Consider the following 288,358-nt stretch of genomic DNA (forward strand, 5'->3'; position numbering starts at 1 on the left):
CCCATACTTTTGATCACATAGTGTATCAGGAAAGTTCGGCGACCGCTTTGGTGCAGACTACTCAAGAGGCGTAATTCGTGTGGCGGCTAGAGGTTTCGCCTTTCTTCTTCCTATCTACTCCAGAACCATCCACTACAACACAATCACAAAATTATGCTGGACAATCACTCGGTAACAACAAAATGCCAGTGACAGAACAGTGTCTTGTACGTTTGGTGCCCTGCAGCTTGTAGAAGTTGCAAGTGCGTCATCTAATTAAGTAAGTATTCCACAGAAGCTGGTGTGTGATAATATTTTATTTCACCAGCCAAGTTTCGGGCGTCGCCCATCAACGGTATCGTATATGTAATGTTCTAGAGCGTATGCCAGTGACAAGTTCATATATTTCATAAAAAAATCGTTATGCCGATTACATTTTTGTCTATATAAATCATATATTCGAATTATTACATGAACATTATGAAATATTGTCAACGGGTTACGATAGATAACATTACATATAAGATACCGCCTATCACGGGCAATGCCCGAAACTAATACGGTGAAACAAAATAATACCACACAGCATCTTTTGTCGAACAGTTAATTAATTAAGATAACATATTTACAGAAAATCGTGTGAACGATCAGGAGAAATAGCGCAGTTTCAGTGAAAAAAATAGGTCATATTGGTCTCACCTTTCGCCTCTCACTGGTGGAACAATTTTAAGTTGAAAACGTAGTATTGAATGTTCTACAACGAATGTAATGTACAAAGCCATCTTTCAGATTAAGGCAGCAACTTGCACAGAAACATTTAAATAAGCTGTGGAAACAGCAGATTTTAAGATGAAATTTTTATATTGGCATTCCAGTAAAAAGATAGAAAACTCATAGTTCGAACTGAACGTGATATTTGCTATCGTGGATCTGCGAAATGGAGAGAGACTCCAGTTGAATATGCTCCACCTTGACACGTTAGTATATGATTAAACATCTAGTGGGATTAAATCACAACCAATAACAGGTTTCAGTAGGTGTTCTTGCTGTACCAGTCTCCGTGGCCAAGATCGCGCCGGCACGGTAGTTCAGCGTGTTCGGTCAGAGGGATAGCTGCCTTCTGTAATAAAAAACTGAGTAAATTGATCCACGATGAACTTGAACAAGCGCCCCGAGCAAATACAGCGACCGTTAACGAACAAAGTGAGATTGAGTCTTTAACGCACACATGAGAGACAGCGCTCGACTCGGATTCAGCCGTTTCGAATCCTGGGGGAGGAAGAAATTTTCATCCCTGGCACGCGATTCAATAAGTTCTTCATCACGAGACTATGTGCCAGGGCCCTGAATGAAATTCCAAACATCTCTGCACTGTCTCGTGGAGGGAAGGCCTGATTTGTACGTCGAATGGGTGACACATTGATGCTAATCGAGAGCAGCAGGCTCTCTGCCGGTATCGGGTTTCGCCTTCTCCCTTCTGTCATCGTACAACACGACCACGACACCACATTGAATGTACGCATCCACTGTAGGCGTCTACACGCAACAGACACTGCGCGCAACTGGTCACTGAACTTACACTGAAGGATTCCCCAGCCATCACTGCAATGCAGCACTTTCATTCTTTGTTATTGCTATTAAAAAAACAGTATACAGAATCTAAAATCCAATAACGTAGCAGGTAAGAAACTTGCAGTTCGTACTGAAATATAGCGAAAGACGTTGTGACCAGGTGTGTATCTGAGGTGTAAGATCGCGACGCGGCTGGGTCGACAGTTAACATTCGATTTTGTTGTTGCCGTTAATCATATAGCAGTAAAAAAAAAAAACACTATGGCGAAGAGAAACGCGATATATCCAGACTCACAAGAAAAATGTTACCTACAAACGCCCACATATTGCTTTTTCCAGCTTAGTTATACGGCTTATGGCGTTGCTGACTTTCCCAGTTCGAATTTTCTCAAACCGAAAAAGGACTTAACGTCAATCGGCATTACACGAATGTGCTGTGGTCGATCGAAAACAGCTTCCAGTTACCATGATCTAACTATTTCGAACTGTCCAATTTCGCATGTATTAGAAAAGCTGTATAACAAAGCTACACAGTTTATGAGGCTCCTGAAGTATATTCCGACAGAGGGAGAATCTGAAAAAGATTGCTGGAAGTATACTTGCATGAAAGAATTACATATACGTGTTTACGTAATGTGAAGATATTCTTCTTTCTGGTCTTGTTTTGTCTGACAACAAATGTTGTGCGAAAATATGATTAATGACTAAACTGCCTCACTTTGTTCGCTTTAAACTTGACTGTTTTATTTACGAATAAAAGTACGTTAATTCACTTTTTCTTAGTGGCAATTTATCACGTAAAGTAAACTGAATAGTGGGTGGAATAGCAACTCATACTCTTATTAAGGGCAGTATCGTGCTGCACTGCATGTATAAACGACCAGCATTTTGTATTAGCACAACTAGGCAATTTTGAAGCGCTGTATAATTTGGTCGTGCGCACTGCTCTAAGGCAGACAGAAAGTAAAGAGGCGCGTTCATGATGTAGAAACCTGGATTTTAAGTTCGAATATGTATTCATACGCAACAAATAAGCCGCAGTCGTACGGAGAGCGACATCTTTACTACCTTTTCCCTCTGTTGCCTTCCGCACTCTGCTCCGAACCTGGAGAATGAAGAAACGTGACCTGCAGTCACGTGTTCGGGCTGTTCCCCGACGCGTGACGTCACGAGCGGAGAGGGGAGGGTCACGTGTTGGGAAAGACAACTATTGATCATGACGTCATCGGCGTCGGCATGTCTGTAAGTGTGGGAAGTGCTTTTGTGCGTCTCGCTGCATGCCTATCTACCCACAGGGCAGTTTACTCGGCGAAACAGCTGTGCATCATGCGCTGCCAGTGTTGAACTAGTGACGTGGCAGAGGGGAGTAGAGGGGGGGAGGGGAAGTGTGAATCTGGTTCAAGCCAGTCCTCTGGTATAAATATACGTGCAAAAGAGACGCTCGTTGTCATTTGTATCCTGGCAGAGGAAGGATTTGGACCGTAGTGGAAGGAGAGTGTTTTCTTCAGATAGGTGGTGCACGTTTTATGGGTAAGTCAAGATATGATTATCTACGTTGGTTTGCGCTTACTTGTGTAATTAAATGGACGATTGTTTCGTATTTTGGTGAACGCAACAATGCGTTTTTTTTCTTTTGAGAAGTTGTGCAATTCAGGTAACTGCTTTGTGACTAGCTGCTTTTTGTCCTGGACGTACCACCGGATTCTTTTCAACTTTAATATTAGCCCTACAGCTCTTTGTTGAGGTTTTTAAAGCCTTCGACGTAAGAGTAACTGAATTTCTAAGGATAGAGAATGAAATATGAGCAGTAAAGCCAAGTGGTGACGTACGGTACGATACTGCTGCGATTTTTGCATCAAAGATGTCTACATCAGTGTATCATTTCATTTATTCGGGATTTGAACTTACTGTTTATAAGCGAATTAAGATTGTAATTTCTGTTTTTGGCTTGTTTCACTGTTCTAACAATTAGCGCGCTATTGAATACAAGGGGTTATTAATGATCAATTTGATAACAGCACAGAGGAAAAGTTTTTCTAATGCGTTTTGGGTCGAGTGTAAATGTTTTGACTGTTTGTATTACGCGTGTGGTTTATTCCGTGACTGCGAGGCCGAATAGTTGACAGAAAATGCCGTGCATTTGTTTTCGGTAGATGCTTGCCTGTGCTGGCCGAAAACGTTTGTTCTTCGCGTGTAGTACGTACATAGTATATTTGTGGACCGCAGGTTCAAAATCAGTAGTGTTCACTCGGATGCGTACGTATGAATTGGGGAAATAATGTATGATTCTTGTAAGAAGTTAGAATTTGTGTCACTGAGCAGCTTCGTATTAACTACGTTTAGTTACACCGGAAATCAGATTTGTTCACATAGTTCATATATACATATCGGTACTATGATTATATATGTGGTGCAAAGTATTCGCCTTAACCCTGCAGTATAATACGTAGTAGACTATAAATGGACCACTAACGAGTAGATTGATAAGTTACTCAGTGTTACTGGAGTGTAATATTCTATGTATGTGTGTGTTTTCTGTATTTTGGTAAGGGAAGTTGACGTGGTTTCTTCTGACTTTCAGAGCAGAGTAAGAGCTCATTGCTAACGGAACCCCCTGTAGAGCCCATCAGCAGCTGCAGGGATGAATCTGGCTACGTGCCAACGGTTGGCCGCTGGGGCAGCGAGTGGCCGAGTTGACTCGAGACAGAAACCTGGGATGGGCTAACAGGGGCGGCGTGGCCTTCGGGCCACCCGCTTCCACTTCCGGCATGGGGTAGTTTCCGTGGGCAGCCGCTCCGGTTCGCCTCTGTGGAGCGCTATGAGGAACTGGCCGCCAGCCTCGAGTTAAGCGTGCAACAGCTCGTTCAAGCTCACAACTACAACAGCATTGGCAACTTCGTCAGGTATGAAGTGAAAACCAATACACATTGTTCATAATCGTAGCTAAGAGTAACTCGCAGCTCTAGTCACACTCGCCCCTTCCCACACAATGTCACAAACTCTCTCTCTCTCTCTCTCTCTCTCTCTCTCTCTCTCTCTCTCTCTCTCTCTTTACAACAGTAAAGCATGTAACGAAGAAAACTTCCAAATAATAATTTAAGGTACAGGATATGTATGATTGACATTAAATTAATACATTACAGCTTGGATTTGCCTGTTTTCTTTATTATTGTTCAGTACAATGCTGTAGTGATACTGCAAACTTAACCCTCCTTATTGTTGTTCCTGCGCAGGTTCTACAAAGAGTTTTGTGCAAGTGGTGAGGATAGCTTGAGTCACTTCTATCGACACTATGAACCTCCCATAACGGAAGAGCATTACACCTGTGTTGGTTTGGCATTAGAACTGCTGCAGAAGCTAAGGCGCCTCGACAAGAAGTTTCCAGGTCTTGCTTCTGGGCTGTTTCTTGCTTCATGTGAGGAGGTAAGGTTAACATCTGTTCAGTTTTCAGTATTGTTCCACAATTAAATACTGATTACCCTTTGCAACTGGACAGTAAACATTAACAAAATTTGAATACTACCGGGTCTGCCTAGTTTAATTTTAGTTAAATAGTGCTTATTGGCAGTGGGTCAAAGATACATTATAGTTAAGTTTCCTTGTTTTATGGGCTAAGTGGAGTCTTTTTAGTTGTCAGATATGCCGCGTGGCTGTTCTCTTTGTGAAGCGGACGAGAACTGTAAACAGTAATGGATGTTTGAGGAGAAAGACATTTACACCAGACTTGGAACATATGTTGCTTATGTTTTAAGTACCTGTTGTTTCAAAACTTTGAAAATAGTTATAAAGGATTCAAATTTGTTAAAAATTACGGTTTGCTTATGTTCTGTGGCATATCGGTAACAAAATTAGACCTCGAATTTTGACTGAAATAATAGTTACAAATCAGAATGTGAGCTGCTTTGTAGTATTTGGCTGTCAGTATTGGAGATATCCACAGTACTCTATGAATGTGCATTTTTATTGTTAATCAGATGTGCATTTTAATGTGTAATGTACAGTTCCGTTTAGATTGCTGTTCCACTTACAAATAAAATTTGGGGGGGGGGGGGATAGGTGGTCTTACGTTAGCATTAGTGCGCAAAAAAAAAAAAAAAAAATTATGCTCACTGAACACCGGTTTGGGACTTGGCAGTGATGCTTTGTTTGCCATGGGTAACCTTATCCTAAAATATCAGATCCATTGTTCCAGCAAAGAGGATGTAACTTTCTTAAATTTCAAATGTCATTAGAATGAGGGAGAGATTAGAGAAATACATGTACATAGCAACTGAAAGTGAGAAAAGGGAAATAGCAAAAGAAAATCACAAAATATTGTAGATCTGTCGGACTTCTACTGCAGTATTTATATGTTCCTCAATTTATCAAATGTTTGAGGTTTTGTTAAACAGTCTCTTTAGTTTTACTTCTCTCTTCTTTCAGTCCATAGAAGATGTTGACAGTTATGTCAGCTACGATCCGTGCCCAAGAACGGTGGAAAAGGAGCATGTCCTTGTGGCTCTTCATATTGACATTGGAGGACGGCTAGGTGTTGCTCTGTTAGACCCAGGCTATCATGTTGCCAGGGTGGTGACTGTTATGGAAGATGGTTCCTATCCACACACTGGTTAGTAATTATTAAATTATGTAACTTTTTGGACATACGCATTCTACAGTTTTGTGACATGATCATTCATAATATGTTTGAGTTGAACAAGACATGCTAATTGTGGAATAATTATCAAATGTAATTGTAATTTTTTGTTATAAAAAGGAAATATTTAAAATTTCTGAGAATCTTAATTTTAAACTGTAGGTAACTGTAACAATATTACATAATTTGTGCCAGGTTTCACTCTAAGCTCTTCATTTTTTCCATTCTCCATATGTGGGAGATAACAAAAGTCTAAACATTTCCTTTTGTTTTAAAGGATGGTTTACACAGTCAGATCAGCCACACTGTCGAAAGGATTATGGATATTCATTAACAGGAAATGGGAAGTATGTGCTGTGGAGAGATCGCCGGACAATGCGCGATGGGCTAGAAGAGGTGTATGCTGCTTTGATTTATGTGGGACGTCCTTTCCTTGCTCCAGTATCTGTCACTGAACGCCGAAACCTTGTATACAACACCCGTTCACTTGTTGGCCGAGATACGAAGGGTGGTCTAACTGCTACCATTTGTGTAAAGGTTGGTACTGCTCATACATCCTGTGCAGATTGGAATATTATAGAGATATTATGTTTTATTAATGCAGACTTGTGATTCATGACTAATTTTATCTTAACATCTGCAGATTCCACGTGAGGGTGATCCAGTTGTGACGGTGTCCAGGCAAACAGGATCTGGTCGTAACGAGCGACGAAAATTCCCACTTTCAAGTTTCATCAGTATGTCTGACTCTGACATCTTATCTTGGGTGGCAGCATTGGCACAGTCTTTGAATATGGCAGAAGTAGAACTTGCCAATCTTATGGGTGACCTAGCACATGCACTGTTGGATATGGATTTCCGCGCACAATTATTGGCCATTAACGACGACATCAACTATGTTGCTCAAGACAACTGACAGATCCAGCAGATGCAGCAGCGCTCTTGGTGGCGTGCCTGCATATTCTCTGTTATGGGATGGCTCGAGGTTGCATTTAGGCTAGCTTTGGAGTCACGTATGGGCGTCTGTTTCCCTCATCGATTATAAACTACCCCATTATTGCATAAATTAGTTGTCATTTTTAGTACTTAAAAGATAGTTGCTGTAATAAATTGCATTTAACTTTTGTTGCAGTTTTTTTCCTTATGTTAGTTTTGACTCTAGCATTACTTTATTTCAAGCTTAGTGATGTATTTATATAAAATTTTCTGATCTGGTTTCTTAGGGTCCTGCTTGTGAAGTTTAAATTAATTTGTGTTGTGAAGTTATTGTGCTGTAACATACTTTTTACACACTTGAATTTCTTGGTAGATGGGCATCATGGACCTTGTTTCTATTGTTAATTTTACTGCTGTTCATTACTGATACTACTTGATGTAGTTTTGGTTTGTAATTTTGCAAAAGTCTTTTGAGGCTTCAGAACACTCACATATACTTTAACTGCCTTCATATTTTGTGTACAAACAAATACCACAGTTGTTTATCACTATTTATAAGCATTGACAGAATCCTTTGAGCAATAAGAGCATTAATTTATTGTGATCAAAATTTCCAAGTAGTTATAGTAGTGAAGTCTAAGCTGTGCTGCTTGAACACACTTTTTGTGGTATAAGTTGTTTAAATTTTCATTTCATTATCTTTGAAAAAGTTGTTACGTCTAAGTTTAAAATATCTTCCTCTTTGTTGGGCATGTTTAATTCAGAGAAGGCTGCAGATGGAAAGTGGCTTACATAACAATAAAAAAGTTCACAAAATTAATAACACTTCTTATTAGTGACCCTGTCTCTCCTAAATTCCTTGTCAACATACACATGTCTGTATTGCTTTATGGCGAACCTGGTTCATGTTTAAAGGTTCATGGTACACTCTGTTGCAGGTTCTGTATCTAATGCATTTCAGGGGCAACAAAAATTTTTTTCAGTAATTCATATAATTGGTGACAGTTTAACACCTTAATTTTGCCATAGTCTACTCGTTAAGAGTTGTAATCTTAATGACAGATTTAACACAATATGAAAAATACTAGTTCCGTATATGTCTTGAGGCAGCATAGCTTGTGATGTGCAAGTTATCAAGCCCATATTCTTCCAGTATTTGAGAAGGAAATTGCTTAGTGACTTCCAGTGAACTTAACGATTTCAAACCTTGACAAAGCTCTCTATCTATCTATCTATCTACCAATGATGAAAGGAGAGAAGTTCTTTGCTCACTACATTTTTGCTATACATGCAGTAAAACATCCACATTGTGCATCACTTTTTGGTTTATAACCTTGGCATGTACCACTGAATGAACCTGCAAAATATCACTGTATGACAACGCATTCAGGAGGTATGACATAACATACAGATTCATCTAAAACTAATTTTTTTAGAAAACCCTTACTATATTCTCCAGTGTTTGGTAATGAGAGTGCTTGACAACTAACAAACCTGAAACATAACTTGAAGCCTTTTGAAATTATTTCTCACATTTATCATATATTTAACACAATAACTCATTTGTGAAGTAATTGGGCATATGAATGTTTTATACATGAGTTTGATTCTTTAAAGGATCTGGGGACTGGTGTTAAGTTAAAGGAGAAATACTTTGAATTCAGTTTCTAGCCTTGACTTCAAAATCTGCAACGCATGCTTCATATCATAGGAAGTATATGGGCCCAGTTTTAAATAAATGAAACCACATACTGAAAGTGAAACTGTCCATCAGCTTCCAACATCTCATTAATTTGTTTGTATTCTGATCTCTCTTGCTGTATAGTTTTTGCACTGTACGGATCACTTTAGTACTAAGGGAATTACAACAATAGTCTTTAACATTTCCATATTACCTTTCCTTGTCATTTTTTATGTAGAACATTCTCATTACATGTCTTTAAAAACTCAATTTTCAGCATCCTTGTGTCATTTTGTTCTTGTACATGTGCATATTATTCATCTGTCCCAGTGACATACACTGGTTTATCTTTCTTAGATAATCTCAAACATTTTACACTGCAGTAAACTGTTGAACTTTCATGTCATATTTTTATCAAGTGTATTTGTAGAGCAACTGATCTTTTGAAAAGTTTGTTGACATGTCTCCCATGACAATTTCTGGACACTAACCTGAATCATTGTTCGGTTGCCTCTGCCCTTTTGAGCCTGACACCCCAACGCAACGCTAATTGCTTTAGTAGTTCTGCTGAAATGTTATCTATCCTTTCTGCCTTGTTTGGTAGCAAGTCCTTCAAAGCTCTATTAAATTTGGCTTCTAATGCAGGATCCCTGTGTTCAAATTAACATTCATTTCGCCTCCCCATTGCAGTTCCTCCTCTGTATAAGGGCACTGTCTGTATTCTTTCCGTAAATACTTCAGTATTTCCATTCATTGATCAGTTGAAGTATTTCTTCATTTACCCACAGCTTCTTTATAACTTCATTTCTTATATCTGTATTTGCCTGTACAGCGTTTGAGAGCAGCTCATTTTTCCTTGTCTACTACCTATTCAGGTATTCAGTGTCACATACCTACAGCCTCACCAAACTTTGAATGTACATGGTCATCCCTCAATGCATTATTACCATGCAATCATTGTTGATTCTTCCTGATGATTCTCCCAAACTTTGGTGCCATATTTTCCTTTACTAAATTGTGATATGAGTATACATATACTCCTGGGTACACATGCTGAGTTTGGAATCTGCCTCACCATAATTCAATCCAGCAGGTATCTTTCTGTTTCTGGTAGCATTTTCCCAAGTATACCTCCTCCTCGTGCAATTTTTGATTAGTGAATTTGCCATTACTGCCTGAAATTTATCACAGACCTCGAGGACTCTTTACCCTCTCACACACTGCTGATCCTGTATTCTCACATAACTTTTTCATTCTATCCTCTGCAACTGCATTCCTTTTCCTGACAGATGTTACAATTTCATCTCCTGTCATGTGTGTTTCATAACAGAGAAGTTAATGGCTCCACCTCATGTTGATAATCTACGTAATTATTGATTCAGTCATCATGTTCTGTAGATTCCAACATGCTTCAGGATGTGGAGCAAACCAAAGTATACATTTACTAAATACAGGCAAAGCAGAAAAACTAAATCTGCACAAAAAGTGCCTGTTTTGTCATGTATGTTAAACAAAGGTATTAATTTTATTTTGAATTTGTAGCTGTTACCAGCAATCTCGCTTTATGTTAAATGGAAACTTGTTGAAGATATTCGCCCAAGGATACATGATGTTACTCTGAACTCTTAGAGAATGAGATAGAGTTGCTAGAGCCACCCTCAATTTATGTTTGTAATCAAATTATGTTTCCTGAAAACTGGAGTATGTAGTACACCAATGTATAGAAGCTGAGATAAGCAACTGATTGTAAATTACATACTTATCTTCCTTCTTTCCACATTCTCATAAATGTGCAAGAACATAGCTTACAACAGAAAGCTGAGCCCAGCCATCATTCTGAGAAGAAACTTTCGAGACAAGCTAAGTTTCTGTATACACATCTCCACTTACAAAGCAATGTGTAATTTCATGAACTTAACTATAGAAGAAAGACAAAAATTGCTCTCTTTGCATCTCCTGATTGCATATATCACACAATTTTTCTTGAGAAGCTAAAATGGTATGGTATTAAAGGCATTCCCTTGCATGGGTAGTCTTACCTTAACAGTAAAAAACAGAGGACCACAATCAAATTATACAGTGGTGTGGCATTAAAGCCATTCCTCTTTCATGGGTGGAGTCTTATCTTAACAATACAAAACAGTTTGTCACATTAGCTAATTATGCAACAGAAATAGAGATAAAAATCAAAATGGGGAAACAACAAATATGATATGCTGCAAGGTTTAGGTCTTGGCACAAAATTTTACAATTTCTCAGCTAAAATGAATGGAAGCATGTCATGTATGGCACCTCATTCCAGCTAACTACTTGATGATGGCTTAAAAAGCTGAAACTAGTTGTGGGGCAAAGTAGCTGTATGAATAAATACAGCCAGAGTGAAAACGATAACCCTCCTTCATGACTTTATTTATGGAGGGTGATGTGTCAGTGACTTACTGAATGGACTTCAAACAATGATGCAATGTAGCATTTTTCAGATTTCACACGTCAGTGCCAGAACTGAAAGAAACAATAAGGATTGACTGGGGGCCAAATCCCAGACCGACAGTAATAATGATAATAATAATGACTGAGAGAAACCTTTCAGCACCTACATGGGGCAAACGGCAAAAGACCTGTGTCCCTTTAACTAGTTGGTGTAGCTGCAAATATAGCTGTGGAGCTAACCACTCCAGTTCTGTTTGCTCAGTGAAATTGGATTCACAAAACAAGCTTATAGACAGGAATCATGAGAGAAATGCTACCAATACCCCAGGTGGTAACGTATCTGGCATTCCACTGTACACTGGACCATTGGATTCTTGGGGGTTTGTATACCCCGCTAGCCACCAAGCGGTGTGTGACGGAGGGCACAATTCGCACCAAAGTCATATTTCCCCCCCTCTGTTTCACCCGCAGATTGCGCAAGGGAAAAACGACTGTCTGAGTGCCTCAGTACGAGCTCTAATTTCCCTTATATTTGAATGGTGATCATTGCGTGATTTGAAAATTGGTGGTAATAATACTTGCTCTACATCCTTGGCAAAGATCGAATTTCGGAATTTAGTGAGCAGCCCCCTCTGTTTAGTGCATCGTCTATCTGCAGGTGTGTCCCACTTCAAACTTTCTATGGGATTTGTAATGCTCTTGTGATGGCTAAATGTACCAGTCACGAATCTCACCGCTCTTCTTTTGACCTTCTCAGTCTCATGAATCAGACCCAACTGGTAAGGGTCCCAAACAGACGAACAATACTCTTAAGACTGGAGAAACTAACGTTTTGTAAGCAATTTCCTTACCTGAAGGACAGCATCGCTTCAGGATTCTACCAATAAACTGCAATATAGAGTTTGCCTTGCCCGTTATTTGTGTAATCTGATCATTCCATTTGAGATCATTTCGAATAGTCACACCCAGACACTTGATGGATGTTACCACTTCCAAAGACTGGGCATTTATTTTGTACTTGTACATTAATGGGGATTTTTGCCTTGTTATACACAGTAGGTTAAACTTATTAATATTGAGAGATAACTGCCAGTCATTACACCACACATTTATTTTCTGCAAATCATCATTGATTTGTTCAAAACTTTCATGTGATACTACTGTCCTGTAGACTACAGCTTCATCGGCAAACAGTCTAATGCTGCTGTCAATACCATCAATCAGATCATTTATGTAAATCGTAAAAAGTAACGGACCTAGTACACTGCCCTGGGGCACAACTGAAGTTACGCTTGTTTCTGTTGAAGTCACTCCATTCAGGATGACATACTACTCTCTGTCTGTTAGAAAACTTCCTATCCAACCGCATATGTCATCAGATAGATCATAAGCGCGCGCTTTTTGGAGCAAACGACAGTGCGGAACTGAGTCAAATGCCTTTCCAAAGTCGAGAAATATGGCATCAACCTGGGAGCCGTTATTTAGAGCCTGTTGTATATCATGCACAAAGATAGCCAGCTGTGTCTTGCATGACCACTGTTTCCTAAAACCGTGCTGACGAGTTTCTCAGAGCCTAGAAAGGTCATTACATCTGAACACAAAATATGTTCCATGATTCTACAACAAATCGATGTCAGTGAAATTGGCCAGTAATTATGTGCATCTGATTTTCTCCCCTTTTTATAGATTGCTATGACCTTGGCCTTCTACCAGTCCCGTGGAACTTTCCGCTGTTCTAGATCTCTGATAGATGATGGATTAGAATAGTGTTATATTTGTAGCACAGTCAACATATAATCTTATGGGGATACCGTCTGCGCCAGATGCATTCCTGGCGTCTAAGGATCTTAACTGTTTTACAATACCAGATACACTAAACACTATGTCAGCCAGCCTTGCATATGTTTGATAAATGAAAGGGGGTATAGTGCTGCAGTCTTCTACTGTAAACGAGTTTTTGAAAGCTAGGTTTAAAATTTCGGCCTTCTGTTTATCATCATCCGGTACATTACCCATACTGTCAGCAAGAGAAGGTATTAAATTATTTGTAGCATTCATAGATTTTACATACAACCAAAATTTTTTGTGGTTATTTTTAGACTCTGCAGATAAAATATTGCATTCAAATTCGTTAAAAGAATCTCTCATTGTCCTTCTGACTGCTGCTTTAATTTCGTATAATTTCTGTTTGTCAGCAGGGCAGTGACTACGTTTGAAATGACTGTGCAAAATTCTCTGCATTCTCAGTAATTTCCTAATATGTTTGTTGTACCAAGGTGGATCCTTTCCCTCCCCTATAGTTTTGCTAGGCACGTACTTCTCTAGCACATGGTAGACAATACCGTTAAATTCCAACCAAAGATGCTCAATACCTTTGTGTCCCACGGTGAATGCTTGGAGCTGACTATGAAGAAATTCATTAATGACACTTTTATTTGCATTAAGCAGAAGAGAGAAACTACATGATTTAATGTGTGAGAGTCTTTTTGTTGTGCCTGTCTGCAACTCAGCATTCATCTTTAGGTGAGTAGCAATCTATCATTTTCATAATATTGTTGATATTCCAGCCTAAACTTTCCATTGTTTGAATTGGAAAACATGCCAGACAAACAAAAGATCCTGTTACTGGGAATCCAGTAGACTCACGTAACAGGGATTAACACTGTAGACTTCAGTAGCTACAGGCTGTTCAAGAGTAAAACAGGTTGGAAAATACGCAAAGGAGCTCTGATCCCTTACCAGTTGGGTCTGATTCAAGTGATTGAGAAGGTCAAAAGAAGAGTGGTGAGATTCCTGACTGGTACATTTAGCCATCACAAGACTTTGCGACCAAGAAGAGGATCCACGAGCACAAGAAATGAAACCAATAAACAACAAACCAATGACAATGAGGCTCAAATGCACTAACAAGTCTTACATGATAATCAATGCATGTACAGTAGTAGACCAAGATAACAAGAGAGTTGAAGAAGGAGTCAATAAGTACTGAGATGAACAAGAGAAAATGACAAGAAAATTTCCTAAAGGAGATCTTAAAATTTTATTACGTTATTTAAATTCATAATTAGCCAGTGAAAAAATATTTAGAGAAGCAATAGAGCAACACAGCACACAGTCACTAACAATAATGGAAAGAATGATTGAGCTGTATTATCAATGCCAACTCATTTCAGGAAAGAGATAAAGAAAAACCAAGACATGTAAATCACCAGTCAGATCATTAGGACTAAGTAGCAGTTACACACAAGAACCACGGGGAAATCCACATCCACATTCTGCAAGCTTTGTGCACCAGCAGCAGTTCCCCCCATTCCTGTTCAGGTCATGAATAGAATGCAGAAAGAATGATTGCAGGTAATAATAAATGTTGGCATTAGAAGAGGGGTTAAACATAGACCGTGATCATTATCTCACCAGAATCAAAATCAGTCTGACACCAAATAGAATGAGTAAAAAGACTGTAATGATATCAAGTATTATATGATAAAATTAAAATCATCATGATTCAGAGTAATGGAAGGAAGAGACAGTCCCAAACTTGGAAGAATTCCAAGAGAAGATAATCAGTAAAATGAAAGAGAAAATTCATCTAATAAAAAAAAAGACCCATCAATGGTGAATGACACTTGCAATAAAACAACCAAAAACAGGAAAATAGCATATAACAATTGGAATACTGACACTCAAAAAGGATCAATTAAAGGGAACAGAAGAGGATTTCCAAAACTACACTAGTTTGCAAAACTTAGGATGAAAGTAACCTATGCATGCTACATCATTGCCAAGTAACATAGCTTGGTGAAACATGGACAATACATAGCAAAATCTGATACAGTGCAGTGCAGAAGGTAAATGAAAGAAATACACAGTGAGACAAATGGAAATGACACTTTTATTCAAAGAAAATAAATACGCTAAAGACACTGCAATTTATGATGGTCCTCTGGACATTACAAAAGGCAGGACATTGTTTATTATAGGGTTTGTGATCACCATGGACAGCAATGCTTGCTCTGCATCATGCTCTCACACTGGCCATAGAGTTGATAATGTGTTCTTGTGGTAGGACATTGGATTCCTCCACCAATCCATTTGTCAACTGCTAGATTGTCATTGGTGCATGTAAATATGATGCAGTGTATCTCCCTGCCATATCACAACTGTGCTCAACGGGATTTAAGTTGGGGAAAGGGGCAGGTCAATTCATTCTCATCCCAAGAGCTCCTTCACCTGCCCTGCTTGATGTAGTTGACCTTTGTCATCCATAATAATGAAGTCTGGGCTGAAAGAATCCATAAAAATATGCTTGTGGAGAAAGAGTACAGTGTTACAAAAATTTTGACTAGTGAGTGTACCACATTCAAAGATTTTGAGGTCAGTACGTCCATGCAACATTATGCCTCCCCATACCAAAACACATGGACCATTAAAACGATCATGTTCCACACTATTCCTGTATGTATTCTACATTCCCACCTCTCATCACATCAAGGTATTTCCAGTGTCATGATTCAGACTGTATCTGGTCTCATCTGAGAAGAGCATGCATTGCAAATAATGCCACCGATGTACAGTTGTCAACGGAGTACAACACACTGGTCACTGGGCAAAGAGACTGTGCATGCAGTTGCTGTGTCACTGTGGAGTGTGAGATTGTGCACTCTGCAGTCCCATTACATGTGGTTGTAGTAGTACCCCCTGTTTGATGTGGGTCCCTTCTTGCACAATGTAATGGTCATCTATTTCTATTTGACCAAGGTCAATCACCTCCTCTCCTTTGAGCAACTGTACCTGTGGTTTGGAGTGCTACTCATGCATGTGAAACAATGCTGTAAGCAATACCGAACTTCTTGACAACAGTTGTCACACTTCGTCCTTCTTCTGGCTTCCTGATGATTCTTCCCTGAGTGAAGTCACCTTCGTGTTGTTTCTGGGGCATGCTGCAATGAAGAACACTATGACATTGCACTGTAACTCCTTGCTCATTGACTCTCTCTCTCTCTCTCTCTCTCTCTCTCTCTCTCTCTCTCTCTCTTCCTGTTACTTCAACTGCCTCATGTTTCAGGGCCAGCCAAATTTTGTTCTGCTGTCATGCTGATCGCATGCCGTAGGATGTCCAACTTTCTGAGCATGACTGGGAACCTCTGGCAACATGCTCTCGCACTTTCATTCTTTTCCACTGAGCAGTTAATATGTTATGTTGCTTTATATATCTCGTCCTTAAGTTTTGTAGAGCAGTGTATAACATGAGAGACTTCTACAAGACACTTAAAACCAGAATCGTAGGATACACACACAAAATCCTTATTTCAGAAAAAGGAAGGGGGAACTGGAACTAAATAACAAAGCAAACTATCAGATATTGGCAAAGTACTTCAATGAAACCCTTAATTGTGCTGAACAGGCAGAGAGACTCTCAAGGAGCCCAGAGATCAAGAGAAATTATAAGTCAAAAGCATCAGATGAACAGAAGATCAAGGAAGAAATCATGAAACTGAAAATTGATAGAGCAGAGGAGAAGATGGGATCATAGTAGAATTGCTAAAGGGAGCTCTGCAGAAACTGTCAGAGAAATAACGAATACCATATAAGACATATGGGAAACTGAAATAACACCAGAAGACAGGACGTGCACAATTACATAGGAAATGGGAGAGGAACAATGTTAACAATTACAGAAAATCTATCCTTATTGAATTACAGAAGGATATCTTTATTACGCATCACATAAAAAATTCTCTCACATAGTGCAGTAGGTAACTGAAAGAAATACACAATGAGACAAATGGAAATGACAATTTCATTCAAAGACAATAAATATGCTAAGACACAGTGATTTATGATGATTCCTTGCACAATGGATTGCATGACATTGAGAATATAAAGCAGGCTTTAGACTGCGAAGATCCTATGCTGAACAGATACTCAGTTTAAAGGCAGTCCTGAGGTACCAAGTGGTGAAAGCAGAAAGACCATGTCAAACTTCATGGATTTCAAGAAGATATATCACTCTGTAGATTGACGTCACTGATCTGAGAACTGGAAGAGATGGGTGTGGATGATAAGACACTGATATTATCAAACAGACACTAACAAACACCAAATTCAAAATTAAATTCATAGGGAATTAATTCAAATTTCTCAATATTAGAACAAGAGCGACACAAGATGATGGTATTTCACCACTACTGTCCAACATATTATTAGACAAAGTTACCATGGAATGGGAAAAAATTGAAGATACGAGGCTAGGAAGAAAAACCTAAGGACTGGATACTGGCAATCTGGCATTCTCTGTGGATTTTCCAATACTCACAGATAGCACAGAATTGCAGTAAAACTGACTGAGTTCCTGAAAGAGAAGACTGAAAAGGCCACATTAAAGATCTCCTTTGAGAAGATAGAGTACATATCAAACTAAAAGATGTGTTAAAAAGATGTTACAATGAAATATGGTGAGGTTAAGAGTTCTCAGATTCATTTATCTTAAGCAGATACTTCCTGGGAAATAAAGACTGAGTGCCAGACTGGGGTGCAAACCTGGGACCTTTGCCTTCAGTGGGCAACTGCCCGTTAAGGCAAAGGTCCTGTGTTTGAGTCACCAAGCCACATGTCCTATACACATCAGAAACATTTGGTCATGGATTGGAAAAGTGCACTAAAAATATCAAAAAAACTAGAGAAAAGAGTCATCAGAAAAATCCTAGGGCAGCCTATAACGTATAATAATGCATTCTCGTCGAAGCAGCCAAAGATGGCGATCATTTGAATGTGAGGTATGCTTGTTTGTGAGAATGAGTGTGTATTTCCTTTTTTGATGAAGGTCATGGCTAAAAGCTAAGCTAGTCTACATCTACACATATACTCCTGCAAACTACTGTGAGGTACATGGCAGAAGGTCATCCCATTGTACCAATTATTAGGGTTTTTTCCTATTTCATTCACATTTGGAGTGCAGGAAGAAAGATTGTTTGGATGCCTCTGTTCATGCAGTAATTATTGTAATCTTATTTCCATGATCCCTATGTGAGCGATACATAGGGGATTGTAGTGTTTCCCTAGAATAATAATTTAAAGCTGGTTTTTGAAACTTCGTTAATAGCCTTCCTTGGGATAGGTTACGTCCATCTTCAAGAGTCTTCCAGTTCAGTTCCTTCAGGATCTCTGTGACACTCTCCCAAGGATCAAATAAATATTTGTCCATTCATGCTGCACTTCTCTGTATACAGTCAATATCCCCTGTTAGCCCTATTTGGTTGTATATTTCCGTTACAATTGAGGAATATTCTAGGATGGGTCACATGAGTGGTTTGTAAGCAATCTTCTTTGTAGGCTGACTGAATTTCCCCGGTACTCTAGCAGTACACCGAAATCTACCACCTGCTTTACCCACAACTGAGCCTATGTGATCTTTCCATTTCATATCCCTACAGAGTGTTACACCCAGGTATTTGTATGAGTTGGCTGATTCCAACAGAGACTCATTGCTGTCATAGTGATAGGATACTATGTTTTTTGTTTTGTGAAGTGCACAATTTTACATTTCTGAACATTTTAAGTAAGTTCCCATTTTGCACTTAATGTATAAGTGTCTTTTAGTTATGCCTGTCTGCAACTTAATATCTCATTTTTACAGTAAGTAGCAATCTATTTTTTCCTTACATTGTTAATAATGGTAACAGTAAAATTACAGCTCATATTGGTATCCCTCTTGCTCACAACTGAAGGGTTCCTGTTTATTTTTGGTCTTTAAATATGTCTGCTTGTGTCTGTATATGTGTGGATGGATATGTGTGTGTGTGTGCGAGTGTATACCCGTCCTTTTTTCCCCCTAAGGTAAGTCTTTCCGCTCCCGGGACTGGAATGACTCCTTACCCTCTCCCTTAAAACCCACATCCTTTCGTCTTTCCCTCTCCTTCCCTCTTTCCTGATGAGGCAACAGTTTGTTGCGAAAGCTTGAATTTTGTGTGTATGTTTGTGTTCGTTTGTGTGTCTGTCGACCTGCCAGCACTTTCATTTGGTAAGTCACATCATCTTTGTTTTTAGGTATATTTTTCCTTCGTGGAATGTTTCCTTCTATTATAACTATATATATATATATATATATATATATATATATATATATATATATATATATATATATATATATATATATATATATAATATTTATTTTATATTATATTTATATTTATCATTGGAACATTTCCCATCTGGCTGAAATTTGCTGGAGTTAAGCCTCCGTACAAGAAATAAGATAGAGATACCATCAGACTTGCATCCAGTTTCACTTTTGCCAGCACTCTTGAAAATTTTAGAAAAGGTTACATACAGGGTGATACAAAAAGGTATGGCCAAACTTTCAGGAAACATTCCTCACACACAAAGAAAGAAAATATGTTATGTGGACATGTGTCCGGAAACGCTTACTTTCCATGTTAGAGCTCATTTTATTACTTCTCTTCAAATCACATTAATCATGGAATGGAAACACACAGCAACAGAACGTACCAGCGTGACTTCAAATGCTTTGTTACAGGAAATGTTCAAAATGTCCTCCGTTAGCGAGAATACATGCATCCACCCTCCATCACATGGAATCCCTGATGCACTGATGCAGCCCTGGAGAATGTCATATTGTATCACAGCTGTCCACAATACGAGCACAAAGAGTCTCTACATTTGGTACTGGGGTTGCGTAGACGAGAGCTTTCAAATGCCCCCATAAATGAAAGTCAAGAGGGTTGAGGCCAGGAGAGCGTGGAGGCCATGGAATTGGCCCGCCTCTACCAATCCATCGGTCACCGAATCTGTTGTTGAGAAGCGTACAAACACTTCAACTGAAATGTGCAGGAGCTCCATCGTGCATGAACCACATGTTGTGTCGTACTTGTAAAGGCACATGTTCCAGCAGCACAGGTAGAGTATCCCATATGAAATCATGATAATGTGCTCCATTGAGCATAGGTGGAAGAACATGGGGTCCAATGAAGACATCACCAACAATGCCTGCCCAAACATTCACAGAAAATCTGTGTACTGTAGAGAAATGAGGCGCATGTCAACACAAGCACCCAAGTCAACATTACCTTCATTCAATTGGGCCAACTGGCGGTGAATCGAGGAAGTACAATACATACTGACGAAACTAAAATGAGCTCTAACATGAAAATTAAGCGTTTCCGGACACATGTCCACATAACATCTTTTCTTTATTTGTGTGTGAGGAATGTATCCTGAAAGTTTGGCTGTACCTTTTTGTAACACCCTGTATAAAAGGGTTCTTAACCATCTGACTACAGCTAATAAACCAATATGAAGTCCAGGATGGAATTACAACAATATGGAAAGGATAGGTTGCTACTCACCACATAGAAAAGATGTTGCATCTTAGACAGCCACAATGAAAAAGAATGCTAGAAATATTTAAGCTTTTGGACAGAGTCCCTCTTCCAAAGTGGAAAACTCACACAATCACAACTCACACACACATGGGTACTGTCTCCAGGCACTAAGATCTTAGTGCCTGGAGACAGTGGTCATGTGTGAGTTGTACTTGTGTGAATGTGTGTATATCTTCTACTTTGGAAGAATCCAAAGCTCATGGTCTAGTGGCTAGCATTGCTGCCTCATGATCCCAGGATCCTGGGTTTGATTCCCAGCCGAGTTGGAATTTTCTCTGCCTAGGGACTGGGTGTTTGTGTCGTCCTCATCATTTTATCATCATCATTTGTGACAGTGGCTAGATCGGACTGTGAAAAAAATTGGACTGTGTAAAAATTGGGGCTCTGCACAGGCACTCATGACTGTGCAATTGAGTGCCCCACAAACTAAACATCATCATCTACTTTGAAAGAAGGACTTTGTCCAAAAGTTTAAATATTTCTAGCATTCTTTTTCACTGTGCTTGTCTATGACTCAATGCCTTCTCTATGCTTCCCATACTTTTGTTGAATTCAAATAATATATAGTAGGAGTCACAGTATGGATTTCTAATGGGTTCTGATATTGAGAGGCTATTTACACTTAACAGTGAGAAAGTACTTAATTTATTAAACAATAAATTACAGAAAAGTGATATATTCTGTAATCTGTCAAAGGCATTTGAGTTAAAATATACTTTTAAGTAATTCAGATGTTACAGTGTAACAGTAAATGCTGCAAAATGGTTCAAATAATGTCTCTCTGAAAGGAAACAAAAGATGTCAATAGAAAAGAGTTCTGTATTAAGCTATAAGCCATTGTTCGACTGGGAACTGATTAGGCCTACGTATGGTATCCCATAAGGCTTAACCTTAGTGTCCTTAGTTTTTTTGTGAGTATTAAGGACCTTCTATCAGTAAAATTACCAGATGCCAATTTTATTTTGTTTGCAGTTGTTACAAACATTGTAATAAATAGCACATCAAGTATATTTCTATGAAGGTCAGTTAATTAAATTTTTGTGGACATTAGTAAATAGTTTCTAGTGAATTCTGTGTAACTAAACACTGAAAAGACCTTCTATAAGTGTTTCACAACTTCCGAGACATTTTCTCTCAAGTATTACCTAAAACAAGATGACAAGCAGATAGAAGATGTTCACAGGGTTAAATTCTTGAGATTTCAAGTTGATAATAAATTCAATTATCAGGAGCACATGTCAGAACAGCTGAAGTGTCTGAACAAATCTTTATTTGAAATGCAGATGTCAGACATCAGACATAGATGATATAAAAAAAACCTAGCATACTTCACTGACTTTAATTCCATAATGCCACATGGCAAGTTTTAGTGCAACTCACTAAACTGAACTAAAGTTTTTCAAGTCCAAAAATGGGTAAGATAAAGTATTTATGGTGTGAATTCAAGAACCTGCTCCAGAGACCTATCAAGGAATTAAGCATTTTAAATTCTGCTTCCCAATATTTTTATTCCTTAATAAAATTTGCCATAAACAATATATACCTTTTTCAGACTGATAGAGCTGATTGTGGAGTCAATACTAGAAATTATTAGGGGCAATCAGACGAAAATGAGACAGACAGAAAAAAGTAAGTAAAATGTTTATTATTTCAAAAATCATCACCTTAACTGTTAATACATTCATCCCACTGTGAGACAAGACATTCATGACTTCATGGAAAAAATGTTTTTAGTTACCTACATAACCATTATTGTACACAGGCTGTGCACCTCTTCATGTGAAGTCCACAACTCATGGGCAGTGGCTAGTGCTGCTGCCTCTGGATCACGGGGTTTCGGGTTTGATTACCGGCCGGGTTGAGGATTTTCTCCACCTGGGGACAGGGTGTTTGTTTTGTCCTCATCATTTCATTATCATTCACAAAAGTGGTGAGACTGGACTGAGTAAAGATTGGGAATTTGTACGGGCACTGATAACTGCACAGCTGAGCACCCCACAAACCAATCATCATCATCATCATCATCATCATCATCATCATCTTAATGTGAAGCAAACTGACAACCATAAATGTCTTTCTACAGGGCACCAAAAATATGCAAATAGCATAGGGAAAGATCAGGACCATATGGAGGGTGTGTAACGGGTTCCCAGTGAAACTACTTCAGTTTACTTGAAACATTATGCTGCAACATAATTAGTATCATCTGTCATAATTCCAGGGAATTTTGACTTAATGGTGTGCCTTAATTTTTGTAAAGTGCTCATTTACCACTTTGCATTAATTGTGGCACATGTTCCAGAAAGTCAATGAGCATCAGGGTATTGCAGTCAAATAAAAAGGCCATCATGACTTTCCTGAAGCAGGGATGCCTGTTGTTTCAGTTATGCTGCAGGAGTTTCACTTGGAAGCCTTTACACATCTAACATACAGTCCCTATCTCTCCCCATAAGATTTCCATATTTTTGGAGCTCTGAAGAAAAACATTCATGGCTGTCAATTTGCTTCAGCAAAGAGAAGCATGGCTGGGAACAACTATGGCTCTGTAGGCAACTCTAAACATTTTTCCATGAAGGCATTGCCTGTATTGTCTCATGCAGTTATTTACATTAAAGTACCATATAAAAAGAGCTGCATAAATATCCAGCCACATCTTAATAGGATTCCAGAGGGATGCAAAGATTGACAACTTGCTTTGAACATTATGAAATGTTTAACTGTTAATTTCATTAAATGCAATAACATAGTATCCTAGGACTGCAATACCAGTGAGACAAAATTGTAATCATTCAGCTCATACAGATACCAGAGAGTAATAAATGTTGAGGATGTGAACTCAAATGATCACATATGTTCAAACAATCATAGGTAAAGCAGGTGGCAGACTTTGATATGCTGGTAGCATACTGGGAAAATGCAGTTAGTTTGCAAAGAGACTAGTTAAAAATGCTTGTACAACCCATCCTAGTATATTTCACAAGTGTGTGGCACCCATGCCTCATAAGACTAACAGAATGATTACAAAGAATGACAGCATGAATGCTCAGATGTATGTTTGATCAATGAGAGATCATCATAGAGCAAGTAGATGCTTGAAGAAAGCCAACAACTATACTGCAAAAGCCTACTTGCAAAGTTTCAACAATCACTATTAAGTGAGCAATCTAATTATATGTTGTAAACCTCTGTATATTGCTCCTGTAAGGACCACAAAAAATGTTAGGCTGTTACACCATGTAGAGGGGCATTTAAGCAGTTGTTACTCTCACCCACCACACACAAATGGAATGGTAAGAAGCCCTATTATGTGATACAATGGGAAATACACTCTGCCATGCACTTCACAGTGATTTGGAGAGTATGGCTGTATATGAAGATGTAGACCTCCAAGTTTCTGGACATTCAGCCGTTTCCATGTATCTGAAATATTATTCAGATTTTTCCACATACACTAACTATTTTTTCAAAATAAACATTACCAGTACATAAAAGAAATTATTTGTCCTATTGTTTAATAGTTTAAAATATATGTGGGCTCCAATACTATCCATTAAGCAATACAATCCCACCTTCCATCATATTGAGTCCAATTCTGTATCCCGAGGACAATAACAATCAATCTTGATTATTCAATTTCTGCAGAAAGTCTTAAATATGTACCTTCCATCACACAATGCCAGAAATCTTGTGTCTTCTGCTTCACTAAAAGAGTTGCCATTGTAAGTAGCTGAATCTCAGCATGAACAAAATTGTTTATTAGAAACTGGTTGCACAGAGTTATATTGCAATTATGAGTCAGCCCATTAATCATACACCAAGAGCTACTTCTTTCCAAAATGTAATTTACTGTTTTACTTGGTTCCTGAAATTAATAAATAGTAGTTATGCTTGTATCATCCATAAAACTGCAGCTTTTGATCTGTTGACTATAAGTGTGTGTCAGAAAACCACACATGTGTGTTTTTGTTGCCTGGTGAGTGTTCATCAGAGACAAAGGTATCATCAGGAGTGCCCCAGGGAAATATAATACAACTGCTATTCTTTTCTAAATACATAAATGATCCGGTGGACAGAGTGCGCAGCAGTCAGTGGCTGTTTGCTGATGCTGTGGTGCATGGGAAGGTGTTATTATTGAGTTATTGTAGGAGGATACAAGATGACTTAGACACAATTTATAGTTGACAATATAATTTAATTGAATGGATAAAAAACCTATTCATCAAGCGGCAGCAGAACACACATATAAAAGCTCATAATTAGGCAAGTTTTCAGAGCCAGTGGCTCCCTCTATAGGCAGAAGGGTTGAAGGAGAAGGAAGGGCTTGAAAGGAATGGACTGGAAAGGTCTAGGAAAAGGGGTAGATTTCAGAAAAGTCACCCAGAAGCATTATGAAATGGAATGAGCATGTAACAATTGTAATAGGGAAGGCAAATAGTTGACATCCGTAAAGGAGACTAGTGAGATCTGTTCTTGAGTACCGCTCCAGTTTCTGGGATCCGAACCAGGTTTGATTAAAGAAAGACATTGAAGCAATTCTGAGGCCAGCTACTAGATTTGTTACCGGTAGGCTCAGACAACATGCAGATATGACAGAGATGTTTCAGGAACTCAAATAGGACTCCCCAGAGGGAAGGTGATGTTCTTTTTGAGTAACAGAGGAACACTGCTGAGAAAATTTATGGAACCAGTATTTGATGCTGAACCTGACCGCAGAATGATTCTACTGGTACCATCATACATTTCTCTTAAGGACCATGAAGATAAGAGAAATTAGGGTTCATACAGAGACATACAGACAGTCATTTTTCCCTTGCTCTATTTGCAAGTGGAACAGGGAAGGAAATGATTAGTAGTGGTACACCCTCTGTTATGCACCTTATGATGGTGTGCAGAGTATCTATGTAGATGCAGATGTAGAAAAGCAGTACCCTTAGTATGAAGCCTACATATTACAGTATCCCAACCACATACTAGCATACTTCAGTGAAGGAGAGGGTAAAATAGCTTTCTGCTGCTCAGGTAATACTGGGACCATACGAGTACTGCAATCTTAATCCTATAATGTTCTAATTTAGTTAACAATATATTATGATTTACTGTCAAAAGTCGTTTTTACAACACAGAATGTACCCATGACCACAATTTATCAATACTTTCTGCTGCACTGCCCAAGAAGGAACATATTACCTCATCATTGAACCAAACTGGTAGTCTATCAATAAGTTGTCTTCACAGAAAGAACCAACCACTTGGTTATACACCACTTATCTCAAAAAATTTAAAAGCATCTATAAGAATGGTATATATGCCAAGAGTCATCAACATCACATTTTTTCTAGGTGACTCACTAATGACTATTACTCTTCAATAGCTAAGGACCACCTATGCACACTTCATCTTAAGCGACAGCTTGACTGTAGTCATGGCAAAGTAAAAGGCCAAACAGTGTTTACATAAAAGGTGGTATATGACATGTGTCATTTCACAAGTGGCTTTCTGTTTGATAGTATATGTTTTGCCAGTTACAGTGCTTGTATAGATAGTGGTAGGAGGGTGTATAGGGCAAGTCTTGAGGCAGGGATGATCACACAGGATAGGCAGATGGGTGCAGAAGGAGCATATGGTCTGACAACAACAATGCAGAGATTGGGAAGGTGATGATAAGCTGTTTTAGGTGTGGTGAGCAAAATTTCAGACAGAATGGATCTCATTTCAGAGCCCAATTTTAGGAAGTCATCTTGTTGCAGTACGTGTTGTACAACATGGCAGTTGTGACCTCGGTGCCTGTTTCACCACAGACATCATCTGGATTCTCTGCCCAGACACCAGTTTCTTACAACTCCACAAGTGTGAAGTAACACTACTATATGTCCTTGGTTCTTGCCACCCACCTGGCTTTAATTTACATTAATTTCTTCTGTCTCAGCATTTCTTCACAGTAACTACTCCTTTCTTAACTGCATTCTAGTTTTCTACAACTTTCATTTTCTGACTTGTTTAATTTTTGTCATTCCTCTCCCACCTCTGTTACATACATGGACTTACTTTTGTCTCTTAGTAACTCACAAAGTTTTAGCAGTAATCTCTGTCCTGCATATTATCCTGTCTTCTACATTTAAACTGTCAGGTTTTCAAATTGCACCTGGTGCAGTCCCCAACTATCAGTCTCTTGTTCTCATTCCATCCTGTAAGTCTCACATGATCTGGGGTTCAGGGAGACTTTTTTGAATTCTACCCCTTTTCCTCTCCAGTTCCTTTCCCTTCATCTCTTTTATTTCCCCCTCAACCCTCTGCTGGAAGAAGCGGCCACTGCCTCGAACAGCTTGCATAAGTAAAATATTTTTTATAAGTGTGTTTTCCTATTGCTACTTGATGAGTAGATTTTTATCTATTCAATTACATTGTACTGTCACAAATTGGTTATTTTTGTTGGAAGATAGTAGAATGATGTCTGGTAGAGGAAGAGTATGGGTTTAAACAAGGAATGCTGACAGTGGATCTAATTTTCAGTGTAAAGCAACTCCAAGAGACACTATGAATAAGGTAAAGATTTAAGGATTTAGTAATGATGTTCCTGGACATTGAAAAGTCATGTGATAGCCTGAAAACAAGCAAGAGCTGGAAACCCTTAGAAAAAAGGGTATTGGGAGGTGGATTATGAGAAGAATAAATGAAGTGAATCAAGGAATTGTGAGTTATGTAAAAGTATAAGATGGGAAGACAGACTGGTCAAAAAAATAAATAATATTAAAATAAAATAAAATGGAGTGAAAGAAATTTGCAGATGGTTAAATGTTGGGGGGGGGGGGGGGGGGATGGAGAAGGGCACATAGAAGAAAGGCTAAATGTAGCGAAGTAGTGGTGGGACGATGTGGATTGAAATTTAATGCAAAGAAGTGTTAAGAGTTGGTGTCAATGAGGAATAAAATGAGAGTAGCAACGCATGTAAGTATTGGTGAGTGAGTACTAGAGGAAAGTGAGATCAAGAAATGTGACAATGGTCTGGACAGCAATGTGCTGACCTTGTGCCCCTCTGTACTACATTCAATGATGCCATTGGCTGAGCATGATCAGCAGTCAGTCTGTACTGATTGGCTCATCCAGAGCCAGAGTGGGGAAATTTACTTTACTAAAGAAAGTGGAAAGTTTCAAGCACCTGAGAAGCATAATAGGAGACAGCAAGAAAAATGATAAGGAGATTAGTGGGAGAGTTAGTAAGCACATGGATTCCTGCAGAATGGAAGAAGCCTTGAATGGAGCAAGGATGTACCACCAGAAAGCAAGCTAATATTCATACAAAAATGTTCTGCTCCAATATTCACATATGCGTCAGAAACATGGGTAAAGAAGTAAATGCAGGTGAGCAAGATTGTGAGCTGAAATTTCAAATAGGCACGTTAGGAATTGCTGGATTGGATATAGTATACAATGAAAAAGTTAGAGAAATAGTAAAATAGATGCCCATATGAGAGGCCATAGAAAAGACAAGATTACAGTGGTATGGACATTTTAAAAGTATTGAAGCTGGCAGGATGCTGATACATGCTCGTGAAATGTCTATAGGAGCAACAGACCTAGAGGCAAACCAAGAGACATATGGATTGACAGAGTGAAGAAATGTTTGAATAAGATTGGAGAAGACTGGGACAGAGTGAAATGGTGGAGACACTTATGTTCCAAACAGACCTGCCCAGGGTCTGAAAACTGTAGATGATGATTGTGTATTCCTGTGGAAGATGTTTCACTATCTCTTCATTTCAAAGATGACGTTCCAAAAAGAAAAATGTATCAGGACTGAGATCTGTTTCTAGTTCATTAATATTTACCCACAACCTAGTCTGGATTTACTGTAATGCTGTGATACTTTCAATTTTCTACATGTTGCACCACGTAACATACAAACAATAGAGACACATGACCACTCAGGCTATAACAATATATGTGATGGAGCAGTACAATATTGGAGCAATGAGGTAGGAGACGAGATATTGGGAGAAGCAGTGTGGCACTATGATTATAATATTTTGGAAAAATACCATAAGTTATTTGTTATAATAAACAAAACACCACTGTTCATTGGACAATTAACCAACCACTGTTTGATTTCAGTTCACACACAAGTACATACTATCAATATGTGTGTGTGTGTGTGTGTGTGTGTGTGTGTGTGTGCGCACACGCGCACGTGTTTTAGAAGTGATGGTCAATATTCAGGGATATGACAAACAGGAATGACCATTAGAAACAAAAAAGTCACATAAACATGGGACCTAAAACACACACCATAAGAGCTTTGAGCAAGTCTTGTTCTTCGATATTATGAAACAAATCTCTGCTACTGCAAGCTCTTTACTTTCAGTATTTTGGGATGTCATAGTATGAACCAAAACAAGAAAGTCCAGTTAACATGTGCTCTAAAATTCATACCTTAAAAGCTATGAGCAGTTATTCATCTTCCCTACTTTGAAACAGAACTCTTCTAATAAACGAGTGCTCATAACTTTTAAGGTATGCCTTTTAGAGCACTTGTTCACTGGACATTTTCTTCTTGTTTTGCTCCTTACTAGCACTTCTCAAAATATGGAATGCAAAGAGCTTGCAGTAGAAGAGATTTGTTACCCCGTATTGAAGATCAACAATTGCTATAGATCTTAAGGTATGCATTTTAGTCTATATTCTTTTATGTGTGTCTTCTCCTGTTGCCACTTGGTGAGTAGATTTTTTTATCCATCCAGTTACATTATATTGTCAAAAATAATAAATAATTTTATAGATGTGACATTGCATATGCATGTGTCCCCACAAACAACAATTTATAATTTACAGTATGTGTTCAAAGTGATGTCCACTAATAGTAATGTCTACATTACAACATATCCCATTCTCTCAAAGATCCTCAGTGTTTGGAATACAAAAAAGCAGAAAAATACTTTTCTACTAGAGGTTTTGTACAACAGTGAGCATGTTCCTGGAGAGATCACAGAAGATATGGAGGTAGTACTGGTCACCAGACAGCACCACACATGTCAATTCACAGACTAGGAGAGATGTCTGAATAATAGCATACTTCATAATCAAAACGAGGTGGTATCCCCCAACATTGCACCAACAAATTCTTGCAGACAGTTTGAGATACAGTTTCTGTCAATCAATGGAGTGCATTTGACAGAATGCCAAATATTGTTGTTAATGTATCTACATTAGAAGATAAGGTTTTTTTTCAAACTGTTTTGCAGCAAAGTAAAATGTTCCTTTCTTTGGACACTTAGACTAAGCGCATGCTTTCTGCTTTGTTTCCTGCCTCAAAGTAGCACTCAGCTTGAGCTCATCAGTCATCTGCCTCATTTTCACCAGGTATATTTTGAAACATACTGTGTGATAATGATGAATGTTAGATGGATATTTTAGAATGATTCTGATTACATGTAGTTTTATGCAAATAATGAGGAAATTCGAAGAGACCAACAGTGAAAGAAAGCACAATTATTTTGAGCAGAGTGTTTTTTTTTTTTTTTTTTTTTTAATTTTCTTTTTCTGTCTTCAATGGTGCATTTGGACAGCTACGACCTGTCACCTAATAAATTTTGTGCAGGCCATAGCACTCCACTCAGTTCACCTGTCCTGGACGAATGGACACCACTATAGAGCTCTCAAGCTACACAGATGAGGCCACAGGCTCTGTTGCCCATGCTGCACTAGGTGGAGGTGGGTCTGCATGGAGATCTTTTGTCCTGTTTTTTTTTTTTTTTGTGTAAATGGCAGCTGTATTACACCTATAAAACCAATATACACTGTATTGGAAATAAGGAATTATAAAAGAAAATAATTTTGATTTAAGAAGTGTGATAAAAGAGGATAGGATAAATTGAGTAGCAGAGGTCCTTTCACCTGCGTTGCCCAGGGAAGAGGGCTTGGAGTGCTATTTTGAGCCCAAAATTTCTGCACAATTCTCTCAAGGTTACTTACTAAGGTATGTTGATTTGATAGTCTACTTAATACCAGGTTGGATTTTTACAAATTTACTTTGATGTCTGGTGCAATAACTGACAACACTAGGTTATAGTTCCACATTGTGTCTGTATACTATGTGATAAAGGATTGCTATTGATAAATGTTGTGTATGCTATGTATTGTATCTCTTCACATGTTTTATTGTGTGTTTACTCTTGTTCTAAATTATGCTGTTGTTATAACATCAAGTTGAACACATATATTTCAAAATGACACAATACATGTAAGTCACTGAGCAAGTAGACAAAGTAAGACACGTGTACATGGACTGCACCAACCCTGTATTGAGAGGCATCTGTGGCAAGAACGAGATGTTGGCCAGGTCAGTAAGTAGCCAGGCAAGGGGCCTGTTTCAGCATAGTCTTCAATTTTTGGAAAGCCGCATCGCATGACGCGGACCAGTGAAAAGACACATTTTTATGCAACAGGCAATGCAACGGCTGAGCCACTGAAGCCGCAGATGGTAAAAACCTGTGATAGTATGCTATTTTCCCCAAGAAAGCCTGCAGTTCCTTAACGGATGTAGGGCGAGGAAGGGCATCAATCGCAATGACAGTTTGCTGAAGTGGACGAACACCATCCCGAGAGAGTTGGAACCCTAAGTATGTGATAGATGCCTGAAAAAATTGCGATTTCTGAAGATTACACTTAAGACCGACAGTCTGTAAGAAATGAAAAAGTGTGCGGAGATTCTGAAGATGTTCTTCAGTGGTGGAGCCAGTGACAACAATGTCGTCCATGTAATTGATACACCCAGGGACAGGGAGCAATAATTGTTCCAAAAATCGCTGAACGAGAGCAGGGGTGCTGGCAACCCCGAATGGCAATTGTTGGTATTGATAGAGGCCGAAAGGCATGTTAAGGACCAGTAACTGCCGGGAAGCAGCGTTGAGAGGAAGTTGATGATAAGCTTCTGACAGCTCAATTTTAGAAAAATACTGGCCTCCAGCAAGTTTAGTAAACAATTCCTCAGGTCAGGGCATAGGGTAAGTGTCAATGAGGCATTGAGCATTTACAGTGGCTTTAAAATCGCCACAGAGACAAATATCACCATTGGGCTTAGCAACAACAATGACAGGAGGGGACCACTTACTGGAGGTGACAGGAAGCAAGACCCCTGAAGTCGTGAGACAATGCAGCTCCCGTTTTACCCGATCACGAACACGAAGGGCCACAGGAAAGGGCCGAACCCGAAAAAACTTAGACCAAGCAGTGGGTTCGAGCGTGATATGAGCTTCAAAGTCATTTGCATGGCCTACCTCAGGAGAAAAAAGGGACTAAAATGTCGTCGACAAGGAATCCAATTGAGCATAAGGAATAGCATCAGAGACGATATTGACAGAGTCATCTATGGAGAACCCAAAACCGCGAAAGGCATCGAAACCAAAAAGATTCTCTGCGTTTCTCTGGTCGACCACAAATATGGGAACAGTGCAAATGATGAATTTGTAAGATACCTCAGCATTAAATTGTCCCAAGAGAGAAATCTTCTGTTTATTGTATATCTGTAATTGCTGAGTGACAGGTGATAGGAGTGGAGAACCCAACTGAAGATACGTCTGAGAATTCTTATAGTGGCAACAGAATCAGTATCCACCTGCATGCGAACATCCTGACCAAGGATTTGGACAGTGAGGAATAACGTCCCTGAAAGGGCAGAAGTGCAATTGACAGACAACACAGAAGCAGAATCAGTGTCACAGTCATCATGACTGTGACTGCATCATGTATGCAGTCTGATTTGCAAATGGAAGACACATGACCCTTCTTTTTGCAATTGTGACACAAGGCCCAACATTGGGGACAGCCCTCCTGTGAATGTTTCGTAAAACATGAAGGATGTTGCTGGGGGTTTTGCTGCAGTTTCTTAAAGGGTTGTTTACGGTTAGGCCAAGGCTGTGTGTGGGAGCATACTGCGGCCATGTTGGCCGGTGGGGACATGCTGCACACGTCATCAACAGCGCACAGAGGTAGTATTTCCCCGACGTCACCCCACGCCTCTATTTGTGCCCCAGCGGCGCGAGAAATTTCAAAAGACTGCGCAATGGATAGGACTTCATCTAGAGTCGGATTTACCAACTGAAGGGCACGTTGTCTAACTTCTTTGTTGGGCGTCGACTGGATAATAGCATCCCATACCATGGAATCGGCAAAGAATTCTTTGTGACGTCAGCAACAAATTGACACTTTCTACTGAGGCCATGAAGTTCAGCAGCCCAAGCGCGATACGATTGATGTGGTTGTTTTTGACAATGATAAAAGGCAACACAAGAGGCTACCACATGCGTTTGCTTTTGAAAATAAACAGACAGAAGTGAGCACATCTCAGCAAAGGACAAAGACACAGGATCTTTCAAAGGAGCCAATTGTAACAACAACCGATATATTTGAGGTGAAATCCATGAAAGGAACAGAGACTTACACGTTTGTTCGACCGTGACATGAAATGCCAAGAAGTGCTGTAGAAGACATTTTTCGTAATCAGACCAGTCTTTTGCCGTCTCGTAAGGAGGAAAAGGAGGTATAGCCAACAACGAGAAATGCCCCGCATTTGATGCCGCAATGAAGTCGCGAATTGCCGATGTTAGAAGCATCTGCTGTTCAATGAGACCTTGCAATAGTTGCTCTACAGTGGCCATGGAAACCTGTGGGTCAACAATGAAAAGGAAAAATCCACTACCTCATCGCCAATTGTTATGATGTCAAGCTGAACACATATATTTCAAAACAATACAATACATGTAAGTCACTGAGTTAATAGACAAAGTAAGACATGTGTACACGATAACAGTCAAATCAGCACTGAGTCCAAGTCTGGTGGCTACTGGCTGCTTGGCTGCTTAGGTGGCGTGGCTGCTGCATGGCTGGCAGACAGCACCGCATATAGAGGACACGCGTAACTGTGTGGTGGCACTTTGAAAGATCGGCTAGTCACAACAGCTGTGTGTTAAAAAGTCTATATTAGTGTAACAGGTTTAATGTGGCACCTGGTACAATATCAAGTCACAGGTATGTGATAATGTGTATCTCTCTGGTCTTATGTTACTGTATTTGGGTGTCTAAATATTTTTCTTCCTCTGTTATGTTCTATATGTTGGTATTGGAGGAGTCTGTAGAGCTGAAGTCCTCATCTGAATTAAACCAGTCCTCTTTGACATCTGTTACAATGCAATGCTTGTAAGGTCTCATCTGTTTATAGATGGTGTGTTCTGTTTTGGAAATGTGATCTATTCATTCATTTAGTTGTCCCCATTTGTGTCAATCCCTGAGTATTGTAATGTTTCCATTGTAATTCCTGTTATGTTTCACCATACATGTGAGTACTGCTCACTGTACAGCACAATGTGTTCAGGGGATCCATCGTCAGCACATCACCGGTTACTGTAGAAAGAAAGTGAGTAGAATTGGTTGCTAAATCAGTTTAAGAGCTTTCAATATATGTATACATAAGTTTACAGTAAAAGGTCTGATGGGATCAAATCTGAATAATGGGATGCCAATTCAGTGTTACTGCACATAGAAATAACACTTCTAAGAAATATGATAAGAATTTCAAGTCAATGGTATATGCAGGCTGTTGCACTATCTTATTGAATCACATGTTTCTGATCCATGTTCATCAGAAAGCTCATCAAATTTTTGTCCAGTGAAAGTTCCGTAACACTGAAATTGGTTATGTATTGCCTACGGGCTTCAAGTGTCGCCTGTTGTTGATATTTCATTATGGATTTTCCTTTTATCTTTTCTGCAATGTTTTCAAGAACATATGTTTCAGGAGACAGTCTTAATTAACACCTGATTAGCCTTGTTCCTTCAACTACTTCAACTCTTTTGGATGAAGGATACCTGATTCTGAAAGATAGCTTTTCTGTAACTATATCTCTCTCTGTTGTTACTTTGAAAGCATATTTTTGTCTGTTCATAGTTATAATTTTCTAATGACTGCATCAATAAAAAAGAAACTTTAATATTGTAACTGGAGAGGCAGCATGTCCTTTCACTTACCGTTTGTTACTGCATCCACTAAAGTGTTCATCAACAATCATATCTGGTTATTTTCACATCCCTGAACATTTTCCTACTTGATGGGATCTGTGGAACATGATGACTGAATGAATTTATGGTGTAAGGGAAATTATCATTATTCCTTGTAGCCTCAATGTAATGTGACACGTGGATGTAGTTTTTAAAGGGCTTCACATTTCTTACCTGTAAACATTATCCTTCATGTTGAGATAACAGGTTGCCATTTTGTGGGTGTGTGTGTGAAAAATATTACGTTAGGTAGACTGACTAGCACAGTTAATGCAGTTTAGTGTAGCTTTATTATTTATACATATATACAATATTTAAGTTACAAAGATGTTATTCTGTGGTTCTCATACTGTGAAAAATGGAAGCTCTTAACATGACCTTAAAGGTAAGTTACAAATAAGCTGAAAATTTAATGTCTTTCCAGTCTGTCACTGCTGTACAGTGAAAATACAATGAAGTATTACAGACTGATGTATTGACATTTAGTTCCAAAAATATTTGTTCTTGTTTACTGAGGTCAGCAACATGGAGTGGAGAGCAGTTGAACACATTCCAGTCAATGATAGTTGTAGATGATTGCAAAAAAGTCCCAGTTTTAACTTCTTCACAAATGTCATGCAGCTCACAGCTATAGCTTCATTGTATGTACCAGTATTGAAATTCCTTATAAAAAGATAATCCTGGCATTGCACTGGAACAAAATAAATGATGTAAAGAATAGGACAGATATATTAAAACTCTGATTTGCTGCCTTGTAAAGAGCAGGTGTCTATATATGTCCACAGCAGATAAAAACTGAAATGACAATAGAGTCTATGATCCTCAGTTGGTTTTATAGGCAAACACAATATTAATCATGGAAAGACATTTTGATAGTAACTGTTAGGGTTTGTACACAATGGCTTTGAAGGGAATATGTCAGTCACACAACCTGTAGGAGAAATTTATTGAATTCAAGAATCAACAGCAGAAATTTGTTGGAGGCATGCGGTAGGTCTTGAAATGCATGCACATAAATAACAAGGCAAGACACACAACAGTAGCCATGGAAGCAACCACTACTGCCATTGTCTCTCACAATTTTAATCTGCCAATGCCGATTTGCTGTTGCATGTTTTGAATTTCTGGATTAAGAACAGTCAGTTTATATTTGCAGATATATAGTTCTGATTCAGTTTTAAAACTGAAATAACTGTTTTATAATATTTCACAAGTTAACAATAATACTACTATTTTATGCTTTAAAAATAAGTATAAACAAAAACATCACAAAATGTTGTAGATTTCTGCAGCAAATAGTATCACTCACTTTGTTTTGTGTAAAGTCATCCAGATCTGATATGAGATTTCAGATAGTAACAGAAGACAGGCCTTATTCAGATCATTTTGAATAAAGGGGCTGCAATCTTTCTTTGTCTTCTGGTGGAAATATTTATTGTCACAGCAATTCCTACTGTCTGTCACAGTTTCTTCTACATACAAGTATATGGAACAAAGGCACTTTGGAAATGGTGTGCTGACATTTTCAGCTGTTTGTACTCTTTCTCGCCACTGGAGGTCCTAACTGCAGCTAATGTCAGTATCTATGGGCCTGGTACAAACTGTGGAGTGGTACCCAGTCTCCATCAGCATTGATTTGTTGTGACTTCTTCTTTATTTTCATGTATACAGAATCACTGTAGTTGTCATACTAGAAAAGAAGAAAATATTAAATGAAACAAATTGGTTGTACTGAATATAGTAAGACTATTTACAATAAACCTTAAAAAGGTAATTTTAAGTATTGATTGCAATGCAGCAATGAAAGAAATGTGTTTAAAGCTTCTACTTACTTGTGTATAAAAGCTGAAGGATAATAAACAAATGTAGTAATGGAAAGTCCTTGAAGGAATGTAAATAATGGAAGGAATAAAGGCAAGAAATCACTCTATAATGGAGGAAAGAAGAGTAAAAACATTGCTGAGATTTTGGATGAAGTCTTTCTTGAGTGGTAACTAGTATAAAATAAATATATGAAAACACTGAATTTTGTGGTTACATTGTTGCCACCAACCATATTTCACTAGCACTACAGTGTTACTGGGGTGACTGGTTGTATCAAGAAGAGTGGATGAAAGAAGAAAGGAAATAGGGAGGGGGAGGAATGGTTGGAGGGAAGAATTACTGACAGGTGGGAGGGAAAGGCAGCAAGTGCACAGAATAGGAATGTAGCACCAGTGGGCCTACTCTAGTACATGCAAAGTGAATTGCTTATTTTACATAATTACACAGAAGCATGGACTAGGAGGGGAAGATAGGATAGAGGAAGAGGATGGCTCCAGAGTGGAGGGTGAGAATGTCGAATGAATGAAGTGGGGCACATAGAGACAGGAGGAGATGTGTGTGGAACAGGAGTTAATAGAAATTGGGGCCAGGAGAATTAAAGGATGTTGTAAGGGCAATTCTCTTCTATATTATTCCTGGAATCTGGCATAATGGGGTGAGGTTGGGGATAGGACAGGTGTGGAGAATGATTTCAGTGACATGAGTTGTAAAGCAGCAACTGAAGTCAAACATGCCATACTCAGAAATGTTTTCCACCTCTGGATTGTCAGTCCAGCTCTCAGACACAGTCAAGCTGTGACCATCCATTCAGATGGACAGCAGGTCTGTTGGTCACATAAAAGGCTGTGCAAAAGCTGCAGCAGAGCTATTATATGATATGACTACTTTCACATATGGCCTTACCTCTAACAGGAGAGGACATTCTTGTGACAGACCTGGGATATGGTGTGCTGGTTGGGTGCACTGGTCAGGTCTTCCATCTCCATTTTTCACAGGTGTCTGGTCCATGTAGCAAGGGATTGAGATAATATGTGGCAGAAGGATGGACCAGGGTGTTGCACACATTGAATGAGTAGTGGGATACGACCTAGAGAGAGGTGCTCCAAGAACCGTGGATAGTGTGTTCCACATTTCTTGGTATGGTGATAAGGTGTTGAAGCTCTTGTGAAGGATATGGTTAAGATGTTTCAGTACGGGATGATGCTGGGTTGTGAGGTAGGGTGCCCTTTGCAGCTGATTAGTGGGTGTAACTGAAGGAAATGTGGCGCAGTAATCACCTACAATAGTACATCCAATATAGTTAGATTTATGGATTCTAAGAAGCTTGTAGAAGTTTGCTATATGGAGGTTGGTGGGAAGAAGTAATTATAGTGAGGAGGGGGATGTATTTGGGACAGAAGTTCTGGGATGGGCCTAAGGATTTGAGTAGTAGGGTTTGGTAATTATACTGGACATCTAATGTGTGGTTACTGGGGCTGCGGGTGTAAGAATCAGAGAGTTGGCAGATATGTTCTATCAGGTAACCAGTAGCATTCATCATAACAAGCCTTTGTCCACGGGAAGGATGATTAGATTGGGGTCTATCTGAAGTTGTGGATATCTGTTCTGACATATCTAGTCAAAAGCTCAATCCCACAGAAAGGTCTCACCTTCAGACCCACACCCAAATTCTGTCACTGAATACTCATCAAAGACACACTCTAGATATGTTTGTATTAACAAGAAAGGACCTGTGAAGGGTGGTTGAGGTTGAGTTAGAGGTAAGAAATTTCTGAAAGGTAACCTCAGTGTGATGTAGGAGTAGGGGAGGGTCACTGTTAGACAAAAGTATGAACTGAGAGATGCAAGATTCACTTTGAGGGGACTTGTGGCAAAGAAGTGTTTCCACTGTAGGACTCAGGAAAACAGTGTGTCTTTGATGAGTAAACAATGACTGAACTTGTGTGGGGGTCTGAAGGTGAGACCTTCTGGGGGATTGAGTTGTTTGGTAGGGTTCTTGGTTTTGTGTGGTACTGGAAGGTGAAATGTAACAAGGTGGAATACCTCCACTTCCTATAATCCCACTCCTAAGATAAATACTACTTTTTTATCTTGTCCTCTCTTTACATATGCAATACATATGTCATGTACATATGAAATCTTAGAAATCTCATCTGAGCTGTATTTTTCAAAACATTGTTATTCAGTGTACAGTTTACAGGCTACTGACAACAACAGTTTAAATAGTTTGCAAGGAAAAATTTTATTTGAAAAAATATTGAAAATTTACAATTTGTGCAAGTCATATCCCCTTCAAAATTCAACCCGTTAATAATTGTTTGTTTTATGATAGACTTATTTTATCCTTCACCAGAACTTCAATGCCGTATCACCATACCAAGAAATGAGGAACACACTACCCACAGTCCTTGGAGCACCTCTCTCTAGGTGACATCCTACTACTCACTCAATGTATGCAATACCCTGGTCCATCCTTCTGCCACATATAATCTCAACCCCTTGCTACATGGGTCAAACACCTGTGAAAAATGGAGATGGAAGACCTGACCAGTGCATTCCCATCTTTCTAATGAACATGTTATATTTTCTGAACTGTATGTTTCAAAAGTCGTCTTTATTTAAAATTGTCAGTGTCTAGAACATTCAAATCTTAAAATTTAATACTTTCAAAAATCCAGTGGTACAATATTGTAGCCCTGATTTTTCTGATTCCAAAAATTTGTAATTTTTCTATAATAATATTTTAGCTAATGACATTCAATTATAAAATGAGAGTTTATAGAAAAGTCTTGGTGTACTTTGATAAATCCCAGTGCACACCCAAATTTTCACAACATAAACTGAGCGTTTATACAATTTTAAAGACATTGAGTCAACTGTAAACCAAAAAGCATCTGTGCCTAATGTGTATCTGTATTCTAAGCTTCTCCTGTCTTTTGTGTTAAAAAAATGTAATAACTGCATAATTTACCATTTGTAAAAACTGTCCTGCATTCACCTTTAAATAGGTGCTGTGCTCAAAACCACAGCCAGTCTGCATTGAGCTTTCAGAGTACAGTTTCTATGATAGTTAGTCCCTGAAATGTTAACTTATGTGCCAGTTTGAGTCGGTCTGCATCAAGCTACTGAAGAGTACAGTAACTATGCTAGCCATGTGTTAATCAAAATTGTAAGGGTACAGATACTGATCCTATACTTCAAGGATCCAATCTACCCTTACATTCTTTTGCTACAGTGTGGTGATATCGCTGACAGAAAAGCCCCATTGTTCTAAAATGGGTGGACTGGTGCCTGGAGATCTTACGGTGTGAAAGAGTGAGTCAGTCGAGGTGGAGCATGCTTACGGGACAGATGTAAAAAGCCTGCACTTCCCATGATCATGCATAAAATTGTAAGATTTTATTGGTATTTGCACCAGAGTTCAAGCATGAGTAGAATGCATACATGTGTGGGCAAATTTAGAATCCTGCAGTTCAGGATTATACTTCATATCTGAGAGAACTGTTATGTAATGAAAAGGTAATCATACACTAATGGACTGGCAATGGTAAGCACAAACAAGCACATGATAAATGAGTGACTGCAATTGTAGTGTGAATGCAATCTGAACAAGTAGGGATATGTTACTTGAATGTAAAGTGGAATAAAATAAATGTATCATTCAAAAGTGTTTACACATTAAAAACTCTGCATTATTAATAGAATGTTTTGGAAGGAACAGAATCACAGAACAGTGTAGGGAAATAGATAGAGCACATGTCGTAGGCTTACGTAGGAACATCAGTTACTGGTGCTTTTACCTTGGGTGTAAGTTCACCCTTTATAACTGGCTTCTTATTAATGACTGTGTCATATTTTTCTAACTAGCCAGATTACAGCAAACATTAATTAACTATACTAATGGAAAAAAATCACAGCTTTGTATCTTTTTGTGTGGAAAACATGTATTGGTGACAGTCATGTTTTAATTTATAGCAAAATCTATAACCCTAACTCCATTGTTGTTGTTGTTGTTGTTGTTGTTGCGGTCTTCAGTCCTAAGACTGGTTTGATGTAGCTCTCCATGCTAATCTATCCTGTGCAAGCTCCTTCATCTCCCAGGACCTACTGCAACCTACATCCTTCTGAATCTGCTTAGTGTATTCATCTCTTGGTCTCCCTCTACGATTTTTACCCTCCACGCTGCCCTCCAATACTAAATTGGTGATCCCTTGATGCCTCAGGACATGTCCTACCAACCGATCCCTTCTTCTAGTCAAGTTTGCCACAAACTTCTCTTCTCCCCAATCCCATTCAATACCTCCTCATTAGTTACGTGATCTACCCACCTAATCTTCAACATTCTTCTGTAGCACCACATTTCAAAAACTTCTATTCTCTTCTTGTCCAAACTATTTATTGTCCATGTTTCACTTCCATACATGGCTACGCTCCATACAAATACTTTCAGAAACGACTTCTTGACACTTAAATCTATACTCGATGTTAACAAATTTCTCTTCTTTAGAAACACTGTCCTTGCCATTGCCAGTCTACATTTTATATCCTCTCTACTTTGACCATCATCAGTTATTTTTCTCCCCAAATAGCAAAACTCCTTTACTACTTTAAGTGTCTTATTTCCTCATCTAAATCCCTCAGCATCACCCGACTTAATTCGACTACATTCCATTATCCTCATTTTGCTTTTGTCGATGTTCATCTTATATCCTCTTTTCAAGACACTGTCCATTCCGTTCAACTGCTCTTCCAAGTCCTTTGCTGTCTCTGACAGAATTACAATGTCATCGGCGAACCTCAAAGTTTTTATTTCTTCTCCCTGGATTTTAAAACCTACTCCAAATTTTTCTTTTGTTTCCTTTACTGCTTGCTCAATATACAGATTGAATAACATCGGGGAAAGGCTACAACCCTGTCTCACTCCCTTCCCAACCACTGCTTCCCTTTCATGCCCCTCGACTCTTATAACTGCCATCTGGTTTCTGTACAAATTGTAAATAGCCTTTCGCTCCCTGTATTTTACCCCTGCCACATTTAGAATTTGAAAGAGAGTATTACAGTCAACATTGTCAAAAAAAGCTTTCTCAAAGTCTACAAATGCTAGAAACGTAGGTTTGCCTTTCCTTAATCTTTCTTCTAAGATAAGTCGTAAGGTCAGTATCACCTCACATGTTCCAACATTTCTACGGAATCCAAACTGATCTTCCCCGATGTCAGCTTCTACCAGTTTTTCCATTTGTCTGTAAATAATTCGTGTTAGTATCTTACAGCTGTGACTTATTAAACTGATAGTTCGGTAATTTTCACATCTGTCAACATCTGCTTTCTTTGGGATTGGAATTATTATATTCTTCTTGAAGTATGAGTGTATTTCGCCTGTCTCATACATCTTGCTCACCAGATGGTAGAGTTTTGTCAGGACTGGCTCTCTCAAAGCTGTCAGTAGTTCTAATGGAATGTTGTCTACTCCCGGGGCCTTGTTTCGACTCAGGTCTTTCAGTGCTCTGTCAAACTCTTCACGCAGTATCGTATCTCCCATTTCATCTTCATCTACATCCTCTTCCATTTCCATAATATTGTCCTCATGTACATCGCCCTTGTATAGACCCTCTATAGACTCCTTCCACCTTTCTGCTTTCCCCTCTTTGCTTAGAACTGGGTTTCCATCTGAGCTCTTGATATTCATACAAGTGGCTCTCTTTTCTCCAAAGGTCACTTTAATTTCCCTGTAGGCTGTATCTATCTTACCCCTAGTGAGATAAGCCTCTACATCCTTACATTTGTCCTCTAGCCATGCCTGCTTAGCTATTTTGCACTTCTTGTCGATCTCATTTTTGAGACGTTTGTATTCCTTTTTGCCTGCTTCAATTACTTCATTTTTATTTTTTCTCCTTTCATCAATTAAATTCAATATTTCTTCTGTTACCCAAGGATTTCTACTAGCCCTCGTCTTTTTACCTACTTGATCCTCTGCCGCCTTTGCTACTTTATCCCTCAGAGCTACCCATTCGTCTTCTACTGTATTTCTTTCCCCCATTCCTGTCAATTGTTCCCTTACGCTCTCCTTGAAACTCTGTACAACCTCTGGTTCTTTCAGTTTATCCAGGTCCCATCTCCTTAAATTCCCACCTTTTTGCAGTTTCTTCAGTTTTAATTTACAGTTCATAACCAATAGATTGTGGTCAGAGTCAACATCTGCCCCTGAAAAAGTCCTACTATTTAAAACCTGGTTCCTAAATCTCTATCTTACCATTATATAATCTATCTGATACCTCTGATATTTCCAGGATATCTCTGCTATCTCCAGGATTGTTCCGTGTATACAACCTTCTTTTATGATTCTTGAACCAAGTGTTAGTTATGATTAAGTTATGCTATGTGCAAAATTCTACCAGACGGCTTCCTCTTTCATTTCTTAGCCCCAATCCATATTCACCTACTATGTTTCCTTCTCTCCCTTTTCCTACTGTTGAATTCCAGTCACCCATGACTATTAAATTTTCGTCTCCCTTCACTACCTGAATAATTTCTTTTATCTCATCATACATTTCATCAATTTCTTCATCATCTGCAGAGCTAGTTGGCATATAAACTTGTACTACTGTAGTAGGCATGGGCTTCTTGTTTATCTTGGCCACTATAATACGTTCACTATGCTGTTTGTAGTAGCTTACCCACACTCCTATTTTTTTATTCAGGGCAGGTAGGTTAGAAAGTTTAAAAAGGGAAATGGATAGGTTAAAGTTAGATATAGTGGGAATTAGTGAAGTTTGGTGGCAGGAGGAATAAGACTTCTGGTCAGGTGATTACAGGGTTATTAACACAAAGTCAAATAGGGGTAATGCAGAAGTAGGTTTAATAATGAATAGGAAAATAGGAATGCGGGTAAGCTACTACAAACCACATAGTGAACGCATTATTGTGGCCAAGATAGATACAAAGCCCACACCTACTACAGTAGTACAAGTTTATATGCCAACTAGCTCTGCAGATGACGAAGAAATTGAAGAAACGTATGATGAAATAAAAGAAATTATTCAGACAGTGAAGGGTGACGAAAATTTAATAGTCATTGGTGACTGGAATTCGAGTGTAGGAAAAGGGAGAGAAGGAAACATAGTAGGTGAATATGGATTGGGGCTAAGAAATGAAAGAGGAAGCCGCCTGGTAGAATTTTGCACAGAGCACAACTTAATCATAGCTAACACTTGGTTTAAGAATCATGATATAAGGTTGTATACATGGAAGAACCCTGGAGATACTAAAAGGTAAAATGACATTGTAATTCTTTCAGAGACAGCAAAGGACTTGGAAGAGCAGTTGAACGGAATGGATGGTGTCTTGAAGGGAGGATATAAGATGAACATCAACAAAAACAAAACGAGAATAATGGAATGTAGTCGAATTAAGTCGGGTGATGTTGAGGGTATTAGATTAGGAAATGAGACACTTAAAGTAGTAAAGGAGTTTTGCTATTTGGGGAGAAAAATAACTGATGATGGTCGAAGTAGAGAGGATATAAAATGTAGACTGGCAATGGCAAGGAAAGTGTTTCTGAAGAAGAGAAATTTGTTAACATCGAGTATAGATTTAAGTGTCAGGAAGTCATTTCTGAAAGTATTTGTATGGAGTGTAGCCATGTATGGAAGTGAAATATGGACGATAAACATTTTGGACAAGAAGAGAATAGAAGCTTTCGAAATGTGGTGCTACAGAAGAATGCTGAAGATTAGATGGGTAGATCACATAACTAATGAGGAAGTATTGAATAGGATTGGGGAGAAGAGAAGTTTGTGGCACACCTTGACCAGAAGAAGGGATCGGTTGGTAGGACATGTTCTGAGGCATCAAGGGATCACCAATTTAGTATTGGAGGGCAGCGTGGAGGGTAAAAATCGTAGGGGGAGACCAAGAGATGAATACACTAAGCAGATTCAGAAGGATGTAGGTTGCAGTAGGTACTGGGAGATGAAGAAGCTTGCACAGGATAGAGTAGCATGGAGAGCTGCATCAAACCACTCTCAGGACTGAAGACGACAACAATAACAGTGGTGAATTTCTTTTTTTTTTCAGTATTTGAGGAGGTTTCATATTTTTCAAAAATCCTTTTTACATGTGGATCTTGAAAACAATTAGTTGCAGAGTGTGACAGTACAGATTTTGACCCTATACTTGAAAGTTCAAATGTACCCATATGCTCTTCTGCTACAGTGCAGCGGCATCACTGATGGTGATGCCCCTTCGTTTCAGAAGGGAAAGACTGGCGTGTGGCATGCAGGAGTGAGTTACTCATACAGGAGCACTCTTACAGGGCAGGTCCTGAGAACCTTTGCTTCTCACAGTCATGCATAAAATTGAAAACATTTTACTGATAGTCACACCAGAGTTAAACACACATATAATATGTCGAGTGTGAACAAAGTTAGAATTTTGAAGTTCAGGAGTACGGTTCATACCTAGGAAAGTGGAGTGGATTGGATTGTTTGGGGGAGGAGACCAGACAGCAAGGTCATCAGTCTCATCAGATTAGGGAGGGATGGGAAAGGAAGTTGGCAGTGCCCTCTCAAAGGAACCATCCTGGCATTTGCCTGGAGTGATTTAGGGAAATCACAGAAAACCTAAATTAGGATGGCCGGACGCGGGATTGAACTGTCGTCCTCCCAAATGCGAGTCCAGTGTGCTAGCCACTGCGCCACCTCGCTCGGTATAGTTAGGAGTCTTGTTGTGTAATGAAGAGGTGAACATGCAGTAATGAACCAGCAATGGTAAACTCATACAAGTGGTTGATAAAGGAGTGGCTGCAATTGTAGTGTGAATGCAGTCTGAACTAGTGGGGATCTGTTACTCAATTGAAAGTGGAATAAAATAACTTTATCATACAAAAGTGTTCATGTAATACAATCTCTTCAGTATTAATAGAATATTTTGGAAGGAACAGAATTGTAGAACAGTGTTAGAGAATATATAAGGCATGCATCATAGGCTCACATTCAGACTTTTAGTTATCAGCATGTGTACGTTTGGAGTATGGTCACCCTCTAGAACTGGTTACTTATTAATGTCTGATGTCTAATTTTTTTAACCTGCCAGGCTACAGCAAGTATTAGTTAACCATATTCACTAATAAAAGCAATAAAATAGTAGAAAATCCAGGATGAAATGTAACAAGGATGCTTGCTGCTCACAATAGAGTGAAGATGCTGAGTCACAGATAGGCACAATGAAAAGACTGTAACAAAATAAGCTTCCAGCCAACAAGGCCTTTGTCAGAAATACACACACACACACACACACACACACACACAAACACACAAACACACAAACACACACATGGCTAGTCTCTGGTAGCTAAAGCCACAGTGTAAGTGTGTGTGTATGTGTGTGTGTGTGTGTGTGTGTGTGTGTGTGTGTGTGTGTGTGTGTGAGAGAGAGAGAGAGAGAGAGAGAGAGAGAGAGTGTCATCTATTTTTAACAAAGGCCTTGTTGGCCGAAAGCTTATTTTGTTACAGTCTTTTTGTAATGTCTATCTGTGACTCAGCATCTCAACTATAAGGTGAATAGCAGCTATCCTTTTCATAATATTGTTCCAATAAAATAGTATGGGTGACTTACAAATTGCAGTATCAGATTTATACAGTCTCTTTTGCACACTTCCATCTGAATATTTACAGATTATGGATAAAGTATTATTGCCTCTTGTTATAATTTTTATACTTATTCTAGTCTATGCAAGTCTGTTGTAACACAAGCATGATGGTTGTTATATAACAGCTGATCATCATTGATATAAACAGTGAAAATAAATAAGAAGAAAAGGAAAGTCTATTACACAGGTGCTGTGCAAGGACACTTAAAATTCTTTCAAAATTCCTAGCAGTCAGCAGCTGAACTTAAGTGAAGATTAAGACTTATGAGGTAGCATTCTAACACATCAGTAAGCTTACAAAGAGGTTTTTTTTGGGGGGGGGGGGGGGTGACATAAAAGGGATAATCAGCATGGCAGGGGTTATGTGCTATGAGATTTTGACAGGGGAAAGGTTGTTCATTGTGATAGGATGGGTATTGTTGAACAGAGGTACTCTAGGGCAGGAGTGTAATGTGGGTAAATAGGAGAACTTTTTGAGGTGGTGTCTGGAGAGCTCTTGCAGTTGTTGGAGACCAGGGCCTCAAATTTGAGGGTTGGGATGCAGGTAATTAAGGTAATGTAACTGTATCTCGCAATGAGAGTAAAAGCAGTCTACTGATGTCTGTGCCATATTTGTAGGTCGCTGTGATAGGAGTTTTGAGAAGGATGTGGCTGTTTGGGCATGGGGGAGGGGGAGGGGGAAATTTCATGGGTTAGGAAGCATTTAAGAAACAGATAGCAGTATGTGTATTAGCTAGGGATAGGCATGCTTTTCTAAACTGATGCAGACAGTGAAGCAGTACTCTATAGGTGATGGGATGTCACTATATTAAGATGGAAATGGAACTTAAACAGCATAAGGAATTAATAAGTATTGGAAATGCTGTTGGAGGAATATTGGAGATAAAGCTAGGTGGAATATGTTAAAAAGAAAAATGAAAATTGCTATAAAATAAAAGAAACAGCTGCAGGAAATAGAAAAATAAACATTTTGAAAATGTAGGTGGAATATGTTAAAAATAAAAATGAAAACTGCTATAAAATGCAAGAAATAGCTGCAGGAAATAGAAAAAGAAACATAACAGATTGTTGTAAAGGGTTACGAGGAAAACAGTTTGAAGGTCTGTGAAAAGGAAATGCAAAATCAGTTTATGTTCTGGTATGTAGGATGATTCTGTAGCATAAAAATATCTATATGAGCACCTGTGAACATTACATGTGAAAAAATGGAGTTTTGTGGGCAACATTCACATGAAAACATAATGTGAAATAATGAGGGGAACAGTATGTGGAAGAGGGGTGGAAAGATTAGGGGTAAAATGAGGTAATTTTATAATTAAATAATGTTAAACTGAAACCTGGTAGTCAGGTATGTAGCTGAAAGACATTGCTAAGCTTTCTGATGATTTTCTTCTTCAGAAATAACTAGCACTGAATAAATGTACACACATACACCAATGAAGTTACATTGTCCTGGCTAACTACACTGTACTGACTCTGTAGATCAATGGAATGAGGAGTCAGACAACTCAGTTGAAAGGCCTTTCTTAGGCACTTGCCCAGTACATCTTGTTCCAGTCACAGGTGCAACCCATTCTATGAGAGGTAGGGCAACTTGTGAAAACTGTCACATCACAAACCAGTTCTCCTGTAAATTTTGCTCAGCCTTTTATATGGGCACAATCACAAACTACGTGTTAACCAGAATGAAGGGCCACAGTCAAATTGTGTCTAAAAGCAGGTTTGAATACCCAGAGGCAGACAATGTTTCTCAGCATAATATTCTCAATTTCAATGACTGCTTCACATCCCATGCCATCGGAATCCTCCTCCCCCCTCCTCTCTCTCCTGGTATGAGACTACACAAACAGTGTACATGAGAGCTGTCCTTACAAAATATCATTTGATCCTGGAATCCTCCTGGTCTTCATCTCCACTATACACTCTTCCACACACATCACCATCCCTGCCCCATGTTTCCCACTTCACTCGTTACATATTAACATCCTCTGCAAGTTGTCCCCCTCTTCCTCTGTTCTATCTACCCCGTCTCCCCTCAGTCCACTCAATCACATCATTATGTGTGAGTATGCACGCGCACACACACACGCACACACACACACACACACACACACACACACACACACACACACACACACACACACACACACCCTGCCTGTGCCAGAGTGTGAACTCAGTGGTGCCATATTCACATAATTTTTCTAATTTAATTACTGAATAGTGGGATGGACTTCAAGTTTGACATGACCTATCTGCACAGTACAAGGATATTACAGAAAATATTTCAAGTTCATATTTTATGTCTCCTATTTCAGTACTCAGCTGATGCTTTTCTTCCTTTCCTTATTTTAAATACAATCTTACACATTATATTTTTCATCTATGATTGAAGGCCAGTTACAAAAACAAGTCTGGATCTTCTAGGAGTGTAAATTAACAGTGCTGGACCAAACTTGGCAGCTTGTAGGCAGGAGACTGACTTTGAACATTCTAAAATCGTGGATTACTTCCACAGAATATCAACAGACAGCAAAAAAGAATCTAGAAGACAAGAATGGGGCAAGAGAAAATAAAATAAAAAATGAAATAATTTAGGAACTGGTGTTGACCCATGTAAAAAGTTTAAGAACAAAGAATTGATGAAGACAGAAGATGAGAGAGAAGTGGAAAAAAGACAGAAAGAAGAGAGGAGGGTAAGAACAGATGCATAGTAATCGGTTATGACCATTAGCTAAGAAGCATAAAGCAGAAACTCATACTAGGAAGCATAAGTCAAATTTAGCTTGAGTAAGAACAAATAATTTGTTGCAATTTACCAATAGTTAATTATTAATGCAAGTCTCAACAGCTGTTTCATTTTGTTTGCATATATCTTGACTCATTTTACATCTCTGAGGGTTATCTTTCAAAATGGAATCAATAGAACATGATGAACATTTGGAAGTATGACTAGCTTGATACAAGCCTGCATTTACTCATTGTTGAAAGTTTCTCATCTATAAAACTAAACACAAAAGCACAGAAGAGAAAAGTATATCTTTCTTCATTGTTTTGTAACTTGAGAATCAGTGTGCAACTATAGCTCTGTGAATGACTTATTACTGATTTCAGTTGCACACTTCTTTTTCGTTCTCATTAAAGTTAAATAAAATGCTTTAGTCTGAGCGGCAATGATTTATAACTTCCTTTAATTCATTCTGTTTTTCATTATCCATCTACATTGATATTTTATCCTGTGTTTGCAGTTTACTTTTCTTCATCGGATACCCAAATTTCTCTCTTTCCTTCATGTAACGTGTGTTCTACACTGGTTCTTGAATTTATGAAAATAATTTATGTTTTTGCTTTGACACAGCCATAAACATCTGTGAGAGCATGTACAATCAATCAGGTTATAGTTACTGAATTAAAGATTGTGCTGGTTGGCATGCCTTTGCCTGTCAATAGATTTGCGATGATCAATGGGCTGCATGTCATGCATCGCTGGGAGGACAGTGACAGCAGCAAGCATGGTTGTCACATGGAGGACCATCGAGTGATAACAAGCAAATGCAGGCTGTATATGGGGCAGGACACAATGGAATGTGTGTGTAACAAGTGGGGCTATGGCAGTCTGTGTTATGTGACTGACTTGCAAATTAGCAGTAATCACTGTGGTTAAGAATGTGGAAACATTGAGTCCCTGTCTTCAGAGAGGAATGAGGACTGTGTAGCAAGGGCATGAAGGTATGTTGCTTTTCATGGAACATGGCAGATGGGAGCACCTTTCTGTTCTGTAATATGGATGGGCTGAGTCAAGGTACTGTTATGTGACAGGCCTTCTGAGTAATTCCGTATGGAAGGGAATTTGCTGCTCTGGACTGATGTTATTCATTGCTTTTTTTTACAGTGTTTTGCTACAAACTTATGGGCAGTATAGTTAGTCTTTGCCTTGTGGCCCCCAAAGCATTATAAAACTCACATAACAGAACAGATACAATTTGTGATTGTTTGCCTATCAGGTTAGTGTGTATGTTGTGGTGCAAATATTAAGTCCACACCACAGTGATGTGGGGACTGGGTTATGGTGCATTTTTGGTATCAAATCATTTTCACCTCAGTGTGGAGTGCTAACTGTAGCACTAGTTCTCATGTGCATTCTTCTGCATCTTGCTGTGCAGCAGGAGCTGCATTGTATAGTATCTCTGTTTCAGTTGAACCTTAAGTATGGTAACTACCAGTTACCTATATAGAGTCCACTCCAGGTAGCTGAGTACTCAGTGTGACAGATTGTCATACCTAATGACCTTCCAAGCTGGGTCAGAGATTTTCTCCACTGAGGGACTGGGTGTTGTGTTGTACTTATCATCATCATTTCATCCCCATTGACATGCAATTTAGGGCAGTGGCATCAACTCGAAAGACTTGCACCAGGTGAACGGCCTACCTGACAGGATGCCCTAGCCATGCAGAATTTCCATTTACCTATATGGACAGTAAACAGAAAGGGCCAAACAAGTAATGACAGATAGATGAGAGGAAATGTACCACATTGGTGACAAAAGATGCAACTACATGAGCCACTTCACCGAAGTTCACAAGTTATGTAAATGTTCGTTTTGTATCTTGATAATCTTTATGTCCTACATTAATGTGCTTTTAAATTAATTAATGAATGAAATAGATTGTAGTTTTGAATTTTGGTAATGCTATTGTTGGTTTCAGATTTTAGTTATTCTATTAATGGCATTAAATGAAAATTTCAAATAGGAGGGCAAGGGGCCCTCTGTAGAAAATGATAAATTGACTGGGACTACATGAAGGATCCATACTAAAATCTGTGTTGGAATAATTCTGAGCTGGGTTTGTTTTGGATTATGGGTTTGCTATTATTACTATGAAACATAGGATAACTTGTATGTCTGGAAATAAGTGTTACTGCACATCTATCGCCATTAGTTTTACTGGTAGACTGCATAAATCTTTTCCATTCGGGAATAGCTGGCTACTGCTAAGGGGGTTTTCCAAGTGGAGTGACTTACCACAAATCCACAGTATATCTTTCGAGATAGGTGTGAATATGTCTGATAGGATGCGACTGTTCATGTTCAAGTCAAGAACAGTAATCTGCCATAATGCATTTCTTGACTTACATTGATATATCTGAGGTTCTACACCACCTAGGTGGTCTATTTCTGTTTGAAAGGGAGACAATTCAAGCCTGCAGGCCTCTTCACATGTTGGGAGAGTTAAGGCTGGCAGATGCATCCTGTGAAAGTATTCCACAGAGTGACAGTGGAGACAATGAAGTACAAGTTGACAGCATGTTACACTTGGCTCTTCAGTGTTGTAGACAGATGACAGCTCCATCTGTTGAGAGTTTTTATGTAGAAGCTCACTTGACAGTTGCAGATAAGTACTCACTTAATAAACTGAAAATAACTCCACTATATAAACATGAGCTCAATGAAGTTATTTTGTCTACTCACATATTATAACTGGACAGGACATGCTGGGGAGGTACAATCTTTCTGTAAACTGAAAAGCAAGCAGTGCTTGTGGTAGAGAAGTCACCTTTCCTGGAAGAATGCTACACCTACTATACAGGAAGACTAAGAATCAATTTCACCTCTAGCAGTGTAGAATAGTGTACAGAGATATATGTAGACTCTGTCCACATGAATTACTTGTGTTAGTATTATTAGTTACTCATATCTGCATTCCATATAGTATTAACACATTTTGTGAAAAATAAACCCATCTCCCAGGCACATCTGTGCACTGCATTGCCAGAGATTCATAAAGCATTCTGTGGTGCATTGGTATAATTTTGCAAAACACCTTGTAGTTGCTTATGATGTAGTGGGGTAGACAGAGTGGGAATCATCTGCACAAACTTCAGTTTAGACCTGCGAAGAATGAAAGTGCATGACCATAATCCAGCAACCTATCTTCTCTTGTGATTCTATCCCACATGTAGCCTCCCCGCTGTTCTCCACCCTGTTACAGCCTTGAAACACAATTTATCTCTTAATATGGCTCTACTACACATAGATGTGATATACACATTTAACTTTTGTTTTTAACCCACTTCACTTAAAGATAAACATTAATTTTATGCTGCTAAAATAATATTTTTAATAATCTGTGATTTTTCCATCCCTTGCAGTGTAGAAACTATTAGACGAAAAGAAAAAAAATTAATTTCTATAGGAAATTTAATGAAGTGTAATATTGTATCAGGAAACATTTTTGCTAGAAACTGTGGGTTTTGAGTTATCCAAGAAAAACATAAAACAGTGACCATTGGAAACCTGCCAATCCCAATGCTCACACCCCATTAGCCAGGGCTTTTAGTATGTTGTCCATGGCACTCCTGCCTACCGCTGTGCAAAAATTTGTGACTTCATGAATTTTTTCCCCCCCTCAACCTTTTCAGGTCTTTGTTGACTTTATAATATTCTTAGGAACTGTTGCAAAAACAGAAAACGTTTTTTAAATTACAAAAACATATGTAGGTTGATCTGTGGTGATACAAATCAAAAATCCTGAAGGTACCTAAGACCCTTCAGACATTGACACTTCCATCAGTACATCTACTAATTGATGCTATTTGTAATCAACAACAAAAAACTTTTCCAAACTATCTGTAACACCCACAAAAATGACACATAGCAGAAGTAAAGCCTTCACAAAAACTCAGCAACTTCCAGCACAGTGCAAAAAGGAATTCTTCAGTCTTGAAAAACAATTTACAATAAGCTCCCACTGAATATAAAAAGGTACTTACAAGAGTAAAATGAAACAGTTCCTCGTAAACCATAGGGCATATAACTTAAATGAATTTCCAGAGGTTTAAGTTATTTAAAATTTTTATTATAATACAAATTATGTTGTAATATTCAATGGTAATGTATGTAATACCGCAGACCTTGTATGTATATTGTCTGCAGTGTTGTTTTTCCTGAAACCTTGAATGTAATATTGTGTACCTTATATGTATATTGTTTGCTTTTTTCCACTTTTCCTCCATGCAATATTGTCTTCTTTGACTTATGTTTCACTATAGTACAGTCTTCGTACAGAAAGTAATTTCACAGGGCCAAATAAAAATCAAAGTAATCATAAAATGACCTCTGCTAACTGAGGTCTTCAGAAGATACACAAAGTAGTTACATATCAATGAAAATAATCAAATTTTTAAAATATAAAACTGGATAGATAAAAAAATCTACCTACTCAACAAGTGTAGCAGGAGAACACACACTTATGAAGTTTCAGAAAATTTGCAAACTTTCAGAGCCAGTGGCTCCTTCTTATGGTAGAAGGGTTGACTGAAAGGAAGAACAATGAAGAAAAAGGACTAGTGAGGTTTAAGAAATGGGGAGAGTTTGGAATAGTCACCCAGAACCCCAGGTCTGGGGAGACTTACCAGACAGGATGAGAAGGAATGAGTCTTTCCTTCTCATCCCATCCAGTAAGTCTCCTCTGAGTTGTGTTTTGGGACAACTTTTCCGAAGTCTCCCCATTTCTTAAGTCTTGCCAGTTCTTTTTCTTCATCCATCTCTTTCCCCTTCAACCCTTCTGCCAGAAGAGGGAGCCATTGGCGCCAAAAGCTTGTAGATTTTGTTAATTTTTATAAGTGTGTTTTATTCTGCCACTGCTTCGTGAGCAGATTTTATCTATCCAGTTAGTCATTACACAGTATCACAAGAGATCTCTTTTCCAACCCCGCAAAAAAGAAGATTGGTCTATAAAAGTGTTTTCAGAAGTCTTACTAATATTGATCAGTAGAAGTAGCTCTCTAAGACTTCTGTTTGTCCTTACAGATAATTAAAAGGTTAATACAAAATACATTTTTAGTGAGTATGTATCCCAGTATGATATCAGAATATTCCTGCATCACTGTAAACAAAATCAGTGGAGTATAAATAGGATAAGGCAGAAAACCTGAAAGAATTTTAGACATCATACTTTTTTGCACACTAAAGTTGACAGGTTAATAAGTAAAAACTATAATGAGTAAAATAAAGTATTATATTATCTAGTAAATGAAACTGATGTCATCACAATCTCACCTGCACAGACAGACATAGAAACACACATATGAAGACCCTATGGAAAAACCGAGGTAAGTCCATTTAACTATGGAATGAGTTTATAGCATATTCTGATGGCCAGCTGTCAGTACTATAAGGCGGTTAAAATTACTTTCAAATAACATGGCAAGTCACTGGGATACAGAGGGTTTCACTTTTAATGGTAATGGAAAGAATTTTGTAAGTTGATCTTCTCATGGAAAGACTGAGGTCCAAGGTTTGTGTCAGCTGTTTACATTACACCTGATAGAACAGTTGAGTTGTGGCTGCAAACGTGGTCAGTTTAGTTTCTCACTCTGTGTTATTTCCTTATAGTAACAGTGTTTAATATGAAGTGTGATAGAAGTTTCCCATATTGAGAAATTGGAAGAAGTGATTTAATGTAAGTTGAAAAAAACCTTTTCTAGACAAGATCACATTAATTATTATTTATATCTAAAAACAAAGATGGTTTGACTTACCAAACAAAAGCGCTGGCACGTCGATACACACACAAACAAACACAAACATACACACAAAATTCTAGCTTTCGCAACCAATGGTTGCCTCGTCAGGAAAGAGGGAAGGAGAGGGAAAGACGAAAGGATTTGGGTTTTAAGGGAGAGGGTAAGGAGTCATTCCAATCCCGGGAGCGGAAAGACTTACCTTAGCGGGAAAAAAGGACGGGTATACACTCGCACACACACACAGATCCATCCACACATATACGGGCACAAGCAGACATGCCTGTATATGTGTGGATGGATATGTGTGTGTGTGCGAGTGTATACCTGTCCTTTTTTCCCCCTAAGGTAAGTCTTTCCGCTCCCGGGATTGGAATGACTCCTTACCCTCTCCCTTAAAACCCAAATCCTTTTGTCTTTCCCTCTCCTTCCCTCTTTCCTGATGAGGCAACCGTTGGTTGCGAAAGCTAGAATTTTGTGTGTATGTTTGTGTTTGTTTGTGTGTGTATCGACATGCCAGCGCTTTCATTTGGTAAGTCAAACCATCTTTGTTTTTAGATATATATTTTCCCACGTGGAATGTTTCCTTCTATTATATTCATATAATTATTATTTATTATTGATGACCAGTTTTGACATTTGAAAATGTGGTCTTCTGAACTTTAAAAAATTTCTGGTTACAAATTGCATTCCATTATGAGTTTATCACTCACATCATGTTGTCTTTATGGTGGAAAATATTCAGCACATTATACATAGGTTCGTAAAAAGTAAAACTATATACTTATAAAAAGCACATTTCAAAATTGGCATATTCAGACATATAGCACTCCACAGAGGCTTGTTAGTTCTTACAATGCTTGATATACAAAAATGCACATTTTTTCAAGTGTGATAGTAGCATGGTCCTCTTAGGACCTTTAAAATGTGTGAATCATCACAAGATGAATACAATCAGCTAAAAAGGAAAATATTATGGAAAAATAAGCAATGTTTGTAGGAACTGTAGGTCAGTGTCTCATGAGTTAGGCAGTGACTGCAAATGCTTATTGTGTGAGTGTTTCAAACAAATCAGACCCCATAAAAGAGAATGGCTTATCAAGAATTTTAAGTTGTTAGGTAACTAGAATGACCAATCTTTATATCTAACTAGCTTAATTTCTGTGACATTAATTGCTCATTGGAAGCCTAGGAATGATGATTCCAATGCGAGAGATTGCTCTTTCCATTACATTGTAAGATTCAAACAAAACGATACCATGAGTGAAATTCCGGTTTGTCAAAAAGCCTTCACTGCTTTCCAAGGAATAATAAAGTGCAGACTGTGGATTATACAGTTGAGTATAAAGTATACGGGAATATCCCCCAAAGACAAATGAGGTATGTATGCTAACCAGCCATGGAAACTATTTAAAGAAAAGATGGTAGCCATTATAAACTTCATAGGTGTATTTAAGGGAAGAGTGGGCCACTATGGCAAAGGAAAGACAGACAGAATTTATCTCCCAGAAGAACTATAATAAAAAAAGGCATGAGTTATTAAAACAAAAATAAACTGGACTACCTGTTGCATATGGGCATACCTCAAAATATTTAAGAGCTAAATCAACTTATCATTTGAGTACTCTCGTACTGATGTCTGCTCAACATGTGACAAATTGCAAGCAGTATTAAAAGGTTTAAATGGAAAGCTCTCACAAAACATCTCTGAAAAAGAAAACTTAGAAATTACAAATAAAACTGAAGTATTTAGTACTGAACACTAAGTTCACAAGCAAAGGGCTGTTACATTTTATTCAATAAAATGAACAGTGAGGCAAGAAAGTAAAAAGATAACAGAAAATGAAGCAATGTGCAGGAACTATCAAAAAAATACCTACCCATGCCAAATATCAGCACTAATGATGTACATTACAAGTGTCAATTATCATTTTACAGTTTCAACATTCATCAGGTGTTCAATAGTGATGCAATATTTTATACTTACGCTAAAGAAGTAGGGAATAAAGTTATTAGTTTTTTTGCACAATTTATGTGAGTGAAATCCTTGATCCAAAACTGAGGCTTTCTGTAATATTCTGTGATTCATGCTCAGGACAGAATAAGAACTACACAGTTTTCTTATACCTTCATTATGTCGTTCATACCATTAAGAGATTAGATAATGTCAAAACAGTATTTCCAATAAGAGAACACTCATAGATGGAATGTGATAAAAACTTTGGCTTGATAAAAACAAAAACTATTGCTGAGTTACCAGAAGACTGGGTTAATGCTTTTGAAACTGCAAAAGTTAATGCAAGGCCTGACAAAGATTCCTGTTCAACAAGAAATTATACAATATTGGACAACATTTTTAAAAGCATGTTGCAAACAGAAGTGTTCTTTCAAGACATGTCTGTCCAGGGAAGCTCTGGTTGTGAAGGAAGACAATCTGTTCAAACACAGGATTACTTACAATGGAGCCTGGACACCAGTAGATTTGGAACATTCTGGTGGTCTACATGTAGACATTGAGTCTGGATATCAACTGCTTTGACCTGAGGAATTCTTATGGCCTCATCAAGCATGGAATGGTAAGTGTTTTGTAAGATGAAACTTTTTATAAGGTAAATCAAGATTGTTTTGAAAATAACTAATTCTAGAGGGTATACTTTCAGAGCTCCTGTCAATATTATATGAAAAACATACATACCTTCAAGAAATTAAACAGATGCAAAAATTTTCTATTCCAATCTACCAAATAATAACAAAAAATCCAAACCAGAAAAATGAAAGATCCAAGGCTAAACAACACAAAGTAGGGACAAAGGCCTATCAAAAAGTGACAGACTTATCATGTTCTTTTTATGGCAGACTTTGTTTTATCATGTAATTTCAATTGTTATTGTTTTATGATGTACTTCCTCTACAATCATTAAATTTAGCATCATAATTAGATTTGGTACCCTTGATTGGAATGTTTTAAGCATTTTTTGTTATCTTGAAAGTTTAAATCTCCTTTCCTGAAAAATGTACAAAATGTGACTTACCCTGTTTATTCAGTGGGCTCTTCATAGTTTTGTGCAACATGTGTTCGCACACACATCATGAACACAAATGACACATTAAGGAGAGGGTTGGGAATAAATGACTGCTCAATACTCACTGCAGGCAAGTTTTCAGCATCTGGAGGCAACCTGAATGTCGCATAAGGATTTACAGTGTCAGTGGATGCTGGAGTAGCTGGTGGTACTGGTTCAGGTAGGTAGAGTGGTTCTTCTCTGTCCCCACTGGCCATTCGGGGACTGCTTGGCATCATGGTACATCCAGAAACTTTCTGGTCAGTACATGCAGAAGTGCCCCCTGTTGGAGCCATATCACATGACTTCTCAGATGTTGTGCCTGCAAGTTATAATAGCTGTGAAGTATTTCTTGAATCATCAAGTATTTTATAAAAATGAGCTTTCAATTGCTAATTAAAAAACAATATAACCTTCATTTTGAAGTAGTTGTGATAATACATTTTAATGTAGTTAAATATAAATATCCTGGACTCTATTCTCAGTTAGATGGTAATTGTGCATTGTGATGAAGCAAGCAGGGATCCTTTTACTTCCTCTCTTTTTTTGCCATCTGCCTTCCTAAATTCATTTTTCCAGTTTTTGACTAATTACTGTTAACATATATGAGTGTAATCTGCATTTTCATAAAAGAGAAAGGTTGGCCCTCAGTCTTAAGGAATATACTACCAGATCTAATTTTCTATGTCATCAATTTCCTAATTTATTTTGACTATTCATAATTAATATCTTCTGTTATAGGGTGAAATCAGTAATTGTTTCATGTCTTAGATTCTATTGTTGACTTACAAACAAATATAAATTCTGTAATTAATTATAAACATTTGTAAGAGCAACTACTAGGATTCTTAGGTATTTATTTGACTCTATTCGAAAACATATTAGTGAAGCCAGCCCTTAATTATTTCCAAAATAATTACCAGGTTTCTCAAAAGTATTGTTTGTATAACTATATCTGTTAATTTCATCATTTAAACAAATAATTCTATCTAACCTTTGTGGTAGAAGAAACTGTTAGAAAGAAGCCATTTTTAAATGTATTCATTTAATTGAATGAGTTATGTTTTAACTGTAATTTCTGTAAATTAAACATTGAACAATGTATAGTTTCAGTACCTATTATTGTGAGGATATATAAAGTCCTGATTTTTAGTCCTGAGACAGTCAGTCCATGGCCGATTTTCGAACAAGGAACCTGTATTGGTTAGGTCAACACAATGCATCAACTTAACCGTGAAATAAGTGTAACACAAATAAGCCATGTTTTAAATATTTTAAACATGGCTGCACAACAGCAACGGTTCCACGTAATAAAATTATAAACAGCTGACCAGTTGCAATGGATAAAGAAATCTTTACCTAGGTTTCAACAAATTTAAATTTGTTGAAACCTAGGTAAAGATTTCTTTATCCATTGCAACTGGTCGGCTGTTTATAATTTTACCATGTTTTAAAGTAATGACAGTGTCTGTTCAATAGTGTCACATGTACCATATTATTCTGAAAGACTGTGAACTGTGTGATTAGGTTTTTACTGCTCATAGATGTACAACAGTAAACTACTGTAGCAGTATGCCTGCAGATTATTAATGAGGCTTATCAAAAGTTGACCAATAGTGAACAGGCCATATTAACTGTGTAATATTGGTGGTGGTGGTGGTGGGGAGGGGGGGGGGGGTATTAAGAATAGTGAAAGTAAAGAACTGTGAAACGCAAGTGAGCAGTTGTCGACTACATCATTTACAGTAGTCAGTGTTGAACTTCCATCCCCCATTTTTCAGCCAGTATAAAAATGCAGTACATTGACACTGAGGACTATCAATGAAGAAATAAAGCAGGTGAACATCACAGCATCTTTCTAAAATCTAAAACTAGATTCAAGCCAGAAGTAATACACAAAATAATGACACTGTTTCCGTAACAAAACACAACTGACATGGAAAAGCTTCTAACTGGAGACAGAATTGAGGATTGCTGAAGTTTAGCTATAACAGCTTGACCAGTAGTAGAAGTAATAGTAATTATAATAATAATAATAATAATAATAATAATAATAATAATAGGGCTAAGTGGATAAAGTTCTTAGCACAGGAATATTAGAATTTTGAAAATATGTTTCCAGTAAGCACATGCATTATCGTCTTGTGATAAAATGTTTTAGCTCCTCCATGTCAGTTTTTATCAGAACATGTTCCTGCAAAGTTGGGAGCCATTTGAGGATAATTATTATCCCACCCCTCCTTTCTTTCTTTCCTCCTTTCTCTTTGTCACTGTCTTGTTGAAGTGCACATGCCATTAAGAGGAAAGGCAAGTGATATTTTCGGCTCACGTAAACAAACATTAACTTTTATGTGGTTGTTTTCAATGAGAACATTCTCCTATGTGAGCAATTTAAAAATGCAGACTTTCCTCTTCCTCCATTCTTTCTTATGTATTGCTATTTATGTTAGGAAACTCCTTCAAGGCCACTTCAAAGCAGCTTCCACTGGAGATTTTTAAATTATTTGGAAGTTTGTTGTAAAATTGGATTCCCATGTAATAGACTACTTTACTGCTTGTATTCAAAAGGAATTGAACAGTAAATGCTTACTTTTGAACATCCATTTGCAAGACTCAGTATAACTAAACTTGTATAGAATCCTTAATGCCTCCTTTTAAAAGACAAATACTGGTACTCTATTTATATTTTAAAAATCACTTAAAATGGCCTTGACTGCAATAAAATATTCTTCAGCAGTTGACGTTCATGGATACATGATACTTGCTCCATTCACTGTTGCCACGTGCCGACATGGATGTAATTTCTTCGTTTAACATTTGTTATATTTTACGTAGTTTACATTTTACTGTTATTATCAGACTCCATCATAAATTCTTTCTATACTTAATATTTCAATGTATACAGTCTGAAGATTATCCCATTTTGGCCAAAACAAGTTACCACTGCCAATAAATATTTTAAAGCTGTCAAGAGTGTTTTTAATTCAATTTTAAAGTATTTTATCAAGGACATTGATATTATCCATGAGAAATGTTCTAAGAAATTGTCTGTTTATATGGTTGGTGGCAGCACACCCCCATACTTCAATACTAAATGTGAGGTACGGATACAATAAAACATAATAGATCACATTTCTCTGCACATAATTCAGAACTTTTGACATTGTCCTCACAGCAAAAACTGATTTTCTTGATTTTTGGAATAAAAGATCAATGTGATTTTTGCAAGAGAGATGTCTGTTCAACATTACACCAAGGTAGGCAGTTGTATCATCCAATTTTATTTCTGTATCGTCATCTGACAGAACGTCCGACAGCACTCCATCAGGTTGGTGGTATATTTGAAAGTCAATTAGACTTGTTTTACTTTATCAATTATTTTGGAAGTAATTCTTCAAGTGAAGTAAGACACAAAAACAATTCTGGGCCAGCTCACTCCTTTTGGATTCCTGGTTAATAACTGTTATGTCATCTAAATAGTTAAGTGCAGTGACGTGTGGGCATGCTTTCAAAAGGTCATACTTGCTGTACTGCTATGTCATTCGCAGAGGGTGCCTCAGACTTGTGTGTGTGTGTGTGTGTGTGTGTGTGTGTGTGTGTGTGTGTGTGTGTGTGCATGCCCACATGAGGTCACTGTCAGAGCTTGCTATGGAACCTGGTCTCTTTAAGGATAGCCAAGATTCACTCGGCCTCAGTTCTCTATGTGTACTGCTATAGCTCTTGTGTACATAATTGATTCCTACTGAATGTTACTTAAATACTGTCCTCAAGTTGTTAATGTTTCCATAGAATAAAGCTATGTTCAGTCTACTGGTTATGTTGTACTTATACCTAATTACAACATGATTGGTGGCAAGTGTGGTCCTGTTCTCTATGCAGATTTCTGCTCTGGTTGGTCCCCTGTTCATGCTCGTGATGGCTGATGTTGTTACAGAGGACATTTTATGTAAATTGCTTGAACAGCAAGGATCATTTGTCATGGCATTGCATCAGCAATCATGGGTGCTGGACAATCAAACTCAGGTACTTCAATCATTGGCTTCTATTTTGTCTAATCGGCATGCTCCTCAGACTGTGCTGCCTGCTGTTTTACCCACCATGGCCCCCATAGCATATCCACCTCCCTTTTCCACATACAATGAATCCATTGAGGAATGGGCTGCATACAAGAAATGTCTGCAACAACACTTTCAATCTTTTTGGATTACTGATGCTATTTTATGTTGTGCCTTATTTGTTTCACAAATATTGCCAAGAATGTATCAAGTCCTACATCATCTTTCTTCTTTAACATTTGACCAAATGTGTGGGCCTCTTTCAAAATACTACTGTATATGCACCCATATTATTGCAACCCGAGTTGTGTTTTACTGCTGTAGGAAGCAACTGCGTTAGCCCTATGGGTGACTGAACTCCATGGGTTAAGTCATCATTGTCATTTTGTGTCCGATACACATAAAGAGTCATATGCGATGAAATGGTGAGAGATGTTATCTTTCATTTAGCTCTGGATTATGAGGTGCAAGAGCATGCCCTCCAGTATGAAAGACCATCATACTCTGAGGTTTTAGCTATTGCACAGCCATTCAAGGTGTCTCGAGCTGCAGGTAACCAAATGAGTCATGATGTGACATATCAGAATCCAACCCTCCACTTAACACCGAACTTCAGACAGTTCAGAGGGGCAAGACATGGTCCAGTGGTATGCACACGATCACAGTTTCAAGGTGGCTGGCCTTGCTCCCAGCAGCAGTTGCACCAACACAGTAATCAGCCACTAAACAGCAATGTATGTGTTCCATGCTCCCATCCTGCCCTTATTGTTTCAATATCTATGAGCACCCAGACAGCCCAAAATGCTGTGCTACCTGTCATAACTGCAACAAAAAAGGTTGCATTGCTTCACTTTGAACACAAAAATTCAGCACAACAATCCTGATGTAGATGTAGATGTAAACATTCTATAGACTATTTCTGTTGTGTAAAGCAAGCTTTTCATTGATGTTCTGGTTTTCTTAAAAAAGTTCTGCATAAACTCACAAACTTATATGGACTTAGGCTCCCGTCCACTTCTCCCTGTGTCATGAAAGTTAGTAAATTGCAGTAAATAGAACATTCTTATTCTGGCCCAGTTCTCTGCCCCCATGTATTGCAAGACAGTAGTCTGGTCACATATCTTCTTGTATATAACACATGCACAGAGAATTTTTTTGAATTAGAGGCTTTTTAAGTTATTTGGTTTTACCATTTTAGATAAATTGAATTTAGTGTCTGAACAAATGGTGTGATTAGATGCATTATGTTTTCAGTTTTCCTCTTTGTTCTCTCCTGGATTGGGGTGAGCCAACAATTTTCAGGTGCACATTACCATGAAACCTTCTGCTTGGCCTCATTTCTTCTGGGCCTGTCTGATTACAGTAGCACTCAGGGAACAAGTTAAAAATGAATTACATTGCCTCACAAAATCTGGCACTGTTCAGCCCATTGTATCAAGTGAATTGTCTACTGCCCTTAGTTACAGAAAAGAAATCGTTGAGCCAGTTACGCCTCTGTCATAGTGGACAGTTACCCAATACCTCACTCAGATGAACTGTTTGCAAAGTTATGAGATGGTCAATATTTCTCAAAAACTGACTTGCCGGAAGCCTATTCACAACTTGCTGTAGATACAAAGTCACAACTATGCTAGTTGTCAATACCCTTTTTGGCCTCTATCAATACTTGTGTTTGCCTTTTGGAGTTGCCAGTGCTACCACTATTTTTCGTTTTCTGGGACAACTTACACCTCTGTGCTGTGTTGTGACTATTTGGATGACATTGTACTTTCTGGGGCCTCCACTGAGGAAAATTTACAAAACCTCCATACTCTTTTTTTTCTGTCCTCCAAGTGACCAGGTTGAAGTGTAATTTAGAAAAATGTCAATCCTTTTAGCCCTCTATCATTTATCTTGAATTTGAAGTTTCTTGTGAGGGTCTCAAACCCTTCCATTAACATGTTTCTGCTGTTGTGTTGCATCAACACCCTAGGTCAGTCAAAGAACTTCAGGTTTTTCTACGCAAAGTTGCCTACGGCCATAAATTTTTACCTAGGGCATAGCTGTTACTTAAGTTACTCCACAGAGGCCTCACTTTTGCTGGTCACTGGCTTGTGAAACCATGTTTTCCACCCTTAACACAATGCTGCAGTCTGCACACTGCTTAATGCCCTACCAATCGGGCCTCCAGTTGGTCCTTGCAACTGATGCTTCACAGTATGGGTTGGGGGCAGTACTGGCACATAGACATCCTGATGGCCCAAGTGGCCTGTTGCTTATACTTCAAAAACGCTGACTGCTGCTCAGATCAGGTACTTTCAGATAGAAAAGGAATCTTTGGCCATTGTACATGCTGTGAAGAAATTCAGTGTTTTTTTCTATGGTACCAAATTCCACCTGATCACCGATCACAAACCTTTGATTTCCTTATTCATTCCTTCTGCATCATTACCAGATAAAGCAACACATCACATTCAACATTGGGCTCTTTTTCTTTCATGTTAGAACTACAAGATTCATTCCCGCTCTATGAATCAATATGTAATTACCAATGGTTTGTTGTGCCTGCTGGCCAGACCAGACTCAGGATCTGATCAAGAGAAATTGCTTTGTTTCCACATTGATGTCACCACACAGATGGTTGAAGGCTTTCCTGTAACTAGTGCATGGACCATGAACACTGTAGCTTCAGATTCTGTTTTGTAGAAGCTCATAATATTACTACAACATGGTTGGCCAGATTCACCACCTTCTCATGTGTCTGACCCCCTCCATAATTATTACATCTTTTGAGACTGATTCTCTGTTGTGGATGGTTTTCTGCTTTTAGACATGGATCACATGGATCCTTGGGTAGTGTTCCACTCAGTGCTTCATTTGTAGGTTCTCCATTTATTACACGCCGATCATTGGGGGCTGTCATGCACAAAAGCTTTGGCCCATCGACATGTGTTTTGGTCCAGCTTTGGCAGTGATGTTACCTGTCCGTTTGCCTCCTGTTCACTGTGTGCGACACACCAAGTAGCTCCCCAGGCATTGTTGTCTCTTTGACCAATGCAGTTGTGTGCTTGGGGGCAGTAGACGTGGATTTTGCTGGTCCCTTCCTCAACGCTTATTGGCTGTTGGTCATTGACACATATTCTCATTTTCCATATGTTGTTTGTTGTGTTTCCACATCCACAACTGCCACCTTCACAGCCTTATCCAAAATTTTTTCTCCTGCAAACTTGTCCATGACGTAAGTGTCTGATAATATTCATTGCAAGAGGATTTTCCGATTCCTGTGGTATCTGTCACATCCTTGCCCTGCCATTCTATCCACAATCTAATGGTGATGCAGACTTCCTAGTGCAAACATTTAAAACTGAGATGAAACAGTATGTTGCCAACTCTTTGTTCAATGTTACCTTAGATCGGTTCCTCTCCTTGTACCACTTCATGCCGTTTGGCAAAAAGAGCCCCACAGAGCTACTCCATGGGCACCAGCCAAAAAAACTCCTACACAACCTGCGTCCTCCATCTGTACATCAATCTCTGCAGCCACCATGCCTCTTCTGGCCTGGTGTGGGTGTCTGGGTGTGTGGTTTTGGACGGCACCCTAAAAGGATTTCATCTGCCATCACTAGATACCAGGTTCATTGTCTCTGCAATACCTGCATGGAGGACAGCCTCTGCTCGAGGCACCGTGATCAGCTTCACCTTCATGTGGACAACTGGGCTCCCCCTGATGTCACATCATCACCTCCAAGCCCATCCACATCGGGTGTCATGTCACCTGCAGCTGTTGGTTATCCACTCCCATGCGGATGAGGGCATCCATCCTCAGTGGCCGAACCAGCAGTTCCTCTATCACTTCTGGCATCATAATCAGGGATTCCATCACCCATTTCCTGGCAACCACTGTTACTAGCATCATCAGAACTGTAAGGACCGTCGCCAGAGTCGACGCCTGAGGTCAACATGGGAAAAGCCCCTGTGTTGCTGGTGTTGCCATACGGTTTGGGTTTGACATGAGAAGGTGGGTGCAGAATGTGTCCATGCCGGAAGCACTTCAGCCTGTATGCTCCTGTTGCAGCTCGCCATCTTAGCCAGAGCCCAGTGGATGAGGAAGATTGTGTGTGTGTGTGTGTGTGTGTGTATGTGTGTGTGTGTGTGTGTGTGTGTGTGTGTGTGTGTGTGAAGTCACTGTCTAAAACAAATCTTGAATTTTCCATGGAGAGTAAATAATAAATAAGCATTAGCTTTTGGTAGAAATTATTTCAAGGTTCTAACAAGAGGACACAAAGTTTGTAAATTGCACTGCCTTGCATTTGCCTTCTCCTCACAATAATGAATTATCCTGATGCATTCTTCTGCTACACAAGGGATGTTTACCTTGACAATTAATGTTCTTCGTTGGGGAGGTACACGACAGTTATCATTTGTATGTTGATAATCCACATCTATCAGTGGCCACAAATGGTTTAACTTTAAGGTGCATACAACCAGATTCTCTGTGTTCTGGCAACACAGGTGTGTTTCTGTTAAATAACTTCATGTTCTGTCAACTACCATTTTTATATTTTTCATTAGTGACATGTCATAACCAAAATCAAGTCCTAATCCAAAAGCAGAGTTGTGAATAAAGTACAATACTTAACACTGAAAGCATGTTTATGACAGATACTAATGTACAGACTGAACAGAACTTTCTCCTGGATGGAGATTGCTGCTATTCATACAAATATCAGATATTTCAGAATATGCAAAGAAACACATAAAGTTTTGAGAACATACTAGAAGTGATAAATACTAAATAACAAATATTTTCTGGTGATCAGATCTGGACTGGCAGCCTACAGCATGTCAGCCAGTGATGCTAACCATTGCTCCACATTGTACACATCAGAACTTGTGATACTGAACCCTCTCTTGGAGATACAGTGATCCAGTTTCAGAAGTTCTCATTGGAGCTGCCTCCAGCATCCTAAATCTTGATCTAGTCAGTGATCTCTGGCTGGCAGCACTGGAAAATCCTCTGTTATAGTTATGTTGTCACATCCTCTAAACTATGGCGAGCATGAAAGGTAGCCCTTCCTGTTTAAGTTATGTAATCATTGAGTGGGCTTTCAGTATACTTGAATGAGAAGCCCCCATCATAGGTCTGTGACTCAGGATCATAATTGGGCTTCAAATGGAGAGCATGGGTGATGTCTCTGTGATTTTGTCTCCTTGATAAAGCTCATAAGTCTCAACATCATATGTGATACCCAACAAGCAGCTAATGATACAATATGGTCCAAAGTTGTATTTTAATAACTTTTCTGATAGTCCCACTTTTTATACAGGCATAAAAATACCTACCAAGTATCACATGTTGTTCCTCACTGGCCAGTGATTGGCATTATAGCACTCTCGGTCCTTCTTCTAGGTGTCCAGGGACTATAAGTGAGCCAGGTTTCTTGTTTAGCCATGCTCCTGTGTTCTGCCAAAAGAGTCCTTGAAAGGCTGTCAGTGTCTTTCTGTTTGTATCTGTTATTGTATACAATTCTGATGTTGTACCCCCGAAGCCTCAGTGCTCATCTTGCCAGTCAACATGACAGGTCCTTCAGACTAGTCAGCCAGCATAAAGAATGATGATCCAACACAACTGTGAATGGCAAATTAATATGGCTGGAACCTATTGATGCACAAAACGATCGTAAGGTACTGTTCCACAGTGACCTTGGTGAGTACTCTGTACAAATAAGCTATATTCTTCTCATCCCCTTCCTGAATTTGCACTAGAGATGCACCAATCCCCTAACTGCTTGCATTGGTGCGAATTTTTGTCTCATTATTTTCATTATGTAGTTCTAGCAGTGGAGAAGATGTTAACATCTCCTTAACGACAAGGAAAGGTTTTTCTTGCACCTCATTCCAGCAAAAACGGCATCTCTCTGCAACAGTTCTTGCAAGGGACCAGCCGTGTGTAGAAGTCCATTATGAATTGCTGGTAATATGAGCACATTCCAAGAAAACTTCTCATATCACAAATGTGCTGAGGAGTTATAAAATTGGTAGCTGCTTTTATTTTCTCTAGATTGGGACAGACTCCATCACCATTAACTAGATCTGCCAAGATTTTCAATTCTTGGGTGACAAAGAGGAACTTTTTCAGATTCATGTGGAGACCTGCATTCTGAATGCACCTCAACACAGCTGTTTGGCAGCTTAAATGTTCTTGAAATGTCTTTGAGACAAACAACAATGTCATACTGACATCAAAGAAACATAATCCATTTACATTGTTGGTCAGATTGTCCATCATATGCTCGAAGGTAGCTGGTGTGTTACAAGACCTGTGACACATTTGGTGTCACTGGAATTCCCCAGTGGCCTGTATGTCACTGTGGCTTCCAATACACCAACATCTGACTGGTCTGTCCTCACTCCAGAGTGGGTGGCAGACAGTGGTGGGTACACGTGTCACTGGGCAGAAGGCAAAAGAGGGAGCAGGCTGTGCAGCTGGCTCCCTATGTCTTAGCAAGAGGTACAAGACGCTTCCCAATGTTGATGATAGCTCTGAGCCAGCACAGGGTGCCCCTCCTGTTGGGCCAACGGTCAATTTTCCTGCCCAGTCTGGACAAGTACAGAGGGTGGGTATGCTAGTCATTGGGAGCTCCAATGTCAGGCGGGTGATGGATCCCCTCAGGGAGATAGCAGGCAAGGTGAGAAAGAATTCCAGTGTGCATTCAGTATGTTTTCAGGAGGTCTCTTCCATGATGTGGAGGAGGCTCTGCCAGCAGCCATCGAGTGCACTGGGTGCAACCGGCTGCATTTAGTGGCACATGTTGGCACGAATGACTCCTGCCACTTGGGTTCTGAGAACATCCTCAGCTCCTTTCGGTGGCTGGCTTATTTGATGAAGGCAACTAGCAACATATGCAGGGTGCAGACTAAGCTGTCTATTTGTGGCATCGTACCCAGGGTTGATTGTGGTCCTCTGGTCTGGAGCAGAGTGGAAGGTCTAAACCAGAGGCTCGGACGACTCTGCAATGGTAGTGGATGTGAATTTCTTGATGTCTGCTCTCAGGTGCAGAATTGTAGGGTTCCCCTTTATAGGTCAGGCATGCACTACATGCAGGAAGCAGCTACTAGGGTAGTGGAGTACATGTGGCATGCACATGGGGCTTTTTTGGGTTAGAGGACCCCTCCCTTGGGAGCAAACACAATTTGCCTGTTAAGTCAGCCCCAGCAACCTCAGAAAATCTAGGTCCTCACAGATCAGAAATGGAAAAGATTTATATGATTTTAGTAAACTGCAGGAGCATCCAAGGGAAGGTCTCAGAATTAGTATCGCTTATTGAAGGTTAGAATACACAGACAGTATTGGGAACAGAAAGCTAGTTGAAGCCAGATGTCAATGACAACAAAATCCTAAGTTCAGACTGTAATATTTATCATAAGGACAGGTTAGTCCCCAATGGTGGTGGCATGTTTATTGCAGTAAAACATTCGATAAAATCTAGCGAGGTTATCATGGATTCTGAATGTGAATTAATCTGGGTGAAACTGAGTATCAAAGAACGGTCAAAAATGGTGACTGGATGCTTTTATAGACCACATGGGTCAGGATTTGTAATCGTAGAGCACTTCAGACAGAGCTTGCAGAATATCATTAGTAATTTTCCTGATCATGCCATTGTAATAGGGGGTGACTTCAACTTGCCAGGCATAGATTGGGAGTGTTAAGCCATCAAAACTGGTGCCAGGGTCAGGGAATTGTGTGACATTGTTCTGGATGTTTTGTCTGAAAATTGCCTTGAGCAGATAGTTAGAGATCCAACTCGTGAGGAAAGCATCTTAGACCTCCTGGCAACAAACAGACCTGAACTTATCGAATCAATTAACACAAAGGAAGGTATCAGTGAAGGCTATGACAACATCTATGACAGTGGTTCCTACAAAGAATGTTAAGAAAGGTAGGAAGATATATTTGCTCAGCAAGGGTGACAGGATACAAATTTCAGAATCTCAGCAGTCAGCATCAAATATTCTGTGATGAGGATGGAGATGTGGAGAACAAATGGAAAAAATTCAAAGGCATCATTCAATGTACCCTAGACAAGTGTGTTCCGAGTAAGGTTTTAAGTGATGGGAAAGATCCACCATGGTTTAATAGCCATATTACGAAAGCTCTATGTACACAAAGAGCTCTCCATCTCAGATTCAAGACAAGTAAAAACCTAGCTGACAAACAAAAGCTGAAAAAAGTGAAAATGAGTGTAAGGAGAGCAATGAGAGAAGCGTTCAATGATTTAGAAAGTAAGACGTTATCAGCTGACCTGAGTAAAAAAACCTAAGAGATTTTGGTCTATGTAAAATCAGTTAGATAACAGAGATAAGGCTGAAATATTGAATTCAGTCTTTTGAAGTTGTTTCACTACAGAAGATCATAATACTGACCCTCCTTTCAATCATCGTGCCAATGTACAAATGGCAGATATTGAAAAAACCTATCACGGAATTGTAAAGCAGCTACAATCACTTGGTAGTGGAAAGGCTTCAGGACCAAATGAGATACCTATAAGATCCTATAAAGATTATGCCAAAAAACTTGCTCCCCTTCTAGCAGTAATTTATCATAGATTGCTTGAGCAACAAAAGGTACCTAATGACTGGAAAAAAGCGCAAGTCATTCCCATTTTTAAGAAAGGTTGTAAGACAGATTCACACAACTATGGACCTATGTTGTTGACACCAACCTGTTGTAGAATTATGGAACATGTTTTATGCTCAAGAATTATGATGTTCTTGGTATATGAATAGCTCCTCTATAAAAATCAACATGGATTCCTCAAACAGAGATCCTGTGAAACCCAGCTCACTCTGTTCCTCCATGAGATCCACAGTGCAGTGGACAATGGCGCTCAGGCTGATGCAGTGTTCCTTGATTTCAGTAAGGCATTTGATACTGTCCCACATTGCCGTTTAATGAAAAATATACGAGTTCACAGAGTATTGGAACAGACATGTGATTGGATTCAAGACTTTCTTGCAGTTAGAACTCAACATATCGCTCTTAACGGAACTAAATCAACATATGTCAAGGTAATATCCAGAGTACCACAGGGAAGTGTGATAGGACCGTTGCTGTTCACAATATATATAAATGATCTAGTAGAAAGTGTCGGATGCTCTTTAAGGCTATTTGCAGATGATGCAGTTGTTTATACCAAAGTAGCAATGCCAGAAGATAGTAAGAATTTACGGAACGACCTGCAGAGAATTGATGAATGGTGCAGACTCTGGCAGTTGATCCTGAATGTAAATAAATGTGACATATTGTTCAAACATAGGAAAAGAAATCCACTACCATACAGCTACACTATTGATGAAAAACAGTTGGAGACAGTGTCTGCCATAAAGTATCTAGGCATAACTATCCAGAGCGATCTTAAATGGAATGACCATATAAAACAGATTGTGGAAAAAGCAGACACAAGACTCAGATTCACTGGAAGAATCTTCAGGAAATGTAACTCATCCAGGAAAGAAGTGGCTTATAAGGCACTTGTTTGCCTGATTCTTGAGTATTGTTCATCTATATGGGATCTCTATCAGGTAGGGCTGAAAGAGGAGATAGAGAACGTCCAACAAAGAGTGGGTTTTGTCATGGGATCATTTAGCTGGCAAGAGAGCATTACGGAGATGCTAAACAAACTACACTGGCAGATATTACAAGAGAGACATTGTGCATCACGGAGAGATCTGCTATTGAAATTTTGGGACAGCACTTTTGAAGAGGAGTGAAACAACATATTGCTTCCATGCACATACATCTCACGTATTGACGACGGGGAGAAAATTCGAGAAATTAGAGCCAATACAGAGGCTTACCAACAATCATTCTTCCCACACACTATTTGCAAATGGAACAGGGTTGGAGGGATCAGATAGTGGTACTGAAAGTACCCTCCACCACACATCATTAGGTGGCTTGTGGAGTATGATGTAGATGTAGAAGTAGGTGAAATGAAATGATCATTCCAACTGGCATGACTTTGAACACACAGAGACTCTCAGGTGTTATGAAAGCAGTCTTTTCCCTGTCAGCCTGATCAACTTAAATTTGCCAGTAACCTACCTGTATATCCTCAGTTGAGAAATACTTTCCTCCTTTCAATCAATCTAGGGTGTCATCAATGAGCAGCAATGGGTGATAACTTTTCTCATGATTTTATTCAGTATTTGGTAACTGATACAGAAATGCTATCTGCCATCCTCCTTCCACAAGGACCACAGGAGAGGATCAAGAACTCTGAAGGTTAAATGACATCTTGCAGTATGTTACCACTTCCTCAAGCATTACACATCATTCAGCCAGTGATAAACTAGATGAGCACTGGCTAATTGGTGGGAGATCCCTGGCATTGATGTGGTGTTTTACCTTGGGCTGCTTTGTCTGTTTTTTCTTCACTTTGGATCTGAAAACATCCAAAAGTTGGTGCAGAACTAACAGTTAACAACATTATTCTTCTGTCAGGTCAGATCCTATTTGCAGTTTGATAGTAGCTTCCACCATTGCATTGCCTGTAGTGCTAGTGGAGCATGTTTTTTTTTTGTTTTGTTTTTTGTTTATGGCACTGAGCTGCCCATCCTGGACTTGTTAGGCTGGCCCAAAACACCTTTAGGGATGAGTTGTTGCTGCTCATGACAACTAGTGGTCCAAAGTTCTGTTTGACAATCCAAAATGCTTATGACTATTGCTGATATGATGACTTCTTTTATGACCTTGAGTTGCTTTTCGTGAATGACAAAAGCTTTACAATTTACTGAATGTCTAGACTGACAAGTGGAAATCATTTGATGATGGCATCTTCAATTGCAAACAACTGCCCAGAACAAACTTACGTAAGTATTCTTGTAGGAATAGCTTAGCCACTCTGAAGCTCTAAGCTTCCACTGTCTATGAATGCTTGTGTTACCTGCAAGAAGTCCCACCCTAGAATAACATTCTGACTGTATTCTAGGCACTTCAGTCTGGAACCGCGCTGCTGCTATGGTCGCAAGTTCTAATCAGTGTGTGATGTCCTTAGGTTACTTAGGTTTAAGTAGTTCTAAGTCTAGGGGACTGATGACCTCGGATGTTAAGTCCCATGTGCTTAAAGCCATTTGAACCATTTTTTTACTGTATTCTGTTAAAATGACAAATCTGAAGGACAATGCTCTGCCACTAATTGTTATTTTTGTATTACATGTTTCTGTTGGCTGGGAACATTTCCCATTTGTGACCTTCAGCACAACTGCTTCCATATCATGGAACATAGTCCTCTTTAGCTGGTGTTGATAAATATTTGCTAATACAATAAAGTAGTCTGTGAGTCAATGAACGCCTAGACAGGTGGGCCGCTGATGATGACGATGAAGAGATTTCCTGACTTCTTGGTGACTGTTGTCCATGGAGGATTTGTGGTAGCCTCACCTCCATAGATGGTAGCCTTGCTTAGTTTTCAAGAATTTGGTGACTAGGTGAGTGACTGGTACCTTTCTTTGGCAATGGGGACAGCTGTGGCATGGTGGTGAATGACCTCATCCAGGATACAGTAACAGGCTTCAATCCACAGGTCGACTATAATCATCTGCAGTTGACAAGGAAAAATAGGACTGTCATGATCGTTGATATCTTGGGGTGTAATAGTTGTTGAACACTTGTCTTTTTTCTCTGAAGTAGGATACAAAGAGTCCAGGGTGCCCACACTGGAAACACGCCAGCATGCTGTCTTCAGTTCTCCAAATGCCTGTTCTTCTGTGGGATGTTATGCTTGGCAGAAGAGTTTGTTGTACATGCATTGGTCAGATACTGATTTGTCATTTGATGGCTGTGGTGAGTCTGAGTTGGTGAGCCTGTTTTTCATGACAGGTTCGCTGGTGGTAGAGATTGGTGCTATAGATCATTACACCTCCTCTTCAATATTTTCTATTACCTCTTGGCATATGGGGTCCACATTCATGGCTTTTATCTATTGTGTAGTATGTCTGATCTTCTCACTGCTGTAAATTCCTGTATCTCTTTTCTTACTACCTGGCATATAAAAGAGAAGAGATCATGGTGGTGTTTGAACTGTAAGGGAATAGGGATACAGAACAAGACTTTACTGGTAGACATTCAAACACAGTTTACGGTACCAATATCTCGTGTAACTGACTACCCAAGAATATGATTCCCATATTACGTGTATGTGATATTTGTTACATAACCCAACTAAAGAAGTCTGATCATATATTTGGTGTTATTTTGAACCAGTTTTTTAAAATTGTGTATCACTTTTTAAAACAATTTTGACTCACAAACAATGTCACTTTTCAAATGTACTACTTATGGAAATTACAATGTTAATAGTATAGTGTAAACATTACATTTACATAACCTGCAGATAAAGAGAGTAAAGAAATGGACATTTTTTGCAGGTTGTAGAGTGTAATTACTTCTGTAATTCGTGTTAGCAACATGATATACATTGCAATTATTCTAAAATATTATGTAAAAGCAAAACAAATAGTTAATGGAGAATGTTATTTATTTCAGTGTGTCATATTTGAAGTTTCACTGGAATTATTGTCATACAAAAGTGTTTATGTAATACTGGGACTAACATCATATTTTTTTCTGAACTGTGCCCCTTTTCCTAAACCTCATCATTTGTTGTCCTTCACACCTCTTCCTTCCCCTTCAGCCTTACTTCCACAAAACGGAGCCACAGCCCTGAAAGCTTGCAAACTATAATACCCTTATATGTGTTGTTCTCCTGCCACTGCTTGGTGAATATGTATTTTATCTATCCAGTTACATTTTAAAGTCATATTTGGTTTCATGTAATTAATTAACTTGAAATTGTAAAAAGTATCTTGTTAAAAAAATGCTTTTTCTTGAATTTGATTACTGTAGAAGTATTTAAGTAACACTGATGTAATGACAGTCAGACAATCTTCTCCATATTTTTCTGATGCCCAGTCTGTGTCATATGACTGTGTGAAATGGTTCAAAAATAAAAGATCTTTTATTTTAAAATTGTGAGCCAGATCTGTTCTTAAGTAGTTATAATTCCTGAAATGAAACTTGAGATGATGCAGAGCCACAGGACAATATGCACAATTGATTGTAATGAGGTTATTCCCATTGACAAAGAAAATATGTAATTGTAAAGTTAAGTAAATTGTGTTAACAACAGAATGTTATAAGAGATTGAATAAGCTACACAATGTTTTTATTTGATGGAGGAAGTGGCATCCATCTGAGAAAACCAAGATTGATGTTCTAAACTCTGTTAAGTTTCAGGTTTTGTTTTGTTATGAAATTACAAATATAAAATTTCGAGGACTATAGGAGCCACAGATGCCAAAAACTGCAATACAGTCCAAGATTGTGAATGGATGAACAAGAAATGAAATAAAGTGAATAACTGGAATTATCCTATAGGACCTCACCAATGTGGACACAAAAGTAAAGTACCCTATATTTTTCTTTTGTTTGCTTGGTTGTGATCTGATAGGTCATACGAAATACTTATTTGTAGGTTGTGTTGTATTTGGACTGTGCTGAATATGAAAAACCAAAGTGAATTACCATTAGTTGAACAGGGCTGGGTTTAAGTGATGAGAGTCTTAACAAAGCAGCGATAATAGTAGACACTAATGTGGAACTTAATCAGAGTCATACTGAGAGAGCAGTGGCCAAAAATGCTAGTAGTACGAGCATTCAATTTAGAGATTCTGATTATTGATAAATTTTTGTTGTAACAATGATTATCTGAACAAATAAAAATTTTTATGATAGGACAATTTACAAACCAGAATAAAGACCTGCATGGCAGAAATGATGCAATAAAAATGATTTAAATAAAGACTTGGGTGGTAAAACTGATACTACTAATAATGAAGTAAAAGAGTTTATGTAATGAGATTTTCAAAAGAAAGAGACTGACACTCAGGTAGGTTCAGTTGACTTCGGAATTGGTTAAACAGAGTCAAATCTCCAAGACAAGACTGACCAAACTGACAAGGGAACCTCCCCATCGCACCCCCCTCAGATTTAGTTATAACTTGGCACAGTGGATAGGCCTTGAAAAACTGAACACAGATCAATTGAGAAAACAGGAAGAAGTTGCGCGGAACTATGAAAAAAAATAAGCAAAATATACGAACTGAGTAGTCCATGTGCAAGATAGGCAACATCAAGGACGGTGAAGGCTCAGGAGTGCCGTGGTCCCGTGGTTAGCATGAGCAACTGCGGAACGAGCGGTCCTTGGTTCAAGTCTTCCCTCGAGTGAAAAGTTTACTTTCTTTATTTTCACAAAGTTATGATCTGTCCTTTCGTTCATTGACGTCTCCGTTCACTGTAATAAGTTTAGTGTCTGTGTTTTGCGACCGCACCGCAAAACCGTGCGATTAGTAGACAAAAGGACGTGCCTCTCCAATGGGAACCAAAAACATTTGATCGCAAGGTCATAGGTCAACCGATTCCTCCACAGGAAAACACGTCTGATATATTCTAAACGACACTGGTGATGGCATATGCGTCACATGACAGGAATATGTTGTCGACCCACGTAACTTGTACACTTGGCAAATGGGACAAAAAGATTCTTCTACCTTGCTCAATTTAGGTTTTCTTGTGGATGTGATAATCACTCCTGAAAATGTGATGACAGGCAGATAATAATTGTCTGAAAATAAAAAATTAAACTTTTTGCTCGATGGAAGACTTGAACCAAGGACCTCTCGTTCCGCAGCTTCTCACGCTAACCACGGGACCACAGTGCTCCTGAGCTTACACTCTCCTTGATGTTGACTATCTTCAACATGGACTACTCAGTTTGTATATTTTGCTTATTTTTTTCATAGTTCCACACAACTTCTTCCTGTTTTCTCAATTGATCTGTGTTCGGTTTTTCAAGGCCTATCCACTGTGCCATCTTATAACTAAATCTGATGGGGGGTGCGATGGGGAGGTTCCCTTGTGAGAAACATCTGAAAATTGTACATATTATGAAAAATGTCGATTTCTACTCACCTTGTAGTGGAGGTGTTGAGTAACAGACAGGCACAACATAAAGACTGCCAAACAAGTAATTTCAGCCAAAATGCCTTGCTCTGAATCAGTAAATGATACATTGGTGACAGATGTGTATAGTTTTGCAGAACTTTTTAACAAACATTTTATAACTGTTACTGAAAAGATGGGGTTGTCAGGTTTTGTAGATGATGCTATGGAATACCTCAGACCGGACATTTCAAGTAACTTCCATAATATGAACTTAACCCTCACTAACCCAGCAGAAATGATGTCCATCATAAAATATTTAAAATCAAAAACATGTAGTGGGTATGATGAAATATTAACAAAGTTAATTAAAGAATGTGATTCTTAGTTAAGTAATACATTAAGCTGTCTGTGTAACCAGTCATTTATAAGTGGAATACTTCCTGAATGGATGAAATATGCTGAAGTTAAGCCACTGTTTAATAAGGGAGATAAAGAAATAGCATCAAATTTCCATCCAATTTCACTTTTGCCAGAATTCTCAAAAATTTTAGAAAAAGTAATGTACAATTGGCTTTATAACCATCTTATCTCAAATAACATACTGTCAAAGTCACAGTTCGGATTTCTAAAGGGTTCTGATATTGAGAAGGCTATCTACACTTACAGTGAAAATGTGTTTAATTCATTAGACAAAAAATTGCAGGCAACTGGTATATTTTGTGATCTGTCAAAGGCATTTGACTGTGTATATCACAATATCCTTTTAAGTAAATTAGAATATTATAGTGTAAAAGGAAATGCTGCAAAATGGCTCAAATCTTATATCTCTGGCAGGAAACAAAAGGTGTTATTAGGAAAGAAACATGTATTAAGCTGTCAGGCATCATACAACTGGGAACTAATTACATGTGGGGTCCCACATGGTTCCGTTTTAGGACCCTTACTTTTTTTGTGTATATCAATGACCTTTCATCAGTAACATTAGCAGATGCCAAGTTCATTTTGTTTGCCGATGATACAAACATTGCAATAAATAGCAAATCAAGTGTAGTCTTAGAAAGATTGGATAATAAAATATTTGTGGACATTAATCACTGGTTCCTAGCCAATTCTTTGTCATTAAACTTTGAAAAAACACACTAAATGCCTTTCAGAACTAGTAAGGGGTGTCCCACGAGTATATGCCTAACATACAATGACAAGCAGATAGAAGAAGTGAAGTGTTAAATTCTTGGGATTACAGCTAGATAATAAATTCAACTGGGAGGAGCACACCACAGAACTGTTGATGTGTCTTAACAAATCTCTGTTTGCAACGCGAATTGTATCAGACATAGGAGATATAAAAATGAAAAAGCTGGCATACTATGCTTACTTTCATTCCATAATGTCATATGGGATTATTTTTTGGGGTAATTCATCAAGCCAAGCTAAAGTTTTCTGGGCACAAATACATGCAGTAAGAGTTATATGTGGTGTGAACTCAAGAACATCCTGCAGAAGCCTCTTTAGGGAACTAGGGATTCTAACTACTACTTCCCAATATATTTATCATCATCATCATCATCATTTAAGACTGATTATGCCTTTCAGCGTTCAGTCTGGAGCATAGCCCCCCTTATACAGTTCCTCCATGATCCCCTATCCAGTGCTAACATTGGTGCCTCTTCTGATGTTAAACCTATTACTTCAAAATCATTCTTAACCGAATCCAGGTACCTTCTCCTCAGTCTGCCCCGACTCCTCCTACCCTCTACTGCTGAATCCATGAGTCTCTTGGGTAACCTTGCTTCTCCCATGCGCGTAACATGACCCCACCATCTAAGCCTGTTCACCCTGACTGCTACATCGATAGAGTTCATTCCCAGTTTTTCTTTGATTTCCTCATTGTGGACACCCTCCTGCCATTGTTCCCATCTACTAGTACCTGCAATCATCCTAGCTACTTTCATATCCGTAACCTCAACCTTGTTGATAAGGTAACCTGAGTCCACCCAGCTTTCGCTCCCATACAACAAAGTTGGTCGAAAGATTGAACGGTGCACAGATAACTTAGTCTTGGTACTGACTTCCTTCTTGCAGAAGAGAGTAGATCATAGCTGAGCGCTCACTTCATTAGCTTTGCTACACCTCGCTTTCAGGTTCTTTCACTATGTTGCCATCCTGTGAGAATATGCATCCTAAGTACTTGAAACCGTCCACCTGTTCTAACTTTGTTCCTCCTATTTGGCACTCAATCCGTTTATATTTCTTTCCCACTGACATTACTTTCGTTTTGGAGATGCTAATCTTCATACCATAGTCCTTACATTTCTGATCTAGCTCTGAAATATTACTTTGCAAACTTTCAATCGAATCTGCCATCACAACTAAGTCATCCGCATATGCAAGACTGCTTATTTTGTGTTCACATATCTTAATCTCACCCAGCCAGTCTTCTGTTTTCAACATATGATCCATAAATAATATGAACAACAGTGGAGACAGGTTGCAGCCTTGTCTTACCCCTGAAACTACTCTGAACCATGAACTCAATTTACCATCAACTCTAACTGCTGCCTGACTATCCATGTAAAGACCTTTAATTGCTTGCAAAAGTTTGCCTCCTATTCCATAATCTTGTAGAACAAACAATAACTTCCTCCTAGGAACCCGGTCATATGCCTTTTCTAAATAGCATAGATACAATTCCCTGTTCCACTCATAACACTTCTCCATTATTTGCCGTAAGCTAAAGATCTGGTCCTGACAACATCTAAGAGGCCTAAACCCACACTGATTTTCATCCAATTGGTCCTCAACTAATACTTGCACTTTCCTTTCAACAATACCTGCGAAGATTTTACCCACCACGCTGATTAAAGAGATACCGTACCTCTGTAGTTGTTACAATCTTTTCTGTTTCCATGTTTAAAGATTGGTGTGATAACTGCTTTTGTCCAGTCTGATGGAACCTGTCCCGACTCCCAGGCCATTTCAATTATCCTGTGTAGCCATTTAAGACCTGACATTCCACTGTATTTGATGAGTTCCGACTTAATTTCATCCACACCAGCCGCTTTATTGCACTGCAATCTATTGACCATTTTTTCCACTTCCTCAAATGTATTTATTCCTTAATGAAATTTGTCATTAAAAATATATCACTTTTTTAAACTGACAGCTCAATTCATGGAATCAACACTAGAAATAAGAATAATCCTCACAAGGATTGAAAGTCACTTAGTGTTGTACAAAAAAGTGTGCATTATTCAGGAACACATATTTTCAGTAACTTGCCAGTGACCATAAAAAGCTTAACAGCTAATGAAATTCAGTTTAAGAAAAGCCTAGAGGATTTATTGGTGGCCAACTCCTTCTACTCCTTTGATAAATTTCTCAGTAGAACCAACTGATTTGTATATATAACTTCTGCATCATTTCAGTGCAGTAATGTGTGCATTGTAAATAAGTGTGTGTGTGTGTGTGTGTGTGTGTGTGTGTGTGTGTGTGTGTGTGTGCACATGTGTGTGTGTGTGTGTGTGTGTGTGTGTGTGTGTGTGTGTGTGTAAGTGCAATCTAACTGTAAGTACAATCTAACTTCTGCACCATTTCAGTGCAGTAATATGTTCATTGTAAATAAGTAGTGTAGTAGTTCTATTACATGTTTATTACCTTATAAATAAACAAAAACTTTTTATTTATTTTAAATTCAGTGCATCAGTGTTTGTAAAATGATTCCTTCATACAGTGTTCATTTAAAAAAATGACAATCATTTCACTTGGGACCTGTGCAAGGTACATCAGCTTATTTATTTCAATTGTAAATATTTGTCATGTATTATTGTTTTTCTGACATGTTCCACAACCTGAAGGACCTCCCCACTATGGATCAATTGAAATGAAAGTAAATCTAATCTAATCTACTCTAAAGACAACATACATACACATATTCACACAAACAAAACTCTCCCAAACCTGACCACTGTCTTTGGCTGCTGAGGCCAGACTGTGAGCAACAGTGCATGATGAGAGAAACAATATACATGGTGGGGCTACGGAGGAGGCTGGGGTGGGGAGCGGCAGGGATAGCAGTGTAGGAGTGGGGTACAGTAAAGTGCTGCTTGTGGGAGTATACAGGGACGAGATGGGGAGAGGTTAGGGCAGTTAAGTGCAGCTGGGAAATTAGATGTTAGATACAATGTAGGGGAGGTGGGACAGGGGGGGGGGGAGGAGAGAAATAAAAAGACTGTGGGTTTGGTGAGTGACTGGATACCACAGTGGAAGGGGTGGGAATGATGGATAGTCCTACCTGCTATCCTTCCCTCCCCTCCCACAGTGGTATTCTGCTGCCCATCAAACCTACACAATATCCTCATCCATCCCTCCTCCACCCCTCTCCCAGCCTCTTGCCTCAAGGTTCATATCCCTGTTGTAGACCTAGATGCAAGACCTGTTCCATACATCCTCCCACTGCCAATTACTCCAGTCTGCTCACAAGCATCAGCTATCCCATAAAAGGCCGGGCTACCTGCAAAACCAGTCATGTGATCTACATGCTAAGTTGCAATCAATGTGCTGCATTTGATATGGGCATATCAGTCAACAAGCTGTCTGCTCACATGAATGGCCACTGACAAAATGTGGCCAAGAAACAGCTGCACCACCTAGTTACACAGCACACTACCCAACACAACACTTTTTACTTAAATGACCACTTTATGGTCTGTGCCATCTGGATCCTTCCTACCAAAAACAGCTTTTCTGAATTGCACAGATGGGAAATCTCCCTACAATGTATGCTATGTACAGATAACCTGGCCTCAACTTTCGTTAGTCACTGTCATTCGTCCACCTCTCCTCTTCCCTGTTGCCACTCCAGCACTACACAGCCTTCGTTCCACCACTGACAATCTTTGTACTTCTCTCTTTTTCCACTCCCCCCCCCCCCTCCCCCTTGTCTAGCCTCTCAACTGCACCTAGCTACCCTACAATCTCCCCAGCTCATCTCTGTATGCTCGCACAAACAGCACCCTACCGACCCTCACCCCTACTCTGCTACCCTTACTCCTCCCATCCCAGGCTTCTCCTTATCGGCCAGCCGGCTGAGCAGTTCTAGGCGCTACAGTCTGGAACCGCATGACCGCTATGCTCGCAGGTTCGAATCCTGCCTTGGGCATGGATGTGTGTGATGTCCTTAGCTTAGTTAGGTTTAAGTAGTTCAAAGTTCTAGGGGACTGATGACTTTAGAAGTTAAGTCCCATAGTGCTCTGAGCAATTTGAACCATTTTTTTTTCTCCTTACCCCATCTCCCAGATTGCTTCTCCCATCATTCACTGTTGGTCGTAGTCTTGCCTCAACAGTCAGAGGCAGTGGACATGTATGTGTGAGTTGTGTTCACATGAATGTGTGTGTCTATATTATCTAATTCAGAAGAATACCTTTTGGCTAAAAGGTTATTTGTTTGGCAGTCTTTTTGTTGTCCCTGTCTGTGACTCAACATCTCCATTATATGGTGAGTAGCAGTTTCATAATATTATCATTATTCCATCCTAGATTTTACATTGTTTAAAATTGTACATAGTGTAATAAAACAGAGTCACCATAATTTACAGTGTGAAATTAGACAAAAGATGTGGGAAACGTAACAAAAATTTCAAAAACTAGAAACTAATGCAGATAACAAAATCTCTGAAATTAACACAAAGGTTGTGTATGTAAAGAAATCTGTAGCTAGCAACAAAGATGTAGCCTGTAATGATGTAATATTAGCAAAAAAGTAACTGAATTGAGGAAAATTTTGTTGTAAAAAGTTATATTAGTAACAACAGCATTTTGTGGGCCAACACTCATACAAAAGTTTTGCGGGGCATGATATGCTTCACCCAATTGTTTTTATACATCATTATCATGATAATTTTGTTTTTGGTATGACTGATGTTCTTAAAATGAAGTTTGTAAAAAAGTTTTTGCATGGGGAAGTTCTTTCATAGGCAAACAAAATATTAACACAGAAATGACATGTGGTGATTCTGAGAAGAGTTTTCCAAGTAAATTTTGCTCAGAAACTAAGCAGGATAGAATTAAAAGTTAATTTTAAATGGACTGAGTAACAAAGAAGGCCATGGGAACAAGAAAGAGTACTGTGAAAAACAAATGAGGAGATTGTTCCACCTTTTGATGACCTTACAAAGATAGTTGGTTTGAAGAGGAGATTACCAGGGAAAGTACAGTGAGGGTTAGTTTATGGACCTGATGAAATTACTGATGGGTTTTCAAAATATGTTGTACTAGATAGAGTATTAGAGAGAAATAATAGACAGAGTTTTAATCACAATGGGAATGGTGGATTTCAGCACAGGTGTTGGAACAAAAATATAATTGGAGAAATAATGGGAGAAGAGATATAAACAATTACAGAAATGATTATCATGAAGGGGTAACATAAGGGAACTTCAGTGAAATGATGGGAAAAGGATTGGAAGTAAAGAATTTGACAATAGGAGTAGACCATGGGTTAGGAACAGACTATGGGTTAGAAACAGACTATGAGTTAGAAATATACCAATGATGGGAATAGGGCGCGAGAAGACAATAATAGATCACATAAAACTAAGAGATAAGACAATAGAGGAAATGTTCAGGAAAATGGAGGGTTTTCCCACTGACAGCCAGTCAGTTTGGTGCAAAAAAGAAGCAATAAAACTCAGGCTAGGTATTATAGAAAGAGACAACAGGAGGGCAGAGATGTGCATCCCTTCAGATAGCGAAGTAGAGGTACATATCAGATGAATAGAGTTCATTTTAACAGAGAGTTTTGGAAAGTCATGAAGGTTGATGGCTGTGGAGAGTGAGAAGCTAATGTAACACAGAACAGACAACCAGATCTGGATGCAGAAGCTGTAACAAATCTGTATAGTGAGATAAAAATTAATTTTTGGGGACAAAGAATTAATTGATCACAGCTTTGATGAGAGTGGTATAAACAAGTTAATGAATTATGAAGCAATGGAAATAAAAAGCAAGCCTGTTATTTCTGAAATGAAAGCTGGCAGATCTAATAAACATACACTAGAGGGGAGGAGAAGTTACTGGAAGTATTTGTGATGAGGTATGAGATGAGAACATTTCAAATGAGTATGAGGAAGATAGTGAAGAATTTGTGTCAGATAATGATAAAGATTTCATCAATGGTTTTGATGATGAAATAAGAAGTGAGATTATTTTTAGTGTAGAGTTGGTTGGAATGATATATGTAAAGCTTAAAGAGGAAGCATCAGAAGAAGGGAACAATTATAAAACAGCCAGGGACACCAAGAGATTGATAGGGTAGTACATGAAAGTCGGAGATTACCTGTTTATGTCAGCTGAGAGGTGTACACTTGTGAGGTTAAGAAGAGAATAGTGAAATGTACTGATAATATTAAGGGCAACATAGAATCACTACAGCAGTGTTTAGTAATCATAATAAATTACAAGAAATCTGTGAGACATTAGATCCAGTCTGGTGGAAAGAAATGAAATGTGGTTTGAATGTTGTAGAGGAATCCAGTATGCCTGTAAGTGTCTTGCAACCAAATTCAGATAAATATGCTAACAGTGACAATATAAAGATGTGGGGTTTAAAGATATTAAGGTTCTGTGACATAAGGATGAGAACAAAGATGATTATGCAATAAGGGGCGTCCATGCATCTTTATTCAGACTGATAATTGGGCAGGGAATTGCTCATTCCTCACTCCTTAGCCTATCCATTTTACAATTAGTCTTTTGGATGGTGGATCTGAGGAATTTCTTTTCTTATGCCTGGAGCCATGATGTCTCTCTTTGTGAGGGCACATGCTTTGACACCGTAGGTCAGTATTAGTAAGGAGTTGCTGTTAGACATTACTAATTGTGCTTTTTCTGAAATCTTGTGATCCCATAAAAGGGTCCTCACTTGTTGATAGAATGCAGCTCCACTTTGCTGTCTGTTGGTGATCTTGTGTTTTATCACATTTTCCCTGGACATTATACAAGGTTGGTTTGAAAATCTCTCAGAACAGAATACAAAAAGAGTACTTACATCACTGAACCTTTTTTATTTTTAAATGTAATGTCCTCGTAGACTAATGCACTTGGTCCAATGATGTTACAGTGCCTTGATCCCCTCCTGAAAATGAGTTTCCTCCAGGCCTGCAAAATAGTTATCAACTCCAGCTATCAATTCTTCCTTTGAAGTGAATCTTCATCCACCAAGAAAAGCTTTCAGTTTTGGGAAGAGATGGAAGTCTGACAGAGCCATATCAGGTGAATAAGGCCAGTGTGGCAACAATCCATACCTTATTTTGAGTAATTTTGCCATGGCGATGGCACATGTTTTTAATCCAGCATCAAGAGTCATGGCACCCATCTTGAAGCTAGTATTTTTCATTTCTAATTCTTCAGTTAAAATGTGATATACCCTTTCAGATGACATCTGGAAAGCATGAGCAATTTCATGCACTTTCAATTGGCAATCCTCCATGACCATTTTTTGTACTTTTGCAGTAATTTCTGGCCGACCACTGTGTGGATCATCATCAAAACTCTCCCGACCAAATTTAAATTCATTTGTCCACTTGGAAACAGTTGAATATGAAGGAGCATAGTCCCCAAGTGTATTCTGGAAATTGGCATGAATGCCCTTTGCTTTAATACCTTTCTTTACAAAGTACTTAATCACTGCTCGAATCTCGACTTTTTCCATCTTCACAAATCACTAAGCAGGTACAGCAACAAAGTCACATCACCACCACAGCTCTCTTCCAAGAGCACTGGTATGGTATATGTGTTTACAGGCAATAGTCCAATGAAAATCATGTGAACAACTTGTTGCACTAGTGCTGATGTCTCATGGTGATTCCGAGAACTTTTCAAACCTCCTTCGTACTTCTGAGGGATGGAAAACTGTCTACAGACTCTAGCTGGTAATTTCCTAGTTTCACATTGTACGAAGCATAAAAATCACCATGTTACAAGTTGAGATTATGAAAGTTCAAGCAGTCTGAAAGACATACCAGTTGGATGTTAATAACTCAAGAGACTTACTTAAGTGTCTAGGTGAGAAGAGGTTTTAGTTTAGTAAAGAAATATTATTGTTACCAACATAAAGTCTTTACTCAAATTTTGTATATTCCTATCCTGTATAAATGGCCGCTATGGTTCAGCAGGCAACACTGTCACATTAAGAGAGCCATTATCCACTTTCAGCGAGAGTTATTCAACTTATTCTACTTCTCAGCCACACAAAATGCCATCTTTGATGGCTAATTTCAACTAATGGTATAGTATATCTGCATGCTGAATTACTGAATGTTCTCTAATGTATAAAGTAATGAATTAAAAAAAAAAAACCTGGTATGATTGGAGACATCCAAACCACTTTGTTCTGAGTAATTTTTTTGCTCGTTGAATAATAGTACTTTCAGTCACAATGATGGCATTACATGATTTTCTCAAAGATTCGGTATACTTGCTGAGTCTTCTCGTCCTTTCTGGATGTAAAGGAGAGAAATCTGCCCAGAACTATTATCTTCCTCTCTCCTAACAAGAAAAAACTGATTTTAACACATTGGTGCCCTGCCTATTATCTTTGGGTTTCATTTTTGCACCAGATGATATTTGAAAACCTGAGCACTTAAAAGTGAAAGATAGGGCAAAAATAAGACAGAGATTACAGTCAAAACAGCATGCAAGAGTTAATAAGAGCAGAAAGCTAAGCACATTACATGTGGTAGAGATAGGGGAGAAGGAGAAGAGGGCTGGAATAGACAGGTCAGAAAATATAAGATAGAGAAAACTATATGGGAGTGAAGAAAGGAATGGTTACTGAGAATAAATGCCAAGACCTAAGAAATTAATGTAAATTAGACCAGGTGGGTGTTGAGAACCAAGGACATGTTGTAACATCCATTCTACCCTGCTAAGTTCTCAGAAGCTGGCATCAGGGGGAAGAATCCAGAGGACAAGTGTGCTGAAACAGGTACCAACGTCATGAGTGTTGTGTTGTAGAGCATGCTCTGCAACAGGGTAATGTGTGTTTCCAGTATGCACCCTCTGTCTACGGTCATTCATCCCAACTGATAACTTGATGGTAGTTATACCAATGTAGAACGTCGAACAGTTTTTACACAACAGCTGCTACACAGCATGTGTTGTTTCACAGGTGGCTCTCTTTTTGATGATATATGCTTTACCTGTTACAGGGCCGGTATAGTTGATGGCAAGAGGATGCATGGGGCAAATCTTGCAGTGGGGATGGTCACAGCAGCAGGAGCCACTGGATAGGGTAACAGATGCAGAATGAGCACAGGATCTGACAAGGATATTACAGAGATTCAGGATAGGGGATGAAAAGCTATTCTGGGTATGGTGGGCAATATTTCAGACAGAATGGATCTCATTTCAGGGCATGATTTTAGGAAGTCATAGCCATGATGAAGTAATTAATTAATACAATCAAGACCAGGATAGTATTGAGTGGCAAGAGGTGTACTCACAAGTTGTTTTATAATGGATCAGCAGTACCAGGATTGGATTTGATAACCCTGGAAATCTGCTTCTGAACTAGACTGGTAGGGTAATTTCATCCACTGAAGGCTGAGGTGAGTATGTTGGTGTATTTCTGCAAAGAGTCGGCATATGAACAAATACTTTATCCTAAAATGTGAAGTCCATATGGTAGGGGACATCTGACATGGAAAGGATGGCAACTGTCAACATTTAAGTACGGTTGTTTGTTAGTAGGTTTAATGTGAACAGAAATTTGTAGCTGGCCCTTTGAGGGACAGACATACATATAGATAAGGGGCACAACCATGGAAGCCAGTATGGCTCCTTCCTTTGCCAACCTTTTCATTGGTTGCTTTGGAGGGGGATTTTCTGCGATTCACTAGCCTTCAGCCCCTGGTTTAGATACATGGATGAAATCTTTCCTATATGGATCCATAGTGAGACTAATTTGTTAAAAAATTTCCAGTCTCTAGAAACATTCTCTCAACTAAATCTCACATAGTTCTATTTTGAAGTCATGCCACTTTCCTTGAAGTTGATCTCATCCTCACCAAGGGTCAGCTGACACTTCTGTTCACATTAAACCTGCTAACCAACAACAGTACTTAGATACTGACAGTTGCCATTCTTTTCTTGTCAAACATTCCATCCCATACAGCCTAGGTATTTGAGGAAAAAGTATTTGTTCATATGCTGACTCTTTATAGCAATACATTACAACTATCATTTCAGCCTTTACTGGATATAATTACCCCACCAGCCTAGTTCAAATGAAAATTTCCTTGACCACCACACCCAGTCCTAGCACTGCTAATTCTTGAAAAAACAAGTTAAGAGTACAGTTCTTCTCACTCAACAGTTTACTGGTCTTGAATGTATTAATCAACTACTTCAACAATGCTATGACTTTCTAATATCATGTCCTGAAATGAGATCTATTTCGTCTGAAATTTTGCCTACTACACCCAGAATACATTTTCATTGCTCTAGCAATCCCTTCAATATCCTTGTCAGACCCTAAGCTCCTTCTGCACCCATTTCACTATTCTATGGCTCCTACATCTGAGACCATTCCCTCTTATTACTTTTAAGATGTGCTCTATGCACCCTCCTAGCACCACCTATACCAGCCCTGCACCAGGCAAAACATTTACCATCAAAGGGAGAGCCACCTGCGAAAAGACGTCACATACCAGTTGTAATTTAAAAACTGTGCAGCCTTTTACACTAACATGACTATAACCAAGTTATCAGTTAGGATATGCAGGCACAAGCAGAGAGTGTATTTGCAAAGTATGCTCTACAATGTGATGGTAGTAACTTTGGTGCTTGTTTCACCACACATGCCATCTGGATTCTTCCCCCTGACACCAGCTACTCAGATCTCCACAAATGGGAACTGGCATTACATGTCCACCTGGCCTTATTTACATTAATTTTGTAGGTGTCAGTATTTCTTCTCAGTAACTATTCCTCTTATACTTTCTGATCTGTCTATTTTGGCCCTCCCCTCCTTCTCCCATTTCTACCACATATAAAGTACTTAGCTTTCTGCTATTATTAACTCTTGCACTTGTCAGTAATCTCTGTCTTGATTTTACTCATCTTCCACTTTTAAGCTCTCAGGTTTTCAAATGTCACCTGGTGCAGTCTCCAAAAATTAGCTTTCCCTCTCATTCTGTCTGGTAAGTCTCTCCTGTCATTGGGTTCTGGGAGCTTTCCCATAGCTCTTCCCACTTCCTAAACCTCACCAATCCTTTTTCTTCATCCCTCTTCCTTCCCCTTCAGTCCTTCTGCCAGAAGAAGGAGCAACTGGCTCCAAAAGCTTGCACATTTCCTTAACTTTGTACATATGTTTTCTCCTGCTGCCCTTTGGTGAGTAGATTTTTTATCTACCCCATTATGTTATATGCTATATTAATATGGTTATGTAAATTTTATGCTAGCAGTAGAGTGAAACATCAAATAATTGACATAACTAAGGAGCCAATGGCTTTTTTTTTTTTTTTTTTTTAAAAGAAGTGGTTTCCCTTATAATTTTACTATGTACAACTTATTCAGTGAAAGCACAAACAGTTCACAGTGTGTGGTGTACAGATCCAGTATTGGCAGTTTGCCATATTCTCTTGTTTCAAATCCCTGGAGATTCTTCTTTGTAGTGTAATCTACAAAAAATGATGAATGAATAAATAAATGACTGAAAAAGCAGCAGCCATTTTCAAAATAACAGCTTTCCCTCTAATAATATTGCATTCAATAAAGAGGGTAAAGTCCAAGCATAATATTGCAGTTATTGATGCACAATTGTTAAGATGTTTAAAGAACTGATTTTTGGCAGCTACTTATCGTTATTAATGAGTACTTAGATTTGTTCACATTCTTGAAGCTTCATTTTCATTGTGGGATATGGAACATCTTGCACAAATATTTGACTGGATGAGCATTATTCAATTTATTTCACATATTTTACTGATGACTAGGACAGTTATTTTCGCTTTCTTATCTGATTCTTTTAATAACCTTATATAAAGTATTTTATTATTGGAGGTACAGTCGCAGGCAGACATAAAACCTAAAATTTCAAGCAAGCCTGAATGATCACTTGTCACCAAGATTGTGCTACATTTTTAAGAAGACTGAATAAATAATAATCTATAATATTATAATGTAAGTAGAGGTAAAAATAAAAAAAATATAGTGTTACTTACCTACAAATTTATTGTCAGGAAGTGATTCTTGCTTTCTCCGAAAATACAGAAATATTCCAATACCAGCAACTATGACTGTTACCAAAGATGTTATTACTGGAATGATGACACCAAGGTCATTATAAAAATGGTTGTACTTGTAACCTGAATGAATTATTAAGTCTGGCTCCACAATGGCTGCAACAACATATAGTGGCAAGAGTAATGAGAATCATAAACAATGGAAAGAGGGAGAAATCACATCATAGATCACACTAACATTCCAAAGAGTAGCTTAAGTCTTGACTGTTTAAAAACACACGTTCCTCCTTCAGGAACTGAAAATTTGAACAGAAAAAGGAGGAGTTACGGCATGTGAAACAGAATGGATCACACAGAACCTCTTATCAAAATAAACGACATCAGTAAGTAGACTGATGAACACTTTTCTTTCATTATATTTTGTTTTGCATTAGGAATGAATATTGAAACTTATTCCCTCATTTTGTTCCTGCTTTGGTACCCTGTACATAGGACATCTTAACACTTCCAGAAAACTAAAATCAAAAATTTTTGGTAATGAAAAGTCTAAATTTAAAATGAAGAACAGCTAATGTACACTCATAAGCAACTGTATTAGAAGAGTTACTGTGTACAATAAAGAGTGTTCCTGTCACCACAATGACTAGAGTGGGTGGCATATCACATGACTGGAATGTGCTCATACTGTGTATTGGCCATAAGTGTGACAGTCAAGTGCATGATAATAAAATGCATATCAGTACATGTTATCATCACCAGATCATTGGTGGTTGATGTATGGGTCATGCAGGCACTGGAGCTTTTCAATTGATTCTGTGCTGCAAATATACAGCGCATACTTTGTTTTGAAATAATCAATTTAAAATGTTTTGTTTGTTTCTCTGACATTTATAAACAGTGTTGTACTATCGCAGTTGTATTTATTACACTTCCCAATTGCTTATACTGTGCTGCCATCTGGGACTTATGCAGTGAACTCACTTTCCTTTTGAAATGCGTGTATCATGTTTTGTACCCACTTTGTGAATAAGACATTGTAATTTTCTTACAGTGAGAATCATGCTGTTTCACTGTGGTTCCTTTATCATGTCATGGGCCCAATAATCAGTGAGTGACAAGTTTTCTGTGATGTAAATGAAATGTAACATCAGGTACAGTATCAAAAACGTGTGAGAAAGGAGTTTTGAGGTTTTCTCCACTATGTGCAAGTGAAAATATAGCCTTAAAATAATGAAAAATGAAATAACAAGAATTACAAAGCTCAAAATCATCAAGAACTAGCTGGCCTGGAAATTTCAAATATGTACAACCTTAAGTGCCACGGTAGCTTGGGATTTCATCACAGGCCAAAAAATGAAACTAAGGTATAATGACAACACCAAAGCTACAGCAGTGCAGGAATATGAAAAGGATCTTACAGAGAGGAAAAAGATGGTCAATGTAGCCCAGAAAATTATCAGAACATCAGCTGCAGAGAAGTCACTGCTACACATTATTAACTGTGAATCTTCAGCTGTCATATGGACCAGACTACTTTCAGTTTGCATAAATATGCTCCAGTAGCAATAGTACAACTTAAAAAGGATGGCTCAAGTGACATGGTTACAATAATTTACAGCTGGAAGACCTAGTACATAGCTTGTGGGATAAAGGTGAAAACATTTTGAACTCTATGGTAACCACAAACTATTATTGGCGTTACCAACAAACAATAAATAATTTCTGAATGCATGAGAATTAACACATCCTGATCAAAAAACATTATAAAATTGGACCTCAAGATTGTTGATAGAAGAAAAAATGTCTAAATCACAAGGAAGATATGAAGGGGAAGGCATTCCTGGTAGGTAAACAACAGGGAAATGACAATTTTAAGAATATACTTCATCTAGAAGATAAAAATTTGAGAAAACCAAGTGAATGCTTCAAACGTAGTAAACGTAGTCATCAGGTAAAAGATAGCAGAAACGTGTGCTTGAAATATAATAAACCTATTCATTATGTAGACAAGTGCAGAAATCCAATATTAGAAATCGAGTTCAGTTTCAGTATAAATCAAGATGGGATGTCCTGATATGCAAAACTTTTTTCATCAGTACCGTATGTCACCCAGGTGATGTCACACTTGTTACGGCCACGCCACGACCCTCGTCAAGTCATCATGATACCATCACACAGACAACAGCTGTGCCTTGCTCTGGGGCATGCCTGCCACATGACATCACTCTACAGCTAGGCACACTGCATCTACTTGCAACCATGCAGGGTTTTCACACCTCGCGACCACAGCGATCAATCACTGGATGATGCACCACCAGCCACCACCACCTCAATGGACACTGCCACCGCCCCATTGGCACTGCACTGACGTCACGGGCCAGCCACCCATTACAGCTGCCCAGTCACCGGGCAGACTAAAATATGTCAGCCCTCACCATTGCCAGCAGGACAACGTATCACAACATACACCAATCACCGTGCTCTGCCCTTGTGTGTGTGTGTGTGTGTGTGTGTGATGGGTTGGGGGGGGGGGGGGTATAGCGTCCCCAGTGCCATATTATGGAAAGACTTAAAAAACAATATTTATAAATAAGAGACATTCATAAATTGAATTTTTTTTTCATGTAGCTGTAAAACAATAATTTCTCTGTCGAGAAATGCAAAGAAATGCAATGCAAAGAAATATAACAAAGTGATCTAAAGAGACGACAAGATACGCTCTTTTGTTAATTTTTTAGTCGTCTTCACTTCCTCTTTTGTCTTGAGTGTATATAGTCGGACATCTTTCGAGTGCTGACAAATGTAAGCATATTTGTATGAGTTAAGCAGGTAATATATTAATTGAATATTATTGTGCACTTTTAATTTGTAAGAGGTGATCCCGATTTCATGTTCGCCTTCCTTGAATTAACCTGCATTCAAGTAATTTACAGCTCAACAATCGCAGCGGCCGATGCAGCCAACGACGCTATTACGTGGCGATATTAAGTTATTAGCGGAAGCGGAAAACTCGCCCGCTATTAACATAATATTAAATTTTCTCCACAGCCGCCCGACGTTGCAGAAAATACTTAGCTTTAAGATTCTTATTTTCAGTACCATAGCCGAGACCCAGAGCCAGGACTCCGACTACAATACAGTGGTTAACGGAGGTAAGAAAAAATACTCTCGCGCGTGTGTGGGCCGCAATTGTAATTAATAACTAAAGATCTTTTGCTTTAAAGTGAACTGACTAGCCGAGGAAATTAATATGAAAAGTTTATTACATTGTTCAGCTTGTATGCTCATGTTTTAAGATGCAGCAAGTCTAACATTCATTAATATAACAAATAATTTGAGATTAATATTGTTAAAAGGGAGAACTTCAGGAAAGCATTTAACTGTAAAATCAAAATTAAATGGAATATCATTTTTATTAAGGCCCACCACGTAAGTCGGCAACAATCAAAAAATAATAATAATAACAATAATAATATATTAAATAACCACGGCCGACGGACGCGAGATTGGCGCCGCAACTTTGGGGCCCGATTAATATGATTCTATTGTACTGAATGTAATTATGTATGTGTCTAATTGTTGTAAAATATTAATGCTTATATGAATTCTTTTACATGTACAACAACAAAACCACACCCTGAGAAGATCTGGAGAAGAAAAAGTGTAGAAAAGAAAAGGGATTACGATAAAGAAAAATAAAGGTAAGGCCTATTGTGCAAGCATCCTGTGTAGCTCTGTGCGGAATATCGAACCCATGTGCACATGAGATACCTTCGGTGTTTTGTGTATTTATGTGTCTATTTTTTGGAGGGGATAATTATTCGTGTGTGTATCAGTGTTAAAGATTTGTCAGTGGCTTAAAGTGAATTTAGTATGGGTAAGATAGGACAACCTAAAGCATCCGTACCAGAAGAACAAAATTATGTTAATATCGAAAGTGAGGAGCATTTGCAAAACGTAAACGAATCCCAAGCCACCGCCTCCGGTAACATAATTTCCGGAGCGGGGGGCGAGGATCTGTGGACGGTGAATGACGCTCCACAGCAGAATGGGAATAGAGTAACAACTCCACTGCCTGGGCAGGGGGACCAATCGAGTGCTAGATTAAGCGGGACACCAGTATGCTCACCGATTGAAGACCCATTTGCAGAATTTCTGCGCAGGTTAGAAGAAAGAGATAGGGAAAGAGATCAGAAACTGGCTCAGATGCTCTATGAGCAAGAGCAACAAAGAGAACAGAAAGAAAGGGAAAAAAAAAGAATGTCAGAACAGAGGGAAAAATAAAGAGACGAAAAACTGGCTCAGATGATGGATGAGCAGGAGAAAAAATTAACGCAAAAGCTCATTGAGCAAGAGCAGCGCAGTGAAGCAAAACTAGACAGTATCCAAAGCGAACTAGCCGAGATGCGGAACGCGTGCAAAGAAATACCCGATTTGTACAAAGCTTAGTCGGCGAGATGCAAAAATTACAGATATCGCAGGCTAGGTTTGAAGATAATGTCCAGACTTTAACCAACCGCGTGGATAATGTGGAGATAGATGCACGGAAAAGTATTGACGCATATTTGGAAGTGCAAGCTCAAAAAGTAGAAAAAGAATTAAATGAATGGCTAGAAGTAAAGGATCGCGAGATATCTGCAAAGATTGAAAGCGACGTAAAAACAGCTGTAGAACAAGCGACTGCGGCCGCGAGTGTAAATATTGACGCTAGCGCTGCCGCACTAAATGCCGAATTAACACAGATCAAGTCCCGTGTGACAGTGGAGTTGCCAAATTGGCAACAGGAGGTCGCGCGGAGATTATCTGCGTTGGATGTAAACAGTGGCGGACAGGTAATGAATCCGACTCCGCGTACTGATTACTATAATAACGCTGACGGTAGGCAGGGTGCGAGTGCGCAACCGCAACCTAATACGAATTATGAGCACGAACAACATGCGATACCGTGCAGCGCACATCACGAAGTAATGAATGTCATAGAATGTAGCAATCAGATGTGCAAAAAAGAGGACAATGTAATAAAACACAGGACATTCCAACCCTTCAATAGCGAAAAACGAAATGTCCACCCTGTTGTATTTATTAAGAGCTTCAGGAATGTGTTTCCCAGGACATGGACGGAAAGACAAAGAATACAGTTCGTGGTCTCCTTTATTCAAGGTGACGTGGCACTGTGGGCCACCGACGTGTCCGAAAAATGTCTAACGATGCAACAGTTTGAAGGTGCATTCTTGCAAAAATTGTGGTCCGATAGCGTCCAAGAAAGACTATGAAAGGAGTTGTACAGTCCAGAAATGTACAATCCTAAGATGGGAACGTTACGCAAATATTTCGAAAAGTATATAAACAAAACCAGGTACTGGGACGATCCAATGTCCAATCGTGACATAATCAGATTGATAAAAATGAAGTTGCCCAGTGAAATTAAAAGATATTTCATCAATGTGCCGGAATATGATATAGAACAATTCATGGAAATAGTGGATTCTGTTGACTTATTGATTGAAGATATGAAAACCGAAAACAAGTGGAACCATGCAGGCTGTAATCAACAAAAAGCCGATTACAATAGCAGCCACAGTAATGGTAGTAACTTAGTACCAAATGGTAACGGGAATAGGGAAGAGCACCGGCAACAGAATCGGGGCACAAACAGTGGCAATGGTTATAACGGCAACGGTTATAATCGTCAAAATCGAAAGAGACATCATGATGGACGCATGAGTAATGGATATAATGGTAACGGCAATCCGCAATGGCGGAATAACCGAAACCAGTGGCGTGGTCGTAACGAACCGACACCACAGTGGCATCAAAACACAGTGCCACAATGGAACGCCAACCCAGGTCCATCACAGAGCATGTCAGGAAGTTACAACCGACCACCGCAAAACCAGAGCCATACACAATATCAAAATACACCATCGGGAAGGCAGGGTGGCCAACCCAACAGTAGCAACAACAACAACCAGAACCACAATGTGAGGTTAGTGGAAGTGATAGACAACTGTCAATCCACTAATGCTCATCTGTTAAACTAAAGACAGCCACAATACGCTCTCCGTTGTTGGCTGCAGGACGGTGTAGTGAGGGCACATTCACGGATGACAGCCAAAAACTTTGTATGCTGAGATACAATGAGGGAATAAAAATAGAAAAGGAACTTGTAGACATACCGCAGAAATGTAACCGAACCGACAAAAGTGTTGTGCAGGCTATATTGCAAGCAGATATGTACGGAGCACCAATACAGATAATAGTCGATACCGGTGCGTCAACCAATGTCATGAGTGCAAATTTTTACAAGTACTTGAGTCAAAATAATAGAATACCAGTTTGCCAGTGAAGAATTGTCGTGTTACAGGTGCAATAGGTGCACAATCTCATATCATAAAGCACCAGGTGCAAGTCGAGTTTACGGTAGGAAATGAAGCAATGAAAAGCTCGTTCCTAGTAGTTAAGGGATTAGGTGTTGCTTGCATCCTGGGGATGGAATTTTTACGCCAGAGGGACGAAAAAATCGACCTCTTGTGTGGGGAAGTAAGCCTTATGAATGAGGACAGACGTGTAATTTTGCCATTGTTGAGGACACGGGAAGTGCACGGTAAATATTACCGGAACTTTCAGTCGAGATTTGAAGGAATACAGGTAATGAATTTATATTCTGACTTAAGTACAAAACAAGCGTGTTATAAAGAATTTATTACTGAAGATAAAGAGGAAAAAAGGAAACTGATAGCCATGAAAGTTAGGGAGTCAGAACATTTGACTGAAGCACAACAAAACGAATTGACTCAGCTACTTACAGATTATGAGAATGTGTTTTCGGAAAAACCCGGTGTTATCGAGGGCTACACCTATAACATCGAAGTGGTACCTCACGATACTTTCTGTCACGCAAACTACACCATCCTGTGGTCAAATAAGGAGGCAATTACGAAGGAAACATGGAGAATACTTACAAAGACTTAAAGACATTCGCTCAGTAGAGCAACTTTTACATATGTGAATAATAGGTTAAGTTTACAGTGTATTTTTTTCTGTGTGAAAATGTTCAGATTTTAGTGTAACATTAAAAGACAATGAGGCGCACAAGATTAGTGCGATTCAATTTTGTAGATGATAAAGAATAATAGTATTTTTAAGCAATTGCATTTTGAAAAAAAATGAACGTAGATTTAAGAATATTTTAAAAATTTCATGTTGAAAAATGCTTAAAAAAAAAGAATTCAACAGCATGTAATGATGAAAGAATTTTTCATTAGTGTGTCTAGAATATTTTTGAACTGTAGTAGTAATGCAACTTACGAAATTCAATATTATAGTGTATATGTTGCTCCATGTATTTATGTCTATATCGATCTTGAAATATGCTCAATCATAATTTACTGAACAACATGAGTGCAGGGTGTACATCACCCAAGGTACCTCATGTGTTGTGGACAAGGTACGAAGCAAATCAGTAAACGCGACTACCGCTAAGCACTGTTAAAATATTTTGCCATCTGCTAAGGCAGAGATTTACATGAATTTATCGTGTAAACAAAAGTTACAAATCAAACACTAATCTAGGAACTTGCACGCTAGGCCTAGATTATAAAATGTGTACGATAATGCGAGAGGCAAAGTTTTGTAAAGTCGAGCCTGGCTCTGGAGGGCAAGTACGCAATGAGTGGGCAGACATGACATGGGGACTTACCTCAGATGAGACGGAAATACAATTGTATAGTCAAAAAAATCTGAAGGCAAGTACGACTCTAAGTGGAAAATGAAAAGAGATAATTAGTGCGAAAGACTGGTAAAATCCAGCACGAGCCAAAATCCAGTTCAGACTGAATGAAATAAATTAGTGTTTGTGAACTAATCGAAACAGTTACTTTAAGCAGTGTGAAAAACTGTGAAGGTGAAACTGTGATATGGACAGTGAAGTGCTAGTATTGAACGTTCAACAGCGGTAAGGACGCCAAACGCCAATATTACGCACGAAAAACTGTGAATTTGCTTATAAATGTGAACTGTTAACGTGAAGTGAACCCACAGTCAATATTTTTGGGACAGACTGTAGTTTCAGTGAGCACAATAATGCGAGATTGGAATGCGATGCGTGGACTGTTGCAAAACAGCGACCGCAGAAACGGCGAATGTTTGTGCCAACAAGGGAACATCCCCATCGCACCCCCCTCAGATTTAGTTATAAGTTGGCACAGTGGATAGGCCTTGAAAAACTGAACACAGATAGATCGAGAAAACAGGAAGAAGTTGTGTGGAACTATGAAAAAATAAGCAAAATATACAAACTGAGTCGTCCATGTGTAAGATAGGCAACATTAAGGGGAATGTGATGTGAGGAGCGCCGTGGTCCCGTGGTTAGCGTGAACAGCTGCAGAACAAGAGGCCTTCAGTTCAAATCTTCCCTCAACCGAAAATTTTAACTTTTTATTTTCAGTTTATGTGAAAAACTCTTATGTTTTCATCACTTTTTTTGGAGTGATTATTACATCCACAAGAAAACCTAAATCGGGCAAGGTAGAAGAATCTTTCCACCCATTCGCCAAGTGTACTAGTTAGGTGGGTTGACAACATATTCCTGTCATGTGACGCACATGCTGTCACCAGTGTCGTATACAAAATATCAGACGTGTTTTCCTGTGGAGGAATCGGTTGACCTATGACCTTGCGATCAAATGTTTTCGGTTCCCATTGGAGAGGCACGTCCTTTCGTCAACTAATCACACGGTTTTGCGGTGCGGTCGCAAAACACAGACACTTAACTTATTACAGTGAACAGAGACGTCAATGAACGAACGGACAGATCATAACTTTGCGAAAATAAAGAAAGCAAAATTTTCAGTTGAGGGCAGATTTGAACCAAGGACCTCTCATTCCGCAGCTGCTCACGCTAACCACGGGACCACGGCGATCGTCGCCTCACATTGCCCTTAATTTTGCCTATCTTACGCATAGACTACTCAGTTTGTATACTTTATTAATTTTTTCTTAGTTCCACACAACTTCTTCCAGTTTTCTCGATTGATCTGTGTTCAGTTTTTCAAGGCCTATCCACTGTGCCAAGTTATAACTAAATCTGAGAGGGGTGCGATGGGGATGTTCCCTTGTAAGCTCGTACTGGGACACTCACCAGTGCCTGCGAGTGCGGCGAAAACATAAATAATTTTATCAAGACAAAAACTGACGTGTAATGGAAACAGTGGCGCATCAAAACTTCATTCACGGGAGAAGATCCATGTCATGTATTCTGCAAGACAGTGCTAGCTTGACACTTGGAAACGGCGAAAACTTAACAACAACTGCCGCACTAATAAATGCTCCTTTCCCACTAGCGTAACCATCTGCAGCGGGAAACAAATATTATGTTGGTTGTGTGTATGTTTCATGTACTACGTCGGAAATGCGTAGCAGAGCTGACTCCTGCCAACAAGAGCGGGAGGCAGATATCATCCCACTCCACCACGCCCGGCCGAGACAGAAGCGCATCGCCAACCGTGCAGCCGATCAGCTGAGTCTGACGTTCCGCGACGGCGAGAGACACGCTGGCGTCGAACGGACGTTGACCTCTCCGCAGCCGTCGCGGACACCGAGCACCGAACACACCAACCGACGCCGTTGCGAGCTAAACGTCGCGGCGTAGATCATCAACGACACCACAATCAATTGTTATAATGACCTCATTCTTGGCATAGTGCAACAAAAAAATGTTTGTACTGTATGCACATCTTGTACTCCAATGACATCCCAGAAACATTTAAGTGAAAGTGACCAAAGCAGTTAGTCTGTCGCTCCGCCGAGGTTTTCCCAGGTTTCCCTACGGCCGCGCCAAATGGGGAGCGAACAGTTGACACCCCTGGGACTTCAAGTTTATGGACTAACTCGTGATTGTATACCTTGAACACTGCAAAAGTTGCAACCCAAAAAGAAGCAGACAAAATTGTATTCTATTGTATTCTATGTCCTTTTCTTTTGTACATGACTGTATACGTAACCAATTGTATATTTTATTGTTATGTAGATAACTTCATCTGTATTGCACTTTGTGTGCAACACACCTCAGTAACTACAACATACGATGTGACATATGTAAACTGTGAAAGAAGAATCTGCATGTGGACACTGTGGACATGAAAGAGGAAATATTTATGTCAAAAAACACGAACATTTTTTATGACATAAACATTTCGGGGGGCAATATAGCGTCCCCAGTGCCATATTACGGAAAGACTTAAAAAACAATATTTATAAATAAGAGACTTTCATAAATTGAATAATACATTTCTTTTTTCATGTAGCTGTAAAACAATAATTTCTCTGTCAAGAAATGCAAAGAAATGCAATGCAAAGAAATATAACAAAGTGATCTAAAGAGACGACAAGATACGCTCTTTTGTTAATTTTTTAGTCGTCTTCACTTCCTCTTTTGTCTTGAGTGTATATAGTCGGACATCTTTCGAGTGCTGACAAATGTAAGCATATTTGTATGAGTTAAGCAGGTAATATATTAATTGAATATTATTGTGCACTTTTAATTTGTAAGAGGTGATCCCGATTTCATGTTCGCCTTCCTTGAATTAACCTGCATTCAAGTAATTTACAGCTCAACAATCGCAGCGGCCGATGCAGCCAACGACGCTATTACGTGGCGATATTAAGTTATGAAAAATTAGCGGAAGCGGAAAACTCGCCCGCTATTAACATAATATTAAATTTTCTCCACAGCCGCCCGACGTTGCAGAAAATACTTAGCTTTAAGATTCTTATTTTCAGTACCATAGCCGAGACCCAGAGCCAGGACTCCGACTACAATACAGTGGTTAACGGAGGTAAGAAAAAATACTCTCGCGTGTGTGTGGGCCGCAATTGTAATTAATAACTAAAGATCTTTTGCTTTGAAGTGAACTGACTAGCCGAGGAAATTAATATGAAAAGTTTATTACATTGTTCAGCTTGTATGCTCATGTTTTAAGATGCAGCAAGTCTAACATTCATTAACATAACAAATAATTTGAGATTAATATTGTTAAAAGGGAGAACTTCAGGAAAGCATTTAACTGTAAAATCAAAATTAAATGGAATATCATTTTTATTAAGGCCCACCACGTAAGTCGGCAACAATCAAATAATAATAATAATAACAATAATAATATAGTAAATTACGATGGCCGATGGACGCGAGAGGGGGTTGTGGTAGTGCCAAAGAGCCACTGCCTCTTACCCCCCCCCCCCCCCCCAATAATATTGCTACCCTATCGCAGCTAGAACAACTGTATCTTTGCCAGATCAGTTCTCTGTAGTACATACTCCATGCTAAATGCATTGTGTATAAGCTGTGAGAATAAAAGTATGCATAGTAAATGACAGGAGTGTGAGTGATCATTTATCATCAAAATTACCATGCCTGCTCCTGACTACCTACAAACTGTTATCAATGGAGATCTACAAGACTAAGCTCCCTAAATTGCAGTTGAGTTACACATTGCTGATTTCAAGCCCTCTTTGACCTGTCTGAGCAGATTCAAGAAATCATACAGCATACGAAGTCACAAGACAACAATGTTTACTGCAAATAAAAGTGTAGAGGAGATGCCATTAATTCATAGCTGACATGAAGAAGAAGCTTGCTGTTGACCCCACACCTGCTGTCTTATGCCTATCAATCAGGTTCCGTGAAAGAATTGTGAGGAAACCACACTTTATCATTTCATGATGAAAAAAGGCAGACTGTTGTACAACTGATTAATGCTATGACACATTCATATACAACAATGACAGTGATAACTATGAGTTTCAGCAGCTTTATGTCTGTTTTCAGGGATTTCAAGGCATTTAGGACCAAAACTAAAAAGGACTGTTTAATGGCAAAAATCTTATAATTGACCTATCAGAATCTGAAAAAATAGGAAAGAATGGTTTTTAACATTTCATTCAAAAACGTTTCCAACGTATTGCAGAAATTAATTCATTTTGTTGCGTTCTTGGTCTGGACATAATGATAAGTCTGTTTTCCAGAAGGACAACAAAAAGACTGTTGACTTTTCAGATCCTATACAGAACAACCAATGTGACTTTTAATAAATAATTTTTTTTTTTTGACTGTGGAAAATATTTTTAAGGAAACTGTCAAACAGTATAATTTCTGATAAATATGTGTGATTTGAGGTTATCAGGAGAATAGTAGTCTTCAATTACAGTCTTTTGTCCATTATTAGTTTGAATTAGCACATTTTACAAAATTCCTTTAAGTTCATCTGGTATAGAACACAAAAAGCAGAGCAATGGCCAGAACCATTTCTTACTCCACTGTAATTCTGTGTAAATAAAACTGGTAATTATTTTGACATGCCTGAAGGCATTGATTTTCACTCAGCAGGTCTGCCTGGTGTAAAGAAAATGTTTGTTTTCATCATGACACTTAACTTTCTGGTGACAACAATGGGGAATAAGCAAGGAATTCATTGTTACTGAAATATACATTATCAAAAATTAACATAAGAACTGTACCAAATGAATTGTTATAAAATGATGTACGAGTAAGGAATATTTCATTTCAATAAATTAAAGCCATGATTTATGGAAGTCATCTGTAATGTAACATCAAACACTCCTTGATTTATTTTTCTCTGCTAGTCACCTTTGTAAGAATTACATATGCAACACATAAAATCTTAGTCATTTTTTGTATTGTTTAGGTGCTTCAAATTTGCATGTGTCACTCCAGATATTTGTACTAGCAGTGCAATGCTCTCTTGTCATGGCTGTTCACATGCTAGGCAGGAATGGCTGTACAAATTGCTATCATAAGTGGTTCTTCATGTGATAAAAATGAGTGATTTCAACAATTTTTAAAAAATACTTGCAGTATGTCTTAACAGCTAAAATTTTGATAGTGCATTTCTTTCATTGTTTTCTTCCTGCATAAAAAATTTCAGGGTGGGTTTTGACATGTCTGATTGGACCATTCCCCTGCCAGTTCAAAAATTAGCTATGCTCCATACTGTCAAGATGTTGGAAGCTCGCTCTATCTCTCATTGGCAACTAGAACTGACATAACTTTTGCAACGCACAGTGCCAGTCACCACCATGAAAAATGAGGAAAGTTGCATCACAATGCTGTGAAAATGGCTAACACTATTCAAGTAATGTTTGTCTGGTTTTAGAGGCAGAGACTACGGAGGAGATGTTCTCATTCAAAAATACATCTTGTTACACGGAATGCAGAGGCCACGTGATGATAGCCATGGATATAGCAAATGTCACATACATGTTCCAGTAGATCTAGCCACACCACTTTCACATGTTAAAAAAGTAATAAAACACTGGAAGTCTGTAAGATTGTTGGTTGATCATGGAACAAAATAGATGAGTAAGGCACTAAAACACACATTAAAACCTCTGTTCAATTAAACTGGGCAAGAGACCTGATGTCACACAAAATGGCAGTAACTGTCATGCAACTATTTCAACATCATCTAAATAGGAGGGTAAGTCCCTTGGTAGATTAAAGGCTTCCCTTCTATGAGCATGTAACATACAGGATGGTAAAACATGGTCCACCATGATTATGCCACTGCAAACACTGTATTATGATGGGTCTTCTTGCTGCAAGAAAAATGCATGCATAAGTGGGCAATGGCTGATACGAAGGCAAGTGAGGATAATTTCACCCCTTCATGGTGTTCTAAAGGATGTGTGCTATGTGTGAATAGTCATTATGACCACCTGGCATCTTGTTGTTACCCATATCAACCCACTGTCATTCCCACTCAGCCAACACTTGCTTTGTCACTCATGACATAACAGCCTGTATGAGGACAAGAAGTTGAAGTGTGATATTTTCCTGTAAGGCTGCTTTCATTGCTCTGTCAGCTTACTCACTCCCCTCAATTCCCATATGTCTAGGAGCCCAGCAGTAGTCCACCTCTTTCTTCTGCTTGTGTAGGAGGCTAATAGTGTGCTGGGCCATCTGAACTATCATATCCGCTGGGAAAACTTGCTGAATAGCCTGCAAAGCACTGAGACAGCCTATGCCAACAAGAAATTTCCCTCCACCAAGAAGCACATTTGCTCCAGTGCCTTCTTGATCAACCACAGCTATACACAGTACAATGAAAAGTGGCGAGGTGGGTGGAGTTTAATGACAAAAGATGAGAAGATAGCACAACACCCAACATTGTGTCCATGCTTTGATCCATCAGTAAAATCTAGCATGTGTTCTGGATACTCCAATGAAATGCTATTAAAAACTGATATTAAAACTAAAGATGAGATGGTAAACTTATAATCCATCATGCCCAAGTTAAGAATGGGCCTATCAGTCATCAAGGGGGGGGGGGGGGGATGGGAGGGGGTTGCTCCATCCCTGTTTTAAGCATTGGTATGTCTGGTACACCAAGTTACTAAAGATATTTCTTTGCACAGGTGATAAAGGGCTTAGTAGCCCGGTGACCGGTAAACCTGCATTTTTTGGTTGTTCAACTTCAATCCAACTACAGGATGGTCAGAGATGGACTGCACTTTGTACACATGTTGCACCAGGACACCAGGAGGAATTCTCATTGGATGATAAGAGTTGGCTCACAAGTCTTTGCACAGCGGTTAGTAATGGGCAATGGGATGGGAGAGTCCACAGCAGGCATTTGTTTTTCATCTGCTCATGGGTTTTTCCCATGCAACTAGTGAATGCAACACTCCTGTAGGGGTATGGAGACAACCTGTCCTTCTCTAGCTTTAGAAGTGATATCAGAATCATCTCTTGCTATGAATCCAGATAATGTCCTTCAGCCCATATTTTATTGAAAAGGCATAGGAAGATTTCTATTGTCTCCATTCTTAGATATCATAATGTGCCATATTGAATCCTATCAGTCCTGGAGCAGTGTCAAGTGCAGTGGTTAGTACTGACTGTAGTTCCCACATAAAAAAAATGGCAGTTATCTGGCTCCAAGTTGCCAAACGAAAAGCCTAGTCACTGTTTCTCCATGTGTTCCCTGTGTTGGTAGACTTGAGGCTTGGTGTAATAGGTGAAAGCCAAATCACAAACACAACATCTGCACTATTTCCCAAGGTGCTGATTGGAGGACAGTATTGTTTAATATAGCAGATATTGGGCCTGGATCTTTATTCCCTGATATCTTCTGAATTGACTCCCATAACTTCATTACTGGTGTGGGATGATTAAAGGACACTGGGCATTAAAAATTCTCTCCACACACTCTGTTTGCTTTTTTTGATGATTCGCTTAGCTTCTGCCCTCGCCTGCCAAAAGGCTGCAAGATTCTCTCTACTTGGTCTGTTCCTAAACCAACATAATGCACTACTCCTGTCCACAATTGCTAAACAACATTCCTGGTTCCACCAAGGGATGGTATTCCTGTAGGCTGGTCCAGTCATTCCTGGGTGCTGCTCGGTGTTGGAATAAGGCCAGTTGACTGTATAGTGGCCAGTTCACCTTGCAGAACAGACACTTGAGTTGCCTCCAGACAGAAGTTGCAGTCACAGCTAGGTGAAGCCACATGGGGAAGAGGGCACTAGCCCCTTCCACAAACCGTTACTGTAAGGGCAGGAGAGCATAGGGAGAGGTCCATTGTGAGGAATGAGCCAGTAGCTGTGTGGAAGTAGTGCGCCATTTCCCCAGTGTTAAGTACACATACATCCTCTGACATTAGTAGCTACTTGATTGCCCAATTCTTGGGGCAGATGGCAGAAGATCCCCAGAGCACATAGTGTACATTGATGTCACCAAGTAACAGGAATGGTTGGTGGAGTTGTCACATGAGATCTGTAAGTGCTGTGGGATGTAAACGTGGCATAATATAAGGTGAGATGGTGCGTACACAGCCACTGGCGGCTTCTTGTAACTTAGTCGTGAGACTAATGGGTGAGTATGAGAGTAACGGGTGAGTAGTGATGTGTTTTGGTGATGGACACAGCTATATCACCCTTTGCGCAGTCAACACTTGGGTCATCTTTCTTGTGATGGTTAAATCCTGCAACACAGAATTGTCCAAGGCCCTAGAGTACGTCTCCTGAAAGCAGATGCACGAGGCTGTTCTTGTATGAGTAAGGCTCAGTAGATCACCCAAAGATATGTCTAGTGCCATCGCACAGTCCTCGCCATGAGAAGTTACTGTACCGTCATGATTATAGGGCTTGATGTTATGCTTTTTAGGCTGGCCTTCCCACACAATGGTTTTCCTCTCTTTGGAGAGGGTGGCAAAGAAGTAGACAGACACATTTTTTAACCAGACTTCACCACAAGACACCTGCCTCCCCTTAGAACTCAAAACTGGTCAATATGCAAGCTAAAAACTGCAGCAGTGCCTTGGGAAGGTGCAGTTATAAGCACAAGAGGATGTGCTAGCATCTGCACTGTGAGTTTGTGTCAAGGCAGCAGACTTGGTTACTACCTGCTATATGATGGTAGACATGCTAAAATCTGCACTGGCTGTTTGTTTTGAGGCATTAGACTTGGTAGTTGTTTGCTTGACAATGGTAGAGAATAAGGTTGAAAATGTTGGAGGTTGGATAGGCTTGAAAACCTTTTTTGCCTTCACGTACAGCAGCCACCTTGTGACCTGAAGCTCCTGAATTGTATGTCCTTATACATAAACAGCACGTTCCTTTGACGAGACTAGATGTGCACCACTGCAATTAACACAACAAGTGAATGGCAAGCCTGGATCTTGAGCATCTAAACCACATCTTCCATGGGTTGGCTTCCCTTTGTACACTGGAACTGTGTATCCAAACCTCTGGCATTGAAAGCAATGAATAGAATAGGGGACATAAAAGTGGACTCTACCACACAAGAAACCAACCTTTATATATTCAGGTAATGTAGGGGAATTAAAGACAAGCATCTAGGTAGATGTTTAGCCTAATTCACCATTCACTCATTTCAATACATTTTGCACCTTGATTATACCTCCACTTTGGCATTATACTACAAGTTCATTAGGGTCTAGATACATAAAGAAACTACTTGATACAACATCTCTGCTGTAATTGAGGGTGTTGTGCATTTCAACAACTATGGGATACTCTCCAAGTCTTTTGCTTTGCAGAAACTTAGGTATTTGACTGGACATCGTTTTCTCTGTTAGCAGGACACCATTCCATAACCTTTTAATAGACTTTGGAGCTCCAGCTATTCCCTCCACTCTCTTCTGTGTATATAATTGGAGATATTCTCTTGAATGTGCTCTCTTCCTTCTTTGTAACAATGAACAGATTATTATGAATTGTCATTGTTCTGTTACTGGTATTCAGCATTGAAACAGATGTATCAGGTAGGCTGTCCACATGAGGTCTCGTTGTGGAGTGGGCAGGCAAACCCTCCAGTGACCAACATCTTCCACTGGGAGTTTGAATTTACTGTTATTGTGAGCAGTTTTAGTTCCACAAGTCATAGAGAATCATTTGTCCACTCACACAGAGGCTTGCTTGCCTATGTAAGCCTTTTAAAACTTGGGTGTGGTAGGTTTCCTAGATGTCACACACTAATCACTGTTCTGTCTCAACATCAATGCATTTTATTGGTGCACAACATGCCCTAAGACTGAGGTTCTTTTAATAGAGGTTTGTATCGTCCCCATGAGCCAGACAATGAAACCAAGATCCCCATTTCCTCTGACACACAATGTTCCACCACCGCACCCATGACAGGGTTACCGTATTTACTTGAATCTAAGCCACACTTTTTTCCAGTTTTTCCAATCCAAAAAACCACCTGCGGCTTAGAATCAAGTGCAAAGTAAGCGGAAGTTCTGAAAAATGTTGGCAGGTGCCACCACAACTAACTTCTGCCATTGAATATATGTAGCGCTACACAGGCATGCTTTGCAGGCATGAAGATAAATACTGGCGCCAAAGCCTCTGCGTCAGTAAATAAATTAAAAAAAAAAAGGTGGAGGACGAGCTTTTTTATCCACTCTGAGTTTCGACCACTGCATTTTCATGCATTATCCAATGAAGTAAATACAAATTCTGTATTGTTCATCGTCGAATGGAGCAGCATTTCAATGTACTATGAAAATCCGACTGGCAAGACTGTTTGGGATGTTTGTCAATATGGCCAACTGTACATTCTGAATTCTTTCCTACCTGTGAGAAGATATGGTTGCTAATTGCAACTTTTATGAATTGTGAACCACATGCAGTATTCTCTTCGCCATAAGAATAATATGAATATAAACATTTTGCCATGTATTCTTTTGTGTTTGCTGCTATCTCATTTAAATCCTGTCTGCCTAATAAACTATGAAACTAGAGTGAGACAACAGCAAATGGGGAAGAATATACATATCATGTCATGTTTATATTCATATTATTCTTATGCCTAATAGTGATACAGTCAGAAATGGAGCACGGAAATTGACTAGATTTTTAAATCTAAGATGACTCTAATTTCTGTGCAGAATGTAATGTATTAAAGAGGCGTCTGCAAAGATTTTCAAACGGAGAAAAATTTTCGCTAAATTCTCGTTCAGAACATCTTCTATCATACGCAGTCTATTATTTGGTTCTTGTTGATCATTATCAAAGAAAGCAGCAGTGTAAGTAACAACCAATAGCAGTCTCTTGCCATTGTTTCACTAATGAGACAATTCCTCTCTTTTTTTTTTTAATTGTAAATGGCGGTAGCATGCACAAAAGCAAGCCACGCTGCGAGCGGTGACAGGTCATAAACATTCATTATCAGAATGCGACAAACAATGAATGACACAGTACGGTACAGTAATGCATTTTCAGCTTAGAGTGACGTTAACACCTATAACAAAGAGAATGGCACTTATCAGATCAAAGAAAAATAAGCAATCATTTCAAACCAGACGAAGCCCGTGAAAAAGGAAGGGTACCCGTATAAATACGGACAGAGCACCTGACGCATAGCAATGGCTACCTGGTAAAGCTTAACTGCTAAGCTTATGATTTGAACCAAACTACTGTAATTGTGTCTCAAGTTACAATGGACCAAATTTATTTTGATTTGGAGGTGCGGCCTAAAACTTTTCTCTCCCCTTGAATTTCGAGTCTCAAATTTCAGGTGGGGCTTAGATTCAGGAAATTTTTTTTCCCTTGATTTCGAGGCTCATTTTTCAGGTGTGGCTTAGATTCAAGTGCAGCTAAGATTTGAGTAAATATGGTACTGAAGCATGTACAGAGCTTATGGTTACAGAGGACTGGAGGTGCTTACCAATCTCCAGCCCAGGAAACTGTCACCAAGCCTGAACCCAGCAAGTGAATAATGAACTCCCTCAGGTGCTTGCTATTTAGTATGACTAGTGGGACTCGTGAGACTTATTGAAAGCCATGGATGTAAAGAGAAGCAACAGCCCCCCCTCCCCGCCCCCACCCCCCTCCATCCTACAGGAAACTCAACCACAGGTTTTGTTGTTAAACTTGGTAAAACCATCACAGCTTGGAACTTTTGGAGGCAGAGTGTGGGGGCCTTGTCAACAGTATAAGCAGAATATCTACCTATCTACCTTCCTGTCAAGTTATAAAGCAAATCATGTGGATCTAGTCAATTTTGCAAAATATTATGAGTCTAAAAGAAATAACTACCACCATATATATGGACTGTCAAAATATCATTTGGTTGATCAAAAACACTTAACATCACAGGTAAACAAAACAAATAGCTATGAAGTATAACTTTATATGAGAATCATCCATCTTAGGCATCTTTAACCTGGAAAATGTCAGCTCTGCAAATGAGCAAGGAGATATTCTCACCAAGACACTCACTAGAAATAGCTTCAATAAACTAGGAGAGCTACTTTCTGTTGATGGTACTGACTATCTTATAGACAAAAGATAGTGGAAGTGTTAAACATTTAATTGAAGTGGGGGCATTGTGATAACCAATTAAAATGTTTTGTTTGTTTGTTTCTCTGGTAATCATAAATGCTATTGAAACATAAGTTGCCATCATTGTCATTATCATACAGTGAAAATCAGTGCTGTTTACTGTGACTCCTTTATCATCTTGATTTAGAGAAATGCTTCAGTGACAGAGTCAATTGCCATAATGACAGGGACCACTATCAACTATCACAGTTTACAACAACGTATTGATGAGACACAGTACAGCGAATCACTTTCATCCCGATGCTGCAAAAATGCTGATGAGCAGCCATGCCATCCTGATTTGTCTCCTTGCTGTGTATCTCAGAAGCCACTGCTCTACATGCATACTTCCATCCACTGCATGCTGCAATGAGCAAATATTAACATTGGTACAAGAACATGACCACTGCATACTCAGACCAGAGAAAATATTAGCCAAGGCTGACAGGTCATAGTAGATGTTGATACATGCTGATGGTAAAATACACTCTAGGTGTTGCATGCTGCTTTCCAAAAGCACACCATTCAGGCAGATGATGGATGTATTCTCAAGTGCAGAGTGTAAACATTGGATGAAACAGAGTGCTAATACTTTTTCTGTTATCTCTGGTCACAAAACTAAAACCAACTGCCTGACCCCATCTATTCATTCATTTACCTACAGGTTACTGCAGGTTAGTGTTATCAGTTGCCAGATGAAGTACTTACGAAAGTGATAGGGGCTATGAGGAGAAGAGAAGTGCAGATTACTGATGATGCTGGAATCTCTCTCTCTCTCTCTCTCTCTCTCTCTCTCTCTCTCTGCACTGTGTGTGTGTGTGTGTGTGTGTGTGTGTGTGTGTGTGTGTGTGTGTGTAAATGTACAAATATCATAAACCATCCTCTGTTGAAGGAAAGTTCTTGCAGAATGTAAATACTTAAGGATTAAAATGCACCACTCAATGAAATGCCAAAGCTTAGACTTCTCAAAAGGCAGTCACAAAAGAAGGAAAATTTGCTAGCCTTTTGAGTTATCCTATGATGAACTAGAGCAAAATACACAAACACACACACACATGGATTATCCATGTGTATGAAAGTGTATGTATTGTGTATGTTTGTGTATTTTACTCTAGCTTGTCAAAGGGTAGCTCTGAAAATTACAAAGTTTTCTTTCTTTCATATGTGCCTATCAACAACTCAACACCTCTGCTTTTTAATGAGTAGTCTCTTTTAATCCTAAAATATAGCATCCTTTTTGAGACAATGTGGCTGCAGTAAATTGCTGCAATAATCTTTTACAATTTTAAGAGTTAATGTAACTTTTTCGTACTAATAAGTTGGATAAAGAGAATGATGTAGTATATTTAAAAAAAGAAAGAAAGAGCAAGAGGTAAATATCTCCTTACTGTAAAATTTGCAAGACATATTTATAGTTATAGCACACACTGAATTCTTAAAGAGAAATTACTGTTTTGAGAAAAATTGTTTACCTGAAGTAATTTTGAAAGAAGCAGTAGCTCTGAATACAGAGCTTGTAGAGATGTATCAATATGTAATATAGAAACAAAATAAAAACTCAAACTCACCACCTGAATTTGTAAGAGTGATAAAATCGTAACTGGATACAGTGGATCCCGCACTGTTATGTGCTGTCATTCTAAGTGTGTACCATGTCTCAGGACTGAGGTCAAGCACAGGGAAGTCAATCTAGAGAGAAATGTGTAGAACACAACACTTAATTTTTATGTGCATGGTTTGAATCTTTTGCAGAATATAGCATACAGAAAAAAAAATCTCAGGTGAGCTTAACTACATGTTCCATAATCATTTGTGGCAAAGCCAACACAATACAACACTAAGCTAGAACTTATCACAGTCATCCAGTCAACACTGATACTCACTATCCTGTGGAAAGAAGAGCACCATTACCTCACTGTTTAAGAATGTGGCAAGAAAATGGCTCATAATGTCTAATTCGAAATAATGACTAGGCACATGCACTATGATTTTCACACACTTCTGCCTTTTAAAACAAGGCATGAATGTGCAGGAAACCATCATGTATAAATTGATGTAGATCATAACAGGCAGGAGGAAATGTAGAACAACAGAAAAATGGTTCTGGATCGACACTTAGAAACAAAAGGTCTAGAAATTAAGGGAACCATACTTCTTATACACATTCCAGAAGATTAAAGAAACATTGCTTTGAGTAAATATAACAGAAAACTAATGACATATAAAGAATAAGTTAATTCATGAGCCTATCCTCAATTTGTATATTTTAAAGCTACACCAGTACCCAGAGACTACTTTTTTTGAATAACTACAGAGAATTCTACTTTCAGGAATAATAATGCCAAATAATTGTAATATAAATACACACCTACATTGGGAAGGCAAAGCAAGGAGATGTAGCAGGAAGGCAGTGCTATGGAAAAATTACTACAAGTCTATGTGAATAAAAGAAATTACTCAATTAAGAACACATACCAACTGTTGGATTTTATTGTGGTGGTGTTGGGATGGGAGGATGCAAAACAAGTTAGAGAGAGAGAGGGAAAGGGGGGGAGGTGGAGAGGGAGAGGGAGAGAGAGAGAGAGAGAGAGAGAGAGAGAGAGAGAGAGAGGATAGTAAATGGATCTTTGAAATAAGCTACAGAAGTTGTTTAACAACTTATTACTAAAATATTGTGAGAATAAAAAGAAAAAAAGCTATAGTGTACCTGCTGGTATTTCAGGTTGTTAGAGACCAGTGTCCACTCATGTTGCTGCCTTGGTTTGTATTCAACAACTAGAGTTGTAATAGGGCAGCCACCTGTCCCCCATGATCCAACATTCAATGATATGGATGTAGAGTTGACTCTGATCAAATGACTTTTGCTTGGAGCTATTGGTGCTGTATGAACAAAGTGAAAACAAACAAATCTGGTATACTTATCTACATACCTAATAGAGCAGCAGTTTTCAATACGCAGAAAGAGATACCATATTTCCAAATTTTAATTCATATATTTTAGTTACAAAATAATCATTGGAAGAATTTATCAAAGTTTAAAAATACTAATTTTTATGATTACTAACAGTAGATTTTCATTTCTCCTCTTTGCCATATAGTAAGTACAAATTGGGATAAATGGTGGATATAATAGTAAATCAGACTGGATTTTCTAGTGTTTTCATGTTGATTAGATGAATGCTTTATGCCATTCTCAACTGTGCTTTACTGCTTGGAGGCATCAAAATGCTATAAAATACAGGAAAAAGGTTATCAAAATCATAGTCAGATGGCTCAAGTAGTAAAAGCCCTCAAAATTTTACTTTCACCATTAATCTCCTTCCTAGCTTGCAAATTTCACAGAATCTGTCCTGCATACTTGGTGGGACTAGCACTTCTGGAAGGAAGGATGCTACAGAGAAATGGCTTAGCCACAGCCTAGGGTATTGTTTTCAGAATGGCTTTTTCACTCTGTAGTGGAATGTGCATTGTTTTGAAACAGCAGGAAATGCACTGGCAGAAGTATACCTGTGAGAACAAGTAATGATTTATGCTTGCCTCGCTTAGTCAGTAAGAGTATTTCACACGAAAGGCAAGTTTCTGGTTACAAGTCACAAGCTGGCACATAGTTTTAAATTACTAGAAAGTTTCAAAACACTGACATTCCACTGCAGAGTGAAAGACTGATTCAGGAAACAATCAAGTACACTTCAGGAAGAAATCAAAGAATATGACAGTGGTCCCAAAGGCAGTGTAAAGCCAGATTACTAAAACTGCAGCAAATTGTATGAATTAAATAAATATTAAATGAACCCTGACATCTTCCAGACAATGACAACACTAATTAAACTCTTCCACAAAAGTATAATTACAAGCTACTGGCTAAGCATGGACACTGAGCAGTACAGCACTTACATCTACATTTACACCTCTAATCCACAAGCCACCGTATGGTTGTGCAAGGTTTTTGGAAAGTATGATTGCTGATAAGCTTCCATGCGGGCTCAGATCTATCTAATTTTTTATATATCCCTTGGGGTATGCCCAAAGTTATTTCTATATCTGAAGACTTCTCTCCATTCAGAATGACATGCTGTGTTATGTTTGCAAGAAACTCTTCAACCCAGTTACACAGTTGATCTGATATTCCATATACTCATATTTGGATCATTAGATGGCGATAAGGAACTTTTTTTTACCTATGTTGATTTCTACAGAGGAAAATTTTGGTTTCCCGAAATGTCATAATATGTGATCACAAAACATGTTTAGAAATTTTGTAACAACCAATGTCAGAGATATAGGTCTCTAGTCTTCAACAACCCGCCTTCAAAATGGGAATGACCTGTGTTTTTTTTTTTTTTTTTTTTTTTTTCAATCATTAGGAATGCTTTGTTCCTTCGAGACCTACAGTATATTGCTGCTGGAAAAGGGATGTCACTCACATACTCTGTGTAGAACTGAACTGTTACACTATTATGTTATGCCTCCTTTCACTTGTTTAGTGATCTGAGCTGCTTTTCCGTCTCTTGGTAATTTCTTTTGATATATTTCATTTTGTTCATTCCTGCAAAAATTTAAAAGAGGAACCCCACTCATGATTGAAATGTATTTGATCTAATGGCAACAAACAGACCTGACATCTTTGAGGGTGTTCACATCAAAAATGGTATCAGTGGCCATGACACAGTTGTGCAGAAATGTTTACCAAAGACCAAAGAACAACTAAAATAAAAAGTAGGATATATGTTTTCAGTAAACTAGGTACAAAAGTAGTAGTGTCATATCTCAATGAGGAACTTGAAACTTTCAGCACAGGGCAGGAGCATGTAGCGTAACTATGGCTCAAGTTTAAGAGGATAGCTGACTACGCACGGAACAGATATGTAGCCAGTAGAAAAGTTCATAATGGGAGGGATCCTCCATGGTACACAGTCATTGTAAAGAAACTTGTAAAGAAACAGAGACTACTGCACAACAGGTGTTAAACAAAGTGTAGGACTGTTAATACATAGATGCTGAATGAAAGATGTTTGGTTGTCAAGAGAGCAATGCGTGAAGCCTTCAATGACTACTATAGCAGAATATTGTCAAATGATCTTTCACAAAACCCAGGCTGTTAGTGGCACCAAAGTTAGTGTGCAGTCCCTAGCGAATGAGACTAGCAAAGCAAAATCTGAAATGCTTAACTCCATTTTCAAGTGTTTCTTTACAAAGGAAAACTCAGGAGGTTGGCCCAATTTAATACCTGTGCCACTGAAAAGATGAAAGAAATAAGTATTAGTGTCAGTGGTGTGGAGAAACAGCTGAAATAATTAAAACTGAACAAAGCACCATGGCGAAATGGAATCCCGGGTGGGGAGGGGGGGGGGGGGGGTAAAAAAAAAAAAAGCACAGGCAACAAACGTCTACGATAAGGGTAGTAGAAGTGATTCACAAAAATTCCAATATCCTTGACACCAACTTGTTGTAGAATCTTAGAACATATTCTGAGCTCAAATATAATGAGGTATATTGAACAGAATGACCTCTTTGATGCCAACCAGCATAGGTTCTGAAAACATCAATCATGTGAAAACCAACTCTCACTTTTATCACTTGACATACTGAAAGCTTTGGATCAGGGCAATCGAGGAGGTGCAGTATCTCTTAATTTCCAACTCACTACCACACCTTTGTTTGTTGTCCAAAATCATAATCATATGGGGTACCAAGTGAAATCTGTGACTGGATCAAGGACTTTTCACTAGAGAAGAAACAGCATGTTATCTTGGATGGAGAATCATCTTTTGATGTAGAAATAATTTCAGGTGTGCCCCAAGGCACACCTGAAATTTTCTGTTCATGTTGTATATTAATGACCTTGCAGACAATATTAATAGTGACCTTGGGCTTTTTGCAGATGAAGCAATTATCTGTAATGAAGTACTATCTGAAATAAGCTGCATAAACATTCAGTCAGATCTTGATGAGATTTCAAAGTGGTGCAAAGATTGACGACTTGCTTTAAATGTTCAGAAATGTAAAACTGTGCACGTCAAAAAGTGAAAAATAAAGTATCCTATAATATCAATGAGTCACAGTTGAAATCAGTTGATTTATACAAATACCAGGGTATAAAATTTTGTAGAGATGTGAAATGGAATGATAACAGAGGCTCAGTTGTGGGTAAAGCAGGTGGTAGACTTCAGTTTATTGATAGAATAATGGGGAAGAGCTATCAGTCTAGGAAGGAAATTGGTTACAAATCACTTGTGTGACCCATTCTAGAATATTCCTCAACTGTGTGGGACCTAAACCAGATAGGACTGATAGGGTAGCATGAATGGTCACAGGTTTGTTTGATCCATGGGAGAGTGTCACAGAGATACTGAAGGAACTGCACTGGAAGACTCCTGAAAATGGACATAAAATATCCCAAGAAAGTCTATGAACAAAGATTCAAGAACTGGCTTTAAATGATGATTCTATTAACACACTACAATCCCCTGCATATTACTCATCTAAGGATCATGAGGATAAGATTAGAATAATTACTGCACACACACAGAGACATTCTAACAGTCATTCTTCCCGCCCTCCATACGTCAAAGGAAAGAGAAAAAACCCTAACATCTGGTACAGTGATTTGCAGAGTATAGACATAGATGTAGATGTAGAACTACAGTGCAATATTATCTGTAAAACAGTTTTGGATCAAGATTTTAGTATTTCAGATTTTTCTGTGTCATCCCCTGTTTCAATGCCATTATGGTCACAGTGTATCTGGACAAATGGTTTCAATCCACTTACTAATTAACATATGACCACAAATTCTTAGGATTTCCTGTCAAGTCGGTACACAGAATTTTACTTTTGAATTTGTTGAACACTTCACGCATGGCCCATCATATGCCAATTTTCGTTTCATTTGATTTTTTTTGTCCTTGAAGCTTAGGAGATGTTTAAATTTGCAGTTAATTTCTCTTTGATTTTATTGCTGGTTTCTAACATGAAAAACCTGGTGGATATTTTCAATTCAGCACAATTTTGCTCAGCACAAACCTGCCTAAAGGGTATTGTGCAATGTTCTTGATGTTTGTCCATTGGTGCTCAATACTGTCAGTGCTGGAGAACAAATTTTTGTGTTGGCCTGCTAGGGAATATGAAATCTGTGTCTTGTTACTCTTGTTAAGCAGGAAGATCTTTGGATTCCTATATATGGCTGTGTTCAGTGATGCTGTAATGGCCTTATGATCACTGATTTCCCATTCTCTACTAACTGAGCCAAAAGTTTTGGTCTGTTTGTCACTGGCAGGTCTAAGATGTTATCTCCATGAGTTGTTTCTCTGATTAAATGCTAAAGTTAACTTTTGGATAAAGTGCTTGGAACAGTTTCACTCAATTCTCTTTCTCTACTTCACTCCCTAATCACTTGAGTCTACCCGTCTCTAGCTGGTAAGTTAAAATCTCCACATGAAACTATAACTTGACCAGAAAATTTATAAAAATATTCTCCAAGTTTCCCCTCAAATGTTCCCCCACTGCTGCTGCTGAAGCAGGGGCTTTATAAAAGCATCTGATGACCAAATTTGATTCCTATCTGCATCCAAATTATTTCACATTCTGAATCTGTACTAATCTCACTAGATATTTTCTGCCACCAGTGGTCAACATATTTATGCGATATATATTCCAGCAGCTGGAGTTAAGAATTATACTACAGTTGATATCTGGTTTCAGCCAGCTTTCTGTGCCTAGAACCATATAAGTATTGTTACTGTTTATAAGTGAGACCATCTTTAGGAATTTTGATAGATGCTTCTGCAGTTAACTAGTACTATATTAACATTTCATTTCTCTGATTTGCTATGATGAATGTCACCCTGTCTGGTCTGAGAGTGCGTCTTTTTGGACCCATGAGAGATGTACACCACATGTACGCTACGTCTAGTAGTGCATACCTGACATATTAAGAGGGGAGGGTTGGGGGACCTACGTTTCTCCAATTAATGGTGGAGGTCAAAAAATCCACATCCAAGATTGTCACAGAACTGTCTGAGTCTCTGGTTTAAGTCTTTCACTCATCTCCAAACCAGAGAACTGTGTCAGTCTCGCTTTTGCCTTCTGCCCAGAGATTCATGATCCTGCCACTGTTTGCCAACCATCATCAGCAAATGTTGACCAACAGGGACATGCAAATCAGAAAGTGCAGTAGCAACAGGGATACCAGGAGGCGCTATGAGTTCTAGAGGTGCTAAAGTATTCGTCTCCAGTGCCCTGTGCCATCACACTCCAGGACAGCAGCCTGAAGCTGGACAGCCAAGAACAACACAGCTTCTAGTGATTTACAGACAGCGACCAATTTCCCCAGCATCCGTACACAACAGATTAAGTCCTTATCCATCTTTAACCATTTTTTTCTGTATCACAAGTAATTTAACACTAATGCAGAAAGTCACTGGGTGCAATCTAATTTCTGCTGCTACACTACCAAAGAAAGTCACTTTGCACAAAGCTATGCATTAAAATTTGTACCAAAAAACTTATAGTAAGTTAGTAAACACTAGTTTACTTAATGAAATGACTGGTAAAATTCACCTGTTAGAGGCGTATGTGAAAAACACAGACTAAGATAAATACCACATATTTCAAAAACTATTACAGCTACAGGCACATCCTATCAGCTCTACGTCTGCTACTACACTCTCACTGCTTGCAGGCATACAGTCACACTCTGAACTATGTTTCGCCATTTTCTGAAATTGATACTTAGTGAGGCTCTCTGATAAAAAATTATTCAATCCTCTGTTTACTGACATTGAAGTAAATATGCCTGTCATGAAATCTGAGGCAGTAGTGACAGAGAGGAAGATGTCATAACTATTTCAATATAACATTATAATTACATGTTACTGCCATTCAACATTGACATTGTCCTGACAAACATACAATTCTATGAAACTTCCTGGCAGATTAAAACTGTGTGCCGGGCTGAGACTCGAACTCAGCCCAGCACACAGTTTTAATCTGCCAGAAAGTTTCATATCAGCGCACACTCCGCTGCAGAGTGAAAATCTCATTCTGGATACAATTTTATGTTTACTTGCTTTATTCATTGCTTATCTTTGACATCTGTCTAGTAGAATATGTGTGTGTTCACTAACTGAACATACAACCTAGTATGTTGTTGGTGTTGTGGTCTTCAGTCCTGAGACTGGTTTGATGCAGCTCACCATGCTACTCTATCCTGTGCAAGCTTCTTCATCTACCAGTACCTACTGCAGCCTACATCCTTCTGAATCTGCTTAGTGTATTCATCTCTTGGTCTCCCTCTTTGATTTTTACCCTCCACGCTGCCCTCCAATACTAAATTGGTGATCCCTCGATGTCTCAGAACATGTCCTACCAACTGATCCCTTCTTCTAGTCAAGTTGTGCCACAAGCTCCTCTTCTCCCCAATTCTATTCAATACCTCCTCATTAGTTATGTGATCTACCCATCTAATCTTCAGCATTCTTCTGTAGCACCACATTTCGAAAGCTTCTATTCTCTTTTTGTCTAAACTATTTATCGTTCACGTTTCACTTCCATACATGGCTACACTCCATACAAATACTTTCAGAAGTGACTTCCTGACATTTAAATCTATACTCGATATTAACAAATTTTTCTTCTTCAGAAACGCTTTCCTTGCCATTGCCAGTCTACATTTTATATCCTCTCTACTTCAACCATCATCAGTTATTTTGCTCCCCAAATAGCAAAACTCCTTTACTACTTTAAGTGTCTCATTTCCTAATCTAATTCCCTCAGCATCACCCGACATAATTAGGCTACATTCCATCATCCTCGTTTTGCTGTTGTTGATGTTCATCTTATATCCTCCTTTCAAGACACTGTCCATTCTGTTCAACAGCTCTTCCAAGTCCTTTGCTATCTCTGACAGAATTACAATGTCATCGGCAAACCTCAAAGTTTTTATTTCTTCTCCAAGGATTTTAATACCTACTCCAAACTTTTCTTTTGTTTCCTTTACTGCTTGCTCAATATACAGATTGAATAACATCGGGGATAGGCTACAACCCTGTCTCACTCCCTTCCCAATCACTGCTTCCCTTTCATGCCCCTCAACTCTTATAACTACCATCTGGTTTCTGTACAAATTGTAAATAACCTTTCGCTCCCTGTATTTTATCCCTGCCACCTTCAGAATTTGAAAGAGAGTATTCCAGTCAACATTGTCAAAAGCTTTCTCTAAGTCTACAAATGCTAGAAACGTAGGTTTGCCTTTCCTTAATCTTTCTTCTAAGATAAGTCGTAGGGTCAGTATCGCCTCACGTGTTCCGACATTTCTAGGGAATCCAAACTGATCTTCCCCGAGGTCGGCTTCTACCAGTTTTTCCATTCATCTGTAAAGAATTCGCGTTAGTATTTTGCAGCTGTGACTTATTAAACTGATAGTTCGGTAATTTTCACATCTGTCAATACCTGCTTTCTTTGGGATTGGAATTATTATTTTCTTCTTGTTGCCTGAGTGTATTTCGCCTGTCTCATACATCTTGCTCACCAGATGGTAGAGTTTTGTCAGGACTGGCTCTCCCAAGGCTGTCAGTAGTTTTAATGGAATGTTGTCTACTCCAGGGGCCTTGTTTTGACTCAGGTCTTTCAGTGCTCTGTCAAACTCTTCATGCAGTATCATATCTCCCATTTCATCTTCATCTACATCCTCTTCCATTTCCATAATATTGTCTTCAAGTACATCGCCCTTCTATAGACCCTCTATATACTCCTTCCACCTTTCTGCTTTCCCTTCTTTGCTTAGAACTGGGTTTCCATCAAAGCTCTTGGTATTCATGCAAGTGGTTCTCCTTTCTCCAAAGGTCTCTTTAATTTTCCTGTAGGCAGTATCTATCTTACCCCTAGTGAGATAAGCCTCTACATCCTTACATTTGTCCTCTAGCCATCCCTGCTTAGCCATTTTGCACTTCCTGTCGATCTTATTTTTGAGACGTTTGTATTTCTTTTTGCCTGCTTCATTTACTGCATTTTTATATTTTCTTCCTTCATCAATTAAATTCAATATTTCTTCTATTATCCAAGGGTTTCTACTAGCCCTCGTCTTTTTACCTATTTGATCCTCTGCTGCCTTCACTATTTCATCCCTCAAAGCTACCCATTCTTCTTCTACTGTATTTCTTCCCCCCATTTTTGACAATTGTTCCCTTATGCTCCTGCTGAAACCCCGTTCAACCTCTGGTTCTTTCAGTTTATCCTTAAATTCCCACCTTTTTGCAGTTTCTTCAGTTTTAATCTACAGTTCATAACCAATAGATTGTGGTCAGAGTCCACATCTGCCCCTGGAAATGTCTTACAATTTGAAACCTGGTTCCTAAATCTCTGTCTTACCATTATATAATCTATCTGATATCTTCTAGTATCTCCAGGGTTCTTCCATATACACAACCTTCTTTCATGATTCTTGAACCTAGTGTTAGCTATGATTAAGTTATGCTCTGCGCAAAATTCTACCAGGCGGCTTCCTCTTTCATTTCTTAGCCCCAATCCATATTCACATACTATGTTTCCTTCTCTCCCTTTTCCTACTCTCGAATTCCAGTCACCCATGACTATTAAATTTTCATCTCCCTTCACTACCTGAATAATTTCTTTTATCTCATCATACATTTCATCAATTTCTTCATCATCTGCAGAGCTAGTTGGCATCTAAACTTGTATTACTGTAGTAGGCATGGGCTTTGTGTCTATCTTGGCCACAATAATGTGTTCACTATACTGTTTGTAGTAGCTTACCCGTACTCCTATTTTTTTTATTCATTATTAAACCTACTCCTGCATTACCCCTATTTGATTTTGTATTTATAACCCTGTATTCATCTGACCAAAAGTCTTGTTCCTCCTGCCACCGAACTTCACTAATTCCCACTATATCTAACTTTAACCTATCCATTTCCCTTTTTAAATTTTCTAACCTAACTGCCTGATTAAGGGATCTGACATTCCACGCTCCGATCCGTAGAATGCCAGTTTTCTTTCTCCTGATAACGGCGTCCTCTTGAGTAGTCCCTGCCCGGAGATCCAAATGGGGACTATTTTACCTCCAGAATATTTTAACCAAGAGGAGGCCATCATCATTTAATCATACAGTAAAGCTGCATGCCCTCGGGAAAAATTACAGCTGTAGTTTCCCCTTGCTTTCAGCCGTTTGCAGTACCAGAACAGCAAGGCCATTTTGGTTAGTGTTGCAAGGCCAGATCAGTCAATCATCCATACTGTTGCCCCTGCAACTACTGAAAAGGCTGCTGCCCCTCTTCAGGAACCACACGTTTGTCTGGCCTCTCAACAGATACCCCTCTATTGTGGTTGCACCTACGGTACGGTTATTTGTATCATTGAGGCACACAAGCCTCCCCACCAACAGCAAGGTCCATGGTTCATGGGGGGACAACCTAGTATATTTGCTTCTAAAATGGTAAAGCTCAATATATGTTGTACTATCCTTCCTGTAACTTATATATAAAACAATCATTTTCAAAATACGGCTTCAAGAAACATTATTATACCCATTGATTTCATTTACCTGTGCCCCGTGTATGTGAGGTAATAGTCTCTGAGGGTGCACTTTGACCAAGTTGGTTGAAAGCTTGGAGGTAGAACTGATACTTAGTGCCACACTGGAGCCCATCGAGAGTGAAATCATTCTCTTCTGCTGACAACTTTATTTTCTCCCATTCTCCAAATTCCCTTTTGTAATTCAAGTAATATCCTGTAAGAAACAAATATCATTATTGTCATTAGACTTAGCAACATGGAATTACTTTTATATACCACATTTTAGCAGATGAAAACAATTACTGTGTTCAATCTTTTTTAATTCAATTCTCTTTCTATTTCAGTTTCTCTGTTCACTTTCTATAGCTCTTTATCTCTAATTTCTGTTTACTTTTTTATAACATGAAGGTATGTTATCATATCACTGGAAATTTATGGATGGGAAACAAATAATCACAAGAGTGAAGATAACCACTCACTGCACAGTTGAGGCACTAAGTAATCAACAGGCACACAACAGGATTGAAAACATTGTGATGCTTTTGAGCAATGTATTTTTCAGAGCAATACACACACACACACACACACACACACACACACACACACACACACACACACACACTGGATGCATTGGCCTTCTGTACCATAGTTTGTTTGTGATGTCGTGACTATGATATCAGGGGTGTGTGGGGAGTTAAGGAAGCAATCTCCACCTACTAAAAACCAACATATAGACAGCCAGGGAGAGAAGGGGGTACAGGGGAGGCAAGTGGCACTTTCCTCTTGCAGTTCAGGCAGTACATATGTTCTTACTGATTTGCCATGACACAGCACACTCCATAACGGCAACAGTACAAACAGGTACTATACTGTTAAACTGCCAGTGTTGGCAATGCTAAAACACAAAATACTAGTGCCTTGAACTTAAATGACTTCTATTCTACCAACTTCAGCCAATCCAGAACTAGTGGAGCATCATTCATGATGTGAGTAAACCATACATTGTCCTGGAGCTGTAGCTTGACTGGGGTGTGAGGGACTGCATTCATTGATGGTGGATGAGAGGAGAAAAAGGCAGGGAGGGAGAGAGGGGCGGAGGGAGTGGTGGCTGAAGGCAGAGAGGAAGAGGAACCAAGGGAATAGGACAGGAATATGACAGGAATGTGACACCACTGAGCTTTTCCTAGCACAGGAAGATGGGAATTTCACATTGGGTATGATGAAGTGGAACAGTAGATTGAGAGGGGAAGATAAAACAGAGCTACCGAAACTTGTGAGTTTAAAGAAGAGTTTGTAACGTTACTGACCTTTCAAGTGCCTCAGCCAATGTCTTCTCTATAGTTCAATGGCAAATATAGATGCTCATAAAATTCTGAATAAACAAGTTGACATTGTCAGTAACAAGCAAATTACAGTCAATGTACATTTATCTTAACAACCTAGAGCTTGCAGTTCTAAATTTTGAATGCATCTAGTTTTACTGACTCTTAAATGTTGAATACTTCTGTAAGTAAAATGTTCTTGTACAGAATATTTATATTGCTGTAAGCAGTTAAAAGTAAGTTGTTCATTGATTAACAAGAATCAGAAAAATTCAATACATAAAAGAACTTTGATACTTCTTGTAAACACTTTATATGGAATGGATAGCAACAAAAACAACAACAACAACAACAATAATAATAATAATAATAATAATAATACTGAGTTATGTGAGGAACGTTATTAGAGAAAGTCAGGCTATTCCATCTGGCTACATTTCAAGTTTCCAGAATTGACAGAATTTAAATAATATGATCTTTGATTCGGGTAAATAGCCAAATATGTGCATTGTACATACTCATCAGATTAATTATTATTTTTGTTCTGTTTGATCATTTGGTAATGAGTAAAGTGAGAAATGCTACTGTTATACGTTTTGCAATTGTACATGTTAATAACACATTTACAAAATGTGAAAGTGGTAAAGGTAACCCACTCACCATATTGCTGGAGCATTGAATGGTTGACTGGCATTAAGAGAAGACTGAAAACATTGGCCAGCTTTTCGGCAGTAGAAATGCATGGCTACATGGTCTCGGTTGGTACAATACAGTCATGCAGAGGTATGTGTGCTCAGCAAAGTTTTCAGTTTTATTCATGCGCCTTTTGACCACTCAGTACTTAATCACGTCATTCAGTAGTCACTTTTACTCCTTCCATGTCTTGCATTTCATGCATAACTTCCCAATATCATATTAACAATAAGTTTTCAATCTGATTGTTGGATTAACAGTCAATTTCAGAATTTTTTATTTGATTTTATTAACTTTTTAGTTTGATTATCTTGATCTTGTTATGCCTTGTTATAACTCCTCAAAGCTCTCTTTACAATAATGCATCTCAGAAATCATTAGGGTTACTGAAATATGTCATGTTAGTAAATCTAGTACAGGTCTTTTCTTCCCAGGTGCCTACAGAGGATGCACCAACAATGCAGGAAAAGGTAGATAGTTACTTACTGTAAAGAAGAGATGTTAAGTTTCAGAGAGGCACAATTAAAGACACTTACAGAAATATTTTGGCCACAGCCTTCATCAGCAAAGGGAAACAGGGTAACACATGTCATTCCACACACACAGGCAAGCACATCTCACGCATGCATGAGGTGTGCTTGTTTCTCTGTTTCCCTTTGCGGATGAAGGCAGTGGCTGAAAGCTTAGCATAAGTGTCTTTTAATCATGCCTGTCTGGAACTTAATGTGTCTTCTTTATGGTAAGTAACAATTTATCTTTTCCCACATGGTGGAGAACATAGAATATTTCAAACTGAATGATTTCTAGGCTTAATTTACAGAAACTTAATTCATTCTTTTCATATTTTGTAATACTTAAACGTATTGTTATTTCAAACTTCATTTAAGAACAGTCAATACATTAAATTCAAAGTATTATATTAATTAGAAATATAGGCAATGTTAAAGTACAAGAGTCCTTCCTATTTTATATGAACATTATTATTTGCAGTTATGCAGCTGGAATCACACACTAGTACCAAATGGATATAAACACAATGATCTAGCACTGTTAATTGTGAGCCACAAATAATAATAGCTTCTATTCATTTTAAACTGTGATTGTGTAGGGCCTGCATTGATATTTGATGCAGAGTATTAAGGCTTCGCAGTAGTGTCCTTTGACTGCAAGATCAACAAGTTGCAGTTGGAGTGAGCCAACTCATACAAATACCTGGTTGTAACACTTTTTAGATATATGAAATGGAACAATTACATAGGCCCAGTCATGGGTAGGGCAGGATCCTTAGGTTTATTGGCAGAATGCTGGGGAAATGCAATCAGTCTACAAAGGTGATTGCTTACAATCACTCATCTGATGCATATTAGAATGTTGCTCAACTGTGTGGGACCTAAACAAAACAGGAATAACAGGGGATATTGAATGTATGCAGAGAATGGCAGCATGAATGAATGGTCACAGATTCATTTGATACATGGGAGAGCATCACTCAGATGTTGACAGAACTGAACTGGCAGCTACTTGAAGATGGAGACAAGCTATCCTGAGAAAGCCTACTTACAAAGTTCCAAGAACAAGCTTTAAATGATGACTGTGGGGATGTACTATAACCCCTTGTATACTGCTCCCCTGTGGATTGGTTGCACAAGGTTAGGCTACTTACAGATACATTTAAACAGTCATTCTCCCTGCACTCCATGTGTGCACGGAATGGGGAAAAGCCCAATAACTGGTACAATAGGATATTCCCACTGCCACGCAATTCACAGTGGTTTGCAGAGTGTAGATGTACATGTGGAATTATGTCTGAAGGTACAAAAAAGAAAGTAGATCTTTGATACAGTTCTCTTTCCTTTAAAGGTATTCATTTATTCAAATGTAATACCATAGTAGTTTATGAAACTGCCCTTTACTGAAAATGCAATGGAGCTAGCTCTGCAGTTAACTGAATTGTGAGGTACAAGAGAGAATGTCTCTGTGGCTATGGCAGGCTTCACTTAAAGTGTTGACACAATTCAGATAATTTCTTACATAGTTGCTCAAAACATGCCAAATTTTGGTGCAAACTAGCTTTACTGTCTTAAAGATGGTAGAATTCTCTATATGAAGTAAAAATGTGACTGTTCTGCTTTTGTTCATATTTGTCAGGTATGTGGAAACAGAATTGATGATAAATAAATTACCGTAGCCTTCAAAGTATTATGACTTTTCTTACTTTAGTGTTAGGCTAATTTTGCATCAGGTGTTACTGGATACAAATATCTATTTGACGAATTCTTCCAAAAAGCCTCTTTCACCAGATCTAGGAAATAGTTAAACTGGGAAATATTAAAACTGAAGGACTCACAGAACTTAGTTTTTGTTTAATAAATGACAACTGGTAAATGTCATAAATGAAATTTTTGTCAAAGCTTGTAATCATGTTTTCCAGCTGTAAGTACAATAATAATTTGTGATCTTTAAAATTTGAAAAAGGTGTGCATATTTCCACAAAATGTTCATGACTAAGCTGCAGGCTATGATACTTGCCAATAGTGCATTCAGTGCCAGCACGCTCACTTAAGATACTGTAATTTCTATTTTCTCATACTGTAATGAGATATGACTTTCATTCGAACTTTAAAAACAGTTTAGAGATATTATCTACATTTAGTTTGCACCAGTGCATCATGTAAAATGAACAAAATGTAAAAGAGCCAGCAACCATACCTTTCACTGCAATCCCTTGAAAATTTAGGCTACATATTACTTGAAAAATAATCACACTAACTGTGACCAAAATTGACAAAATAAGACACTTCATCATCAGGCTACAATGTGAAATGTTAGATATGGAAAAATCAACTTTTTGTGCCAATTTGTTTCCTCAAAATCAAATGAGAAGTATTTTATAGTCCATAAAATGCACAAAATTGAGAGAAATGGTTTTCCATCTTCTGAAAGAAAAGAAGAATCACTACCAAAAAACTAACTCCAGAAGTTGAGACAGCTTTGGTTCATTAATGTACAGTATTTTTTACAAGTTATTTGAAAAATTCATTTTTCTCATGTATCGCCATCAGCAGCTCTGTTGGATCTGCTTCCTGTGTGGTGTCCTTCGCAATGGGAAACCACTGACAACCACTGCAGCATGAACCACACCATCAGACTGCTTTCTGTCTGGCCAAGCCTTTAGAGAATAGTCCTCAAAAATTATATTTATGCAGAGAATATATTTGTAACTATTGCCTTGTGTTACTCTTCAACCAATCCTCATGTGAAGTATGATAGAAGTATGAAATACAGATATTAGTAGAGTGCACCATGAGTAAATCTGAACAGTTGCTGCTTGTAAACATTTTTTTAAATTCAGATGAACAAATAATATTTATAAAACCTATGCTAGTTAATGACTAGTAACCATTTGGATGTCTTCAGGTAGCTGTGTGCATGGACTAGTAATTGGGTATGAACTGGTATAATGACTATACACTAGATAATGACATTTCTAAATTGTGAGAACAAAAAGAGAAGGGAAAAAATGAAGAAATGACAGATAACAAAGTGTATGAGACATGGATCAAACAATGGAAAACCCAGGATGGAATGTAACTGTTGTGGAGTGGCAAGAGAGCCAACCCGGTGTGAGAGGAAGCCGAAAGGCACACGTTTTAGCTCACACAGGCTGGCGTGAGGTCTGGAACAGGTTAAGGAAATTAGACTAGCAAAAAAGGACGTAGCTGTGGAATACTTAACTATAATCCATAAACGGTGAACATCGCTCTTGATGGTACATGTTTTACAGCATCAATAGTAACTGGTAATGGTGCCTTGCTATGTCGTAGCAAATGACGTAGCTGAAGGCTGTGCTAACTATCGTCTCGGCAAATGAGAGTGTATTTTGTCAGTGAACCATCACTAGCAAAGTCAGCTGTACAACTGGGGCGAGTGCTAGGAAGTCTCTCTATACCTGCCGTGTTGCGGCGCTCGGTCTGCAATCACTGATAGTGGCGACACGCGGGTCTGACGTATACTAACGGACCGCGGCCGATTTAAAGGCTACCAGCTAGCAAGTGTGGTGTCTGGCGGTGACACCACAGTAACAATATTATGAGAAGGAAAGTTGCTACTCACCGTATAGCAGAGACGCTGAGTTGCAGATAGGCACAACAAAAAGATTTTCAAACTTAAAGCTTTCAGACAATGGCCTTTGTCAACAATAGACACACATATGTACACACACACTCACACAAAGATAACTCACACAGACGACTGCAGTCTCAGGCAACTGAAACCACACTGCGAGCAGCAGTGACAGTAGCAGACAAACAGCTGACCAGCTTCTACATTTCTGATATGCTCATTCCCAGGCACAGGCTATAATAATCTGGTCTTTCTGAATGTTACTTGTGATCTATATCCTCACTAGAATGATTCTCCATTTGTATCTGTTCCATTTATATACTTTCCTTATGGTAAAACTGTCCACCCCTGGTAGCTGAGTGGTCAGTTTAATTCTCGGCTGGGTCAGAGATTTCTCTGTGCAGGGACTGGGTGTTGTGTTGTCCTAATCATCATCATTTCATCCCCATCAATGTGCAATTCTCTGAAGTGGTCGTCAAATCGAAAGACTTGCACCCGGCGAACAGTCTACCTGACGGGAGGCCCTAGTCACACGACATTTATTTATTTGTGTTAGAACTTTCCCACAGCATTACCAGGAGCCAAACTATATCATGGTGGGCAGTGGCCATGTCTACATTTACATCTATGCTCTGCAAACCACTGTGTGGTGTATGGCAGAGGTTACATTCCAATGTACAAGTTATTAGGGTTTCTTCCCATTCCACTCCTGTATCGAGTGTGGGAAGAATGATTGTTTGAATGCCTCTGGGTGAATAGCAATTATTCAAGTCTTATTCTCATGATCCCTATGTGAGTGGTACAAAGGGGATTGTAGTGTATTCCTAGAATCATCATTTAAAGCTGGTTTTTGAAACTTTGTTAATAGACTTTCTTGAGATAGTTTATGACTATCTTCAGGAGTTTACCAGTTCAGTTCCTTCAGTATCTCTGTGACGCTCTCCCACAGTTCAAACAAACCTGCGACCATTCATGCTGCCATTCTCTGTATATGTTCAATATCCTCTGTTAGTCCTATTTAGTACATGTCCCACACACTTGAGCAACATTCCAGAACAGGCTGCATGAATGTTTCGTAAGAAACCTACTTTGTAGACTGCTTGCACTATGTAAGTATTCTAACAATACAGTGAAGTCTACCATATGCTTTACCCATTACTGAACCTATGTGATCATTCCATTTTGTATCCATGCAAAGTGTTACACCCAGGTATTTATATGGGTTGGCTTATTCCAAAAGTCACTCACTGATATTATAATCGCAGGATACTATTTTTTTTTATTTTTTTATTTATTTTTTTTTTTTTTTTTGTGTAGTGAACAATTTCACATTTCTGAACATTTAAAGCAAGTTGTCAATCTTTGGACCAGTTTGGTATCTAATCGGTCTGCAAGGCCATTACAGGTACAACATGAACAATAAGTGCCACAACACACTTCCCTGGGACACTCTTGAAGTTACTCCTACATCTGATAACAACTCTCTATCCAAGATAACATGCTGTGTCCTCCCTACCGAAAAGCCCTCAATCCAGTTACAGATTTCACTCGATATCCCATATGATCATATTTTTGACAATAAGCACAGGTGTGGTATTGAGTCAAATGATTTTTGGAAATCAAGAAATACTGCATCTGTCTGACTGCCTAGATCCAAGACTTTCAGTACATCACGTGATAAAATTGTGAGCTAGGTTTCACATGACGGATGTTTTTCAGAATCCATGCTGGTTGGCATTGAGGAGGTCATTCTTTTTAACATTTTGGTTCCTTAGTATATACTAACATCAAGGCCTCCCACTGTCATTCTTTCCTTCCAACTATAGTTCTCAGCAAATCTCATATTGTACTATAAGTAATATCTCCTCCACAATTTCTGCTGTTTTGAATGGCATAAAATGTTATTATAAACTCTGTCTTTGATACAAAAACCATGCATTTAGCATGTTTACATATAAGTTCATTTTCTGTTTTTCCTTTGTGCATGAGTGTGACACATGAGTCAGATAAATTTGTTACAAAAGTCTAAATTCTAATATATTCTCTGTATGAGAATCAGGCCTAGAGACTACTGTGCCTGCTACAGGAATAACACAAACCAAGAATATCTTCAACACAACAGAATTTTATTTTATTGTAGAATTCTAAATACAGAGCTTTCAAGGATGAATGCTAAATACAGGGCTCATGAGACTAGGAACATGAGAACAAATCAGTTGCGCTTAGTGATCTCATTGTTTGCATCACGAGAACAAAACATAGCTCCCCTAGTGGAACACACGGAACTACTTGTTCCACATGTGAAAATTGACTTTTGCACTCAGACTGACACTTTGCGCACTAGCACAGCACATGCCAGATGATCGCTGCTGTTGCTACAACAGTCCCCTCAATGGGAGTGGGGTGCCATCTAGAAAGCATGCTGGGAAGTGCACATGATGGCTACATTGCATGGTGTGATGCAGTACAGAAGCTGCTGGCAAAGGCAGTGTGATTGTCCGGGTTACTTCTGGAGTACAGGTGGGTGCTGGACCTGGTGGCAGAGGAGACAGTGACTGTTGGCCCAAGGGCGATGGTGGCTCATGGAACATGTAGGACAGCTTCACTCTGTCTACATTGACCATGGTACATTTTCAATTGAAGAGAATGTCCATGGTGTGGTCTCCCTGCTGAAAACCTGTTGTGGACCAGTGTAGGGCAGCTGGAGAGCTGGTCTGGTGCTGTTGCTACATAGTGTCAAATGTGAGGATGAGCTGTGGTACTTTTGTGTGAACAGTAGACTGGTACCATGTCTGGATGGCTGTGGGGAAGTGTATCTCCTCTATGTGCTCTCTGAGATGTCCAGTGAGTGTAGATGGGTCAATCTATTGTCATGGGGCAGCTTTTACAAACTCTCAGGGTAGTCTTGGTGTTTCTCTAGATACTAGCTCTGCTGAGGAACTACCTAGGTGTAGGTATAGGTGTTGTGAAGCCCGAGGAGGACAACTGGCAGAACCTCAGTCCACCTGGCCACATGGCTCATCAGGCACTTTTAGGGTGCAGTGCCATCGTATCACCAACCTGTTGATGGCTGGGTGGTATCTGGTCATCTGATGATGGCTCCTGCTGCAAACTGCTGTCAGTTTTGCAAACAACTTGGAATCAAATTTTCTGCCTCTGTCAGTTGTGACATTGAGAAGGTGGCCAAATCACAATATCCAGTGCATTATAGAGGCCTGCACCAAGATTTTGGCTGAGAAATTATCTAAAAAAATTGCTTCAGACCAATGAGTGAATCTGTTGACAATGGTGAGCAGGACACATAGACTGTTTGAGGGTGGTAGCAGTCCAATGACATCAATGTGAACTTGTGTAAAGTGCACTGTGACATCGGGGAAATTACCTAATGGTGCATGAACGTGCCTGCTGTCCTTGCTGTGTTGACACTGTAGACAACACTTTGTCCATTCCCTGCAGTCCTTCTTTGCACCTGGCCACATGAATCAAGTTAGAACTAGAGAGAGTGTAAACCTTGTACTGGAGTGGCTCAGATTGTGCAAGGACTTACACACTTGCTGACAGAAGTTCAGAGGCTGGTATAGAAATGGATTGGATATGGACACATCACAACACAGTTGTTTGTTGGTGTCAGGAATGTCCATGATCTGTAGTTGTAATGATGACCATGTGTCTTGTTACAGGTCATGAAGTTCTTTGATTCTAGTTCTATGGAAAAAAGGATTGAACTATGTCTTCAATATGTGACTGAAACTTGTGAATCAAAGGTCTTTGGCTTTGAAAATGTTGTGTAGACTTACTGAATAATCCTGTACATGAAATTATGAAATGGAATTCTGCTTTTGATGGAGTTATTTTCTTTTCTTTAAAAAAAAAAATCATTCGCAATGGCATTGTAGAATTTGGACAGAATAGTGGCACAATTATTTTATAGAGTTATATGCTTAAGGAAGTAATACTGAATACCACCCCACTGTTCCAAAATCCTGTTGACTGAAGTTCCAAAAGTCTTAAGTGGTATCATACATTATGTTTCCAAAGCTGTGATATCCAAAACTGAGAAAAAGAATATAAAGGAGACAATGACCTTTCATAATGAATTGTTATTGAGAAGTGAATGGATGGTGCTAGCAAATTACACCTAATGTAGTGAATAATAATGAGTGATTCTGCCCCCCTCCCCCTTCCCCTGTCTTGGTCTTCCTTCCTCTCTCTCTCCCTCCCTCCCCCCCTCTCTCTCTCCCCTCCAGGCCTGTATGTGAACACAGACTGCCATTTGCAGACATGCATTGTATGTTACAGAACTTCATGGTTAATGATAACTTTCTAAAGAAATGCACCTTGATTTGTGTAATTCATTCATGTTTCATTTAGAACTGAATACTGTTACAGTAATACAAGCTCCTTTATGATGAAATAGCCATTAATAGCAACCATTGCAATGCAGAAACCAAAATTATGAAGAAAAGGTGTTAGTAGATAAAAAATTTTATGTATTAAGCACATTCAAATAGTTGTATACTTACCCTGAACCATATTTGTGGTTGACAGTGAGGACTTCCAGGACAATGAAATACTAGAGACTGTTGACTTTGACACTTCAAAGTCTGTTGGTGCTAAGGGAACTGGAAAGTGAAGAAAATTATGTGATGTATTTTTGCTTGTAAGAGAAATATACAATGCAAAAACTACAAAGCCATAGAAAACATATACACTTGTGAGGCAAACAAACTTCAATATTTTTAAAACAAAAGAAGAAAACTACTTCACCTTACTATTTTTGAGTCAGTAATTGAACTAATTATTATTAGTGAATATATAATTAATTTAATTGCATGTAAATACTTTCAATTATGACTGTAGAAGTGGACAAGTTCACTCATATTTACTTTTAGTGAGCACAAATTTCTATAGCTTTGTTTTGGTCCCTCTCTCCTGCTTTTACTGATTTTATTTGCCATAATTATGATAATTCTGTAAGATAATTAATTAAGATAACTGATAGTCTATATCACTTACTTCCTTTGTTCCTGCTCTCTTAAGAAGGCATGTAATGAAACAATGAATTTAGAATATTATAGAACCAGGTTTAAAGAACTATAACCACAGTTTTCTTAATGAAATGTCATATCTAAAGACTAACATATGAACACTTGAAATTCTATAAGTCAGTCTTTCGCCACTGACACCATGTAGAAAATGGCTGTAGTTCTCAAACTGTTTAGAAGTATATTTCTCTAGTCATTTCAATCACTGTTTCATCAAATCTGAAAACAAATTCAGGAAAATAACAATCATAGATTTCACTGAAACAGGAGAACATAATCATACACAGAGAAAATAAAATTCATGGTAGGGTGACAGCAGCATGAAATAAATGATACTGTGTCCCAGCATTTTGGATGCAGAAGTTTCTTTCTCTAATATTAACTACACAGAAAAAGGGAAATAAGAAAAATGGTGTTAAGGAGAACAGATAGCCACTGACAATCCTATACTGATTGAGGTACACTAGTCGTGGAGTTACTGCAATTCATGATGTTTATAAAACATTGTTACATGCAGGACAGTCACTTAGTTGCTATAATAGTGAAGGGAAAGCCAAATGACATTTCATAATTCAGCCAAGTTATTCAGTCAGATGAAATAACTAAACGAAACTAGTCTCTATTACCATACCAGCTGGTCTCAAATGTTAAGTCCCATAGTGCTCAGAGCCATTTGAACCATTTGAATAATTCAGCCAGTATGTAAAACTACAACAGAATAAATCACTTATTTTCCAGCAACTTAATTACTATAGTTTCATAATATGAATCATTCTTGCAGATAATGTGTATCACATTAGATTTATGTTGAGGATCACTTTTTATCCATTTATATGATATCTTCCATTCTCACACTACTGATCATTTTTGAATTCTGATTCAGACACAAGAAAATGTCTATTCATAAAGAAGGACAAAAAACTGAGGAAAAAGCTACTTATTAGCACCCCATAAAAAGCAATTGTCAGGAAACCAATGACAGTGATGACAGGAAATAACAGAGAGCAATCAATAATAACAATTTAACAAAGGCAAAATGACTGATTGTTTTCATTTAGAACTGAATGCACCAGACTGTGTTGCTCCCACAGGCTAATTTTATCAAAACAAATGAATGAATGAATATTCCAACTGATACTGTAAAGCTTCAACAGATTGTATCAACTGGTTTCATTGTGTTGCTCACGCAGACTGGTTTCACTCAAAAGAATGAATGAATAATTCAGCCGCTGGCTGTTGTGGCCGAGCGGTTCTAGGCGCTTCAGTACAGAACTGCGCTGCTGCTGCAGTCACATGTTTGAATCCTGTGTCAGGCATGGATGTGTGTGATGTCCTCAGATTAGTTAGGTTTAAGTAGTTCTAAGTCTAGGGGACTACTGGTCTCAGATGTTAAGTCCCGTAGTGCTCAGAGCCATTTGAACCATTTGAATAATTCAGCCAGTATGTAAAACTACGACAGAATAAATCACTTATTTTCCAGCAACTGACTGAATCAATTGTTTTCATTCAGCTGTTCCCACCACTATGCAGCAGCAGTATTTAATGGTAATAAAAACTGAGTCATAGATGTGGTGCAAAAAAACCAATAATAAGTGAAGGATAATAGCATATCCACACAGAATAGTGAACACATTAAACAGGACTTATTATATGAGATTTCCTGAACAACAGTAGCTCATTACACATAATGATGAAAAAAACACGCAATATATCCTACAGACCAAGGCAAGAGGACTGCAGACCAGCTCACTCCAAAACAGGCGATAAAAATGTGCTGTAGCACAGACAGCTCTCCAAAATGCCAAACAGATAGGAGGATGGAAAATTAAGAAAAATAACATATCTTACTGCATGACAGAAAGAGAGAGAGAGAGAGAGAGTGTGAGTGTGAGTGTGTGTGTGTGTGTGTGTGTGTGTGTGAAAGAGAGAGAGAGAGAGAGAGAGAGAGAGAGAGGGGGGGGGGGGGGGGAGACTGAGAAAGAGGAGAGAGAGAAAAAGCGACATATAGTATTTGGAAAATGAAGATTCATGAATATCATTTTAAAGTATAGCACCTCTAGATGGGGGCTGAACAGAAGACGAAAAGGACAACATCAATAAGGAACTGGACAAAACGAAAATCTCAGGCAGTGTACAAAAATCTTGAACAATGAAAGGTAAAAAGGCAAGAAGATGGGAACAGTGGAAAGCACAGGAGAAAGATCTATCAAGGAATCCAGAAGAGCAGAAGCAAGGGAATGGCTAGTAATAGAAGAAATGAGTTAAGAGGGAGATGCAGGAGATGAATTACAATTTCCAGCTTTCAGAGTTCTAAAACATTAATATCAGAAGAAGTGCTACATTCTTGTGCATAAGTTAGGGGAGCTCCAATATTCATGAAAAACATTGTATTGCTGCATAACTATGCAGACTATATTGTAGTGGGACAACACACATACAAGACATACATGGACCACAAGTCTGAATCTGCTTACAGTGCCAGCTACTTGTTGTGCAGTTAACACTGTACTTGTAGCCCATAAATAAGAAGAATGGCATGGGGAAAATATTTGTATGGTATTATATGTGGCTGGATCATTGGTGAATTGGAGGCAAGCCACAATCAATAATTGGTGGGACAGGAGTTGAATGGCACTCATAGTATCGTGTCTGGAGAAAATTCCAAGAGAGATGCTACCATCCAGCTCCAGGAACATAGTCATCCATTAAGTGTCAGAATAAATTCACCACTATGACACCTGTCCTGGCTAGAGCCCTCATGACACCCTCTGCATTACATTTCCCCATCAGGGTGCATATTGACATGTTGCTCCAAATGCTAAACATCTTATAAAATGTGTTTTCCTCACTTAAAGGCACTTAATAGCTTGGTAAATGTACTATCTTGTTCATCTTGAGTGGACCTAGCACACATGAGGTGGTATCTTGTTCATAACAAAGAGTGTTTTTAGCCTGGAGATAAATTTTCACAATCTGTTCATGTGCTGTGCCCCTGGGACAGCTTACAACTCTGCTAGTATTGTGGAAAGAGACCAGTATTGTGGCACAAGTGTCTGAATCAAGTATGGTACAGGTCAGCAGCACATATACTGCTACATTTGTTTTCTGGGGGTTGACAACTGTGGTCTACAGAAAGAATATCCTGCAACAGTATGTGCTTTTCAAGGTGCATATGGACCTAGGTTCTGTCTGATGAATGATGCAGAACCAGACAGGACTAGCCTGGCAGACAAATATCTAAAACTTGAGGAGGTCATATATTTTAAAGTGATCAGATCACTTTCTGACCTTAAATCTGATAGAACATCATGGGATGCTCCAGTTCAAAGGATTGCAGCACTATCACAGCCATAAGGGGTCATTTATGACTTCCTGATGGCAATGGAAAATCTTATTCGAAGTCATCTAGGGTGGGTTGAACTATAATATAAAGAGTATGTGTGCATTATGTATTCAAGCAAAGGGTATCATATCATCTACTGACATTTTATTTCTCCAGTGGAGTAGGAACACCATACACAATAAATAGCATCCATGACCTGTGACCAATTTTCTGATATACCTTGTTTCTGTATCACTTTGTCATAAGGTCGTCAGGGCATCTTTTAACATCACTGTGTATCATGTTTTGATGATCTGAGAAAACCATTTCATTATTTATTATTAATTCCTGTAACTCCTTATGTGGAGCATAGGGCTGCAACAAAGGATCACCATTGTGTTCTGTGTTCTGTTAGGATTTTCACTCTTTCCCATCCTACTCCTTACTGTTAACCTTCTGCTTTAACTAATTGTCTCCATGTCATTTTGAGCCTGCCTCATCATCTCTGCCATCCCTGAGAGATCTAATAAAGTGCTTCCTTTGCAATATGTTCATTTGGTCTCCTATGTGTATGTCCTAACTATCTTCACTTCCTACTGCTTTATGTAATGCATATTGAGTTTATTTAATAAGACTACAACAAACCAAAAATTAATTTCTGTGGTAACGAGTGTTGGTTAAGTTAGAATCATCTACATTTGTGAGCTCCATCAGACTATTGCTTATTATGAAGTTTTTGTATGAGTTTGAATGGTTGTGGAGGTATCTCAATAAACATCAGGAATGATCTTTCAACAAAATGAATAACTCCTGACATTAAAAATTTCTGCATTGAAAGTGTATTTGAGGCAGCTGCTACATTATTATCAGGCTGTTAACTAACTGTAATGTCTGTATACTGTTCTCTTGATAGGAACATTGATGTTTTTATGGAGGTATTAGAGAGAACAATCTCATAATTGCAAAAACACACTCAATATTACATTTTAATTTTTTTGGTATGTTAATAGTGATATTAGGATTACAATAACAAAATACTTGGACCTGCTAAATGTCCTCAGGTCACACAATATGTATTGTGCAAATAGTATGTCAACAGGATAGTTATAAAGTCTGAACAATGTTGTAATGTATGTGAAAACAAATAGATATGAATAGGGATTTTTAACACTATGTGTCTATCAACTCATGAAGGGGTAAGGTTAAAAATGCTGACAAAAAATCCCACAGAGCAATGTGAACAATCCAAGTACACCAGAACTGTTAGTGAATATAATAGAGGGAAACATTCCACATGGGAAAAATATATCTAAAAAGAAAGATGATGAGACTTACCAAACAAAAGCGCTGGCAGGTTGATAGACACACAAACAAACACAAACATACACACAAAATTCAAGCTTTCGCAACCAATGGTTGCCTCATCACGAAAGAGGGAAGGAGAGGGAAAGACGAAAGGATTTGGGTTTTAAGGGAGAGGGTAAGGAGTCATTCCAATCCCGGGAGCGGAAAGACTTACTTTAGGGGGAAAAAGGACAGGTATACACTCGCACACACACACATATCCATCCGCATATACACAGACACAAGCAGACATTTGTAAAGGCAAAGAGTTTGGGCAGAGATGTCAGTCAAGCGGAAGTACAGAGGCAAAGATGTTGTTGAAAGACAGGTGAGGTATGAGCGGCGGCAAATTGAAATTAGAAATTAGTGGAGATTGAGGTCTGGCGGATAGCGAGAAGAGAGGATATGCTGAAGGGCAAGTTCCCATCCCCGGAGTTCTGACAGGTTGGTGTTAGTGGGAAGTATCTAGATAACCTGGCTGGTGTAACACTGTGCCAAGATGTGCTGGCCGTGCACCAAGGCATGTTTAGCCACAGGGTGATCCTCATTACCAACAAACACTGTCTGCCTGTGTCCATTCATGCGAATGGACTGAGACAAAGGCAGAGCCACGTGTGAAAGCACCCACATGATTTACCAACTGACCTGCCTACACTGTGAAGCGTTCTATGCGGGAATGACCAGCAACAAACTGTCCATTCGCATGAATGGACACAGGCAGACAGTGTTTGTTGGTAATGAGGATCACCCTGTGGCTAAACATGCCTTGGTGTATGGCCAGCACATCTTGGCACAGTGTTACACCATCCGGGTTATCTGGATACTTCTCACTAACACCAACCTGTCAGAACTCCGGAGATGGGAACTTGCCCTTCAGCATATCCTCTCTTCTCGCTATCCGCCAGGCCTCAATCTCCGCTAATTTCTAATTTCAATTTGCCGCCGCTCATACCTCACCTGTCTTTCAACAACATCTTTGCCTCTGTACTTCCGCCTTGACTGACATCTCTGCCCAAACTCTTTGCCTTTACAAATGTCTGCTTGTGTCTGTGTATATGCAGATGGATATGTGTGTGTGTGCGAGTGTATACCTGTCCTTTTTTCCCCCTAAGGTAAGTCTTTCTGCTCCCGGGATTGGAATGACTCCTTACCCTCTCCCTTAAAACCCAAATCCTTTCGTCTTTCCCTCTCCTTCCCTCTTTCCTGATGAGGCAACCGTTGGTTGCGAAAGATTGAATTTTGTGTGTATGTTTGTGTGTCTATCGACCTGCCAGCGCTTTTGTTTGGTAAGTCTCATCATCTTTCTTTTTAGAACTGTTAGTGACACACATATCAACAACTGAGTGGTCCAACTACCTGCCTCAACTTACAAATGATGATAGAGTTCTTGACAGATTTGTCAATCTTCTTTTTAATGTGCTAAAGGGATAGAATGGGAAATAAAGCAAAGGTAGCAAAAGAAGTAGACATTGTCAGTTCACACCTGTCTTCCACAGATTAAGAACTCTGACCATGAACATCTATGACAAATTGAAGAACAGTGAAGAAGGCAGACCTCATTACTTTCAACTAAAGAAGAGATACAAATCAGAAATTATAAAACAGGAACAAATTGCAAACAATAACTGGGGAGAGTATTGTACCTTGGAAGACTTTCACCTGTAGCCTGCCTTGCAATAGAAGTTTAATATATGTTCTTATATCATTTTCAAATGGTGGCATTCACCTTTCATGTGCTACCATTTTTTAGTGAAATAACAAAAATAACCCCAGAAATCAAGGTTTTTCCTAATTTGAAAACATATTCAGTGGTACAATCTGATCGTGTACATAGGAAAAATTATTTGTTTGACATTTAAAATGCTTCACAATTGAGAAAATCTTGTAATACTATATATCATAGTCCATCTGTTACATTATTAGTCTACTCCACACCAATAATCAGCTAGTGAAATCAAATTAAGCAGAAATATTATCAAAAACCAGTTATAAGTTAAATGCATTTTGAAACTGAAGCTATTGGAAAACAACACAAATTTTCATTTTCAAGGTAGGTAAAATTGTTAAGACATTAAGCAAAGCCAGTTAATTTCGAAATATCACATCTTCTAAGGTACAAGATCTTCCTCTGTTTCAAGACACAAGATGGTGCGTGCCCTTGCTGGAGAAGTAAGGTTCAACTGTCCACACTTTGTACACTGTCCAGTCACATTAATGTGACCACCTACCAAAAGTCCGAATAACCACCCTTTGCGCAAAGACTGCTGTGAGACATCCAAAAAGAGAGTCAGTAAGGTTCTGAAAGGTACCAAGAGAGATGTGAGGCCTTGCTGACTCCAGTGCCATAGCCAGCTGTACTAGCTTTTCTGGTTGAGAACCCATTGTGTAAACACCCAAATCAAGATGGTCGCACAGATGCTCAATTGAGTTTTAATCATGGAACTTTGTTTGCCAGGGGAGTATGGTAAATTCATCCTGGTGTTCTCTGAACCCCACAATATACTCTCTGAAGCATGTGGCACATTGCATTGTCCTGCTGGTAGCTGCTACTGTGCTTAAGAAAATCAAACTGCATGTAGGAGTGGAGATGGTCACCAAGGATAGATGCATACTTGTGTTGACCCATTGTGCCTTCCAGAATGACACAATCACCCAGGGAATGCCCTGTGGCCTAGATCCTTCTGACAATTGTTGCAGGGTGTTTGCTTTCAGACATTTCATGCTGTATGTGCCAACTGCATCTGTCCGATTGTCTGATGGAGCATTAAATGTAATTCATCTGAAAATGCAATCTATTGTCACTCAGTGGACATACGCGGGTGGTCAGTTGTTCAACTGTTGCACATCTATTTGCCTGTATACATCTTGGCACCTGTTTTCACCTCTGTCATCTATGGCCCACTGTGCATTACAGTTACCTTGGTGCCAGTTTTGAATAGCACCATCTCGCCATCCAAGGTGTACTTTAACCAGGGTGGCATGCAAACAGCTTACAAACTTTGCCATTTTGGAAATTCTTCCACTGTTGGCCCAAAAGCAAATGATCATGTCATTTCAGACATTAGATAAATTGCTTTCAGACATTAGATAAATTGCTTCATTTCCACATTACAACAATGATTGCACTGTTTTCCAAATTCCCCCAAGGCGCTTTATATAACCTCCACTGCCAATACTATCAGCTACCATCTTTGAGCAGTTATTGGATGCTGAAGTCATACATAGGTGGAAGTCACATTAATGTGACTGGACCATGTATAACTAGTTTTCAAGATATATGGAATTTTACTTTCCATAAAATTCTGTACCTGAAGAATTAACAATATATTCTAAATGTGTTTAATGTATTATAGAGTACTTAAATGTGTTGAACTTGAAATATTTACAAATGATGAGTAAAAACCAACCTCATGTCTAGCAACAACAATAACTGTAGAAAATAGTGGTTACTGCTCATGGTGGTCTCTAGTGCACATTTGTTCATTTGATTCTAGAATCAGTCGTTAGACTGAAGTACCTACCAAAAGAACATCATATATGCAATCCTTTAGGTACAACACTCTTCCCCATATTCAACAATCATAAAACAAATGCAAAGCTACTTAAAGTGTTACCAATTCAGAACTGGGTAACAGCAACAGAACCTAAAAAACAGATCATTTCTTTATTAATTCTGGTAATAATAAAATGTGACTATAAATCCAGAATTAATTAACATATACACAACAAATCGGAAACACCTATGTTTAAGTGGGCACAATTTGCTGCCACCAACACTGCAATAGCAACTCAATTTTGTTATTAAAAATATAGCAGACATTATACTACAACTATTTAATAATAAATTGGGTTTTTATGAGTTATCATTTCCCATCTTGCTTAATTGTAGCAGTAGTTGCTCCCCTTAGGGAAAAAACAGGTCATCAACATATAAATACCATACAATTTCATTTGTGCCAATACTTTCAAAAATAGTAGAATATTGCATGTGTCAAGTAATTCTTAAGTATTTCACCTATACTGGAATGCTGTACAGTACAGTTTCAGTGAAAATTCACCAACACTGAAAGCTGTTGAAAATCTCATTTCAACAATAATTAGCACCTTTGAAGAAAAATAATCTGCTAATGCCCTGTTGATTGATCTAATCAAGGTATTTGGCTCAGCAAGTAATTAAATTCTAATAAATAAACTGAAGTACTCTGGCATTCAAGATTCGTAACTCTCACAAAATCATATTTTGATATCAGACAGTAAAAAGTAGACTTTAAAGAAATGAGCTCTGGAGTCCAAAATATTTCATGAGGTGTGTCTGTAAGTTCAGTGCTGTGACCCTTATTGTTTATAATTCCTGTTAATGTCCTGCCTTGTATCATGCCATGTAAATCTGTCTTTATGCTAAGGAACTGGAACTGGTGTAGAAGGCCTCTTATGGGAGGGAGGCAGCAGGTGCACAGGATAAGAATGTCACACAGGCACTGTCACTAGCAACCTTGTGCAGCACATTGTGACAGTGATGTGCGAGAGTGGATCAGGAAAGAGTGACAGAAAAGAGAAAGGGAAGACTACAGGGAAGAGTGTGTGGCTGTACAGCCCTAACTTCATTCATGCTGCATTCACATCCACTTCCCCAAAGTCTCCACTTCCTCTGTTCTGTCACCCTTTCCCAATCCATTCCTGGATGCCATCATCCTTATGTATTCCATGAACTCACTGACACTGGTGCCCTTCTCAGCTGTGCTCCTGTTGTGTCTGCCTTCTGCATTCCTATCCTGTGGAACTGCTGTCTCCTTCCCAACCATCAGCCATCCCTCCCCAATCTCTCTTCCCCCTCCTGTCTCCTGTCTCCTCTTGCCCACCCCACCCAAAACATGTCTTCACCCCAGTCAAACTGCAGAACTACAGTCCTGACACATTGTGTTCAGCCAACACAATGTAACTGTACAGGTGTGTGTGTGTGTGTGTGTGTGTGTGTGTGTGTGTGTGTGTGTATGTGTGTGTGAGTGTGAGTGAGACCTATACTCCAAAAAATTAGTTATAGAAGCAGAAATCATTGTTTCTTCATGTAATGCTTGTAATGGAATTATAACAACTGCCTGACAAAAAAACTGAAGCACCTAGAACATACTTTTTTACAGAACAAAAATGGAATACAAATGGGCAATTTATTGACATAGTCTCCCTGTCATTCAACACACTTACTCCAGTGGGTAGGAAGTATACAGATTCGCTTGAAAAAAAAAAAATAATAAATCTTTTGTTTGTGTGTGCAATCACTCTTCCACTGTCTACTGCAAACGAAATTTCTTTCCTCCTATCACCTCTTTGAGTGGTCCAAAAATGTGGCAATCATTTAGTGCAAGATCTGGTGAGTATGGCAGATGTGGCAGAGGGCATCAGTCTTTCAGTTATAGGGTGAGCAGCTGTGGCATCCATTTTGCAGGCATTTTGAGAAACTTAAGCTCTTCATGAATGATATGATGTACTGAGCCATGAGTAACACTCAGATTTGCTGCTATTTCATCCACCATCACATGGCAATTTCCCATCCAATGGCTTCAACTTCTGCAGTGGACTCTGGTGTCACAACACACTGTGCCTCACCTGGGCACTGGGAGTTGCCAGAGCAGTCACTACATTTCTGAACTTTCTACTCCACTCACACACAGCTGCTGCATTGGACCTTCATTCAATGATGGATTTCAGTTCATTTCATATCTTCACTGTTCAGAAAACATATGACAGAATGCTGTTCTTCCTTTGCACATGTTGCATGGGGGAGCCACTTTGAACTGGTATTGTAGCTGCATTTCACTTGTCTGTAGTATGTTGCCACCTTTAGGGCATCCATTGACTTCCAAGTATCTCATAATTTGTCTGTTGCACTTCTTTCCTTAGATTCCATTCCAAACAATGAAAAATTTAATGAAAGCCAGATACTTATTAAATATTTATGTCTTCAAATATATGACTGAAAATATGAAATGTGACTATTAACTAACCTTGAACCAAAAGAAAGTAAGTTATTTCATCTTTTCCAAACACATTTTCAGCTGAACATGTATAATTTCCAGTATCACTTAATTTCACAGCAGGAATGAGAAGTGTCCATTCAGAATTGATACGGAGATGGTCATCTTCTTGTATTGATTTCCCACTGAAAAATGTAAACATTTGTGATATCAGTGAAAACATGCTGACACTTACATAAACATATGAAAATATGTTACTTAGCAATAATGAATGTGTGGTATCAAAAGAATTTCTTGTGTGGACAGAAAGAAATTAATCTGTGTTCATTACATGAGAATTTACCACAGAACAGAACATTTTTATCAGTTTTAGATAGCTTAACATAGTTGTTTCAAAGTAACAAGAGACAAACAGACTATAGAGGAGACCAGTCAGTATAATCAGACATAAATGCAGTTGCATTTTGCTGAGACTGTAACAGCTGGCTCCTGTTCACCAAAAACTGGAAATTTGATTGAGGTATGTAAGGAGGTTAAAAACTGCTGACAGTGAGAGTAACTCTGATGGAAGTCTTGAAATAATGAATCACAAATCTGGAACAAAATAAGTGTTTTGCAGGTAACCACTTAACCTTATATCTACCATCAGGTTACTTGACAGGATCCACATTTCACTACATTCCTTTCTTAATGAGTTTTAGATAGTGTGCCAGATGAATATCTGATTCTTCTGTGCAGGAAAATGTATACTTCATATGATTTGATAACATTATGTTATACTACCTAAATGTGAAATTGTGAGCTATTGGAAATGTATGGTGCTAGGCTCTGATTGATTTGTTTGAGTCTTAGCATATTATTGCCCCAGAGACCAGTGGTGGGGCCACTCTTGTTTGTTATTTATAAAATTACATGCCCTATAGTGTTACAATTGATTCTAAAAAAATTATGTTTGCTGATTACTCTAGCTTGGTAAAAACGGTTGTTGTTTGAAATGTTGGCACTGTTTCAAATAGCGCAGTTCAAAACAAGTTCATAGCTTGTAGAAAATAAACTAATGCTACATCACAATAAGACTCAGTTTTTACAATTTATAACACACAAATCAACAAAACATGACATTTTAATTTCACAAAATGGGCATTTGGTTAGTGAAACTGCGCAGTTCAAATTTCTAGGTGTTCAGATAGATAGTGAACTGTCACAGAAAGCCCACATTCAGGATCCTGATCAAAGACTTAATGCTGCTATGTTTATTATTAGAACAGTATCTGAAGTAAGTGATAATTTGGCATGGAAAGTACTCTACTTTGCTTATTGTCATTCACTTATGACATTTAGTGTTATATTTTGGGGTAATCTTTCCCATTCTCAAAGAGTAGTTTTGGCTCAGAAATAGACAGGTTGGGCAGTAAGTGATGTTAGTGTGTGAACCTCTTGTCAACCCCTGTTCATTAGTTTTGGTAATCTGACATTGGCCTCTCAATATATACAGGGTGTACATAAAGTCTGGGAACACTTTCAATTATTTATTGCATAAGAACTAAACATTGTACAGATGTCATACATATTGCATTTTGAAGACAAACTGAAATGTTTTCTTACAAACATTTGACATGCAAACCATGAGTGACCCGGCAGACATCAATACAGAAATGAATTCTTGCCATATCCATCTCAGCATGGCATTGTTGACTGTGGCAGTCATTTCCTGTATTCTCTCCAGGAGCTCTGCTACATCACATGATAGAGGTGATACATACACCAGATCTTTAATATGTCCCCACAGAAAAAAGTCACACAGACTGAGATCTGGTGATTGGGCAGGCCATTTCATGAAACAGTTGTCTCCTTCTGTAGCACAGCTGTGCCATCAATGCGGCAGCTCTGTGCTCAGGTATCCATGAACTTCATAATGAAAATGGGCTGGAGCCCCATCCTGCTGAAAGATGAACGGAGAGTCTGATTGCATTTGAGGCATAAGCCATTGATGCAACATGTGCAAGTAGGAATATCCAGTGACAGTACTCTTGGCAAAGAAGAATGGCCCGTACAGTTTTCGACATGACAAGGCACAAAAAACATTTACCTTTGGGGAATCACACTCAAATTCAGTACATTCATGTGGATGCTCTGTACCCCAGATTCGACAATTATGCCTATTCACTTTCCCATTAGTGTGAAAAGTGGCTTCATCACTAAAAATTAAGTGATCAACAATGCCATCCCCATCCTCATTCAATTGTTACAACTGCAAACAAAACTCAAAACACTTGTCTTTGTCGTCATCATTGAGCTTCTGCATTAGCTCCAATTTGAATGGTTTCATAGAAAGCTTCTTTCACAATACTTTCCACACTGTCATTGGAGCCATTTCAAGTTCACGGGATGTATGAAGCACCGATTTCTTTGGACTCCTCACGAATGTCTCTCGTACATGCTCCACATTCACTTCACTCACACTGGGATGTCCGCTTCTCTTTGCCAGGCATAAGCAACCCATCACAACAAATTTGTTGAGCCAGTGGTAACTGGTCTTCCTTGTTGGTGGCTTCTTCCCTTTCTTGGTTCTAAACATCCACTGAACAGATGTAGCACACTTGTTTTTGCCGAACTCCAACAAACAGAATGCTCACTCCACACCTGAACTCACCATGTTTGCGGCTAGTGCTGACTATTGGCAATTGGCAAACTACACTGTGGCAATATACATGGAAAAAAAACTTTTAGGGTTTCTCTTCAAAATGATGTATGTATGATATCTGTACAATGTTTGGTTCTTATGTGATTAATAACTGAAAGTGTTCCCAGACTTTATGTACACCCTGTATATTCTTTACAGTCATTTCTTGTTAACAATATCAGCTTATTACCCTGAATTAGTAGCTTTCACTCAGTCAATACTAGACAAAAATCCAATCTGCATCTGGATCACACTTCCTTGATTTTTGTGCAGATCAGCTGTGAGTCACAAATCAAGCTCTTGCTTTAGAACAGTTTCATGTCTGCTAAGTTTCCTGGTGCTGGTGCATAGTGAAGCACGTCAGGTCAGTGCTATTGTGCTGCAGAGGCTACATTGTTGCTATGAACTCCTCACCTGCATTTATTCATCCTCAGTGTCTACACAAAAACCTGTATGGTGGCTGCACCACAGTTGCTATGAAACATGGGTTACTTCAAAGTTGGCAATGGAGGAGTAAGGAGTGATAAGAAGGAGAAAAGAATACAGCGTGCAAATTGGTGATCACAAAGGTATGAAACATAAGGCATGAAACAAGACTAAGAATGAAGATACAGCCTGTCAAGGTCTTTTGAGCTTGTGAGAGAAATAAGAAGTTGTTTTATAGTGTCTTGGGAACAAAATTGAGCAAGGACTTATTTAAAGGTATGATTCAGAAAACTGAGATAATCTTTTGAGTCCCACATATATTTAAATATGCTTTTTTTAGAAGGTTGCACCACAACTCTTTTACTTAGTGATGATGAAGAAAAAAAGATTCTGCCACAGTTAATTCAAGAGCCTCGTGAAGCATGTCTGACCAGGTTTGGCCAGGTGAAGTTACGTCAACTAAAAGCCACCTACCAGGGACACAGGAGTTGCAATATTGTTAATGCAGCAGAAATGCTGTGTATCTGACTGCTACACAACTCAGGTATGGCTCTGTTCTCTGTTGTGGCTTACATGATGGAAATTGATCGCTTGGCAAAACAGAGATGAGCCAAGCCCTTATAAATACTAGTCATTTCTGGACAGAGGTATGCAGCCTAACAGCTGCCAGTTTTGAGGGGAGGTCCATGCTGGTCTTTGAGTTGATAAGAGGTTGCAAGCTGCTACTACTGGACTTGATCTCTGCTAACCACAGGCATTTGCACTAAGTCTGATGCTGCACATCTAGTGTCCTACAACCAGTGGGCCAGCAGTGAGCCTACTTCCAGTCACTGCCATCCTCCTGTCCTTGTGGTCTACAGTTCAAGACCTGTGCCATGCAAGCTGCCCAACCATCTGCACTTGTGCAGGCAAAAATCTGCTGCTGTCCACCTCTGTGTGTGTAGTCAACATTGTCACTGAGAACTGTCTCCTCCACAGTGAGTCCACACTATGATTCTGAGCACTCCAGCGCACCCTGTTCTGAGCCACATGCTTGCCTCAAGTATGTGTGGCTACTGCAGCAGGCTGCTGTCCATACTGGAGTTAGCGCCATTTCCAGGTTGCTGGCATCATCATTTCACCAGTGTAGCAACACTGGAATGGCCAGTGACAACAGACTGCTTGCTGTCAGCAGCACCTCCTCACTGAATGAGCACAGCTTACACCTTGGGGGTGCTGACACCTCAGAGAATGTCAGGATTGTTGTAGTTTGCTGTGCAGTAAAATGAATGTTTAACAATGCTGTTTTCATGATGATATGTTGGTTTACAACCAGGCATCCACCCTCCACTCGACTGCAACCCTGCCCAGAGTGATGAACTGCTTGCCTTCTGACCACAGTGAACCCAGTTCCATAAATCACTGTAGAGGTCATCCACTCCCAACCTCTACAAGTGGCATCAGAAGTGTTTGTCACCTCTACAAGTGATGTCATACACAAGGCTTACATCTGCAGCTGGAATCAGTACCTCATCTCCAGTCGCAGCTCTAGTATCAACATGCATTTGAACGAGAGCAGTATTTTTTGTTTCTTTTTTGTGATTCTGTTTCACTACAAATGTCAAGAGAAGTCAGTGGATCTCCTACCACATTTAATTGTGTATATGTAGATATGAATATTAGTTTTGCTGGTTAGTATGAGAAATGTATCTTATACGAGCAAGAGGTGTGGTTTATTGTCCAGAAATGTGTAAGGTGTTAACCTATGTAGTGATTTAGAAGTTGAAGCTCAGTTTCCTCAAGAAGTGTTACGATAGTATTACATTCAAGAGTCTGTGTCATTATTCTATTTCTTACTCTTGTCAGTTGTGTTTTATGTGATTGACAAAGAGTTTATCATGTTGTTTTTGATACCATGAGGTTATCATGGAGGAAACATTGCAAATTTTAGCAGCTGAATTAGCTGAGTAGCGAGCACACAATGCAAACATGTATAAGACAACACATGGGAGCAGACCAGGCAGGTATACTGGAGAAAGCAAATGTTGGGGAGAAGAATATGGCTTTATGCAACAGAGTTACTCCAGGGTGTGGAGAAAAGGCAGAAAAAACTGATGAGTGGTGGGCTAAAAATAATCACCACTATGTTTTTCTGGCGATAAGGAACAGAAGCTTTTGGAGAGGTGTGAAAGAAGGAAAAAGAGAAGCAGAAAGTAAGGAGAAAGAAGCAGAAAGTAAGGAGAAAGAAGTTAGTGCTGCAAAAGTAGCAACATTGTGGAAATTAAGAAGAATAATGTGGAATCATTAGCTCCAGTATCTTATGAAAATGCAGAGCCCGAATCACCTGCTACGCTAAATGAAGTGAATTTGTGCTGTACTGAAGTAAACAAGTGTGTGGGTAGCGACACATGTGATTTTGATTTAGCTGCAGTAGTTTCTACCCCACTGGGTGAAAATAGGTGTTGTTTTAAGGATATGGAGCCTGGGCTAGATACTAAAGGAAGTACAAGGGTTATTTGGAAAGTGTTGTGAAATGGAAACCACAGTGAAAATCCAATGAAGTTTTGCTTGGGTGTGTTGGGCAGTGTCTCTAGTATGTCTGTCAATCACGTTATGTCGTTCTTTTTAGCTCTGAGCACACAGTGAGCACATAAAGATACTTAGAACAATAGTGTCTCCCGCCAAGTATGACGGCTTGATGACAAATTTCGCCTGAAGCTATGCAGCCAACATTACATAACTGTCATGCATTTTATTCTTCAAGAAAATTCTCAGCCACATTCTGCAGGGGCAATGAAGATGCTCCTGCATCGTTTTCAATTGGAAATGTTTGATTATCCATTATACAGCCCATAATTGTCTCTCTCTGAGTTCCATATCTGCTCACATGAACTGCTGGCTATGAAGACAACATTTTGGCACAGACAACAAGCTGTAGGCCAGTGTAGAGAATTGGTGGAAAGCACTGGTGACTTCTATAACAAGGGTATTGGAAAGTTGGCACAACGCTATGACAAACATCTAAATTGGATCGGCGACTATGGAGTTAAGTAGCTGGTAGTTGTATCTAACTGTTGCAAATAAAACAGTTTTGATTTTCACTGTGGTTTCCATTTTGTGACCTATTGTTCCTTACTTTCTGAATAGCCCTCATATATATGCCAATGATTTTTACGTCATACAGAGAAGTGCAGGCAGTAATTTTTTGTAGATACTGCAGAGGATGTACAGGAAGCTATTCATAAAGTTAACTGTGTTACAGATGTTGTTGGTAATGAAGTTATATGGATGCAGATGTTGTGGTAATGAAGTGGTATAGATGCATTTATTTCTGAATGATGCATTTTGTTGTCATCTGTGATGTTGGCATTCCTGCTGCGATTGGAGAGGGGTGGGACAAGAAAAGTGCCTGTAATACTGGTGATCAGGTGACAAGGCTGAATGCTTCCAGAAATGTGCACCTGAGGATCAGGAGGTTCACGAAAATAATGACACTTGTAATATAATATGTGCTGGAGGTAAAGTGGAAGTGTAATACAAGAATTGTTCTTTGGTGATGCATGGTGGAACACACAATGGAATGCTGTTCCAATTGTGGAAAATTGTTACCACTGATGTATTGCTGCAAGATTTATTTGTCATGAAGAGTAAGGCAATTGAACTACAGGCAAAATCACTAAGACTTAAGTCACATGGTGTAGTACTGCAAGACACAAAGGAACATAACATTGGAAGAAGAAGTCAGACTGTGTTTAGCATTAAGGCAAGGGAAATAAGTGGAACTGCCTGTTAATGCATTGCATTGCAGTATGTGGATTCTGTGTGAGAACAGTTTTAGGGATGTGTTTTATGAGAAGACAAAGTTCCAGATTATGTGCCAAAGCAGCAAGTAAAGACATCAATAGATGCATGAAAAGTGCTGGTCATTAGAGGTAAACTGAGCAGGACCACTCACTGTGCAAAGACGATTTGTTAAGGAAATCTGTTAAGAGGGAAAGAGTTTTCCAGTACTATTTTTAATTTGTTGTGTGACAGGTTAACTGAGTAATGTTCATGACTAAAAAACAATGTGAGTTCAGCAAAGAGGGAGAAGGACACATTTCTGCTAAGCAGATGCTCCAGCAAATGCAGCAGTGCCATGATAACTGACATCACACTGCCATAATGATGAGCACCTATATCTAAATCTACAGTGTTACAGTATCCAGCACTTTCATGGATCTGACAATACTTGGTGCAGTCAATATTTATTTTAGGCAAAAGACCACCTTCCCATGCTAAATCCCAGTACTTTGATTACCAGTAGTCTGGGTTACCCCTAGCAAACAATTATTAGTTAAGTAAGGATTACTTAAGGGACCACCAGATACACAATGAGGACTACTGAGAATAATGAGTGAGAAGGTTTGTGTTTAACAATTGTTAAAACTTTTGTCAAGTCGAGATAAGATGGTAACGTCACTTTATTAGTTTGTAAGTGATGATTCAATGGTACTACTCCATTTGTGAAAATGAGAGAAGTACAGTGTGCTAATTGTAAAAAGTACCATTTAGTTTAAGAATTAAGAATAAAGCCAATGAACCTGGTGGTTTAAGCTGAACTAGTGTAAGGAAAGAAGTCAATGTACTGTACATAATTGTCAACTTGCAAGCGGTGTCTAAATCTTTGCAGAATTACCAAGAGCTCTGCTCTGATGGACTGGATCTTGTAAATAGGGTGGGCAAGGGTGTGTGTGTGTGTGTGTGTGTGTGTGTGTGTGTGTGTGTGTGTGTGTGTGTGTGTGTGTGTGTGTGTTGCACCACAAGTGTTTTACTTGTAGTGGCTGAATAAGAAAAGACACAACATGGTCGATTTGAGGCCTTATGGAAATGGGTCTGACTGGGGCTGGTCAGGTGGAGTCACTTCAGGAGCAGTCTGCTAATACAACAAGAACTGTCACCACAGCATTGGGCAGTTCCCACACAGCCCAGCCCAGCACAGGGGCCAGAGTCATAATATCACTGACACACACACAAGAAAGTCAGCGCCGCTGTGGCACTGATTACCCTATTGCTACACAACTGATCCATGGCTCTGTTGTGGCTTACCTGATGGGAATTGAAGCCTGACAGCCACCCATTAAGAGGAGTGGCCTATACCAGTTTTCAAGTCAATGTAAGGCTGCAAGTTGCTACCATCAGATTTTGTCACTGCTAGTCACAGTCCTACCACATGCACTACATCTGATGTTGCTGACTTAGTGCCCCACAACCAGTGGACCAGCAACGAGCCTAATTCCAGTTGCTGCCAGCCTCCTACCCTGGCAATCTATGGTTCAGGCTCATATAGTGTGAGTTGCCAGGCTGCCTTTGATTGCGTGGACAAACTCTGTTGCTGTCTGCCTGCACTTGTGTGGCCAGGCACTACTGCTGAGAGCCATACTCTCCACAACTGGTGCACGGTGTAATTCTTCATACTTGATGCACCTTGCCCCAAGCTGCACAGCTGACTCTAGTCTGTGTGGTTGCTATTGTGGGCTGCCATCTGCTACTGGAGTAAGCATACTTTCATTTCACTAGCCTAGAAACATCATAAGCTGCCAGTGACAAGAGGCTCCTTGCTGATGGAAGCACCTCGTTGCTGACCAAGCATTACTCACATCTTGGGGACACTGACACTTCTCAGCAAGTCATGAGTGTTGCAGTTTGCTATGCAGTGAAATGGATATTTAACAATGCTGTTTTCATGACACTACATTGGTCAACAACCAGGCATACAGCTGCTGCACCACTGCAATCCTCCCCAGAGTGGTGAACTACTGCCTTCCTGAGAACTGACATCCCAATTCATCAACCGCTGCAAAAGGTCATCAGTTCCTGATCTCTACAAAAGAACAATGGAGTTAACTGAGGTGACATGAGAGATCTGCTGCAAAATCAGGCTACTGATTTAACTTTATATATATGAAGGTGCACCACAAATACAACAATGTCTCAGCTAGCTTGTAAAGTAATGCACTTGTTTTCTTGGAACAAGCCAGCATAGTGATATCTTGCTCACATTTGTGAATATAAAGTGATCACAATTTCTAAATGGAATAAAACTATTACTTACTTGGATTACATTGCAAAAAATATATTAATCCATTATGAGCTGAGGCACTCAAGTCACATAAAGGCAATATGACTAAAACCCACTTTAACTGTAACATTAAAACCTGACTTGAGTGTAGCTCTCCTCATGTATGAAGGACACTTGCATGCTTACCATGCCAGTAGCTTCACCATGCTCTCTAGAACTCAATCAAACGACCTCAGGCATGGGCAACCTTTAGTGACGCATGGGCATGATTCACATACTTAAGCTCACAGGATGCATAGTCATGATGTGAGAGCAATGTTCCTATCACATAATGTCAAAATTATAGCATCCATGACTTTAATGTTTCTGGGATAACGCGCTCATATGAATGGCACCCTTTTCTTGACACACCACACAAACAAACAATGCCTTAAAATTTAGTATTTTTGAGAAAACATTAATTTTAGATTCACCTGGGATTTCTTCTGCAAGCCTGATTAAAACCACCTTTCTTCACTCCATTTTAGTTTTCTACATCTTTCATTTTCTGATCTGCCTATTTTTCGTCATCCCCCCTACCACATCTGTTATCTGCAATGCACTTAGCTTTTCACTCTTATTAAGCCATGCATGATGTTTTAGCAGCAATCTCAGTCTCTCATATTATTCTGACTTCTGCCCTTAAGCTCTCAGGCTTTCAAATCTCATCCCAACAATCAGTCTTTCCTTCTCATACTGTTCAGGAAGTCTCCCCTGACCTGGGGTTCTAGATGACTTTTCTGAACTGTACCCCTTTTCCTAAACCTCTCCAGTTCTTTTTCTTCACCCTTCTTCTTTCCCCCTCATCTCTTCTACCAGAGGAAGGGGCCAGTGGCTCTGAAAGCTTGCACAAGTTATACCTTTTTTGTAAGTGTGTGTGTGTGTGTGTGTGTGTTTGTGTGTGTTCCTGTTGATGCTTGGTGAGTAGATATTTTTAGCTATCCAATTACATTGTATTGTCAAAAAGTTATTAAGATTGATTATTTTTGTTGTAGACACACACACACACACACACACACACACACACAGGTGATCTATGGATACCTCCTGTTATCTTGACAAGTACAATATGCAGCTCATTTGAAACAGAAAGACAAATACATTTATCAATTTCATTTCAACAGTGGATTACAACCCTTCTTGCATTTGGTTCTTTTTGTGTAGTTATCTTGAGAGTTTCATCAGATTCTGACATCTATTTAGACACTTTAGTCATAACATCCTGGGTGCAATATCTTCCAGCTGCGAATTATCTGAAGGGTCTTTGAGGAGGACTCTAATATTCAAGTTACAGTCTGGAAAAACTTTCTAAAATACTGGCTGGAAATGGCGCTACTACTGGTGCTCCAACCCTATTTTCTCCAACACCACCAACAGCTCACATTCTGGTCAGTTTCCAAGCAGAGAGCACAAATGACACCACTGCCCAAACACCTAGCATATTCCACAGTCTACAAGATGCTACGCACTACAAGATGCATCTTATTTTTTAAGCATGTTTTTTTAAGAAATAACATTTTTACCATTTTTGTTATCAGATTGTAAAAACAGACTCAAAAAAAAAATTCTTAGTTTATAAAACTGAACTGGCCTTCAGAATCACTGAAAATCACCATCTGAACATACTTCTTCTTCTTCTTCCCCTTTGTTGTCATAATTGTCCTCTTCAAATATAAGTTTAGTTTATTTCAAATAATATTAATCCGTGATGGTGTAAGTCAAAACATTGATGGGATTAATAATAATCCTAAGAATGTTCTAGTTCAATTTAATGATAAATTGAAGATAAGACAGTCTTCACTGCCATCAGGAGCATTACTTATGCTGCACTTCTAGAAATGTTTACCGTATTTACTCGAATCTAAGCCGCGCTATTTTTCCGGTTTTCGTAATCCAAAAAACAGCCTGCGGCTTAGAATCGAGTGCAAAGCAAGCGGAAGCTATGAAAAATGTTGGTACGTGCCGCCACATCTAACTTCTGCCGTTGAATATATGTAGCGCTACGCAGGCGTGCTTTGTAGGCACAAAGATAAATACTGGCGCCAAAACCTCTGCGTCAGTAAATAATTTTTTTTAAAAAAGTGGAAGACGAGCTTTTTTCTCCGCCGCGAGTTTCGACCACTGCATTTTCATACATTATCCAACGAAGTAAATTCAAATTCCATATTGTTCATCTTCGAATGTAGTACTACGAAAATCTGACTGGCAAGACTGTTTGGGATGTTTGTCAATATGGCCAACTCTACGTTCTGAATTTTTTCCTATCAGTGAGAAGAGATGGTTGCTAGTAGGAACGTGATGAAATTTGAATCACATACAGTATTCTCTTCACCATATGAATAATACGAATATAAACATTTTGCCGTATATTCTTTCATGTTTGCTGCTATCTCATTTAAATCCTGTCTGCCAAATAAACTACGAAACTAGAGTGAGACAACAGCAAACGCGAAAGAATATACGTATCGTGTCATGTTTATATTCGTATTATTCTTATGCCTAATAGCGATACAGTCAGAAATGAAGCACGGCAAGTGACGAGATTTTTAAATCTAAGATGACTCTAATTTCTGTGCAGAATTTGATGTAATAAAGAAGCGGCCGCAAAGATTTTCAAACGGAGAAAAATTTTCGCTAAACTCTCGTTCAGAACATGTTCTATCATACGCAGTCTATTATTTGATTCTTGTTGATCAGTATCAAAGAAAGCAGCAGTGTAAGTAATGTCTCTTGCCATTGTTTCGCTAATGAGACGATTTTCTTTCTTTCTTTTTTTTTTTTTTTTAAATTGTACGTGGCGGTAGCGCGCACAAAAGCAAGCCATGCCGCGAGCCGTGACAGGCCGCAAACACGCACTATCAGAATGCGACAAACAATGCATGACACAGTGCAGTAATGCATTTTCAGCTTAAGAGTGACGCAAACACCTATAACAAAGAGAACGGCACTTATCAGATCAAAGCAAAATAAGCAATCGATTCAAACCAGACGAAGCACGTGAAAAAGGAAGGGTACCCATATAAATACGGATGGAGCACCTGCCGCATAGCAATGGCTACGTGGTAAAGCTTAGCTGCTAAGCTTATGACTCGAACCAAACTACTGTAGCTGTATCGTCATTCATTCGACCTAAATTGTGTCTCATATTACAATGAACCAACTTCATTTTGATTTGGAGGTGCGGCCTAAAACTTCTCTCTCCCCTTGAATTTTGAGTCTCAAATTTCAGGTGCGGCTTAGATTCGGGAAATTTTTTTTTCCTTTATTTCGAGTCTCATTTTTCAGGTGTGGCTTAGATTCGAGTGCGGCTTAGATTCGAGTAAATACGGTAACAATAATGTCTTCTCCCATTCTAAACCACAACTGTTTTATCCACTGTCACACTTATTTGATTTTAGGTCATTTTATAGCACCCTTAAGTGTGAATTCATGTAGGGTTTCACCCATCATCCGCTTATTCCATTCCTCTCTCATATACACATTAAATGGTTTATTTAATGAGACATCAAGATGTTGCAATTGTGAAGTAAGTCCTTCCAGAATAACAGCAGCATTTCCTTGTTTCAGTTTCTCTTTCACAGAATTTTTCAAATCACTGCTAACCTGATCCAGCACAATAAGTGAACTCTTCTTCAATAAAGCACCTATCCTTTTCTCCCACACTCTGTTAGTCTCTAATTTCATGCCAGTCCTGTCCATCCAGCCCTTGTCATACACTCCTGGAAATTGAAATAAGAACACCGTGAATTCATTGCCCCAGGAAGGGGAAACTTTATTGACACATTCCTGGGGTCAGATACATCACATGGTCACACTGACAGAACCACAGGCACATAGACACAGGCAACAGAGCATGCACAATGTCAGCACTAGTACAGTGTATATCCACCTTTCGCAGCAATGCAGGCTGCTATTCTCCCATGGAGACGATCATAGAGATGCTGGATGTAGTCCTGTGGAACGGCTTGCCATGCCATTTCCACCTGGCGCCTCAGTTGGACCAGCGTTCGTGCTGGACGTGCAGACCGCGTGAGACGATGCTTCATCCAGTCCCAAACATGCTCAATGGGGGACAGATCCGGAGATCTTGCTGGCCAGGGTAGTTGACTTACACCTTCTAGAGCACGTTGGGTGGCACGGGATACATGCGGACGTGCATTGTCCTGTTGGAACAGCAAGTTCCCTTGCTGGTCTAGGAATGGTAGAACGATGGGTTCGATGATGGTTTGGATGTACTGTGCACTATTCAGTGTCCGCTCGATGATCACCAGTGGTGTACGGCCAGTGTAGGAAATCGCTCCCCACACCATGATGCCGGGTGTTGGCCTTGTGTGCCTCGGTCGTATTCAGTCCTGATTGTGGCGCTCACCTGCACGGCGCCAAACACGCATACGACCATCATTGGCACCAAGGCAGAAGCGACTCTCATCGCTGAAGACGACATGTCTCCATTCGTCCCTCCATTCATGCCTGTCGCGACACCACTGGAGGCGGGCTGCACGGTGTTGGGGCGTGAGCGGAAGACGGCCTAACGGTGTGCGGGACCGTAGCCCAGCTTCATGGAGACGGTTGCGAATGGTCCTCGCCGATACCCCAGGAGCAACAGTGTCCCTAATTTGCTGGGAAGTGGCGGTGCAGTGCCCTACGGCACTGCGTAGGATCCTACGGTCTTGGCGTGCATCCGTGCGTCGCTGAGGTCCGGTCCCAGGTCGACGGGCACGTGCACCTTCCGCCGACCACTGGCGACAACATCGATGTACTGTGGAGACCTCACACCCCACGTGTTGAGCAATTCGGCGGTACGTCCACCTGGCCTCCCGCATGCCCACTATACGCCCTCGCTCAAAGTACGTCAACTGCACATACGGTTCACGTCCACGCTGTCGCGACATGCTACCAGTGTTAAAGACTGCGCTGGAGCTCCGTATGCCACGGCAAACTGGCTGACACTGACAGCGGCGGTGCACAAATGCTGTGCAGCTAGCACCATTCGATGGCCAACACTGCGGTTCCTGGTGTGTCCGCTGTGCCGTGCGTGTGATCATTGCTTGTACAGCCCTCTCGCAGTGTCCGGAGCAAGTATGGTGGGTCTGACACAACGGTGTCAATGTGTTCTTTTTTCCATTTCCAGGAGTGTATATATGAACAACAACACTTGGCAGTATTTCAGAAAGTTTTGACATCATTTTGTGCTTGAAAATGATCATTGGATGAAGTTTAGTACCATCAGCACAATATGAAAGAACAACAATGTACTGCATGTTTTCATGTCCACATGTTTTTGTAATTACTGTTTTAGTACTTTTCATGGGAACAGTTCTGTTACTCGGCACATCAAACATCAGAGGAGTCCAATCCACATATGCTACTTGGCTTAGGTCCATGCTGGTTGTCTTTCGATGTAAAATAATAAAGCAATAGAAATATAATATTTTATCTTCACACTCTTGTGGCATTTTCTGAGATATTTTGGTTTTGGTTCACATGCTAAGTCCATGAGACATTGTAAACCTGTTACACCAACCAACATCACCCTTAAAGTCTGCTAAGTTCCACTGTAGTGCAAGCTTATGAGTATGTATTTGAATCACTTTTGTATTAATTCCAATGCCATCTTGATGATGTCTTTGAATCCATTTCATTACATCATCTACTAGTTTTGGCCATTTTACATGCAGTCCTCTATTTGAAAATTTAGTCTTCCTCATTTTTTTTTCAATCATGAATGATTTTTACTGTTGTTGCAGGGCCAAAATTCCGCTCAGAGGCTCTGTTCCATGTTCTTCTGTATATGCTGTTACTTTCAGTTTATAGCACACATCATATGAGTACCTTTTGTTTTTTTTCCATTACAAAACTAGTTACTAACAAAAATATTGTACTGTTACCAATAAAATGAATCACTTTCAAATCAAGTTCACTGGCAACACCACAAAATGTTATAACGAAATTAAGAGACCATTTCAAAAATGTGGGTAAACCAAAAAAATTTGCTGTCAGATAATGGAACTCAGTTTTCAGCCAGGCAGTTTGAAAAATTTTTGGTGTGGGAAAGTGTGAACCATATATTAATTTCACCCACAAAGTAACACAGCAGAAAGGATCATGTGTGAATTTGGCAGGCTTTGTCAGATGTATTGCATAGGTACTAACAAAGAGATAGAGGGGCTGGCCAGTACTTACCTCAGCTCAGTACAGCCGATAGATACACATAAAACAGAACCGAAAATTTACATTCCTAGCTTTCGGAACAAATGTTCCTTCATCGGGGAGGAGAGAGGGGAAAGAAAGGGAAGAAGGGAAAGGAGATTCAGTTACTCACAACCCAGGTTATGAAGCAACAGGGAAAGGAAAATAAAGAGGATGCATACAGAAGTAAAGAGGTATATAGTATAAAGATAAACACAACTATGTAGGATGAAAAGATGCGTGAATGGCTAAAGAGGAAAGGGAAAGAGGAGAAGACTGAAGAGTGAATGGGAGTGAGGTTGTTTAACGTAGGTTCAGTCCAGGGGATGGCGGGATGAAAGGATGTGTTGGAGTGCAAGTTCCCATCTCCGCAGTTCCAGTGGTAGGAACCGCTGGGTAGAGAAGGTAGTCTGGGAATATTGTAGGGTTTAACAAGGATGTTACGGAGGTTAGGGGGGGCGACGAAAGGCAACTCTGGGTGGTGTGGGGAGCATTTTGTCAAGGGATGATCTCATTTCAGGGGTTGACTTGAGAAAGTCATATCCCTGGCGGAGTAATTTGTTGATGTTTTCGAGGCCAGGATAATATTGGGTGACAAGGGGGATGCTTCTGTGTTGTCTGGGGGTAGGAACATTGTTGTTGGATGGGGAGGAATGTATTGCTCGGGAAATCTGTTTGTGGACAAGGTCTGCAGGATAGTTGCGGGAGAGGAAAGCACTGGTCAGGTTATTGGTGTAATTGTTGAGGGATTCGTCACTGGAGCAGATACGTTTGCCACGAATACCTAGGCTGTAGGGAAGGGAGCGTTTGATGTGGAAAGGATGGCAGCTATCAAAGTGAAGGTACTGTTGTGTGTTTTTGGGCTTGATATGGACAGAGGTGTGGATGTGAGCTTCAACAAGATGAAGGTCAACATCCAGGAAGGTGGCTTGGGTTTTGGAGAAGAACCAGGTGAAATTCAGATTCGAAAAGGAGTTGAGGTTATGGAGGAAATGAAGGAGTGTTTCTTCACCATGAGTCCAGACCACAAAGATGTCATCTATAAACCTATACCAGGCCAGGGGAAGCAGCTGTTGGTTCTTCAGGAAAGCCTCCTCCATGCGGCCCATGAAGAGGTTGGCATAGGACGGAGCCATCCTGGTTCCCATGGCCGTTCCCCTGATTTGTTTGTAGATCTGGCCTTCAAAAGTGAAGTAATTATGGGTGAGGATGAAGTTTGTAAGTGTGATAAGGAACGAGGTTTTTGGGAGATCTTCGGGTGGGCGTTGGGAGAGGTAGTGCTCAAGAACAGAGAGACCATGGGTATATGGGATGTTTGTGTAAAGGGATGTAGCATCTATGGTGACAAGAAAGGTTTCAGGTGGGAGAGGAGTGGGAATGGATTTGAGGTGTTTAAGGAAGTGGTTTGTGTCTTTGATGTAGGATGGGAGTCTGCAGGTGATAGGTTGTAGGTGCTGGTCTACCAGAGCTGAGATATGTTCAGTTGGGGCTTTGAAGACTGCCACAATTTGACGGCCAGGATGGTTCTCATTGTGGATTTTGGGTAATAGGTAGAAGGTAGGGGTACGTGGCTCAGGTGGAGTGAGTAAGTCTATGGAAGCCGTTGTGAGGCCTTGTGAGGGACCTTGGATTTTTAGGATTTTTTGCAGCTCAGTCTGGATGGAGGGAATGGGGTCCTGGGTAACAGCTTTGTAGGTTGAGGTGTCGGAGAGTTGACGCAGTCCTTCTGCCACATACTCCACACGGTCAAGTACGACAGTTGTGGAGCCTTTATCCGCCAGGAGGATGACAATAGAGCGGTCTATTTTCAGCTCCTTAATGGCACGGGATTCAGCTGGGGTGATGTTGGTGGTTGTCGGGATGTTCTTCAAGAAGGACTGGGAGGCAACACTGGAAGTGAGGAATTCCTGAAATGTCTGCAAGGAATGGTTTTGGGGGAGGGGAGGAGGATCCCTTTGAGAAGGCAGTTGGAACTGTTCTAGACAGGGTTCAACACTGGGTCTAGTATTTGGGGGCTGTGTTTGGGTAGTGAAGTGATATTTCCAGTTGAGGTTCCGGGTGAATGAGAGGAGATCTTTAACCAGGGCAGTGTGGTTGAATTTAGGTGTGGGGCTAAAGGTTAAGCCTTTTGATAGAACAGATGTCTCTGGAGGAGAGAGGGATCTGGATGAGAGGTTTAGGACTGAATTGGGACTGGTGATATGTGGCATTTGACTGTGGTTATAGTTGAGATTTGGTCTGTGTGGGGTATGTGCTGGGATGGGGAGATTGAGTAGGGTGGCTAGGCTAGGTTTGTTGGCTATGAGGGGGGTTTGTTGATGGTTCTGTTGTGGTTGGTGTTGTATTGCATAGGTAGATATTCAAAGAGGTCAGATATGGTGAGAGAATTTTAAAAGGTACTAAATGAGTTGACACATTCAGCTACAAAGGTTTCCCCAATGGAAACAGCAGGAAAACAAATAGAAGGAGAAACCCTCCTAAAGTGGGTTGAATGGCCACTGTAGGATGTTGGTATACAGGACTCACAGAGCAATAATGTGGATGATTTGCTTATGAGAAAGGCTGAGAAAAGGAAAAAGAAATGGGAGAAATTTAGACCCATAGATGAAAAGGTGGGCAGTTTGGTTTTAGTTACGAGTCACAAAAAGAATAAAAAAAAATGTGAAATAGTTATAAGCAAATTCCACCCTTTATATGAGGGGGCCATTCTTAATAACATGATGCACCCATAAACAATAATTTTAACTGACCCAAAGACAGGAAAGGATAAAGTTATGTACAGTATTAAAGACTTAAAACCATTCATCAGTGAATAAGAGAAAGACAATAACAATACAATGGTCTCAAAGTTGTCTAGTGTAATTAGTAGACGGTATAACCTCAGAAATTTGTTAATCAATAGAGATTGTATTCACTATTTAGCCAAGTCCATAGACTGGGAAAGATTTGGAAGAAAGATAGCCATAAGCAAGGGACAATCTGTGATGTCAGTACAACTGCGGGGCTATGAAGTAGCAATAGCTTTTGAAAGGAGCCTCTGAAAAACAAGTGGCACGAGTTGTGTGCTTACAGTATTAAAGGTGTTAATGTGAATGTTTGGAAGCAATTTTCAAACGTTTTTTTGTGTTGTGTTGGGGAGTAAACAAACTGAATTGATTTTAAAGTCTGGTGTGAAAGGGCATGTGAACCCAAAAGGAATTGATCAGTTATAGATTGAAGTATAAATGGAGAGAGCAAAATTTGAGAAAGAGGCTCTCCTTGATGTAGAGAATATTTGAATCTCCTAGCGTGAAGAGTACTAAAGATGTATTTAGTCAGACCTAAGTTACATGGAATATCAAAGTGATTGTAAGAATTGTGAGTGGATAAAACTTTAACCTTTCTATGGTCTCTGATCTATAGAAATCTTGTCCTAAATGGTTGCATAATATTGAATATTAAAGTAGACCTATTAGTGAGTTACTATAAGGGAAAAAGATTTGTATAATTTCGAAGTTTGTAAAATTTTGTGATTTAGAAGGGACTGTTTCACTCTTTCTCGAATGTTGGGGGAAGATTTGTATCTTTTTATGGGAATGTACATAGACGTATCTCGAATAATTATAGTGGGGAAAGGCATTATACCTTGCATTTTTTGGGTAAGGTATGGTATGGCATGGTATGGTATGATATGGTATGGGTTGTGTGAGTTTTTGTTTGGCAAGGCTGCCTGTGCTTAGTTGTTAAGTCCAATCCATTCACACTATACAGAACTGACCAATTGTCTCTGAAACCTTTGAATAAGCAGGTGTACAATTTAGTGCAATAGTCTCAAGTTTTACTATGCTCTCACTTCTCTCCAGAAATCTAACTAAGTAACCACACTATACTTTCTGTTGGCATTCCGTAGTAGGAATAGGGACCACTTTTTGGTCCCTGGTGTGATGAAGCTGATGGTGTCCATTCTGCAGAGTTGATGGATACCACCTTTTCCAGCCCACCAGTGAAAAACCGCTCCCATTAGGGTGGTGTGGGGTGAGGGGTAGGAAGGTTACCATTCTTTGGAGTCTGTCTTCTGTCCTTCTTCAGTCAGTGTACTCCTAGTTCTTCCTTTTCTTTTCTTTCTCCCTCTATTGGGCTACAGTTCTATCCTCACTCTATCCACATGCAATTGTTTCATTGTGTGAACCTTTCTTTATATTCAGTCTATTCATTCTATAAAACTTCACTTGTTATAGCAAGCCCAAGAGGGTTTCTGACTCCAGAGTGTAAACATTGGTTGGTAACTATTGGGTGTTACTCTGTACCATAATAAGATTTAAAAGACATATTTTCATTAGTTGTGCACAATGATGAATTTGAACAGTATATTATCAAATATTACCGTATATGGAATTGCCATATGTCATGGGATGAACAAGGAATCTGTTCTATTTTATTAATTACATACTTGCTATCTAATCTCAACAAATGATGGTAGATGGACATACAAATTGATATATATGTAGTTGTATGTTTAACATACATACTAAAAAAGAGGATTATACAAGTAGAAGTAATGAATACTCAGAAAAATTACGACTATAGTCCAGCAGTTGTAGTGTGAATAATTAAGATTGAAAAATTCATCCCATTCCATGTTTTGTGGTGATACAGTGAACATATGAATTTGTTAACTTCTTGAATAAAAAACATTACCTAGACTGTTTTTATTCAAGAAATTCAATTTAAGTTATTTTCCCATTGGTTTATTATAGGTAGAAACTACTTACTAATCAAACACTTGTTAATTTCTAAGCAATGGCAGGTTTTGAGGGTACAAGATTTTCCATATTCTTGTGGCCAAAGTTTGAAAATAAATAATTTTGTTGAGTGCAAGTGAAGTCTTGTACTAAACTTGAACATAAATGAACAAGATTTATTAGTAGAATTATTTGCAATTTTGTTATCCAGAATAATCATTCAGAATATAAAGCTTTAATTATTATGTAAGAACATTTATTAGGGGACAAGTTCTGCTTTGTGTGTTTTATTACTTGCATGAGGTATTCCACCTGATCTCCATGCCATTCCAAGAGAGTTGAAGATGTACTTGGATTCCTAATGGGCAAAGTAGTCAAAGGTGGCAAAGAGTCTTCTGTGCCAGCTACACTGTCAACAAATATCAGTGACCAGAAGGTCATATAGTACTGTATATATATGTATGTATTGAAAAAATTCTTTTTATTTGTTACCCAGAAAATATCATGCAACAAGATACATATCACTGATATGATTACAATGCGGTAACTTAAAATGTAAATAGACCCTTGCACTAGACAGTGTTCTGGGATTGTGATGGTGGGGCCGGAAGGAGAGTGTTAGCAAGCCTCTGAATCCCTGCCACCTTTACTGATCGCATTGATGCACTGCTGCTGCCAGTTGAATCCTTTGTTGCCAGATAAAGATAAGTTACCCGTGGCATTAAATATATAGCCATTTTTAAGACTGGTGGGAATTTTAAATCAAACACTGAACATTTTGAGTATAAGATGCACCTGACTTTTGAAGCTAATTTTTTTGAAGAAAAATGTCTCTCTTATAGTCCGTAAAATACAGTAAATAAGAAAACTAGTATAGTTGTGTAAGAAGGGAACTAGTCATGCAGGAACCCAGAAACTTGTCATCAATCAATCACATTGTCTGACAATTTAATTAGGTCATGACTGTATCATTGAGATCCTTATGCTTGCATGCTTAAGCATGTCATCATCAAATTTGACCTTTTATTTGGTCTTCATTCTTAAAATTTTAAGTGGATTTGACAGCATAGAGAAGCTTAATGCATTAAAGATTCTGAAGGAATCATCTCTAAAATATTTTCCAATTTTTCCTAGACTGTGTCTTGGATGTCAAAATTTGCAGTATTTCTGGTGATGTGCTGGTGAATTTCCTCCCTGCACATGAATTGTGTTACACTGTTTCTGATGCAGATAACAGAGACGTAAACATAAATACTGTAAACTGTTAATACTCTGGACTTGGTAACAGGAGAATGACCTAGGACTAGTCTTGCCCTACTGTACAGACAATTTAGTTTTGGATTTGTGTAATGTTGGTGACAAAGGAAGATTGTGCCAAAATGAGTAACCTATTTGAAATATGTGACTGGGAGGGCCTCAAATATGTTATACAGAGATAACTGCTACTAACTGTATTCTCAGTATTGGCAGGAGATAAGAAATCTGTGACATCTCCTCATAAACTTTGTTAACATGTTCTTCCCAAGGTAAGCATAATTAAGATATTTTTTTTAATAAACTGGAGGTAAGACATTGTAAGTACCTAAAAACTTGTGCTGAAACTTCAGTTGATAGATTTATGGAGTCTGCTTATTTAAAGAGTAATCAGCTTTTGAGGAATGAATGTGACTTCTTTGTCACAATCACAAGTAATAACGTACCTAGAAGCTTGTTTTGAAACTTCAGGCTATGAATTTATCAAGTTTGCTTATTCATAGGGTAGTCATATTTTGAAGATTCTTTTTTCATAATGAAAGTAATTATGAACAACATGACATAGCTTAAAACTTTATTTGTAGAGACCTACCCATGAAACCACTCTCGGCGTGGAGGAGGCTGACCAACAGCAATGCAGGGTAACTGTAGTTCCTCCCCACGTGCAACCTTCATTTTATGGCCAAATGATGCAATTCTTGCAGGTGTGTGTGTTGATGGTGCTTGGACAACACTTGTGCTTGGCACACCTTCACCTGCAGCTGTTGCCACTGAAACTTTCATTTCATAGCGCCGTTGTGGTGACAGATGTGATAAAGTGTAATGTGTCTGACTTGGTGGCACTTCAAACTGCTCCATTGGCTGTAGAGATTTATTTTCACATTGTATTTCTCTGAATATAATTAAAAATTTACAATATCACAAGTCTTCACAGCACCAAAGCAAGTACGCCGATCACAATTTCTACACTCAAGATTTTAAAATAAATTATGCAGAATGCTACAATGATTGAAGAACATATCAAAATAGAATGATAATCCCTGAGATGGATAAATAATTATCTAGTCAATAAACCATTTTATTGTACACTTACTTCATATTGGACCTCCACTCAGAATGAGATACACCCTGACATACTATAATTTGTACAGAATTCTATTTCATAAATGCAGTCTAGTTAGATTGTAAGGGAAGTTTTCCTTGCGACCAAAGTTATAATCTGCTGCTGTTAAGAATTACCATTACAGTTAATACTTTCTTTTACATGTATTTTCATTTCAAGTATTTGTATTTGTATTATGAGCAATAAAATGTATGATTCACAGAATTTTCATGGCAATAAAATATTTTGCACTCAGCATTAACATAAAATATACTGGTTATATAAGTCAGAATTAATTAAAATCACAAAAATAAACAGTTTCAGCCTCAAGCTTTAGAAGTCAGTGAGTATTTACTTTGATACTAAAAGGAAAAACAAAATTTTGGAAAGGTGTAGTATTACTGAGGGACAGAAACTTCATTCTTAACTCAAGGTAAATAGTGAAGCACAAGCAAAATGGCAAGGATCAGAATTGACGACCTAGCTGGGTACTCCACTTTAGTCTTAATTCTTCAATTCACAACTTGTGTCTTAATTTGTGTAATAGTGATTGAACATAGTAATTGTTAGGAATTATTGCACTTCATTTTAAAGGCTTTTCTAAATTTTCCTTAGGATCACTTTCCTCAAATCAGTTATGCGGTCAGCAAATGATCACTACATGTGCAACAAATGATAATTCTTATTTTGCTATTATTAATATATGTTTCTTTCATTTTAGTCAGAGGTATTCAGGGAAAAAACAGTATGTAATAAAATGTGTCTCTATTTCCTTGTTTTCAAAAACCAACTATTTATCTGCAGTGTGCACTGCTTACACTGTATGAAATGGTTATAAAGTGAATATTACAATTATTCTGATATATTAAATGCTTGATGAAGTTTTGGGAGTGCAGCTGGTTGTTGTTTTCTAAGAAGGAATTTATTTCTGCTGGGCAACTGTAAGGCATCTTCATGTGAGCAGCCAAAGACTGACATGACTTCTGAAATTTTGAGAGGGTACTTACTGAGAAGAATTGGACAACATATTACTTCCTACCACATGTGTCTCACAAAATGACCACAATGAAAAAATGTGTGAAATTAGAGCTAATACCAAGGTTACTGACAGTCATTCTTCCAACATACCATTCTTAAGTGGAACAGGGGAGGGGGTCAGATAGTGGTACCAGAAGTACCCTTGCCACACACCCTCAGGTGGCTTGTGGAGTATTGGTGAAGATACAGATGTAGACTGTAACTACAAGACAGACCACATTGACAGCAGGCATGCCCTTGATGGCAGAAATGCAAAATTCAGCTGTACGTAGAGTTGCTGCTCAGTATGTCCATCATTGTACTCTGTCATTTATGTTGAGAGCAAATCATGGAAATAATGTGTTCTGTGCATTATTCAACTAATGGTCACCAGCCTGGTTAATAAATTAATTCATAGGAATAGGTAGTACGCCACGGAAACAGGCAAAAAGATGGTTAGTCGCCAATTGTTATTGGATGTTCTGGTTAGACAGAATAGGTTATTCAGTTTACAATAAGCCTGCTCACATGGGTTTAAAATTACAGTCTTCAAGTGTCCTTCAACTCTCACAAAACATGAATGCACTTAGGATACTTGCACATTTGGCACACACAATTTTTTTACTCTGAGCTCACCCATCGAAAAGCACTCTTCAAGGAAAATTCATACTCCAGCTAGCCGATCAACAGGGCATTATAAGTTAAAAGAAGGAGAAGAAGAAGAAGACAAAGAAGAAAAACCAGGAATCAGGTAAGGAGGATCGAACACCAGCAAAATTCAGAGCTTTTCTTCATTTTGTTGGAAATGTCTCATTCAAAATAGGCAGTATGCTCTGGAAATTCCAAGTTTAAGTGGTTGCAGCAATCAACACAATTATGCAGATGTCCCTTAAAGTCATGTCCCTTGATGTGGCACAGAAGTATACCTCCACCAAAACCAGTTTATATGGCTAAAAACAGCAGCAGATTTAAGAACTGCTGTGGCCCACCTTGGCCTCACTTGTCTCAGCTCACTGATTCTCTCTGCTGTACTTATTTACAACAACTTTGCAATATTTGCCTGTTTTCTGGACACTGATTTGGACTTTGTTATTCCTGCCCATCAACATTTGTCTTGCACATGGGCATGTCTATATTCCTAATGTAAAGTGGACTCTGTTCTCTATACAATGGCATGTAATACCTACCGTGAGTGCACTGATAGTGTGTGCGTGCACTGAGAGAACAGTTTGTATAGAGTGCTCCTCAGTCCGACAAAGTCACAGTATTCTCCAGCACTAATACTGAATTATTCAGTAACTCTCCAGAGTTATGTGCACCTAGGGCCAGGACAGTGGCTATCAACTAGGTAGCACATAGATACCATTATTTCCACAATTTCCTCTCAGCAAAGATGACAGCATACACAGAGGGTCATGGCAGGGCACATCCCATTAGGACATCTGATATTTGAATTTTGAGCATCAAGGGCATTGCCTACTGGCAGTATGGCTGGTATTACATTTACAATTATGTCACAAAGTGCATACAGCACACTAATATTTTGTGTGATGTGGACAGCCACAATCAGTATTCAATGGCTCACCCATTAATGTCTGGAAGGTGCCCAGAAAATAATGTTATGTGTTGTACAAAATGATGACTGCCTACACTCCTGAATCATCATCATGCTTATAAAGGTTGCCTGCAATTTAGCCAAGTAATTATATGACTCATTATTGCTATTTTTGGAACAGAAACACCGACAATACTCACGCCAAATTATCAGTGAGGTTAACCAGACAATAACATTTAAATCTACACTAACACAGCAGTGGGTGCATATCTCAAGTATGTCAATGTTACAGAGCAATATTGTTCATTTTTTTGCTCTACACAAGGATTACAACATTTATGTCCATGGAACATGCATGATGTTCTGGAGATCAGCAGGTTTAGATGTGATTGCCTCATTAATACCATTCACAATCTGCCTTGAGAATGATTTGTGAGTTTGGGTGGGGGGGGGGGGGGGGGGGGTTAGGTGGTGGTGGATTCGGAAATAAAAATTTTATATGATGCGATCAGATGGCTTCATCAGTACTAGGAGCTTTGTAAATGACAATTTCTATTTTCAAATGCATTTTTACATCAACAATAAAAACCTGTCAGAATAACTAACCAAGCTAGCACCATCCAGGGACTGTATGTAGACTTTATAGTTGATAATCACACCATTAGGAAATCTGGGTGGCCGCCAAGAGATGAGGAGAGTTCTGGAGTCCATCACCAGTGCTTTTATATCATCTGGGGCACCAGGCACTGAAACAGAGCAAAAGGAAACTTTGAGCTTTAAAGTAGCAAGTTTAAAAATTGTACAAACAAAGGCAGGTAAAGAGTGATGAATAATGAACTAAGAGCACTTTCATGGATTAATTACTGACACCTATACATACAAGTATTTCATTTTTTCTCATTGTTCAAACAGCCACACTGATATGACGAATTTCATAATATTAATTGTATAGTGCTCCACATCATTCAGCTGAAGTTCTGTATTTCACTCAGAACTGTGTGACAGAGACAGGTAATACATGTTATATGTGCAGCCAACTACAGAAGTACAAAAACTTATTTTTCACAGTAAATGAAGTGTATGACCATCTGCCTGCAGTTTTTTTATTTCTGATTAACTAATATAGTATAACTGGACAGATAAAAAAAACTACTCACTAAGCAGCAGCAGGAGAACACATACATAAAAGAAGGTTATACTTATGCAAGCTTTTGGAGTCAGTGGCTCCTTCTTCTGGCAGAAGGGTTGATGGGAAAGGAAGAGGGTTGAAACAAAAGGACTGGAGAGGTTCATGAAATGGGGTAGATTTCAGAAGAGTCACCCAGAACCAAGGGACTGGGGAGACTTAGCAGATGGTAAGGGTGATTTTTCTGAAATTTACCCCACTCCCTAAACCTCTTCAGTCCTTCACCTTCGTCCCTTTTTCTTCGCCTTCAGCCCTTCTGCTGGAAGAAGGAGGCACTGGCTCTGAAAGCTTGCATAAGTATAACCTTCTTTTATGTGTGTATTCTCCTGCTGCCATTTGGTGCTAGATTTTTTATCTATCCAGTTACATTATATTGTCAACAATTGATTATTTCATGATTAACTAATATGTCACTTGTATATTGCTTTTATGCAATAAGTGACTTTTACAGGCTAAATAAGTCAAACAACGATGAGCAGATTGAATATTGGCTTGAGGAAAAGGGTGAGAAAGATAGCTTAGAGAAGCTGTTTCACAATACGTGGAAAAGCATTTGAAACATTCTGACATAGTCAAACAATGATGAGCAGACTGAATATTGGCTTGAGGAAAAGGGTGAGAAAGATAGCTTAGAGAAGCTGTTTCACAATACGTGGAAAAGCATTTGAAACATTCTGACATAGTATAAACAATAATAACAATAAACTTATAAAAAGCAGTAAAATTTTCAAAACCAGTCACTTTCATCTTTTTATTATCAGGATGTGTAACTGATGTCAGGAAAAAAAAATCATTCAAGCAGAATTAAGCATTATTTTAATGTTGACGGTATATTCAAACTTAGTACCTCTTCAGTACTATTTATAATGGCATGATTTGATACAGGTATTGCATAATATAGTTTGAGCCACTGAAATGTCTTCCATTTCTGTTCCAGGATGTGGCATTACAGTGACATTACTTCACTATCACTGCATCATTTTCATATGTCACAAAAAAGTTGGGGTTACTGTTATTTCTCAGCTTCCTAGCACCAGTTATGCATAATTTATTCATCAGATGAAAAGAAATTGAGATGGCACCTTGACACAGAAATTGACTTGATACATGTCTGGAAAACAAAACAGTACAAAATGTATGACCTTTTCCATCTGAAAGTCATCAAGTGACATTTGCTTTCGGGTATTGTGGTTCAGCCAATGAGTCAGAAGTACTAGGTACACACATTCTACAAGTAACTTAATAAGAACTTTGATTCATTCCTTCAGTCAGCAAACAGTTCACATACAACTTGTACATTATTTCAGGTACATCATATTTTACAGTAAGGGGTCTAATTGATGAAGTAATTGTGTAAAACAATTCTTAAGTTCAAAACAAACTGGAAACTTGGCAAACAGGTTTCCTTTTAAACAAAAATGAGAAAACATATAACAACCCAGAAAAACTGTTTGGTTTCAACTTACCACTGCTTATGTGATGTAAGTACTCACTCACTCCAATCAACACATCCATATAGAGACCCAAACACATTGAGACACAGTATAGGGAATGACTAAGGCACTACCATTGCTCTGTGGCTAAACATGTACTAAATTTCCGGTGAACACCTTGTGAGCATCATGGACATGGAATGGTATACATAACTGCAAAAGAAGCAGGGCTACTTAGTTGTTTTTGGCCTAGATGCAGGCTTCATCATGCTGACTTTCACTTCTGCTCGAGACAGCAGCTTCAACACTTTGGGTACTCTCTTACAGGCTTGGATTTGTTTCACATCAAGTAGGCAATCATAAATTTGACATTTAGCAGAGATGTCTTACCGGTGATCTGGTGTAGTCCTTTGTACTTCATAACTTTTTCTCCCCCCTTTGGGCGTACATGGATTAATCAAAAGAACCCACAGATCAGTGTAGAATTTAAATAGTGTTGCTTTGTTGTTCACTATAGCTCCCTGTCATTCCAAGACTTTAGAATTAGCTTTTATCATCAGACTCTGAATCATCTTTAAACTTTTCACAGACCTGCAAATGTGTAGGAGAGTTCTTGTAGAATGTAAGAACTTTAGCATTAGGAGGCCACTAACCAAAAAGCAGAAATGTTGAGTTGTTGATAGGCACACACAAAAGAGGGAAAACTTAGTAGCTTTCAGAATTATCCTTTGATGAGCTAGAGTAATATACACAAACACAAATATGTTGCCACATATATGCATACACATTCCTATGCCACTACATGGTGCTGGCTAGGCTGCACGACTTAGGGGCACAGGCATGTGTATGTATGTGTGCGGTGTGTGTGTGTGTATGTGTATGTGTGTGTGTGTGTGTGTGTGTTTATGTATTCTACTCTAGCTAATCAAAGAATAACTGCAAAAGCTAGGAGGTTTTCCTCCTTTTGTGTGTGCCTGTCAACAGCTGGACACTTCTACTTCTCGGTGAGTAGTTTCCTTTAATCCTAAAGTGTTTCTGGCTTATCTAATTTGAAGGGGGAGAGCAGCCCTTTGAATCAAGATGTCACATGTGAAAAAAGTCTTGTATTCTCATAAACCTCTAAATGCATGTGACCACCACATATGGTAGAGCTCATCCCAGTTATTATGTTGGGTATTCATATAGTAACACAGTATTTTACCCACTGTCTTACATACTTTTTTGTACATCCATTTATAGCAGGGCATGCACTTGTAACTTTTGTATGTTCATAAATTTGATGTGAAAGATGCTGAATTGCTCCATGGTTCAGAATCCATGCTAAACTCTAGTTTCCCCTGTAACTAGCTGGATAAGTCAGTTCAAAGGTCAGAGGAAGGCAAAAGCATACCATCTACAACAGAATCATGCCCAGTAAAGCAGTGTAATGTTCAAAACAATCTTCGGATTGATGACTGATTTACTGAACAGACACAACAGGGTTGTTAATTGGACATGAAATTGTTGCGTTGCCCTGGTTGGTGAAGACTATGTGTGGCTTGCTGAACTTAAGCAGCCAATGTGACACTATTTTTGTGTGCCATGGTTTTGACATACTGATCTTGGATAACTATATTACCAAATAGCAATAGAAATGTTAATACCAGTAAGGATGCAATACTAATTTCCAGGTGTTGGGATAGACAGAGAGTAAATGTCTACCCTTATCATCTGGAAAGGGAGAATGGTCTCTGGCAACAGTGCTCACTACGACAAAGATCTGCCTGTTGTGCACATAGTACACAGTCTCTAAGTGATAATCTAGCTTAGCATGTTTCCACCATTAGTAGGTGGCTACTATGTGGTGGGTGGCACACTGACTTCCTTTCCACATAGTACTGACAGTAAGTCATAAAACTGTATCATAAACTATGTGTATTGCATCACAATATGTTAGCTTCCTCAAGTTTGTGCGTGGAAAACACCTTTGTCATTGAAAAATTGCACTTTCGACTGAAACTGCTGACATTCTGGTTTTGAGCCCTGTGCATTTTGCCATTCTTACACTGAAATCTCAGTGTGTATACTTTGTAAATGAGTTGTTGTGTTGAAGCTTACTATGCCAGGCCAGTACACTTGTATGACAATAGAGAAATAAGACTAATAGCAATAATGGTGAACTATTTTTCATGGTATATCAGTAACAGTTTGTGACCTTCAACAGTGTTCTTACATTATTACAAGTTTTATCACAACTGATCTGTTTGTGGCAGGTGATGAGCAGTTTACTACAGACAAGTACACAAATTTGAAGCATCAAACATGTCTTTTTCTCTTGAATTGGTGTTATGCCACAATAAAAATTGACTGAAATGCAGCATCCACCTAAATAGTACACATGAGAGATCTTACATGCCAAGCAGCCATTTGAGTGAGACATGGTGGGTAAACAGCATTGTTAAGGGACACTTGGAAATGTCACCATTTCACTTAGTTTCAAAAGCGGCACACTTCATATGTGAAATATAGCATTTCTTTCTTGGAATTGTGTAATTCTGCTAATCTCTGTTCTATTGCCCACTGGAATAAGTGATCAAATGTTTTGTTGATCTATTTCCAGACTTAAAACACAACCCAAGGTACAATTACAGGCACTGTGTAACTGAAAAAATAGTTTATAATACTTTGGATAGTCATAAATAAGTTCTTAACCTGTGTTAGTGCTTCCTTGCATTCCATTGTCCTCGGAATTTTATCCTTTTCTACAGCAGGTGCACAATCACAATCTTCAAGAAATCAACCACAAACCTCTGATGATAAAATACAGCCAAAAGCAGGATAGCAGTTCCTTCAGAACATTTAGAACGCAACACTCAACTGTGACTTGTAGTAGCTAAGGAGCTGGTCAGTTTTGCCCTGAGTGGTACATGTAGTAAATATGAAACTTTCAAAAGGACAAGGTGACACTTTCCAAAACTTGGAGCATTCCACCAGTTGTCCAGTTCCTTGATGACAGAAATCTGATCCTTGGTCAAGGAGCCATTCAGTAACCATTGCTTGTCACTGGAAAATCTGACTGTGTGTATTAGTTCCTTGACTACACAGACGTTGTCACCTATGGTCAATGTCAATGGCCTTCCTCCATGATTAGCATTATGTCTGTGTAGCCTTGGACAACTGTTGGCACAGTTCCCCTGTGGCTGGCGGTGACATTGCAGTTGGCCCATATGTCACCAGACTTTGATGGTGAATTTCTGTACAGTAGAGAAGTTTTGTCCACTTCAACTTTGGAGTATGTTTCAGTGGCTGGGCCATTTCATTCATACACTGTGATGCACCTGTTATCCACACTGCAGCAGAACTGTGTCTGTGGGATACCCAGAAAATGTACTCTCTTGTGCAATGGTCTTAGCATGGGATGATAAGTGTAACTAACAGTCTGAATTCTGCACATAATAACAGAAACGATAGGTCCCAGCTCCATTCATATGTTTGTAAGAGAGATCCAAGTACTTGCACGTTCTTGTGTAATGTGGCATATAATATGATCCATGACATAAAGCACAGCACCTTGTCCAGCTACTCCTTTTATGGCCAGGATTCTACAATGGCTAACATGTTTATTGGCAATTTACTTATAATAATGAGACAGAATATTTTCCTGGTTTCCTGCTGAAAACAACTAAGCAGTCTACGCAGTTTATTTGATATTCCTTGTCATGTGGGACTGCTCCATCATATAAAAGAGGGCAACTTAACCAGTTTCTCACTTTCTGGAAAGAGTTTTGAAAACTACTTCCAATTATTACGAAATCCATTAATTCTGGACTAACTGAGTTTATTCTGCTTCCTATGGTTACATAATTTACATTAAGGAGATACAAATCATCTGTTTTAAATATCCTATGATGATACCTATCTTGTAACTGTTCCTATGCACAGATTTGTGGTGGTTCCATTTTGCCTGGGAATGTCTAATTCTGCACTCACACTTATTGTGACTAAATCTTCCACAACAATTACACTGTTGAATTTCTTCTGTTTTGGTACCTCTTGCCTAAATGAACAGCAGACCTACTCATAATTAAAATAGTTGTCCTTTCCCTAGGTTGTGTTACTGTTTCTATATATGTCTAAGCTGCAGCAGTTAACACTATCTCTTGTAAGCTTGGAAAAGTCAGATATTACATTACAAGCAAATTCCACTGGTAAGTCTCTAAAAAATGTGTTAATGGTATGATTTTCTGCCTCATGTTTTCTCTGTTTTTACTTTAATTATTTAGAGTTCTCAAACATTTTCATTTATTTTCTTCACATAATTCATGAACTTTTCAATCCATTTATGATTCCTTTGCACAATTCTGGTTAGGGTCCCCCTATAGTATCAGCTCATCACTATAGATAAACGGTACTAGGCAAATTCCATGTAAATTATTGCTTTTGGCACCTTCCTAAGTTTTGTGACATCATAATAAACTTTCTTACACTGTATTCCCTCATTCAAATGGAACTATACAGTTCCACAGACCTTCTCAAATCTCAAACATCTATGATTGTATTTAGATTGAAGCAAAAATGAAAATCTGTACCAAGGCCAGGATCTGAACCCAGGTCTCCTGCACACTAGGTAGATGTGCTAACCACTCCATCCCACTGACAAAGTAAATAAAAATGTCATGTGACTAGGGCCTTCCGTCAGGTAGACCGTCCGCTGGGTGCAAGTCTTTCGATTTCATGCCACTTCGTCGACTTGCACATTGATGGAGTTGAAGTGATGATTATTAGGACAACACAACACCCAGTCCCGACCCAGTCGGGAATTGAACCCAGGCTCTTAGGACTGACATTTTGTCGTGCTGACCACTCATCTACCGGGGGCAGACACCCTGACATAGTGACTTTGCACAACTGCACAGACTATGCTACCATGCCTCCCTCCTCAGTCCAAAATCCCATTCATACTTCAGCACACTTGATATTCCCCCTACACTCAAACAGCATTTCCGATGCTCTCCAACTGCAGAGGAGTAATACCTCAGCATCAGCACTGAACAAAATGGGGGATCCTGCCTGAAACCCAGGCAAAGGTGAGTTAATTAAGTGAAACTCTATGGTTCCAGATACGTTTTTCAAATCTCAGATTCAAGACTTGAGACTCAAAACAGTCTCTAGAATGATATATGGTAGATTAATTTGACTAAAGCACCTATGCCTGGGTTTCAGGCACGATTCCCCAATTCGTTCAATGCTGAGGTACTATTTTAGAACAAATGAGAGACTCTGCAATGCTTTTCAAATTTAGGGGAAATACCAATTGTGTTGAGGGGTGAACAAGATTTTGGATTTAGGAGGGAGGCATGCTAGGGCAATCCATGCAGTTGTGCAAAGCTACTGTGGCAGTGTGGAGTCGTGGTTAGGGCATCTGCCTAATGAGCAGGACACCCAGATCGAATACTGGCCTTGTACAAATTTTTATTAATCTTCCTCACTAATTGTGGCACCATAATGGACCTTTTTTCAGAGCCTCTCAGCTTTAGTAAACTCTTGCATATATGTTGGTCCTTGCACCATTGATTGATGGTGGACATTCTGTGAAGGTTTTGCAAAAGAAAGGGTAACTAGATAGGAGGCATTGCACCCACAGGGAATTATACTTCCCTCTCCACTCTCAGTTTTCTACCTTGTTCAGCATCCAAGATCCAAATGATTTATTCAACACTGTTATTCTTCTGAGGCTATAATGCAGATGTTTCAAGGCATTCATAGATTTCTGACTTTCATCTATAATACAGCTTTATATTTGGAAAAAAAAGCTTTCCTAAGGTTTGGATTCTGTGGGTCCTCCTCATAGCTTGCTGGTACAGTAGTTTTTCATGTCAGAGGAATGCAAGGGCATTCTATCCGCAATAGCAAAATACCAAGTACAACACTGATCAAATCAGTCTATGACCTGATGAACGCTTTGCTTGGGGACACACAATGCATTTACAGCAGGCTGTGCTCAAATAGAAAAAATAACCAATGGTCAGCATCAATAAATTTTCTTTTTGACATTGAGATAAACTCAATTTGTCAAGCAAATCCACTATATCGCTTGTTGTGTGACAACATCACATCACCTATGTCTTCTATCTATCACATATTTTTTATTTACTTATTTACATCTTGTTTGTGTGGAGCAAGCACAATGATGGCTTCTGCAAATATTGGAAATAACAATACCACAATAATTATGTTTACAAAATATGTTACATACTACAATTGTTTCATCTTATATCTATTTTATACATTTTATATCTATTTTATGAATGTTACTTTATGGCTTATATGCTACTGGTTTTTAGTGTAACTAGTGTCTTACAATTTACTGAATGAATATAAACACTTTTTTATCAGAAAAGATTTTAATTTTGGTTTAAATCAATTCCCTTACATGTCCTTAGATAATTTGGTGGTTTGTTGAATCAAGTGAAACCACTGATGTATGGGCTTCAATGTGTAATTTTTCTTTTCTGAAAGTAGTTATATCTTGTTCTGATGTTGTGATAATATACATCACTGCACTTGATATTTTCATTGGTTGACTCATACAAAATATGATTTAAAAATAATATGAAGAATATATTGTTAAGTATTTGTGCTGTGCAAACACTTCATAACATGATTCTGTACAGTCTATGCCATGTACAAATGTTACTGCTTGATTCTCTAACAGCAATTTTCTTTTTACGTGGACATCAGCTGCACAGCCCCACAATTCAATATTGTAGTTACGAAAAGGGTAAATTGTTCCATAGTAAGCTATGTTTAATCTTTGGCTAAGAACTATCTTTGAGAGCTGGCTAAGGAGATATAAGCTGCTACTAACTTCTCCATGTACAAAGTAATGTGGTTTTTCCTCCACATATTTTAACCTATGTACACACCCAGCAATTTTTAGCTGCCAGTTTCTATTGCTGAGAAGTTACTTACATTATTTACAATGGTATGGTGAGAGCTGCCTGTTTTAAAAGCCAATTACTGAGACTGGCAACAGTCATCTCAGGGCCCTAATTTTTTAAAGTATTTTGTTAATGACAAATTGACTCTTAGCTTCTGTCTCCTCTTCTTTGGCTGATGTTTGCTTGATAATTTTTCTTACATTTCATCAGCATGAGTGGCTGGCATTGTGAAAGCTTCACACTCCACTGCTGGTGGTGGACTGATGTCAGACTTGTGGCCACAGATTGTATGTGTCTGGCATTCCAACATTCAAGAGCTTTTCCATTGTCATTACCACTGTGGTTCTCTCCTTACTACTTGCAAAGATCAATCACTATAGCACAGGAATCCACAACACATTCAGCTTGAGGCTTTCTTCTATCTTGTTGAAGCTCTTGGTATGTTTGTGTATTTCTGTAGCTTCCCTGAAGAGGCAGGTGCGATGCTCTTATCTACAGCAAGAACTTCCATGTCAGCAAATTTCACTATGTGGTTAGTCTCAAACAGTGCATACTCCATCACGACTGATTTCTCCACCTTCTCCAACATGCAATGCCACTTATGTTGGGTGATCATGGTATTGATTGACTGTCCAGTCATTCCAACAGACACTTTTCCACAGTTACAGTGTATTCCCAACACTACAAATGGATCCCTTATCTCCTTTGCTGATACGAGACACTTTTTGATTTTCTTCACTGGTTTATAAATAGTCTTTACACTGTGACTGGACAGTATATGGCTAATTCTGTCCAACGGTCTGGGAGTGTATGACAGAAAGGCTGTACCTGACATTTCTATTTTGACGTGTCACTCGCCAAGTGTTCAATTCTGTGACACTTCTTATGTAAGTGATGGAGTACCCATTACTCCTCAGAATACTTTTCAGGTATTGCATTTCACATCTGATATGATGCAACTCACATATTCACCTTGCTCATGTTATGAGTATATTAATCATGTCTCTTTTCTGGCTTGGGTGGTGATTTGCTGTCTGTGCAGGTATTGGTCTGTGTAGGTTGGTTTACTATGCAACCTGTGTTCCAAGATTTCACCATCCCTCATGATCATCACACCTACAAAGGATAACTGTTGGTCATTGTCTACCTCCATGGTAAATTTTCTGTTGGCTTGGAGGTTGTTAAAGTGTCTTAGGAAGTCACCAAGCTGTTCTTCACCATGGCTCCACACAACAAAGGAATTGTCGATGTATCTGTACCACAGATACAAGGTGCCAGGTCCAGTGTCTGTGGTTCAAAATGTTCCATGAAGAAGCTGACCACCACTGGACTAAGTAGATTGCCCATGGTGATACCTTCCAGCTGTTTGTACAATTTGCCATTCTACATGGAGTAGCTTATGGTGAGACATTCCTGAAAGAGCTTGATAGTGTTGTCTCATGGGGAAAATGGAACTGATATACTCCGGAGAGTCACTGAATGGTACTTTGGTAAACAAAGGAACAACATCAAAGATGACTATGATGTTATTTGGTCCAAGTTTTAGTTTCTTCAGCTTCTAAATGAAATACCCTGTGTCAGTCTTTCCCATTTGTGGTTGGAATAGAGAGGTGAAGCGTTACCCAAGTTTATATGGGAGTGAGCCAGGAGCTCTAACAATCAGTCTTAATGGAACATTATTCCAGACAAAATGGTAGGGCTTCCGTGTTTCATAGGTTCCTCTGTATGTCTGTCAAGAGAAAAGATGTCTTCATTAACTGATTCACATTCTGTGTGATCCGCTGGATCAGATCTGTGCTTAGTTTTTAATACATTGTCAGATCTAGTAGATCCTGCGTCTTCTGCTCGTAATCTTCAGTCTTGATTACAGTGGCTGTATTTCCCTTATTGGCAGGCAGTAGAATATACTCTTGTCAGTATTAAGACTCTTGACAGCTTGTAATTCTTCTTTCTTTAGGTTGCAAGTTTGGGGTTTTGCTCGCTGCAGTATCCTGACAGTTTCAGTACATATTTCCTCAGCCCTTTCACATGAGGTTCTGAATGGCCACTTTACTATTAACAGTGATATCCTCCATAGGTATAGTTCTCAGGATGATTGTGAAATTTCCTCATTTTGAAGAACAAACTGTTACTCATTGGTCAGTTGCATTCACTGAGGTTAATCAGTGTGCCTGATATGTCAGGAATTGCCTTGTCATTCTGCTTCCTGCATCTTACAAACTGTTTCTTCTATCATTCACTGCAACTGTTTAGTTCATTCTGCATGTTCCTCTGAGTGATGCTGTCAATATAGTCCAAGCTGTCTCGATGCATGTTGCTACTTAATTGGTAGAAAATGTCCAAAGCTTCCTCATCTGTTCTCACTAGGTATCTCCATATCGCATAATTCAGCTCATGAAGAAAAGCTCATTCTATTATGTAGTAGATACAATGTGCTTGGATGGTTGTGATGGTGCTTACATTTCAAGAACTTTGGTGTGGCTCCTTGATCCTGCTACCATGACAGAAAGGCAAGAGAGAGCATCAATCAAGCTTTCTTCTTCAGTTGTTGATCCAGGCATCAGTACAATCTGTAGATATCCTTCTCTTACAGGCATAGTACAAACTTGTTACAGCTTTTGTGACCTCTTGTTGATTAACTGCCTATTGGCTTCAGTGTCAGGTTCTTTGGCTGATGTTTGATAATTTTTCCGACATTTTGCCACCTCAACTGGCTGGAATTGTCAAAGCTTCACCTTACATTGCTGGTGAAGGACTTGAGTATAGCTTGCAGCTGCAGATTATATGTACCTGGCATGCCAACATCCAAGGGCTTTTCCATGGGAATTACCACTGTGATTCTCACCTTGCTGCCTGCAAAGGTCATTCACTGCAGAATGGGAATGCAGCATACATTTACCTTGAGGCTTTCTTCTTTCTTCGTGAATCTGTTGTGATGTTTGTGTATTTTTATAGCCTTCCTGAACAAGTGGGTGCAATAGCTCTTCTTTATAATAAGAACTTCTGTGTCAGTGAATTTCAAAATGTGGCTTGTCTCACACAATACATGCTCCACCATGGCCAATTTCTTCACCTGCCCGACCTGCAATGTCACTTGTGTTAGGTGATCCTGGTATTGATGGCTTGCTCAGTTATTGTAACACAGACTTTTGCCCATGTACATGATATACAATAAATTCCTGACATTGCAAGTTGTTCCATTTTCTACTTTTCCAATCTCAGACGCTCTTTGATTTTCTTTGTTGATTTATAAATAATCTTTATGCTGTGCTTGTATGATATTCAGATGAGTCTATTCATCAGTCTGGGAATGTATGGCAGAAAGGCTGTACTAACACTTCTTTTTCCAATGTGTCACTTGCTAAGTGTTTAATTCTGTGACACTTCTCATGTAAATTGTGAAATACCAATTACTCATCAAATTGGTCATGGTGAGACTTGCACGAAAGAGCTTGGTGATGTGTGGGCAAATGGAACTGATATACTCCAGAGAATCACTGAGTGAAGCAGTGCAGTGGTTGAGTTTATTCTGCATGCTCCTGTGGGTGATGCTGTCAGTCTTGTCCCAGCTGTCTCAATCTATGCTGCTACTTAGTTGATGGCAATTGTCCAATGAACAGCTGAAATGCATCATCCTGGGTAGTCCACTAACTCCATTGGTGACTGAATTCTTCAAGGAATATTACAAAGCAGAGGCACTGGACTTGGCACCTTGTAAATCTAAAGCATGGTGCAGATATGTCAACAATACCTTAGTTGTTTATAGTCATGGTAAGAGACCACTCAATGACTTCCTACGACACCTGAACAGCATCCAAGGCAATATAAATGTTACTGTGGAGGTAGAAAAGGATCAGCAGCTACCCTTTCTGGGTGTGCTGGTCATGAAGAATGGTGGATACCTGGAACACAGTGTGTATCAAAAACCAACACATATGGAACAATACTTGCACAAATTATCAAATCACTACCCAAGCCAGACAAGAGGCTTGATTAATATGCTCATGCCAGGAGCAAGTCAAATATGTGAGCTGCTGCATTTCTGACACAAGACGCAACTCCTAGAAAGTGTTCTAAGGAGCAATGGGTATTTCACCATTTACATAATAAATGTCATAGAATCAAACACTTGGCAAAATAACACATCAGAAAAAGAAATGTCGGGTTCAGCCTTTCTGATATAAATTCCCAGAGTGATGGACAGAATTGGCTGTGTATTGTGCAGACACAGCATAAAGACTATTCATAAACTGACAAAGAAGACCAAAGAGTGTCTCAAATTGGCAAAGGAGAAAAGGAACCCACTTGCAGTACTGTGAATATACAGTATACCGTGTACATGTGGGAAAGTTGGAATGACTGGACAATCAGTGAACACTATGATCACCTAACACAAGTGACATTGCTGGTTGGGGCAGGTGGAGAATCAGCTTTGGTGGAGCATGTGGTGTGTATCCTTACTGTAGAGAAGAACTACACCTGCTTGTTCAGGGAAGCCATAGAAATACACAAATATGGCAATAGATTCAACATGAAAGAAGAAAGCCTCAATGTGAATGGATCCTGGATTCACATGAGGCAGTAAATGTGGAAAAGCCCTTGAATATTGGTGCACCATGTACATACAACCAGTGGTTGCAAGCTCGAATCCTGTCCATCACAAGCAATGGAGTGTGAAGCTTTGAAAATGCCAGCCACTTGTGCTGATGAAACATCAGAAAAATAATCAAACAAACATCTGTCAAAGAACCTGAGACAGAAGCCAACAGGCAGTTTGTCAACAACTGGCAATGAAAGTCAGAACAATTATGTAGTTTGTTAATTCTGTGGCCTTACTAGCAGTGAAAGATTCTAGTTCCTTATACTTTTTATCATAAAATAAAACTGGTATGTCATCTGCTTAGCTTATAATATGGGAATTAACAGGTTGTGCAATGCCATTAATATACATGAGCAAGAGAAAGAGATCAAGGATTGAGCACTGGGGTATATCTTGTGCAGAAATCATCTTGCATACTTAGTGTTTAATGGGATATATGGACCAGACAAGATACTCACAAAAACCAAATGTTATATTCAGGAAAGTCAAGTATTATTTTGATGTGATAAATATAATGGAACTTGAAGTCTGCTGACAGATTATAACTGCATGTCTGATTGGGATTCAGACATGGAAGATTGCCTCCTAGGAGCAATTTTCTTACTGACTGAGCCATCTAGTTATGGCTCACAATCTGCCTTCATAGCTTGACTTCTGCCTGTGGCTCTCTCCTGTTTTCAAAACTTAATTGCCTGCAAAAGGCAGGGTTCCAGATTTCTGTTCTGATCTGTCACACAATTTTAACCTGCCCAGGGGTTTCAAAACAATTAACACCTCACTACAGAGTGAAAAACTCATACTAGAATTACTAAAATTCTCTTTAAATTTTCTGAATTTTCTACATCAATGGCTTTATTTTATGGTTTCCAGAAAAGCTGGCTGATGTTTTATTTTGGAATTAACTTTTTTTATTTTAATTTATTTCCTTGCTTAGCCATATACATAACACTACAGCAACTGTTGCTACTAAAACATGTAACAAAGTTACATTTGATTACACTGTGCTCCCAGTTTTCATAAATTTTAGTACCTTCATTATTTTCCAACTATTCAAGTATAATCAAAACAACTAACAAGAAAAGCAAGTCATAAAGTATAATGATATCTGTTACAAAACTGGAAATTCACAATGTGAAAAATAATCTTTGAGTATATATACACATCTTTTATCTGCATGTGATTGATTGTCTTCATTGTTACCATTCTGGAATTTCCAGTGTCATAATATGTTCTTTTTATATTAACTTGTCACTGTTTTGAAACTGGAAAGCAAGTGTGTGTGATAAAAACCATGGGAGTCAAAGAAAAATATATGCATTCAGATTTAGAGGTATATACCAAAAAGTTTCTATTAAGTTAACACACACACCCATGCCCATCCACACACCCACACCTCAAAATGGTTACCTCACCACAGAAGAGTATTATTTTTGTGAGTGTGTGTGTGTGTGTGTGTGTGCGCGCGCGCGCGTAAACAGCTAACAGTAAGTAAAGTAAGTACATAAAAAAAGAAATATGCTGTAAAATTATTCCGTAAATGATCTGTAACACAAAAGAAGCATGAGACATATAATGGGCGTCTGCAAAATTCTTTTTCCATTCAGAAATGAATGTGTATGTGACTAACATGTTGCATACCATCCTCTTGAGTCCTACAGAAGATGGGCTTGCTAGGAACACCATCTCCTTTCCTTGTATAAGCCTTCACCTCAATGCTGTAGTTGCAGTATCGTTGTAAACCAAAAATTTCCAGTTTCTGGACCTGTGTAGTTTGCTCTGATGGAGTCGAAATATCTAAAACACAAGCAATATGTTACGTTTCATCAAACAGAATGTGATGTTACTGCATTATGTTTATAACTGTAAGCTATTATAATAACACACATTACTTATCTTTTTGGGCTGACTAATATAATTTTCATTTTGTGAGTTTGAATGTTAATGGTTGTGAAAACAGTATCTGTCAATCTTAATTGCAATGTACAATATTTTGTATTACAATTTATTCTTTCATTCATTTTCTGAATCAGAAAATAATGAAAACATTTTCATTGTAACTAATTACAGCTTGCATCTAGTTATTCATTATTCATGTTTCATCAACATGCTTCAATGAAATATGTATAACATTAGCAAAAACCATAAAAATTTCAATACAAAATCACACAAAATATTTGAATAATATCAACACAGAACATTTCATGAATTCAAAACATATACTTTCTTTTCTTGGTAATCAGCTATAGTTTTAGTAAACATTTTTTTTGACCTTGGGACTAAATTATTGCCCCTCTTCAAAAAGGATGAAACTGAAATATATATAAAAAAAAATGATAAGCCACTCTCTCTACTTTCATGCTTTGCCCAAACAATTGGAACTACTGAGAAGGATGTACTTATGCACTGTTTAAATAAATACAACCTGCTTTCCAATCACTGGTTTGGTTGCCTATCTCACAAAACACATCCTAGAAGCATTGGATGGGGGGAACTATAGAAAAGGTATATTCCTTTATCAACTAAAGCATTTTACACAGTCCATCATAAAATACTGTTAAACATGCTAGGAATAAGGGGGTGGTACAAAGGGGTTTCCATCATATCAAGAAAATAGAGTACAGTTGACTGAACTTACACATGCATCAAGAAGCTCTAAATATATTGAAAAACATACACACACAGTCATACTGTGTGCCTGGATGAGTCAGTAGCTCTGCATGGCTTGAGTGCATGATTGCAAACACAGAGCTGCAATGACATAGCCCACTGCAGGTAGCCCACAGAGCTAGTTTCATTTGGTGAGGCACGCAGATGTTTAATTCTTTAGTGTAGAATTTGGTGATTTTTATTGTTCTTTGTAGTTACAAAAATTTTTGCTGTAGGCATGAATATATTTTACTAGACACAGCAGGCATATTTACTGACCATGAGATGCAATAAAGGTGTAGTCCATTGTCATGCTGGTGACTTTGTAAAACTACAGTGGAATTAAATAAAGTCCTGCTCATGCACTCAGTCGTAGATCATCCTATACATATACACATACCACATGGTAGGGGACTGGGTGTTGTGTGTCCATCATCATCATTTTCATCATCATTCACACACAAGTCACCAAAGTGGTGTCAACTAAAAAGACTTGCAATACGGCGGCCGAACCCCAAAGCAGATATCCCGGCCAATAAATGCCATACGATCATTTCATTTGTGCTAGGCCCAACATAGTTCCCAATTTACATTAATGATTTCCCACAAAATATCAAGCTTGGGCAAACAACATTGACCCTAATATACTGATCGGTGACAAGTCACCAGAAGCACTAAGAAAGAAAGCTGAAGAAACACTTAGCAGTGTATGTTAGTGGGAAATAAACATCAAAGTTACAATTATGAGTAATATAGAGAAAACAAGCACTATTAATGTCTGCATGAACAAAATACCAAATTACCATGGCCTGAAAAAAAGAAATAAAGAATTCATACAATGTATGAAAGCACAAAACGTCTTGGAATGTATACTGACTGCCAATTAAAATTGGTAGAGCAGGTAAAAACTTAGTAATGGAATCTCTACAGCATACTATGCTCTTTGAACCAAATGTGACATTTCACAATCAGTATATTTTGCTTATATTCAATTTGTTATTAGTTGCAGCATAATATTTTGGGGACTGAATAGGAAAAACATTCCAGCTATATTCAGACTGCAGAAAAGATCAATACATATAATGACCAAGGGTGGCAGCACAGTTCACTGCCTCATACTTTTTAAAATGCTGGAAAATTTAACTGTACCCTTCTGAATATTTTTTTCAGTGTCTTATGTAGGCCTATGTAAAAAAATAGTACTACTACATTAAAAAATGCATGATCATAAAAATAGAAACAGCTATAATTTGCATCAGAACAGAAAAAATTAAGTTAAAACTTAGCAGAGTTTATTATACAAAGCCATAACATTATCAAATAAATTACCACAACATATAAAAGTCACAGATACTGTCTGCACTTTCAAAGTTTCAAAACAAAATGAAAGGGTTATTTACAAAAGAAAAACTTTAATGCAATAATGGAGTACCTGAATTGATACAGGTTACTTAATTTAAGAAGTTCTGTATTATTACATACATGGTGACCCAAAATACCATTAACATTTGAAAAAGAACTAATTCATGGAATTATGTGAGTAAAGAGGTAAAAATTGACACAAATGCCTGAAATGATGTAGGCTTTTATTGAAGCCAAAAAAGTGCAAAAACTGACCCCAGAAGGTGAGAATTACGTATAAAATGAGCTGTAGTTAGAGGAGAGAGAGAGAGAGAGACCATCCTTAGCCTAGCTGCTAAAACTTACTGGAAGATATGGTTTAAAGCAGGATGGCACACCATCCCATATTGCTACATGTGTGAAGGATCTGTTGCACAAATTGTTTGGTGAGAGTGCACAATGATCTGCCATGTCCATCAGGCTTGGCCTCACACATCCCCATACTTTAATCTGTATGATTATTGGTTGTGGGGTTAACCAAAGTCACAAGTCTACCACACTCATCCGACCTAATTAAGGATGTTAAAGACAATACTGGTATGCTGTACAGCACTGTTCACAACATTGTCCCTTAAATACAGGTACTGTTGATGAATGATGGTTGACACATTGAGCATTTGTTATAAAGAACACTAATTTTGGCTAAAAATCAATTGTTATGATAATTATCATTTTGTATCATATGAAGCACCATCTGTTGGTCAGTTTGTGCACTTTTTTGTGGTTCCAATAAAACCTCATGTCATTTGAAACATGTGTGTCAGTTTTTACCTCTATGCCTACATTATTTGGTGAAGTACTGAATTTTCAAAAGTTAATGGACTTTTGGGTCACCCAGTACGTAGAATATAGCCTGCCTGTTTAGCCGTGCAATAAACGCACTGCTTTCCAGGCAGTAAGGCATGCTGGTCCCCGGCACGAATCCACCTGACACATTAGTGCCGAGGTCCGGTGTGCCAGCCAGTCTATCAATGGTTTTTAAGGCGGTTTTCCATCTGCCTTGGAGAATGCGGGATGGTTCCCTTATTCTGCCTCAGTTACACTATGTCAGTGATTGCTGCACAAACACTGTCTCAACATATGCGTGCACCATAATTACTCTACCATGCAAACATTTGGGGTTACACTCGTCTGGTATGGACCACACAGTAACCCTGGGTTTGGTGTGGGGCAGCGGTGGGATGAGTGGACTGCTGTAGTCTGTTGTGGGGTTGTGAACCACTGAGGGCTATGTCAGGGAAGAAGCCTCTCCATCATTTCTAGGTCCCCAGTTCAATAGCATACAATACAATACAATGTAGAATATATAGAGCATATGTATAGTAAATACTAATGTAATTAGATTAAAGGAAAATTCATTATCAGTTACCATGTACGAAATTAACTTTAAGCTGTTAATTTTTCAATGTTTTGAATGGTAAAATCCATAAAATGTAAACTGTTTCAAAGATTAACAAAGAAATCATTCAATCACAAAAAAAACTGTATACACATGTAACTAGCACCAAGCTGAACATAGCCCAAAAAGCCTTTGTATATTAGGCTGCTCCGGACTCATACAAGGAATTCCTGTGTTAATGATATATGTTTGGCCTCAGGCTGAACTTTTATTACCCCATGTATAACAAACTGAAAAGTTGAACAATGAAAATTTGAAACTGAGCTTGTTCAGTTTGAGATAAGTATTCCTTTTTTTACTTGATGTTTTGGCTTAGAGCATTGTGATCATGCGATGAAGAAACAACAACCATGACAAAGGTTTGATGAAATTCCCTGACTACTAAAATAATGGGAGCAAAAACTATAACTTGGTACTCAATATAACATAATACATCTGTAGCTTCAACCATGGCTAAATGTACTCATTCGTCTTCAGGGAGTTCCATATTAATTTTAACAAACACTTTCTTTTTATTCTAACCATGTTTGATTGCACATTCATTTAAGAACTTCTGGTAATGTGAATAGCTTTTCAGAAAATAGTTGTCTTCTACCTGTATTAATTTTTACACACACTATTTCATTCTGACCAGGGGCACCAATTCTACAACTTTTAAAATGTTAGTAGCTTCTCAGTTAATAGGTGACCATAGATTTTTTAAAATGATTGCAGTTGGGATTTAATTCTAATAGATAAGTGTGTATTACATTTAATGAATAGGAAATGTAAAAGCAAGATATCTGTCAGCAAAATGTCTGATTGTTTGCACATGTGAAATTTTCTTTTAACCGTGTTGAAATGAATTTTTTCCAGTCACAGATTAACATGTTACATACTAACATGAATTTTGTCATTACCATTATAACAGAGTGTGTAGTTCAGCAATGCTTAGAAACATGGACCTAGTTAGAGAAACATCTGCACCAACCATCAGACAGGAGGCTTGGAATATGGCAAGAGTGACGGAAACTATAATCACTGTATTGTATTGCAGTTTTTCAAGTTGGGTTGTATAGGATTTGAAAATCACAAGCCTCTGCCATTACTTCATACTTAAATTACTATCTGTCCACTCATTCACTGAGTCCTGTATCTCCCAACAAGAAAGATAACTTTCAAGTATGTGGCACATATTGAAATACACATTGACAAATGGTTAGCAAATCGAAGAAAAGTATTTAAAGAGCTTTGTCTCAACATGCATAACTCCATTCCTAAACTTGCATGCAACGTCTGTATGAAAATTATTTTTGTGCTGTGTATTGTGATTGTACAGAGCATAGTTCAACTGAAACTTATTTTTATTATCAGTAACAAAAGCCATTAAGGAAGAAATGCACTGGTAAATGAATGTAAGTTAGAGAAATCTCTGTAAACTGTGCACTTGTCTAATTAACATAACGTTCTTCTGCTTGAAGTGAGATTTAAAACTTTCCTGGCATATATATTGTTTCACAAAATTTCGGGAGAATTGCTGAATGTTCGTAAGTTTCTGCCACAATATTTTGGTGCAGAGTCTTCTGGCCATCTTCAGGTAATACTGGCAAAAATGCACTGAGCTCTGGTATTTAAAGCCCCACCAGCACACTCATGGTGGATTCACTTGGCGTTACATGTGCGCTACTTAAGTGCCTTCGATTCTGCTGTGCCACGTGCCCTTCGTGGTGAAAACTCGCTGGCTCCATCACAGAACTATGCCGGCTGAGGAGGACACGAAGTTTTTCAATGACTGGATTCCATGCTGAATTCAATTGAAAACCAGTGTCTCGATTAATATGAGACTCACTGTCAGACAGTCATATTTCCATGGTTTCATTAATAATAGAACTCCAAAAGTTAGATGTATGGGCCACAATTTTTGTCTCACTGTAATTCATGACATGACCAGTGGAAATACAGTGTTCAGCAATGGCAGACTTACAAGGCTGAAAAAGGCGAATATGCCACTGATGTTCTACAATGCAATCCTGCACAATATGCGTCATTTGCCCTACGTAAGATTTGCCACATTCACATGGAATCCTGTAAACATCTGCATATTAACATGGATTTTGCAATGTTAGTGGTAGAAGATGACCAGTTGCCCTTACTATCACCACCCATCCCCTCCACCCTTCCCCACCAGGATGGAATTCATGCACCCCATCTGTCTGTGTCATGTGTTAACCAAATTAAAGTTTGAGAACTTTTTCAAATTGTTTATGAACTGTCTAACTGAAGGAGGATGTGTGTACCAGCCCAATATTCACCTAGTTGGGTATGGGAAACTATCTAAAAATCACATTCAGGCTGGCCAGTGCACCAGCCCTAATCATTAATTTGCCGAGGGCATTTGATGCGGTTCCAGCACACCTCCTCAAATCTCAGAAGGCGCACAATATTGCACATTTTTCAAACAACTTACGGGAATTCAACCAGGTAAAATTTACAGTGACAGCTGATATTTTGGCAGGAGTACACCCAGCCATTTTCAAGACACAAACTGCAAAGGACAGGCGATATACAGGCAAATTACGTACTGACACTGACTTGTATTTACAACTAATAGTTGTCACCATCCTGCTCAGTGTGAAAGGGTGCTTTGTACCTTGGTACACAGGACACATGCCATTTCTGACACTGAGACCTTGCCAGCTGAGCTGTCCCATCTTGAAATTACATTTCATCAAAATAGTTATAGTGAAAGACAGATTGAATGTCCATTGTGTCACTGACCATCTGTGCATTGGGTGATTGATGATACTACTGAGTCGACACCTAAGTCTACTGTTTTTTTGCCTTGTGTAGGAAACACTTTCGACAAGATTCATCATATTTTATGGAAAAATGACATGAAAGGTGTTTTTCGACCTCCATCTAAAATTAGAGTGTTTTTGGGTTCGGTTAAGGATGATCTTGTTTTGTGTAAGGTGGGTGTATATCACATTCCTTGTAGCTGTGGCATGGCATATATTGGTCAGACTATCAGGACTGTGGAGGACCAATGTACTGAGCTTAAATGGCACACACAATTACAGCAGCCAAGTAGATCTGCTATTGCCGAACATTGCTTGGATACGGGTCACCCGATGTTATATCACAATACCGAGATATTGACAGGCATGTCCAGCTATTGGGACAGTGTTATTAAGGAGGCAGTTGAGATTAAATTAGCAAGTAACCTCGTAAACAGTGATGGAGGTTTTTGCTTAAACTCTGCCCAGAATACTGATCTCTCCCTTGTCAAAAAACAGAGGGACAGAGTAAATGTTACCCCAGCTGCTAGTTTATAGTCTCGCTATCAATATCTCTGACGTTTGTCATCTTTGGTGGCACTAGTGTTCAGTGTGTGTGTGTGTGTGTGTGTCACCTTTCCTGAATTACTCTGAGAACTGAGGTTTTAAATTTTCAAGACACATTGCCTCTCTGTTGCAGTTTGTGCCTTGAAAATGGCTGTGTGTACTCCCGCTGAAATACTGGCAGTCGCTGTAAATTTTACAGGGCTGAATTGCCCTAAGTTGTTTGAAAAATGTGCAATAATGGGCTCCTTCTGAGATTTGAGGAGGTGTGCTAGCACCACATCAAATCCCCTCGGTAAATTAATGATTAGGGCTGGCGTGCTGGCCAGCCTGAATTCGGTTTTTAGATAGTTTCCTACACCCAACTAGATGAATATTGGGCTGGTAACCACATCCTGCTTCAGTTAGACAGTCCATAAACAATTTGCAAAAGTTCTCACACTTTCTTTTGGATAACACTTGACACAGACAGATGGTGTACATAAATTCCATCCTGGTGGAGAAGCGTGGAGGGAACGGGTGGTGATAGAAAGGTCATCTGGTCATCTTCTACCACTAACATTGCAAAATCCATGTTAATATACTGACACTGTGGAGGTAAATAAGGCCAGGAAAAAGAAGAAATACCTCCTCATTTTCACTGTATGTTGAATATGCATGTTTTGTCAGCACTCTAGAATGAACAACTTCAGCTATAATTCTTTCACCACATGTTTTATTTTATTGTATGCCCTCATGTCAAACTGAAATTAAAATTTTATCCACACTTTCATGTCTTGATAACATTAAATCAGTTTCTAGGAAACTACCCCTTAGTTAAAAAGGGAATTAGTTCCTGATATAACAAAAAGTGATAATTGGCAAATGGACAGTATAAATACAGGTTAAACGAAACACGCTGACAACAAAAAAACAACATTGTAAAGTTTATACAGTATTCACATACCATCCCATTCCATTACAGTTCTATAAGTGACTCTGTAACCAAGGAGAACCCCATTTATGTCAGATATTGGAGGGGAAGACCAAACTACCAAAATGCTCTGTGACGATAAGGCCGTACAGTGGACTTCTGAAGGTGGAGATCCTGGAACTGCAAAGTTTATTCTTCTTAACTGAAAGCACATTCTTATTAATTTAAAAATTAATATATTACTATCAATATGACATATAAAAAAGAAGTGAATGATACAACAATCGTAATTACTATGGCAATTATACTATTTTCTAAATAATTTCAACTTTCATCAATCAATGATATTGTACAGCTAAAAAACATTTTCTGTATTGCTTGTCAGAATTTTTGAAAAAATCATAACTGATACTATTTAACAAGAAAGTAGGTAATGCCTGCAACACTTGTTAGTGTATAAACACAACAACCAATGTGATTTATGGCACTTGCAGCACTAATGCCTGTTCCTGGATAATCAAGTGCTATGCGGGAATGTGACAGAAATAGTGGCTGGATAGGATATGAATGTCATGACAAAGGTTTTAAGTCCACATTCAAGAGAAATGCACAAACAGTATATGAAAGAACATTTGTTATTGGTTCAGATATCATACCAACTATGATTTGGGTATTGAGTTAGCAACAGTGGGAGGGCTGAAATGTGTGTCAGTTGCGGACAAATCACAATCTGAGGTATGTTATGCAGTGACTTTGTTAAATCATAGAAAAATGTGTGAATGTACAATAATGCAACTGATATTTGGCACACATTTTATTTGAGAGACAATGTCATTTCTACACACAGGGCTGTGAATTGGTTTCATTAGTTTGAAATAAGAAGGCTGATTCCCACAGATGAAAACTAGGACATCTTGCAGCAGCAAATATGTATATGAAAACTTTGATGCTGCACTGGAAGACACCTGCACATTGAATTTTTAACAGATAAGAAGATCCAAAAGACCTGACTGCTGCAGCTCACTAAACTGTGAATCAATATTATGGCTTACTAACCAACCTATTGGATGCCACACGTATTATGGAAAATCAGAAAAGCAAGCTGCTTGCTGCAGTCACCACTGATGTCTACTGCAGCAGTAACACCATAGACAGACCAGCAATGCTGGTAGCCAGCTACGCTGTGAAGTCTGGCCAACACAAGAGTGTTTAACAGCAAGTGCCACCGCTGACAACAAACATGTAAGATTGGCCACTGTCCATCAGAGGGCATCAACCGACAGCAGAGGAAGGGGGTGCGATGATCAACAAACTATTTTCTGGTGATCACGTGTGTGCAAATAGTTCGAGAAATATCCTTCTGCCTGGGGCTAGATAAGTCAGCAACTGGCCATTCAGTGGGCAGTTCTTGACTCGCCGAGTGTGTAGAAGATCGGCTGCTAACAGCTATCTTTGATGGGGAATTGTTGTACAGCTATAGAGTCGAAGGGAATTCTGATTTTAGGAATTAGTTGTTCTTTGCTTGATCCACAGAAGGAATTATTATTGTTTTGGTGGTTTTGAAGAGTGTTTTACTGTTGGTGGTTTATTGTAGTTCCCTTAATAGATAAGTTGGCAAAATGAGTTGGATCTTGCTCTGTAGATTTAGCAGTGGCGATGAGTTTGTTTGAATTCCTGCTTTGCTCCATTGTTTGTTGTCATGGCTGAAGGTATTCTGGATGTCAATGCACCATTGGCTTGTGTCCTTGAGGTGTTGGGTTGTATGCAACACACGAATGAACTTATGTTTCAGTGTCTGCAGGCTTTGACTGGTGTTCCTCTGGGGGTTCCGTCATTGGCCGCCTCTGCCGCTGAACCGTGGATTAATTATGTGGCTCGCTTGGAACAATCATCAACAGCAGCCAGCATCGTGCATTCTTTCTTGCCTATTTGAGTCCTGACATTTATCGCTTAGTGTATCAGTTGCATCTGGAGGTAGAACCCCATGACCTCCCTTATGAACAGCTGACCACCAGTTTAGCAGTGTATTTGGATGCCCAGGTCCATGCCACAGCAGCTCACCACAAGTTCTTCAGCTGTCAGAAGCTTCCATCGCAGTCTTACAAGGAATGGATCACTTGCCTTTAAGTGTTCTCCTGGGACTGCCGCTTCTCTTGTGCCAACCCAGGGTATAAGCAGTGGTATATAGTTCAGCCCACATTCACGACCTGATTCTTGTCCATGCTCCTGATGATGCCCTTTGAATGGATCTGTTGAAGCTGAAGGATCCCTTCTTGGATGCATGTCTGTTGGTCATTTGTGCCCATGAACAGTCTTCCTGTTCATCTGCGGCACTCCATGCCTCACTGCAGGTCTTTGCCGCATGGCTGCCCCATCGTTGCTCAAAGCAACTGTCGTCAGGGCAGCAGCCACACCAATGGCCTGCAGTGGGCGCCCTGCTGCTGCCTCCTCCTCCTCCCAACCAGGTTATCTGTTCTTGGGCTCAACACTGTCAGAGGTTGCTTCCCTGTCATCACTGCTTTGTTACGCACCTGAGCTGTGATTATCATTTCCAGTGGGTGGTCTGTTCTGCCTGCAGGATGAAGTGTCATTGGGCTGACATTTGCCACTCCTCTTTGTCAATGGACCTCATGGCATTGGACCCTCCGGACTTGGGCTTAGGGGATTCTGACCAGATGCCGTGCGTTTACTTTGTCCAGACGGTCCTCCCCCACACAGTGGGATCTATCGCTCTGATGGTCCAAATCAACAGGACTCATCTCCATTTCCATTTGGTCACAGGGCCCTTGGCTATTATTATTGATGGTGACTCTCACTGCTGCTTGGGTGCTCCAATACTCTGCCCTTTCAAGACCCCCTTGAAGAGCTATAGTAATGACATTATCCGTGTGCAGGGGTGGTCCCTGGCACAGTTGCGATATCTCTCTCAAGGTGTCACCACCCAAGTTTTGATCCTGGAAGTCCCTACAGCCACTAACCTGTTGGGGATGGATCTTTTCCATTCTCTTGGCCTTGAGATCCGTGATTCAGCCCTGCCAGTCCAATCTGTGCCCCCCGATGCTCTTTTATAGGAGCTTTTTGATTTCTTCCCTGACATCTTCTCTGATTCCTCTCCAGGGTGTCCGGTTTCAAGGCACATGTCAAACTACTTCCCTCAGTGGTTCCGAAGTTTCACAAGGCTAATCCCATGCCTTTTGCCCTGTGGGACGTCCTACACAAGGAACTGCGTTGCCTCGAGGAGGCGGGAGTTCTGACACCGGTTAACCTCAGTCGCTGGGCTTCGCCCATTGTCATCCTCGAAAAGCTGAATGGGTCCCTCCAGGTTTTTGGGGATTTTAAGGCCACTCTCAATGCCCAGACTGTCGTTGACTCTTACCCTACCCCAAAGGTCGATGATATTCTGTCCAAGTTGGTGGGTGGAAAGATCTTTGCCAAGATTGATCTTAGGGAAGCATACCTCCAGCTGTCAGTTGATGCTCCCGCTAAAGAGGTCCTCATCATCTATACTCCACTGGGCTCTTCCGGTACAACCACTTGCCCTTTGGGATCACCAGTTCTCCAGCCATCTTTCAATGCTTTCTGGAGTCAGTGAGTAAGGAGGTCCCCAGCCCCAGCAATTATTTAGACGACATCTTAGTCACATGGATATCTGCCCCGGACTTAGTGCAGAATTTTCAGTGACTTTTCAAGGTACTGCAGACATTGAGGTTGCGGTGCAACAGGGCCAAATGTCAATTTTTTGTGCCCCAAGTGACCTATGGGTGGTGCGGACAGTCATCCCATGCCACAATACCTTGAGGCATTCAGCGGCTCCTGACGCTCACAAACGCATCCCACCTCAAATCCATCTTGGGTCAACTCTACCATTATTGGCATTTCATCCCACATGCTGCAGCTCTGGCAGAGTCTCTGCATCACCTGCTTTGCAAGAATGTTCCCTGGACCTGGCCGCCAGAATGTGATTGGGCATTCCAGCATCTCAGATCTGCTCTTCTTGCTCCACCATGCCTTGTCCCATAGGATCCCACCAAGCCTCTTATTTTGGCCGCTGATGTGTCAGATTATGGGCTGGGGCCTGTATTGGCTCATATCATTGATGGTGTTGAGCTTTCAGTAGCTTTCACCTTGAAAACCCTATCACATGCACAGCACAACTATAGCCACATCAAGAAGGAGGGCTTAGCCATTGTATTTGGATTCAAGAACTTCCACTACTTCATCTACAGCTGCCGGTTCTTGATCTACATGGACCACAAGTCTTTGGTCTCTGTGTTCTGTGCCAGGTCCACCGTCCCTACCCGGACCACTTGTCGCCTGCAGTGCTGGGTGTTGTTCCTTGCAGGATACACCTATGACATCCATTACTGGACCACAGCTCTCCATGCCAACTCCAATCTTCTTTCTCAACTTCCTATGGGAGTGGATTCTTACTTCAAAGCTGATCAGGTTGCTTTTTTCATTTGGATGATGTGGCCTCCTCCATCATCGCCTTGCTGCCACTGAAGGCCTGGATTGTTGCACAGCACATGGCCTTGTTCAACTCGAGTGGCCCTCCAACTGTCATCAGGTGTTGGACCCAGAGGTTCAGGTGGACTGGCCTCACCGCGATGACCTTTCCATCCATGATGGTGTTCTTAGTCTCTTAGGGACACTGATCATTTGCATGTCATGACACCATCCTCCCTCTGTCAGTGGATCCTCGTGCTCCTACAGAGTCGCCTCACCTGCCAACATGACTATTGGTGGGGAATGGACAGTAACATCACCTGCGTGGTGGGTTCCTGCTCCTCCTGTCAGAGTCCTTGGCCTCCGACTGCCACCCTGTGGTCCTAGCTCCATCTGGATTATTTTGCAGGTGCATACCTATGGTCCTTTCTTTCTTTCTTTTTTTCTTCCTACAGCTCCCTCTAGTACCATGGAAGACATTCCCACATGTCTTAACAGATGTCCTATCGTCCTGTCCCTTCTCCTTATCAGTGTTTTCCATATATTCCTTTCCTCTCCAATTCTGCGCAGGACTTCCTCATTCCTTACCTTACCAGTCAACCTAATTTTCAACATTTGTCTGTAGCACCACATCTCAAATGCTTCGGTTCTCTTCCATTCTGGTTTCCCACAGTCCATGTTTCACTAACATACAATGCTGTACTCCAGACATATAGTCTCAGAAATTTCTTCCTCAAATTAAGGCTGATATTTGATATTAATAGACTTCTCTTGGCCAGGTATGCTCTTTTTGCCAGTGCTAGTCTGCTTTTGATGTCCTCCTTGCTCCATCCATCATCCATTTTACTGCCTAGGTAGCAGAATTCCTTAACTTCATCTACTTCATGAGCATCAATCCTGATGCTAAGTTTCTCACTATTCTGATTTTCACTACTTCTCATTACTTTCATCTTACTTTGATTTACTCTCAATCCATACTCTGTACTCATTATACTGTTCATTCAGTTCAGCAGATCGTGTAATTCTTCTTCACTTTCACACAGGGTAGAAATGTCTTCAGTGAATCATATCATTGATATTCTTTCACCTTGAATTTTAATTCTACTCCTGAACTTTTCTTTTATTTCTCTCATTGCTTCCTCGATGTACAGATTGAACAGTAGGGGAAAAAGGCTTCATCCTTGACTTACACCCTTTTTAATACAAGCACTTCATTCTTGGTCATCCACTCTTATTATTCTGTCTTGGCTTTTGTACATATTGTATACGACCCATCTCTCCCTATAGCTTACCCCTACTTTTCTCAGAATTTCGAAAATCTTGCACTATTTTACATTGGCGAACACTTTTTCCAGGTCGAAAAATACGATGAACGAGTCTTGATTTTTCTTTAGTCTTGCTTTCCTTATTAACCGCAATGTCAGAATTGCCTCTCTCATGCCTTTACCTTTTCTAAAGCCAAACTGATCATCATCTAGCGCATCCTCAGTTTTCTTTTCCATTCTTCTGTATATTATTCTTGTCAGTAGCTTGCATGCATGAGCTGTTATGCTGATTGTGCAGTAACTCTTGCACTTGTCAGCTCTTGCCGTCTTTGGAATTGTGTAGATGATGCTTTTCTGAAAGTCAGATGGTATGTCGCCACAGTCATACATTCTACACACCAACGTGAATAGTCATTTTGTTGCCACTTCCCCCAATGATTTTAGAAATTCTGGTGGAATGTTATCTATCCCTACTGCTTTATTTGCTCTTAAGTCCACTCTATCCTCTGCATTTAACAGTGGAATTCCTGTAGTACTCTTAATGTCATCATCCTCACTTTTAATGTCACCAAGGGTTGTTTTGACTTTCCTGTATGCTGAGTCTGTCCTTCCAACAACCATTTCTTTTATGATGTCATCACATTTTTCCTACATCCATTTCATCTTAGCCTTCCTGCAATTCCTATTTATTTCATTCCTCAGTCACTTGTATTTCTCTATTCCTGAGTTTCCCAGAACATTTTTTACTTTCTCCTTTCATCGATCAATTGAAGTATTTCTTCTGTTAGCAATGGTTTCTTTGCAGTTACCTTCTTTGTACCTATGTTTTCCTTCCAAAATTCTGTGATGGCCACTTTAGAGATTTCCTTTGCTCTTCAATTGTATTGCCTACTGAGCCATTCCTTATTGCTGTATCTATAGCCTTAGAGAACTTCAACTGTATCTTGTCATTCCTTAGTACTTCTGCATCCCACTTCCTTGCATATTGATTCTTCCTGACTAATGTCTTAAACTCCAGCCTACTCTTCATCACTAATATATTGTGATTTGAGTCTATGTCTGCTCCTGGGTACACCTTACAATCCAGTATCTGATTTCGGAATCTGCATCTGACCATGATGTAATCTAATTGAAATCTTCCCATATCAATCAGCCTTTTCCAAGTATATCTCCTCCTATTGTGATTCTTGAAGAGAGTATCTTTATTACTAGCTGAAACTTTCTACAGAACTCAATTAGCCTTTCTCCTCTCTATTCCTTTTCCCAAGCCCATATTGTCCTGTAACCTTTTCTTCTACACCTTTCCTTACAACCACATTCCAGTCTCCCATGAATATTAGATTTTCATATCCATTTACAAACTGTATTACCCTTTCAATATCATCATACACTTTCTCTATCTCTTCATCTTCAGCTTGCGAGATAGGCATGTATACCTAAACTATCATAGTCAGTGTTGGTTTGCTGCTGATTCTGATAAGAACAACCCTATTACTGAACTGTTCACAATAACACACTTTTTGCCCTTCACAATGAATCCTACTCCCATTGTACCTTTTTCCATTGCTGTTGATATTACTCTATACTCATCTGACCAGGAATCCTTGTCTTCTTTCCGCTTCACTTCACTGACCCCTACTATATCTAGATTGAGCCTTTGCATTTTCCTTTTCAGATTTTCTAGATTCCCAACCACATTCAAGCTTCTGAAATTCCACACCCCAACTCGTAGAATGTTATCCTTCCATTAATTATTCAATATTTTTCTCATGGTAACCTGCCCCTTGGCAGTCCCCTCCTGGAGATCCGAATGGTTGGACTATTCTGGAATCTTTTGCCAATGGAGAGATCATCATGACATTTCTTCAATTATAGGCCACATGTCCTGTGGATACATGTTATGTGTCTTTAATGCAGTGGTTCCCATTGCCTTAGGCATTCTCATGCCATTGACTATTGCTTATTCTTCTGCCTTTAGGGGAAGTTTCCCACCCCAAGGACAAGAGAGTGCTCTGAACCTCTGTCGCTCCTCCACCCTCTTTGACAAGGCCATTGGCAGAATGAGGGATGACTTCTTGTGCCAGAAGTCTTTGGCCACCAATGCTGATTATTAATCAAAATTTAAGCAGCGGTGGGATTCAAATTCAGGACCAAAGACGTTTTGATTATGAATCAAAGACACTATTCCTATGCCACGGGTACTACTGGCTCATTTTCGTGGACACCAGCAGTGGTTTTCCATACATTGCATGCATGTCCTCAATGACTACTGCTCACACCACTCAAGCCCTCTCTCATATTTTCATCTTTGAGGGTATACCAGAGGCAGTTGAGATGGACAGGAGCCCGCAGTTCACATTGAAAGAATTTATTTCCTTCTGTGCTACATTGGGCATCCAGCTGATGTATATGGTGCCGTTCCATCCTGCATCCAATGAGTTGATTGAAAAGTTTGTTCACACGTTTAAATTGCAGAGACCAAACTGTGTCAACATCACTCCCAGGCAGCTGCCTCAACCTCTTCCTGTTTACTTATCATTCTTCTGGTCATGATGGGTTCTCTCCATTGGAGAAGCTGCACAGCTGCCCTCATCATACACCATTGTCACCACTGTTTCCTGCTTACCCTTGTCTGGCTGTTCCAGTATCAGCATGACTGCATTTTTCTCTGCAGGATCCAGTCTAGGCATTGGTGTTTCCCAAGAGCTGCCCCTGCTGGGTTCCCACCAAGGTCTCCAAGCTTGTCAACCGCACGATGGCAACTGTCATCCTTGACAATGGTTGCCTCTGTCAGAAGCACTTTGGCCAGCTACGGCTCTGTCGTGGGTCGGGCCCAGTGCTCCCATTTTCTCTGGTACCACGCCTTTGGTCTGAGGTCTTTCAGGAGGCCGGGGGCTCATTGGATAGCCCTTTGCAACTGCCGCCATCACAGCTGCCGCCATTGCAGCCATCACCATTACAGCTGCTGCCATCGCAGTCACAGTCACAGTCGCAGTCGCAGCCACCAACGCCAGCTTCCACAGAATCCCTGTGGACAGGTCTCGCACCTATGGATGTCAATGAGGCTCCCCCCACCACCAGCACCTTCACTGCCAACCGTCATCTCATTCCACCAGTGGAACCTGGAACCGACGTCAAGATGTGCCTTCGCATCGCCCCTGGTAGTGTGGGGAGAAGGACTGCTCCAGTCACCACAGATGCCTACTGCAGCAGCAACACCCCAGACAGACCAGTGATGCAAGTTGCTGGCTCCGCTGTGAAGTCTGTCTGACACAAGTGAGTTTACCAGCAAGTACCACAGTTGATAACAAACACGTAGGTGCAGCCACCGTCCATAAGAAGGCACCAACAACAGCAGAGGAAGGGGTGCGATGATCAATGAACTATTTCCTGGCAATCACATGTATGCAAATAGTCCCAGAAATATTCTTCCGCCTGGGGCTAGATAAGCCAGCACCCGACCGTTCAGTGGGCAGTTCTTGACTCGCCGAATGCAGGGACAATTGGCCAGTTCCATGGTATCCCACCTCGACCATCCTCTCTTCCGCAACAATTATGGTATGTCGCTTCTGTGTGTTATGCTATCTACCAGCTGCTAACAGCTGGCTTTGATGTGAAACAGTTGTATGGGTATAGAGTCAAAGGGTACTTTGATTGTAGGAATTAGTTGTTATTTGCTTGATCCGCAGAAGGGATCCTTATTGTTTTGTTGGTTTTGAAGAGTGTTTTACTGTTTGTTGGTAGTTTATTGTAGTTTCCTTAATAAGTAAGTTAGCAAAATGTGTTGGTTCTTGCTCTGTAGATTTAGCATTGATGATTCTTGCTTGGAAAATTCAATAGCCTACATCTAAATATTGAATGACTGTCTCCAAGAAAAGAGTACTATGACCTTTCATAAGTTGAAAAAAGATTACTATGATGTTTCATAAGTTGTTCCAAAGAACAGAAAATCAAGGCAGTGTTCATCAGGAGTGATTAAAATGCACTGACAAGTTATTTATTACTTTGAACATAATATACTCATCTAAAAACTCCCAGTGATGAAAGTAATCATCACAGCAGGACAGTGATAACTTTTGTGTTCAGCAAGTATCGGAAATGAGCATGTATCACTTTTTATGAAACTGAATATAACAGCACTTGGCAACTGTTCACTCTCACTACCAGAATGGTACCCATTCACAGAAAACTGTTGTTCATGCTATGAGAATTGTAATCAAAACAGATAAGGTTCATATCCAAAACCAGTCATCATAATTTAGTTTTAACGTGGTTTCCCTAAATCATTTCGAGAGAATGATGAAACCATTTTTTGAGGTGGTCATAAATATTTTACAAGGAGCAGTTAAATGAAAACAAGGCCGATGGAAAAAAGTAAGTAAACTGGTTATTATTTCAAAAGTAATTTCCATAACTGTTAATACATTTATCCCACATTTAGACAAGATGGTCAGTGCCGTCATGGAAAAATGTTTGTAGTTGTCTATGGGATCACGTTTGTGCTGGGGCATGCATCTCTCCATCCAAAGCAAATCAATGGCCACAAATGCCTTTCTTGAAAGCTCCAGGCATAAATAAATCGTATGGGGAGAGGCCAGGATTATATGGAGGATGTGTAAGAGCTTTCTGGCAAAATTTCTGCAGCGTACTAAAAGGAGTCTTGTAAAGACGTGAGCAGACCCCCATGTTGCCAAGGTTGTTTTAACATTTGTGGCCTTTGATTTGCTTCAGTCAAAGATGTGCACACTTGTGTAGAGTCACAGTTCCATAGGCAACCACAGACATGTTTCCATGAAGGTGCTGACCATTTTGTCTCACAGTGGGATAAATGTATTAACAGTTACAGTGATTACTTTTGAAATAATAAACAATTTACTTAATTTTTTCCATCTGTCTCATTTTCATTTGACTATTTGAATGCCCTTTATATTTCCACATGTCTCTCCAAATAAGCATATGTATCATATGCAAGAGGACACTTCAGATAGGGTTCTATATTCAAACCTTGTATTTTTTATCCTGGCATTTTTCATGCTTCTCATAATTAGAGGGATAACATAGCAATGAACAGTTTCTGCTGTGGCATACTTGATGGTTTGTGTCTCATTTTCAACAGCAGACATACATCTAAACAGCTGTTAATAGTAATTGTATGGGCAAAGTACAGTAGATATAGCACATATAGTATCAAGGGAGTTTTCTAAAGATAACAATTTAGATCACTAAGCAGAAGTTTCTAACCATATGCTGATTTTAGGATATTAGCAACATACTTTTTTTTATCACAGTATCAATGCATTCTTCCACCTTCATAACTGTCAAGGTAAAGCTGGTTATATACAGACAACGAATGATTGACAACAAATAGACTGTCAGTTATTAACAATAAAGCTATGTCTCTGCCTTCTTAAAAAACATCACATTCAATGCATATCATGAGACAATCAAGGGATGTGTCGAAGGATAACAGCATGTCAAATAAGTAGTATACATGATATTGTGCACTGGTAATGACTGTCTTGGACTAAAGAACAGTGTAGACTTCTATACGAAATATCTGGAAATTCAAAATAATCTTGCTTTTCATAGTGAATACAAATCCTTTGCCACATTGAGCTTTATGGAATTATTACTTTTGAAATAAATTCAACAATGTCATATTGAGAAATGGTCAAAGAACAGAGGGTCTTATGTATTCTGTTGAAATAATGAACTCAAGACACAGGAGTTAGCAAATGAAGAAAAAGGTGACAAAGCAGTCATTCTGAAGCAGAAACAATATCCTCCTTTTTGGAAGAATTTTCTGCATAAACTTCTGAAAAATAGGTCTTTTCAAGCTCAGTACAGCTCAGTACAATGTGACGCTTGCCAAAGTATTACTAACCCTCCTTAGGTGCCAAGGTTGCTGAAGTGAGGAAATATACTGATGCAGCTGGTCTGAATTCTGGTGGTGTAAGAAATTCATATAATTAAGTTTGTCTGACAATGGGAGAGTTTCTGATCATCAGACAGTATTCCAGTGCTATAAATAAAGTTCATAGAGTCACTGCACAATGTCTTATGGTTGGGAGATACAGTACACTGTTAATGGAATAATGGTGTTAAGTTTACCAGCCCACTGGTCTCATTTGAAATTGGGAGGAGGGGGGTACTAAATTTTATTCTTTCTATTCCTTTAATTCTGTGAATATCTGAACAACTAAACCAAGCATTAAGTTAGCAAGCACTCAACACTGTCGCTCAAACAATACCATATGCAAATGGATAACTTCTAATATCTATCAAGTTATTCACATGCATATTATTCAGTCAAGTTAGTTATTGTAGACTTTTAAGTCTTGAGTTAGTAATTTGTCATTCTTTTAAAGCCAGCTTGCTTGAGAGATTAAAGAATTCCAGGCACAGACCTAATGAAACATTTTTCATCAAAATTCCAGTGTCTATTGCAAGAACTTCAGAAATAAACCAAGAAGAGGGATTCAAATATCAGGTTTCAGTTCTAAATTCACTGATTTCACTGGAGTAAACTTGCACAAAAAAACCTACACCAAATATCAGTTCAGCAAAGAAAATATTAACTTATTCCATCATAGATTAAATAATGTGGAGAGGGCTATAGAACACTGTACTTCATGTTCTCAAAATTTTGCTTCTTTCTTGGAAAACTTCCTACATGCTTTTAATGAACTTTCCCCCTTACTGTACATCATAAAAAAGTAGGAAATAAGGTAGAGAGGATTATTGAAGGAATAAAAATCTCTAATGCAAGAAAAAGACAGCTACACAGGGAACTAAACCACAACAGGAGTCCTGATTTTGTTACCTATGTAAAAAAAAAATACAATAACATTTTTAAAAAGGTTGTAAAAGCAGCAAAAGAACTGGAAAACAGTAGTTTTATTTTGGATAATGAAGACAAATCAAAGACATTGTGGCAAGTGATCAAATCTGAAACAAGTGCCACAGTTAGATGCCATGATATTTCTGAAATCAAGATAGAGGATAAAACTATTGTAAATTCTGCTCAGATTTCTGAATTATTTAATGAATTCTTTCTACATGTAAACAAATTAAACATCAATGTAGAAGATTAACTAGATAAGGTAAATTTCTTCAACAGTGAGCAATTTGAAGGTGAACTTTTCAGTATATTTACCAAGACTAACATAAAAGATATAGAAAATGTGATACTATCATTAAAAAATTAAACATCTGCAGGATGGGTTGAGATACCAACAAAAGTGTTAAAAACATCACTAAAATAACTGTACAGGCACTATCTACAATAATTAAGAAGGTTATTTTCCAGACACTCTGAAGTACACAGTACTATTCAAGAAAGGCACAAAAGAACCTGTGGGGAACTATCACCCAATCTCTCTTCTTTCATCACTATAAAAAATATTTGAAAAGGTAGTCAGCATACAAATTCAAAATTTGAAAAATTTAAAATCATTTCAAAAAATCAGTATGGACTTCAAAAAGACAAAACCTCAGGTTTTGCTATGAAGCATTTTGTAGGCAGAATTAGCTTCTCTCTAGACAACTCACTGTACTGCCACAGGAATTTTTTGTGACCTTTGATAATGTGAACCATTTCCTGCTACTCTGTAATCTGAAAAAGTATGGAATTAGGGGCGTGGTATTACAATGGTTTAAAAAGTCCTATCTAACCAGCTGAAGACAAAGAGTGGTTACATCATCTGAGAGAGGGACTTATACTTCAAAATGGAAAATCATTTCACATGGAGTACTCCAAGATTATGTATTAGGTCCCATTCTGTTTCTGTTTTACATAAATGATCTACCACTTAACACTGAATGTCACTTAGTTTATTTGCACATGAAACATCTGTAATCATTGCAAGTAACAGTACTAACCAAATTCCCCAAACTGTGTTAAACATTTTAGAAAAATTAGATAGTACTTGGTTTGGTTTAAACAGGTTAAAATTAAACATGGAAAAGACCCAGTCAATGCAGTTTAGAATATAACAAGTGAAATTAAATGATATTCAGGTCAGTCACAGAAACAAGGATTTGCATGAAGCTAGCTGTGTGAAATTCCCAGGAATGCAACTAGATTAAAATATATCATGGAGCTCACATGTACAGTACCTTGTAAATAAATTAAATAGCCTAGAATTGTACTTAGGAGTAACACAAGCCATGCATCGAATATTGAAACTTCAGGAAACCTTCATTAGAAATATGCACAATGTAAGGCGAGGAAAATCAAGTCACCCACACCTAAAAAGTCTAAGTATGTTAAATGTTCTCTCACTATGCATCTATGAGATGATTATCTTTATACACAGTAAACCTGATTTATTTGTAGCAGATCAATTTCAGCATGACACCAGAAATCAAAATAATTTTATGCTGCCCAACCACAGCTTAAAATTTTATGCTCAAACTCCACTTTATATGGGTACAAAAATTTATTTAGAAGTGAAAGGAAGAGAAGTGTTCAGCATTAATTTAGTAAACACCAAAAAAAACGTTATGTGAGAAACTAGTGTAGAATTGTTTCCATTAAGTAGAAGAATTCATGAATGACAACCTGAAAATTTGAGCAGGAAGGAGCAACCACTTAGGACTGTTGATTTTTAAAAGTTTGTTACTTCCAAAGAAAAAATATTAATTGCTTAATTAATTAATTTTCCAGTACAGTATATTGTATTACTGATATTGTAAGGAAAATTGTAAGCTAGTTTTTGTGTTTTGATGAGACTCTACACGAGCCAATGACTTGAAATTGTATGTTATGACACAATACTCTTCTAGCTATCTACCAACTGGTATAGTGTGTGAATCCTGTCATGCAAAAAGATTACATTTAAATAAGCCATTCTGAAACTCTCATTTGCTCTTTTTGTCTATAATATCTAGTACATAGTAAAGAGTTTGCAATAAATAGAGTAATAAAATGTAGTAATTTAGTTTTACACATTTTCTGTTTCTTTTCTAACCTGCAGTTATTATGTTTTCTTCCTGTCAATTAATCACTCAGAGAAAGGTCACGTATTATTCAAAATTAAATAAATAATAGATTATTCTTTTAATGTCTTACCATCCTCATCTGTCATTGCCAAAACTTCTTCACTCCTTGGTCCAGCACCGGCCCTGTTGTATGCCTGCACCAGTACACTGTATTCTGTAAACTTACGAAGTCCAGACAGTATGTTCCTTAATTCCATGCCAGGAATTACTTCATATGTTTTATAGTGGAATGGCTCTGATGAATTTGTTGCTCTGTATCCAATGTAATAGCCCATTATTTCACCATGATGAAGATGTTCTTCTGGAGGCTGCAACAAGATTGATTTCAGAAAAATAACTAAAGGTAGTCTGTAGATAAGAAATAAAATAATTTCACACACATTCTAATTGACTTATGTCTTGCCCTGGCACATAATGTGCAACACTAAGTGCAAAAAAGGGACTGCTTTGCTAAGTGATTCAGTGTATCTATTTTTATGAGATTTTATAAACTTCAGATACATCCACATTTTGTATGGTAGTATCCAATGATTATCTTTTATGTGCATGTATAGACATCTGATTACTTTACATAATGAATTGTCACCATTTGCAACATCTTTCATACAGGGTGATTCAGCTGTACCTACTACTGTCAGTTTAAGCAACACAGAAAAAATGAGCAGAAACATTTGTAGAAAATTTCATGTAGTTAAATTTTGTACTGGGATGTGTATCACTGGAAGCCATGGTTTTCAAGTTATTAAAAAAAAAAGTATAAAAGTGTCCTTCACATACACCCCCACCACATACTCATCCCTCTCCAGTCAGTATGTTGTTCATAACACTCCCTCCTAGAACTGTGTAAAAATTTCCAACTACATGAACTATTCCCAATATTTGATCAGCTTTGGTGTCTATTGATTGGGCTATTATCCCACTAGTATAGTTAGTTGTTTTGTTAGTATTATTAATATTACTATTCCTGTAAGGGTTACTGCTTTTGTAAACATCACGCTAAAACGAATTACATTGACAATTTGATCCAAAATTCATCCTTACAAGCATAGTAGTTTCATAGTCTAAGGCCTTACACATACAATGATGTAACTGTTTATTTAAAGCTGCTAAAGTTGACAAAACTGTTATGTAAAATTTACACAAACATCAATTTTACAATTTGTAAGGCTGGGCTAAGCTGATGCCATAATAAGGTCAGCCAGAAAATGTCAAATGTGGGAAATAATTCGATCTGTCACAAATATTTGTACAGTGGTAGGAGGGAGTGCAATGAACAACATACTACTGTAGAAATCCTGACCAACTGTGGTTGAATTTGGGAGTGGGGATGTGGCTGAAAGTCCGTTTGGTATGGTTTACTAGAATAACTCTAAAACTGTGGTCTCTAGGAAAAATTTAACTACATTAAATTTCCTACAAAAAGGTCCTGTTCCATTTTTTTCTGTAGTAGTAACAGTTTGCACATAGTAAGTGAAAGAGTATCAAAATCCCACCTGTGGGCTGCACAAAATGCCAGTGGTAGGGGCAGCTGTATGTTCTAGACAGTCACATTTGCACCGATATTGGTATAAGGGTACATTATCAAGACATCACAAGAACTGACAAATTCAAAGAAAAATTGTGTCTCTTATCAACAATACCACATGACAGCTGTTCAAGAGTGGTTAAACACATTCATAAATAGTTTTCAGAAACAGTCCTAGCATTGCTGTATGTTTACTTTCTGTTTATTTCATCTGACTGTATAGACATTTATACCATCTTATTTGTAACTGTCACAGGACTCAAAGGCTACTCACCTTCCAGGTAACAAGGAGTGTTTCTGAGTTCCTAGCCTGCACCTGGATATCACGTGGTGGTCCACCAGGAACTTCTTCTGCAGTTGTTATGGTGATTATGCTACTACCATTTGACACACCAAGTGAATTTCTAGCCAGTACACGTAAGTGATATGTATGAGCAGGGAGCAGATCATTAATACTGGCACTTGTCTGTTCTCCATCCACTATGATTTGCTGCACATTCTTTTGCCATGAAGATGCTATTAAATATCAAGTTTCAAGCATTATTCTATTATACTCTGCTACATAGTAATTTATTTTATTTGTAAAAATAAACAATTATGAAACACGTACATAAAAAACTGCAACTGATTGTGGTCCGATTCACAATGATGTGTTTAGTTTAACAAATATCAATCTTTTGACTGACTTCATATTTTGCTCTATTTTTCCCTGTCCTTTTCTAACCTCTGCACAAGTAACATATCCATCCTCCTTGATAATCTCCGCTACACACACCACTCTTGCACATACCATTGGTATCAAGCCTGTTCCCTATCTCCCCTTCTTTCAGTTTGACATTAACTCGTTGATAACCAGCTGAAGCACAGCTTGAGTCATGACACTCCTTTAAAACAACTGCACCAAAGTATAGGTTGAGACATAGCACAGTGAAACATAGAAGCCAGTTTTTGATCAGAAATGAAACAGTTTTCATATCAGAACAATATATGAATGTGTGAGGGTACAAAATTTTTGCTGAATTAAATTTGGGACTTTTTACATAAGCATCACAGGTGCAACATTTTCTGTATCTTTGTGATCTATAAATGAGCAAGGGCATTTGTAATTAATAATGGTTATGAGGTTTAAATACTGCACAAGAGAATCATTTTCATGTGTGTGATATTTTGTGTTAATTCAGATATTTGTTTTGTATTGTATTATTTGTTTGTGACACTCCTCAGGTGGCATGCAGCAGGTGGAGTTCATCAGCAGATGCCCTAATATTCACAGCAAGTGTGGTTCAGGGCTACCAACACCTCACTGACAGCCTAAGAGGAAACTTGGAATAAAAAATGGAGAGACTTACCAGTGAAGAAATGAGATAATACTGGATAACACCAATATTTAAAAAAAAGTATAATTTCAAATTTGTAAATTAAGTCTCCACTCTAAACAGTTCCCTGTAGTTGAATCCATAAGAAATATCCATGGTTGGAACTAGTTGAAAGTTATTTCAAGAGTAGAGCTGGAGACTGATTATTAAGTAACATTTTTTGAAGAAACATACATAAAGAATTTTCATAGTTTTGCCACCCAGAATGCTCTCAATACCTACAGTTGCTTTCTGTCTGGCACTGCTTTCTATTTCATTTTCTGCAATTACTTTGAAAGAAATGCTAGCAAATGAGTAGCAGGAAATAGCACAATTGGGAGCTTGCACAGTCATGAGCTATATAAGTATACTTGCTAGATTTTCTAAAAATATAACGTGCTTGTTGTGTTAGCAGAAAATTTTGGATGCTATAGAAAAGGAATTGAATGTGCTTTCACCTCCAAAACAGATACAGCAGACTCCTTAAAAGAAATGAACTAATGCAACATACTCCTCTTTATTTTGTACTTTTTTCTGCCTACTTGATCTCTAACACATTTTTGTAGCATTAAATCCAAAACTGTATTCGTTTTATTCCATTCCTTAACTGCCATGCAGTACTATGAGCCAAATGTGCAGTGTCAGAAGTTTCTTGCACTGTCATTGGCTAGTGACATATTTTTCACTAGTAACCATCTGTGCTCTGCACCCTCATCTGACATGGATAATTTTGTTCATATTTGATTCTTTACTTGTTTCATCATACATTCCCAAGTTTGATGTTATTAGAATTTCTATTGCTCTTCACAATTTATATCTGTTTCTACTTAAAATGAAACTGCATGGTAATGGCTTTTCTGAGTTCATCTTTCTCACTATAAGTTACCTGAAACCACAGTATTTGGACCTGTTCCACATGCATTAGTATTCCAGTTAAGAGGTCTTCCTAACATTTTTGATTTTTCAATGTACAGATTAATCAGCAGTGATGGCAGAGATTAACTTTTCTTTATCCTGACTAAACAATAGTGTATGGTTTTTAGTTTCAGGTGTCATATTGTTTACAAAGGTTTTGTATTTGTTGCAAATTGTATGTATGTACCTATTCTTTTTTCCATTGACACAATCGACCATCTCTTTTTCTGGAAGGCCTAAAACATCACAAATGACTTCAGTTTCAACCTGAACATCAAAAACCTTCCCAGAATCTGCAGAAGAGCAAGTAGAGAAGGCAGAAAAATGTGTCACCCCAGGGAATTTTACTCAACTAACTCTATTAAATATCTTTACACAATGATCAGCCTTTACTTGAAGAAATTCAAAATTTAGTTCACGTAGGTAATCAGGCTGTCATATCTAAGGGAAGTAATTTTTAAAGCATTGAGCAAAATCTGTCAAATGCATTATTATGTTTTACTACAAGACAAACTGGTCTAAACCAGATGGTTCATGGGGACAGGTGTGTACATTCCATTTGAAGAACAAAAAGATCACAAGCATTAAGATAAAATTTTCACTCTGCAGCAGAGTTTGAAACTTTCTGGCAGATTAAAACTAAGACCTACACTGGGATTTAAACCTGGAACCTTTGCCTTTCATGGGCCGTGAGCAATCCAGTTAAAACTCACAAATCCAGCCTCACAGCTTTATTTCTCTAGGTACCTCTTTCCTAGCTCTCAAACTTCACACAAATTCTCCTGTACACCTCGAGGGACTAGCTGTGGTGAAAATGGCTTAATCATAGACTGGAATGAATTTTCACTGTGTAGCTAAGTGTATAAGTTGATAAGAGCACTGTGTGTAAAAAGCAAGATTCTGAATTTGAGTTTCAGACCGGCACGCAGTTTTAATCATCCAGGGAAACTTCAAAACAGCACACACTTCACTGCACAGAGAAAGATTCATTCTGAAAATTTTGTTGTCTCATAAATAATAGTTTTCTCAACTGAGCTTTCCTTTTGATACAATAAACATATTTCATTACTTAACATAAGCTGGTTTAGAATGGTTTTTTTCAAAGAGTTTTACCATTCTCCAAATGAAAACTGCTATAGGTCAGATTTGTTGGAATATGGAAGGAAAGTCACTGCTAGCTGACATATTATACTGACAATGACTCAAAACACACTACTGTCTCAGATAGGAACAATGAAAAGTAGCAACTGGGAAGAAGCAATATTCTGAGGTAGACTTCTCATGGCATGATTTTTGCTAATTTAACATGCTCCTTGGGTCCAGCATTGTCTGATAGAGCTGCAGGAAGCCAAGGCGCTAATGAATCCATCTCAGTAAATTAACTGTGATCTAAAGTAAAGTAAATAAGAATTTGCTGTTTGGTGCTTCTAAGATAAAGTTTCATCTGCCTACGTATTGTACAATAGGTGCAAGAGTTGCCTCATCTACCCTCCTCATCAAACTGTACTTTTTGAGGCATTCTAAAACAAATGTAAAGATCTAGGAGCAGCAAATTACTTATTCCTGGTTGAAAAGACAGTGCAACTATTTTGTTACCATATGTGTTGAGAGTTAATTATTTTTCTATGTTTTGTTGTTATGTTGTGCATGATCTTTACAAATATGTTCCATAATTTTTTAAATGTTGTAATAATTACTCTTTAATCAGTCAGCTATTCTTGCTAAATATGTATTATGTGACTGTGTTCCATTAAGGCATTTACTTATCATTAAAGTCAGAATCTTTGAAGATATCTGAGGCATCAGACCATACAGTTTGTCACATGATTCCAATGTTGAAAGACAGAAAAGAAATCCATGGACATGTGGTTTGACAAACAGATGTATTTCTGAGTGCTTTCTTCTGTCAAGAATGCATGAAAAAAATAAATAAATAAATAAATAAAAATAAAAAAATAAAAATAAAAATAAAAAATAAAGTAAGAAAATGAGATGCACTGCCACTGATACTAAATGGACTGTCAATGACACACAGAAAAGGTATGTCATCCCAACCTATACTAACATTGGATCTCTGATATAGTATGATTGTATTAATTTAGAACTGAAAGGGAGGAAAGAAGAATGCTTGGATTTAATGTCCAAACAACAAAAATGTCTATAGAGACAGAGCAGAGGCACAAATCAGCCATGTCCTTTCCAAAGGAAACATCCCAGTATTCACCTTAAACAATTTGGAGTAAATCTAAATCAAGTTCGTCAAAAAGGAAATTGAATCTTGCTCCTCCTACAGGTGTGTTCACAATGTTAATCAATGTTCTATCTTGCTTGGTCTTATAATTTAAGACCTCTAACAGGGAAGTGTGATAATCACATTTGCAATTCAGTTAAATATATCAGCTCAATGCTTTGGGCTCGTTATTCCACTTTTATGTACTATTATTTTAGACAGAGTTCCTCTTGCTGTGTCCTTCTCTCTGACTGCCAAATATTTTGGTAAATATGTTACAGTTTCTTGCAACATGCATTCTGTGTTGTATATGTGTGGATGGATATGTGTGTGGGTGTGAGTGTATACCTGTCCTTTTTTCCCCCTAAGGTAAGTCTTTCCACTCCCGGGATTGGAATGACTCCTTACCCTCTCCCTTAAAACCCACATCCTTTCGTCTTTCCCTCTCCTTCCCTCTTTCTTGAAGAAGCAAGCTTGGGTTGCGAAAGCTTGAAATTTGTGTGTGTGTTTGTGTGTTTTTTATTGTGTCTATCTGCGAGTGCTTTCTCGTTTGGTAAGTCACAGCATCTTTTTTAATATATTTTTCCCATGTGGAATGTTTCTTTATATATATATATGAATTTTATGTTTATAAAATGATCACTATTTGAGTTTTTTAAACATACTAGCTATTCACAGCCATGGATTACTGTGGCTCACTCTGGCTAAATGGAAAAGAAAGAAAAGAGAAAACACTCATTTCTAACATTCTAACATAAATAGGAAGGATATACATCCCAATCTCCTTCTCCCCCCATCTCTGTCCATATCCTCTTCCCCCTCTTTTTGTCCATCTCCTCCTCCCCCTCTTTTCCCTTTTGTCCATCTTCTCCTCAATCACTCTCTCCCTGTGTCTCTGCCCATCACCTCCACCCCATTGTTATGTCCCATTTCTCCTTTACCTCTCTCTTCATCTCATTCTCCTCCCCTCTCTCTCCACCTCTCTCTGCCCATCACCTCCTCCCCCTTTCTAGGTACATTTTCTCCTCCCCTCTCTCTTCAACTGCTCCTGCCACCTTTGTCTGTGCATTTCCTCCTCTCCACTTTCTATGTCCATTTGTTCCCACCCCTTTGTCCATCTCTTACTTCCCCTCTCTCCAACCTTGAACCTCGTATATTGGATTCAGATTCTGAAGTAGTATTCTACTCATATGGAGAGGTCATAAATAGATCTTTTCTGTATGATAACATTTCACTATTATACATTTATTTATGTATTTATATATTATATAGATTAAAAATAAGTATCCTATTTCTGTCCAAATGTTTATTAAGTCTGGCCACTTGGCAGCCAGAGACTGTTGTCATGTGTGTGTGAGTTGCATTTGCATGTGTGTGTGTGTGTGTGTGTTTCTGATGAAGGTCACGGTTAAAGCAGGCTCAGACATAGTAATTGGATGTCTCTATATGTCTCTGGCTCAGCAGCTGTTGTGGCCAAGCACCTGAAGGATAATTTGGAAAATATTTCAAGTAGATTTCCCCACCATGTTATAGTTCTGGGTGGAGATTTTAATTTCCCGGATATAGACTGGGAGATTCAAATGTTTATAACGGGTGGCAGGGACCAAGAATCCAGTGAAATTTTTTTAAGTGCTTTATCTGAAAACTACCTTGAGCAGTTAAACAGAGAATCAACTCGTGGCGATAACATATTAGACCTTCTGGTGACAAACAGACCTGAACTATTTGAAACAGTTAACGCAGAACAGGGAATCAGTGATCATAAAGCGGTTACTGCAGTGATGATTTCAGCCGTAAATAGAAATATTAAAAAAGGTAGGAAGATTTTTCTGTTTAGCAAAAGTGACAAAAAGCAGATTTCAGAGTACCTGATGGCTCAACACAAAAGTTTTGTCTCAAGTACAGATAGTGTTGAGGATCAGTGGACAAAGTTCAAAACCATCGTACAATATGTGTTAAATGAGTATGTTCCAAGCAAGATTGTAAGAGTTGGAAAAGAGCCACCATGGTACAACAACCGAGTTAGAAAACTGATGCGGAAGCAAAGGGAACTTCACAGCAAACATAAACATAGCCAAAGCCTTGCAGACAAACAAAAATTACGCGAAGCGAAATGTAGTGTGAGCAGGGCTATGCGAGAGGCATTCAATGAATTCGAAAGTAAAGTTCTATGTACTGACTTGGCAGAAAATCCTAAGAAATTTTGGTCTTATGTCAAAGAGGTAGGTGGATCAAAACAAAATGTCCAGACACTCTGTGACCAAAATGGTACTGAAACAGAGGATGACAGACTAAAGGCCGAAATACTAAATGTCTTTTCCCAAAGACGTTTCACAGAGGAAGACTGCACTGTAGTTCCTTCTCTAGATTGTCGCACAGATGACAAAATGGTAGATATCGAAATAGATGACAGAGGGATAGAGAAACAATTAAAATCGCTCAAAAGAGGAAAGGCCGCTGGACCTGATGGGATACCAGTTCAATTTTACACAGAATATGCGAAGGAACTTGTCCCCCTTCTTGCAGCGGTGTACCATAGGTCTCTAGAAGAGTGTAGCATTCCAAAGGATTGGAAAAGGGCACAGGTCATCCCCGTTTTCAAGAAGGGACATTGAACAGATGTGCAGAACTATAGACCTATATCTCTAACGTCAATCAGTTGTAGAATTTTGGAACACATATTATGTTCGAGTACAAAGACTTTTCTCTAGACTAGAAATCTACTCTGTAGGAATCAGCATGGGTTTTGAAAAAGACAGTCGTGTGAAACCCAGCTTGCACTATTTGTCCACGAGACTCAGAGGGCCAAAGACACGGGGTCACAGGTAGATGCCGTGTTTCTTGAGTTCTGCAAGGTGTTCGATACAGTTCCCCATAGTCATTTAATGAACAAAGTAAGAGCATATGGACTATTAGTCCAATTTTGTGATTGGATTGAAGAGTTCCTAGATAACAGAACACAGCATGTCATTCTCAATGGAGAGAAGTCTTCCTAAGAAAGAGTGATTTCAGGTGGGCCGCAGGGGAGTGTTGTAGGACCGTTGCTATTCACAATATACTTAAATGACCTTGTGGATGACATCGGAAGTTCACTGAGGCTTTTTGCAGATGATGCTGTGGTATATCAAGAGGTTGCAACAATGGAAAATTGTACTGGAATGCAGGAGGATCTGCAGCGAATTGACGCATGGTGCAGGGAATGGCAATTGAATCTCAATGTAGACAAGTGTAATGTGCTGCGAATACATAGAAAGAAAGATCCCTTATCATTTAGCTACAATGTGGCAGGTCAGCAACTGGAAGCAATTAATTCCATAAATTATCTGGAAGTACGCATTAGGAGTGATTTAAAATGGAGTGATCATATAAAGTTGATCGTCGGTAAAGCAGATGCCAGACTGAGATTCATTGGAAGAATCCTAAGGAAATGCAATCCAAAAACAAAGGAAGTAGGTTACAGTATGCTTGTTCACCCACTGCTTGAATACTGCTCAGCAGTGTGGGATCTGTACCAGATAGGGTTGATAGAAGAGATAGAGAAGATCCAACGGAGAGCAGTGCGCTTCGTTACAGGATCATTTAGTAATCGCGAAAGCATTACAGAGATGATAGATAAACTCCAGTGGAAGACTCTGCAGGAGAGATGCTCAGTAGCTCAGTACGAGCTTTTGTTGAAGTTTCGAGAACATACCTTCACCAAAGAGTCAAGCAGTATATTGCTCCCTCCTACGTATATCTCACGAAGAGACCATGAGGATAAAATCAGAGAGATTAGAGTGCACACAGAGGCATTCCGACACTCCTTCTTTCCACAAACAATACGAGACTGGAATAGAAGGGAGAACCGATAGAGGTACTCAAGGTACCCTCCGCCACACACCGTCAGGTGGCTTGCGGACTATGGATGTAGATGTAGATGTAGAAGGTCTGTTTGGCCAAAAGCTATATATCTTTTGGTCAAACAGGCCTTCATCAGAGTAGATGACACACACACACAAACACACACACACACACACACACACACACACACACACACACACCCACACCCACACACACACACACACATATATATATATATATATATATATATATACTCAAGTAGGTATATAAAACATACTGGTATTTTTTAATGTGACATTGTCTCAAATTTTCAAGCAATTAATGAATAACTTCTGGAGATTTACAACTTTGAACAATTTTTATTTATATTGATGCACTGAATAGAATAATCGGCTCATGACTGAGTACATAAAGATGCTTGCAGAAATGAGCTTGAGGTATTTTGGTTGGTGCTGGGCAGTGTGGTAAGATCTTTTGACTGGTTTCAGCAGAGTTAAGATTGGTGATGTTCTGATGGCCACAGTGCTGGAGGGCTTAAGACAACAATCATGAGATTAAGAATAATTTGTGGTTGTATACATGAACACCTGGTAATATTATGGAACTTCGAGTTTTTTTTAAGTGGATTTCTGTTATTATTTCTTTTGTGACCACATAATTTTTATTATATTTAACTCTTTTTAAGCAGCTGTGAACTTTAATATTTTGCTGCATTACTTCAAACTGTGTGATGAACTTGTTAGGTGCATTGCTACTTTTGGTCAATATGACTATTCTAATCTGGCCAGAGCAACTGGAGATAGTGATCATGTGTGTGAGAGATGTGTCTGCTACTGTGAATCTGTGTATGACTTCCTTTCTTTTCAGAATATGGAATTGGCCAGAAGCTCAGTGTGTAACAGTCTTTTTGTTGTTCCTGTCTGCAACTCAACATGTCATCTTTATGGTGACTACCAATCTATTCTTTTCATAACAGTGTTGATACTCCAGCCTGGACTTTCAATTGTTTAGTTTAAATATTGTTCAATTGATTTATTGAATTTATGCGAGGTCATCATACACATATGTCTGTGTGATCATTTGTATTAAACATTTGGTTTGAATTCCAAACAACACAGTTTAAGCAACATCATTTTCCTACGTGATCTTACTTAAATATTTCATCTTTATCTCAATTATTTATTTATTACTTTTTTGATAGCTTGTCTGTACTAGTAAAATGTTTGAAGAAGCTTAACTGTTTTAGTTTTTGGTCTTAAATGCAATAGTGCATGGTCACTCCCTAAGGGCTTCAGCAGACCATGCAAAAGTTTTAGACTATGCATTGCTCACCTTAGCTATAACATTTTGTCCTGTCATAATTGAGTTTTACTTGTTCAGGGACTGAGTAACAGATACGGAAAGTTAAGTGGCAATCACATGTGTCCTCTTATGGTTGAGGTCTTCTCTGACAGTAGTAGCATCTACAAGCAGGACAGCTGTTAATTTCACAAGGCTAGAATCTGCTACAGTACTTGAGGAGCATGATAGTGAACTTATGTTGATGTCTTGGCTGCCAAATTAATCTCATTTGAACACAATCGATCACATAGGGGACTGTCAAGCATCAGCTTGCATTCACAAATCGTCCTGTAATCTGTGGGAATTGCATGACCTGTATGTAGCATGTGGTGCCCCATACTCCTGGCAGATTAAAACTGCATGCCAGAATGGGACTTGAACTTGGGACCTTTGCCTTTCACTGGCAAGTGTTCAACCAACTGACCTATCCACACATGGCTCATGACCCACACTCTAAGCTTTAATTCTGCCCCAGTACCTCATTTCCTACCTTCCAAACTTCACAGAAGTTCTCCTGCATACCGTCCAGCACTAGTGCTGCTGGAAGAAAGGATACTGTGGAGACATGTCTTAGTCATTGCCTAGGGGGTTGTAGAAGATGAGGTACTGATAAAGTTAAAGCTGTGAGGACAGGTCATGTGTTGTGCTTGGATAGCTCAGACGATGGAGCACTTGCCTGCAAAAGGCAAAGGTCACTGGTTTGAACCCCAATCCAACACACTATTTTAATATGTCAGAAAGTTCCAAATCAGTGTACACTCCATCGCAGACTGAAAATTCATTCTACCAAGGACTTTTTGAATCCATACCATGCTGAATCAGTGCTGTATCGTTTATCGTGTTCCAACAGTGGGCCAATGTGTTATGAAGGAGGTGGTGATAATGTAGCATATATCTCAGATCATCTCAGCTCTGTTCAAAGAAATGTGAAATTCAATATGTATATGGAAAAAATTTATGATTTAAATTTTTAGACACCTTAGCTCACCACAAAACTGATTATGTTCTGGGAAATGCAGTTAACTGCAGTTCTGCTTGAACAGATTTGTATCTTCAAATGACCAGTTTTCATCATTCTTCTGGAAATGTCCTCAATACATTTTTACATGGCTTAAGTGAAGAGTGTTGAAAAGAACAGGTACACACCAGAGGCATGAGCACAACAATCCCACTGTTTCACGAGCTGAAGGATTCCCTGTTCCCAAAATTCCTGCGGCTGTGACAGGAGCCAGTCATCCACTGTGTTGTTCAATTCATCTTACCGAGATGAAGCACTTCCCTTTGAGATGCTTTTCTTTTAGCAGACCAACTATATGAAAGTTGCAAGGCAACATGACCAGTCTGTAGGGGGATGCTTGAACTGCTCCCACTTGAACTTGGCCATTACAATTTATGTGACCTTGGAGACCTGTGGACAAATGTTATTGTGGAGGAGAATCACTCCCTTCTTAAACAGCCCAGGCTGTTTGTTCTTGATGGACTTCCGTAGGATATGGAGTGTCTCACAGTATGTGTCACTGTTAATGGTTTTACCATACTCAAGGAATTAAATGGGTGTTGGACCTCAAATGTCAAAAAAAAAAAAAAGAGAGTCAGCATCACCTTTCCCGCAGAGGGCACAGCTTTGAATTTTTTAGGGTGAGTTGACAATGAATGCTTGCATTGCATGCTGTCCCACTTTGTCTGTGGCTTGAAGTGATGGCAACAGCTCTCATCACCTGCAATGACCCACTCCAGGAAAGTGTGGTCTTCATGATAATGGAACAGGTGTTTCACACAAAACTCCTTTTGCAGTTCGCTGAGATTTTTTGGAACCCACTGCATGTATACTTTCCCAGTAATCCAACTTGTTGTGCACAATTGTCCACCCAATTCCAACACTGCCCCCGATCATCACTGCCAACATTCACATTGTGACACGCCACTCAATCCTCACTATGTCATTCACATTGCCGATTAATTCAACTGTGATTATTTTTTTTTACTTGGCTTGGTCTCAGGTCATCACTCAAACAATCCTGACCTTCTCGAAAATGGGTGCTCCACTTTCTCACTGACTAGTCAGACACACAGTCTCCTCCACACATAGCTACATCCATTTATGAATATCAGCCAATTAACCAGTTAACAAGGTCAGAAATCTAACACAACATTGCTGCTCAGTCATCAAATTTTGCAATGCAAATGCCATGATATACTCAGACACAATACCAAATCAAATGGACCAAACACACTCTCTTGCATCATGTGCTCATGCATGCACAAAACCATGCTGGACACTAAAATCGCTTCCCTAAATGTCTCTCTAAGCTATCGCAAAGCAGCACAAGCAATTTCAACTGGTTTGATTGTTATGATGTTTAGTACCTTTTCATCTGAATGCTCCTTATTTTATTACTGATAAGGACTATCTGCAGGACAGTAGTGCAGTCCATAAGAAGCAGTTTTAAGTTAATAGCTATTTGGCACATCCAATATGTAAGGCTTAGCAGTGAAGAACAAATGTGGGTGTTCTGGATCATGTGGCTGAATAGGGAAAATATAAACAAAAAAGCCTTTTTTTATGATTTTTCATTCTTTTGATTTAGATGCTGGTTGGTTATTCACAGCTTGTACATAAATATGTTAAAAATTGACATGAGTTGTAATATAAAAACTTAAAGAGAATGTGGAGTGTTAAGAAAATTTTAATGGACTAAAGTTTGAGCTGAAGACATATTGCAGACTTTCATGGACAGTGTTGTATCACTGAACTATCTACACCTAGTAAAGTTTTCATTTACAGCTAACACTCCTCTATTTCATCAAGTTCTGCAGATCCTCTGCTGCTAAACTGGCATGTCTGCAATTCCTCTGAAATTAAATTCTAGTTTGCTAATAACTGGGAAAAATCTTCATAAAAGTAAGGAATATGATTTTGAAAGAGATTACACCCCTCTTGTTATATATTTATAACCAAATGCCAAATGGAAAGCATTATTCCTCCATAAAATTTGAAGTCACCAATAAAATAAAAGAAGAAAGTTTTTGTTTGTACATCAGATTTATTGGTGATAAAAATAATTTTAGGGTTTTATGCAGCATATACGTTAAAACAAAAATCATTTTCACACTTACCCATTGTGCTTTTATACTGTATAATGTATACAGATACAGGGCTGTTTCCATCATATGAATGGTCCCATGTGAGGTTAACAGATCTGCTCGTGTGACCAGTCACATGCATGTTAGTGGGAGGCCCTGGAGTTTCCTGGACTATGAGATGGAAGTCAGAGCGGTCACTTCCAAAGTGGTTTGTAGCTTGACATATGAAAGAGGAGGAATCATCTCTGTTGACATTCTTTATCAGGAGCCTTGAATGGACTCCGAATTCCAGACTCTCTTCACTTACTTCTGCTCTAGGGTGTTGTGCTGGATCAAATGGCTGCCCTTGTAAAAACCAGTTAATAGAAATTGGTTTGTCTCCCTTTGCAACACAATCCAATGTGGCAACACCAGCTTTAACCACTGTCACATTCTGCACCGGAGAGGAAAATGTGGCAGGCACTAAAAACAAAAGCAAAGTGAGCATGATTAGATTTTCTAAAGTAGTTATTAATGCATAGTGAATCATGGGAGCAAAATTTTGTAACTTTATTTTTATTTTCGTTACACTTGTAGTTCTGATAGGTAAGTTTTTTTGCAAATATTTAACTGAATTGTGTAAAAAAAAAGAGAATGTACAGTATTTATTGCTGTTTACATGTTATTAAAGTTTCAAGGAATCAAAGTTCTTACCACAACAGTACAAAGAAAGGAAAATAAAGAAGCATGAAAGGAGATATGAAAAACATAGTGTGGCATGTTACAAAACATCCCAGATCAGGAGAGACAAATGACAATGAGAAGTTTTTGTTTCTTAATGTTCTGTCTTGAAAAGGATAGATTGCTGTCCATCACATAGATGAGGCACTGAGTTGCAGACAGACACAATAAAAAATATTAGAAATATTTAAAAACTTTGAGACAAAGTCCTTGTCAGAAGTAGAACTCTCACAGATTCATACAACAACAACTCACATATACATAGCCACTGTCTCTGGGTGCAAAAACTCAATTGTGGCTACATATGATCTGAGCAGCAATCTAGGGTATGTGGTGGGGGTAAGGAATATGCATGAATAAGAAAGGAAGGGATAGCAGGGCAATGGTGGGGGAAGGTGCTACCTCGAAAGCATGCAAGGATGTGGTTAGGACAGGACAGGTCAGGCTGCTAGGTGCTGCTTTGAGTGGCTGAGCTAGAGGGTGAGAGGATGGGGTGGGGGAAGAAGGAGAAGGGAAAAAGAGAGAGGAGAGAGGAAAGAAGTAGAGAAGAGGAAAGGACTTGTAGGTGTGCTGGCAGGAAATAAGATGTGTGTGTGCTGTAGTGAAAGCAGGGAAGGGGTGAGACAGGTGCAGGACAGTGACTGGCGAATGTTGAAGCCAGGGGCCTATGGGAGAAGATGATACATTGTAGGGAGAGTTCCCAACTGCACAGTTCAGGAAAGCTGGTGTTTGTGGTTGGAACACCGATGGCACAGGCTGTGAAACTGTCATTAAAGTGAAGTACATCATGATGGGTTGCATGTTCAACAACTGGATGTTCCAGCTGTCTTCTGTCACTGGCTGTGGCTTTTCATGCAGACCGACAGTTTGTTGGTTGTCGTGCCCATGTAGAATGGAGCACATTGGTTGGCACTAAGTTTGTTGATCACATGGCTGATTTCACAGGTGGTCCTACTACTGGCTGAGGTAGGAGATGCCAGTGCCAAGATTGGAGTAGGTAGTGGTGGAAGGATGTAGAACACATTACACTTGGTCTGTGGCAAAGATACGAGCCATGAGGCTAGAGGCTGGGAGCCGGGTTGGGTTAGGGATGAACAAGGATATTGCATAGGTTGGATAGGCAGTGGAATACTTCAGCAGGAGGAAGGTGGCTTGTTGGGCTGAGGTGGACCAGGTGAAGTGAATGTGGGAGAATGTGTTGAGGCCATGGAGGAATGCAGATAGCGTGTTCTTATCTCCAGTCCATATGAGGGAGATGCCATCAATATATCTGAACAATGTGAGAGGTTTGGGATTCTGGGTGATTAGGAATGATTCCTATAGATGGCCTATGATTAGATTAGCATAGGATGGTGCCACACAGGTGGTCATTGCTGTAACATGAACTTTATTGTAGGTGATGCCTTCAAAGAAGAAGTACTAATCATGGGTGAGGGTATAGTTGGCTGTGGTGACTAGGAAACAGGTTGTAACTTTGGCACTGGGAAGGTAGTGTTCAACAGCAGCAAGGCCATGGGCATAGGGGATGTTAGTATAGAGGGAGATGGCATTGACAGTGATGAGAATGACACTTGATGGTAAAGGAACAGCAGTTGTGGAGAGTTGATAGAGGAAATGGTTTATGTCTTTTCCATAGGAGAATTGGTTGCAGGTAACAGGCTGAAGGTGTTGATTCACAAGGGCAGAGATTCACTCTGTGGGACATGGTAACCAGCCACAATGGAATGTCCTGGGTATTTGGATTTATGAACTTTAGGAACTATGTAGAAGGTAGGAGTGCGTAGAGTGGTAGGGGTAAGGAGAGAGACAGACTCAGGGGCGAAGTTCTTGGATCAAATTGAAGATTTGAGAAAGGACTGGAGATCTTGCTGGATTTCTCGGATGGGGTCACAAGGGCTTGGCTTGCAGGTTGATGTATCTGACAGCTGGTGCAATCCTTCTATCAGGTTATCACTACAGTTCATAATCACACTGGTAGAGCCCTTGGCAGCTAGGATTATAGGGTCAGAATCAGTTTTTAGGTGTGGATGTGAGGTTAGTTTCCATGTTGAGGGAGTCTTGGAATGATGCTGAGGCGAGGTTTGAGGTTAAGAAATTCTGGAGAGCTAGCAGGGGGTGATACGGAGCCTGTGGGGTTGGCTATGGTTGGATGGAGGCTTAAACTGAGTCAGGAAGGGTCAAATATTAGTGGAAGGACAGAAGGTCTTTAACAAGCTCAGCCTGATTAAATTTGGGCTACCATCCATACCAGTCCTGTCACTGGTATCTCCTATCCCATCAAAGAACCACCTGTGAAAGCAGCTATGTGATCTGCAACCACTGTGCCACATTCCATGTTTCCACAGCCACTAACAAGCTGTTGTCCACATGAATGGCCACCATCAAATTGTGGCCGAGGGACAGCTGGACAACCCAGTTGCAGAACACGCCGCCTAACATGATGTATTTTACTTTAATGACTGCTTCACAGCCTGTGCCCTGTGCCATCTGGTTTCTTCCTACCAACACCAGCTTCTCTGAACTGCCCAGGTGGAAACTCTGTTCCCATAACATCCCCAGCCTGAATGTTTGTTACCCCTTGTCCTCCACTCACTTATCCCCTTCCATGCACCCACTGCAGTACACACACACCTTCTATTCTGTGAACACACCTACAAGTCCTTTCATCTTCTCTTAATTCTTTCCTCTGCCTTTTTACCTCCTCCTTCTCTACATAGCCCCCATCTTCTAGCACAACCTGCCAATGCTGCAGCTAGCAGCCTTATCCTATCCCCATGAATCCTTGCACACACCCACAGTCAGCACTAGCATATTCCCATACCTCTATACTGTGATCGCTTCCACTTCCCATCTTATGTTTCCTCATTACCTTCACTAACCATGTCAGACACAGTCACAATTGGGTCTTAGTACCTGGAGGCAGTGGCCATGTGTGTGTGTGTGTGTGTGTGTGTGTGTGTGTGTGTGTGTGTGTGAGAGAGAGAGAGAGAGATTGTTAGTTCTGAAGAAGGACTTTCTCTGAAAGATTTGAAATATTTCTAGGATTATTTTATGAGTCTACCTGTAACATAACGCCTCCACTATGTGATGAGTAGCAATCTGTCCTTTTCGTATAGTTGTTGTTCCATTCTGTACTTACCATAGAGGGAGCAGTACATTTATATGTTTACACACACACACACACACACACACACACACACACACACACACACACAGATTAAGGGAGAGAAAAGCAGGGGGAGGTGACTGAGAGGACAAAGAGCAAAAGATTGAAGTAAATGAACCTGTATCTTTCCTCTTAGGGAAAAATAGCAGACTTTAACTTCCAGAAGTTCTATCCACAACCAAGCAACAAGGGACAGAAATAATATAGATGTAGAATACACTACATTAAATAAGTCCCAATATAGTTATTAGTATATCAGTGTAAACCCGTATTAATAAATTAGCCCTGGGAATGAGATATCTACCATACAGTTCCTCTGATATTTATCTACAGAACATCTCAAGTAACAGCTGTGTTTTTGAGGTAGAACGATGTTGTAATAGCCTGCTATCCTAAACTTAATGTGTAAATTTCAAGGTGGAACATCAATGTAATGTGTAATTTTGAACATATAGTATTATTATATACATACTAAAATCCATGTTGTGCATATGATCAATGGTTGATGAATAAATATAAATTTAAAAAAATGTGAAAAATATGAATGCTCTCTTGGATGGCAACATGGAAAGATAGACAGTGAGAGGGGTGGGGTGGTGTGGGGTGAGCAGGGGGCGGGGGTGAGGGGGGTGGGGGGGGGGGGGGGGGGGAAGCTCATTGCTGAAAATTGTAAAACAATATATACAAAAACAGATCACCTTTAAAGAACTGAGCCATTATAGTATTTAATGTAACTTTAACAAGTATAAAGATAAAAACTATTTTGATACTATAGTACATACATTCTAAAAGCTAAATATACATCTTCTATATAAAATCTTTAAGTAAACTGTGAATTAATACAGTTCTTGGTTAACCTCACAAGTACAAAAACTTCAGAGCGACTATACTAGGAGAAGATGTAGAAAACATGAAAAGTTTAGTGGCATTGTGTGACCAGCATGACACTGTAAGTGTAAGTGATTACAGTGTTTATCACATCTGTCAAAGAGCTCACTCACCAGCTACTACATGTGCTCTTGTACAGCACTGGCAGTTGATTTGTTCTCAGCATTTCTTGCAATGTTCCACGGAAGTGGCAGAGTGTTAGAACTTCCTTAAAAAGTGAGAGATCTCAAGTAGAGGTAATCTAATGTAGAAAAGCAGTCTCAAATGTTACAGCATATCTTCTTCTGTGATGTATTTATGGTACATGAGTGTTCATATTTTATGTGCTATTTTGGTTGAGATGCTTGAACAAGAAAATGTAATTTGTTTGAACAGTTAACACTTAGCCACACTGACATTGGTGAGCCCAATGCGATTTTACCTGGTGAGAACAGTCTACAAATATCAGAAAAAGTAGTATAAATTCTTGAGGATGGACAAAGAATTTTTTCATGAAAATCCAAGAGTCAGCATCCTTTGAAGGATCATCGGTATCTTGATTTCCATGATAATATCTCCATTCTGGTCGCACAATCCAATACTCTAATTTGCACAGATAGAAGCAAGGTTCCATTATGCAGGTATAACTACCAATTCAACCAAATTTTCTCTGGTGGTCAGTTGACTCAACCATCTTTACACAGCTGAAATAGAAGATATAATTACTGCTCTTCCTGCACAAGATCCTCATCATGAACTCAGGAGAGAACTGATTCAAAAAATTTTCATCTCACAAGAAGATCGTGTGTGTCAAGTTCTATCACAGAGAGATATTGAAGACAGGAAGTCATCACAACATCTGACACACCTATGCGGCAAGGTTGAGGCAGGAACTGTATCCAACACCTTGCTATGTATGCTTTGGAGTAGCCATCTTCCAGACTAGGTTAAAGCTGTAATAACATTTCAGATGTAAATACCATTGGACACTGATGCAGATCTGACTAATAGAATTCATTATACAATAATTTCTCCATCAGTGAATGCAGTAGCAGTGCCACAAAACAGTGTTTCATTATTGGCAATGACACACATAGATTACAATTGCTAGTCAGACAAAGTCAATGCTCTGACCAAACAGAAAAGCAAACTGTTCCTTCATCACAAATCCAGAAATGACAGATGATATTATTTCAGGAGTTCACAAAGGCATTCCGAGCTGAACTCATCAACCCTGGATAGCACAGAACAGCCACCTACTGTATGTTTGTATCACTTCAAATTTGGAGATTACATTGTGGCTACAAACACAGCAGTGTCAGTTGGATCTGGACAAAAATTTCTTAGGAACACTGGTTCAGACTTATGCATTTATCCACTCTGCAATTGTTGACCACAAACTTCATTCTGTATTTCTGTCACAAACAGTTCATCTATAGCAACTTAAGATAAGCAATGAAGATATTTTGAAAATAGCCATGGTCACCCCATGTAGCTTGTTTGAGAGTCTCTCCGTGACATTTGGTTTATACGGTCCATTCAGTCTTGGTAAAGGTTCCTTGAATCCACGTTGCAATGGTTGTCATTCTGTTTGGCATTCCTAGATGATGTTATTGTCTTTACAGCAACTTTGGAACAGCACCAGCAACACTTGTTTGAAGTTTTCATATACTTAGAACAGTGCTGTGTGCTATTTAATAATGCCAAGTATGTTTTTGATAAACCACAAATATCTCCTTAGGCCATCTAATTTTATCAGCAAGATTTTTTCACTACCCACCAACTTAGAAGCCATTGTGAAGGTTCCACAGCCAGAAACCAGCAAATAAATACACCATTTCTTGTGAAGACTGAACTATTACTGGTGTCATCTGCATCACTCAGCCAAGTTGCATGAAACAATGGACCTAAAACTAAGGGGAATTCATTGATCCAATGGACAGGTGCAATGAGCTCTGCTTTTGGGCCAGCAAAGCAAAGTAAAGCAAATGCTGCATTCCTGACACACCCTGCACTGCACCTCTTGTATTGGTTGTTAATGCTAGCAAGACTGCTATTGGCGCATAATTGCAACAATAAATTGATGGCACTTGGAGTGTGGCCTGAGCTCCCAGTTGGTGCACATCGAAAGCACAGAATATATATATATATATATATATATATATATATATATATATATATATATATATATATATATATATATATATATATATATATATATATATATATATATAATAGAAGGAAACATTCCATGAAGGAAAAATATACCTAAAAACAAAGATGATGTGACTTACCAAATGAAAGTGCTGGCAGGTCGACAGACACACAAACGAACACAAACATACACACAAAATTCAAGCTTTCACAACAAACTGTTGCCTCATCAGGAAAGAGGGAAGGAAAGGGAAAGACGAAAGGATGTGGGTTTTAAGGGAGAGGGTAAGGAGTCATTCCAGTCCCGGGAGCGGAAAGACTTACCTTATGGGGAAAAAAGGACGGGTATACACTCGCACACACACACATATCCATCCACACATATACAGACACAAGCAGACATATTTAAAGACAAAGAGTTTGGGCAGAGATGTCAGTCGAGGCAGAAGTGCAGAGGCAAAGATGTTGTTGAATGACAGGTGAGGTATGAGTGGCGGCAACTTGAAATTAGCGGAGATTGAGGCCTGGTGGATAACGGGAAGAGAGGATATACTGAAGAGCAAGTTCCCATCTCCGGAGTTCGGATAGGTTGGTGTTAGTAGGAAGTATCCAGATAACCCTGACGGTGTAACACTGCGCCAAGATGTGCTGGTCGTGCACCAAGGCATGTTTAGCCACAGGGTGATCCTCATTACCAACAAACACTGTCTGCCTGTGTCCATTCATGCGAATGGACAGTTTGTTGCTGGTCATTCCCACATAGAATGCATCACAGTGTAGGCAGGTCAGTTGGTAGATCACGTGGGTGCTTTCACACGTGGCTCTGCCTTTGATTGTGTACACCTTCCGGGTTACAGGACTGGAGTAGGTGGTGGTGGGAGGGTGCATGGGACAGGTTTTACACCGGGGGCGGTTACAAGGGTAGGAGCCAGAGGGTAGGGAAGGTGGTTTGGGGATTTCATAGGGATGTACTAAGAGGTTACGAAGGTTAGGTGGATGGCGGAAAGACACTCTTGGTGGAGTGGGGAGGATTTCATGAAGGATGGATCTCATTTCAGGGCAGGATTTGAGGAAGTCGTATCCCTGCTGGAGAGCCACATTCAGAATCTGATCCAGTCCCGGAAAGTATCCTGTCACAAGTGGGGCACTTTTGTGGTTCTTCTGTGGGAGGTTCTGGGTTTGAGAGGATGAGGAAGTGGCTCTGTTTATTTGCTTCTGTACCAGGTTGGGAGGGTAGTTGCGGGATGCGAAAGCTGTTGTCAGGTTGTTGGTGTAATGCTTCAGGGATTCCGGACTGGAGCAGATTCGTTTGCCACGAAGACCTAGGCTGTAGGGAAGGGACCGTTTGATGTGGAATGGGTGGCAGCTGTCGTAATGGAGGTACTGTTGCTTGTTGGTGGGTTTGATGTGGACAGACGTGTGAAGCTGGCCATTGGACAGGTGCAGGTCAACATCAAGGAAAGTGGCATGGGATTTGGAGTAGGACCAGGTGAATCTGATGGAACCATCTGATGGAACCAATCATCCCGGCCGCCCCATTGTAGCTGGTTACCAAGCCCCCACAGAACGTATCTCTGCCTACGTAGATCAACACCTTCAACCCATTACATGCAGTCTCCCATCCTTCATCAAAGACACCAACCACTTTCTCAAACGCCTGGAATCCTTACCCAATCCGTTACCCCCAGAAACCATCCTTGTAACCATTGATGCCACTTCCTTATACATAAATATCCCGCACGTCCAGGGCCTCGCTGCGATGGAGCACTTCCTTTCACGCCGATCACCTGCCACCCTACCTAAAACCTCTTTCCTCATTATCTTAGCCAGCTTCATCCTGACCCACAACTTCTTCACTTTTGAAAACCAGACATACCAACAATTAAAGGGAACAGCCATGGGTACCAGGATGGCCCCCTCGTATGCCAACCTATTCATGGGTCGCTTAGAGGAAGCCTTCTTGGTTACCCAGGCCTGCCAACCCAAAGTTTGGTACAGATTTATTGACGACATCTTCATGATCTGGACTCACAGTGAAGAAGAACTCCAGAATTTCCTCTCCAACCTCAACTCCTTGGTTCCATCAGATTCACCTGGTCCTACTCCAAATCCCATGCCACTTTCCTTGATGTTGACCTTCACCTGTCCAATGGCCAGCTTCACACGTCTGTCCACATCAAACCCACCAACAAGCAACAGTACCTCCATTACGACAGCTGCCACCCATTCCACATCAAACGGTCCCTTCCCTACAGCCTAGGTCTTCGTGGCAAACGAATCTGCTCCAGTCCGGAATCCCTGAAGCATTACACCAACAACCTGACAACAGCTTTTGCATCCCGCAACTACCCTCCCAACCTGGTACAGAAGCAAATAAACAGAGCCACTTCCTCATCCTCTCAAACCCAGAACCTCCCACAGAAGAACCACAAAAGTGCCCCACTTGTGACAGGATACTTTCCGGGACTGGATCAGATTCTGAATGTGGCTCTCCAGCAGGGATACGACTTCCTCAAATCCTGCCCTGAAATGAGATCCATCCTTCATGAAATCCTCCCCACTCCACCAAGAGTGTCTTTCCGCCGTCCACCTAACCTTCGTAACCTCTTAGTACATCCCTATGAAATCCCCAAACCACCTTCCCTACCCTCTGGCTCCTACCCTTGTAACCGCCCCCGGTGTAAAACCTGTCCCATGCACCCTCCCACCACCACCTACTGTGGGGCGGCGAGTGAGTAAGCAAATTGCTTGTGAAATAAAGTTTGTTATTTAAACATGGGAAAAACACTGCACTTCCCGGCTTTTGGAATGTTGTATAATGCTGTCTTTCGCCGTTCTCAACACTGGCTCTCTCTTTGCTTTTTGGCACCCAGAAAGTGATTTAACGAAACGTGGAGCCTGTAATGAGAGTTCCTAGTGCCCACTTAACCTGAGAATATTATTATAGCTGCAGCTTATAGCTCTGAAGAAGTAGGAGATTGTTCGGGATTTCTAATCAAAAACAATTTTCCAAAATAGTTGAGTATATTCTAAAATTCACTGATAACATCACAATTATCCCAACAACCTAACAACCAGAGCAGTTCAGAGTCTAATGCGCTGATGCAACTATAAAGGTCCGAATTAAAAGTCAAAAGAATGCTCGCCAAAATTTGATGAGAAAATCTCATCAAACGCCACGCTAAAATGATTGGTAGAATGTCTGTCCCGCGACGGCACGTGAAAATACAACAACACGCAAACTGAAGCTAGATAATGAAAATCATTCCAAAAATAATCCTTCATTTGAAATGTTTTCACAGTTACGCGTATACATCGTAACTCAATATGGCACCCGAGGCAGTTTGTAGCAGCGCTACCGTAGCGAAGCGACTCCCGACACAGCTGACGTGCTATTCAGCGTCTGGAAAGAACTGGGGCCTTTCTTACTCGCGCAGTGCTCTTATATATATAGCCTCGGTGCGGACGGCTAAGAGAACGCCGGCTCTAACTTGGCTCTCACGACTGGCCGCTGGGCTAGTAACGCACCACTTCAAGTTACATAATAATTTATAGCTTCTTTTGCTGATGGCTTATGAAGCTGTTAATTTAATCGTGCATTTAGCACGCAGGTAAGTATTTATAATAAAATTATGACGTGGCTAAGTTAAATATCTTGGGCGAGAGAAATAATTAAGTTACGCTGCACGCAGCAGATGAGCTCTGAACTGGTCCTTTTGAGATCCGCTATCGCTATAATTTTATAGGTATTCAAATGAAACTTTTCACATCTTCATAGTCATAGCGGACCTCCAACCTATTTAAATCTAAACATCCTAGTCTTATTCATCAGCCTACTTAATCTATCTTGCTTCCTTCAGTTTTGAGATGAAAACCAGAAAATCATGAATTTCCACTAAGGTCTTAACCTGTGAAATCCAAAGTACTGTTTTTATTAAATCATTATGAAAGATGAGTCTAAATATAAATTTTGAAGTCTCTAGCTCCTTTCTGCTGCGCCAATTATTTTTTTAGAAAAACGCCCAAATTACAAAAATGGCTGAAGTTATCGCACTGATATTTAATACACATTAATTTAGTATTATTCCTTACATGCTGGAAAAGTTTCAGATCATTTGCTTGAATTTTAAGGTATTGCGCAACATTTATGATGTCAGAGCTAGTTACAGCAGACTGGCTGGCACACAATAGAAACTGATGTGAATTTACTACAGCGTGAGTAGGCTGCTTCCCTACATCACCCTCTACTTAAATTTTTTGTTTATGAATGTTAATGAATGAGAAAAAAAATTTAATTACAAAAAGGGAAGCAAGAGTACAATTTAACTCCCTATAAAAATCAAAATTGAAATATAAACATGTAGAAACATGAAAGAAAACTGATTATCTACATTAATTATTTAAATTGTGGGCATGTTCACTGCCTTTTAAACAATGTCATTACTCAAAATTTTAAGCAAAGTCAATGAAATATTTTGGCATACATATTGCCTTAGACAAACAAACACATAACAATTGAAAAATTATGAAAATCTTAGACCCATTAAATACATTAAATACACTTTTACATACACAAATTCAAAGAAAATAACATAATACATAAACAGATGATTATCTCTTAGCAGTCTTTTCTAAACCTGAAAGAGAAGTTCACAAATAATTTTTTACACACGTGGTTGTAGCCGCTTTGGCTGGCGTCCTACACTTCCATTCACAAGGGTAGAGGAGGGGAAGTTGCTATGGTGTGCGTCCTTCACGTTCTCTCTAACTTACATGGGGGAAAGGGGAGGGTCACTGTGAGTTGTGTCCAAGTCACTCCACGCTTTCACGCAGCTACCAGGCTGCCATTATCTGGTTTGTCCTGTAGAACAAACAAAAGAGTGCCTCAGACTCTGTTCACTTAATATCTAAGGGTGGGTCACAATGAAATGGGGATATATACATTTTAACTTCCAATATATTACTGGAACAAAGTTAACAGAACTTTTTTTTCAACATTACTCTTGCGGTTACTTAAATGTCATAAAATCGGTAAATAAATGGCTCAAAACGCCGTTAGTCACGTACTAGAGAAAATCTATGCTCATGGCATACAATCATGAATCCTATTTAACGTCAATTTATTATTTTTGGGCCGGAACACTGAACCAATGCTCGGTACATTTCTGACACATTTGTATATTAAGCACTTAACTGAATCATCTTCGATTATCTTATTCTTAGAGATAGTATGAGTATGATTAGTGGTTGTTTTCTCAGCTTCTTTGTATATGTGAGTAACCTTTGGTAATAGTATAGTCCTGAGTGTTCAAAACACACTACGTTTAGTTGCCTACAAAATCCACTTATTGGTCCTCTGCTGTTGTCAGTTCCACATCTGCAATTAGGGTCTTACTTACTTTGAAGTGTATTTATGCTGAGCTAAAATTACTGTTTCACGTCTGCTATTATGTTTCTTATTTATATTGCTAGTGTATGTACTTATTTACCACTCACTCTATTAATATTTAAAGCATAGGATAGCACATTTATTTCATATTCATAGTGTATTGCGGCTGATTAGTTTGCTCACGTGGCAATCCATTTCCACTCGATCGGATGCTGAAACCTCAGGTAGTCTCTCTCGGACCTACCACTAAAGTGCATCAAATAATTATGGACGAGCGTAATGCTAAATTCCTTAAACCTATAGGACACCATGAGCTGCTCTGTCTCATCTAACATAAGGGTACCTATGGTCGCATTCACGCTTCCAACTCATAACCTCAATACGCGTAGGTGTATCCTGTCACACACTACACTAAAATAATGGCCAGCTCCAACCTTATAAATACTTCAGGGACGTGTCCTTCACGACTCAACCACAAACACTGCTCACTTCTATTACACTGCCTTTCCTTGCTACATCAGGTGAGTTTAAACTTACAACTTATTTGCATATTTTTCATAACACTTAGCAATCTCTTTCTTATTATTTATTAGTTAGCTCTAATGTATCCACTAGGTTTCATTACCACTTCAGATTCTGCTTGTACACGAATTCATACATCTTTTTAAATTACTGTTGATGGACCATTTCCAACCAAACAACACTTTGTACTTACTATATTACCAGGGTACTACACATAATTGTTACTCAAATACATTTGTATCTTAATTACGTCATACTTCTCTATTGTTTGTCACTATTCAGTTTATCACATTAGGTATCTTTCTTCACTGATCTGTAGATAGAATGGTAACATAACTCATGGCCTGATAGTCATGACAGAAAAATTTCATGTCTGAAAGAAGAGATCTAAATTTTGGTGGATAGGAAAGATGAAGAATGAGTGAGACCTGAAAGGGAAAGAAGATCTCACACAGCTGGGACTGCACAGCTGCCACACTGTGTAGAGGTTACAGAACAACCTCCTCCCTACAGCCTTCATTAGTTTAATGCTGGCTTGTTAGTCATGACGGAAAATTTTAGTATTTGGAAAGAAAAGGTCGAAATTTTTGTGGATAGGAAAGATGAAGAATGAGTGAGACCTGAAAGGGAAAGAAGATCTCACACAGCTGGGACTGCACAGCTGCCACACTGTGTAGAGGTTACAGAACAACCTCCTCCCTACAGCATTCATTAGTTTAATGCTGTATTGATAACCATACCGGAAAATTTAATGTATGAAAGAAGAGGTGGAAATTGTTGAGGACAGGAAAGAGGAAGAATGAGTGAGACCTGAAAGGGAAAGAAGATCTCACACAGCTGGGACTGCACAGCTGCCACACTGTGTAGAGGTTACAGAACAACCTCCTCCCTACAGCACTCATTGGCTGCCTATGAATTTCTTTAGGTCAATCACGTTCCTTAGACCTAATGGCTTCTTACTTTTAGGGTACTCTAGCCTATATGCATTGGCATGTGGTTTTCCTATGATCCTGAAAGGTCCTTGGTATACGAACATGAATTTCTTTGTTTCTGCATTTACCTTCTTGGATTTTTCTTTGGTTTTAACCAGGACTAATTGACCTATTTCAAAGCTAGTAGGTACAGCTTTTGCGTTATGCCGCTTCTTCCTTTCCAACGCTCTTTTTCTCATATTAGCCCTAGCCTTTAGTTTCTTTTCGTCTGTGGATATTTGCGTTAGAATAGGGAATTCTACCATATCTGCTATCACATTGTGAGGTTCTTGGCCAAACCACAATTCGCAAGGTGCAAAACCAGTTGCATCATGTCTTAGGTTGTTAATTACATTCTCGAAATACTTAATGTGCTCTGCCCAACTTGAGTGTTTTCGAGCACAATAAGTTCTGCAAAGCCTATTCAATTCCCTCATAATACGTTCACTCATATTTCCTTGGGGAAAATACGCAGATATTTTCAGATGTTTCACTCCGGCCTTATCTAGACATTCCTTAAATCTATCAGAAGTAAATTGAGGCCCATTGTCTGACAGCAAATTCTTCGGAACGCCAACGTTCACGAAGAAGTCTTTTTCCAACTTTTCAACCAATGTTTTTGCATTCGCACTTTTAATTGGGTATAGCTTAACATATTTACTGAATCCATCCACAACAACAAAAACATGGGTACAACCACCTCTCGAAACAGGAAGAGGGCCAAACAAATCACAAGCCAGTAATTCTAGGGTTTCAGTGGGCTCTACTGAATGCATATCCCCTTGTATTCTGCTGTTAGCAGCACGGACCTTCTGGCACACTACGCAAGATGCTAGACGCTTGGCCACACGGCGGTACATGTTGTCAAACACAACCTTCTCTTTTAATTTTGCAATGCACTTCTTTGCACCGTAGTGCCCATACCTCAGGTGTACATAGTCGATTAGTAAGTCTACATGTTGTGAGGGAAAGCACAGCTTCCACTCAGAAACACCTATCTTTTTCCTCCTAAACAGAATACCTTTATGCAAACAATAGTATTGTGAAACCTTAGGATAGTTCGCATTTCCTAAATAGCTCTTCACTAATTTCAGTTGGTCATCTGCATTCTGCTCACGTCTCAAGTTCTTAATCACTCTCTTTAATGCACCTTCTTCCTTTACTTCGTGCAATGCAAACATTCGAACTTCATTTAGGTCTGTTGCTGTAATCCCCGCGTCATCACAGAGCTCCGCACTTCTAGATAACCCATCAGCTACCAGATTGTCTTTCCCTTGAATATATCTAACCTCAAGGTCAAACTGCTGGAGATACAATGACCATCTTACCAAACGAGAATTCCTCAACTTACAGGTTTTTAAGAAGGTCAACGCCTTATGGTCACTGTAAACAATTATCTTGTGCCCTAATAAATACTGCTCAAACTTTTGTACTCCAAATACAATGGCTAATGCTTCCAGTTCGGAGATGCCATAATTTCTCTCTGCTGCCTGTAAAGATCGACTTGCGAAAGCTATAGTCTTGTGCACCTCTTGCTCGTTCTCTATTTCTACCTGGAATATTTCCACAGCTATACCATAGCCACTAGCATCAACAGACATACAGAATGGATTTTCAAAATCAGGATGATGTAAAATTGGACTATTAATTAAAGATTGTTTAAGCACCTCAAACGCCTGTTGACATTCTGCTGTCCAAACCCAAGGGGTATTCTTTTTCAGCAGGAGGTGAAGACAGGGAGCATTAAAAGCCTGGTCACTAACAAAACGCCTATAGAAGCCGAACAGACCGAACATTGATCTCAATTGCTTCTTGTTTCTGGGAGCCTCAAATTTTTCAATGACTGCTAGCTTGCCTGGGTCAGGCAGAATACCTTTCCCACTTATCCTATATCCCAAGAAACCTATTTCCTCTTTAACGCACTCTGTCTTTTCAATCTTTAGTTTCATGCCACCTCTCTCAATAGCCTCTAACACTTCCTCTAATAAAGCTATGTGTTCTTCCCAGGTAGGAGTTGCTATTAACAGATCATCTACGTAGACTGTTATTTTATTACTTAAAGCTGGTCCTAAAACATGGCACATCACACGTACGAAAGCACAAACAGAGATATTAAGTCCGAAAGGTACCACACGGTATTGGTAACAAACTCCTTCGTACAAGAAAGCTGTGTATTTTCTTGAACTCTCCGCCAGTGGCAAGTTCCAATATCCACACGTGATGTCCATAGAAGTTAAGAATTTTACTCCCTGGAATTTTTGCAATAATTCGTCCATATTCTGCGGTCTATCACTTTCCCTAACCACTATTTCATTTAACCAACGAGCGTCCAAGACCAATCTGACACTCCCGTCTCTTTTTGGTACAACAACAAGAGGATTATTGTATTCACTGACCGCTTTCTCAATCACACCCCACTCCAGCATTCTCTGTATTTCCTTTCGAACCGCCTCCTTCCTAGCTACATGTATTTGGTATGGCTTCCTGAAAAACACTTGGCCGGGTTTCACCTTTAATTGACACTCATAACCTTTGACTATGCCAGGTCGATCTGAAAATACCTTATGATGCCTTTTTAGAACCTGTCTCAGTTCTTCCTTCTGATCGTCTGAAATCTTATCTATTTCCTGCAATTTAGCTTCTATTTTGTCCAAAATAATTGCTTCTTCTTCTTCTGTGTTCAGCTTATTGTTACTAAGATTAACACCTTCGTCCCAATACCTCCTATTTTTCAAAATTCTTATAGGCAACTCCCAAGTTTCATGATCAGTTACTACATGCTTATCACTAAAAGGGACTGTAATTACTCCGGTTATTGGCAAGACCATTTTTAACTGGCTTCTTTCAAAGTCAACAACACTCTGATATTTTGACAAGAAATCTATGCCAATTAAAACCTCAATACTGAGATTGTTTACAATTAAACATGGATGATCAATTAAATTACCATTAATGTTAAAGGGTAGTAAAGCTTCTTGCTTTACCGTTTTTGAAACCTTGCCAGTAGCACCAATTATTCTTAGTCCTGATACCCTCATTACTGTAAGCTTGTCTTTACCAGGTAAAGCATCAAAGAAGGACTGAGATATTGCACTCACCTCACTCCCACTGTCTAAGAGACAACGTACATTGATACCCAACATATTCACTATTATTATAGGGTGGCTTATTCTAGGTTGTACAGGTGGTTCCTCAAATTCATCTAGTAGTTCTTTTTGGATTTGTCTCCAACTAAAGTGATTGACATCTGTCTTCATTACCTTTAGGTCACAGTGTGTAGGGGTTTCCTGAATTTTATTTTCAGCTGCCTTTTCCAGTCTGTCTATTAATTTTAAATCGAAACACCTCACGACTTCATTACATTTAGTTTGCTGAACATAACCCAAATTACTGTAGTCTGAGCGATTCTGCATCTCCAGACCGGGCATAACACTAGTTACAGCTAAACCACTTTTACCATTATCGTCAGTTTCCTTCTCAAGTGACAACTGGTCACAGCTGCTGGGTTCATCGACCCTCAACAGCCTACCCTCTACATTCTCACTTATCTCCTGTCCTAAGTCTATTAGTACATTATCAACATCCTGCACAGGCACTTTAGATAAGAGCACATCATCCTCATCGTAAATATAAGCATGAATTTCTTCTGCTTCTTCACCTGTCAATTCAATATTTTGTAGCTCTTCCCTATCGTTACACTGCTGCGCCTTCTCTTTCTCTTCCCACTTAGAAAGCGTTTCTAACACGGTATCTGTCAAATACTGTGAGTGATCTAATATTTCTGTTGTATCTTTAGATGCTACCGACTCTTCATCCACATGTTCAGTTTGAGTATTCTGATCTGTCTTACCAATTCCCTTAACTACTGGCTTAGGAAAAGTAACCGCCTGGTGAGCGCCAGTGTCCTCATAGACGGGAACTAGTTTTCCTGCCTCGGCCTATTGCTGTTTTCTTTAGTTTCATTATAATTGACTGGCACAGCATTGCTTTCCGTACTGTTGTTTACATGCATATTTCTGTTTGGAACAAAATTATTATCTCTTGGACGCCATTGTTGGTTCTGATAATTATTTCCCCAATTCCTACCTCTCTTAGGATGGCGAATACCTACTGTTCTGATGTTTACATTACCATTTTGCTCATTCCTAAAATTACTATTATTGTTAGTGGCATTTCTGTTATTACGTGCCTGCTCCTCATTGGCAGCAACACGTTCTACACGTTCCAAATATTCAATGAAACGATCAAGATTGTCTCTAGGGGCCGATATAATTCTGGTTTGCCAATACCATGGCAGTTTGGCTTCAAGACCTAATATAATCATTTCTGGCTTTAGCTTTTTCGACAAATGTGACAAACGTGAGATCCATGACCTAGCAAACTCTTTAATTGATTCCTTGCCTGCACCGAAGCGTTTTCCACTCCAAAATTCTCTTAACACTTCATTTTGCTTATTGCTAGACCAATATTCATTAATGAAAGATGTTTTAAACTCCGCTAAAGTTTTACACTTCAACATAACATCAGCGGACCAACGCAAGGCGTCACCTGCTAAATGGCTTTTAATAAATGAGATTTTCTCTCATTCAGACCAATTTGGTGGAATTACATCTTCAAAATCGTTCCAGAAATCTAGCGGGTGGATATTTTTATCTGGATCAAACCGCAAGAACTGCCGACACCCGATAAATGCGGCGTTTGCAGCTACAACTTGTTGTATACTACCATTACCAGAAGTTACTGAAGCTACTTTACTCTCAATGTTAGCAATGTTAGTACTGATATTTTCTACTCTCAATTCAACATTATCTACTCTTTGTACAATATGAGTAGTATCAGTTTTAATTGCATCTACGTCTGCTTGACATATGTTTACTTTAATATTAACATCTTTAAATCTATCTGAGCACAGTTCAGATTCCGCCTCGATCTTTTCTGTTAACTTGTGCTCCAGTTTCGCATCTTCCATTTGGAAGTCTTTGCGAACCTCAGCAACTTCGGATTTTACTGTTTTATACATTTCAGAAAATTGTTGAGCAACCTTTTTCTTAATATCCTCATGGTTGTAATCAATTTTATAATTCAAACTGTCTAGATCCTCTTTCAACTTATTGCAACCAGCCTTGAAGGTATCGTCCATTACCTCCAATCTTTTATTAAAATTTGTTTGACTGGCCATAATCTCATACTTTAATTCAGCATTACTGGCAGCTATTTTTGCATTACTATTTTTGACCTCAGTTATTTCAGATTTTAATTCAGCTGTCATTTGTGCATTACTGGCAGCGATTGCTTGTAATATAACATTTAGATCAACAGCCCCAGCAATTTTGGGTTGCTCACTAGCTGGCTTTTTATCACACTCAGGTGACGAAAAACTAGCTCCAACACCAGAATCATCAAAATTAAATGAAACTTCTGATTGATTAGTCCTATCTAACTTCTCCTTCTTAAACTCTACCATCTCTGATGACTGTTGCATTTTTAATTCATCAGAGAAACTATCATCCAATAAATTTACAATTTCTACTTTCTGCTTTACTACTGGGGTCTCTATTATTGAATCATTACCCCTTCCCACACTACTGTCAGGAGATAATACTTCATATTTTACTTTAACATTACCACTTTTATGCATATTTACACTTGAAACGTTGTCTGGATTTACAGTTTGCTCAACAGACATAGGTTCTGATTTAAGTTTAACCCCAGTTTCTTTTGGCGGTTCCATCGCCGACAGTCTCTTAGTGCAGGTTAGTAAAATTTTAAACAGTTTTTCACTTAACTTAGTTCCTTCTGCACGACGTTGCCGTAGCCGGCGCGGCGTACCAGGATTCCTGATGCGACGTGGCACGTTGAACTGCAGACGGCACTCCGACGGCTGTGGTGCAATTGCGTGGCGGACGACTGCGGTACGGCGAAACTGGCTTCTCGCGATGCCGGCAGCACCGCTAGACTCAGTGCCAGCTCCGTCAATCTAGATGCGTTGTTAATTCAACTGCGTTGCCCACCTGCCCATGTCACACTTTCACTGTTCCATTACTCAGTTGCGTGTCGCATTTCACTCGCGAATCCGAATAGTTAAAAATCACTTTCACTTAGTTGATTTCCCGGCCGATGCACCATATGTGGGGCGGCGAGTGAGTAAGCAAATTGCTTGTGAAATAAAGTTTGTTATTTAAACATGGGAAAAACACTGCACTTCCCGGCTTTTGGAATGTTGTATAATGCTGTCTTTCGCCGTTCTCAACACTGGCTCTCTCTTTGCTTTTTGGCACCCAGAAAGTGATTTAACGAAACGTGGAGCCTGTAATGAGAGTTCCTAGTGCCCACTTAACCTGAGAATATTATTATAGCTGCAGCTTATAGCTCTGAAGAAGTAGGAGATTGTTCGGGATTTCTAATCAAAAACAATTTTCCAAAATAGTTGAGTATATTCTAAAATTCACTGATAACATCACAATTATCCCAACAACCTAACAACCAGAGCAGTTCAGAGTCTAATGCGCTGATGCAACTATAAAGGTCCGAATTAAAAGTCAAAAGAATGCTCGCCAAAATTTGATGAGAAAATCTCATCAAACGCCACGCTAAAATGATTGGTAGAATGTCTGTCCCGCGACGGCACGTGAAAATACAACAACACGCAAACTGAAGCTAGATAATGAAAATCATTCCAAAAATAATCCTTCATTTGAAATGTTTTCACAGTTACGCGTATACATCGTAACTCAATACGGCACCCGAGGCAGTTTGTAGCAGCTGATATTTAATACACATTAATTTAGTATTATTCCTTACATGCTGGAAAAGTTTCAGATCATTTGCTTGAATTTTAAGGTATTGCGCAACATTTATGATGTCAGAGCTAGTTACAGCAGACTGGCTGGCACACAATAGAAACTGATGTGAATTTACTACAGCGTGAGTAGGCTGCTTCCCTACACTACTCCAGTCCTGTAACCCGGAAGGTGTACACAATCAAAGGCAGAGCCACGTGTGAAAGCACCCACGTGATCTACCAACTGACCTGCCTACACTGTGATGCATTCTATGTGGGAATGACCAGCAACAAACTGTCCATTCGCATGAATGGACACAGGCAGACAGTGTTTGTTGGTAATGAGGATCACCCTGTGGCTAAACATGCCTGGGTGCACGACCAGCACATCTTGGCGCAGTGTTACACCGTCCGGGTTATCTGGATACTTCCTACTAACACCAACCTATCCGAACTCCGGAGATGGGAACTTGCTCTTCAGTATATCCTCTCTTCCTGTTATCCACCAGGCCTCAATCTCCGCTAATTTCAAGTTGCCGCCACTCATACCTCACCTGTCATTCAACAACATCTTTGCCTCTGCACTTCTGCCTTGACTGACATCTCTGCCCAAACTCTTTGTCTTTAAATATGTCTGCTTGTGTCTGTATATGTGTGGATGGATATGTGTGTGTGTGCGAGTGTATACCCGTCCTTTTTTCCCCATAAGGTAAGTCTCTCCTCTCCCGGGACTGGAATGACTCCTTACCCTCTCCCTTAAAACCCACATCCTTTCGTCTTTCCCTCTCCTTCCATCTTTCCTGATGAGGCAACAGTTTGTTGCGAAAACTTGAATTTTGTGTGTATGTTTGTGTTCGTTTGTGTGTCTGTCGACCTGCCAGCACTTTCATTTGGTAAGTCACATCATCTTTGTTTTTAGGTATATATATATATATATATATATATATATATATATATATATATAGCTTCTTTTCTGTGTTTACTTTGTAGATTCTTACTTAAATTGCGCGTGAGTTTTGTATAGGAGGTGTAATTTCGAGTTTTAGTTACTGTAATTGTAAATTTGGGCAGGTTGTAGCGCAGTCGTTAGGCATATGTTTTGTTTTGGTACATCAGTGGCACTTGTCTGTCTAGTAGGCTCTCAGAGATCAGCGTGGCCTGAGTTCCCAGTTGGTGCACATCGACAGCGCAGAAAGATACGTATATAGCTTCTTTTCTGTGTTTACTTCGTAGATTCTTACTTAAATTGCATGTGAGTTTCGTATAGGAGGTGTAATTTAGAGTTTTAGTTACTGTAATCATAAATTCAGGCAGATTGTAGCGTAGTCGTTAGGCATTTGTACAGGTTAGTTCATACATTCTTTGCGTGTTTCCTTTGCGTTATCTAGGCACGAACTCATATTTCAGTAACTGTTGTTCAACATTGATTAGAATGGACAGGGACTGTGATTGCTATGTTCGGATGAGGGCTGAGTTGGCATCCCCTCACTCACAGCTGCAGGCAGTGCTGACTTCAGTCATGCAGCTTGAGGCTATTGCCAATGGGCACCACTGTGGGGAGCCGGACATGGGTATCATGGGGATGTCAACCTCGTCCTGTCTGTCCCCAGATTGGTCTGCCGCTGTGGTTGCCCCAGTTGCTGCCCGCAGTGGGGCTGAGCCCTCGCCTGTGGTTGATTGGGAGGTCATTCCAAGGCGTGGCAGGCAGCAAAAGACGTCTCCAGAGGCTGATCAGAAAGCCTCCCCGGTGTGTCTGACAAACAGGTTTCAGGTACTGTCTCTGGCTGAGCAAGATGCAGCTACCTGCCCTGTTTCAGAGGATGATTCTCAGCCTTCAAGGTCCGGGCAATTGCAGAGGGTGGGCTTATTGGTGGTTGGGAGCTCCAATGTTAGCCGTGTAATGGGGCCCCTTAGGGATATGGTGGCTAAGGAGGGGAAGAAATCCAGTGTGCACTCCATGTGCAATCCGGGTGGAGTCATTCCTGATGTGGAAAGGGTCCTTCTGGATGCCATGAAGAGTGCAGGGTGCAGCCAGCTGCAGATGGTGGCACATGTCGGCACTAATGACGTGTGTCACTTTGGATCTGAGGAAATTCTCTCTGGATTCCAGCGGCTATCTGATTTGGTGAAGGCTGCCGGTCTTGCTTACGAGATGAAGGCAGAGCTCATCATCTGCAGCATCGTTGACAGAACCTACTGCGGGCCTTTGGTGCAGAGCCGGGTGGAGGGTCTGAATCAGAGGCTCAGATGGTTTTCCGACCGTGTTGACTGCAGATTCGTTGACTTGCGCCGTAGGGCGGTGGGGTTTCAGGTTCTGCTGAATAGGTCAGGAGTTCACTACACTCAGCCGGTGGCTACACGGGTAGTGGAGGCTGTGTGGCATAGACTGGGTGGATTTTTAGGTTCTACATCTAGACATCTACATGATTACTCTGCAATTCACATTTAAGCACTTGGCAGAGGGTTCATCGAACCACAATCATACTATCTCCCTACCATTCCACTCCCGAACAGCGCGCGGGAAAAACGAACCCTAAACCTTTCTGTTTGAGCTCTGATTTCTCTTATTTAATTTTGATTATCATTCCTACCTATGTAGGTTGGGCTCAAAAAAATATTTTCGCATTCGGAAGAGAAAGTTGGTGACTGAAATTTCATAAACAGATCTCGCCATGATGAAAAACGTCTTTGCTTTAATAACTTCCAACCCAACTTGCGTATCATATCTGCCACCCTCTCTCCCCTATCATGTGATAATACAAAATGAGCTCCCCTTTCTTGCACCCTTTCGATGTCCTCTGTCAATCCCACCTGGTAAGGATCCCACACCGCGCAGCAATATTCTAACAGAGGACGAACGAGTGTAGTGTAAGCTGTCTCTTTAGTGGACTTGTTGCATTTTCTAAGTGTCCTGGAAATGAAACACAACCTTTGGCTCATCTGCCCCACAATATTATCTATGTGGTCTTTACAACTGAAGTTGTTTGTAATTTTTACACCCAAGTACTTAGATGAATTGACAGCCTTGAGAATTGTACTATTTATCGAGTAATCGAATTCCAACGGATTTCTTTTGGAACTCATGTGGATCACCTCACACTTTTCGTTATTTAGCGTCAACTGCCACCTGCCACACCATACAGCAATCTTTTCTAAATCGCTTTGCAACTGATACTGGTCTTCAGATGACCTTACGAGATGGTAAATTGCAGCATCATCTGCGAACAACCTAAGAGAACTGCTCAGATTGTCACCCAGGTCATTTATATAGATCAGGAACAGCAGAGGTCCCAGGACGCTTCCCTGGGGAACACCTGATATCACTTCAGTTTTACTCAATGATTTGCCATCTATTACTATGAACTGTGACCTTCCTGAAAGGAAATCATAAATCGAGTCGCACAACTGAGACGATACCCCATAGGCCCACAGCTTGATTGGAAATAGCTTGTGAGGAATGGTGTCAAAAGCTTTCCGGAAATCTAGAAATACAGAATCAACTTGAGATCCCCTGTCGATAGCGGCCATTACTTCATGTGAATAAAGAGCTAGCTGCGTTGCACAAGAACGATGTTTTCTGAATCCATGCTGATTACGTATCAATAGATCGTTCCCTTCGAGGTGATTCATAATGTTTGAATACAGTATATGCTCCAGAACCCTACTGCAAACCGACGTCAATGATATAGGTCTGTAGTTCGATGGATTACTCCTACTACCCTTCTTAAACACTGGTGCGACCTGCACAGTTTTCCATTCCGTAGGTACAGCTCTATCGGTGAGCGAGCGGTTGTATATGATTGCTAAGTAGGAAGGTGATCCACATGAGTTCCAAAAGCAATCCATTGGAATTCGATTACTCAATAAATAGTACAATTCTCAAGGCTGTCAATTCAACTAAGTACCTGGGTGTTAAAATTACGAACAACTTCAGTTGGAAAGACCACATAGATAATACTGTGGGGAAGGCGAGCCAAAGGTTGCGTTTCATTGCCAGGACACTTAGAAGATGCAACAAGTCCACTAAAGAGACAGCTTACACTACACTTGTATGTCCTCTGTTAGAATATTGCTGCACAGTGTGGGATCCTTACCAGGTGGGATTGACGGAGGACATCGAAAGGGTGCAAAAAAGGGCAGCTCATTTTGTATTGTCACATAATAGGGGAGAGAGTGTGGCAGATATGATGCGCGAGTTGGGATGGAAGTCATTAAAGCAAAGACGTTTTTCGTCACGGCGAGATCTGTTTATGAAATTTCAGTTTCCAACTTTCTCTTCCGAATGCGAAAATATTTTTTTGAGCCCAACCTACATAGGTAGAAATGATAATCAAAATAAAATAAGAGAAATCAGAGCTCGAACAGAAAGGTTTAGGTGTTCGTTTTTCCCGCGCGCTGTTCGGGAGTGGAATGGTAGGGAGACAGTATGATTGTGGTTCGATGAACCCTCTGCCAAGCACTTAAATGTGAATTGCAGAGTAATCGTGTAGATGTAGATGTAGATGTAGATCTGCTGGTCTTCATCTCACACAAGCTCTCCCCTCAGAACAAAAACAGATCACTTATGATGATCGTGAGTTTCTTACTGTCTACAAATCAATCACAGAGGCACAAGAATCTGATCAGGAATTCCAGAAGCTATTGAATGAAGCACTGACTGCCATTCAGTCACAATTGGTTGAGATGTGAGGCTATATTGTGAAATTTCATGTGGAAGCTATTGTCTTTTTCTGCCAGCTGCATTCTGCAGAAGTGCTTTTGAAATACTTCACAGCCTTTGCCAAGCTGGTGTCAAATAATCAACATCCTTGGTTTCAGAACATGTTGTTTGTCTTGGTAAGCAAAAGCAACATCATGAGTGGACTTACATGTGCCTTCAGTGTCAGCACAGTAACGAAATATCCCATTATGTACATGTGCCAGTTCCAGACTGATGACATGCTTCATGTGTGTGCATGTCAACATAAAAGGTACATTTCCATCATAAAATGGTCAGTGCTATTTATTGACTGTGAGTGATCATTTCACTCATGCCAGTTGATAACGTATTAGTGGAAACCCTGGTCTTTGCCTTTGTGTCACACTGAGTTTTCCTTCGGTTGTCTGCTGCACACTGACATGGACCACAGCTGGCAATTCAAGTTGATGTTATTTATTCAACTTAATACATTCTGTGGTGGTCTCCATCACAGGACAACCAGCTATCACCCAGTGAGCATCAGTATGCTCAAATGTTTTCGCCATTATTTAAAGGCTTCATTGATAAGTCATGAAACTAGTTCAACAACCACCTTACCAAAGGTTATGCTTGAACTTCACACCATATATGGAATAACTAACTGGTGTATGGCAAAGCACTTCAGTTGCCTGGTCATTTCATTGACCAAAATTCCATAAAACTACTTGACCATGACCAATCAGATTACATTTGTCAGCTGAGAGAACATACCACACACATTAAACCTCATCAAGCATCAAGACATCGAATGACACCTACCTATGGAATCATGACGTGCAAACATGTACATATGTCATGTTATGAACAGAGAGTGTCAAACCCACATTATAACCCCAAACACAGGCCCATATCAAATCATCAAAAGAGGAGCAAAAAATTTGGACATATTAAGAGGTTGTAACGGAACTGAAATGATGGTGGGCTGACAGTAATTTGGAGCCCGCGCGTCGGAAACGGGCGCGCTTGTGTGAGACTGCCAGGGAGTGCACCCTGATGCCATCTATTGGCGAAACTGGGAATTAGCGCTGCCTGTCAGACAATGCACTAAGCTCTCGGAGTCAAATGTATTCTTTTTCTTGGTAATTATAAGTTATTACTGTATAATTTAATGTTGTAAAGCGCTAGTAGTAAATTATTATGACTGGTATGGACTCCAGGGTAGTAAATATAAATATTCTTAAATACTAAATGATTTCGGTAAAAAGGTGGTAGGGGAACACCCCCACTCTTGGTGATATGAGCGTAGCTAGTGGTAGCTGGAGACACAGGGACTGAACAATGGAATGGCCTGGGGAGTGTTGACGTGATCGGACGTGCGTAACTGTGCTCACGCAAAAGTGATTGTGCAACAGCGAAGAGGCGAATATCGTCGCCGTTTTTGGAGTAAAACGCGACGAATGGTTGTTGAAGCCGCCTCTATGCCACTGGGGCTGATTGTAAGAGTTCCTGTGCCCAGGTTTTATGGCGGGCGTGCAGTAGCTTCTACGAGTGCTACAGCTCATAGTTCCAGCCGCCATTAAGGGCATGAGGCGTGAAGAGCTGCGTTAGCCACATGCATCTCACCACCAGCACCGACACGTCTACCCAAGGCAAGACTGCTTGCAATTGTTAAGTCGAACTTTGTATACATGTAAAAGGAGAATACCAGTTTTCTTTTATGCAAGTGCAGAGGACAGAATATAGTAATGAGTAAAATTACGACGCATGTTGTTCATTGTAAAGTGTAGTAACCTCAAACATAGTATAGTGAAATCAGACTGAGGCCACCATCGCCTCTTTCATTTACAATTCTTTTGGTTGTAGAATACTTTAGCGTATAAGAATGTTGAAAAGAGCAATGGTCACACCAGAATGAGCCGCCTATTTATAGTTACTTAAATTTTTCTGAGCAACCTTTCAAGTGAAGTCACTTAACTAATTCTGTATCAATGGTCCAAAGAGTAATATCCAAAATCATTAAATAAGTTGAAGGGTAGAATTTTGTTAACCGAAGTTGCATAACCTGTCTTAGTAGTAATTACCAAGCCAACTCACAGAAATTGGGAGAGTATTTGTTTTTGTAGAATCATCTGGAATGATCAGAAATAGTAATATTCAGAATTAAGTTTAAATTCAACTCAAGCCATTTCACTTTTAAACGAGCCCAACAATTGATTTATTCTGTTGCTCCTTCAGAGCTGGCGACCGTAGTTATAAGTATTTTCAGGAGGATTCGACGGTAAGTCTGCTGCTCTCGTCGTGCTGATAGGATTATCCACTGCTGCTAGCAGTGGTGATTGGATACATAAGCTCACTACCAAGTTAAGTGGGTCAGGTAGGCAGTGTTACCGTGTGAACTGTAGGGCACTGTAGGCCGTGGATCGAACCCGTTCAATCATCACAGCTCTTAGGGAAATAGTCCAGTTAGGAGTGTACTAATCATTAGGTAAATACTGGCGAGTAACGGTCAAAAATGTATACGCAAGTGAATTTAGCAAGGTCCACGTAGCACCTAGTTAATGTGGTGCAATGGCGAGGGTAGGAGTGGAGTAAAAGTGAGCTGAGCTTGTGGCAGCTGTGCTGGATTCAAATATTAACTACGTGAATTCACTACTGCCTCTTACCATTGGGACTGAGCTATTTACAGTTAAAATACGTAGCAGTAAGCGCAAAGGCGTGACAGCTACAAGTCCGTATTGGTTTTATACATACGGAATTGGGAAGTGGGTCATTCCATCAGTGGAGGGGGTTAAAACAACCAAGTCAGTGGAGAACATACCCCATTTACTGATGGAAAGATTCAGCGGTTCGGTCGCATGGTGCAATCCAAAATTTTTGGAACTGGTGCTGCCATCTGTTGAAAACCTTTCCTTTGGGCTAATGGTTATCATCACCCTCAAAGTAGTTCCCATCCATATGTACTCACTGGTCCCAGTGCTTCTGCCACTGGTCAAACATTTTCTGGAAGTCCTGTTCTTTGAGGGTGTTCATCACCACCAGCGATGCTTCTGGAATTCTCTCTAGAGTGTTGAACTGATGGCCTTTCAACATGAGTTTCAGTTTTTGGAATAGTGTGAAGTTTCAAGAGGTGCAAAAACTGGCAAGTATGGTGCAAAAGGTACAACTGCCATGTTATTTTTTGCCAAAAAGTTCCTGGTGAGCAAGGATGTGTGACAGGGTGCATTCCCATGATCCAGCAGCCAGTTCCCTTGATGCCAAAGTTCGGGTCATCATTGCTGCACCTTTTCACAGGTCCATTGCAAAACATCATAGACATACATGGAATTCACTGTTTGGTTGGGTGGGACAAATCCTTTGTGCACAATTCCCTTGGTATCAAAGAAAATGATGATCATGCTCTTCACTTTACTCTTCACCTGTCTCATTTTTTGGGTCTTGGAGAGCCCAGGCTCTTCCACTGAGATGACTGTTGCTTTGCCTGTGGGTCATACCCATAAATACAGCTCTTATCACCAGTGATAAGAAGGCTGGATCATCAGATGTGGTCTGATGAAGGTCCATGCACACTTTAACATGCTGTGTCTTTCGATCGGTAGTCAAGATCCTTGGCACAAATTTTGCGGTGACACGATGCATGTCAAATTCATCAGTCAACATTTGTTGACATGTCCTATAACCAAAACCCACTTCATCCACAAGGTCTTGAATGGTTTGTCATCGAACTACACAACCAATTGTTGAAGTTTGGCAACAATGTCTGGCGTTGTGTGGCTAATGAGCCTTCCAGTGTGAGCATCATCTTCAACGTCTGTACGGTCAGCCTTGAACTGAGCATGCCACTCAAACACACACATATGGCTCATGCTCTGTCCCCCAAACACTTGTTGAATCATAGCAAGGATCTCCGTAGCTCTAATACCTCAGATTTGCACAGCATTTGATACACACATGCTGTTCTGTTCGCGGATCCATCGTAAAATTGCCACACACCAAACACAGAAAATTATGGAAATCACTGTGGACATGCAACACATCCTCCCAGCTGAATGCCACTCCACACACTGACTCATCAGATATGCAGCTCTCGCCACCTAGTGGTGCAAAGATCTACTACTCCTACTTTCAGTAGGCAGTAGCAGTCCTGAAAATTTTGGATTCCACCTTGTATTACAAGTTAATGCTACTATGATCTCAGTTGCCAGAGTGATAAATGCATACACATTCCCAGAAGGGCTGCCAACACTTGGGCCTCAGAAACAGTCTCAGCCTGAAGCACAAGGGCAACCATCCAAAGTAGACTCACTACTCAAACGAAGAACATGCTCTGCACGTTGACTGCACTTCCCTGTAAGATTTTTGGACAATGCACCATTTCCTATGAGGAGGCCAATGTAGAGGTCAAGATCGTCCACTATTGTGTTTGTCACAACTACCAGAGGTGTTGTTGATTGGTATGGGTGGTTGATTTGATCGCAGTGTTCCTTGCAACATTCGGTGAAAGTGGCAGTGTGTCAAACTTCCTTATAAATATGGAGATAACAAATAGCAGTACTCTAACACAGAAAACTAGTATCAAGTGTTCCAGAATATGTTTTTTGTGTTCTGTTTATGTTAATAAAATTTATTATTACTAGTAAATGAGTGTTCCTATTTCATGTGCTATTCCAGTTGAGATGCTCAAACATGAAAACATAAGTAGATCAGGTGGTTAACACTTAGGTGCACTGACAGTGTGAGTGAAATAAGAAGGTGAAGAAAGTAAGCTAATACTAGCATAAACAAATGGAGAAAAAATTGCAGAGGTTAACAGATAAACCAAAACAGCAAGACAAATGGAACATTTGGGACAAAGTTTTTTATTCTTTGGAGAAGCACATAGTCAAATGAGCTTTGATAACATGCTAAAACCTGTGTTTCAGATCTAGGCTTGAACCTGGAAACGTGCTTTCACTTGGCAGTGTTAGTCCAACTAACTATTCAAGTTGATTCATAGTGGGATGGTTCAGCTGGATTAGTACTGCATGTGAAAGGCATTTGTTGAAGTCAAAACTATAGAGTTCATATTATGAACATACAAATGAAAATGTACATCATCTAAATGTATCTACTACAAATGAACATTTATCCCGTCCTGGGCAGGTTTCTGGGACCCTGCACCTCCTTTTCAGCCTTCCCCAAACCATTGTTTCTCCTCCTTGAGAAAGGAACTAATAGTACCAAAACCTGTTACAGGTTTTTGTACTTTTATATGTATGTATTGGCAATATTAAAAATTTCACCTTTTGAAGGTAAGTCACTGTTGTTGTCATCATCATGATCATCAACATTATCATCCAGTTCAATCACTTGATGCTGTGGCCTCTGAGATGGGGTGCAATATAGGACCTCAACCAGTTCGTCCATTTATGCTGATTTTGAGCTCTCCATTGCCAACTGAATCCAGCTGTCTTTTGTAAATCTCTGTCCCATCTGTGCTGGTCTTCCTCTCAGTATTTTTTGGTAAGCTGGGTTTCATATTTACATGTTGAATCAGATGTACACTACTGGCCATTAAAATTGCTACACCAAGAAGAAATGCAGGTGATAAACAGGTATTCATTGGACAAATATATTACACTAGAACTGACACACAATTTGGGTGCATAGATCCTGAGAAATCAGAACCCAGAAAAACCACCTGTGGCCGTAATAATGGCCTTGATATGCCTGGGCATTGAGTCAGACAGAGCTTGGATGGCCTGTACAGGTACAGCTGCACATGCAGCTTAAACACGATACCACAGTTCATCAAGAGTAGTGACTGGCGTATTGTGACGAGCCAGTTGCTCGGCCACCATTGACCAGATGTTTTCAATTGGTGAGAGATCTGTAGAATGTGCTGGCCAGGGCAGCAGTCGAACATTTTCTGTATCCAGAAAGGCCCATACAGGACCTGTAACATGTGGTTGAGCATTATCCAGCTTTGGCAGGAGAGCTTCTGTAATGTTTGGAAGGTAGGAGATGAGATACTGGCAGAAGTAAAGCTGTGAGGACTGGGCGTGAGTCGTGCTTCGGTAGCTCAGATGTTAGAGCACTTGCCCGCGAAAGGCAGAGGTCCTGTGTTCGAGTCTCGGTCGGGCACACAGTTTTAATCTGCCAGGAAGTTTCATATCAGTGCACACTCTGCTGCGGAGTGAAAATCTCATTCTGGAAACATCCCCCAGGCTGTGGCTAAGCCATGTCTCCGCAGTATCCTTTCTTTCAGGAGTGCTAATTCTTCAAGGTCCGCAGGAGAGCTTCTGTAAAGTTTGGAAGGTAGGAGACGAGATACTGGCAGAAGTAAAGTGGTGAGGACCAGGCATGAGTCGTGCTTCGGTAGCTCAGATGGTAAAGCACTTGCCTGCGAAAGGCAAAGGTCCTGAGTTCGAGTCTCGGTCGGGCACACAGTTTTAGTCTGCCAGTAAGTTTCAGAACCTGGATTCATCCGAAAAAATGACGTTTTGCCATTCGTGCACCCAGGTTCATCCTTGCATACACCATCACACACACTCTTGTCTGTGACGCAGCATCTAGGGTAACCGCAGCCATGGTCTCCGAGCTGATAGTTCATGCTGCTGCAAACGTCATCAAACTGTTCGTGCAGATGGTTGTTGTCTTGCAATGTCCCCATCTGTTGACTCAGGGATCGAGACGTGGCTGCACGATCCATTACAGCCATGCAGATAAGATGTCTGTCATCTCGACTGCTAGTGACACGAGGTCATTGGGATCCAGCACAGCATACCATATTACCCTCCTGAACCCACCGATTCCATATTCTGCTAACAGTCATTAGATCTCGACCAACGCAAGCAGCAATGTCACGATATGATAAACCGCAATCGCGATAGGCTACAATCTGACCTTTATCAAAGTCGCAAATGTGATGGTATACATTTCTCCTCCTTACATGAGGCATCACAACAACGTTTCACCAGGCAACGCTGGTCAACTGCTGTTTGTGTATGAGAAATCGGTTGGAAACTTTCCTCATGTCAGCACATTGTAGGTGTCGCCACCAGCGCCAACCTTGTGTGAATGCTCTGAAAAGCTAATCATTTGCATATCACAGAATCTTCTTCCTGTCACTTAAATTTCGCATCTGTAGCCCATCATCTTTGTGGTGTAGCAATTTTTATGGCCAGTAGTGTACATATTCTGTGACCCTTTGCATTTGTGTATTCCCAACACATATACTTCTCTCTGGTGTTCATTCCTTCAGCTTGATCTTGGTTTTGGCGTAGTTCATTTCTAGATCATCTCCAGAGCAGACTAATGCAAGTTCACTAACTAATATTTGTAATTCTTCTATGCTACACGCAAAGGAAGGAAATGTCTTTTTATTATCACAACAAATGTGGCTTTGTTTGAATTGTTTGTCAAACATGGACTGTGTTTGAGAGGAAGTTTGACTGAAGGCAGATTTGACAAGATTGCACTGATTGTTTGTGTTTATGTCTCACCATGCATGTTTAGTGAGAAGCTGTTATCTCACTGTCATCATGAGTTTTCACAATTTTGGAAACTATGGTTAAAGGTAAATACAAAAGAGCACTGGCAGTTTTCAAAATGGTAGAAGTGTTGCATGTTTCCCAGCCAAGTACTGCACAGGAAGAGATTAAGAATAATATTCTATGCAACAAGAGGGGCAGTGGGAGCTTTCCAGTTCTTCCACAGATATAAGTTTCCATTTTGTGATATTTTAATGAACTGTCATTAGAGGACCATGTAGAAATGAATACATTTTCACAAACTTGTGTCCTCTTTTTCACTGAGAGGGTGAAGTAACTCTAACCATTTATTGAAAGTTTTACTATCCATTTGGAGAAAGTTGATGTAATTATCAAGTTCTGAGTGTAATATTTCGTTTAACAATTTTCAATTTTAACCATTGCCTGAACCAGAATCTCATTTTTTTCTGTTGCTTCTTTACACATAGAGCTTAAGCCAATGCAAGAAGTGTGTTGTCTGCATTGGTAACTATTCGTACTAGTGTCAAAATATTTCACTACATGAACAGCGTCTGCTTCAAAAACAAGATTAAATTGATGAACTTGTTGGTACATCTGCAGTCTTGTTTGACAAACCCATGGACAGAAAAGAGTGAATTTAACAAACAAGATTGATCATTCATGGGGGAGGGGGGGGGGGGGGGGGAGGCTCTCAATTTTTCAGTTTAGGCATAGAACCATGATTCACCACTAGAAAGTAACTAGGAAAAATGCTCATTCTGTTTGAGACTGTTCTTATTGATAGTAAGAACCTGAAACCCACATTTGGAAATGACTCTTTGGAGTCCCAAATTTTCTGTTAAAATTCAATGAACCATGTTCCAAAAAAGTCTTGTGAACACTGCTCCATGTTCAGTGGTCCACTATTTGTCTTCAATGACAAGTTCACAGATTTTATCAATGTTTTTCTATGTTCATGCAGTTAAAAGATGTCCAGAACAAAGCTTCAATAGGTCACCATTTCTGAAGACAAAAAAAAATTTCAGACAGTAATTTTTCCCCGAGTGTCATCTTTGTAGGCTGTTTCAACATTATATCGGTTTCTACAGTGTTTTTCCCAAGAGGGAAGCAAAATTTCACAACCACACTTTGCTCACTTACACCTTTCAAAATAATAGAAATAATAAGAAAATGAGGCAAGGTGAAAACAGCCATGGCAAAAGAATTCACTACAAGCAGACAAAACCTCCCTGATTAATGCCAGGAGGATTTAAATATTAAGAGGTTATGCAATAACACATAACAAGAACACTTAACAAGAAAACTGTGTACTACACAAGCTCACACAGCCCATCTTATTCCAGGAACTATGAGTATCTGCTCATATCATGTGTGTCTTCTGAAATAACAGGAGCAGTTTCAATCAAACTTGATACAAATACAAATTATTATCTGAAAGAAAACTGCACTCTTGGAATAAAGCCTGACCAGTTTCAATCAAACTTTATACACTTATGACAAAATCTAACCTAACTTGGTACCTATGTGATTTACTATCTAGGAACACATACTATAGTGGTAAAATGTTCCTACAACAAAACGAGTGTAAAAATATTAAAAATAACCAGTACTAGCATAAAATTCACAGCTTTTGGTGTTACTAGGCTGACGGTTATGATGATTTTTTTTATCTCTATCATTTTTTATCTCTATCTATTTTTTTTATCTGGCAGAGATGTGAAGGGTTTTTCTTTTTCTTTTCAAAATGGCTCCCTTAGTAGCATTGAAGTTATTCCTTGATGGCTTAACATATGTCCCATCACCCTTGTCAATTATTTCCATATGTTTCTCTCTTCACCAGTTGTGTGGAGAACCTCCTCATTACTCATCATTTCACCTAATTTTGAACATTCTTGTTTAGCACAACATCTAAAACACATCATCTCACTTCCTTTCCAGTTTCCCTACAGTCTATGATGGCTTCCATGTCATGCTGCACTTCAAATATACATTGTCAGAAATTTCTTCTCAAAATTAAGGACTATGTTTGATAATTTGAATAAACAAGAGCACTGTGAGTGTTAGGATTCCTTATTGAAGAACAATATTTATACAGTATTTATTTTTAGAGAAGCCTATTTCTTTTCGACTGAACTGTCCAGTTTGGTATCCATTATCACCGGTATCTGCAACCATACAGAACAAGAAACACACCACTTCATTCTTCAGTCCTTCTGTATTTCTTTCTGCACTGATTCTTCTGGATGATTCTCTTAAACACCAGTCTCTTCTTCATCTCTACTAAATTGTTACCAGAGTCCAAGTCTACTTCTGTGTACACCTTTCCATCCAATATCTGATTTCAAAATCTCTGTCTGACAATGATGTAATCCAGCTGGAATCTTCATGTGTCTCCTTTCCTTTTACAAGTACACCTACTCCTACTGTGGTTCTTGAGCAGTGTATTCATATTACAGATATTTATACAAAAACAATTATTCTCCAATAAAGAACTCTAACAGTCATAGTGGTCTTGTTTATTCAAAGCATGGAGTGATTTGGCTATGGTCACCTTACATATAAAATAGCATGTACTACATTTGATACTAACGAACTATTTTTCATGAGGAAAGTCCTCTTAGCCTGTGATAGTCTGCTTCTTATATCCTTCTTGCTTTGTCCATAATGCATAATTTTGCTTCCAAATTAGCATAATTCTTTCAGTTTGTCTACTTTATGGACTCCAATTTTGGCATTAAGTTTGTTGCTAATGTCATTTCTTCTACTCATCATTACATTCATCTTTCTTTGGTTGATTCCCAGTCTATAGTGTGTGACCATTATGCTGTTCATTCCATTCAACAAGTTGAAATTCTTTCTGACTGTCTCTGACAATAACAATGTCATCTATAGATCTTTTCATTGATATCCTTACAGCCTGAATTTTAATCTCACTCCTGAATCTTTCTTTTATTTACATTATTGAATCTTCATAATAAAAATAATGGGTGGAACACTAAATCCTCTCTTACTATGTTCCTAACCTGAGAAAGTCATTCTTGGCCTTGTATCCACTTGGTTCTTATACATATTTACTACTCATCTTTCCTTATAGTTTATTCCCATTTTTCTCAGAATTTTGAACAACTTGCACCATTTTACAATGGTGAATGCTTTTTCTTGTTCAATAAACCCTATGAACAATGTCTTGGATTTTCCTTTGTTTTGCTTCCACTGTGAAGCAAAATGTCAGACCAGCCTCTATCATGACTTTACCTTTCCTAAAGCTAAACTGTTTGTCATCTAACAGATCTGCAGTTTTTTTCCATTTTGCTGTATATTATTCTTGTTTGCATCTTGGGTGCTTGAAATGTAAGCAGATTGTGTCATAGTTCTCACACTTATCTGGTCTTGCTATCTTCAGAACTGTACAGATGACATTTTTTTGGAAATTTGACAATATGTCTCCAAACTTGGTGCTCCAGAGAAACTTTAATAGTCATCTGGGCCACTTTTCGCAATAATTTCAGAAATTTAAAAGGATATTATCTATGGTTTTTCCCTTATTTGATCACAAATCTTCCAAAACTCTGTCAAATTCTGACTTTATAAATGGATCTCCTTATGTCCTCCACACAAACACTCCTCTCTTCCTAAATCACATTACCTTATAGGCCCTCCTCCTTGTAGAGGTCTTCAGTGTTCTCTTTCCACCTGTTTGCTCTTTCCTCTGTGCTTCACAGTGAAATTCCCATTGCACTCTTTAACATTAATGTCTATACTTTTAGTTTCACTAAACATTGTTCTGATGTTTTGACTTTTCTGTATAATATTCAGTCAGGCAATGACCATTTCACTTGGATTTCTTTGCACTGTTCCTGCAGCTATTTTGCCTTGGTTTTCCTGCACTTCCTATTTCGCTTGCTTTTTCTTGACCATTTTTGTTTTTCTTCTCTTATCAATCCACTGAAATATTTCTTCTGTTAGCCAAGGTCTCTTCACAGTTACCTTCCTTGTACTTATATATGTCTGTCCAACTTGTGTGACTGCTATTTTGAGAGAAATCCATTTTTTTTCAACTGAACCATCCATTATAGTATCCATTATCACAGGTATCTGCAGCCATATAGAACATGAAACACACCACATCATTCCTCAGCCCTTCAGTATTTCTTTCCACACTGATTCTTCTGGATGATTTTCTTGCACGTCAATCTTCTCTTCATCATTACTAAATTGTGACCTGAGTCTGTGTCTGCTCCTGTGTATACTTTATCATCCAATATTTGATTTCAGAATCTGACAATGATGTAATCCAGCTGGAATCTTTATGTGTCTCCAGGCCCTTTACGAGTACACCTACTCCTCCTGTGGTTCTTGAGCAGTATATTCATATCACAAGCTGAAATTTATTGCAAAATTCATATTGTCTCTCTCCTCTCTCATTCCTAATAGTGAACCCATGTTCTCCCATAACTATATTTTGTTTTGTCTCCTGATACTGTGTTCTCATCACCCATTATTATTATATTTTCATCTCCCTTCACATACTGAATTACATGTTCAATATCTTCATTACTTTCTCTCATCTTCAACTTCTGCTGCTGATGTCAGTAGACATCTGAACTACTGTCATTGGTGCTGGTGTGCTGCCAATTATGAAGAGAATGATCCTATCCCTGAACAGTAACTCATTCACTGCACAGCCTTCCTATTCATGCTGAAGCCATTACACAATTAAATGATTTTCTGTTACAGATCCCCACTGTATCTAGAGTGAGTCTTTGGATTTCCATTTTTCAGATTTTCTAGCTGCCCAACTGTGGCTGTCCCTCCTAATTTTTATTTCTTCAGCTGTTGTTTGTTGTCCTTGGTGTCGACATACTGCATTGCTACACTGACTGAAAAAATGGGTTGTGGATTCCGACACTGACTACTGCAAATTATGTAGCCAACAGGTGCACAGTTGGGTTTCACTGTACTTTAATTTCACTGTTCAGAACCCCCCAACAATACACAGTTATATGGCCAGCACACTACTGTTTAACTTGCGACAAGCCTCATTAATAGTTTGCAGGTGAAACTGCACATACTGCTACATTACTTTACTGTTGAACATCTACGAGCAGTAAAAACATAGCCACAAAGTTCATAGTTCTTGAAGAATAATCTTGTACTTTTGGTGCAGACACTGTCACTATTTTAACATAAGGCTTAATTGTTTAACACTTATTACACTGTTAAGTTGAATCATTGTTGTTCTAAACAGCACAGGTTACTAGTCTGAAAATCGGCTGTGGACTGACTGTCTCATGATAAAAAATCCAACCCTTATATATCATCACAATAATAGGTACTGAAACTACACATTGTTTGAAGTTAAAATTACAGAAATTAGGATTAAGACTTAACTCATTAAATTAAGTGACTACATCAAAAAATTGGTTCTTTTTAACAGTTTCTTCTACTACAAGGGTTAAGATGAATTATTTGTTTAAATCATGAAATTAACAAATATAGTTACACAAACAATACTTTTGACAAAACTGTTAATTACTCTGGAATTAACGAAGAGCTGGTTTTGCTAACATGTTTTTGAATAGAGCTAAATAGATACTTAAGATTACTAGTACTTCGACTTACAAAGTTTACAATTATTACAGAATTTATACTTTTTTATATGTCAACAATAGAATTTAAGTTACAAAACAGTCACTGGTTTCACCCTATAACAAAAGATACTAACTAGGAATAGTCAAAATAAATTAAAAAATCAATTACATACATAAAACTAAGCACAAAATTAGATCTGGTGTTATTTACTTTAAAACTGAGGGCCAGTCTTTCTATTTTATGGAAATGCAGATTATATTCACATATGTTAATGATAATTGGTTAAAAGTAGCAAAATGAATTAAAGGAGGCAGATGGCAAAACAAGAGGGGAATTTAAATTATCCCAGCTTTTTTCATCACACAACAACATTCAGACGTATGACCTTCCATTCCTTTCCTGAGACCAAATGGGTGACTAATCTGGACTCTTTAGCCAATGGAGTGATCATTGTGATGCTTTTTTAATTACAGGCCACATTTTCTGGAGATACCATACAAGGTGTCTTAAAAGCATTGATTTCCATTGCCTTCTGCATCCTCATGCAGTTTATAATTGCTGATTCTTCTATTCTTTAGGGGCAATTTGCTAACCCAAGGGCAAAAGAGTGCCCTGAGTCTCTGTCCACTCCTCCGCTCTCTTTGGCAAGTCCATTGGCAGAATGAGTGTGCCTCCTTATACTGAAAGTCTTTGGCTGGCTTTGATGATCATTTTTATTTAAAATTCAAGCAGTGACTGGGCTGAAAGCCAGGAAATTTTGATTACTGGTCAAAGACTACTGATGGCAATTAATCCACAAGAATGAGTGTGGGAATTTGGGTGGAAAAGGGGGGGGGGGAGGGGGTGACGTATAAAGTATAGAAATGGAATGCATACAGTCATTTGAAGTAAGCATGGTACACATATCACTGTCACAAAATACCTGTGGTACAACATGTCTAGTAGCCCTATGTAAGCATGTGGGATGGCATACAAAAGTAACTAAAGTGATAATAGTATTTTATACGCACTCTTCAAGGTCATTTTTCTAATGACATTTCATACCTATCAAGGTGCTACAGGATAAGGACATGATAATCTGTAAAGATAAGTAAAACTGACCAAAACTAGAACTGAATCCAAAGTTTTTGGGCTAATTAGATGACATAACAGCCAAAGAGATTGGGGTGTGGTACGAAGGAGCAAACTGTAAAAATAAGCTAAAACAGTTGCTATTACAGTTACTTCCGCAATTTTCAGGTCAATTGTTGACATTTACAATGATGTTTATGTCAAAACTTAGTCAAATGTAATTAACAGCTCTCTTCAAATGCTTCTGGAAGAAATTATACATGCGGGACAATGTTTTCCTATTACAACATATTACGAATAATCATTCACCACTGGAAACAGTGTGTCAAAGCTACAGTACTGATTGCTGAATGTACAGGTAGACTCTGACACCATCAGTCTACTTCCAACTACATTAACATTGTACCAAAGTTTACATTATGATTTGTACACCATATTTAAACTAAAAAAAACATTTAACTAAATTAAGTTTCTTTTATACTATAGATTGATTTTATTCTTCATAGTATCTAATGAAAGACAAAGTAATGTTGGGTAGTCAGGTAGTATTTATTAAAGCATTCATCTTAAAAAACAATGTAGCTTAATTGCAAACAGATGGGTTATAGCATTCCAAATTATAATTAAATTATAATTCAACGTTTATAAATGATGTTATTCTATGAGCTGATACATCATAAATTTTTTTGAAAAACATACCATGAACAGTGACGTAAATAATTTTATTTAAGCCCATTCCTATTCCATTAGTGGCCTGACAGGAGTAGTATCCTTTGTTCTCGGGATGGATGTTTTGAATCCAGAGACTTCCATTTTCCAGAATTCTGTAACAATGAAATGTGATTAATCTGTAAACTAATTACAAAATTAAAAGAATGGTAACTACAGTCTCCCTTTATTCACTTTCACTTTTTTCAGCGAAAAAATATATTATTGGCAATTTGCCCTCAACAATCTTTCTTGTTGCTGCAATGTTCCTGATTTATTACCAGAGGAAGGAACAAATGGGTACCAATTAGGACTACAGTTCTTGCAGAAATATATTTCCTATATAAGTATTAACTATAAGCTGGTGAATTATATTTTGAGATGCAAACACTCTTGTTCTGCCAATTTGACCCGAATCTAAGAAACAAAAATAATTACGTAAATAAAAGATGAATTTTTAATGTACCAAATTTTTAGATTGGACTAAAACATGCAAAATAGTGTCTCCCAGTCCCATAAAGATTTCTAGCCACAAACAGATAGTCCTGAAAATTTGTAACTGTGAGTTTTTAATAGGCATGTAAATTCTTGTCAGGTATAAAATGAAAAATATGGGGCACATGCAATAGATACAATAAAGTCATGAGTTATTCATGAATCAGTTAATTGGTAGAGCAATAGTATGGAGGTGTGTTATTCATGAATCAGTTATGTTTCGTCACACAACAAGTATTTTTGTAGCTATTCACAATAACAAATTTCGGGATTATCTGTATGGGGTTAGGAATGTGTCTGGGGCTAGCAGAAATTATTTTGTACTCTTTACTCCAATTTAAAAACATGGTATACTAAAAAGTAATTTTTATTTAAATAATTATTTACCACTTTTTAGTCATGTATGTGTGTGAAATTCTTCAGTCATTCACCCGACTCAGACAGTATATTGCTTCTTCCTACATATATCTCACAAAAAGAGTGTGAAAGTAAAATTAATGAAATATGAACTCACAGGGAGGCTTGCCAGCAATTGTTCTTCCTGTGAACGATATTCAACAGGAACAGGAAAAGGGGGAAATGGCAGTGATACACAATGCCACAGCAGACAAGAAAATCTGTCAATACTGCATTTTCTTTCAATTATGAGTTACGTTCAAACTTTCAAGTCTCTGGCTCATGAGGAAATTACTTTAGAATCAGTTGCAAAATTTATACCAAACTGACAGACAATAAAGCAACCTAATGGTAGAAAGGTACCTCTTTCAACTGATCCATTACATAATCAGTGAAAATATTTATTTCTTTTTCCTATTAAAAGAACATAATTTTGCAGAGATATTTTGAAAATTAATGTGATACAACACAAAACCTAATACTTTTAATTTTGTAATGAATGAGTGCAGGCAAGCTGCAGATAGTTTAAGTACTAGTGCTTCTTCCTTACTACAAGCTTGTTTCAGCTATAGTGCCAGTCTCAAGTAAACATCTAGTTGGAATGGATGATCATATTGCATCAGTGAGTACACTGTCAACAGTTTAATTGATAATACTTTTCACATTGGAAAGAAAGAAATTTTCATGGTTTCATGTCTTGTAATGATGAGAAACTCTGAATTCATACTACGAATTATTGCTGTTATTTGTATTTGGACATATGTCATACATTTTTTTCTCATAGTCTATGTTGCCTGGTCTTTTTTCCCATATTCTGATCTCCCTGCACTAATAAGTCTCTTTGACATATGAAGTTATGTTTTGTTTTAAATTTTGATGTAGTCCTATATAAAACTGGCCATCCTTAACCCAGTGAAGTAAAAATAGGACTCTGCAACATGAGATAATAATTGAGAATACTTCAGCCCTCTCTGTATTCTACAAATCTTTGAAATGGAGATGGAAAGCTCTGTAAGTTCCTGCATATAGCAGAAAACTCAGAAAAGTATTCATCTCCCTTGGTCTGCATCTTGTACATCTCAAGAGCTGTCAAACTTCTAACAAATTTTATATATTAGTATAACAACAGTGCTGTTAATTGTCTATCACTAAGATAAAGGGGAACATATTCAACTGGAGTCTACTGCTCTAGTAAGGCCTGGCTTGCTATGGATAATTAGTTCCTTCTGCCGTTTAGTCTGCCCATCCTTATTAATGTTGAAATGTTTAGTAATAGACATACTCATAATTTCAACACTGGAAGGGACAATACATCCGAATCTATATCAAGTTTATATGTTTCAACATTGTTGTCTTCATATTCTGAATTTTCCTCATGTGAAGGGTTGTTAATTCATTAATAGCAGCTCTATCATAATTTTCTCATCTGTGAGATATTTAGACATTTTCCAAAAAGACACCCTTAGGACCTTCTGTATGTGCAATCAGCTCTTATTGAAATGTATAACTCATCTGAATGTGACAGTGAATAATTTACTTACTGATGCAAATGAAACTCAATAATGGTTATAATAGGTAAATGTTTGTGCAGAGTAACTTTGGTGCGATATGGAGCAACAAACGTTGTTGCAGTAGGTCGTATCACACCTTACACAGAAAAAATGATTATAAGATTGGTTTTGACTGTGGTGCAAGAGAGATGCTGAAAACAAGAGTTTAATGTAAAATTCCTGAGTTTAACAATTCAAAGCAATCTAAAATGGGACACACTTGTTGATACTGTAGCACATAAGTTGTCTAAGAATATATTTGCAGTTAACTGATTAGTACATTCTGCAAAGACACTGTTTATTAAAAACTGCATACCATGCTTGATTTTCCTCTCACCTGAATTATGAAACAAATTTGGGGAGCAACAACCAAAGTAAATCTATGTAAACTATAACTACTTCAAAAAGGGCTATAAGAATCATCTGTGGAGCAAAATTGAAGGAATCACGTTGTGGGCTGTTTCCAAAAATTGATGTAACCACAGTAAAAATGTACGTTCTAAAAGTCATATTACTTGCTGAAAGACTGAAGCCCCTCATTTTTTCTGATTTGAATCAGTACAATACCAGAAACAAGGAAAAATTTTACAACAGCAGTCACAGACAGTGTTCTAAAAAAAAAGGGAGCACTATGTGCAGGTTCAAAATTAGTCAACCTTAAATTTCAGTTAAAGAAATTCCTGTAACCAAATCTCTTTTACATAACAGAAGAATATCACACTTACATGCAGAATAAGAAGTGCTTTGAAAAAATATGTAAATAGTGTTAAGCAAACCATTTTATTTGTAATCTAATAATTTCGTTAATCAGTGAGATATTGAGAAGATGTATTATTGTGTTATGTATCAAGAATTATACCCAGTTTTTGTTCATATGCAATGAAGCATTCAATGTTGAATAAATTATTATTATTATTATTATTATTATTATTAGGAAGGATTTTATGTGGGGTCAACTTCCTTGGCAGTGTCCTGAGAGTTGACTGATCCTTTGCCCAAGGTATTATTACACAGCAATACGGGAGGCTATGTATGGCCATGTAATACACAAACGGTGTGTGAAATTTCATTTTACATACTTACGAATTTTCAATGGTTGAAAACAATTACTTAATTTGTTACTCTCCTATGGAAAACTTATTTGTTCAAATATTTTCTACATGTTACTTCTGTTTCTTCTTTTTCTTCCTCTTTTGTGGCTTTACAGCTCATTGTGAGCCTTGGCCTCCTCAACAGTTTTCTGCCAATAATATGAGTGCACTCCCAGGGCTCTACAATTTCTGCAACCAGTTTTCTGGAGACTCTCGATGATTCCAACCTCAAATTTGATTTTCAGCTGACCACACCCTCTCTGTCATCCTTGATATCCTTGAAATACATTTCTGGGTACTTCTGCAAAAGTCATCTGCACTACCTGCCCAACTCACCTGAATCTGGATGATTTTGCTATTATTCTGGTAGGTAGGTCTTTATAAATGTTGTTGTATCACTCATCGTTGTATCTTTCACAAATTGGGCCAATGATTCCTTGGAGAATCTTTCTTTCAAATGTGTACAACATTTGGATTTCTTTCACTGTTAAGGTCCAAGTTTCATACACATATGTGAGCACAGGTCTTGTAAGATTAGTTAACGGTAGGTTCGAACAACATGTAAATGTTGCAGAGATGCTTTGGGAACTCAAATGGGAATCCCTGGATGGTAGGTGACATTCTTTTTGAGAAACACTATTGAGAAAATTTAGAGAACCAGCATTTGAAGCTGACTGCTACATGATTATACTGCCATCAACATACAATGTGGATGGCAGGTGACATTCTTTTTGAGAAACACTATTGAGAAAATTTAGAGAACCAGCATTTGAAGCTGACTGCTAAATGATCCTACTGCCGTCAACATATGTTGCATATAAGGACCATGAAGAAAAGATACAAGAAATTAGGGAAAATATGGAGACATACAGATGCTCATTTTTCCCTCACTGTATTTGTGAGTGGAACAGGAGAGAAAATGACAAGTAGTGACAAGGGTACTGTCCGCCATGCACTGTATGGTGGCTTGTGAAGTATCTATGTAGATGTAGATGTAGATGTACCTCTTGGTGGAGTAGATCAGAAGCCTTGATAAGTGACTTGTTAGAGCAAAGTAAGCTCTATTGGCTGCTATTAGTCTCTTTTTGACTTAATGGAAAATGTCTTTTGAGTAGGTGACTCTTGAACCAAGGTACCAGAACTGCTCAATCTCTCAAAGGTATGGTTTCCCATTGTTATCGAAGCTGGCATGTTCTCCTTGTGCCCCTTTCTGGCAGCCACACATTTTGTTTTCTGCTGGTTTATGTCTAATCCCATATTTCTGATAGCCTAGTCAAGGGCAATGAATATCTCACCCACTGCCTTTTCCATTCTTATCACTATATTTATGTCATTTGCATAAGAGAGTATCTGCACCAATTGATGGTAGATTGTCCCCCCACTCAAAAAGCTTGCATCTCTCACCACCTTCTCCAAGGCAGCATTAAAAATAAGGCAGGCCAGTGTTGTCTCCCTGCCACACCACATTTTCGATATTCATTGTATCAGGAATCATTCTTCCTATTCTTATGCTATTTCATCTCTCACTCGTTGTCATTGTCACTAGCCTTACCATTTTTCTAGGGATTTCCATTTCTTCCAGGGCATACTATAGCTACTCTATCTATACTGCCATATGCACCTTTACAGTATATAAATAGATGATGCATGCCAGTCCTAAATTTGATCATCTTCCCTAGGACTAGCTGTAGAGTACAGATCTTATCTGCAGAGTTGACGTTCTTGCTAGAAATCCACACTGATATGTCCCCATCTTTCGCTGAATTATTGGAAGGAGGTGGTTGAATATTATCTGGAGAATACTTTATACCCAGAGTTAAGTTATGTGATCCCCCTATAGCTATCACATTCCAACTGATCTCCATTCTTGTAAATGGAGCATATTATTAATTCTTTCCATTTCTGGGACATTTCCCTCACTGCCCATACTAAAGTAGTCATCTTTAGGAAGATCTGCTCCAGTTCACTGCCTCCTTCCTTAAGTAGCTCTGCCAGGATAAAGTCTGTTCCCACTGCCTTGTTGTTTTTCAGTTTCTTCAGGGTAGCTCTTATTTCTTCTAGCTTTGGTGGAACTGTGCTATGAGAATCATTTTCTCCATTGTGTGCCTCTTTTGGGTCTCTTGATATTGTTCTGGGGTTGAGGAGTTTGTAACATCTCTCTTTTCCCTCACTTCAAATTTTTCCTGCCTCATCTTTAATCAGACTTGTTCTATTAGTGAATGGCTCCATGCTGCATTTACTTCTCTATCAAATTGTCTTGGCTCATTCTTATTCCTCAAAAGCTCCATTTCTTCAATGTTGACTTTGATCCATTCTCTCTTTCTTCTCTGGTAGGTCCTCTGTTCAGTCCTCTGTTTTTCTTTGTAATATTCCACCATCCTTCTTGTACACTATGGCTGTAGTGTCCACTTATACACCATCACATTCAGAATTGAAACACGGAGGTCTCATATGCCTTACTTCACATCCTAGCATTTCATTTGCTGATGTCTCCACTACACCTTTCATTATTTCCCACTGGTATTCAATGATATTGCATGATACAGCATTTTAAAGTATCCATATTATCCTCTCTTAATACTGTTTTATAGTTTCAGCTGATTTTAAAACTGATATATGATATTTAGACATACTAGGCAGTGTTCCATGCACTGTATTGGAGAATGATGACACGGATGCTAAATAAATAAATAAAATAAATAAATAAACAAGCCAATATTATTTATTATCTCAATAATACATGTCATTCTGATTCTTTGGTATGTAAAGAAAGGGTCAGTTGATTGGGGGGGAAGGGAGGAAGAGAGAATACAATGAGGTCATCAGTCCCATTATCCAATGTGGCAGAAACTAAAGAAAGAACAACACCAACAGCACAGTTCAGTCAATGGGAAATGAGAACAGGCAGAAGGAATGTTGGGGTCACAGGAAGAGTAAAGAATAGAATGGGACTTTATATTTTTTTTTGGGGGGGGGGAGGGGGGGGGGGAATGTGAGGAATAGCAAGAGCAGTGGGTGCCCCAAAGGCAGTATGCATCATGAGGTACCGGTACCACCACCGACCCATTTCAATCCCAATCATATCATATATCTAAAAAGAAAGATGATGAGACTTACCAAACAAACACAAACATACACACAAAATCCAAGCTTTCGCAACCAACGGTTGCCTCATCAGGAAAGAGGGAAGGAGAGGGAAAGATGAAAGGATTTGGGTTTTAAGGGAGAGGGTAAGGAGTCATTCCAATCCCGGGAGTGGAAAGACTTACCTTAGGGGGAAAAAAGGACAGGTATAAACTCGTACACACACACATATATCCATGCGCATATACACAGACACAAGCAGACATTTGTAAAGGCAAAGAGTTTTTAGCAAACAGAACACAGCATGTTGTTCTCAATGGAGAGAAGTCTACAGACATTAAAGTAACCTCTGGCATGCCACAGGGGAGTGTTATGGGACCATTGCTTTTCACAATATGTATAAATGACCTAGTAGATAGTGTTGGAAGTTCCACGCAGCTTTTCATGAACGATGCTGTAGTATACAGAGAAGCTGCAGCATTAGAAAATTGCAGCGAAATGCAGGAAGATCTGCAGTGGATAGGCACTTGGTGCAGGGAGTGGCAACTGACCCTTAATATAGACAAATGTAATGTATTGCGAATACATAGAAAGAAGGATCCTTTATTGTATGATTATATGATAGCGGAACAAACACTGGTAGCAGTTACTTCTGTAAAATATCTAGGAGTATGCGTATGGAACAATTTGAAGTGGAATGATCATATAAAATTAATTGTTGGTAAGGTGGATGCCAAGTTGAGATTCATTTGGAGAGTCCTTAGAAAATATAGTCCATCAAAAAAGGAGGTGGCTTACAAAACATTCGTTTGACCTATACTTGAGTATTGCTTATCAGTGTGGGATCTGTACCAGGTCAGGTTGACAGAAGAGATAGAGAAGATCCAAAGAAGAGTGGTGTGTTTCGTCACAGGGTTATTTGGTAAGCGTGATAGTGTTACGGAGCTCAAGTGGCAGATTCTGCAAGAGAGGCGCTCTGCATCCAGTGTAGCTTGCTGTCCAGGTTTCGAGACAGTGCATTTCTGGATGAGGTATCAAACATATTGCTTCCCCCTACTTATATCTCCCAAGGAGATCAGGAATGTAAAATTAGAGAGATTCGAGTGCACACGGAGGCTTTCCGGCAGTCGTTCTTCCCGCAAACCATACGCGACTGGAACAGGAAAGGGAGGTAATGGCAGTGGCACGTAAAGTGCCCTCAGCCACACACCGTTGGCTGGCTTGCAGAGTATAAATGTAGATGTAGATGTAGATGACTGCTCGCAACCTCAGAAAACATGGAGTGTAGTCTACACCCATGATGAAGGGATGGAAGAACCTATGGAGGAGACAAAGTGTTCCTAACACAATCGCTTGCTGTTTCATTAAGTAACAGGCTTTGGTATGAATGCATTGAAAGACACTAAGACCAGCAGAGGACAGCTGCAGCATATGGCACTGCAATGATCAGTGGTGATTACAGGTGGTGACAGCATCACAGTGATGAAAGGGATCCTTTGGCAAGGGACAGTAATGCCGGTGGTGCAAATGATTATACTGGACACGTCACAGATGACTTCATCAATACCACCTGAGAAAGAGGTGTAAGCATGGCCTATGAGGTATATAGAGGGCAATCAGCATGATGGAAAGCCCAGTGGGGTAACCAGACCATTGAGAGGTGGAAAAGACATGAGATAATCGATGGGAAGTGGTCACTATCGCAGAGGTCATCATGTTGCAACCAACATAAGGAAGGAAGAAGTGAAGGGGAGGGGAGGTGAAGTAAGAAAAAGATAATGGCAGAGAAAGTGCCAGAGGTGGCACTAAAATGAGCAGGAGGACCATCATTAAGAAGGCACTGGTAGTGGTCTGCAAGAAACTGGTCAATGATGAATCCTCAAAAAGGAGGGAGGGAGGGAGGGAGGAACTTCTGAAGAAGAGCAGTTAGGACAGCAGACATAGGTGGCTTGACAGGAAGAAGATAGAGACTGCAAACCATGATTGCAGAGTCCTAGTGGACCCAGATGGCAATCTCTTTCAATGTGGGGCAAAAGAGGATCCATTTACTATCAACGTCCATACAGATCACTGTGCAGATGTCACTGGTAGTCCTCAAAAGGACTGACCTGGTTCCAATAGAAAGCATGGAACCCACAAAGGTTGGTGAGTGAGCATTAGAAAAATGAGGTTCTTTGAGAATGACACAAGCTGTGAAGTAAAAGGAAATAAGGAATTGCAACTTGGAAAGGTAACAGTAGTGTCCATTACAATTCCATTGAATAAGCATTGAATGGGGATCCAAATGTGAGGCAAATGGACTGAAACCAGTCTGCCGCAAGGCCACCATCTGTCACCAACAAGGACAGTGTGACATCCACAAACAAGAGGTCAGACTCAGGTTGTGAGGAGGGACTCGGCACCTCCAGGGGCAATGGGCAATGGAGGGCCTCACCACAGCATTTAAGATTTTTCTTCTTCTTCTTGTTCTACTTTTTCTACTTCTTCTTCTCTTCTGTAGGTCAAGGAGTGCAGGGCCTAGACAGAGAGCAGGCTTCAGTGAGATCTGGAACTGATAGAGAGTGGGAAACCTTGGGGTGCACAGACTGCGGATCCTGCAGCTGACTTTTGGCAGCAAGCCTCTGGTCTAAGAGATGCTGGCAGGAGGGGTCTCGGGAGAAGGCCCCATCACCATCAAGCATCAAAGAAGGGGGACAATTTTCTGAACATGTAGGGGGAGTGACACCTGGAGGGGAGGATTTGTAGGAACTGCAGGGAAGGAGAAGAGGAGGAGAGGAGGGCAGGACTGAGATAGGGAGGAGGGAGGAGGGGAAAGAATGTAACAGAGGCAAAAGAAGATGTCACGGACACATGGTGAAGAGGTCGTATTCTGATGAGACTGAGTGTATGATAAACAATCAGTGTCTTATACTCCTCCATCTTCTTTTCTTTCTTATAAAATGGGCACTCCGGAAAGCTTGGAGAGTGATGGTTGTGACAATTAATGCATAGGGCAGCAGAAAATAGGGGCTGCCCTCCTGCTCCGATTTCTTTGCATAGAGGGTCTGCTATAGAGTGGAAGACATGTGCCCAAAACCCAAACATCAAAAACACCTCATGCATGGCAGGACATATGGCTTCATGTCACACTGATAAACCATAACTTTGATCTTCTCCAGTAGGATATGCCCCTCAAATGCCAGAACAAAGATTCCAATATCAATGCAATTGTCCTTATGGCCTCTCCGAACATGCTAAACAAAATGAACATTGAGCCATCCCAGTTTGGCCCGGAGGTTTTCATCAGTTTGAAGGATGAGGTCCCAATGAAAAATGACTCACTGAACCATACCAAAGCACAAGGCAAAGGAGCAATGGATACTGGATGTCACCAAGATAATGCAGGCACAAACAACCACAGTCTGGGTGGCAGTGAAATGGACCACATCTTATTCAGAGAGCCCACTTCACCAAACATGTCTTCAAGAGATTCCATGAAAAATAGCGGTTTCATGGCAGTGAAAGTGTTCCAATCAGTCCTGGTACAGACGAGGTAGCAAGGAAAGGGTTTCATCTTAATGTGGCTAGCCTGGCCCTCTTCCCAGGGCACAGCCAGGGAAGGAGAGGCCATGGGGTCATAAGAAGCAGCATTAAAAGATTCATTCTAAACTAAAGAGACAGCCATAGAAGAATGGCCAGGTTTTTGGAGCTTAATGCATTTCATTTGCAAAGTGTCAGTCCTGATAACACTCACTGAGATCAGGGCTCTCACCATGGGTGCCACCCAGCCACACCAAGAGCCATCTGGCATGGTGGTCATTGCCAGGAGTTCCAATGCTCCAGAATGACAAGCAACCACTCCTAGGTATACACAGGGAGGTAGCAGCTCTGGTATAAGAAATGTTATTCCTGTTTTGTCAGGGCCCATGATGTGGATTGGCTATACAGTGTTAAAGAGCAACAGCATCACGGAAAAGATGGAAGGGTCAGTAAGGCCACAAACTGAAGATGGTAAGTGAGGCATTCTTTCCCAGTTGATTCACACTATGGAGACAAAATTTAGAACGGGAGTTCAAACCTCATTTTGGGAATGAAAATACCAAAAAAGAAAGATGATGTAAAGAAAGAGAAGCAAAATTGTAAGAGATAGCAGAAACCAGGAGGATAGCCAGGCCAATCTAAATAAGGACACCAAGGGAGGGAAAGGCAAGAGCAGAGAGGAAGGACTGAGTACAGGGAGGGATGGCTGTGTGGAAGGGAATGCAGCCCTGGAAGGGAGAAAGGGTCACAATAGCTTGGTGTCTCATGTGTGCCACACATGAACTCATGAAAGAGCTGTAAGCTGCCTGTGTGGGTAAAAAAGATAACAGTAAAGACAAAACTATAGCAGAATGATGTGTGGCACATAGACATGTGCAACAGAAAATGGAATTCACTAGCTTTTGACCTATCTGGCTCTTCTTCTAGTAGATGAACACAAACATCCAAACACAAGCTATAACAGCCATGGTGACACATATTATTGATTAATCATTATCGAGAGCAACTGCCTGACTTGATGGATGTGGAAAAAGGATAGGGAAGAATGCATGAGGCAAGGAGTGGTCAGGGGTCAGAGCAAGACAAAAGTGGGAAACATAGATGACTCAGAGGCTGCATAACAAGATGAAATGGAAAACATAGATGACTCAGAGGCTGCACAACAAGATGAAAGGAGTTTTGAGGGGTAGAGAATATAACAGATATATAGAGACGGGAATGGGAGAGAGAGAGGTTAATAGAGAGGAAAGTGGAGATGTGGAGATGGAGTCAGGGAGCAGAGTGGTGGGACTGATAGAAGGGAGAAAGGTAGGGGGGAGAGGGAGGGAGGAAGAGAGAGAGAGAGAGAGAGAGAGAGAGAGAGAGAGAGAGAGAGAGAGAGAGAGAGAGAGAGAGAGAGAGGGAGGAAGGGAGGGAGGGGGAGAGTGAGTGAGTGAGTGAGATAGAGAGAGAGAGAGAGAGAGAGAGAGAATATGAGAGAATGCCAACAAAAGAGGGAAGAAAGGCTAGTAGGAGAAGGGAGTTAGGGAGTACATGATCCAGACGGGGAAGGAGTAGTGTGGACAGAAGAGAGAAGGGGAAAAGGTGAAGTAAGGGGAAGTTTAACCCTAGAACGGTTGGGCAAAACATAGTTTCAAGAATGGTCGGGCTGGGTCTGTGGGACCCAATAAATAAAACACTTACAACATATGACAAACCTTATATTTACATCAAATGACAAATTTTTATTTTGTTCAGGTACTACTAAATGCTATATTGACATTATTTTAACTTTCTGGATTACACAATGATCGTAAAAAAAAAAAAAAAAAAAAGCTGAAAAACATACTTCTTTGTAGTACTAAATGTAAGTAAACTGTAAATAGAAGTAAATCTGATTGAAAAAGACGACTGTAAATGAGGATAAGTTGTAGAACTAACAAGCAAAAGTGTTGAATTTTCATTATATAAATGAAAATTGTGAATATAATGAATAGTTTGGAGATATAGTCCTCTAAAATCATCATTCTCCAAAACAGTTGCTGCAAACCATTTCAGCATGCACCATGCATAACCACACCTTGAAAACTTTGCAAAAGTATTTAGTTTTGCTGTCCTTGCATTTTTAGGATATTTCCCCTTTTCCCTCGTTGTGGATCTTTCATTATTATTTTTTCTTTGGTGTCATGAGATTAGAGGGAAGCCCGCAAATTTTGAGCAGGAGGCTAGGCTGTGTTGTACACATTGTCAAATATGGTGTTATGAGAGACTTTCATAGGGTTCTGATGCACTCTCTTCTAATTGAAACATTTTTGTCTGCTTTGAATACAACATAGCTAATCAGAGCTGCAATGTTCAACTGAATAAAGAGACCTTCTTGACCCCTCTGCCAATAGTATATTCACCACATGAAGAAGCATTAGTGACACATATGCCACCTTTTGTTTTGTTGTAGTATGTTATTATACTTGGTTTTCTTTCTTTTTGCCTTTGTTAGTGTCAGTTTCATCATCATGATGCACTGAAGAAATAAGCAGTACTGATTTGTTTGGTTTTGGTACATATAAGAGAAATGTGATGTCTTCTTGAAATCCATACATACTTGAGTACTGTTTTTTAGATTTTTTGGGTAAAAACTCAACTGTAATTCCAGGCTTTTTTTAATGTGCCAACAACAGTAACATTGTTTTCTTGTAGTACTTTTCTGATGATTGTGTAAGAAATAAACCAATTACCTATTGTCAGATTTCTTCCAGACCCTTTTACTGGGTCTACAAGATGCAAAACATTGCCTGCTTTATTACTGACTTTGTATGGTCCTTGTCGTTATGTACCTGCATCGACTTCCTAATATCTCACATATTATGTTTTAAAACAAGCCAGGACGTAAAACTTGATCCCACACTTGCCAGGTTTATTTGGGATATACATCCTGAACTTGTACCTGCCTCTGTACAGAACAAGCATTTTGTCCAAAGTAATGTTTTCTAATGGCGCAAAATGTCCATTGCAGTTGGAGGCAAACATATGAAGAACAGATCTTATGGCAGCAAGATTATCATGTGATATTCTCTCTTCCCTTTATGTATTTTCTCAAACCTGATACAACGAGTCAAAAATCTGAACCTTTACAATGACATACTAGTTGGAAAGATTTCTATTCCAGTCCCATTTGTATTCCAGAAGTCTTCAATATTCATTTTACCACCATGCAATGCTCCAGCTAAGTAGGCCAAAATATGCCTTTGGTTCATCAAAACTTGTAGACCTATTCAGGTCACTTGTTTGTTTGTTTTGAACTGAATCAACATAGATATTGGTTGATTCAAGAACTAAATCAATTAATGTATTGCTAAAAAATAGCTACCAAGATTCTAATGGTGAATGTATGTCCATCACAACTAGAATGCTTCCAGACAAATGTACAGTAACTATATTGTGACATCTTGTTCAAACACTTTGTTGGAAACACGTTTTTCTCTATTTAGTTGCTCCATTCCTTTCTGTATAAAACTGCATAGGTGACATACTTGAGTCACTTATGAGGGATGTACTTGAACCAACAACAGTATGTGCATAGGTGCTGGCAAAAGGGTGAACATCTTCCTCTTCACCACCACTTATTTCACTTTTACTGTCATGATCACCATTCATTTCAAAGCCTGGGTCCACATCAGAATCCTCTGCTTTACTCTCATCAGTATATAAAATCTTGTAAATTTCATTGATGAAAGATTCTCTCTTGTCATTTTAAACTGAAAACAACTGTCAATGATCATTCAGTTTTAGGAAATCACAAATAGTTACCAAAGTAATTCAGCGATAGACCTACACCAAAATATAAATGGGATCACACTGGCAGAAATTAGTCATGTAAATGGTCAGGCTGGAAGACTGCCAAACAATCACTAAACAAAGCAAAACCTCATTCACAATGTGAAAGCTTTCTGTTAGATATTAGAGGAAGCTAGCAGAGTGTTTGAACCAAGTCAGCAACTATAAGAATATAAATTCAGTGAAACAAAAACTAGTTAGTCTCACAGACCCAGACTGACTATTCTAGGGTTAAGCCAGGGGGAAAATGAGAAAACATGATATGCTGGAGACACAGTTCCCACCAGTATATTTCAAAGAAAGTAATGCAGAATGTTGCAATGGATAATTGAGATGGCTCACATAGTGTGGCAGCTGTTGAAGTCAATTGTGTTGTGGTGCACAGCAAGTTCATTAACTGGAAGATCCAGTTTGCAGTTTGCCACTGTTTGGCTATGGCCATTCATGCAAGTAGACAGTTGGTTTGTTGTCATGCCCACTTACAATCATACAATGCTGCACAGTAATTCCACCACAGCTGATGTATAGCATGGCTGCTTTCACACATGGTCCTGCATTTTATGGGATAGGATGTGCCTGTGACTGAGCTGTGGCATGAGTTGGTTTGTGGCTGTGTGGACATGTCTTGCACCCATGGGGTGTAGGACTAAGAGCAGGACTAGAGCAGTGATGGACAAGAATGTTCTGTAAGTTGTGTGGACAATGGAATATTACTTTGAGTGATGTGAGTGGGATTTTGAGTACTATATCCCTCATCTCAGGGCATGATGAGACGTAGTTGAAGCCTGGGTGAAGCATGTGGTTGATCTGTTCAAGTCCAGGGTAATACTGGATGAGTAGAGGAGTTATAGTTGGTGGCCATTGGTGTCAAAGAGGGAGATGGCATTGGAGATCTGGTTGTGGGTTAGCTAATAGGATACAGTTTGTCAATAAAGGCACTGGTAAGGTTATTGGAATATTTCAACAACTACTGTTTTCCACTGCACAACCTGTGTCCATGGATGTCAAGGCTATGAGGAATAAACTTCTTAGTATGGAATGGGCAGCAGCTGTCAAAAAGGAGATACTGTTGTTGTACAGTGCTCTTAATATGAACACATGTAATTATTGAGTCACTTGACAGGCAGAGATTGACATCTAGCAAGGGGGCTTATTGAGTTCAGAAGGACCAGGTGAACTGGGTTTGGGAGTAGATGTTAAGGTCATGGAATATGGCTCTGAGCACTATGGGACTCAACATCTATGGTCTTCAGTCCCCTAGAACTTAGAACTACTTAAACCTAACTAACCTAAGGACATCACACAACACCCAGTCATCACGAGGCAGAGAAAATCCCTGACCCCGCAGGGAATCGAACCCGGGAACCTGGGCGCGGTCATGGAATAAAGGGCAAAGATTGTCCCTGGAATTAGTCCAGATCATGAAAATGTCAGAAATGAATCTGAACAGATGAGAAGTTCTAGATATTGACTCGATAGGAAGGATTACTTCACATTGTTGTTGTTGTTGTTGTTGTTGTTGTTGTTGTGGTCTTCAGTCCTGAGACTGGTTTGATGCAGCTCTCCATGCTATGCAGTAAAGCTGCATGCCCTAGGGAAAAATTACGGCTGTAGTTTCCCCTTGCTTTCAGCCGTTTGCAATACCACAACAGCAAGGCCATTTTGGTTAATGTTACAAGGCCAGATCAGTCAATCATCCAGACTGCTGCCCCTGCAACTACTGAAAAGGCTGCTGCCCCTCTTCAGGAACCACATGTTTGTCTGGCCTCTCAACAGATACCCCTCCATTGTGGTTGCACCTACGGTACGGCTATCTGTATCGTTGAGGCACGCAAGCCTCCCCACCAACGGCAAGGTCCATGGTTCATGGGGGGGGGGGGGGGGGGGGATTACTTCACATGGCCTGTAAATAAGTCAGCACAGGATAATGCCTTAGAAGTACCACAGATTTGTTTATAGGTCTGATCATCAAAAGTGAAATAATAGAGGGTCAGCTTGTGTTTGGCGAGGAGAATTAGGAAAGAGGTGGTGGGTTTGGTATCAGGAGAATCCTGGGAAAGGTAAAGTTCCATGGCCACATGGGCATGGGAGATTTTGGTTTACAAGGACATTGGATCCACAATGGAGAACAAGGAGGCCAGTTATAAATGGACAGGAACAGTGGAATAGCATTGAAGCAAGTGAGCACTGTATGGTGAGAGCTATGGATGATAAGTTTGCAGGTGCTGGTCAACAAAGGCAGTATCTCATTCTGTTGGAACATTGTATCAGGCCAAAAGGGGGCAACTACTAGGGAGGTCTGTGGAGGGCAGTTTGCAGAGTAAGGAGTGCAAGAGGTATCTGCTGTGAGGAGAGAGATATATTCAGGATGTGAGATTCTGAGATGTACCTAAAGCCTTGAGGGGTTGCTGAAGGTCATATTGGACTTATAGGATGGAATCATGGTTGTAAGGTTAGAGTGTAGAGGTGTCGGAAAGTTGGCGAAGATCCTCAAGCTCATAGCCACTATGATTCATAACTGCATGTTGATCTCTGCCTCTCAAGTGACTCAATAATTACATCTGTTCATATCAAGAGCACTGTACAACAACAGTACCTCCTTTTTGACAGCTGCTGCCCATTCTATACTAAGAAGTTTATTCCTCATAGGCTTGACATCCATGGATGCTGGCTCTGCAGTGGAAGGATGATAAGGTATTGATTGGTTTTCAGTTTATAGGTAGCTGTGTGCCTCACAAAAGTTATATTGGATCCACTATAGAGGGATGTAGGAAAGAAAGAATGAGGCCGGGTTAGAAGTGAGGAATTCTTGAAAGATTACCAGCAGTGACTGGTTGGAAAGGAAGGAGGATAACAGTTGTTGGGGGGTTTGAATTACCATATTTTAATTTTTTAAACAACGTCCTATGTGAGGGGGGGGGGGGGGGGTTGCTTGGCAAAGAAATTTTTCCTCTGCAAACAAGTAAACGACAGAAGGTCCTTAGCAAGTGCAGCATGGTTGGATGTAGATTTTGGGCTAGAAGAGAAACCTTTAAAAATTCCTGAGTGTTTGGCAGACAGGTTGGAACAGTGTTACGGGACGATGGAGTAAGTCAGCAAGGCATGGTTATGGAGCTATGATGATTTGACAGGAGAAGTAGCATCTTTATTGGTTAGAGGTAATCCCATGTGGGCATAAAACAGGTGTAACTAGGCCAGCAACCTCAGATGGTACTGGGAATGCTGTTCTGACTGCTGAAGGGCAACAATTTATAGTGCGGTGACAGCAATCATGAAATTACAGTCACAAAGTAAAATAAATTTGGAAAGTAGTAGAGATTGTCAAGTATAACTTGAGATAGGATTGTGTAATTATGAAAGACTAGACTAGTGAGGGTGAGAGGCTGATGAAACTAGATAGGGTGGAGGTTATTGTGCAAGGATGGGTAACAGCCAATTTTAACAGTAAGCCTATTAGATGAACTGCTACATGCCACAAAAGATTTTATAAAAAAGATTTGTGAATAGAGTTTCACTAAGGTAAAGGAGAGTTTTTGGAAATGATGGAATTATAATAACCAGGAATTCTTGGTTGGATGGCTGGGAGACAAAAAGAGTGACTGAAAAAATAGCTAAAAAGTTGAAAATAAGAAGATGAAAACTTAAGTTTGAAGTGATGAAATGTTAATAAATGATAGACATGAGCTATTTAGAAACTATGTAGGAGGTTACAGGGAAGTTTATAATATGTTTTTACAGGAAGAAGAAGCAGTAAGTTCACTCATAACTAACATGGTCAGTTACAAATTGATTGTGTTGGGGGGGAGCTGCATGAATTTTTAGTGACACTGCATTACACTGTGACCATGGTGATTGTGCAACACTTTCATACAGTTCTTGAATCACAGTACACCACACAAAACAGTTACTTACCCATTCTACTTAAATTGGTAGACATAAGTTCTCGTTAACATATTGCTTTATTTTCAGACTCAGTCACACAGCATATGAAGTCTCTTGCAATGCTGTCATAAGACAGAGACTGCTTAAAATATACATCCAAGCTCAATGTTTTCTTATTCAGTATTGTTCACTATGGTTCCAGTAATCTTCTGTCTAGCATATTACTTGGAGCTGTAGTTGGTAATGAGATAATGCTCTGATGTCAGAACATCAGCTGCTATACCCCAAGACCACCCGTAGCCCAACAAATACCTCAGATGGAATGTGCACAAAACCAAACACAGACAAACATACACAATACATTCGCAAAATGTTAGTTATAATAATAATAATAATAATAATAATAATAGCTTTATTCAACATAGAATGGTACACTGGACATGTACAAAGAAACCGTAATGATTAAAGTTATTTGTACAATACACAAGAGACATTCTTCGGAATACGTCATTAATTTACAACAAAATTACAATAAGATGTTTACTGATTTCTATTCACATAATTTCACAAAGCATTTTTTGTTCTTCATATAAGTATGGTACTCTTCTAATGTGTACAAAGTGTGTTTTACTAAAAATTTCTTAAGCTGGTGTTTCAGTTTAATTGTAGGAAGAGCCATGACTGCACTAGGCAGTGCATTAGCTAGTTTTATATCTGTGTACTGAGGCCCCTTTTCGTAAAGTGCTGTTCTGTGGCTGCCAATGTAAAATCTTTCTTTGTTTCAAGTATTGTACTGGTGGAAATCTGAGTAAGTTTATGGGTGCAGTCTTTTCACAAGCAATATGGATTTTAGAATGTATGCATTTATAACAGTTAACACCTCAGTTTTTGGAAACAAGTTGCGGCAAGATTCCCTATATTTTGCTCCACAGATTATTCTCACACCCCTTTTTTGAAGAATGAGTGGCTTATCTAGATTAGCTTTGGTTGTTGCCCCCCAAATTTCAATACCGTAGTTCAAGTGAGAGGAGAAAAGAGCATGGTATGCAGTCTTTAGGACTACAGTGTCTCTACAGAACTTGCTAATAGTACTGATTACCAATATATTTTTTGACAACTTAGTTGCTAGGGAGTCAATATGTGTGTCCCATTTCAGGTTGCTTTGGCTTGTTATGCCAAGGAATTTTACACCAGACTCTTTCTGTACCAAATCGTTGCCAATGTATAATTTAATTTCATTATTCAAACTACTTTTGTTAAACTCCATCAAACATGTTTTACTGGTGTTTACATTTAAGAGGCTTTCATTAAAAAACTGAACAATTTCTTTTGTCACATTATTACACTCGGCCTCTAGTTCATTACATGATTCCTTTTTACACACAATGGACATGTCATTGGCATACAGAACAATTTTGGAATTTATAGTACAATATTTAATATCATTTGCATAGATCAAGAACAGAAGGGGGCCCAACACCGAGCCCTGGGGCACGCTATATTTTATGCAAGTGATCTCTGATTTGTAGACACCACTTTCCATGTTAAGTAGAACAAACTGTTTTCTATTGCTCATATAACACTTCATTAGGTCATAAGCAGTGCCTCTAATACCCATGTTCCATAGCTTGTCTAATAGGATGTCAGCATTCACACAATCAAATGCTTTTCCAGGTCTAGGTATACACCTGCCACATGTTCCTTGCTTTCAATACCCTCTAACACCTCTTCAATTAGTTGAGCAGCTGCAGTGCTAGTTGATTTACCTTTTAGGAATCCATTTTGATTTTCAAACAGCAGGTTGTGTTTGTTAAGAAAGTTTATAATCCTGTTGTATATAACTTTCTCAACTATTTTGGAAAAGACAGGAAGGATTGAGACTGATCTGTAGTTTTCTATTTTGTTGTTGTCACATTTCTTAAAAATGGGTGTTACCTGTGCTATTTTTAGTCTGTCTGGAAAGCTGCCTGATTCTATTATATTGTTGACTGCTACAGACAGAGGTACAGAGACATTTTGGCTACAGGCTTTTAAAACATTAATATTTAGGCCATCATGTACAGCTGAATTAGAGGGTTTTAGAGAGTTAATGATGCCCATTATTTCAGCACAGTTTGTGGGGGCTAGATATATACTATGGTCACATGTATTACCTTTAAAACTGTAGTGCATATTTTTATGTTTGTCATTTATGGCTTCCCCTACAGAAGAAAAATATTAATTAAAAATATTTACTATTTCCAGTTGGTCTTTTATGAGCATGCCATTGTGGTTAATAGTTAAGTCCATACAGGATTTGTCACTGCAGGTTCTAAAACTGTTTATGACTGCCCAGATGCCAGCAGTTATGTTGTGTGAGTTTTGAGGCTTATTTGCAACATAGTTGCTCCTGGTCTGTGTGAGTAAGTCCTTATAGTGTGCTTGATATATTTTGAAGGACAGAATAACATCATATAACATGAATCAGTACCTGAAATAATGCTATAACTCTGCACGTTTACTCATTCATATACATCATAAAGGGAGCAAAAATTTTAGCATGGTACATTCACAGAGATTTCAGGATTTTAAGTCTCAAAATTTGTGTGCCCTTTCAATATGACTATAAGTTATGAGTGATCATACAATGCAATAACAATAAAAAACTCTTGTAAATAAACATTACCTTTCCTTTTCCTTTTCCCTTTCTTTTTGTCATTCTCCATACCATTCCTTCCATTGTTTGGTGCCTTCTCTCACCACTCTTCACCTATGCCCCTCCCCCTGATGAAGGGGCTCTCTCTCTCTCTCTCTCTCTCTCTCTCTCTCTGTCTATCTGTCTCTCTCTCTCTCTTCCCCTCTCCTTCTCCCACTCCCCCCTCTCTGTCCCTCTACTTCTCCCTCCCCCCCCTCTATCACCCCTTTCTCTTTTTCTCCCCCCCCCCCCTGCCTGTTTCCACCCCTCCCCCATTCTCTCTTCCATCCCTGACACACTCTCCATGTCCACTTTTCTCTCTATGAACCCTTTCCCTCCCCACTCTCCTCTCTCAATATCTCTTATATTCTCTATTCTTTCAGAACTCCATTCATCTTGTGCAACCTTTGTGTCATCTATCTTTCCCACTCCTACTTCACACAACCCCCTCTTAGCTCTATGCATCTTTTCTCTACCCCCTCCATGCATCCATTAGTTGGCAAGGGCTCTGAGTAATCAATAATCAGTGTTGTTGTGACCATGGTAGCATGCATTTGGATATCTGCATGGTTTTGTGTGTGAATGTGTGTACTTTCTACTAGAAGAAGACTAAGAGAACTTGAAAGCTAGTGAAAACTGTTTCCTGTTGCATGTGTCTATGCACCAAGTCAGTCTGGAACAGATGAGCGGTTGCCTTTCCCTTTTTTCAAGTATTGCTCTGTCCAGGAATCTTCAGTATTGCTATGATTGTTCAGTATGGACACAAGAAATCAATCACACACACACACACACACACACACACACACACACACACACACACACACACACACTTGTTATTAATTAATTTCTATTTTAATAAAAGGCATTACTCTCACAGATAAATCCCCAGTGTGTTTTCTGTTCAAACGAAAAAGCTGGGCTCATTTAAAAATTGTATGTACACTATGTGATCAAAAGTATCCAGACACCTGGCTAAAAATGACTTACAAGTTTGTGGCACCCTCCATCGGTAATGCTGGAATTCCGTATGGTGTTCTCCCACCTTTAGCCTTGATGACAGTTTCCACTCTCAGGCATAGGTTCAGTCAGGTGCTGGAAGTTTTCTTGGGGAATGGCAGCCCATTCTTCATGAAGTGCTGCACTGAGGAGAGGTATTGATGTTGGTCCAAAACATCCCAAAGGTGTTCTACAGGATTAAGATCAAGACTTTGTGCAGGCCAGTCTGTTACAGGGATGTTATTGTCATGTAACCTCTCCATCATGGCCGTGCATTATGAACAGCTGCTTGAACGTGTTGAAAGATGCAGTTGCCTTCCTCAAATTGCTCTTCAACAGTGGGAAGCAAGAAGGTGCTTAAAACATCAATGTAGGCCTGTGCTATGATAGTGCCAAATAAAACAACAAGGGGTGCAAGCCCCCTCCATGAAAAATACAACCACACCATAACACCACCATCTCCGAATTTTATTGTTGGCACTACACACACTGGCAGATGACATTCACCAGGCATTTGCCATACCCACACCCCGCCATCAGATCGCCACATTGCGTACCATGATTGATCACTCCACACAACATTTTTCCACTGTTCAACCATCCAATGTTTACGTTCCTTACACCAAGCTAGGCATAGTTTGGCATTTACTGGTGTGATGTGTGGCTTATAAGCAGCTGCTCGACCATGAAACCCAAGTTTTCTCACCTCTCTCCTAACTGTCATAGTACTTGCAGTGGATCCTTATGCAGTGTGGAATCCCTGTGTGATGGTCTGGATAGATGTCGGTGTATTACACATTATGACCCTCTTCAACTGTCTCTGTCAGTCAACAGATGAGGTTGAACTGTATGCTTTTTGTGCTGTACGTGTCCCTTCACATTTCCACTTCACTATCACATTGGAAACAGAGGACCTAGGGATGTTTAAGAGTGCAGAAATCTTGCATACAGATGTATGACACAAGTGACACCCAATCACCTGACCATGTTCGAAGTCCATGAGTTCTGCAGAGCGCCCCATTCTGCTCTCTCACGATATCTACTGACTACTGAGGTTGCTGATATGGAATACCTGGCAGTAGGTGGCAGCACAATGCACCTAATATGAAAAACATATGTTTTTTTGGGGGGTGTCTGGATACTTTTGATCACATAGTGTATGTAATCCTGAGACAGCAGTCACTGAAATAAAATTATGACACATAATTTTGTGACCTATAAAGATTTGTTGGAAATGCACAGAAAAACAAATACTAGAAGTTTCAGATGTATGTGAAAAGACACTTCTCCTGGTTAAGTTAGCTATGTTGTGAGTTCATTGCCAAAAAACTCCAGCAATAAGAACAGTTTGTTTGTATTAATATTTGTGATAGGAAATGCACACCTGCAGGAAAGAGATTTACCTGTAATTGTTCATAGTATGGCTGAGATCTTCATATGCTGATGGCGGCATTCCAGATTCTCTTGTCCATCTAATGGTAGGTTTTGGGGAGCCCTCAGCTGCACAAGAAACTAATAAATTCTGACCCATCAGAGATTCTGAATCTTTGGGTTCTACTTTCCATGATGGGGGTACTGAAAGATAACAGTCCTTGCTTTATAACTTATTTTAATTATATATTCAATGCAACAGAAAAACTTCATGCACTAGAAATTCAATATTATTTAATGATATTGTAAAATATTTGCTGTGTCTAGAAACAAATTTTATATTGTGAATCCATGTGTGCAGCAAGTGAGCCACTAGTTAAATAGGCACTGCAGGACATGGAGAAAACATTTTGGGCAACATATATGATGATGAACAAAGGTGGCTGAGATCTAGCAAAGGACTGTACAGAAATACTGATCAAATAAAATCACCATTTAAAAAGAGAAGATTACTGATTTATGGGGACATATACAGAAGGAACAACAATTGTTTGACCAAGAAAATCTGGAAATTTATAACCATAAACAACACAAAACTGAGCTGGTTTTGGGAATGCACAAGTTTGTATCTCAGTAAAAACAGTGGCGCAGCAGGTTAAATTCAGATACTCAACTACCAGGGACTGAGAGTGGAATAAGCACCCATAAGACTAAGAGGGCTTTTGATGGAGGATAAAAAGAAAGCATTGATTGAGGGCATCAATAGATATTGGGAGAACATCAAAGTTAGCAGGAGAACTGGAGCTAAACACGAAAAATTATCTAGACTGTTAGTACAGACTACATAAATCCAAAGAGCTTTGAGAGAGAGACACAGAGAGAAAGAGAGAGAGAGTGTGAGTTTAACTTTGATCATGCAAGAGCATCGAAAAGAAAATGCCTGTTGTGAACACCACAAAAGTTAATGAAAGTAACTAGAGCATGATGAGGGTGAACAGAGCCAAGCTAAGGAGTATGTTTTCAAGTCTAAAGTTAGGTCATTTAACACTGGAATCCAGAGCAAACAAACCAGACTTCCTGTTTATGTTGTTGCAGAATACTCTGTATTACATTGCATCCTTATGTGACTGCATATGTTTCATTTCTCCTCAAGATTTTTGTGGTGGTTCCATATATCTATTCTTCAAATTCTTCCACATAAGATAATACATTAAGAGCTTTTAGTTGGGGCAACAAATGTGTGAAATATTTATCAACTGTAAACAAGAACATCTACATCTACATCTACATCCATACTCCGCAAGCCACCTGACGGCGTACCTTGAGTACCTCTATCAGTTCTCCCTTCTATTCCAGCCTCTTATTGTTTGTGGAAAGAAGGATTGTCGGTATGCCTCTGTGTGGGCTCTAATCTCTCTGGTTTTATCCTGATGGTCTCTTCGCGAGGTATACTAATTCAACTATATCAGAGGAAAAATGAATTAGTGAAAAATCAAATATAATAACCAGTTTGAGCAATGAGGAAGTTGTGTAATATTTTTCCAGACAAGGTAGGAAAAACGAGACAATATTACACCATGTAAGGAGGAAAAGACTGTATGTAGCAAAGAGTTCTGGCTACTATAAAGCACAGCAGATAGTTTTTTATAAGTTTTCAAATTAAAACCTCCTGTTTTTGTTTCATTTCTCTACAATGAAGCAAAAAAAGTGAGAAGCGGTCAAAAGTGATAAGAAGGAGGGGAAATAATGCATAATGCTAAAGAAGAGGCTCATGGAAAGCAAGAGTAGTGGTCAAATCAGGCTATCTCTGAATAAACACCATAGAATTGGAAATGTGATATTTGCTAAATACTTGGCTAGATTGTAGGTAGGAGCACCCAAATTACTCAAGATTGGATGAAGCGGGACCACTTTCTTATGAATCTTGGGTAGACTGTATAATGTCGGTGGCATGGCAGCACCAGGACGAAGTTTTTTGAGAACGTTGTCAGGTAAAGAACTCTTCTTCAGCACTGAAAGCATCTTCCGTTTTATCCGTTCAGTTGGGTCGTCCTGCAATATTCTGTATGCTGAGTCTTCAAGTAAGAGATCCATCTTTCCCAGATAGTCATCATGTAACAGAAGAACTGTTGCATTGCCTTTGTCCACTGGTAGAACTATCAGATCTTCGTCTTCTCTAATGGACCGGACGCCTGCCCTTTCGAGAGAGGAGATGTTACTCCGTGGAGGCGGCGCCCGCCGCAATGTATGTGAGTATGTGCGTAATATTATGCCGTGAAAGCCTTCGTAGCCACATCAGAAGCCTCTATGGGGAGGAGATGGTGGAACTTGTGAAGAAGTTTGATAAACTTCGTAAGAAGAAAGGCAAGTTGCTGAGTGCCCTTGCCTTTTTGCTGAGATGCCGCGATTGAAGAGTAATACCTAAGTTTGCTAGACTTGTGCATTTTATTGATACGAAAATGGCCAACAACATCAAGAAGCATTCCAGTTTTGCCTTATTCAAGGAGCGCATTCGCTTCACTCGAAGACATCTGGATCTCATATCCAAGGATTTACTTTTCTTGCACTTGGAGTTATCGTCGCTGCTGTTGGACGCATCCTGGGAATGGGTGGATAGTTCTTCTTGGGCACCATCAGATTGGACGCATAGGAGCGCCATCATGAAACAGTCTTTGAAGTTTCAATGGCTTTGTTCACAACCCACAATATCTGATGACGACACCCGTCGACGGACAGTGATTAACCTCACGAGTAAAGAACTGGACGACGCCATTCTGTCAGTGTTGGAGAAAGGCCTGAATTTTGCCCCTACACCGAGGAATGTGCCTATCACCGAATTCATCTGCACAGTAGAACAAACAGTGTCGGAGGACCAAACTGAAGAGATTAGGCAAGAGGTCTCACATACATTGCGGCGGGCGCCGCCTCCACGGAGTAACATCTCCTCTCTTGAAAGGGCAGCCGTCCGGTCCATTAGAGAAGACGAAGATCTGATAGTTCTACCAGCAGACAAAGGCAATGCAACGGTTCTTCTGTCACATGATGACTATCTGGGAAAGATGGATCTCTTACTTGAAGACTCAGCATACAGAACATTGCAGGACGACCCAACTGAACGGATAAAACGGAAGACGCTTTCACTGCTGAAGAAGAGTTCTTTACTTGATGACGTTCTCAAAAAACTTCGTCCTGGTGCTGCCGTGCCACCGACATTATACGGTCTACCCAAGATTCATAAGAAAGGGGTCCTGCTTCGTCTGATTGTGGGTAATTTGGGTGCTCCTACCTACAATCTAGCCAAGT

At 39.2% G+C, this 288,358-nt stretch overlaps 2 protein-coding genes across 2 annotated transcripts; one reads left to right on the forward strand and one right to left on the reverse strand.

The window, feature by feature from the left end:
• Window positions 1-4,248: 4,248 nt before the first annotated feature.
• On the forward strand, window positions 4,249-7,945 carry LOC126155960 (uncharacterized; the record flags this gene model as incomplete). The annotated part of the gene is made up of 5 exons (XM_049916268.1): window positions 4,249-4,454; window positions 4,785-4,974; window positions 5,974-6,157; window positions 6,462-6,721; window positions 6,828-7,945. Coding segments are annotated over 5 exons (1,113 nt in total), but the record flags the coding sequence as incomplete, so codon positions are not given.
• Window positions 7,946-35,043: 27,098 nt separating this feature from the next.
• On the reverse strand, window positions 35,044-166,385 carry LOC126162081 (Down syndrome cell adhesion molecule-like protein Dscam2). The gene is made up of 11 exons (XM_049918355.1): window positions 166,172-166,385; window positions 144,258-144,412; window positions 133,561-133,578; window positions 133,068-133,166; window positions 122,436-122,621; window positions 112,584-112,756; window positions 111,445-111,565; window positions 89,993-90,169; window positions 57,818-58,053; window positions 35,988-36,368; window positions 35,044-35,369 (listed from the first exon to the last, which is right to left on the reverse strand). Exons 1-10 carry the CDS (start codon window positions 166,360-166,362, stop codon window positions 36,255-36,257), a joined length of 1,470 nt encoding a protein of 489 aa, XP_049774312.1. The 5' UTR covers window positions 166,363-166,385; the 3' UTR covers window positions 35,044-35,369; window positions 35,988-36,254.
• Between the last annotated feature and the right edge of the window lie 121,973 nt (window positions 166,386-288,358).

The sequence above is a fragment of the Schistocerca cancellata genome, chromosome 2, assembly GCF_023864275.1.
Source record: "Schistocerca cancellata isolate TAMUIC-IGC-003103 chromosome 2, iqSchCanc2.1, whole genome shotgun sequence".
Classification (NCBI taxonomy): Eukaryota; Metazoa; Arthropoda; class Insecta; order Orthoptera; family Acrididae; genus Schistocerca; species Schistocerca cancellata.

Coding starts and splice junctions, on each gene's coding strand:
- LOC126162081 (XM_049918355.1), bottom strand. CDS start 166,362: ATGAAAGTTTCAGTGGCAACAGCTGCAGGTGAAGGTGTGCCAAGCACA. Junction 122,622..133,067: donor AACCACAAATATGGTTCAGG/GTAAGTATACAA, acceptor TGTTTCTTACAG/GATATTACTTGAATTACAAA. Junction 111,566..112,583: donor ACAACCTGAAATACCAGCAG/GTACACTATAGC, acceptor ATTTCTCTCTAG/ATTGACTTCCCTGTGCTTGA.